Below are 222,644 nucleotides of genomic sequence, written 5' to 3'. Positions count from 1 at the left end.
CTCAGTGCTATTTCCCATGGTTGCACCGTCCTCTTCTTGTATACTCTGAGATTTTCAGTATCTTTATTTCTATTGTAATAATGGCATCACCATAGACCCAGATACTAGAAAGATTTGTCTTTGACATTCTTTGGCGCCCCCCCCCTTTTTGCTTTATTATGCAGCTTCTGTCTCTTCTACATTCTTGCATCCATCCATTCCTTTTGATTTTTAATTTGATCACATTAATCAAACAAAGGAAGGGGATTTTTAAAAAAATTAATATTAACAGGAAAGGAATTTTCTTCTATTATTCTCCACCTTAGTCTGCTTAACTGATGATTATCCTGGGGCGACGGGAATAAAAAGCGTATTCTAGTGAAGGCGTTCTTTATTTTTCTGGACTTGTGGATAAGTTGATGAGCTCTCTGCTTTCAGCTGTTTGCTTTTGGGGAGTGATCCCCTGACCCATGAAAATGGAGGTGGGGGATGAACTACTTTTCTTATCTTGTACCTGAAGTGGGTCAACAGGTTCACAGGTTCAGAAATTGCTTTATTGATAAACATGATACAGGTATTTTCATTACATTCACTGTTTTAAGCATTATCTACTCAAGATGTGGTCTAGAATATGGGAAAGATCATGTATACGCATTGCCTTATTTCTAGTCTCAAGAACCATTCCAGAAAGGCAGTTTATACTGTGAACTCTTAAATCTTTTGCCCTTGATTTTGCAACCCTAATTATGTTAGGTCTCTTAAACTATAATGCTTCCTCATCTTGAGACTTCCTGGAGAATGGGCAATCCATGGAGATACATCAGAAAACATGCTGATCATCCTGCATAATTTTTTAAGCAACCCATCAAAACACCGGTTTCAAATAATAAGAATGTTCATTGGATTGGAGACTTTGGGAATATATATTTAATTAGGTGGAGATTTTCTTTTAAGTACAGGTTAGTCAACTGTTCATCAAAAATAATTTCTTCTCTAAAGAATTTCTTCTCTAAAAGAATTGATAGGCACAAGTACTATGTGCTACTAAGCATATTCATCACTTTTTATTCTGTACTAATTTTATATTTCTAAGTACAATAAAACCTTGTTTTTTTATAGATTGGGTTGAGACAATTTGTTAAAAACAATTTATTTTTTTTATTTTTTTTAAAGATTTTATTTATTTATTTGACAGAGAGAAATCACAAGTAGGCAGAGAGGCAGGCAGAGAGAGAGAGGAGGAAGCAGGCTCCCTGCTGAGCAGAAAGCCCGATGTGGGGCTCGAACCCAGGACCTGGGATCATGACCTGAGCCGAAGGCAGCGGCTTAACCCACTGAGCCACCCAGGCGCCCAAAAAAAACAATTTATAGATAAAAATATGAGAAAATATTTCTGCTAGCTCTCTTAAAGGAGTGCCTTAGATTAAAAATTCTTAGAGCAAATATGTTAAGTTTACACTGTATGTGTGGTCACTCCTGCCAATGCCTGTGGAAGACATCACCAATATATCTATGCCAACTTTCTTGCTGAGCATGATGCACTGCTTTATAATTCTGTCAATTTCAAATTTCAGTAATTCAACTGAAGAAAAAATTCATCTCTGTTAACATAGGATATGGGTGGTCCTTTTGTTAATTATATTCAGAATAGAGAGGATGAATACCAGAAGATAAAGTCAAGAGTTTAGGAATTTGGGACCACTTTGAGGACATGACGATGTTTAGGATCTGAGCAGAGAGAGTGAAGTTGACATGCAGATCTCCAGACTAGACAGACAGGAGTAGATGACCATGTTTTAAGGATAAATAAATAATGCTGTAGTCTAAGTCAGAATTTCAGATTCAAGCAAGGTCGATGGCAATAGATTTGGGCTGTAACTCAGTGTGGATGCTAAGTAGACTGGTTTGCAAAAAATTATAAACTGAATAGGAGTATCCATTCCAGAAGAAGAAAACATTCCATTCTAATTGAATAATGATGGGAAGTAAGACATATATGGTGTTCTTCTTCTGTGCTTTTAATGCATTAAGGCATTCTAAAAGCTCAGTTCAAAACTGTTGAAATACTCACACACATCATTCAAATCATCTTAGCAACCAATGAAAGAAATTTATAGGAGTTAACAAGTAAGATTTATCAGTGCCTTTCCCATGCACCAGGCATTGTCCTTGGTACTCTACTTATCTAAGTCCTCCCCTCAACGACCTTGAAAAGTTAGCATAGAGTGTCAGCTTTGCTTGCCAATGTGCTGGCTGGTTGTCTGGCTCCACAGTGTAACACTTCAAATATTTCTTTTTTGTTGTTTTCCTTTTGACATGAATAAAAAGTAATGTTCTCTAGGGTTTGGTTTATCTGCTCCAGTGTATATAGTTTTTACTGGCAATATTATAGTGGATATGGTACAAAATATCATTGTAATCTATGTGCAATGTAAACCGTGCAACTTCTAGTGTAATTTTCAGTAATGCCAATAATTAATTGAGAGAATGAGAAGTCTGGTATTATCCCCTATATGCTACTTCTTGGAGCAAGAGAAGTGCTTTATGGGAAGTATAAAAAGACCCTCAAAATTTTGAATTAATTTTCAATAAACTAAAATGGCTTGGGTATTTGTTTACATCTTCCAATAAATGATAAATTTATAATTATTAACTATTTATTTTTCTGTTTGGCTTCACTGTTAGAGTTATATGTAGTCACCCAATTTGAATTCTTAAGGACAAATAAACTTGAGCACTGAGAATTTCTGAATACTGTTATTTTTAAATTTTTTTATTTTTAATTGAAGTATAGTTGATATATAATACTAAATTAGTTTCAGGTGTACAATATAGTAACTTAACAATTATATACATTATGAAATTTCACCACAATAAGTATGTTATAATATTATTGACTATCTTCCCTATGCTGTCTGAATATTATTATGTGTTTTCTGGTAACAAGACATTAGTGGTAGCCCACATTAGAATTATGTTGTCAGATATGGAATGTAAACCAGCAAGTAAAAACTATCTCAAAAGAAAAATATGTTCTGTGGCTTCAAGGTCCCAAGAAATTCTAAAGATGGTGCTTTAAATTTTTATTGGAAAGTCAATTGATCCAGAAAACTAGACATCATTAAGTGTTGTAGAAGTCAACATGTGACAGGTCGAAGAATGTCCCAGTGAGACCACTCAAAAGATGAATTTATTATAAATCAGGGCTAGTGTAAGATGTTAACCCAAAAAAGTGCTTTGGAGCATGAGAAAAATATCCACCAATAAAAAATGACATCATTTGTAGTGATTCCTTGCCAGTTAGACCCTAATAATTCTACTTCTAAGGAAATAGTCCAAGATCTGGTTTAAGATTTATGTCCAAAGATGTATATTCCAGTGTTATGTGTAATTTTAAAAAAAAAGCCCCGAAAACTAGAAGAACCAAAGTATCTACTCCTAGGGGAGTGGATATGTAAACCAAACCATCTTTATGAAGGAATTTTGTGCAGTCATTTTAAAAAAAAGGTGTTCCCTTAGAGTTTTCTATGAAATGATAAAGGCTGATGATATACTACTCAGTGAAATGAAAAATTATATGTGCAGTAATGTCTCAACTACTTAGAGGAAAACTTTTCATGGGAAAAAAAAAAAAAACTTAGGACAAATGTACCGAAGTTTCAATCATCAGTATGATTCTGGATTATATATATTTTTTTCTATTTTTTAAATGTTTCTATACTTTTCAAAATTTTCTATTTTATAATAGTAATTTGATTATCTAATAACCAGAAAAATGAAGAAAAATAATTACATGAGGATGGGGCCTTTCTGATGGAATTAGTGCCCTTATAAGAAGAGATATCAGAGCTTGCTTCTTCTTTCTCACCCTGCTGTGTGACACAGTGAGGAGAGAGTGAGAAGGTGGATGTCTGCAAGGTAGAAAGAGGGTCCTCACCAAGAACTCAATCACCATACCTTAATCTTGGACTTCCCAGCCTCCAGAACTGTGAGAAATAAATTCCTGAGGCTTAAACTACCGAATCTATGGTATTTTGTATGGCAATCTAACTTAACTAATACAGGTAACACAGTGTTTGAAGGAATAACTAATATGTTGAAGTGAAGTATATAATTACCAGTATTAGTAATGGCTATCTCAGATTCAGAAAGACTTTCACCCAATGAATTAATTAACCAGATTCAATATGTCAGATAAGGTTTAATATAAAATTTAGTATTTAGATTTTTTGTAAAATCTCCTACATAAAAAGGATAGAGAACAAATCATTTAATAGAATGGTTTGGAAAAAAACTAGAATTTAATTGTATGGTACTGTTTACACTTTTCAAGTCAGAACACAGCTAATCACTATTAAATTTTGGTACCACATTCTAAAAAGAAAATTGGCAAGGTATAGCAAATTTTAAGGAAGTGATCACAATGGTAGACTGTTTGAAAGCCATATTATATGGTGAATAACTTTATTTTCCATCCAGAATGGAGTAACAGAGACTAAGCTTATCTTTCTGCCTGAAACAAAAAGAAACCTGACAAGCATGTGAAACAATACTGTCAAGAATTTGGACATCAGGCAACAAAGGACAGTAATCTTGAAAAGATTGGAAACAAACTAAATGAGGCACTGATTGTCCCAGCTTACTGCTAGGAAAATTGCCAAGCCAAGGTATAGCAGAGCGTAGGGGTAGATGAGAACTCAGAAGACTGGTAGTCTCCTTAACCTGGAGTCTGGGAGGCCAAAGCAGAGAGATTTCACACAGAGTATAAGAGAAAAGAGTGATACAGAGACAGTGTCAGAAATCTGCACATGCAAAATGTTCAGCTAAATAAAGAAGAACACAAGAGTGTGAGGAATCTATAGACATTAGGGAAATGGCTAGAAGGAACAATCCTAGGGATTCCTGCAGTGTCAGGAATAGTTCACGTTTCCATCAGGCTGAGTGAAAATCTCATGATCCACAGAGCATCAGGTAGTGACTTTGGTTGTATCTTAATAGTGGGAATAAATGTTCCTCTGGTCCCACTTACCAGTAAAATGCTTTCAGGTCTTGCTTTTAATCTCTGAGGTGAAAACCACACCAGATGGTATGTACAATAGATTAGAAATTACAGAATAAAAGATTAATGAGCTTGAAGACAACAATAGAAGCTACCTAAAATGAAACCTAAAAAAAGCTGACATAAATATGCATAAAAGCATCTGCAAACTGTGGGACAGTATCAGGTAGCCCAATGTATATTTATTTGGAGTCTCCAAAGGATGTAGGGCAGAAAAAAATATTTGAATAATTAATTGTCAGACATTTTTCAAATATGGCTCAAACTGTAAACCTACAGATCTAAGAAGCTTGACAAACATCAAGTACATACATCAAAAAAGGAACAAAATATGCTGGAAGGAAGGAACACTAAGATATAGTACGATGAAATCACTTAAAACCAATGATGAAGACAGAGTCTTAAAAGATCTAGAGAAGAAAGACACAACATGTACAGAAGAACAAAGATGATGACAAAAAATTTCTTGTTGGAAAAGAGCTAGACAGTGGAACATGGCTTTAAAGTACTAAAACAAACAAAAAACACAACAGGGACAACAAAAACAAAGAAAATCTCTGTCAACCTAGAATTCTATACCCAAATGGAGATATCTTTCAAAAACAAAGCAAAATAGGGGTGCCTGGGTGGCTCAGTTGATTAAGAGTCTGACTTAGGCTCAGGTCATGATCTGAGTCCTGAGATAGAGCCCTGAGTCAGGCTTCCTGCTCAGTGGGGAGTCTATTTGTCCCTCTGCCCCAGCCCCCTTGTGTGCTTGTGCTCTCTCTATCTCTCCCTCCCTCAAATAAATAAACAAATATTTTTGAAAAGTCAAAATAAAACCTTTTTCAGATATATACAACCTGAAAGAATTTATTTAGCAAATCTTTGCAAGAAGATATGTTAAAGGAAGTACTTCAGACAGGAGAATAATACCAGATGAGAAAATCTGGAACTATCCAAGGAAAAATGAAGACCAATGGAATGGTAACTTAATGGGTAAATATAATAGAATTTTAAAATTATTTAACTGTCTTTAAAAGGTAAGCAACTTTAAGACAGAAAGTAATAATGTAGATATAAGTCTATGACAATAATAGCACAAAGGAAAGTGGAAGTGTACAGTTGTATGGTCCTTATACTAAATGTGAAATGGTGTGCTATCACTTGAAGATAGACTTTGATAAGTCAAACATGTGCAATATAAGCCCTAAAGTGATCAACAAATTAAGAGTTATAGCAAATAAAACAACAAATGAAATAAAGTATAATCATAGAAAATAATCCAAAAGATGGTAATAGGAGAGGAAAAATAAAGAGCTGATGGAATAAGTATAAAATTATAGCAAAATGGTAGATTTAAACTCAACCATATTGACAATCATATAAATTTAAATGGTCTAAATAATTCAAAGAATTACAATCTATGCCAATAACTGAAGTTACTTAAGACATGTAGCTGGAAAATGAGGATACATAAGAGAAGCACAATCACAACTTTCCAATTTACATGTATTTCCTTTAACATGTGTAATGTTAATGCTCTTAGAAGTAGGAAAGCTAAAGCAGTATTTATAGATTCACAATCATGGAGCTCTTAGAAGGGTGGATTTCTAGTAGTGTACTGGGTAATTCCCTCTTTTGGCATTTTCAAATCTTAAATCATGATATGTCCCCAGCCATAGTATATTTCACTTATTGTGTATCAGTTGTTGGTCAGAAATGAGAAAGGGTTTTTACTAATTCTTAGTGAACTACTATTTTTATTGTTTCTTCCTTTTTCCTTCCTTCCTCCCTTCTTTCCTTCCTTCCATGTCCTTCAATTCTTTCCTTTTCTGCTCAGAATGCTGTAACAGAAAAACCATGGGCTGTGTGGCTTATATGACACACATTTATTTCTCACAGTTCTGGAGTATCCTCCAATATTCTTATGTTGAAACCTTAACAGTAAATGGAATAGTTCTAGGAGGTGAGAACTCTGGGAAATGATTAGATTTATATGATGTCATGAGGGTAGAGACTCCGTGATAGGATCAGGGCCCTTATAAGGAGGAAAAGAGACAAGAATTCTTTCTCTTGGCCATATAAGATACAATGAGAAGGTGGCTGTCTACAAACCAGAAAGAGAGCCCTCACCAAACATCTACTCTTTGGGTGCCTTGTTCTTAGACTTCCCAGACTTTTCCTAAGGAAAAGAGACAAAACATGCTATGTGAATAATCCCTACTCACAAGGAATTTATAATCTCATGAGCCAAATTTAATAAAATCAAATGAAATAGATTTCAAAGAAGAAAACCAATAGTGAAAATGACTATAACTGTAGACCAATGAATAGCTTCAGGGCTACTTGGGTGTTTAGTGTATAGCATGAACAGAACTATGGGGAAGCCAGGGAAGGCTTCGTGGAAGAGGTGGCATTGAGTAAACTGTTTAGATGAGGAAAAAGACCATGGAACAAGGGAAATTAGCATAGAGATCTATTAAAGAGTAAACCATGAGTATACTTACTGCTGGAACAGAGGGTCTAAGTAAGGTGGGAAGTCCTTTTTCTCAGTGGGAATGCAATTCTCTCCCTTCTCTGGGCAACCATCACATTCTTGTGTGACCTTTTATTAATTTATCCCATTCTGCTTTGAGTCCGTTAGTTATACATTTCCTATTTTGTTCATTAAATGCTAACTCTCAGAAAGTGAAGACAATCTGCCCTCCCCCACCACTCTACTCCATTTCTGTAGCCCTTCACACAGAATCTAGCAAATAGTAGGTATTCAATAAATACTTAAATGGATTTGATGAGAAGCTAGTCAGAGGTGGGTAGGGGAATGGAATAGAGTCACATGCTTGTGCTGATGAGTTTAAGTTTGATACTGGACATCACTGGAAGTTCAAAATGTCACCAATGTGATCAAAATATTATTTTAGGAAGAAGAATTTTCTGTCATTGCCTAAGAGGTAGAGGTGGAAGATATGGTCATCTTTTTATTGTATAAGGATTGCCTGGACATTTGGGAAGAGCTGTCTCATATAGAATATACACAGTACTGAACTTGAAGCTAATTTTAGTCATTGAAACTTTTTTTTTAAAGATTTTATTTATTTATTTGACAGACAGAGATCACAAGTAGGCAGAGAGGCAGGCAGAGAGAAGAGGAAGCAGGCTCCCTGCTGAGCAGAGAGCCCCATGTGGGGCTCGATGCCGGGACCCTGGAATCATGACCTGAGCCGAAGGCAGAGGCTTCAACCCACTGAGCCACCCAGGTGTCCCCCCTCATTGAAACTTTTGAACAAGAATATTTAGTCTTCTTGAATTTTAAGGGCTGGATCAAAGTACTCTGAGAATCTTGTGGGTGTGAATAAATTTCTTCATAGGGTTTTTTGGTATTGTTGGTTATAAATAGGAGTGATACCCTGCTTTGGAGTGAGATTTTGGCATGTTTTTAAAAATATGCAAGCATATCAAATTGAAAAAAATTCTGGATTTTGGAATTCCAGATTTATACTTAAAAATTTTGGGGGGGGGGAAAGATTTATTGTATTTTAAAAGAGTTTTTTTGATTGAAATAAAACAGAACTATTTTATCAAACTAATTTCTCCTCTTTCCTGGTCTTAGGATATTTTAGAACATTTGCTGGTACTAATATATTTAGATACCTCTTCAACTTAGATACTTAGATACCTCTTCAATTCTAAAAGTCCATTCATGTGAATTCTTTGTGATAAATATTTAACATAAGGGTTTTTAAAAAATGATTGAAATTACGCAAATTGTATTGGTGATTTCAGTCAAGTTTTTTTTTTTTACTTTTGTCATTATAGATTTGAATTTATGATCTAGATTTGTTTTGAAAAAATATCTTTAGTGTTAATTTTGATTATAGAAGCATACATACATGCATATATATCTTTGTTTGTATACTGAATGTAGTGTATAAAACAAAGTTAAAGATTGCTGTTTGTGAAGGAAAAGCAATGGAGCATCACTATTAAGAGTGGATTTACTGTACACCTGGGTGGCTCAGTTGGTTGGGTGTCTGCCTTTGGCTCAGGTCATGATGCCAGGGTCCTGGGATTGAGTCCTGCACCTGGGTCCCTGGTCAGGGGGAGCCTGTTTCTCCCATCCCCACCCCTCTCCGCCCCCAGCTCCTGAGTGTGCTCTCTCTCTCTGCCTGCCTCTCTGCCTACTTGTGATCTCTCTCTGTCAAATACATAAGTAAAATCTCAAAAATAAATAAATAAATAAATAAATAAATAAATAAATAAAACAAAAAGAGACTGGATTTACTTATCTGGTGGTTTTATCTTTCATACCAAGGGGTAGGGTTAAAATGCTATGACTCAGTCTCTAAATGGACTCAATATCTAAACTAAGGAAGGGTTTGTAAATTTAACATGATGTAAACAATTGGAAAAATGCAAAACAAATTCTAACCTGTATGTACGAATGAAGTGTACCTGCATCCCTACATATTTGGGATTTATTGTACTTATAAAGAAAGTTGTTTTTGCACAGATAGAAAGCCATGTCATATTTGGAAAGCAGAGAGAATAGTTCTCTACCTTAATTTAAAAACAATGGAAAAAGGTACAGTAGAGGAGCTTGGACATAGTCAAGGGCTCCAAGTACTCTGCTATTCTGAAGGTTTTCAGAAATCAGATTCCTGCTCTCTCAATAAATAGGTATTAAAGAGGCTACGCAAACTCGTACATGATATTCTTTTTCTTGGCTTCAGGATTTTAGTTAATATATTGGCTTTTTGGTTTAATTCCAATGGCACAGCTCATAAATGCAGTGTTTTTCTTCTGGGGTAGGGGGAAAAATCATAAAATAAAAATCTTTGACAGCCTGTCCTATTATAAAATGTAACACACTACCTAAAAAAAGAGAAACCCCCCAAAGGTCACATGAAAAGAAGGCAGCAGCACAAAAAAATTTGGGGACACTTTGAACCATAGTTTGAACCATACGTTATTCCTTAAGAAATTCTAGTTACAATAGCGTGAGTGTGAGAATTAGATGATTTAGAGAAAAATTGAATGAACAATGTCAGAGGCAGGGAAGCACTGTTGCCACAAGTATTTGCTCATAGTGATGCTTATTTTCTTAGTCCATGAGATGAAATTTCAGTTTGTTTGTGAGAACTGGCTATTCTGTTCTCTGACTGGGCAGCGGCTGTCTGAATGTTTCTGTATGAATGAAAAGCTCATCTCCCAGGGAATAAAAAAGATAAGGATATTTAGCAATACCCTCTTCTTTTTCTGAATTTTGTAGAACTGGCAGTCGTCTGATATATTGAAAATATATACTTTCTCAAAAAGTAAGCCTAGATTGTCTGAATGTATTTTGCACGATAGACCCCTCGGGCAGTTTTATGTTTTGGCACAGCTTGTAGGGCAGAGACTGGACTAGCTTCCTGGTTGCATTAGCATAACCCAGCCCACTTCCAACACACGCCCAGAACTACCTCATTAGCCATTAGGATTGGAGCCAAAAACATAAGACTACAGTGAATATATGGGGAATTACTGGCAAAAGAGCTCTAGACCAGCTTAACACTGAACCCATTACTTTTCCAAGCTCAGAAAAATCATACACTAACAGGAACCATTTCCCCATCTTGTTCAGATAACGATTCAAGGTTTTAAATCTATACCTTTTATCTGGAATAATTAGCTTCACCACAATAAGGCATACAGCCTGGCTGCATATACTTAAGTGTTTCTGTTAATCTCTCTCCCTCTCTCTCTCTCTTTTATTGATTTGTTTTCTGGATAGCTTTGACATTGAAAACCACAGACGAATTGGAGCCTGGCATTGAAAGGAGGTGTTCTGCAACAGTTTTTTTTTTTTTCTTGTCTAAAGAAGTTTACTTCTACAAGAGGGAATCTGAAAAATGACAGGGACAAAGAGGAAAAAGAAAGGCATGCTGTGGAGCAAGATGCAAACCCCCCATTGCGAAGACTTTAAACAGTGGTGTCGAAGGCGTCTGCCTATTCTGGAATGGGCACCACACTACAATCTGAAAGAAAACTTGCTTCCAGACACCATGTCTGGGATAATGTTGGCAGTTCAACAGGTGACACAAGGTAATGTACTGCATTTGATTTTCCTGTTTTATGCAGAATAGATGTCACTTCGCTTTCTTGGAAGAGTATTATGACCCAAGTGCTATAATTTGCTAGTGAAATGGATGGTTCATTAACTCTGGGGGAAATAAGCACACGGAATACCTGTACACGAAGGTTTTCCTAGTGTTTTTTTTTTCTATTTTTGAAAGCTATTAAGCACAACCAATTTTTGAATAGCATTAATATGTATTTGCAATGTTAAAATTCATACTATGTAAGAGGAAAAGGTTAGTAATTGTAGGAAAGTGAGTTTTTATAGTTTGACCTTACTGATAATAGTTTCTTACTTTCACGGAATCAGGCTATAAAATATCTCCTGGCTTGTACGTAAAGTTTGTAAACCTAATTAGCACCACACAATGACCTGTTGTAGCCTTTCGAGTTGCTGTAAGCAAGGAACAGAGCTTTCTGTACATAAAGGAGGCTCTTTGCCAAGATCATTATTTGCAAAGAGAATCCTGTATGTCCTTAGAGCTTATGTTTTACTGTGCATGCTGATTTAATTCTGTATTACATTACATCCTGTATTTATTTCTCAATAAGAAATTTAAACGGTTGAGAAGTCTGAGTTTAACTTTCCCAAAGCAGATTCTAAGTGATATTCTGGATTTAGATATGTGTTTCTCTTGGTGAAAGATGTAAGTTAAGTGGTATGTACATGTGTGTGTGAGCTTGTGCGTGTGCACATGTTGTTTGCCTTAAAGGTACATTTGTTGTATTATTATTAGTGTTATTATGATTTTTTTCTCTAATTCAAGTAATAATTTCCTACCTGTAGCAAGGAAAGAAACCAATTTCTCAACCTTGAGGATTTGGAACACTTTCCTTGGCATAGACTCTGTAGATTTATATTTCCTTGTAGTTTTACTGTATCCCTGGCTTCAACTATTATTCATACTGTTAAATTATAAGCACTCTTTTAACTGAATTATTCTGTAGCTAGAACAAACTGGTTTGTGTATTTGTATTTTTAGTATGATTAGGAACATCTGCACTGGTGGCTTTACTTTAAGATCCATAATACTATCATACTTTATAGGATTCTATTTCCCTGAATAGTCTTATATTACATTTTTAATGACCATTTTGCCAACAGTGAAGCATGGTAATCTTTAATAAAAATGCAAAGTAAATAAGAGGTCAGGACATTTTCAGCCTTGTTTTTATTCAATTTTAAATTCAAAATGAGACACTACTATGTGTTTTGAGTCTTAGGTGATTGACTTCCAAGGGCTTTTTCATCAGATAGTGTCAGTATATCTTATACATTTATTTTGTTTTAATTTGATGTAGAGTGAAAGAGAAATGTATTTTTAAAACCATTTGTAGTTTCATCTCTATAAAATATCAAGTTAATAAGGAAATTTGGGGATATGATAAATGCCTATGATACACCCTTAGCAGTAGTATTTATGTATAAGTCCTTGGCAATTAATTGTACGGCTTTCATTTGGATGTAGATTTTTGGGGGTTTTTGTTTTATGAGTCATATATTTCATTGGTCACAAAGAAACACACTGGCCACCCCTGACTGAGGAGAAGCACAAAGCTTATTCAGCTCTGTACATTGAAGTTACGGATCTGGCTGCTGGTTCTCTTGGAAAGCTACCAGTGACTGGTCAAGGCTACACTGCTAGAAAGATCTTTAGGGTTTTTCTTGATACATGAAAAGACTAATCCTCCTAAAAGTACCTACTCTTTTAAAGACAATTCAAACTTTCTCAGGCTTACGCACTATGGGGAGATAAAAAGTGAAATATAAATAAATTACCGTTGTTGTCAGGGGCCCTGTGCTAACCCCCCCTAATCATTATCTTCCCCTTTCCTAACAAAATCCCAAGAGACAGCAGTCTCTTCTCTATTTTCCACATGAGAAAATGGAGGCTTAGAAAAGCAAGTAATTTTCTTTGGACCTCACACCTGATAAGTGGTAGAGTTAGGACTTGATTCCAAAGCCAACACTTTCAACATCTTATACTTAATGCGCTACACTGCCAAGATAACTAGACTTTTTCATTATACCAATGTTATTAGTAATAGAAGCTATTTCTTGGGATAGGTATGAATATCCTTCCCTTCAAATTACTTTTGCATTTAAGTTTCATCCCTGAAGTTTTTAGACTTGAAGGTGAGTGATGAGGGAAATAACTACCATAGAATATAGAGTAAGAACAGCATTTAGATATCATTAGCTTCTATTTATGTGAATATAAGCAATCATTATCAGCTCTATTTCTTTGGGAAAATCAGAAGAAAGGGGTAATTTTTGCTCTTGCGTCATAACACAATAGAAACAAATACCTGTTTTCACTCTACTGAGCTTTGAAGCAGCTTTTCAGTTACTCAGCATAGTTGAATTATATGAAAGTTTTGAATTTAACACTTTTTACCTACAAATATGGAAAGTTATATGGTTCAATCCAGTAGTTTTTCATTTTTCCCTCTCTCTAAATGCATTTAAAATTGAGAAGAATAATGGAAACTAACCTGTGAATGTATTCTATAGGTCAGATATTTTAAATTATGTATTTTAAATCACTTTATTAAAGATTTCCCAATTGTTACATATAGATGATTGTCAGTTATCATCATATTTAACTCATGTAAAGCATTTTCTGTATTGACTATACTCTTTCTAAAACTTTCTTGTCTTGGTTTTGAGACATTGCTCTTTCATTTTTCTGCTCCTACCCCTCTGTCCCTCTCTTCCTGTGAGTCTCTGCAGATTTTGACCCTATCCTATCCACCCATTAAGCGTCTGTGTCCCGGAGACTCAACCTCTGGCCTTCTTCTCCAAGAAAGCTGGAGGCCATTTAATCAGCGCAAGAGGTTTTAACTACCATCATCCTTCAAATGAAGCTTTTTATAAACCTGAGATCTGCATATTCAGTTGTGCAAACCTGGAGTCTTCTTCTTCTTTTCCAGTTAGCCAACATATAGTAGTACATCATTAGTTTTTGATGTAGTGTTCAAGGATTCGTTAGTTGCTTATAACACAACACATGCCCTACTAAAAGTCTTTCAAATGCAACATTTAGTCTTTGAAAACAAACTGAATAACACCACCATCCTAACCAGAATTATAATAATCAATAATAATAGCAGGAATTTTTAGGCACGAATGTAAACACTGTTGTAAGAATATTTGACATTATATACAAGGCTGAGGTTCAGAGAGAATAAGTCACTTGCTTAAAGTCACACAGCAAAAGAGTTAGGATTTGCACTCAAGTAGTCAGGCTCCAGGGATTAGGCTCTCATCTTAGACTAGACTGCGTCTCACAGCAGGGCCCAAGAGCCATTTCCAAATCTTTCCTGTCTTTTGCCACTTAGCCACTAGCACACATTCAGCCCCTAGGTTCTGTTACTTCCAGTCCCCGATTATCTTTCCAATGGGGTAGTCTTCCTCATGCCTCCTGCTGAGGCCTAGTTCACTGTCTGAACCATTGCTGTCACCATTCTGTGGGCCTTCCTTCTCCCTTGTCTCCTCCTGTAGGCCATATTCTGTATTGCAGTCAGAATGATCATAAAAATCTGAACACAGCACTTCTCTGTTCAAAAACCTTCAATCCTCTCTTTCTTCTAGAATAAAAGTCCAGTTCTTCTGAATAATTTATTAGATCATTAATAATCTGGGCCCCTTGATACTAAGGTCTACTCAAAGAGATCTCTCCTCTGAGAATCCCTCTCAGTCTCCTGGGAAGATGCATGTTTTCTTCCCTCCTACTCCCTCTGTACTTTTTAGGTATCTCTATGATAGGCCTTAACAGATTGTATTATAATATTTCGATACAGCCCTTTCCACACTGGTCTGTAGGCTCTGGAAACAAAGATAATGTTTTAATCTTCCTGTTATTACCAACTTGTATATTTCCTGTTACATAGAGTAGGTTTTCAATAAATATCTGTTGGAAGTATACAAAACAATTTAGCTCCTGCTGCCTCTGGTTGTCCCATAGTAGCACGTTACCACTCGAGGGAGGAAATTAATGTTCTTAGATTTCAGAATATATGCAACAGAAATACTACTAGTAAAAATTACTTACAAATATGAGTAATTAATTTCTTCCAATTCCTCTTACTTTGCTGAGGTTACAGATGTGCAGCCCTCCAGACAAATATGGTAAAAGATAGATTTCCTTTGTCCCCAAAAGTGCTAATATTTTCTCCAGCCAACATCAACAAATATGAAGAGTTCATATATAAATCCAGATGCCTGGTTTCTCTTGTAAAGGGGGAAAACATGGGGGTGCCTGGGCAGCTCAGTGCATCAAAGCCTCTGCTTTTGGCTCAGGTCATGATCTCAGGGTCCTGGGATCAAGCCCGGCATCGGGCTCTCTGCTCAGTGGGGAACCTCCTTCCCCTCACTCTCTGCTGCCTGCCTCTCTGCCTACTTGTGATCTCTCTCCTTGTCAAATAAATAAATTAAAAAAAATCTTTAAAAAATTTTTTTAAAAAGGGGGAAAACATGGCCATACAGGGCCCACATTCCCATTTGGCAAAAATCTTTTGGACTTCAGAGAGGGGACCCCTTTCAGACAGGGCACACACTTTGCATTTTGCCACACTCTTCATTACTCACTTGTGCCAAGCCACTCTTCCTGCTAGTTTATCTGCCCAGGCCCATGAATGTCTGAACTCATCCCTAAACAAAACCTTTACAGAGAGATTACATAAGATTAGGTTCTTAACTTAGATCCACAGAACCCTTAGGTCTACGTACCTGGATTAATGTATTCCAGTAGACTTTATTTCTTTATAATCCTTTGTATTCTCTGTTAATTATTTCTTAAGAGTTTTCTGGGAAGGTGTCCACAGGCTCTGCCAGACTGCTAAAAGGGGAGCTTGCACCTCCTCAAAGTAAATCAATAAAAGTATGGGTGTCCTCGTTGCAAAGGAAGAGAAACCTTAGACCCTCTTTCGGCATGTTCAAGTATTTCTTAGAAACAATTTGTCTTTTAAAACTATTTAACGAATCTGGAGGCTCTTATCATTACCTTTAGGTGCAAGCCATTAGAGTTTGTATCTACCACAATCTCCTTTAACGGACCGTTTGTGGGACCTCACTACAGAATGTGTTCTGAAGATGAGCAAACATTGTAGAGAAAGTCATTGATTTAAAACATGTCCCAAAATAAATCTTAAAAAAATAAAATACAACATGTCCCAGACATGGTGGGCGAGCTAAGCACGACAAGGCTGTGGTCTCTAGGGTATTTGGACCACATTCTAGCTCAAGTAAGCACTTGGGGGGAAGTAGGTTCTTTGTTTCCAACCTGAAAACTCAAGCACTGAGACAGGGCGGAGCCCTAACTTGCATGACTTGCCATGTAAGACGTTAATCCACTGAGAAGGAATATGAGAATGTTTTGCCTTGCATTCCAAGGGATCACCTAGAAATCGTGTTCCCAAGCCATAAAAATTTTATGCTGCCATAGGGCTGCCTGATTTCAAACCACAGTGTTTTGGGCCACAGACAAAGATGGATATTCCTTATAATTATGCAGAATGTGTGGCATTACTGGCACTGAAACATATGTGTGGAAGCTGAGCTTCGTTGCACTCCTGAGGGCAGCTTAGGGACATGTGGAACAATAAGTGGAAATTCCTGAAGCATACTGCCTTGGGAAGATGAAAGGCTTGTCTGGGAATTTTTTGCTGCATGGTCTCAGCCTTGAGGATTCAGAATCCTGGCATTAGCTACGTCTCTCTAACCTAACCCCCTAGACTATTTCTTCCTGCTAGTAACTTTTCTCTTCTCCAGAAACAAGGGCAGCAAAATATTGCTATGTAAGTCTAAAGTATACTTGTCCTGATCCATATACAAATATGCCCATAAGCTAGTAACTCTTTGCTGGCTTTTCTCTTCCATTTCCCTTTATCCTGTGACCCATCCTCACAGTATAACTCCATCTTCATTCGATACTTCTGGTTTTCTTTTTATTTTTCTTAAATGTAAAAAAGATGATGATCTGTATAGTAAAGGGCCATTTACGTACTTCTGCACTTAGAGTAATGCTCTTGGTAATATTTAGAATTGTTCGCATGGAAGAATCATGACCTTCCTTTTTAGTGCGTCAGACCTTAGCAAGGTTTCCAATGAAATAGATCAGCAGTGAGTGTGAGGATAAATTGTGTGGCCTATATATGAATAGACTTCTATTTTTACCAGCTAGGATCCATTCTTACTTTTGTTAGTGACTATATCCATTTTTAGCATATGTGGTTTAGTATATGTGTATATGAGGTTGGAATTTTGACTCTAGTGATGGAGTCAAGGCCAGTTATAGGCTGGGTCCCCCTCAACCAGATTCTCAACCTTGCAGATCCACTGGAACCACCTTACAGCTTCAAGGGAATGTGGATACCTGGGTCCCATTATCAAGCTATATCAGACTCCTGGGAGGGGTTCCCAGACACTGAGGCATTATGTTTTTTTTTCTTCTTTAAGCTGTCCAAGACTCTAATTGTGCATCAGTGTTGAGAACTGGATGCAGACACAGTGATTAGTTCCAGGGGAAGGCTTATGGCTAAAGCCTTGGTAGTTGGTACAATCCCATCTATCAGGCCGGTGACTGGTTCAGGGAAGAGATCTGCCACCTAGACACAAGGGCGTGGATTTACTATGCAGTAAGTCAGTCATTTTTTGTTTTAAAATGATAATGGTAATACAGATGGCCTGAATGGTTTTATCAGTCTGAATCTCACCGTATGTGTGGACCTTTCAAGAAGAGACACCTTTGTTTGTCCTGGGACTGCTGGCAGGGAGGCTGATGTGCCTTGGTAGCTTCCCAGGATCTCCACAGCCAGAAATAAAGCCAGCCTGGCAAAGAGCATAGCAGAGAGAAACAGTCCTGATGACAGCTAGTATACCTTCAACTTTTTACTTGCATGTATGAACACGTATTTTTAATTGCTTAATTAGGTTTAAGTTGGGTTACTTCTAATCACCTTAACTACACATTTGAGTGTTGTTAAATTTAAATGTATCACACAATTTTTTCTAATTCTACAGAACCCAGCAAGATAAATATCACTATACTTTTTATTTTTATGAGAAGAGGAGTTTGAGGCTCAGAACACTAGATAATGGGCAGCTTAAGAGGGGTTCAAATCTACATATGCCAGGCTCCATCCCTCAGCCCTCACTGCCTTCCATTCCTCAGTTTTGTTCGACTAGAACAGATATAACCTGAGTAGGACTGGGACTGACTCTGGGCAACAGAATGCCCCAGCCTCCCTTCCCATCCACCCCTCAGGTGCCCCTTCCCAAGATAACATGTCACCTTGCTGATGAAATAAAAACCAGGAGAGAGGTTGAGAGCGGAAGAGTGATCTGCCCCTGGGAGGTGGGGCTCCTGTTCCTTTCCTCCAGAGCGTCTCACTGCCCCCATTAGACTTGCTTCAGTGGAAAGAGGGAGAGGAGATGTGTTTGAACACTGGCCCTGAGCATCAATGAACAATAGCTTGTACCACATTGTACCATGTGGCAGAGGGAGCACGCAGATCAGATGTTTTCAGATGTCTGGATGAGACTTTACTAAAGGCTAGGCGGCAATAAAAGTGAAAAGTGAGTGCCGCAGGTCTGTAACCAGGCTTACTCATCTTCACACCGTTTATTCCCCTTCATTCTCAGCTCTGCTGTCCTCAATGACAGTAAATGCCTCTCTAACCCTAACACACTCCTGCTCAGGGCAGCACTGTGCACATGTATCCTTGCCATTCTAAGCCCAAGAGAAGGCGACCTCCTAGAGCTCTTCTACTTTTCTGCCACTAGATTATGTCTGCCCACCAGGCATGACTCTATGCCCCTCCATAGCCATGAGCTCAGCAGCATAGGTCTGTCTCAGCTTCACACCATTCTATAAATAAAAAAACACAATAGCTGTTTGTCTAGTCTTTGTTCTCAATCATCTTTTCTCTATACATTTTGTTTCTCATGAGCTAATCCATTTCCATGGCTTCAGTTGCCACTTTTCTGTTGGTGAGTTGTAAAAATATATTTCTAGCACAATATTCTCTTTTTTTGTCCTAGATGTAATTATCTAGCTACCTATTAAACATCATCTTAATGTCTCCCAGGGACGTATTTACCGCTGGACCACATCACTTTCCCCTCTCAAAATCAGTCCTTATCCTCCTATTCTGTATGATACAGAGAGTCACCCCCCATCTACCCAGTTGTCTATACCAGAAGTCTGGGAATGACCTTACTGCCCTTCCCCCTTAACAACTGTATTCAGCTGAGGAGGTTCTCTAAATTCTTTCCTCTTAACATCTCTTAAATATACCTGATGTCCATTGCCCTTGTGACCATTGGTATTAATGGTATTAATAGATATTAATTAGATATAGACCTTGGTATTAATATTGTACTATTGTACTTAATAGGTACTTGTGTATTGCTGAGTGCTTAAGATGTGCCACAAATGGCCCTAAACATGCATTGCGTATTATATTAATTAAACTTCAGAATAATCTAAAGAGTTTGATACGATGATTATCTGTATTTTACAAATGAAGAAAATGGATTAGTTTGCTTATAGTGCCAAGTAGTACAGTTTCTATAAAGCAGAGGGTTTTTTTTTTTTTTTCAAAAAAGCCTCTTTTTTTGTTTTACTTTATTTTTCAGCCCTAGGCAGTTGTACAGGGTTGCTTTAGCTGGAAGTTATCTTCTTGGATATTTACATTTTAAGTTCATAATAAGATTTCCATCTCCAAGGACAGAGAAAGGATGTAAGTTTTCTCTCAGAAGGAGTTTAAAGGCATATTTGCTCAAATCTGGAGCATTTATTATTTAAGTTTTAAAATTTAATTAATTAATTATTTTTATAGAGGGAGTGTTCTGATATTTGTCTTTCTGGCTCCTGAGCCCATGCTTTTATCTTAATTAAAAGTCACCATCATTTCTTCCATTCCAGTTAGAATGTCTTCTTGTTTATAGTATTGTCTCTGTATTCTTTATTTCAAACTTCAACAAAAAAATTTTTGAGTTAGATGGGGATGTTGTCTTAAATTCCTTCCGCTACCCCTCTGCCAATGGCTTTTGGACCTTTTGGTTTGACTCCATAGAACACCCTTGTTTCATGGTCTCATCTCTCACTTCCCCAACAGTCTTTCTTCTCATCACTTCACTCATGTGTCCCTGGAAACTGAAACCTCAGGTGTGTGTTTATTAACTTGTATCATGTTGGAGCTGACCATTCAAATAATCAGAAGACTTCATTTTAAAACTGTGGAGGGTTCCCCCTTCATTTAAGTGTAATCATTAAAAACAAGTGACCATATCTCTAATGAACACCGTAAGCTGAAGTTTATTGGTGCTTGTACCCTTCTATGGGTGTGTGGACTTTCCAATTTATCATATTCCCCAACACTTGCTATTCCTTTTCCATTAGTACACTTAATTCCTCTTTTCAGTCTCATCAGAACTAGGCAGGATGTTCTCAGTCTCAGCTCATGGCACCATGATTGTCCCAAATTCATAAGTATTCAAAGAACAACATATTTAATATAAAAGCATACACTATTTAGAAGGTAGTTATGGCTATAAAGAGCCAACTTTTCTCTCATTAGATAGCACTGCACTTCTGAAGATGTTTTTGAAAGCCCCTCAATATCTGGATCTCACTTTTACCAGCCACATCATTACTTATTCACCTATGTTCTGGTTACACTGAACTGCTTAGTGTTCTAAAGGATCATGCTTGTTTTGCATCAGGACATTTGCACATACTGGTTCTTCTTAAATGGATAGCCTTTCCCCCTGGATTCACTCTATATAGATTATATCTTCACCTGATTGTATCTTAGCTCTATCAGGGGCTGGGTTTAGCTTAGTGTTTTGGTTTTTTTTTTAAAGATTTTATTTATTTATTTGACAGAGATCACAGGTAGGCAGAGAGGCAGGCAGAAAGAGAGGGGGAGAAGGAGGCCCCCTGCTCAGCAGTGAGCCCAATGTGGGACTCGATCCTAGGACCCTGAGATCATGACTCTGTAGCTCAGTGGTTCTTAACCTTGGCTGCATATTAGAACTCAAACAGCAATTCAGTAATGTGGAACCAATGCAAGAAATCAGTTGCTTTCCTATAATGTAAACTGTACATTATATAGTATAATGGGAATTATACTATATAAGGGAAATTAGGGAACCAATTCCCTTACAATAACATCAAAACCATAAGCTACATCGGGATAAACTAACCAAAGAGGTAAAGGATCTGTACTCTAGGGGTGCCTGGGTAGCTCAGTAGTTAAGTGTCTGCCTTTGCTCAGGTCATGATCCCAGAGTCCTGGGATTGAGCCCCACATCAGGCTCCCTGCTCAGCAGGGAGCCTGCTTCTTCTTCTCCCATTCCTCTTGCTTGTGGTCCTCTCTCGCTGCCTCTCTTTCTCTCTCTGTCAAATAAATAAATAATTAATTAATTAAAATCTTTTAAAAAAAGGATCTCTACTCTAGAAACTACAGAACGCTTATGAAAGAAGTTGAAGAAGACCATGAAGATGGAAAAACATTCCATGCTCATGAATTGGAAGAATAAACATTGTTAAAATGTCTATGCTGTCCAGAGCAATCTATACTTTCAGTGCCATCCCGATCAAAATACCAATGGCATTTTTCAAAGAGCTGGAACAAACAATCTTAAAATTTGTATGGAACCAGAAAAGACCCTGAATTGCCAAGGAAATGCTGAAAAAGAAAAACAAAATTTGGGGGCATCATGTTGCCTGATTTCAAGCTATATTACAAAGCTGTGATCACCAAGACAACATGATACTGGCACAAAAGCAGATATATAGATCAATGGAACAGAATCGAGAGCCTAGATATGGACGCTCAACTCCATGGTCAACTAATCTTTGACAAAAGATCAGGAAAAAAATACCCAATGGAAAAAAGATAGTCTCTTCAATAAATGGTTCTGGGAAAATTGGGCAACTATATATGGAAGAATGAAATTTGACCATTATCTTACACCATATGCAAAGATAAACTTGAAATGGCTGAAAGAGCTCAGTGTGAGACAGGAATCCATCAAAATCCTAGAGAAGAATATAGGCCGTAACCTCTTTGACATCGGCCACAGCAACTTCTTTTAGGACACATCTCCAAAGGTAGGGGAAACGAAAGCAAAAATGAACTTCTGGGACTTCATCAAGGTAAAAAGCTTCTTCACAGCAAAGGAAACAATTAACAAAATCAAGAGGCAGTCCACGGAATGGCAGAAGATATTTGCAAATTACATTACAGATAAAGAGCCAGTATCCAAGATCTATAAAGAACTTCTCAAACTCAACACCCCAAAACCAAATAATCAAGTCAAAAAATGGCAGAAGACATCAATAGACACTTCTCCAAAGAAGATATATGAATGGCTAACAAAACATGAAAAAATGTTCAACACCATTAGCCATCAGGGAAATTAAAATCAAAACCACATTGAGATACCACCTTACACCAGTTAGAGTGGCAAAAATTAACAAGGCAGGAAACAACAAATTTTGGAGAGGGTGTGGAGAAAGGGGAACCCTCCTACACTGTTAGTTGGAATGCAAGTTGGTGCAGCACTTTGGAAAACAGTATGGAGGTTCCTCAAAAAGTTAAAAATAGAGCTATCCTATGACCCAGTAATTGCACTATTGGGTATTTACCCCCAAAGATACAGATGTAGTGAAAAGAAAGGACACATGTACCCCAATGTTCATAGCAACAAGACCACAATAGCCAAACTGTGAAAGGAGCCAAGATGCCCTTCAGCAGATGAATGGATAAAGATGTGGTTCATATATACAATGGAATATTACTCAGCCACCAGAAAGGATGAATACCCACCATTTGCATCGACATGGATGGTACTGGAAGGGATTATGCTAAGTGAAATAAGTCAAGCAGAGAAAGACAATTATCATATGGTTTCACTTATATGTGGAACATAAGGAATAGCATGGTGGACATGAGGAAAAGCAAGGGAAAAATAAAAGGGGGAGAATCAGAGGAGGAGATGAACCATGAGAAGCTATGGACTCCAGGAAACAAACTGAGGGTTTCAGAGTGGGGGGGATGAGGGCGATGGGGTAGCCCTGTGTTGGGTATTAAGGAGGGCATGTATTGCATGAAGCACTGGGAGTTATACGCAAACAATGAATCATGGAACACTCCTACCAAAAACTAATGATGTACTGTATGGTGACTAACATAACATAATTAAAAAAAAAAAAAGAATCTCTTTTGGCATTTAAAACCTATTCCCAACTGCTAGACCAATTAAATTAGAATGTTAGGGAATTTAGGGAAAATCATTTAATTTCCTAGGCCTTAGTTAGCTTCCTCATCTGATAATAAAGTGAAGTAAAGTGAGTTGCTAGGGTTGAGAATTACAGATTTTGTTCCCCCATAGTACTCTCACTTATCCGCTAAACTAACTATTGCATTCATTTGCAATTTGAATTGATTTCCCCCTTAATTACAAGTTCCTTGAGGACAGGGACTATTTATAGTCTAGGGTAATCAATCATCCTGGTTTCAGCAATGAAAGTCCTGAGTCCTGGGAAACCCTTTCAGCTCCTATCACCTAGTAGGTACTCAAATGTTTGTTGACATTGAAAAAAATCATAATTGAGAAGACAGGACCAAATTTTCCTATTTTCACTCTGCTTTTGTTGGCTACTCTCCCCATGGAAACTTTCAGTCTCTTACTCCTTCTGCTTTATCAGCTTTTAGTCTGTTCATCCTGAAGCTTCTTGGTCATGGTAATTTCTTTATTTTCACTCTTGTTGAGCTCTCACCTGTATAACAAGCTATGTATGGTGTGAAAGAATGATATGATTTGCCTTAACTCTTCTAGTGATTAGAACCAATGATCTTTGATTAACAGTCTTTGTCTGTGAACCTAGAGAATGTGTGTCTATAGGAATTTTGTTTGCCTGTAGTTGTGGTTCTCGAATATGTGTAAATTTACTCTGGGAGACCCACTTGTAATATTGCTTAGCCCTGAGCCCACTGATGCTGTGAATCAGACAGTTGATTATACTGTGGTTTGCTAATAATAATTCTAAGACCATCACAAACCAGTTACCAGAGGGAAATAAACTTTCATCATTACCCACACAGTTTGGGTTTGATTTCTTATGTGTAGTTCTTGGAAGTACCTACTGCCACCTAATTATTTTGTTTTCAAGAATACTAATCTGTCTTCCTAGGGTGCTTTATTCATTTCTATTAAAAAACATACTTGAAAGAATACACAGTATTTTGCTATGTTCTTGGAAAGAGACAGAGAAGTATAAGACAACAATCCAGCCCACAAGGGCCTTATTATTTTCCCTTCCTCAGAAATTTGTACAAAGTATATGAGAATATGATCTTGTTATTCAGCCTTAAATATCTCAGTCTGGTGTGGGTACATAAGGGTGGGAACCTTTTCTTAATGAAAGTTTGTAGAGTATTGGTTTCAGCCACTTTCTGCTGTGAGTAGGTTGTTTAAGCTAAGCAGCTGCCAAAGAATGTGTTTTTATTTAGGAACATGAGAAGTAGTACAAGCCCATCTATATAACATAACATGAAATGAATTGGTGGTAAAAACTGAGCAAATATAGAGATCCAAGTGGCAGTCTTAAACAGCTGGCAAGACTTGATTTGTATAGACATATGGTATTATGTGAAATGGCATTTTAAGAAATCAAGTCCTGCTCATCATTCTTTCTCTGGAGAGGATCTCAAGGGAACTATGTACACAGGTAACATTTAGGGGAAGGCAACCAGTGTCCCACTTTATCTGCTGCATTACTGCTTAAAGTGCAGCTCTAGCTAAGCTGGATTGTGTCCAAAAAACAACCTAGAACTGAGGTGTAGATGTGCTTGTGACCAGAGAGTGAGAGAAAGATGTATCATTGCTTACCTTGAGGCAGGCCCTGGTCTTTTTATCATATTAGGAACATAGAAGAGGATATAGTAGAAGAGAGAAAAACATACATGTGTGGATATACTTTTGCCCATCAAGAAATTTGTCTTTTCGGATTAAGAGTATACATCACAATGAATGTTGAGTAGTATATAGAATTGTTGAATCACTATATTGTATAACTGAAACTAACACTGCATGTTAAATATACTGGAATTAAAATAAAAAAAAAAGAGAGAGAGAGAAATGTGTCCTCATCGGAGCGTTCAACTTTCACCTCTCCAATTAGTAGCCCTTCTCTTGGGAGGTAGAGGGCAGTGGGGAGAAGGGGTCTGAGAACTTCTGCTCCATTGTTCGAACTGAGGTTGGAGCTGTAATAGGAGAGAGCGGGATAGAATCAAGCCACTTGAGAAGGTAGGACTGGAGTCAAGTTCATGAAGGTGAGCTGGGAGATGCAAATTCATCCTGGTGGGTGTAAAGTTTAGCACCTGGATGTCCACCAGTGAGAGCAGGATAAAAGGTAAAACTGGGGAATAAAGCGTTAGAAGCTAAGATGAAACCCAGGAGAAATCCCAGATTAGGACCCTGGTCCAAGGTTCCGGGTCAAAAGGGTCTGCGTTACAATCTAGGAAGCCACCAGCATGGACAGATCTCAATGATGTCTTTTCTAATTTTCTACCCAGTATATGAGCAGGCTTCAAATTTTGGTGGGTGGACTTGAGCCCAGTGAAGGCAGTGAGAAAATACACCTGGCTGGAGAAGAGAAGGCAGAAGCATGAGCCAGCAATTAATGTAATGTGGAATGAAATTTCTTGCACTCTGCTGCTCCATGCTCTAGTGTTTTCTAGATGGGTGTTAAGGGAAAATGGTACTCAGAAAAAAACACTGAAAGATGCCAGGGAGCAATTCCTGTTCAGATTTACTCAGGTAGAACGTTCAAGGGGAAAGAACATCAGGATCTATGAGAAGTCTCAAAGCTCGCAGTCATATTCTGCCCGATGTGGTTAGCACCTCCTAGAAAACTGGCCTTCGGCACCTTTGGGTTGGTACTGGTCTCCACAGTGAACCACTTATTAACCTCATTTCCTGGACTGTTTATAGTTTCTTGACTACCTGACCTTGCTTATGTCTCCATCTGCCTTGTAACCAGTACCTTTCTTTGTCTCTGATCCTTTGTTTGTCTCCTCAGATCCTGGGTAAATGGGTATCTGGTAAATCTGGGTAAATGTATCACTTCATTTCTAGGACCCTTCCTGTCTTTATCAGAGTCCCATAAAAAAGATCCCAGTACCTTGCTTGACACCTAATAGTTTACTTATAAATGGAAATAGTTTTTATTCTCTTCCTTAACAATAGATCTCATAATCTCATTGGAGTCCTAGACACAAAAGCTAGATAATTGTAATAATTTTGGTAGTATATAAATGAAGAATATACAGTTGCACTGTATGGCATGATCAAGTCTTGCTGGAGTGGGGTTGAGGTTTGTAGTTAAGGAAATTTTCAAGAGAAACTATACTTTGGGTCTTGAAGGCTAAACAATAGCTTCCCAGGTAGTCCATAGATGAAGGGCACTACAGACAGGAGAAAAAAACATATGAAAAGGTAAGAAGACTAAAAGAACAGTTCATTTAAACACTCATCAGTAATCTCACTCAGTGGGAGTTGTAGCTGGAGAGGATAGAATGGCCCACACCACAGAAGGCTTCAGTAACATGGATAAAGTGTTCGGGCTTATTTTCCAAGGTGATGGAGAGCGTTGATGGATCTTGAGGGATGCCAGGGTGTGACAAAGGTTTGTGTCACTGAACAATCACTCTGGCAACAGCTTCTGTTACATGTTTGGCAGAGGCAAAAGCCTAGTTAGGAATGACTAGTTAGGAGAAATTCCCTTCAGAAAAGATTATATTCGTGGGGTTGGATGGGATCATTCATGATTAGTTCGTAGAACAAAAAGGGAAACCAGAAAGAAAGCAACTTTGGGGAACACTGACATTTCAGTGGCTGAGAACTAGCAAAGGGGAATGAGAAGTCACGGTCCCTGAGCATCATAGTGCCCCGGGAGTACTACAGTACTAGGAAGAGTGTGGTTGACATGGTAAAATGTATTTATGAAACGTAGAGTTCCCAGGACTTAAAGAATAAACCAATCATGTGAAATTTGACGGAACCTCTGGAAAATATATATATATTTAAAGATTTTATATGTTTATTTGACAGATGGAGATCACAAGTAGGCAGAGAGGCAGGCAGAGAGAGAGGAAGGGAAGTAAGCTCCCTGCTGAGCAGAGAGCCCCATGCGGGGCTTGATCCCAGGACCCTGGGATCATGAGCCGAAGGCAGAGGCCTAACACACTGAGCCACCCACGTGCCCTTGAAAATATTTTTGATGATAAACTCAGATGTACCAAAACAAAATGCTTCACAACTCTTCAGGAATGAGGGCAACTTGTAGAAAAAATTCTTTCTATTCTCAACCCCACTTCAATTCTTACCTTTCAAAAAAATTTTCTGGGACTATGGCTCCCATATTTCTCTGTCATCTCTGAACTTTGACCATACTGATCATTCTATAAACTGCACATGTAATTGTTTCAGGCAAGATCCTTCTAGTTCATATCCCATGTTCCTTTATATCTCTAATGAAATTGAAGGTGAATTTGGGTACACAGGAAAAGGTTTAAGTACTTACAGGATAACTATCAGAAAGACCTCAATTTTGAATTCTACATCACTTGGTCAAGTTCTTTAGCTGCTCTAAGATTAAGTCTTCCTGTATGTACAATGGGAATAATAACACCCAGTACATAGAGTTACTTTGGGGACTAAATGAGAGACAATAAAGTACTCAGGACAGTATCTAGTACCAAAGAAGTGTTTAATAAATGCTGTTATTTTGATGCTATGATTGCTGTCTTCTATTTCCCATGAGAACGTAAACTCCAGAAAAGCAGGGATTTTTATCTGGGTTGTTAATTGCTGAACCTCAAGGGCATGGCACCTTGTATGGGTTTCATTCAAGGCAGATGTCCTCCTATGCCTAGGTCCTACGCCTAGGTTTGAGTCCTGCTCCTTGGAGGTAAAAGAAAGGTAAGAAGATGGAAAATAATCAGTGTTGCCTGCAGTTTTCCGAAACAATTAAGTTAGAGAAATTCTAGGCATCTTACAGAATAAGGTTTCCCTCCCAATTTGCCTGGATGGTACTTCAAGTCTTCCTTCCAGCTATCACTGATACCAGTTGCTAGACAGATGTCATTGAACATCTGCAGGTACTCAGTGTATGAATGTGCATGTCCTCCGTCTCTCTCCCACTTCTCTTTCCTTCCCTGTCTACCCAGTTAAAAAACAGAAACAGAAATGAAAACAAATCCGAAAGGGAATGGGAAGAGGTGCCAAATAAGCGAATTAGCATTTTTAAGCTCATTGTATTTTTCTGTTTGGCTCTCGAGGCCTGTGAGACAGCACTTACATCCATGACTGGGTCAGAGAATATTTTGAGGACTGTTTGTATCCGGTGGGTTCATGATGATTCCCATGTAGCTTGTTGTGTGTAAACTGGGGGCATTGCTGGAGGATGGCACTGGGCAGACAGGAGGCTCATTATTGCTCTGGTATGATTTGTGTGGCCAAGCCGCTCCCGTCTCTGAGGCTGCATTATGTGAGGCGGGAGTCCCAACCCCGGACTGTGGCTGTCTGCGCTCGTCTGCACAGACAAGGGCTCCTTGGTTTTGTCCGGAGCCAGGGATTAGCGAAGTGTGCCTTTCCTCTGCTCAAACAGGTCCCCATTTTCATGGGGCCTTACTGTTTGTTCTTAACACACTTAGCCACTTGAAACTGGTGAGCTAATGAAGCCCTCCCAGAAGTAGCTGGGCTATCTTTAAGGAGTAAATTAACCATTTCTGAGCATGGGGGCTGTACATAATCCATTTTTGAAATGACTTAAACCATTACAGCCTGAAAAGTGATATAATCTCACAGGCCTGGTCTGATGTTTACTTATATAATTATGTCACTAAAGTTCAAGGATTACTTCTTTTCTTCCCCCACCCTGAAAATTACAGTTTTGAATATAGTTAGGTAATAACTCTAGTATTAAAAATATTAAAGGATGGAAGTGACCCAGAGAAAGTGCTTCATACTGACCCAGTTCAAGACAGGGAAACCAGAGACCACTGTTGCCGTCTCTTTCTCTTTCTAATTAGTGGGTCTCAGAATCCCCATAATTACAATAAGAAGAAGCAAAGAAATGGCATATGTTGCATATATTTGAGTTTATACTTGCACACTTGCCTCTGGTTCCTGTGATTCTTCATCGCCACAAAAATCAGACCCTTCCTTTATCACTTCTCCTTCTCCTTCTCTTCCTCTAGTACACAGTGTGTGTCCTCTCTGGCTTATTATTCCCAGTGATAGCTTCATGGCCAGCCTTTACCAGTGCACCCTTAGGAACCTCTCTTCCTTAGGGAATAAAAATCCACGCTTCCAAAATGTTCACAAGATATTCTTGCAACTTGTTCATCTTTCTTAAAAGCTTGTTCTCTCAGGGCGTCTGGGTGGCTCAGTGGGTTAAAGCCTCTGCCTTCGGCTCAGGTCATGATCCCAGGATCCTAGGATTGAGCCCTGTGTCGGACTCTCTGCTTGGTGGAGAGCCTGCTTCCTCCTCTCTCTGTCTCTGCCTGCCTCTCTGCCTGCTTGTGATCTCTCTTGTCAAATAAATTAATAAAATCTTAAAAAAAAATAAAAGCTTGCTCTCTCATCCAAGGGCATTATCCCCCTGGACACGCCTCTCAGGTGGAGGCTCATTGTCCTCCCATTGCCCTTGGTAATTCACATACAAAACACATCATACTTGTATTTCCATGCTTACCATCCATCCTCTTCAATACTGCATCTCCTTTGCTTGTGCTCCTTCCAGGGTCAGTTGTCTTCACATGGTCATGTATTTTTGCAAAATTTCCCAGGTGAGATATTTTAACAGAAGTTAATTAAGAACGCTGCCTCTTCCCAACTCAGTTTCCCTCAGGCCCTGCCTCTTCTGTCTGGTGGCATTGGCATGACTGGAGATATTTTTGGGATCTGGCTAAGATGAGGTTGCCACAAATGGCTGACACTGACAGAGATCAATTAACACTAATCGTACAGTAATATAACAAGGGCATTATCAAGAAACTAGGTAATTAATGTCAGCAGTTCTCAAGTCATATTTAAATTTTCTGCACAGAAAACTTGAAATGCCCTGAAATCTTACAGCTATCAAGAATCTCAAAAGACAGGACGCCTGGGTGGCTCAGTTGGTTGGGCGGCTGCCTTCGGCTCAGGTCATGATCCCGGCGACCTGGGATCGAGTCCCACATCGGGCTCCTTGCTCGGCAGGGAGCCTGCTTCGCCCTCTGCCTGCCACTCTGTCTGCCTGTGCTCACTCTCTCTCTCTCTCTCTGACTAATAAATAAATGAAATCTTAAAAAAAAAAAATCTCAAAAGAGGCTTTCTCAGTTTGACAGTTTGAATTACATGTGATATTAGCAACCAGCTACACAGCTAAAATAAAAATTTCTAATCTATCAAGTAATAAAAAACAAACCTAAATACACAACGGTGACTTTAGTCTGATTCTCCCCCCAACTGGAGCCTGAGTCAGAGAGCTTCTGTGCAACTTTGTAATTAAGGAATGCAAGCCCCGAGGGCAGGGGGAGGGACTGTTAGGGAGAGACAGTGGGGGCAAGAGATGCCTATAAGGGGTCTGGCTCTCTCCAAGGGTGTCACATGGCTCTGGCATGGGGGCCGTGCCCCCCAAGAAGGTATGGCCTGCACCTCCAGACCATTTTTCAGTTGGGAGAAATGAGGAAAGTTGTATTCACTGGTTTTTTCTGTCACAGGTCAAAGACACACCCTTTGGGTTCTCCTCTGAGCTGACATGGGGGAGTCTGGGCATTAACAGAATCGCAGAGCAGGTGTCAACAGAGAAACACCAGGGTGAGAAAAAGAGAAGCTGTCAAATTGCACCACATGAAGTCAGACAGCCCCCGCAGAGCTCTGAGAGATGGGCGAGGCCAAGAACACTTGAAATGATGTATTAGAAATGTCTGATGTACAAGAGGAAAGCCAAATTTATCTTCCTCCTCTTGATAGCAAATATTACAAAAGTCGCCAGATGAAGAAGTGTTCAAAGAACATCCAGCCTAAAATTATAAGGGGGAAAAAGAGGTTTAGAGATGTATCAGGCAGTTAATTAATACAAATAGTATATTATTTTTTATGGATATTTGGTGGTGGAGTTTGTCACCTTTTTAGAATTTATAATTTAGTGTGATTTCTCAGTGTAAATAAATACTCAACTTTGTAACTAAATTTATGTTGTAAATTTATCTTTTTGGGGCTCATAAAACTGACTGCCCAGGGGCGCCTGGATCGCTCAGTTGGTTAGGCATCCAATTTTTGATTCTGGCTTGGGTCAAAGTCTCAGGGTTGTGGGATCAAGCCCTGCACTGGGCTCTGCACTGGTCATGGAGGCTGCTTGGGATTCTCTCTATCCTCCCTCCGCCCCTCTTCTCTCTCTTTCTCTCTCCCTCTCTAAAAACAACAACAACAAAAATCCCTGACTGCCCAAGGGCTCATGTGTATCCTATCTTAAAACTAATAAGAAAATAAACAAACTCTTCTTTCCTTCATCCCTGTCTCCATTTGGCCCCAAGCCTTTTTCTCTTCTCTTCACTAATAAGGCTTTTTAGGGGTTGGTTCATGTTTCCTGCCTCGCCTTCCTCAGGACCATTCCTTAAACTTCATTCCCCCACCCTGGTTTCCTATGCCCCCTTTTCCCCAGCAGTGCTGGGTCTAAGGTCATCAGTGGCTCTTCTGTTATACAATTTAAAGGACATTTCTTTTTGTGTTTGTTTGTCTTTTTTGTTTTTGTTTTTTTTTTTAATTTTTTATTAATTATTTTTATGAACATGTATTGTATTATTTACCCCAGCGGTACAGGTCTGTGAATCGTCAGGCTTACACATTTCACAGCACTCACCATATCACATACCCTCCCCAATACCGAACCACCCTCTCCATACCCCTCTACCCCCAGCAACCCTCAGTTTGTTTTGTGAGATTAAGAGTCTCTTATGGTTTGTCTCCCTCCCGATCCATCTTGTTTCATATTTTTTCCTTCCCTACTCCCCCAACCCCCCACTCTGCCTCTCAAATTCCTTATAGCAGGGAGGTCATATGATGATTGACTTATTTCGCTCAGCCTAATACCCTCTAGTTCCATCCACGTCGTTGCAAATGGCAAGATTTCATTTCTCTTGATGGCTGCATAGTATTCCATTGTGTGTGTGTGTGTGTGTGTGTGTGTGTGTGTGTACGTGTACGTGTACATATATATCTCACATCTTCTCTATCCATTCATCTATTAATGGACATCTAGGCTCTTTCCATAGTTTGGCTATTGTGGACATTGCTGCTATAAACATTCGGGTGCATATGTCCCTTCGGATCACTACATTTGTTTCTTTAGGGTAAATATAAATACCCAGTAGTGCTATTGCTGGGTCATAGGGTAGCTCTATTTTCAACTTTTTTGAGGAAACTCCATGCTGTTTTCCAGAGTGGCTGCACCAGCTTGCGTTCCCACCAGCAATGTAGGAGGGTTCCTACAACTTTTCATTTTATTTTTTAAGATTTTATTTATTTCAAAGGACATTTCTGTTCTTTGTCATGCATACTGTTTCTATGGAATTGCCACAGACTTCGGCCTTGGCTTCTTTATGCCCTTTTCTCTTAATTCTCTTCCTGTGCATCTGACAGTTTCTTCACTCTTGGAATTTTGGTGTTGACCAGGCCTTCGGCCTTCTTATGCTGACCTGCCTGGTCTCTTCGGGCGGAAACCAGGATGTTAGCGGGTTCCTGTTACATCCCCTTACATCCAGTCAGTCACCTTTGGCCCTGTGACATGTTCTAGGAAGAAAGTGCGCTGTGCTAAAGCCACAGGTCAGGGAACTTATTTGTTTTTTGACTGTGTGTAATGTCCCTTTATATGTGATGGAACTGTACTTTCTTTCTCTACTGCCACTACCTGGATATTGGCAGGAGCTCCCTAACTGTTCTTCTTTCCACCAGTCTTGTGTGTCTTCCACATAACCCCCAGAGTGATTGCTTAAAAAACAAATCTCATCACCTTGCTTCCATTAGAAAAAAATGTAATGACTTCTCTAACATTAAGGATAATATTAAGGTTGCTTTCAAAAGTCTCCATCAAAAATGTGTAAGTTGTATAGTTTTATAAACAATGTAAAATGTGAAAAAAGTTTCAAAGATGTGTAAAAAGATGTATAATCCTCTTTCTTGGATTTTTACCTAAAAGTATTACATAAAAAATATATGCCTATAACCTGTTCGTCATGTCTAACAATGTATAATGGTCATGTCCCCAGGTTAATGGATATGGGTCTAATTCATTCTTTTTAATAGCTACATTATATTCCATAGTTCTGTTATACCATAATTCATCTAATGGTCTCCATATTGATGACTATTCAGTTCATTTCCATTAAGATGTGTAGCTGCTAGGCTGATTGTTGGTATTCAATGTTCTTATTTTCCTACTGTCCTAATGTCTTCATTCTAGATATTTCTACCACCTTCTCTGAGTCAGAAAATATCAGATTATTTTAAAACAGAGAAAGAGACGGGGCTCAGTCAGTTAAGCATCTGCCTTCAGCTCAATTCATGACCTAGCCCCGCCTAGGGCTCCCTGCTCAGTGGGGAGCCTGCTTCTCCCTCTCCCTCTGCCCCTCCACCTGACTCATGGTCTGCCTTTCTCTCCCAAATAAATAAATAAAATCTTTTAAAAATGCTATAAAAATAGAGAAAGAGAAAAGGAGAAGGTGGGGAGGAGAGAAAGGAGGAGAGAGACAGTGAGGGAAGAAGACAATGAGGGAGAGCAGAACCGCACAAAACCTTTTTTCATTACATAGCGTTTTTTCCTTTTTAACTGTTAACCTGGAAAAGTACTGCAGGATCACCTTGCCTTCCATTTCCTTTGTCCACACAAGCGGCCCTTTCATTTTCATGAAAAAGGCTAGTCATAAGAGTCTTAAGTCAGTGATTAAGGAATGCAGCACAGGATTGGCTCTTTCATTTCCTTTCTTTGAGTTTTATTGTTGGTGCTTTCTCTAAATTCCAAACACTTTCTCTTACCCTTCTGGGATTATTGGTGCTTAGTCCTCATTCTTTGGAATGAGAACTTTTAAGTGCTTCTATCTTTAGCAATTCTGGGCTCAGAATAAGTTCTGAAATGCACACAAAATTACTTTTGATCCTTAATATTCATGACATCACACTGCCACCACTTCCACTGCCAGCCCCTAGACATTTATAAGAAATAATTAAGCTTTTGTTATTGGCTTTTACTCCTATGAAGTATCTTTACTGTGGGGGTGTCATTTGGATAATGCTACAATTTATCAAGTGGCATGACTTAACTAGGATAAAATCTCGGCTTTAGTTTTAAAATAAAACCAGGAGGCAGGGGGGTAGGTGACAAACACCACCTTCCCCCCACACCCCCAGTTGAATAGATTATTAGCATCTATCTCAAATCCTAGAGCAAAGGCAACAATTCATCTGTGGGCCCAGCATCTAGAACTGAAAAGGAACGTTTGTTTTCTGCTTAGCAACTTAAATTGAATACAGTGCTTTAACGTGATTTTGAGAAATGAGTATTTTCGAGATTGACCAAACTAAAAGCTTCCTGTTTTTTTGCAGAAGATAAGGGAAAGCTATCTATATATATCCTAAAGGGGCAGTCACAGCTCACAAATAAAGGGTGTTGATCACCCAGCAGGGGGCACCTTTTTCTAATTTGCATAAAGTGGGAAGCGATCTAGCACCAGCTTCAGTTAGCTGCAGGCTGGGCGCCAAGGCGGGGGTCTTCCCATGAGCCGGTCAGCCTGGGTTCAGCCTTCTTGATATTTTTGTAATATCTTCTTTTTGTGTACTAGAAATTGGAGATTTTATGAGACAGTTCAGTTATTACTTCGTATAGAAACTCAATTCACAAAGTTTTTAAAGACTGACCACGGTTCTAGGGGGAGTAAAACCCGTGCTTCTGAGTCCTAGCTGCCTGACCTTAGCATAAACAGGTGAGTCCCTAAGCCAGCAGAACATGGAGGCTCCAACAGAGTGGCTCTCTATGTGTAACCCCAGCACCTGATCCCCAACTTCCAACACATTACTTAATTTTTAGACGTGATCGTTGCAATTCCAGGCTTCTTGGATTTTTCTGAATAATTGCTATCATGTAAATCCGGATAAATGGCTGACAGGAAAATAAAAATCTGTATCTTCAAGTATTGAACATTGTCTTCTCTGTGATAAACAGTTCTCTTTCTCACCAGTAGTGACAGTGTGACTTTCTAGCCATTTCAACCAAGAGATTAGATCAGGAGCAGAGGCGGAGACTCAAGAGTGACCCTACCAGCTTTGGTGCTCCCTCTCCCTCATGGGCCAGGCACTGTGTTAGGGAAGCCATTTTCCTTGCAGCTGGGGTTAGGGGCAAGGGGAATGGTGGGAAATGTGTGACATCGTGCTCAGGGCCCCTCAAAGTCTGGTGGTGTCATAGGCCCTGAAGCTAATGATGGTGTGATGTGGGAATAAAGAGTCCGTTCTGCTTCTGTACTATAAGAGCCATTACTACACCTACAAAACATGTTTTCTTAAAAACCACATCTTTCAGTCCTTCAGAAAGTGACCATTCTTTTGTGGTTACATCAGACTTGCCTTACCAATATACGATTTTTGATCTTTAAAAATAATCACCCCTCTGAAGACTTTAAGGTTTGGGCTCTGTCCTCCAATCTCTCTCTCTCTCTCCCTTTCCCCTTTGCTTCTGTTTCTCTCCTATCTCTGTTTCCTTTCCTTCTCTATCTCCTTTCTTTTGCTCTTTCTTTCCTATCCCCCTTTGGCACCCTTTGGCCTGATATTTATTTTGTTTTTATTTCTGATCCTTCTTTTTGTCCTCTTGCTTCTCTTCTAGTCTAAGTTAGATTAGGTAATACAAATATTTATTAACATTTGCAGTATTTCCTCCCCAAATACTAGAATTAGAGAGTGGTAATCCTGCTCTTAATTTATTAAATTCCTTGTTTCATAAACATGGATTAGAGTATAGATAATTCTGGTAATTTGTAAGTGACTCAAACTAGTTAATATTTTCATCATTTTTGAAGTGTTTACCATATTTTAGCTGGGTGAATGTGTGTGTATGAAAATGTGTATGTGGCTTATTTTGTGGCCCAGAATAATAAAAGAATCAGACCGAATAAGAAAACTTTACCCAGGCCCCTGTATATTTTGGAGGTGTGGGTGGGAGGATGGCTTGGGTTTTATGGTTCTTATTTGTGGAAAGAGTATTTTAAAGCACTGTTTATCTGTGTTCATCCATTCCTCATTGCCATCTTAGCAAAGAAACAGATTCTGGCTGAGGGTGAAGGACACTGTTGCTCAAAGGGAAAGCTCAGTATCGGTGTCAGACTAGAGGAAGGAAATGGCTACAACAGTATTCGGTTTTTTTGAGGTGTTTTTGTAGAATCTACTGAAGTAATATTTTACATTTTTAGGTTTAGAGAGCTCTTAAAGATTTGGATTAAACATGTTTACATGCTTATCCTGATTTTAATTTGATAAGAGTATGAGTTCTGAAGAAATTCTGTTTTTGAATGGATTTTGCTATATATAGATATTGCAGGGGATTAAAGAAAGACTGGGAGAGAGAGGGAGAGGGAAACTGGAAGAGAGGGAAAGAGAGAGAGAGAGAGACAGAGAGAGAAAGGAATTAATAAAGCTAACAGGTAAATAGTTGGCTGTTCACTAGGCAAGAGGTGAGGATCTCACTGCTTCTAGGTCTGTCTATACATTTTCTGTTGCAGATAGAATACAAATGTAGCCAAACAGGGCAACTCTTATCCTGTTGATATTTATCGCATTTATCAAAATTTCATGTGTGTATAATTCATCCATCTTTTGTTAAAGATGCTGCGTGCAATTTTCCTTTACCCCCATCCTTGATTTAGTAGATCTGGGTCTTCCGAAATGTGGGCCACATTTTTTCCTTACCTGGAAACACTCAGCATTCTATTTCTTGATAGGTAATTTTTTCAGGTAACTCATTCTGAAAATGAAAAGGAGAAGTTTTTTCTAGCTTTCTGTGTGACTGATATAATGTACAATTTTTGCAAAGTTGCATATGCTATAAATGCCAGGAGGGGCTTTTTGGGGGTTAGGGTGGAGTAACACTTAAAATCGTCCTTCCTAAATCCAGAATGCTGCCTCTCATCCTGCATGTATGAAATTCTAGAGCAGAGTCTGCCATTGAACCTTCTAGAGTCACTTTTTATTTATTTTTACCAGACATTTAGGAATACATTGTAAGTAAATAGCAATACAGATTTTTTTAAGTTAAAAATATTTTTTTAAAGGTTATTTATTTATTCATTTGACAGAGGGAGACACAGAGAGAGAGGGAACACAAACAGGGGGAGTGGGAGAGGGAGAAGCAGGCTTCCCGCCAAGCAGGGAGCACGATGTAGGGTTGGATTCCAGGACCCTGGGATTATGACCAGAGCTGAAGGCAGACATTTAATGAATGAGCCAGGTGCCCCCAGATGGGTTTTTTAAAATAAAGAAGGGATGGTCACTGGTAAACATTTTATGTATTTTAAGTAAAGCTAAAATGTCTTGTAGTGCTTGAAAAACGTATTTGATGTATAACTACCGCTTATTTATTAAAAAAGATTTTTTTTAAAGATTTTATTTATTTGACAGAGGGAGAGATCACAAGTAGGCAGAGAAGCAGGCAGAGAGAGAGAGAGAGAGAGGAGGAAGCAGGCTCCCTGCGGAGCAGAGAGCCCCACGTTGGGCTCGATCCCAGGACCCTGGGATCATGACCTGAGCCGAAGGCAGAGGCTTTAACCCACTGAACCACCCAGGCGCCCGTCAAAAAGAAATTTTTAAACTTAATTTAAACAGTAAAAGTTAAATAGTAAAAAGTATTTATCCTAGAACCATACTGTGAATTATGAATTAACCTCATTTGCAGGTAATCTAGATTCTAATGCTACCTCCTTCCTCAAGTCCCTTTGTACCTTCTAAAATGCATTATGTTCAATCAAATGCTTATCAATAAATTGTATAGACTTGGATGGATATGTCAGAACCTAGCTTAACTAGCCATGACCAGCAAGATCACTTTAATGAGCTCGTATTCACATGTATTTTGGTCACATATAAACCACTAGTGGTCATTTAGACACATCTAAGAAAATTATCTATTTGTATGTAACATACAAACTATGTAGGCAGTGGTATTGATGAGGAATAAAAATGAACAGTTATGGGTTACTCCTTACCTACTCTTCGAATAAACAAAGTTGATTTTTTTTTTTTTTCACTCTAAGAAACTAGAGCTGAAATAGTTTGGGATCCAGGATGGGAAGTGCCTTAGTTCACATGTCGCCCTGCTACTGTGACGCAGTCTGAGATCAACCGGCCAGCGGCCAGCCAGGCAGCCTTGAGTGTGTGTCCTTCTTGCCCCAGCTTTCCTGACCCTTATTGGCAGTAATGCTGCTCGTCCTGCCTCCCCCACAGATGCTACTGTGCCAATAAAATGATCCCAAAAAACTGTAGAAATGCTTCTCGAAGTGTGTGTGGCGATATTTTGCCTCAGGTTGGTATCACTTTTACCAGGAAGATTCTCTGGACCAGTCTTTTCTTGTAGACGTCTCTGTAATCGAGGGGAAAGGTAGTGGTCCCAAAATAATGGTTTTTAGAACTGAAATTTAAATATGAACTAAATGAGGGAATTTCTAGTTAGTTAGGATGGTAACTCTAGAATCTCACTGAGCGAGTGGAATGATTAAGTCGTAGTTCCTTTAGTCACTAAAATAAATATGCAATCTGCTTTGTAGCGGACTGTATCTTGGAGTTTTAAGAAGGTCCTAATGACCGGGGTCTGCTTGACAGGGTTGGCCTTTGCGATTCTTTCATCCGTGCATCCTGTGTTTGGTTTATACGGGTCTCTGTTTCCTGCCATCATTTATGCCATATTTGGAATGGGACGTCATGTTGCCACAGGTAATAATTTCTCTCTCTGTTTATGCTCCTCATGCTACTAATGGAAAGGACTCAGAAGTGCTCATTAAAGGGGTGCCTGGGTGGCACATTTGGTTAAGCTTGCAGGTCTTGGTTTCAGCTCAGGCTGTGATTCAAGGTCATGAGATCAAGCCCCACACTGGGGCTCTACACTGAGCACGGACTGCTTAAGACCCTTACTCTCTGCCCTCCATGCTTGTGCGAGTGCATACACGCAATCTCGCGTCCTAAGACAAATAAATAAATAATTAAAAAAAAATGCTCGTTAGTTACTGATTACATTTCCAAAGCAATTCTAACTTTACTTCTGAAAACCTCAGCAAATATTAGAACATGACATTTAACTCTCTGTGCCTCACTCAATATGTACTGTGACTTATTGCTATATTATTATGTAATCAAGATTATTTTAAAAATTCTTTGCATTTTTAAGTTGCAAAAAGGTCATAAAAGAAGGGCATACATTCTGAATTTACAATGAAATAAGAGAAGGTAAGCTCTTTAAGGGAAAGAAAAAACTATTGAATTTATGTACTCCAATGTTAACATTTTTTATGTAATTGGTGCTTAGACTCAATGATCTTTTAGGTTTCGTCCAAGCTAGATTCCATAATGCCCTTTATTCATTTTTATTTTTTTTAAATTTTTTATTATGTTCAGTTAGCCACTGTGTCAAAGAATAGATGGAAGACATGAATAGACACTTCTCCGAAGAAGACATACAAATGGCTAACAGACATATAATGCCCTTTAATTAGTATATCTCTTATCTTGGCTATCTCTGCCTTACTAAATAAAATGTGAACTATCACAAATAGTCTGATAATAGAACAAACTGGTTAAAAACTTGGTTGTAGAGTGAGATGGTTCTGGGTATATGTCTTATTTGTTGTTTGCTATCTGCCTGACCTTGGACAACCTTTCAAAGGCTTATTTGCTGCTTTCTGGATAGTGAAATAAAAAAAATTCATATGACTATAATTAGAATTAGATGAGATAATTGATGTATAGTGTCTAATTTAGTACTTGCTACATAAGAGTAAGTTAGTTATTATTATTACAGAAATGATACCTTAATCTTAAATATTAAGGTAATAATGATAAAAAATACTTTTAACAGAAATATCCATAGAGGCATTTCTATTTATTTTGTGTGCTTAAGATCTTAGCCTGTAAGTATGTGTCTGTTTCTTCACTTTGTGTCATTTCAGTTTGTGTCACTGACTGCATTGGTTTCCTATTTCCAATATAATAAGTTACCAGGAGCTTAGTGGCTTGAAACAGGATAAATTTATTATCCTATAGTTTTAGAAGTCAGAAGTCTGAAATGAGTTGCATGGAGCTAATACTGAAGGGGAAGAGTTCACAGTTAACCACTGAGCCTAGTGAGGTTTTCACAATTATCATCTCATTTATGTTTCCCCCAAGTCCTGAAAGGTAGGTATTATCATCTGCAGTTTATGGGTGAAGTAATGGAGACTCAGGGTCATGCACTTTAAGTCACATTATTGATAAATAGAGGATTTGCATGCAAGCCTAAACTGTGATCTTAATCCCTGTCCTGAGGATACTCTCTGTGTAGGTCTGCAGAGTGGTGGGAAAATGTACATAGGATCTGGGAAGAGCAAGGAGCTGGGTGTGGTCATATGTTGAAGGACTGTGTGTATCTGTAGGAAAGTTTCTGCTTCTTCCGTGGAGTGGAGTGAAGGGTGGAGGAGTCGGGGTGCTGAAAAGAGTGTTTCCAATAGATCTGTTTAGTTTTACACCATGTGCTCAACTTCAATGGTGGAATCTAACCATTATTCTTGAGTCCTTTACTAACAGAAGATTCCCCCCACCCCCACCCCCTCTTAGGCACCTTCGCCTTGACATCCTTAATATCAGCCAACGCAGTGGAACGGCTTGTCCCTCTGAGCAGCCAGAATTTCACCACACAGAGTAACACAAGCACACTGGGTTTATCGGACTTCGAGCTGCGAAGGATTGGTGTTGCCGCAGCTGTTTCCTTCTTGGGAGGTGTGATTCAGGTAAGTGGTACTGATACTTGGGAATGAAGAAAGGGAGACTGGAAGGAAAGGCAGTTGGTGCTTTGTTTTTATTCCTGTTCGTGTCTTTGTCTCTATAGAGGGATGAAGATTTTATTGATGTATTTTATCTTTACGGAAACACTGCTAAGTGCCAGTTGAATAAATGAATCAGCATCAGGAAATCAGAGTTACAGAGAAGCAGTTTTTGACTCTTCAGGAATGAGCTTCCTAGGGCACCTGGGTGACTCAGTGGGTTAGGCCTCTCCCTGCGGCGCAGGTCATGATCTCAGGCACCTGGGATCGAGCCCCGCATCGGGCTCTTTGCTCAGCAGGGAGTCTGCTTCCCCCTTCTCTCTCTCTCTGCCTCTCTGCCTACTTGTGATTTCTGCCTGCCCCCCCCCAAAAAAAGAAAGAAAGAAGGAAAAGAAAAGGAAGAAAGAAAAAAAGGAATGAGCTTCCTAAAAAACATTTTACAAAATGGAATGGGCTTCCTTTTACGGCAGTGAGGCAGTCCTTGCGTTCATACAGTGACTGCATCATCACTGTAGGATAGGGTAGGATAAGTTCCTACAATGGGAAGAGACGTGACTAGATTTTTTAGGTCCTTCCCAATTTTCAGAGTTTATAATGTTACTGCCTCCAGCAGCAACAACTGGTGTTTCCTTTGTGCCGAAGACTGGCCGGCGTGAGGTCTTCTGTCTCAGATCTGCCCCGACTCTGCCCCTTTCAGCATCAGGCAGCTGGTTTGTTGCCTGGTCTGCTCTAGTCTTTCTGCTTCTTCAAAGTATCGGACTATGTAATTTGCTGTTTCTAATCAGTCGCCAGAATCAGACAATTCAGAAGTGACTATAAAATAAATGCAGGATAGTGCTGTTAGACACGGAATTTATCTGATGGCCATTTTGGCTTAGTCTTCTGTGTTATGATGAGTTGTATGTACATAAACTTCCCCGGGCGACTATCTTCTGCGTTGGTAGAGGCTCTATTCTACAGTGCAATGTTATTTACAAGGTCAAAGACGGTGTAAAGGCCAAGAAGGGAGAAGAAGAGTTGATGATTGCCTGGAATTGGAGGGTTAGAAGAAAAGATGTGATCGAGAGGGAAGGAGACAGAAATTGTATTGCTTTCTAATGAGGTAAAAAGGGTGGGAGAATTTAGGATATAAGACCAATACTAACTCAATTCTTCCCAGTTCTTTAGAGAGTAGACCATGTGAGGGGCAGCTTTGCCTAGGAGACTGCTGGACTAGAAGGCCAATGGGTGTCATGTGCAGTGATGGTGTGCTTTCAGACTGGTTGCCTGAGTACCCTGTAAACTTTGTTTTGTTTTTTCAAATGTGGATGATGTGCGTGTATTCTGAGACTTGCATAAGCAAGCTTAGTGGGCTCTTCTTCCTCGACTTGCCACTATGAGACCCTCTGATGGACCTGTGATCTGTGTCCACCTCAGAAATAATCAGCCATGTGAATTGGTGATTCAAAAAGGGTATGTTGCCATAGATTTGGTCTAGGTTTTCCTTAATTTCTGCTCATTTAAAATAAAATAAAAATCTCCGTATTAACACAGCAAAAGTAAAATCACTTCTCTGGTCCCACTAACTACCATTCATATCTCTCTTTGAATTTATGATTTTTACTAGGTTTGGACTTTCTCTTATTCTTTTAAGCATGGAACAACTAGTTTTAGGTGGATATTAGTATTTTGAAAAGTCCAAGAGGGTATATAACTAACAGTAAGACCCAACAACCTTCGGCTTTGTCTCATTTTAGCCATTTTCCATAGTTCAAAACAATCATCAGGTATTTTGTTATTATCTGCCATATTTAGATTAAGGATTTAAATGATAATAAAATATAAAAGTAAAAGCCAGGATTCTAACAACATAAGAAATAAATGTCTCATTTCTCAGAATGAAACTCCCGAGAATCATGAGAGTAAAGCAGGATATTATTAAAGAGAATAAAAATAATTTGGTTTTCATGGACTTTTATTACATGTAAAATCTGATCCAGAGAGTCACATGTTTTGTCTTATAAGTTCATCAAACATCTGCTTTCTTTTGTCTTTTCGCTCTGATCCTGGATATGTGACCTATGTTTCAGCCAATTTTTGAACAGATGGCTGGACTCTGTTTGACCTCCAAACTCATCTGTCCATTGTCAACCAGAACCCTAGGGTCTGCTGGATCTGTTGGACCCAGCTTTTCGGTCATTTTTCCTTTCCTCCTTCAGATCTGAAACCTCCTGAATATGAGGGCAGTCCTAGGGTTTCCAGCTTCTATAAACACAGTGTTTGTTCATTTACCTTGTTTTGTTTATTTTTAATTCTGACTGACAGAACTATTTAAAGATTTTATTTATTTATTTGACAGAGAGAGAGAGAGAGATCACAAGTAGACAGAGAGGCAGGCAGAGAGAGAGGGGGAAGCAGGCTCCCTGCTGAGCAGAGAGCCTGATGTGGGGCTCAATCCCAGGACCCTGAGATCATGACCTGAGCTGAAGGCAGAGGTTTAACCCACTGAGCCACCCAGGCACCCCTAATGGAACTATTTAGGTTAATAAAATTTTATATTAGGGTGTTTGAAACAGTCACATCCAATCTGGTTGACAGATTGTGGATTAGCTGGAAATGCTTTCCACTGGAAGTAACGGAGAACCTTACTACCGGAGGCTTACTTATACAGACATTCATTGCATTTTGTGTTAAAGAGATCATGGCCGACCTCAGGTTCATCAGTGTTGGGAAACGCATTCAATTGATGAACTGATCTGCCTTTTTCATTAGATAATAAGGTCTCTGTGACTTAATGCTTTTTCCTTTTTTGGCTTCTCTTCTGGTAGTTCATCAATAACTTTTTCCTCTAAATTGTTGCTTTTATTTATCTAACTTCCTTTCCCATGCAACTTTATTACTGGACTTCATTACTCTACTTCATTACTGGACTTACATTCTTTAACATTGTGTTAATGATTTTAGTATGTCTTTCTCTTTAATTTTTAGAAGAAACTATGGCATAAAATAATGAAGAGATTAGAATTAAGATGTATATTTAGAGCAAACTGTTCCTATACCATAAGATTTCTGATTTTGAGATTGCTTCCTTTTTTGCCTTTCTTTCAGCTTTCTGTACATCTGTAATATTTTGGTTTGTTTTCTACATAAGACATTATGTGGAACACAAGGTTTTTGCGGTTACAGTATCTTTATCTATTTTCCAGTTTTCATAGTACGTAGCCTAGCACTCCACCCATGGTAAATTTGCAGAAAAGTTGTGAATTAAAAAATAAACTATTCAGAATCTGAAAATCAAGAAAAAGCAGACATCATGCCAGGTAATAATTTTGTGATTTTAAAAGAATTGAATCTGACATTTGTTGAGTTAATTATTATAACACGAGGAGACTCTGAAAAAAGGTACATCAGAGAACTGTCATTCTCCCAGCCCACCCCTAGTCTCCCTCTCCTTTCTGCTCTGTTCTCACCCACCTCCTGTGGATAAGCCGTCTCATTCATTTCTGGTTGATACTTTTGCAGAATGAGTGTTTTCTTATTTACCCTGCTTTCTTACATGAAAGTTAGCATTCTTTTGTGTCTGACTTTCTTTGCTTAACAGTAAAATATCCCAGAAATCATTCCATGTCAGCTCCTAGAAACGCCCCTCATACTTTTTTATTGCTGCATTGTGCTGGGTTGTGTGGATATGTCATTGTTTATTCAACATATCGCCTATATTTGGGCATTTAAGTTAATTCCAACATTTTGCATTTGTAAACAATGCTAATGTGTATGTGCTTATGTATTTTCATATTGTTGGGGTGTCTGGTCAGGGTGAATTCCTAGAATGGGATTACTGGATCAAAAGGTCAATGCATAGGTGGTTTTGTTGATATTTTCAAATTCTCTTCCAAAAGAGTTGTAGCAATTTGCATTCCCCACAGAAATAAATGGGAGCACCCTCAGCTTCACAACAGAATGTGTTGTCAGACTTTTAAGTTTTAATCAATCAGGTAAGAAAGAAATCATATTCAAGGGTAATTTGCATTTCTTAAATTGTGAGTGATGGCAAATGATGACATCTTTGTATATGTTTAAGACTCTTTTGTATCCATTTTGTGGATTATATTTTTTGTTCATATATATTTCTAATTTTTCTGTTAAGGTTTTGGTCCTTTTTCCCTCAAATTTTAAAAGCTCTTTATATATTATGGATATTAGCCTTTCATCTATGATATATGCTTCAAGTGTTTTAGTCTGATTAGACATGCAAGTTATTTGACCATGCAATTGAAGAAATTTATGTAGATTTATTAATCATTTTTTTGATTGCCCCTGGACTTTGTCAATATTAGAAGCCTTTCCTTTACACTAAGTATATAGAGACATTCAGCATATTTTAAAAAATTTAATTTATTAAATTATTTTCTATATGCATTTTAAAAAATATTTACTTTCCTGATCAGTGTGGAGTTTATTCTTGTGTGTGTGGGAGATAAGAATCTAATGGTATTCTTGGGGCACCTGGGTGGCTCAGTGGGTTAAAGCCTCTGCCTTCTGCTTGGGTCATAGTCCCGGAGTCCTGGGATCAAGCCCCGCATTGGGCTTTCTGCTCTGCAGGGAGCCTTCTTCCCACTCTCTCTCCGCCTGTCTCTCTGCCTACTTGTGATCTCTCTCTCTCTGTCAAATAAATAAATAAAATCTTAAAAAAAAAAAGAATCTAATGGTATTCTTTTTCTAAGTGGTTGCCCAGTTGGGCCAGCGACATTGATTAAAAAGTTCACCTTTGCTTCTGTGATTTATGATGCCACCTTTACTGTTTCCACATTTACTTAGATCTGATCTTTTCTATTCTATTCCATTCTATTCTGCTGGTCTGTAAATAGCACTCTGTGTTAATTATGCAGTCTTATAGTGTGGTTTAATCTGGTAGGACTGGTCCACCTTCGTAGGTTTTACATTTTAGCGTGTTTTGGGCTATTCCTGCATGTTTGTTCTTTCTTCTGAACTCTAGCATCAACTTGTCTAGCTCCATTAAAAAAAAAAAAAAAAAAAACTTGCTGATATTTTACTGGGATTGTGTTTAATTGGCATCTTTATGTCATGGTGTTATCTTATCCAAAAACACGTGCCTTTAATTTTGTTCAAGTCTACTTTTGTTAGACTTTCAAGTCTTTCAGGAGTGTTTCCTCTTACACATTTTGCACATTTATTCCTAAGTATTTCATCATCTTTGTTGCTGTTATACATGGAACTTTCTTTACCATTATGTCCCCCAGCTGGCTATTGCTTCTGTCTATAAAAGCTATTGATTTTTCCCCACTCATTTCTTTATTTAACAAATGTATCTGTTAAGATGCTGCAGAAAATATAATTCATACACAAAAGTGGCTTAAAAGATGGAGTTTAGTGTTTCATATGACAAGAATTCTGGTAGAATCAGGGTTCCTTGTTGGTTAATTCAGTAACTATAATTGTGTCTATAGCCTATATTTTTTTATAGCTGCCTGCTATGCCATCCTTGGCTGGTTGCTTTTCTTCCTGGGTGACCCCTCAGTCCATGACTGCATGGTTTCAAAATGCTGCCATTGTGCCAGGCACCACGTCCTCATACAATCACATCAAGACTCAGAAAAATGGCAGTCTCTCCTTGTGCATCTCTTTGTCAGGAATAAAAGCTGACCCCAGAAAGTCCCTGGTGGACTTCTCCTGCTTGAAAGTATCACATGCCCATTCTTAAGTGAATTGCAAGTGGGGTGGGGGATAATATCACCATAATTGTCATAGAATAATTAAAATTCACCTCTGGGATGTAGAACTCTGGGAGTTCAAGGAACTCCTTCCTTGAATACCTCACAAAAAGAAAAGTGAACAAATTGGGATTCTGCTAGTGATAAAGAATGTGATAGTTACTAGAAGATTAAATATCAGTGCCAGACATGGAAGAATTTTCTGGAACTCTACACTAGCGAGCTATCTGCTAAACATAGGGAAAACTGGAATGAGAGAACAGGCTCAGGTCACTTTTCATAAAAGATATAGTCTAGTAGGGAGAGGGGTAACTGAACAAGTCATTATCGAGAAAAAAATACTATTATTCTAGTACTGTGTACATGTACATATGCAGTGCCTAGGTCTATTCATTATATATCCTAAAACATTATTGAATTGTTATTTTTTTGTTTTTTTGCTTTTTTACTATTTAAATGTTTTATTAATCATTGATTTTTTAGTATTTCCTAGAGGTACTTTTACTTTTTTACAAATTAATATAACTCATGATTTCTCTTGTTCAATTGCATTACATGGTACCTCTGCTATAATGGTAAATAATAGTAGAAACAAGGTTTTTTTTTTTTTTTTGCCTTTTCTTGAATTTGCTCAAAAGGCCATTAGCATCTCCTTTAAGATGCTAACCTTGAGAATAGAGTATATAAATTTACCATGTTAAGAAATTACTATTGTTTTATATTTTTTGTGTATTTAATAGAAATTAGAAAAAGAGCTGAATATTGCTGTAGGCTTTTCAGCATCTATAGGGATGATCATGTGATTTTTCTCCCTCTGAAATCTATTATATGTTATACTCTATTAATGGATTTCCTAACATTGAACCAACCTTAAATCGCTCAAACGACTCCCACTTGGTCATGGTGTGTTTTAGTCTTAATGTGGTCATGGATTCTGTTTATCAATTTTTTTTTAAAGATTTTATTTATTTATTTGAGAGGGACAGAGAGAGAACATGAGTGGGGGAAGGGTATAGGGAGAAGGAGAAGCAGACCCCCACTGAGGGCAGAGCCAGATGCAGGCTGGACGTGAGGCTCAGTCCCATGACTCTGAAGATCATGACCTGAGCCAAAGGCAGATGCTTAACTGAGTGAGCCACCAGGCACCCCTGGGGGGAATTTCTTGATAACGTTCTCTATTTTCTCTATTCTTCTATAAAGTTGTCATGTACAGCACTCTGTCTCCAATATGGTCAAATTTGGTACTGTGTATTTCCCTAGAATATTATCCTTTTTATCTAGCTTTTCAAATTTACTGGTAGGTAGGTCTTTGATTTCTTATGATTTTTAAACAGTTTCTTGTTTCAATGTTTTCTGCTTTGACATTTTCTAGTTTTGTGTTTATACTTCACTCTTTTTTTTATTGATTAAATTAGCCAGTGGTTTGTCTATTTTAATTCTTTATTTAAAAAAAAACCACAAAACTAGGATTTTGGGAGCGCCTGGGTGGCTCAGTGGGTTAAGCCTCTGCCTTCAGCTCAGGTCATGGCCTCAGGGTCCTGGGATTGAGCCCTACATTTGGCTCTCTGCTCAGCAGGGAGCCTGCTTCCCCCTCCCTCTCTCTTTGCCTGCCTCTCTGCCTACTTGTGATCTCTCTCTCTGTCAAATAAATAAATAAAATCTTAAAAAATTTTTTTCTAAAAAAAACTGGGATTTTGAAACAGTATGTCTAATTTTTTTTCTGTTGCTACCTCTGCTTTTAATTTTGTTTCCTTTCTTTTGCTATTTTTTTAGTTTATTTATTTTCTAGTTTTTTAGTTGGGAATTCCATCATTTATTATAATTTTAAGATTTTTATTGATAAATGCATTTAGTGCATTTAGTGAATTTTCTCATGCTCTTTGCTTGAAATGTTTTCTGTACATTCTGATAGCTTTTAACTGTCAATGTTTTTTTTTAGAAATTCAGTACTTCCAGTTTATATTTCCCCTTTTACCCAGCAATTATTTAGGGAAAGGTTTTAGATTTCTAAACAAATGGACCTTTTTGGTTTTTGCCAATATTTTTCTGGTGTTATTACATTGTGGTCAGAGAGAGCTGTTTGTAATAGCTTTACACTTTCTAATTTACTGATGTTTTCCATGTAACTAATATATGATCAATTTTTGTGAATGTTTCATGAGCACTTGGGGAGAAGAAGGTATAGTCTCTTAGTGTATTAGCTATAAGCTCTGCCTTATTGATTTAAGTTACCAAGTTTTCAATATTCTTATTCATTTTTTTGTCTACTTGGTCTTTCTTGCACTGAGAATGATGCATTCCTTACTGTAGGCTGCTTTTACTACAATAAACAGACTTGCCTTGTAGCGGTTTGATTAACTTTTAGGTAAACTGTTTATGTGTACATCTTAAACATAAATGCTTTCAGATACCTCTCATTCATTGCCATTCAGGCAAAGAAGTGATTCCTGTTTCTCTTCTTTCTTACCATTTTTTTTTTTTTACCATTTCTCTTCTCTCTTACCATTTTTTTTAACATTGCTAGTATGAAGTGCACTTAAACAACCACAATAATGTAATATGATACTTTCTATGTTGTAGATTAGTTATGGGCCCTTTAAAAACTGCTTTATTGAGGTGTAATTGCTTCACATAAATTCCACACATTTACAGTGTGCAATTTGATGTTTTGACATATGTACAAAGCCAGCACCGCAATCAAGAGAGTGAAAATATCTGTGACTCCCCTAAATTTTTCCTTGACACTTGACCTTCTCACTGCTTTAGGACCCCACCTCCCATCAACCAGGAATCACTGTAGATTAGTTTGCATTTTCTAGAGTTTCATAAAAACGTATTCACTGTATTATTTTTGTCTGGTTTCTTTCCCTCTGTGTAATTTCATTGTTGTTGATTTACTAGTTTTTTGGTAATGGTTTTGTAACATAGCAAGGACCTCTGTGATTAGAACTCATGCAGTATCTGATTGTAACTGAACTTTCTGGTCTGGGAATCTTTTTGTTTCCCCTTGTACCATCTCTTTCTAAGGTACATTAAGTGTCTCATTTTGCAGAGGAAGTGTTTCTGTTGTAACTGATGCAATTTTGTGCTATTAGTGTTACTCTTCAAAAATAAAAAAATAAAAAAGAAACACTTTCTAGCCAAAAAACAGTAGCAGCCAACAGAGCAATTGCTTGCTCACTCACAGCAATGAGGCATTAATTTCAAGGCAAGGTGGAACCTTTTAAAATGTCAATATCAGTAAGCATTTCTGTTGAGGAAACAAACACTCCATAAAAGTTAAGGCACTTTTAAAAACCATTGTTCTCTTCTGCCTGTAGCATTTATTATTCTCATGTTGGGCATCTTGCCCATTCCTTTTTTTTTTAATTTTTTATTTTTTCAGAGTAACAGTATTCATTATTTTTGCACCACACCCAGTGCTCCATGCAATCCGTGCCCTCTCCAATACCCACCACCTGGACCCCCCAACCTCCCACCCCCGCCCCTTCAAAACCCTCTGATTGTTTTTCAGAGTCCATAGTCTCTCATGGTTCACCTCCCCTTCCAATTTCCCTCAGCTTCCTTCTCCTCTCCATCTCCCCTTGTCCTCCATGCTATTTGTTATGCTCCACAAATAAGTGAAACCATTTGCCCATTCCTTTTTCCAAGAACTGAGAGGGGTCTAGGATTGTCCCCAGCCCATTTACTTCTGGAAGTTTTCCTGAGCTCTGCTTTTCTGAAGCGACTATGGGACAAGATTTCTGCCCTGGAGGACATGGGGATATACAGCTCCTTTGTTTGACAGTTGCACAAGCATGGGGTGACACAGGTGGGGGTGTTCAATGGAGCAAAGCCTTATATTATTGAACTGCTGCATTCTGGAAACACACAGGCTTACATCTTCAAGAATGATAGAAACCAACTGCAGACCCAAGTAGGGGATTTTCATTTACTTTTGGTTTAGTACTGAACATTTTTTAGGTATATTAAATAATGAGATCATGAATATAGAAATATTTAAGATATAGACTAGTTTAACCTGGCTATTCAGCACATCCTATATTCTGCTTCCTGAAAAATCATTGCCTTCATTCTTCTGAAGGGCAGGGGGAAGGTAATCTAAAATTTCACTATTTCACAACCATTATCGTCAGGAAGTCATTATTCTGTTTAATCTAAATCTTTCCAGCTGTATTTGTACCTGGCGAAGCTAAGAAGTAATACACTTAAAAGTAGAATTATAACATCCTCAAAATTATAACAATGACCATTCTTCACATTGAAAATCACAATAATAGTTAGCATCCTACTATATGCCAAGTTCTGTTCTCGTCTTGATGCAGGTATTCATACATGCAATCCCCATCACCATTTTATGAAATAAATCATTTTATTCTTCCCATTATACAAATGAAGATATGGAAAGGCAAAGTGACTTATGTTTAGAATCTCATAATTAGGAACGAGCCAAATAGGAGTTGGACTCCGGTATACATCCCCCTAACTGCTATGCTAGCTACCTGGCTTTCTCAACTCATACTGAGATAGGAACCAAGGAAACTCCATCCAGTAGCTTCTAAGGTCAGGTGTTGGGTGTGTTCTTTCCCACAATTCACCTCCTCCTCAGTGGTAGCAGCAGCCTATGCACTAGGCTTCGAGGCAATGGTCTTGGCTGTATGGCTGTGTGCCTACCATCCTCCAGGCACTCAAGGTCCTTTTCCATGTCACTTGCATGTCCTTCAAGGCTCAACTTAAATATAATCATCTCAGAGAGGCCTTCCCTGATATCTCTTGACGTGGTTATAAGTGATTCCCCCCACTTCCTTCGGCGAGACATTGCTTGTGACTTACACAACAGGATTTTTCTTTCTACCAGGAAATATTTTCCACATATTTACACCTGCCTTTCTGGACTGTGAGTCTCTAGAGCAGAGACTGTTTATCCCTATAATTCCAGTAGCTAGCATTTAATAAATGTAAGTTGAATAATTTGAATAAGAAAAAGGTCAATTAAATGTTAATGGTATCACTTATGTTAAGTAGCCAAAATTAAGTTGAGATTTTTTAAAACTTTTATTAATTTACCATTTTCTCTCTCTATCCCTGACCAGAAGATAAAGAATGTGTTTATATCTGTTTAAACTGTAAACGGTTCTTAATGAAAAAGGAATAAGAAAATGTATTATAATTTTCTAATTTGGTTATGGATTTTGTCAGATCCATCCAGTGGGAATGTGAAGACCTAGTCAGTGAAATCTCCCGCCTCTCCCCACAGCTATTCCCTGGCCACCACCCAGGGAACAATAAAAATACAGCCTCTTCCCATGCTCCTATGTCTTTTAATACTATCGTGCTCCAGTCATCCCATCCTATGATGTCATTGTTTTCCATAACTGGGGCAGAAAGGAAGGCAGAAGAGTCAGATCACTGTACACCCATAGCACTTCTGATTCTCATCGCCTCTTGCATTAGAGGCTTTTTTTTTTTTTTCCCAGTAAAGTCTGAGAACCGAAAAGATTATGGCGCCCCTTTCAACCATGAAGTTCCAAATAAAAATAATTCCTAACACCAGCGAATTTCTGATATATTTGACAATAAAAAATCAAATGGAAAAATAAAATGTGTTTCCTAAGCCTAAAATCAATTTGCCTCTGGATTATCCAACACATGGCTCATTTCTGTTCTCCATTCCTGCTGTGTCCAGTTTAGGTGTTTTTCATCCTTTTTCCTTTAGTTACTCCTCTTATACTGACCTTTTAAATGGCGAGTTGTTCCACATTTCATCATCAGATTAATTCTAGCAAAGCCCAGGTCTTATTTTTGAGCCAGTGTGCAACACACTTCTTGGCAAAATTAGGTGTTTAATAAATGTATGGAAGAGTGATGTCACTCACTCCTGCAAAACTCTCTTTTCACTACTTTTAAGGTGCTCCATATTCTGACTCAAAATGTCTTGCTTTATTTTCTATTACTCCCTTTGGGCTAGTTGTGCTCCTTTGGAACCAGCAGCTCTGTGTCTTCTGAACATATCCCATGGTGTTCTGCTTTATTCTCATATTCTCCCCTCTTTCTGGAATGCTTTCTAATAACTTCTCCCACTTGGATTCCTCCTTATGTGTCAAGGCACGAGTATACCCCTATCCAGCATAATTCCCACTCCCTCTGAAATCTATGGCACGTTTTCTAGTCCTCTCTTTTATATGTGTGCACAGTTGTCTTGGTGTGCTTATTTACTCACATGTCATACCTTTGATGCCCAGCTGTGTCAAGTTCCCCTGAAGTGCCCTCCCCGCCCTCGCCCCCCACCCCCTGCCCACATGTGCAGAACTCAGGAACTCACCAAATGCGTCACACATATGAGGAAGAAATGTCAACTTACCTGAAGATTCTGTGGAAGACGTGGAGGAGGTTTCTTTCTCTTTTTTAACTTTTTGTTTTAGAATAATTTTAGATTTCGGTAAATTTGCAAAAAGAGCAGAGCTGCCACCTACTCCATCCACCTACAGTTTCCCCTATTATTAACATCTTACATTAGTGTGGTACATTAGTCACAATTAATGAGCCTGATTGATACATTGCTACTGACTGAAATCCACATGTAGTATGCAGCTTTCCTTAATTTTTACCTAATGCCATTTTTCTGTTCCCAGGATCTTATCCAGTACACCACATTATGTTTAATTGTCCTGTCTCTCTTTAGGCTTCTCTTAACTGTGAAAATGTTTGAGACTTTTCTTGTTTTTGATTACCTTAACAGGATAAGAACTTCTGGTCAGTGTTCTGTAGAATGTCCCTCCATTGGGATCTGTCTGATATTTTTCTCATGATTAGATTGGGCTTACAGATTTTTAGAAGGAAGACCAGGGAGACAGAGTGACATTCTGATTACATCACATCAGAAATCTAGACTATCAGTATAACTTATCATTCTTGGTCTTAACCTTAATCACTTGGCTGAACTAGTGTTTGTCAGGTTGCTCCAATGTAAAGTTTCTCTATTCCCCCCTTCCCATATTGTATTTTTTGGAAAGAAGTCAACATGCAGAGCACACACTTAAGAGGTGGGAGTTACCTTAAGTGAGAGGTTGAGATAAGGAGTGGGGAGTGTCTATGTAAATTATTGGAATAATAATTTACACAGGAGATTTCCTGGCTCCTCCATTTAAAAAATGTAATCAATTATTTATATCAGTATGGACTTAAGGTTATTTATTTCATCCTTTGGATTATAGTCCAATGTTACTTTATTTATGTTGTTCCTCAAATTGTTCTAGCTTTGGGCATTGGGAGAGCTTTCAGTTGGCTCCTATGTCCCTCTTTGACATACCCCCTATTTATTTGTTTGTTTGTTTATTTTTGGAGCACTTCCTTTGTTTCTGACACTACAAGATAAGCCAGGCTCCAAATGTATATTTCCTTCCCCAGTCCTAGAATCAACCATTTCTTTGAGGAGCCCTGGCTTTTGTTACTGGGGAAATAGCATCCGAGATCAATATCTGGGTGCTAGGTATGCTCATTGCAACTGGGTGTTGTTCCTTCTAACGCTCTCAGCTGACAGAGTGAGGAAATATATATATGTATGCAGACATATCTGTATATATTTCTATATGTATCTACCTGTATCTATTTCTATTTTTTTCCCTAAGATACTCTCCCTGCTTAAAGGCCATAGCCTTAATGTCATCTGCAAAATTCCTTCATAAATTAGTGTGTGTGTTCTTTTATAAGATTTTATTTATTTATTTGACAGAGAGTGAAAGAGCACAAGCAGGGGGAACAGTAGAGGGAGGGGAGAAGCAGGGTCCCCTCTGAGCAGGGAGACCGATGTGGGGCTCGATCCCAAGACCTTGGGATCATGACCTGAGCCAAAGGCAGGTGCTTAACAGACTAAGCCCCCCAGGTGACCCTATAAATTCGTGTTTTATTGAATAACTGGGAATAGGAATTTGGGGAAAAATTCTGCCTACCACACCGAGTTTATATTTCAGAATTGAAGTGTGCATGGCTTGATAGCTCCTTCCCTTTTAGCACCAAACGATATGGAAGAGGGTTTTATGTTCTCAAATCCACAGTGCGTAGGTATCCATTTGACATTTTTTTATTCTCAAGTTTTCTGGCCACACAAGCTTTTTTGCCATATCCCTGTGCAGCACTCAGTTGTTTTCCTATTGTCATGAGCAATTTAGCTCTCTTCCCCAGACTTGCATTGCTGCTCAGTAAAGAACACAGCTCTTAGCATTTTAGCTCCCACCCAAGGAGCTTCTCAGACTTTACCTTCCTAGTCACACATCTACATTACAGTTCTTTATGTTTTTTATTAATATTGCCCCATCCCAACATCTTCGTTTCACCTCTCTTTGCATGGTTTTTTAAAGCATAAACTGTATCTTTATCATTGTATTCTGGAACAATGTTGCAGCTAGCCCCTAGAGTGTGTGCAGTAAATATTTATTGAGCAGACAAATAAATGACTTGGTACAATGTAAAAATCAGATAGCAAAGGAACTGACAAACTTGAAATGCATGCTATATTCCATCCGCTTCTGTAGGATATTTGTTTACTATGTACTCTTTTCTTTTTTTTTCCACTGTGTGAAAACCACTTGCAAAAAAATGGCCTGAAATCTGAGATGCATTCAGTTTATATAGAACACATACTGTTTATAGAAGCATTACTCAATAGTATCATGCTAGTGAACCTTGATAATGTGTGTCAGAGGTTTTCAGCATTAGCCCGGATCATCAGCTTTACTACAAACAGCTGAAATATATTGATGGTATAAAATTTATTTTCTCATAAAATGTTGCATGGCCAAATTTGGGGACTTGGCTAACCAGCTTAGAATTATTGTTATCTATATTTTTAGTAAAAGGAGCTGAGGTGGCTGTTTATTAAGTCATTAGCTTAAAAAAATGCTTAACATTGATATAAAATTTAAATACTGGGCCTCTGAACAAACAGCCTAGAATGATCCTCATTTCACATACTTAAGTTCTAAGATAATCTTGGAAGTCGCACCCATCTGTGGGTGCTTCTTACAAAACCTGCGTTGGATGGGTACTTGCTGTCTTCAAGCTGTGTACATCAGCCTCTATATGCTAGATCCCTAATTTTGATGTGAAAAACTGTTCAAATTTGGGTAGTGAGAAAAGAGGAGTTCTTAAATTTCTCCTCTTTCTGATCCTTCTCTTTCCTTTTTCCTCCTCTTCTTCCTCTTTGTCCTTCTTAAAATAGCCACCATTGTCTTGGGTTATGGAGAATGTTGTCACCCACAAGAGTAATTTTTCTTCAGTTAAATATCACATGTTTGCAGTCATCCTTCAAATACCCAGTGGTTTATGTCAGGAATGAACAATTAAGGGGCTTGTTGACCTTTCAGAGTCAAAAATTCTCTGTTTTAGGGATTTATCTCTTGCTGAGAAGATTTTTTTTTTTTTAAGCATAAAAATGTGTAGAAGTAGAATATTACAGAAACACTTTGAGTCTTTGGCTAAGTTTTAAAGGAGTGTACTCCATCTTTTCTGGTTTCTATTGTAAGGCAGGTGTATGTATTTTCAATATGTGAAAAGGCTGAACTCTGTCTATCTTGTGCTTTCCTGAGCCCTTCCATTTGTAACATTCAAGTTGTGGAAATGACTAAGAAGCTGCTACTAACAGCCAGTGGTTAGCTGGGAAGTGGCTGGTGAATGACTTCAGGTGAAGTGACCTTTGTTTCTCAGCCATGAGAAATCATTAACTCTTCTAAAAAGGTGCTAGAATTGAAACAAATAATAAACAGAAGGTAAAATGGTGGTGGTTTATACAAGGGCTTCCAAAACAGTTTTCTTCCACAATAAATAAAGATAAGATTTCTTGGCATCCAGATGAGAACTTTCCAACATTCCATGTGTGCATAAAATTCCATATATGCAAACAGGTTTCACAATTTCAAAGATCTGGATTGCTTGTAGGCTACATTTAGCTGAATTGAAAATCCGTCTCTCTGGTGTTCATCTTACCCCAATAATATGTGAATTTTATCCTTAGGGCCTGTAAGAGTTAATGTCATAAGTTGGAATTTACTTACTAGTAGATAGGTGGTTGGGGAAAATTGGTTCAATATTTTTCTTAACTGATTGTGTTTTCAGGATGAAAATCAACAGACTATGAATCAGGAGTTGCCAAGAAGATCAGTGCGTTCCATTCGTACCTATACCATTGATTGCATATTTCCCTCAGGATAATTCTACTTTAACAAACATACACATAGTTTCTGGGGGAAAAAAAAAAGAAATGTTAGTAGTAGAAGCTGCTGCTCTGGCCTCCTATGTTGGCAGAAAGAGATTGCCTGATTTCTATGTTGGCGATCCATATTATTTTTTTTTATTGCATATTGAATAAAAGGGGACTGCTAAACTGCAAACAATCTGAATACATTTCTTTCTGCACTGATAAATTCTCTCAAGTTTTCCAGCGTTGGAAAAGGTGGGGTTGCCCCTTGTACGTTTTCAAAACTGAGCCTGGTGTTTTGTACTGGGGAAGCATGCATGGCACCTTACCATGTTCCTGGTGCATCATGTATGTTGCACATTTTACAAGTTTCAAAGCCCTTTCTTGTATTATTTCATCTTCATTTTATAATGATTCTACAAGACAGCATAGACATCACTGTAATAATTTCTAGATGAGGAGGCTCAGAAAATTTCAGTAGGTTTTCTATAATCACACAGCTAGGATGTCAGGCTAGGAGCAGGATTAGGACCTAGGTTTTCGGATTTGAGGAAACTCTACTCTGGTGCAAGTTCAGAGCATGGTTGCTTTTGGTCAAAGGGCCTTGCAACGTGATAGCAAGGACATATTTTGCAACTTATGCTCTAGAGTTATCAGACAGAACTTTATACTTCTCTTTCCCATCACTGTGATCTCTTCATAGAATGAGATCTCATTGTTATTCTTTCCTCTGATTTTTAATAATTAATCTTATTTTCCAGCAGGAATTTTAAGACCTGACCTAAATATTATAATTAACACACTGAAAGATTCTATCAACATGACCCACTTAGTATCCCTTTTCCGGTGTGGAAACTCATGAATGTAATTTAATGTTACTTTTAAAAGACTGAATTTTGTGTTTTGCAGTTTCCCTGATGGAGTTTACACAGTTGTATTCAGTGAGAGGATGGGCCATCTTCTGAAAGCTCTCTCTCTCTGGCAGAGGAAGGACACTAACTGCTGCTGTGTTAATAGTGAGAGAGGAGAGTTTTGATTCTTCCGGTCATCTTTTGCCCAGCAGAACTCAATGCACAGCTTCTACTCACTCCTGATCATTATGCCTGGTCATGACATGGTTTTGCCATGGAGCACGATGCTACGAGTAGATAGGGACTGTTTAAGGAAAATGACTTTTCTACTGATTCCTGGGTTTCTGAATTCATATCCCTTTAATCTACCTCTGTCTTTTGCTCCTTTCCACATACAAATAAGTCCTCATATCTTCTTGTTAGAATTGGCCATTTAGAGCCACTTGACAGAGTTTCTAGTCATGAAAGTGTTCCTATTTCTCAGAACCAGGGAGAAACTCAAGAAATGGGTTTTTTTCTTCAGTGCTTTTGAGGTTTTAAGCCTCCTGGGTGTGGAGTAGTGCATCATGTCCTTCTGAATTTTTCTTAAATTAAATGATAATGCAAATTTAATTTTTCTCCACAGAGCCCCATCTATGAACTGATCTGAGCATATTTCCCCTTTTTATGATGAGGAAAAGAGAAAAAAGAAGTGAATTTTCAGGGGTGAAAGATGTGTTCCTTTTAATTGGAGCACTTACACTATACCTAAGAATATTTGGAAAGTCTTGGAACCTAGTTATATTTTCAAGAAAAACTCCAGATATTGAATATATAAGATTTCAGAATCCCATTTCGTGTGAGTTCTTCAGGTCTGTGTGGAATGAACATGAAAATGTGTTGGACATTAATTCCTCTAGAAAGTCTGGGAAATGTCACTCTCCTTTGTCCTCTTAGGTGGCCATGTTTGCACTGCAGCTGGGCAGTGCCACCTTCCTGCTTACGGAGCCTGTGATCAGTGCGATGACGACCGGGGCTGCCACCCACGTTGTGACTTCACAAGTCAAGTATCTCCTGGGAATGAAAATGCCATATATATCTGGACCACTTGGATTCTTTTACGTGAGCTTTCCATATGTCTTTGTTCGTGTATTTTGGGAGTGAATTCTAATACTGAGATTTTTCGGTAGGTATGGAACGTGGGTTTAAATACAATCGTTTTGGGATACTTTTAACGTAATTTAGGATATGAAGCTAACTTAATATGTTCTATCTACTAATTTTGGAAGCAATTCTTGATAAAAATTGAGTATGATATAATTTGGGGTCATGATTAGAAAAAAATAACTGGAATTTTTCCAAGAGCCAGCTCTGTTGCAACTTCTCATGGAAGTCATCTACTGGGATTGGGGCCCAGTTTGACTACAGGACACTCTACCACTTTCATTCAGTATTGTGAACTCCAGTTTGGCTCAAATCATAGGCCTGGGCAAAATTGGTGGCGGAGCCCCAGTGGCCGACAATGAGCTACTAAAAGTCACTTGAACCTGAGGGAGGAACCTATGGCCAATTTCAAAATATTACCCTAATAATACTCCCTTGTTTTTGTCCCTTTTTGAAGCTGACCTAAAATCTCTGACTGCTCAGGAAGTCATATCCTATGGAGCTTTATAAGAAAAAGAATGTTTCATCAATAAACTGAAGGGCAACCAAACTTCATTTTACTTCATTTCTTAATTTTATGTAGTAGAGAAGGAAAAAAAAAATATTTCCGTTCTACTCTTCTAGGTTCTGAGCTGTGGACCCACTAATAAAAAACCAGATTAACCAGAGAAAACCAACAAGTTTATTAACATGGGTATCATATAGGCAAGGGAGAAACTCAGAGATGAGTAACTTGAGAAAGGCTAGAATTTGGGTGTAAATACTTTCTTCACCCAAAACAAATGAGGAAAGAGTGTGCAGAGCCAAGTTATGGGAAGGTGACCAGGGAAAGTACTATAAACAAGGATAAGGTTTGCTGTGCGGATTTAACTTGTTCCTTCTTCTTGATGGGAGTGCTTTGTGAGTTAGAGTCACCCTTTCCTTCTACAGAGAGGGAGACACCTTATAGGTGGAGAGTTCCTTTATGAATGTAAATTTCTCTTACAAAAGGGTCACTTATATCCTGTTTCCAGAGCTTCCTTGTGTCTGCTGTTTCTCAAAATAACAACCTGAAGATAATCCTTATGTCAAACAGGTATATTTTGGGGTGGCACATCCTGAGCTCCCACAATGTAATGCTGCATACTAAGTAACACTAATGTTTTATAATGAGAGAATTCTGACTCTCAATTTTCTTGATCTTAAAGGCTAAATAGTAGCTTAACATATAAGTACAATAATTTCTTCATCTAATGCCTGATGTTATGGTAGTTTGCGGTGTTTCACTATTATACACGGCTTCATGAGGATCTTTGTTATTTGTATGTTATTATCTGCATCACTAATTATTTTATTGGGATAAATTCCTAGTAATGGAATTACCGGATCAGAAGGATATAAGATGTTTGCCAAATTTCAGTCTGAAAAGTTGTGCTCATTAATATTGCACATTCGCCTTATCATTGTCAACTCTAATTATTACTATTTTTAAAATTTGTCACTCTGGTACCTGAAAAGTAGTATTATCTAATCTGCTTAAGTGTGTGTTTCTCTGAGTGACTGGTAAAGCAGTCCATAAAGATAGCAGTTGGCAACATGGAGCTGGAAGCTTGTTCTGAATTTTTGCTATTTAGGTAATATCCTGCTCAATGACTCATTCATTATAAGAGAGCTTAAAACTAAAACAAGAGCGCTGGAACTGAGCCTGGAGGCCCCAGATCAAAGGAATGCAGACCAAAGTAGCTGTAAGCCATCAGGTGACGGGTCCCTTATGACTTCTGGTGACACCAGGTCTACACCAGAGAACCAAATCAGCACTGGATTCTGTCTTGACCTTCCTGAATGGTGTGCTCATCTGTGAGTGGGAAGTGTAAGAAAATGTGAATGAATTACAAATTAGCCTCTTCAGTCATATTCACATACAAATAATCATCCCTCCTTTCTCTAGTTCTGTTAAAAGAGGCAGGAGAGCCTGATAGGGGAATGACATTCAGTCTTTCAGCTTCTTTCTCTCATGGCAAGTATATGAAATGCCATGTTAAAGTGTTTTGTGTATGATTTCTTTTTTCCATTTTATTTTCTTGTGAGGAAAACTGTAAGCTACTTAATCTTTGCCTTGTCTGTCAAATCCTGTGTGGCTTGTTGGAGGCAAGGGGTTAAGTTCTCACAATGAAACAGGATCAGATTTTAAAATATTTATAGATGGGTGGCTTTACAGTCACCGTATTCAGTTGGTGGGAATTGCTAAGCTGTGTGCTGAGGGAAAATGAAGAAAGTTGCTATTGCTTTTCCGTGTCCCAGAGTCCTACACTGTTTAGTTGCTGGGTTGGAATGGTGCTTTGATTCTTTGCCAGAGTTTCAAAAATGTATGTGGTTATTTTAATGTCAAAAATTGTGGCGATCTGAGCTTTAGATTAAGAAATAAGTTTTGTGGGGCGCCTGGGTGGCTCAGTGGGTTAAAGCCTCTGCTTTCGGCTCAGGTCATGATCCCAGGGTCCTGGGATCGAGCCCTGCATCGGGCTCTCTGCTCGACAGGGAGCCTGCTTCCTCTTTTCTCTCTCTGCCTGCCTCTCTGCCTACTTGTGATCTCTGTCAAATGAAATGAATAAAATCTTAAAAAAAAAAAAAAAGAAATAAGTTTTGTGTCATGCATGGGTTCTACTGGGATGTTTGCAAAGTGAGCTTTGGTGTAGTTAGGCTGAGGAAGCTGATGATGATAATGTAAGTGTGAACTTGTCCCTAGCTCGTTTGGGTGGGGTGTGCAGGACCAAAGCTGAACTCAGCTCTGAGGTATAGAACAGAAAATAAAATGGAGGCCTTGATCATCAGGGCCAGAGAACCCAGAAGAGGGTGAATTAACACATTGGGGGATTGTTCACTTTTTGACTATGTTTCCTACCTCTGAGGTTTCACAACTCTTCTATCCTTTTTGAAAGCTACTCAGGCTGATGGGAGATAAAGAATATGTAACTGGTTATCTTTGGAGCATAAATTAATATCTAAAGTATTTGAGACTCTTGTATAAGAGTCAGTGGTCATGCCTAATTTTCTCAGCCGGAACACTCATTTTTCTTAAAAGAATTCAAGTTTGGCCAACGAAAATGTCTGTTGATTAATTTTGATAGTTGCGATCTTTGCTATCAATGTCACCTTCTGCCTTCATCCTGTTCTGAGGTCACTGGAGGTTGGGGTCTCTCCTTTCCGCCATGGGGATGGTTTCTTAAGTGTCTTCTACCTGGGGGATGCCTGATGCTGTGCTACTAAGAGAATCTGATTCTCTAGTTTGAATATCTAAAATCTCTATCCCTTTGGTCGCTCTGAACTGGTGGGTGTTCTTGCCTCAGCAAAACATTTTTAAAGAGCAGTTTGAGTCAGAAACACCTGGTGGCAGGTTCTGCCCTGTCAGATTGTAGAACAGATGTCTGATAGGTCGTAAGAAGTAGATGTGCCCTAATGCTTCTCCCCTTTCTACATCTGCCATGTAGATCACGTGCCACCAATGCCAGCTAAGATCAGAGAGGCCACTTCTTCTCTTCTAGCTGAAAACTGGTAAAAAGCTTCACCAGAGGAGGGGCTCTCCAATAAGTGTTAAAGCCTACTAAAGGTTTCAGCTCCTGGTCCTTCGAGTGCCTCTTTCAGAATTTCTAGGATCTTTATATGCAGATAGATCCCCATGTACACCCTTATGATTTCCTTGATTCCCAAGAAAAGTGGGTAGAATTAGGCAAAATTCATCTTTCTTATTTAACTTCCCAAATTTCCTCATGCATCATGTTTTACTTTCTCCTTTGTTATGCAAGTTTTATCTCTAAATTTATATACCTCTAATAAATTTTAAATTATGGCTATTTCTTAATGATCTTTGAAGTATTGCACATTCTTTTTTAGTTACTTATTGGGTAAAAATCAGTTTTTTTCTCTGAGTTGACTTTTAGCTCTGCTGATTTTATTTAGGGTCCATACAGTCAGGTAGGCCATAATTCATCTTTTCTTTTCCTTAGAAAGAGGCAACAGGAGAAAGAACTTGAGAATTTTAGAAGCCCATATTCAGATCATAACTCTGGTCTTGACCAAATCAAGTATCTTTGACTTCTGGTTGCCTGTTTCATAAACTGATGATAATTATACCTACCGGGATTCATTCCCTAAGTAAAATGCCTAGAGCATATTCATTAAACAGAAGCCATTATCTTTGTACTAGTAATGCATCGTTGGATATAACAAATTTAAGATTTTTGAAAGAGCTTCTTATGTAAGAGATACTTCTGTCTATTAATAATAATAGAATAGTAATAGATGGTTTTCCTGTAAACTTTGGAGGACTCAATCAGATAACCAAAGCTAAACAGTAAAACAAAGTTCTATCTCTTCTTGCAACTTAGAAAGATGACTTCAAAATTTATAAAACTTAAAAAAATAACTGTATTTGCTGTTTATAATAAGAGTTAGTCATCAGAATTCAGGAAATGCTATATTTTTGTTTATTTTTATTTAAAAATATTTCCATCTATTTAGCTCACCACCCCAAATAGTTAAAAACTCACTTAACAAATTATAACAGTGCTGGAATACATTTCACACTAAGCAGAAGCAATAACATTCTGTCTTGGGACTCTGGCAAACCAGTGACACTATTTTATTCCTGTCTTTCTTACAATTCGAGTATTTGACTGATAGTTGGTTCCCCACATACATAAGAGGGAAAAGTTTAATTCTTCTCTAGAATATTTTTTTAAATTTAATTTAATCTTATTTTTTTTCAGTGTTCCAAAATTCATTGTTTTTTTTTTTAATTGAGAAATGATGATGCATCTTTTGTTAGAAAGGATGTTTCCCCAAAAGGCACAATAAAAATTACAAAAATTCCTAGTTCCTATTAGCACATGTGGGTTTCTTTGAGATGGCGCCAGTGTCTCAGCCTGGAGCAACATATGATAAATTTGGCTGAGTTAGTCTCATTGGCATGGTTTCATGTGAGTACTGTTCTAAATAATTATATACAGTTCTGTACATTAAACCCAAGAGCACAAGGCAAGCTTGGCAACATATTCAATTACCCTTCTTGGAAGTTTTTATTTCCTTCCTTAAATCTGAGGAGTTTCAGGACTGAAAAACAGTTTCATTCCCACCCCAATCCCTGAAGTACAAGCAAGCATTTTCTAGTTTGGACATCCCCGAAGGCTGCAAGGCAGGAACCAAGAATGTTAATAAAATGGGGTAGAAACATCAGAAGGAAATCAGAGCCAATAAAACATTTTTTTAATAGAGAATGAGCTCACAATTAAATATGTACAAATGAGGTTTATATGTGGAGAATTAATCTACTTTGAAGACCTAGGCCCTCTGGGAATTCTGAATGAAGAACACACTTTGGTGGTTTAGGAAAGCCTGTGTTTTCTCTTCAGTTACTGTGACATGTCTATTGTGAATTGCTGGGATGTACAATATACCCTGAAAAATGGACAGAATAAATTGAAGGGGAGAGGAAAGGAACGTTCACATGCAGCTTGATTCAGTCAGTGACGTAGGGGATAGAGAATGTGGCAGGTTTAATTTGGATACGGAACAATTATGTGGGAATTTATAACAAAGATTACTTTAAAATTCTAAATCAGAGGGCAGTTCATTTTTGCAACTCAACCATCTTGGGTTGAGCTCTCTCTATGCCCCACAACTCACTGAAAATCAAAGCACTACGAAATCCATGCTCAAGTGATTCAAGTTAAACTTCATCTCCTAAACAAGGGATGGCCGGATGCCACCAAGGCTGTGGTGAGCTTGGTTGTATGTGTTATGAGTTTTGTGTGCCCTGTTGTTTCTAGTGTTGAGCACACCATACTTCCCCTAGTTCACATTTTGGTTGCAGACTTAATTTATCCCTTAAAGCAAGAGTAAATGGATTTTTTTTTAAAGATTTTATTTATTTATTTGACAGACAGAGATCACAAGTAGGCAGAGAGGCAGACAGAGAGGGAGAGAGGAGGAAGCAGGCTCCCCGCTAAGCAGAGAGCCCAATGAGGGGCTCGATCCCAGGACCCTGAGATCATGACCTGAGCCGGAGGCAGAGGCTTAACCCATTGAGCCATCCAGGCACCCCAATAGTGAATGGATTTATTCCCAGTGTGAGAAGCACTTGTTGATCAGAAGTTTGCGTATAATTATGTAAAAAAAATAAATGGAATGTGGGTTTTTTTTTTTTTTCCCCTATCTTTGGAGGTTTTGTTTGTATTCATGAAAACACAGCCTGGGGTTAAGCTTTCAGCTTAATATATTTCTCTTGTTTTTCTGTTTGAGTGACTTTAAGAAGTAGAGGGATTTGAGGAGTTTGATTTAACAATACTGACCCTAAAATGTTTAATGATACAATGATATATAGGCAAAGTTTAGAGGAGACATCAAATTCTTAAGAACAGAGCGAACTAGTACTCACATCAATTTTGAAGGGATTGGATATGGCTTTAGGGATCTCCAAGAAGAATCTATATCTGCTTAGAGATGGGATTCAAATATAATGAATTTGAAAGTGAGTTGAGGCAGGGAGAGGACATGTCTGAGCAACCGTAGCTCATGTTTAAAGGCCCCAAGGATGTGAAAGCTGCCTTTAAGAACAAAAGCCAGGGCTGAGAGTGGACTTGTCTCTCCACCTGCTAGGTGGGAGAGTTGGACTAAGTGTGAGGCTTCAAAATCAGAAATCTTCAACAGATTAATTTGGGGAGATTTTAGGAACTACACGTGGATGGGAAGATATTAGTATGTATGCATCCTTGATTTAAGAACCACTAGAATAGAGTTCCTCTGCAAATACTAGCTGACTGCTTCTTGGGCACTGAAGATGCAGTTGAGAATTAATATCCCTGTTCCCATGGAGTTTTATTGAAATACTGAGGTGGGCATGAAATAGGGCAGGAGGAGACAGATTGGTGAACAAAATCATCCCAGATAATGTTAATGAAGGAAGCCAGCTCTTGTAATGAAGGTGGGTAATGGGATAGAGCAAAGGAGAAATGATAATACTCACCTTGTATTAATTGGGAAATTAAATGAGTCACTGCACATCAGATAGCCTAGTGCCTAGAAATGTTACTTCTCCTGCTTTCTAGAGAATGATGATATTGAAATAGGCTCTCCTGTTCTTTCTACCACGAGCTGCCTTCCCCACATCTGCGTGTGGTGGTGAAAATATAAAAATTCCTCTGTTCAGGGGGAAAGAAAGGGTTAAGGTGAATGCACTGTACGGATTCAAGGAGTGACAGGTACTAAAAGCTTTCTGTTAAGTTTCACTTTGTGTTTTAGAAAGACTTCTATCTCAGTCAACTTTGAAGAGGGGAATATCCTCTGTGTTCATTTGGTAAGGCTGTTGTAACAAATGGCCGCAGGCTAGGTGGATCCAACAGCAGAAATGGCTCTTCTCACAGTTCTGGAGGCTGGATATCATCCGGGTGCCAGCATAGTAGTTTCCTCTGGGGTTGCTCTCTCTCCTTGGCTTGCGGATGGCCCCCCTCCTGCCTCTTCACATGGTCTTCCCCCTGACCACGCACTTCCCTGGTATCTCTCTGTAGGTCATCATCTCCTCTTTTTATAACCGCAGGAGTTAGATTGGATTAGAGCCCACTCTAATGGCCTCATTTTAATTTAATTACCTCTTTAAAGGCCCTCTCTCCAAATATAGTCATCTAATGAGGTACTGGGGGTTAGGGCCTCAGCATATGAACTTTAGGGGAACACAGTGAAAAGCATTTGACTTGGTAACTATGTTAGTGTCCTGTGGCTACTATTACAAATTACCAGAAACCTGGGGACTAAACACAGAGAACTTTATTCTCACATTTCTGGAGTCCAGAAGTCCAAAAATCAAGGTATTAGCAGGGCCATGATCTATCTGAAGGTTCTAGGGGAATCCTTCCTTGTCTTCCAGCTTCTGGTGGCTCCAGGCATCCTTGGCTTGTGGCTACATCAACCAAACTGTGTCTTGGTTACCCCAAAGCCCCTTCTGCTTTGTGTTCATGTCTTCTCCTCTTCTGTCTCTTGTAAGTGCACTTGTTGGATTTGAGACAAATATCTGTGCACAGATGATGCCACAAGTGTTTTCAGACCACAGTCTGAACACATGGAGGAAGCATTTATGAATGTTACAGTTTTTTTTTTCCTAGAGATATTCCTGGTTTTGTGGTTGATGACAGACTCAAAGTCATATATTGGGAATCAAGACTTGTGGATCACAGATTAGTACTTTATACCTACTATAAAGTAGAATGCTGACAGCTTTATTAAGGTTTGCTGATTGTACCATCACTCTGTTGTTTTTCCAGTGAAACATAAAGTGATTTATGACAGATTCCTAATACAAAAATAGCACAGGAATGATAAATAATTATACTAAAGGGATTATGTGTTCTTTTTGGCATAAAATATATGTTAGCATATTTCATGTGGTCCCTTTATAGATAGTTCAGAAATATACTCATCACTGCTACTGAAGAATTGTCAATGATAACATTATATACTTAAAATATTAAAAACATTTTTTTTCTGTCGTGGACATTTCATTATAGCAATACATAGAGCATGGAGAATGCTAGTGGAAAGGATTTTTGATTGATAGAAATTTCTGGTTAATTGAATATTGGACAGAAAAATCCATTAGTTTTTTTATACTTACTAACATTTCTAAACATTTAAGATCTTTCCCTTTGCCTTATGAAGTTTAACAAAATGGACATAATTTAGCTTTTTCAGTTACATAATGAGAAACTATTGAATGGGTACAACCTCCTTTGCCTGTTTTTTTTTTTTCCTTAACTAAATCCCAAATATGAGTTTTTTCAGCTTTGGATTTTGCCTCATTCTTATAAAGATGGAGTTATTAAAAATCTGATTATTTAGATCAGATAGAAGATATAAAAAATCGATTATTTAAAATTTACTGCAATAGTAGCTTTAATATTTAGCTCAAGACCTTGCCTATAATAAAACTTCAATAAACATGTTAAGTGGTTAATAAATGATAGCTACAAAGCCCCATAATGTGATATAGCTCAAGTATTGATAGTGAGAAAAGAAATCTCTGGGTCCTGTCTCTCTTCATCATTCTGCTTATTCAAGTTAAGGTCTCCTATTTATTATTATTTTTACTACATTAGACCAAAGTATTTAATTCATTCAGCAATATTTATTGAGTGTCCATCTGCCAGACACTATTCCAGAAGTTGAAAATCCATCAGTTAAAGAAAAAAAAAACAAGATTGGCCAACTCAGATAAGAACACATTCTATAAAGAAATTTGTTGGGGCACCTGGGTGGTTCAGTCAATTAAGTGACTGCCTTCAGCTTAGGTCATGACCTTGGGGTCCTGAGAGTGGGCCCTACACTGGGCTCCCTGCTCAGCGGAAAGCCTGCTTCTTCCTCTCCCTCTACTGTTCCCCACTGCTTGTGCTCTTTTGCTCATGTTCTCTCTCTCAAATAAATAAATAAATAAATAAATAAAATCTTAAAAGAAATTTGTGCATGGGTGTGCAGACATTTATTAACTACTTCAGAAAAATCTCATCTGTCAAGAAAACAGTGAGAAACAACATAGGTATTGTGAGTAGACTACTTTTATTCTTTGACATATCTCAAAACGGATTTGTTTGGACATACCAATAGTTTTCATTTAATGTCAAGTTGTAGTAAACGGTCAATTTAAAGAATTAGCATTATAGTTTCAAAATGAACTGAACTCCTGTTTTGTTAAAGTGGTCAGTTCTGATGACACCGCTTATTTATTTATCCATACACGTATTAAACTGCCTCTGCTCTTCTGAGGGAAAGATGCTCTTCCGTGGGAGTTTTTATCCACTGGAGCTTAGCGTGTGATAGCATTCCCAGATGACTGGATTGATGAGCAATGAGAAATTTTAATGTGTGCTTAGGATGCCTAGACCTGCATTAAACGAGCATATGTAATTATGTGTTTGTATGTGTTTGCATATCTGCTTGTATCCCTCTCCCTGTTCCTGTTTCTGTCTCCATATGCCACTCGTGGCCTGCAAGCTGACTTTAGCTGTGACTTCTTCCTGTGGGACCACATGACAGTCATTAGGATGACACTCCTCATCAGCCTGCTTTTCTATTGTGTTCTTCGCGCTGGTTGTAACAAGCCTTTGCCCACCCCCACCATTCTTCCGGAGCATCTTGTGAGAAGTGCTTTGCCCTACAAGTTGTTGTTTAACCCAGACAGACAATAAAAACCCTTGGGGGGGGGCTTTTCTCATTCCTTTCATTCTGGGGTGGTCATTTTTATTATTGCAAACACATGTTCTCAAAATGCACATTATAGCAAATTTGTTATGGCTTGGCGGTTGAGCATAGCCCTTCCCCCCTTTCTTAGACAGGCACTTTCGTGGCATACTTTTAATACCATAAAACAGAAGGTATAATCCTCTAAACCCTTTAAAACATTTGGATGCTTGTGTTTTTTCTTGACAAATCATCTGAATGATATCCTCATTTTTGTCCTTAAATCATCAGAAAGCAATGTATCTGGACAAAATTTTCTTGACATTCCTCTAACCCTATCCCCTATAAGATATATTTCACTGAGAGGCCTTTTGAATTTTAGTCCTCTACTTTGAGTAAGCGGTGACTATGAGAAATAGAACTTGCTCCTTCACTTGCTGTAGGAATTCAGTGAGCAATTACTGTCCACAGCATGGAGAGACAGAAAAAAAATGTTGTCTGCGTCTCAGATAGCTATGATATTGTAGTACCTAATTTTCTTTTCAGGTAGTGTGGGATAAAATAGAATACTGGGAAAAAGATAACAGGTAAAGCTATTCTGATCCCTAATTATTCCTTAATGTATCTGATACACAAGTAGTGGGATTTTTTGGGTTGTTTTTGTTTTGTTTCTGTTGGTTTTTGTTGTTTTGTTTTTAAACTGTGGGCAAAAGGGATTCTGGATTACCTACTGTGGTCCCTTTCGCTCAGTGAAGCTTCAGTTTAACTGAGTTTATTTAATTTGTTTGTTTGCAAGAGTTACAGTGTGAATGATAACGTTTAACCTCTAGAATTCAGGTTTGGGTAACCTGAACTTGATGTACCTCCTTATACCATCCCTGGACCAGATCTCTAGACCAGATGGGTTAAGTCCTTTGATTAGGAAACCTACTGAGCAGAATTTTAGGAGATCCTGAAGAACATAGTCTATGTGAGCTCTTTTGATCCACTGTGTACGTAATATTTTGATCCAGTATTTTTAGTTATGGTCAGCTCATACTTGAGATACTGAAAAGAGAGGCCAAAGAATGCCAACAAGTTGGGCGGCTGTAAGAATAGCCTGTGACCTAGAGCAAAAGCTAGTTTTTATCACCTGAAATGACTCGAAGAATCTGTTGTGGACAAATAAAAGTGAGCTTATAAAAATCAGAGTCAGCATGATCCAACAGAAGGAGGAGTTTAAGGGACATGTTGAAGATAAGCATTTAAGGCTTATTTAAAAACCTTTAAAATTATACAAGTGATATATCTTCGCAAGAGAGAATTTGGAAGATACAGATCAACGCAAATACCTCCTTATGCAGAGCTCTTAACTTTCCAGATGCATCCACAGATATTTAAAGTGCATGTGCTTGTTCTATCCTGCAGTTTGAGGAAGAGCCTGATGAATCTGCATGTGGGCAATGAGTTTTAGCATCTCTGCCCGATGAAGGCCCCAGAAGAGTCGTCCTCTCTAGCAGTGTCCTTATGTAGGAAGGAGCGACCCCTGAGTTTAGTGGAAGAGTCAGGGACAAAGCGGTTTTGTACATGCAAATGAATTATAGGTTGCTCTGCGTTAGCGCCGACCACACTTTATGCCCACCTTTCCACACCCCACCCCTTAACGTGATTTTTGCAAAACATCAATGAGTTCATTTGGAGCCAGATTTCAGTGTTGGTCTGTTGTGGATGACCCCGAGTGTTGCTTGCATGTTCCCTCGTCACTGCAGATCTATGCATATGTCTTTGAAAACATCAAGTCTGTCCGACTGGAGGCACTGCTGTTATCTTTGCTGAGTATCGTGGTGCTCGTTCTGGTTAAGGAGCTGAATGAACAGTTTAAAAGGAAAATTAAAGTTGTCCTTCCTGTCGATTTAGTTTTGGTAAGTATGAAATCAACATTTAGCATTGTGCCTTACAGTGCTTGCTTGTTGCTGGGGTAATCTGCAGAGGCTCCCTATATCGTTTGCAGTAACCCACAGCTATTCCTGTGTCTCATTAAAGGAGGGCTAATTTTGCGTGGCTATACGTTAATGTAAGAACAGGAAACAGTTTGAGTCAATAATTTTAAAAAGGAGGCACACATGTTTTCAATTTACATAGCATTTCTCATACGCTTGTAATTTTTTTATAGAAATAATAGAACATATAACTTAAGATTTTAAATAAGGAGACATTTCTGAGGGTGAGACTCAAAAGATTTCTGGAATGATTCTCTTTATTTTTTTTTATTTTTTTTATTTTTTTAAAATATTTTATTTATTTATTAGACAGAGAGATCACAAGCAGGCAGAGAGGCAGGCAGAGAGAGAGGAGGAAGCAGGCTCCCCGCTGAGCAGAGAGCCCGATGCGGGGCTCGATCCCAGGACCCTGAGATCATGACCTGAGCCGAAGGCAGCGGCTTAACCCACTGAGCCACCCAGGCGCCCCTGGAATGATTCTCTTTAAAGCAGTAAAAAGGGATATCATATCCTATTGATGTGGCTTCTATATAATATGCATAGAAGTATTATTAGTTGACAAATGTCCATCAATGATTGGTAGAGTTATTAACACTTTTTTTTTTTTACCAACCTAATTTTGCTTTATAGAAAGGACACTCATGATTATCACTGGCCGGGGCTGGTTCTCTAAGATATTTTTTGTTGCTATAGCTGGCCAAACAATGAATTATACTTTGCATTAAGGTTTATGGTTTAAGGTTTATGGGTTATGCATTAAAAAACACATTTTGAAATTTTAAGAGCCTCTAATGGGAACTCTTAATTAAACAAAGCATTAGGTTGAAAATGTAATGTTAACACAACCACAGTCTACTAATTTAATCATTAATTGGCTTTAGTTTTTTAATGGTCTTTGGGTTACACATGTACAGAACAAGTGGTGTCTAAATAATTTCACCTCTTGAAATAGTCGTTTATATTGCTGAAATGGTAGGTTTACATAAATAGATAAACCTAGCACGTTGGAAACGAACTCTACTTTTGTAGAGCTCAGGTGGATGGCCTCTCTCCATAGCTAGAACTTGTATGATTCTATACTCCTGATAATTTATGGAGATCCATGTAACATATGTGATCTATTTAATGTGTATGTGTGTTTGTATTTCAAATAAGCCATAAAAGTGGAGGGTACTGTGATTATTAATAGTTTTCACAACAACTGTGAAATATACCATTTTATTCCAAAATCCTATAGGTATTAAGAAATCTTATTATATCTTGGGAAGCTTTATTATGTATGTTGCATGAACCAAAAATTGAAAATAACCTTAAGTAACATGCCCCTTGAGCTAGTAATAAAAAAATTACTTATTCAATGCAAAAGTAGTAAGATATACTTTATCCTTATAAAAAAGAAAAGGAGAGGTAATTCTTACACAAGTTTGCCCCTAATATTTGCAGGATCCATGGTAAAAGTACTAATGCAGGCCCCAATACTTAAAAGTTATAGATCAAAGTGTTAAATAAAACATGTTCTGGGGTGCCTGGGTGGTTGAACTGATGAACCATCTGACTCCTGATTTCAGCTCAAGTCACAATCCCAGAGTTCTGAGATCAAGCCCCATGTAGGCCTCCATGTTGGGCGTGGAGCCTACCTAAGATCCTCCCTCTTCCCCTCCCCCTCCTTCCCCACCCTGCTTGTATGTGCTCTCTCTCTAAAAAATACCCCGAAAAACAAAACCCAAAAAGAGCAAGTTCTGTTTTCCTATTTTGACTAAACACCTTAGTGATTACCTTGAAAGGTCAGAATAGAGAATTCTCAATCCTTCGAGTTCTGTCAGAATGAGGCAGCATGGGGTGAGCCAACTCCTTGGCTTGCCCCTTCTCTTCCTACTCCAGCTCTGTGGGATTCACGAGGGGATTCGTATGTATATGTGTGGCTCTTCCTGCTCCAAGCTCCAAACACATCCTCACTCTTTCATCACCAAAACTGTCTCTTGACCTCTTCGGGGGCCACATTGGGAGGATGAACCTGGGGGAGCAGCCTTGGGCCATTGGAGCAGGAAACTGTAGATTCCTGACTATCCAAAGTGAGGTCCAGAAAGACAAGTACAGGTGAGTTGGGCACCCCTACAAAGCTCTTACTTTATGGGGAGGGCCAGATTAGAAAGGACCAGATTAGAAAGCCCTGACTCACTGGGCCTGACTGGACCAGGGTCCCCTGTTGCCCCAAGTCTAAGGGCAGTGCTGGCCTTATACACACATATAATATTAAAATAATATTGAAGAGGGAACCAATGATTCATCTGATAGAGGAATTTAATTTTGTCAAAGAGATAGAGTGAGGAAATAAGATATTGTCTGAAAGCCAATTCAGTGGCTTAAATTACTTAATTTTAATATTGCCTATTGAACATCATGTATTCTTCCATTTTCAATAAGGAACCAGTATTTTGTGGCTGTGGTATATTTTCTTTTACAGCTTACAATATTTTCTGACCCAATATAAATATTTCATGGAAATTATTAACAATTAAAATTTATTAATCATCTTAGGAACTTTTAAATATATTAATGCTTCTGATTCTAACCTAATAGGCTGAACTTTTAACTACTATCTTCATCAGGAAACACTATTATATCACAATATTTATTGTTCAACAGTATAACCTATACAGTTTTGTTGCCTTTTTAAAAAATCCTCAAGTCTGTTGCTTCTTAAGTCTATTTGATGTTTTAAAATCCTCTGTAAATTAAGTTAAATATTATTATAGAGAAGAGAAATACACAGATAGGAAAAATCCCTACAAAATAAAATTATTGGGCATTAATTGTTAAATATGTCTTAATTTGCTAGTGTGATTTTGTTATACCTTATTTCTGGCCATCTGTGTGGTAAATTTGTACTTTAAATAGATAATTGGTATGTCTCTTTTTAACAATAATGTATAGTATATAAGGAGATCCAAGCTAATACCAAACTGATACCATAACCATGTGAAATTCCCAGTCCCTACTAAAATTATGAGAAAAATGAAAAGAGAATGTGAAAATGCGGGGAAAACATGGGGGTGGCATGGCTAGAATGACAGAGACTGAACTGGGTTCTGAGCATCCTTTTTAAAGGTGATTTAAAGGTATGCAGGCAGAGAACACATGATCTTGCCTATTGTAGGTCAGATAATAGAGCATAGGGAACCTGAGACTCCAACAGAGGTAATTTTAAGAACAGTGAGTTCAGCTTGTTATTAACTAGTACATTTTACTTCAAGAAATAGTAAAAGCTCAAAATTCAAAATTATTCAAGGAGACTGTAAATCATTATCGATTACTGACCTATGTAGTCATTTATGCAATATCTCAAACTCTTGAAAGTTGGTGTCCTGGAGGGAATTGTGCTGTGATATAAAGTATTTCTTCATGTTCCAGGAGATAAGTATTTAGGTTGGTTATGGTATCTGTACACACACATACACTCCCATATTCTATTCTGCGCCTCTTCAAAATCAGTCGTTTGGATTGACGTTGTTGGAAAGGATGTTAGAAAAGCCATATTGTGGGGATGCCATTTGGTTTTTGAGACTACAAATTAAGTGCTTTCAAGTTTCAAAGGCATTTTTTTGATTTTTAAAATTTCCTTAGTTTTTAAAAGTCTGTGCAACTACTACATTACTCTGGACAATCATGGGACATAAACAATGTTTGCTTTCAGAAATAGCTTCAAGGTGTTTGGGAGGCCAGTAATAATTTTCTTTTTCTTTTTTCAAATGGAACCATACAGATTATTGCTGCATCATTTGCTTGTTATTGTACCAATATGGAAATCACATATGGATTAGAAGTAGTTGGTCATATTCCAAAAGGGTAATGTAGTCTTTTTCTTTCTTTCTTTCTTTTTTGTTTGTTTGTTTATGATGGAGGAAAAGTCTTGGGGTAGGTGGCTATGGATTTCATTTCTTTCAAAGGCCCTCTATAGGACAAATTCTAATTAATTTCTATTTGAAAATGATAGGAACAAACAATACACATATGGAGAAAGAGTAACCTTTTAAACTGTTTGCCTATTACTAGGGAAGTTGACAACTATTTTATACAGCATTGCTTCAGGTTAAAGATTTGGAAATTATTTACAAAGATATTATTTGGGGAAAAAAAGGAGGGTATTGAATTTCTAAATTAGAGTCATGCTCTGGGATTTATTGTTTCCTATTCCACACATGCATTCTTATGACTATTTTTATTTCACTTAAAATGTAGTAAAAGCACATAAGCATCATTTGAAATAGCAATCCCACAGGCCTGGGTGGTGTATAAGGTAAAAGAAGGTAGAAGTAGAGAAGAGGGTATGGTTTCTCAGAGTCTTCCTCTGGACCCTAAGAGGAAGGTTAACAAGAAGTGTTCACCCTAAAAGGGCAAAAACATTGAGCCAAATATAGCCTGGAGGAACACAAAGACACCTTGGGGAAGAGAGGGGTGTCATAGGGTCATTCCCTCTTAATGGGCTGTATAAACACTGGTACTTATAAATGTGGGGCAGAGTTACAGTTGTTTCCTCTGTATTTTTATCTTCCAGTCCCAAATTTTGGTTTCTCATTACATTAAAATGGAGGAACAGTAGAAAAATTGTCAAGGGTTAAAAAGATAATTTTTAAAAAAATCCTGTCTTAAACCTTTATGTTAGATATAGGCTAATGGTTGTTATTTAAATCAACTTGGGTTTTCTGCAGGGGGTCTCTACTTTTCCACCTTCAAAAGTCAATTTATTGTTTCTAGGTCAGCTTATTATTAATAATAATTAGGGAAGCTCAATTTTTATGAAACAGAAGTTCTTATACTTTGAAATGGCAGCACTTTTATATATCATATTAAAATATCTTAGGGCCTATAATGTTACGCATCAGTTTCTCTTGGGTGTAAACTTAAGGAAGTGGATAAAAGAAATCATGCCTCTCCCCCACCTGCTTTAATTCTCCTTTATTTTGAGTGACCTTTCCACACCCCTTCTCTGAAGGAATTATGGAAGGAGTGTGGCATTGAAAAGATACAGTGAACCCCAACATTACCATTCACTTTGTGATTTAGGTACATTACCTAAACTTTCTTAAAATGTTTTCTCTGCCATAGAGTGCAGGAGTGGCACTCATGTGGGGTTGTGTGGACGATTAAATGAAACAGCTAATTGAGAGAGCTGAACATTCCACTTTCTTGCTAGATATTAAGTCAACATGATTTATCTTCCCTTTTTCTTCTACTTTGTCCCCAGAGGGATTTTGCGCTTATTTTTGGAGGAGAAGTAAGTCCTCCAAAGCATCATCAGGAATAAATAAACAATGATCCTTTGGCTCAAGTAGTTTTCAAAAGACAAGGAGACAATGGCTGGGTATTAGTTGAAAGAAATATTTTAAACTCTTCCTTAAAGCTGAGGAACTGGAAAAAAAAACAACTGGGGAACTGTATTTTGCAACGGAGGGTACATGGAAACTTTACACACATTTTTCTTAACATATGTGATGCATAGTTAAATGTACTGTAAAAGGATTGAGTTAAAAACATAATTAAGATTATGAATTAAGATTATAATTAAGATTATGGCAAATTTAGGGACCAGCTTAAGAATTGTAGCTCACAGTAAACCATTGTTTGCATAAAACACTGTAGTACTCAGGGCAGAAAGTATAGTCTTTAACGCCTGCCAATCACATATTTGGAAACGTTCGAATGAAAGAACACTCCAGATCTGCTTTTGTTCTGATACAGGACATTTTTGTTGAGACAGAGTTTCTGTAGTGTAACCTGTGCATAAATGCCGGTGGAGGCATGGAGCCCATCTCCATGGTGATCCTTGTGATTTTGCTTTTCTGCTAAATAATATTGAAAACAAAGGGCTTCCAACCACAAGGCTCCTTGTTCTTATGGGTGTTTCACTTCCTCTGGCAAACTTCATAGTCATTACCACAGTTGAATTCAGTGTGAGTTGTTACAGAAATTACATGAAAATTGATGGTCTTTCTTTCCACAGAATCCCTCCACCTAGAGCTCCCCCCATGAATGTCCTCTCTGCAGTAATCACTGAAGCTTTTGGAGTGGCACTTGTCGGCTATGTGGCCTCCCTGGCTCTGGCTCAAGGATCTGCTAAAAAATACAAATATTCAGTTGATGACAACCAGGTGGAGTACGCCTCAGCACCCCCCTACGGTGGTCGTGTCATGGTACTCCAGACTCCCAGACCCTGACAATGTTGAACTTATGAGAAATATAACTTCCCTGAGTGTATAGCAAGAATGGGTAGAACAAAACAGAAATCTCTAAATCATTCATAGAAAGCTGAAAATCTGGCCTCTATGGGTTGGTTTAAACTATAAAATTTTTTCCCCCTAGGGAGAAGGACATCTTGATGTCCTTTCTGGTGTTAGGATAGAATCTACAAATATTTATCATTGCATGATGACTTTTAAAAATCATGGATTTCAAAGTAAAAATAACACTAATTATTTGTGTTTGTAAAAAATTAAAGAGCGCAAGGGTTTATTTTAAGAATATCAAAGAATGAAAATTTTACTGATTTACTTCTGAAACGACTTCTGCTAGTTTCTTATTTCAATCCTTGTGACCCTCCCTACATGCCTGCGTAGGTCTGCGGAGGCAGCTGTGGGACAGTGGTTATGAATGTTCTGTTACCTGTGTCTAAATCTCACTCTGATGCTATGTGTCCTTAATTGGCTGTGTGCTCCGTTTTGTTATCTATGAAAAAACCCCACATTTATTCATTTAACAGATGTGTATTGAGCTGTGCCATGTGCTGGACACTGGTCTAGGAATAAGGGATGCAATGGAATACAGCACAGACTATGTTGTTCCTTATCTCAAACCCTCCCAGTGGCTTCCCATCATGTGCAAATGAAACGCCTCTTTTCCATGCCTTAGAGAGCCCTACACCACCTGCCACCCTCTCTGTCCTCTCTGATCTTGTATCCCTTTTACACTCTGTTTTTGCCACACTTACTGCCTTGCTAATCATGTTTCTGGTTTAGGACATTTGTACTTGCTGCTCCCTTTGCCAGGAACTCTGTTCCTTCAGATATCTGCATGCCTCTTTTATTCAAAGTTTCCCTTCTCAGGGAGGCCTTCCTTGGTAAACTATAATCCTAAACTCCAGATTTTTTCACTCCCTTCTCTGCTTTGTTTTTCATTATTATTCTTGTTTACTGTCAGCATTCACTCACTAGAGTGTAGCTGTCTGAGGGCAGGGATGTTTGTTTTGTTTACTGGCAACAGCAGAAGCAAGAAAACATCCAGGTAACATTTGATGACTTGAACTGGGTTATAACAGTGCAGGAGATGAGAGGAAGACAGATTCTGGATTGGATGTGGATACTATCTGGGAAAAGGGGAAGAAGCCAAAAACATCTCTAATGCTTTTGGTTTAAGTAATTGGAACTTGAAGTGGGGAAGAACATGGGAGGACCTGGTTGGGGATGGTGGAGAGCAAGAGCCTGATTTGGTGAAGTTTGGGATACCTGCCAACAATCCAAATGGAGATGCTAGGTAGCAGGTTGGCCATATGAGTCTGAACTACAGAGGAGTGGCCCTGGCTAGAGATGTAAATTTGAGAGTTGTCAATGTGTATTTGGGTAGCTAAGATCAGGGAGGGAAGTGGTCCAAATTTGTGATTGGTTAGATGAGAAGGAACCATAAAAGAAATGGAGAAGTAGTGGCCAGGGAGGTGGGAGGAAAACAGGAGGGTGTGAGGTCCTAGCAGGACCTAGAAGGAACCTTTAAGGAGGAAGAAGTGAGAAACTATCTCAAAGGCCACTTTTAGGCAAGGTAAATAGGAAATAACCACTGGAGTTATCATTATGGGGGCCATTGGTAGATGGCCTACTTCCCTAGAAGGTGGTTATGAGCATTAAATGCTTAGAACAGTTTCTGGCTTATTGTAAGCACTCAATAAAAGTTACATATATATATAACTTTTATTTATATATATATAAAAGTTATATATATGTAACTTTTATTGAGTTTATGTATATTTATATGTATATTTACATATAAATATATGTGTATGTATATATATATACATATACATATATATATTAAATAATAAGGAGAACTGAAATTGAATACAAACAAGCTTTATTCTTTGACAAGATGTCCCTGTGGTCTCCAAAAGTTGATAGTGATTAAGTAATATATTCTCTTACTATCAATCCTGTAGGAATTTTTGGCCCATGGCCTCAGCAATGTGATTCCTTCATTTTTCTTCTGCATACCAAGTGCTGCCGCCATGGGAAGGACTGCCGGCCTGTACAGCACAGGCGCGAAGACACAGGTAAGTTCATCATTCAGAATGGACCAAAAAAACTGCTGGTTACTCTCATTTTTGGAAAGGGGGAAAATTGAGCTCCTCTCTAAAGTCCTGAAAATATTTTCACTCCTTCAACTTTTTTCTAACTAGTTTTGAGAAAGTCTGTCTCTTTCTTATGAATGATCCTTCCAGAAGCTCAGTGACTCAGGGAGCATACAGAACTCCTACTAGTGGCAGCATTACTGTTGGCAACCTTTGAATAAAGCTCCCTCTAGTGGTGCTGCTGGTTTTGTGTTTTGCTAATCTAGCCGTTCAATTTGAAAAAATTTCCTTCTTGTTCATTTCCTTTAAATAAAATGAAATCGATTATATGCAAAATCTGTCCTTGATGCTGAAATGTCTGTCTATAGAGATGTATAAGTATATAGACAAGTGGTAAGTCACGTGTGCACATTTTGGGTTAAAAAAACAATTATATATGTTTTAGGAACTTAATTCAACATTTGTTGAGAGCCTCGTCTATACCAGGTATTATGCTGGATGCTGGTAGGCAGACAGTGGTGATAATGAAGATGTTGTCTGGATGATGATGATGTTGGGAGTGTTGGTGAAAGCATATACTATGTCATACTTTTTATATAAATGTGTATGTCATATGTTATGTCATGCTTTTTATATAAATGGATTCTTTTAAACTTTAGGCAATTCTGTGAAGGAGGTATAATTATTATCTTCAGTTTCCATATGAGAGAGCTGAGGAAAAGAGGGTTAAAATAACTTATCTAGGTCACAGAGCTCGTGAATGGCAGAGCTGGGATTTGAACCTAGATAGATCAACCTCAAACCTTGCACTTATAAGTAATGTTTCACTTATGAAAATTTATGCAGATGTTACTATAAGAAATTAATATTAACAGCTAACCATCATTAAAGCAACTCCCATTTATTGCACTTATAAGTGCTGTTTCACATACGAAAATTTATGCAGTTGTTACTATATGAAATTAATATTAACAACTAACCATCATTGAAGCAATTGAATGAGAATTTAGAAAACATTTTATGTGATGACTCAAACATTTATTATGGGTCTACTTTATATTAAGTCATTTGGGGGGGTTTTAGAAGAATGAATTTGAAAAAGATATGGCTCTTGACCTTGGGGGCAAGTGGCAAGAGAAAGATGGGTAAATGGAAATTAAAACATAGCACAAAAGTAACTCATAAAATTACTGATGAATATACCATGGAGTAGAAAGGAAGCAGCAATAAATTCAGAATGTATAATAATTTCAGAGATAATTCCCACAACTCATGAGCTGAGATGTGATGTCCTCATTCAACCTTGTTTTACATGACAGTTTGATTGGCTTTTACGAAACTAGTGACTTCAAGCCAAGGTTTATCATGTGCGCCGGCATGAACACTTGCAAACTGGATTCTCAGGTGTCTGGGGGTTAAATTCGAATGTTTAATATGTAGTGTACTCAGTATCATCCCCGACTCTGAGGACCCATCTATCTATATAAAATTCTAGGATTTTATACAAGTTTCCGCCTGGTTTCTCACGAGGGAGAAATATATTCCATATCCTCTCCTTGTGTTCAGACTAGATAAATAAAGTAAATGGCTGAAGGCATGCATTCCAGAGCCTGGGCTGTGTTCTGGCTCCACCATTGGTTACTGAGTGACTTAACACAACTAACTTGACCTTTCTAGCCTGACTGGACTTGGCTGGTAATGTATTTGTTATGGGGATTATATGAGTTAATATGTGCTTAGTTTACCCAAAGCCTGAACACTAAATAAATACTCCTTCAATGTTAACAATGATCTTTGGTTGCATTATTATTATTGTTCAATATTTTTATTATAATAAAATCTTTCCATAACTTTTTGTTTGACAATCCTGGTTTGACTGCAATGCGGTAAGGCAGTTTCAATTACAAGTCGCCCCTCCAACTTGCTGGGGATGTTGAACAGGTTAGCCTCCTCATCCATCACACGGACAAGAGGAGGTTGGAATAGAATCTGTGCGATGTCTTCCACCTCAGGTTATATCACACCTGGAGTTTCCTTAGGCTTTTACTACTTTTCCAATTACTCTTTTAGTAATAACAAAACTGTCTCATTAATCCTTGTAACTTTAAATATTGAATGTCTAAGGGGACAATATATTGAGAAAACATAGTTATTTTTAAATCTTGGATGTCTTTTTTTCCTTTTAGTTGGATGTGCATTTGTTCGACTAAGAGGGTGGGGATGGAGGGGCACCTTTCTCTGTTCTGTGGGCCATATGTTTGAATAATAACAGCAACAGAACTTCTCTAACGATTTTTCAGAGTTATCTTCTGCATGGCATTTTATTCTAGACTTCAGAAGAAATGAAAGAAATCTAACAAAACACAAGTTCAGAGAAACAAAGCTCAGCAGGAGAGTATTTTCATGCTGTTCCACTTGTTGGGATGGTCACTAATCTGTTCAACCCATTAAACTGCACAGGGAAGGAATCTGATTTAATGGGCATACCCAGATTGAGAATGCTTTCCCACTGAAGTTGTTTTAGATCTTCAGCACATGGGTATAACGGATAACTGACATGACTTGAAGAAGGCACTTGGGAAAGCCAAGTCTGAAAAGTTTTGTTTTAAATAGGCTATCTGTGAAACCTGTTTTCTGTGTGACAAGACTTTACAAAACAACCCCTTAAATGGTTCTGTCTCTTTTAGGAACTAGAGTTATCCTCAGTAAATTAGTCTAGAAGACCTAAGAACTCTAACTTTCAGGCTAATGACAACTAATTAAAGGAGCAGTGGGAACCATTTTCCACTGTTAATTATTTCACCAACAGACTCTTTTCTTATTTGGAAATATTATTGGTATTTCTGTAGAAAGTTATCATTTTCAAATGTAAATATGTTCTTGTTATTGCCTCCTAAAGCACTTAAAAGGCTTTGCATGGGTCTTGGAATTCATACCTTTATAGTATCTACCAGGTTCTGAGTGCTTCCTTCTACAGTCTCATCTTGGACTCCTTTCTTCCTCTTTCCCAGCTCTTGGGCCCAGGATCCTTCTTCCTTTGGGTGGCCACAAGTGTCTGTGTCCTCTGCGGTGGCTGTCTCCCCTTCCCCTCTAAGATAACTCCTCCCATCCCTCAGATCCCACTGTTCCTTCTGGCACAGCTGTTCTCTACTGCACATTAAACATTCATCAATGTGATTTTATGATTGATGCCTGCCTTCTACCCTTGACTGAGGCTCTTAGAGAACAGGATACCTTCTGCTTTGGTCCACCACATCCTCAGTGTCTAGTCTAGGACTCAGCACATGGTAGGTGTTCAGTAACTATGTGTGATAAGAATGAATGAAATGAAAGTATCTGATTATGATAAAACTAGTGGTTTTTGCTGACATGAAAAGGGACAGGCGAAGCCATGCAGCTTTTATTGGGACTTAATACAGTATGTTTGAAGTTAGGAAAATCCCACTTGAAATCAGTCTTAGAATCACAGACTTTAACAAAGTGCTGTTCAGTAGAAACATAATAGGAGTCGCAGAGGTAATTTAAATTTTTTTTAGTTGTCACATTTTTAAAAAGCAGAAGAAGCTGTTAAAATTAACTTAATAATACATTTGATTTATCCAATAGTCAAAATATTATTTCAACAAAGAATCTAAGAATTGTCAATGATATATTTTACATTATTTTCTTTTTGTATTAAGTCTTTAAAATCTGGAGTGTATTTTACATTTCCAGCCTATTTTAATATGGGCTATCCACGTCTCAAATGCCCAAGACCTACATGTGGTCGTATTAGTGCATTTAGGAACATTTTACATACAAGAGAGTTGGTAGTAAAGTGTTTCAGTGCTTTCGAAAATTAAATTAAAATGTTTGAATTCAAATAAAATACTAGTCATTTAATACCAAGTGCCGTAGTCAGAGACCAACACATTTCTTCTTTTTTAACATCTTAATTTTATTTCTTTCAGTGTTCCAAGATTCATTGTTTATGCACCACACCCAATGCTCCATGCAATACATGCCCTCCTTAATACCCACCACCAGGCTCACCCATCCCCCCACCCCCTCCATCTAAAACCCTCAGTTTGTTTCTCAGAGTCCACAGCCTCTCATGCTTCATCTCCCCCTCTGATTTCCCCCAGTTCACTTTTCCTTTCCTTCTCCTAACATCCTCCATATTATTCCTTATGCTCCACAATAAGTGAAACCATATGATAATTGACCTTCCCTGCTTTACTTATTTCACTCAGCATAATCTCTTCCAGTCCCGTCCATGTTGATACAAAAGTTGGGTATTCATCCTTTCTGATGGAGGCATAATACTCCATTGTATATATAGACCATATCTTCTTCATCCATTCAGCCACTGAAGAGCATCTTGGTTCTTTCCACAGTTTGGCGACTGTGGCCATTGTTGCTATGAACACTGGGGTACATAAGGCCCTTCTTTTCACTATGTATCTTTGGGGTAAATACCCAATAGTGCAATTGCAAGGTCATAGTGTAATTCTATTTTTAATTTTTTGAAGAATCTTCACACTGCTTTCCAAAGTGGCTGCACCAACTTTTGTTCCCACCAGCAGTGTAAGAGGGTTTCCCGTTCTCCACATCCTCTCCAACACTTGTTGTTTACTATCTTGTTAATTTTGGCCATTCTAACTGATGTAAGGTGGTATCTCAATGTGGTTTTGATTTGAATTTCCCTGATAATTAGTGATGATGAACATTTTTTTATGTATCTGTAAGCCATTTGTGTATGTCATCTTTGGAGAAGTGTCTGTTCATGTCTTCTGCCCCCTTTTTGACATGATAATCTATTTTTTTGAGTGTTGAGTTTGAAGAGTTCTTTATAGATCTTGGATATCAGCCCTTCGTCAGCCCTCTTTTTTCCACTGGATAATTTTTCCTACTTTGTTGAAGATTATTTGACCATAGAGTTGAGGGTCCATATCTGGACATATTCTTTTCTTTTGGTCTATATGTCTGTTTTTGTGCCAGTACCATGCTGTCTTGGTGATCACAGTTTTGTAGTAAAGCTTGAAATCGGGCAACGTGATGCCCCCAGCTTTGTTTTTCTTTTTCAACATTTCCTTAGTGATTCGGGGTCTTTCCTGGTTCCATACAAATTTTAGTATTGTTTCATCCAGCACTTTGAAGAGTGCCAGTGGAATTTTGATCAGGATGCATTGAAAGTATAGATTGCTCTGGGCAGTATAGATATTTAACATTGTTTTAACAATGTTTCTTTTAACAATGTTTTATTTTTTTACAATGTTTATTTTTTTTAAGATTTTATTTATTTATTTGACAGACAGAGATCACAAGTAGGCAGAGAGGCAGGCAGAGAGAGAGGAGGAAGCAGGCTCCCTGCAGAGCAGAGAGCCGGATGCTGGGCTCGATCCAAGGACCCTGAGATCATGACCTGAGCTGAAGACAGAGGCTTTGACCTACTGAGCCACCCAGGAACCCCCACAATGTTTATTCTTTTAACAATTTTTATTCCTCCCATCCATGAGCGTGGCATGTTTTCCCATCTTTTTGTCTTCTTCAATTTCTTTCATGAGTGTTCTGTAGTTCCTTGAGGATAGTTCCTTTACCTCTTTGGTTAGGTTTATTCCAAGGTATCTTATGGTTCTTGGTGCTATAAAAAGATGAAACTGATTTCCTAATTTCCCTTTCTATATTTTCATTGCTAGTGTATAAGAAAGCCATTGATTTCTGTGCATTGATTTTGTATCCTGCCACATTACTGAATTTCTCTATGAGTTCTAGTAGTTTGGGGGTGGAGTCTTTTGGGTTTTCAATATAAAGTATCATATCATATGCAAAAAGAGAGAGTCCGACTTCTTCTTAGCCAATTTGAATACCTTTTATTTCTTTTTGTTGTCTTATTGCTGTTGTTAGGACTTCTAGTACTATGTTGAACAACAGTGGCGAGAGTGGGCATCCTAGTCGTGTTCCTCATCTCAATGGGAAGGCTGCCAGTTTTTCTCCACTGAGAATGATATTCACTGTGGGTTTTTCATAGATAGATTTTATGAGTTTGAGAAATGTTCTCTCTATCCCTATATTTTGAAGAGTTTTAATCAGAAACAGATGCTGTATTTTGTCAAATGCTTTTTTTTGCATCAATTGAGAGGACCATGTGGTTCTTCTTTCTTCTCTTATTGATTTGTTCTATCACATTGATTGATTTGCGAGTTTTGGAACCACCCTTGCATCCCAGGGATAAATCCCACTTGGTCATGGTGGATAATCATTTTAATGTATCGTTGGATCCTATTAGCTAGGATCTTGTTGAGAATCTTGGCATCCATATTCATCAGGGATATTGGTCTGGAATTTTCCTTTTTGATGGGGTCTTTGCCTGGTTTGGGAATCAAGGTAATGCTGGCTTCATAGAAAGAGTCTGGAAGTTTTCCCTCTGTTTCTATTTTTTGAAATAACTTCAGGAGAACAGGTATTATTTCTTCTTTGAAAGTTTGGTAGAATTCCCCAGGGAATCCTTCAGGTCCTGGACTTTTGTTTTTTGGGAGTTTTTGATCCCTGTTTCAATCTTGTTACTAGATATTGGTCTATTCGTGTTGTCAATTTCTTCCTGTTTCAGTTTTGGAAGTTTATAGGTTTCCAGGAATGTATCCATTTCTTCTAGGTTGCTTAACTTATTGGCATATAACTGTTGATAATAGTTTCTGATGATTGTTTCTATTTCCTTGGTGTTAATCGTGATATTCCCCCCTTTCATTCATAATTTTATTAACTCGGGTCCTCTCTTTTCTTTTGAATTAGTTTGACCAGTGGTTTATTGATCTTATTGATTCTTTCAAAGAACCATCTTCTAGTTTCGTTGATGCGCTCTACTGTATCTCTAGTTTCTAACTCATTGATCTCTGCTCTAATCAATTATTTCCCTTCTTGTGTGTGGGGTTGGCTTAATTTGTTGTTGATTTTCCAGTTATTTAACGTGTAAAGAGAGTTGGTGTATTCTGGATTTTTTTTTTTTTTTTTTTTTTTTTTTTTTTTTTTTTTTTTTAGTGAGGCTTGGTTGGCTCTGTATTTCCCCCTTAGGACCACCTTTGTCATATCCTTTGTGTCTTCATTCTCATTGGTTTCCATGAATTTTTTAAGTTCTTTGATTTCCTGGCTGATCCAAATATTCTTGAGCAGAATAGTCTTTAGCTTCCAAGTATTTGAATTCCTTCCAAACTTTTTCTTGTGGTTGAGTTCCAGTTTCAAAGCATTGTGGTCTGAGAATATGCAGGGAATAATCTCAATCTTTTGGTATCGGTTGAGCCCCGATTTATGACCCAGTATGTGGTCTGTTTTGGAGAAATTTCCATGTGCTTTCGAGAAGAATGAGTATTCTGTTGTTTTAGGGTGGAATGTTCTGTATGTATTTATTAGGTCCATCTGGTCCAATGTGTCTTTCAAGGCTCTTGTTTCTTTGTTGATTTTCTGCTTAGATCATCTGTCTGTTGCTGAGAGTGGCATGTTCAGATCCCTTACAATTAATGTATTCATATCAATATGACTCTTTATTTTGTTTAACAGTGGCTTATGTAGTTGGCTGCTCCCATGTTGGGGGTATAAAAATTTACAATTATTAGATCTTCTTGGTGGATAGACCCTTTAAGGATGATGTAGTGTCCTTCTGTGTCTCTGACTACACTCTTTAGCTTAAAATCTAATTTATCTGATATGAGAATTGCTACCCCAGCTTTCTTTTGAGGCCCATTTGCATGAAAGATGATTCTCCAACCCTTCACTGTCAGTCTGGATGTATCTTTAGATTCAAAATATGTCTCTTGTAGACAGCATATGGACAGGTCCTGTCATTTTATCCAGTCTGCAACCCTGTGCCTTTTTATGGGAGCATTTAGGCCATTCATGTTGAGAGTGATTATTGAAAGATAAGTTTTTATTGACATCATGTTGCCTGTGAAGTTCTTGTTTCTATACGTTGTCTCTGTACATTTCTGTTCTATGTCACTCTTGGGTTCTTTCTTCTTTTATAGAACCTCCCTTAGTATTTCATGTAGTGCCGGCTTTGTGGTCACATAATCTTTTAGACCTTGCCGGTCTTGGAAGCTCTTTATCACTCCATCCATCCTGAATGTCAGCCTTGGCTGCATGTTCTTCTCATTTAGTGCCCTGAAAATGCCTTGCCAGCCCTTCTGGCTTGCCAGGTTTCTGTGGACAAGTCTGACATTATTCTGATGGTCCTTCCTCTGTACGTAAGGAATCTCTTCCCCCTACCTGCCCTTAAGACATCTTGTCTGAAATTATGATTCATGAATTTCACAATGAAGTGTCTGGATGTCTTTCTAGACTCATTGATCTTGGGGAGGGAGTGTCTTTCTGTCTCCAGGTCACAAACACTTGTTCCATTCCCCAGATTAGGGAAATTTTCATCCAGTATTTGTTCAACTATATCTTCTAGTCTTCTCTCTTTTTCCACCCCCTCAGGGATCCCAATAATTCTGACATTGGAATGTTTCATGGCATCATTTATTTCCTGAATTATATTTTCATGGCTTCTAAGTTGTTACAGGCCTCCTCCTGATCCTGCTTTTCTGTCAGTTTGTCTTCTAGTCTTCCTTGTCTAATTCGGTCTTCTGCCTCAGTTACCCTAGCTGTTAGAGTATTTAGATTAGATTGGATTTCATTGATAGCATTTTTTACTTATGCCAGATCAGCTCTCACTTCCTCCCTTAGAGATTCTATGCTGCCACTAATAGTCTTCTCCAACCTAGCCATTGCCATTGCCAATTTTTACCCTGAATTCCATTTCTAACATACTGTTTATGTCCATATCCAGTAGTTCTGTGGCAGAGGTTGCAGTCTCTGAATTTTTCCTCTGTTGGGTGCTCTCCTCCTAGTTATTTTGGTGAGAGGTGATTGAGGGATGTATAGCTCTCCATGGATGATCTCCTGTCCCCACAGAGATCCAGAAGTGTTTAATCTTACATCTCAGGCTTATTTCATGTGTGTTCAGAGTGTTCTGGTAGATATTTAGCTTACTTCAGGGGACTGGTTGAAACAGGGTCTCCTACTTCTCTGCCATCTTGCCCTTCCTGCTCTTTTTTTTTTTTTTAAGATTCTATTTATTTATTTGAGAGAGAGAGCAAGCCAACAAGCAAGAGAGAGTGGGGTTGGGGAAGGACAGAGGGAGAGAAAATCTCAAGCAGACTCCCTGCTGAGCATGGATCCCACTAGTGGGGCTTGATCCCAGGACTCTGAGGCCATGACCCAAGCAGAAATCAAGAGTCCAGAAGCTTAAACGACTGACCAGCCAAGCACCCAAAAGGCTAATACATTTCTGTCCTCCACACATAGAATCCCTTTTAACACTGATTGCCTTAAGGTGTGACATGCTGAGCATGGATACGTAGGAATAAGAAAGTCTTGGTGCTGCCTAGGCATACAGCACAAAGCGGTGTTACAGGTCCTCCTTCCAGCCTTCCCTCTGAGGACTGGTCATCTTGGGAGGGAGCACAGTATGCCCTGGCTCTCTCCCCTGTGTTTCCCCTTGCTTCCAGCAGAGTAGATACACTGGTGCTCTGTGGGCAGTTCAGGAGGCATAACTAAACCATGAAGGATGAGAGGCAGCATCTGCTGTAGGCGAAGCTTGGTCACAGCCGGAAACGACAGCTGGCATGTTTTTCTGCAACACTGATGTTGCCTCTAGGTTCCAATTTGCTAAACTATATTCTTTTATTCTTTCAAATTTGGCTTATTGCTTCCAACTTCTTTAAAGTTTTTAAAATCTAGCCTTAGTTACCCAGTATCCTTTCTCTCCTGCTGCCCTTTTCCATCACTTTTGCCATTCCACCACTTTGCTGTGCATACAGTGAGCTCTTGACCGACTTTGCATTCTTTAACAACTATTTAGGAAGGAAATGGCTGGCATCTTACCCTTCCTTCAGCCATCTATATAGGTATGGGTAACATGAATGCCTGCAGTCATCTTTGTAAGCAACCTATAACATATACAATACATACAATAATGTAACAAGAAGAAAATATAGATTCCATTATCCTTTATGCAGCATTAACTCAATTTAGAGTAAAAAAAAATTGTCTCTAGCCATTTAGTAAGTATGACATGGAAGGAGTTGAAGAAGAGTAAAATACCTAGATTGTTTGCTCTGTGCATCACTAGGGGTGAGAACAATTTTCGTTACTGGTTAACAACAGAGGTCAACCTGAAACTTATTAAGAAGAAGGCACTTCAGTGGCATTTGTTTTCTGAGGTTTGAAAAAAAGTAACGGAGTGTGGGGGGGGTAGTGTGCCTGGGTGGTACAGTTGGCTAAGTGTCCAACTTGGTTTTGGCTTGGGTCCCAGGTTCATGAGATGGAGCCCTGCATCATGGTCTGCACTTAGCAGAGAGTCTGCTTGAGATTCTCTTTCTTTCTCTCTCTCCCTGTGCATCACCCCTCATCCCCCACCACTCTCTCTCTCACTCTTTCTCAAATAAATAAATAAATCTTAAAAAAAAAAGGAACAAGATTCTCTTTGGTTTTGGTTGCAACCTACCTTTAAAATGTTTCTCTTGGTAGAACAGAGATATATAAAAAGCAGCATTTCATATGCAGAGTAACAGATATTCAGAAACTGGGTAATACTTGAAAATATAGCTCAACTGTGTTATTCCAGAAACCTTAAGTTAGAGAAGTCTGTGATAGCACTGCAAATATCTGATCTCTGCTCAACCTCTTGTACAGTTGCTGAGTCAGCCATCTACAAATGATGACTTGGACTGCATGACCTTAAAGATTTTTTGCAAATCTATACTTCAGCATCTGGGGGTCTTGATTGGGAGCACAATGAATGTCAGTATTTTGAGAGCTTTGAGGGCAGAAACTATTATATTATTGATTTCTATGCCCGAGGAGTAGATACACTGGGCAGAACTGATAAAAATTTCTTGTTCAATTACATACACTTACATTTTGAGCTAGGGTATCAACAGGGATGAGGCAAGTGCATTGAAGGAGTTAAGCAATTTGTTTATATGATCTATTTCATTAAATGACCTACCATCGAAGGTACCATAAATAATATTTTTTTCACCTTTGGAAATAACATCCATTTAGCTCTTGACTTATTTCGACAATGATTGAAATTGTAATTCAGTGAGTGCATAATTGTTGACGTACCTACAAAGCATCAGGTAAACTAAAGGTCAGTTAAATATTAGAGAAAAGCCCAAAGGTAGTTGTAATTTAGTGTTTTTAAATAAAATTATTTACTTTGATTGTAATTTCTATAACAGCTTCAGTGTATTATAAGATATTTAAGAACCTTAAAATACGTTTAGTTTTATGGATCCCAATTTGGCTCATAATCCATATGCCTTCTAGCTCCCAGGTTCTAAGACCTTGGACTAGTCACTTTGCCTCCTTGTGCCTCAAACCCTTCCAAAGGAGTTTACATTGTAGCTGTCCAAAGTTCATATCTACAACTAAGATTAAGAGTTTTATTTTCAAGTATGCTGTAAGTGTATTGAGTGAAGAGTCTCACAACAGGGGCGCAAGCCATTCATTATCTTTTGTCATGAAATAAATAAGCCTTTGCATTTGGTACCCTTTTCTTTCCATAAACATACTTCACTTACTGAGCTATCTGCATAAATCCTATGATCTGCTGCTCTCTGACACCGGCCTTTCTCTAGCCTACTGGAATGTCAGACATATTTTGTTGTTTAAAAATTCTTCTTTAAAATAACCAGTTATTCCTAAAAGATCACTGTAATGGTTAGGTGTACTACGACTTGTTTTATGAGTGATTTTGGTTCCGTAATGATTTGTTTCCCACAGAAGAATTATTTTTCCTCTTTATATGCTGGGGAGTGCTGGAGATGAGTTCCACTAAATATGAAATGAAACTGTGCCTACTTTCACTCAGCTTAATGGTTTTGAGTTTCATCCATACTGTTGCATATATTAGTAGTCTGTTCTTTTATTTTATTGCTGAGTAATATTCTGTTGTGTGGATGTACCACAATTTGCTTATCTGTTCACCAAGGGATGGACATTTAAGTTATAGTTTTCAGTGTTTATGAATAAAGCTGATATAAATATTCACATATAGGTATTTGCATGGGCATGTGTTTTCATTTCTCTTAGGTAGTTCTGGGACACATATGGGTGTATGCATTACTATATAAGAAACTGTCAAACTCCTTTCAAAGTGGTTGTACTATACTACATCCCCACCAGCAATGTCTGGCAGCTCTAGTTGCTTTGAGTCCATGCAATCCTTAATATTGATTGATGGTTTATAATTTTATTTTTTATTTTAGCCATCCTACTAGATCCTGATTCTCTTGCTATCCCCTTAATGATATTCTGGGCATCTTTGTGGTCCTATGAACCTCTTTTCTCTCATTAGGCTGACAATTTAGCTAAATATTTTTACTAAGTCATGCACATTTGTTTATGTGGAATCAGGTTCTCCATCAAGTGGAGCATAGCTAGGAGTCAGGTGTTCTGAATTGCCTTTTGTCAGCAGGTTGAGTTGGTTGGAACCTGATACTAATGACTCTTCAGGATTAATAAAGTTAAGTCTACTTGATTGCAGAGACTGCTCCTATAATCCCATATAACTGCTTCATACTAGAACCCTTTTTAACAAAGAACTCCAAAGAGTAAATGCTTCAGTGGAAATTTACCATCAACGGAGAAAAACCCTAAGCTGCATATTCAGTTATTATTCAAACAACTCGCTAGGAAATGGAGAGAGTCAAGCTGAACAACAACAGGCTAACGGACTTTTAATTGAAATGTCACTTTCACTATTAAACAAAAAAAGCCATTGCTATGATGTGTGATAAAAGTTGATGGTGTCCTATTTCTTTGTGTGGAATTGCTTTTCTCCCATCACTGACTTAATTTGATTGCAACACTTTGTCAGCTGTCATGTTTGGGTTCCCTCAGCTGCAAACTATAGATAATGGGAGTCTATGCAATTTAACAATCATGCTCCAACATTTGGTCTCTTATAATCAAGATGAACTAAGAATTTTATTTCCCCCCATGACTTTGGAATAATAAAACTCAAAGCTTTCTTCTTCATCTGTCCTGTTTTTTATAGGTGGCTTGTTTAATATCTTGCATTCTTGTCCTGATAGTCATCTACGTGGTAGGACCCTTGCTTTACTGGCTGCCCATGGTACAGTAGTACTTTTTCATTATCTACTTTTTAACTTTACTTTTAATGAAATCATTGTATATTAAAATGTCTTAGAAGAGTAGTCTCAATGGCTCTACATCTGAAAACCGTGTGACAGAAGTAATGATTGAATGGGGGGTGGGGTTGGACAGAGACCACATTTGATGGGGGAAGAATGGGAAGAGACCGTGGCTGTTTTCTGTTTCTTCGGCTTATGTGTTAAAATGGCATTGTGGAATTAGATTTATTCTGTGCTTGTTTGGAGGGCAGAACTGGGCAATCTCTGGTGTAAGGCACAGACTTTGGGAGAATTTTATCAGAACTCGGACTGTTAGAAAAATGTGTGTAGGGCAAGGGAGTAAGTAACAAAATACATCTTGCCACCCTTGATATCTTTATACAAAGTGACCCAGAGCACCACTGTGCTTTTCATAAGTCTGGGGCACCGAAGTGATCTTAAGATCCTGGTCTTCAGAGAGCCAGAGATCATCTCATTCCTGTCTTGTTCTAATTCTTCATTCATATAGTGAGTATCAATCATTTCCACAGCAGATCTTCTAATAATCAAGTTCACTTTTCAAGAGAGTTATAAATATCCACATGTGATACCAGATCATTGGTGCTGAAGGCAATTATAAAGAAATATATAATATAAATATTTAATTTTTTTGCGAAAAACTTCAAATGGCAGTGGCTAATTAAAGTTAAGAGGACATTTGGTTTTATAACATGCACCCTTATAATTCATTACTTTTCTTTTCTTTCTTTTGTTTTACAATGGCATAAATTTTATACTGTGATTTTCTAGAATTGATATTATATTCCTAAAGTACAATAATAGGTTAGTTCTAAACAAAATGAATATTGCTTTAGTCTTCTAAATGGTGATTGCTTTTCTCTAGTAAGTACTTTAAAAACAAAGGCATAAAAATTCCTTGGTCTTTTTAAATTCAGATTAAAATCTTTATCTTATTTCTTCATCAACTTATTTCCTATTTGTAGTGTGTTCTTGCAAGTATTATTGTTGTGGGACTGAAGGGAATGCTAATACAGTTTCGAGACTTAAAAAAATATTGGAATGTGGATAAAATTGATTGGGTAAGTAGAAATTTGACCTAAAATTTCCTTCTTTGGCTTTAACATGCATTGCAAAATCAACTGTAATATTTTTATTTGCAGAAAATAGTTTTGGCTATTTGAAACTTATACACTTCATAAGCTACCATTTATTTTCTAAGTTCTTAATAAAGTCATTAAAATATAGAAAGTAAACTATTTTTGTAAATATATAGGCTGTAAAATAGAAAATATTCATTTATTTGAGGTATATAAAAACAGAAATGGAATTTTGTCAAATTTTGATTGATGTGTTGTTTGAGAACTTTTAATGAAATGCTAACTAACATGAATTAGGGATTCTCAGTTTCCATTTTGAATTGATTCTTGAAATGAAGCTCATCAAGGAAGCACACACTAATAGAACACATGAAAAAATATCATTAATTGCTAAGAAATGTGTTGCATTAATATAGGTTGAACATCTTAACAGTGACCATATTCCTTCTAAATATAGTCTCACGAACTTAGTTTTAAAGGGGTTACATTGGGAGGAGCGTTATGTTAATAGGATGTTGCCAGCAAGAGATTAAATATTACTGATCAATGATCAAGTGTGGCTTTTACTAACAGAAATGTTTAACATACATATTCTAGAGAAATGTATCTATGCAGGAGCATACAAAATACTTTACATTTCCAATATAGGTGAAGTATTTCATAAGTACCCTTTATTTAGCTCTATCATGGCATTCACCATATTGAAATGCAGTTGTCTATATATTTCCCCTCCTTTAGATTCTTTGCTCAGAGAGACTTTGGGGGGATTATTTGTTCTGGTGCCTATTTTCATAATATATCTCCCAAGGCTCAGTATTACTCTACCAAAGTACAAGGCTGAGTGTCATGGGGAATTCAGAGATAAATAAAGAACTATTTGTCTCCTCCAGACACTTATATTCACTTATATATATTCCACAATATTTGTGTAGAAGCAGACACAGAAACATCAACTTATTATGCAAAGCATGATACAATATGACCTGGAAGCAAAAGTACAAGTTTAGTTCTGGGGGGTGGGGAAATGAGGCTGGAGCATTTAATTTGGACTGGTCCAAATGAAAGAGTCTGACAGCTGAAATGTGAACTGAGACTTGAAGGAACAGTATTTGATAGGCAGGCCAAAGGATTAAAATTAGCCAGACTCATAGAGGATCATGACTTTTTAAAGGTGATATGTTTGAGATAGCACATGGATATAGAGAAATTAGAGGATGCAGACTTACTGAACAAGCTATTTGATAACCCTATGATAAAGGTCTTTCTAAGAAATGCCTTAATTACATAAGAGGGAGCACATTACCATATTGGAAGGGGAGTGATGTCAGGGAAGGCTTTTTCCAGGAAATGATGGGTAGAACATCTAGTGTGAGGGTGGGAGTAGTGACAGATGGGGTTGCAAAACTTAAGAATGAGTTGGACTTGGAAAGGCTGCTAATGTTGTGCAAAGAAGACTAGACTTCATTCTGAGGGCAGTGAGACATCATCAAAAGGTGATGAGTCTCAAATGCTTTCCCACAGGACTTTTTAAACCTGGTGCAGGTATTGAGGGATAAGACAGAGAAATCACAAGTTAACATGATTTTTTTTTTTTTTGGTATTTTATGTGAATTAGTTTTTCTGCATGGATGTTCAGTGAAGTTCTTCCTTGCCATGAGGTTTGGTAATATTATCAGAATATTTCTTGTGGTTGAACACCCAGCATCAAGTTTCTATGAGAGTGATGTGTCCTTTTGATCTCAGAATTAAGGATTATATACAAGGTTGAAGTGGACAGGTATTTTTTAGTTGCTAAGGGATTTAACAGTGAGAAGCCATTGATGATTGGGATACAATCTGGGCATAGCATTTATAGTGAGACTATTGCACAGACTTTTTTGGATATAGATTATATTACCCAGTAGAATATGTCCAGATTACTCAATAGATACCTAAAATATCATGGAAGTGGAGTTACCAAAGATGTGTATATATGCAAAATAATTTGAAGGTTGAAAGTTTAAGAAAATCATGTAAGCAGTCCTCACATGAAAAGTCAGAAATTTTTATTACTTTAAATTGTTTATAGTTGAATAATGATTCCACTTTGAGTTGTAGATCAAAACCCTCTCTGAGGTAATGAGGAAATAGGAATCCAAAATGGAGACCATGGGCTCAGAGCTGAGTTTGAGTAACTGAACAGTGGGAATAGAATTCACATCTACAGAAATATAATAATGTATATCAATCACCAGAACAGATCAAGAAGAGGTGAAGTGATTGAGTAGCTGCTCAAATATATAAGGGTTTATGTGTTTATGTATTTCCTACTTGAGGTCAGCTTTGGAGTTAGCTTGTGTTTAGGGGCTGTGAGTGCTAATAGAGGAGGGATCAAGTGGGAACACATAATGAAAAAAATAGGAGGCTGGGAGTTAACTAATCCCTTATAGCTGTGACAACAAACATTTGGATCTTTAATAGATATTGTTACAGAATAGTGATGGGACTTATGCTAACAAATGGAACTGTATACTGGCTATGTTGTTAATTTACATTTGGTATTTTTTTCAAAGCTATAAATGTAGCCCCAGGAAATAACTAAGCATTGTGAACCCAACTTACAATAGATGATATTGTGGGAGAGTAAATATGCTTTAAAAATAGAACCAGATGGTACCAAAATTTTTGGTTGCTCTGATGAATCATGGCCTCTGGGCTCTGTGGTTTTTTTAAATGGCAGGAACCAGGATCCTCAGTTCCCTATGCTATATTGAATCATGGAGGTTGGCCATGAGGAATTGGACTTATAAAGCTTTCGGGTAAAATCTTATTCTGCCACACCCAGGCGGGTTCAGTCGGCATTAAGTGATGAGTAAGAAACAAAGCAATCATGGCAAGTTGAAGTAATGATCAAAAACTTGCAGCCTTATTTTGTATGTGATGAAGCATAATGTAATTCATTCGGGGGGAAAATTACACTGTATACATATAAAAGACTCAAATGATTGTCTTTTTGCCTGAATAGAGGAAAAACATCTCAATGTCTAACCTATGAGATGACAGGCTGAGGATGATGTCATAATAAGTCCTAACTTAGCATTACATTTCTTGGGGATGGATCTGAACATGAGAAAAGTCAAAATATATTTTCTCTTTTTACTTCAGAATGTTTATTTCTTCTATATCAAAAAGAATTTTATAGATAAAAAATCCCTCCATTTGCTTTCAAGGGCTTGGCTTTTCTAAATAGCCCATCACAAAGAACCACTCAAGCTCCATTTAGTTAAATAATACAAAGGAGAAGCATTTTGAATAAAAAATGCTATTTAGAAACATTTGCTTTAAACTTGTCTCACCCCGCCTCACAAAAATCTGTGCTATCTTCAGATTATAGAGAAGTTTCTAACTTTTTCATTTGCATATGAAATTGAATTAGGTTGTTGAAGATGTTTTAAAGTTCTAATATAGCCATCTGGACAGAAAGAAATTAACTTTAGAATTATATGCATAGGTAAAAGTGATGCAAATAATTTAGGGAAAAGAGAGAGCTTGAACATTTTGTTGGTCTACTATTTGATGAATGCAGGATATTGTGTTTAGGAAATATAACCTCCTGGATTTCACAAATTATTTTGCTTTTAAAGATTTTTTTTTTTTGCCAACAATAAACTTAGAAATGTCAACTATAATACAATATTTTGTGATAGATTGTCATTTCAGGAGGTGGACAAAACTGTAATAATGTTGAATAATGTTGGAATCCCAACTAAAGGAGAAAAATAATTTTCTTGCCATCTTTTGAAATATTCCCAAGGCCTAAATTGGCCCAGAATTTTCAGCTTTCACAATGTCATAAGAAGTCGCCCCTTGCAAATAAAATTATAACAATCTTTATAGTGGCTGATCTAAAAGTGTCCTTGGTAGTGTTAGATTTAATCATTTTAACTGTTAGGCTTTGAGGGTCTTATGTAGTAATAAACTACATTAGTTCTTTGTATAACAATCTTAGAACACAGGCATTGTGGAGAAGGACCAAAAATCTGCTAACAATTGCTTGTAATATTACATTAAATGAGAAAACAGTGGGAAATTATGGCATGCTTTTGAACCATACACATCAACCAAATATTTACAGATCTGAAAGGAAGTGTTGTTGGGGATTGAACTAGTAGGGGCTGGCAGTTTCTAGAAATGAAAGAATGTGTCTTTTCCCCACTTTTGTTGCTGGGAGTCTGATGGGACCAGGATTCGTCTCTCTGTCCCAGGCTTCTGTTTACCCCTTTTTAAATAATATATTCTTGCGGAGAGATTTGGTCACAGCAATGTTGTAGAATAAGATTGTGAGGAATTTAGCGATCATGAGAAAGATGAGAAATTACTAAAGGGTTTGTATCTCCTATTTCCTCCTTCTCTTTCAGGGCATCTGGGTCAGTACATATGTATTTACAATATGCTTTGCTGCCAACGTGGGGCTGCTGTTTGGTGTGGTCTGTACCATAGCTATCGTTATCGGTCGCTTCCCAAGGTAAGATCTTACTTAAATGCTGTCTATTTTGACACAGCATCAAAGTCAATGATATTGCCAGTTACTTTTATTACTGTGGAATATTGAGTGCCATGGTCATGTTTTAGTTGGTATCAGAGAATTAGAGATGAAAGGAAAAGTTTTCTCTACATACAATATATAAAAATTTTGGTCTTAATGAAGAAACTTATCTTGTCCACACTATAAAGTAAAACATAAAATCTATCAAAGTAAATAAATTAACCCATACCCATACACTGTGCTGCAGAGCTGTTTTTTTTTTTAATCAAGTGAAGGTGATATATTATGCAGTGACTACATAAAATTTAATCATTTAGAAAATTGAATAACTTCAGTAAATTTTTCAGAAGCCAGATTTATATATATATATATAATATACATAAATATATATATAATATACATAATCATTTATTGAAGAACTAGATAATTTATTAAAGATAAGTTAGATAATTTGTTGAAGAGCTCTAGACAATTTATTGAAGATTTCTACTGAACATCTGTAAACCATTCCCCTATTTTGGCCAGTTATTTTTCTACTTTGAGTGTTCATCACCTGATAATGCTTCTACTCATTTCTCATCCTTCCCTTGAAATTCTTTGTGAAATAATATACTTCAAAAACATTTTAAGTTTTACCTCTATAGATTCTATAAAGAGATTTCTGTAGAAATCTGTGTAAATTCATTAGTATCTGGTCCTATCTTGCCACTTATTCCCTTTTTACTTCTTTTTCCCCTAAAACAAGATTTTCCCAAATACTATCCACTCTCTTATTACCCTTTTGGTCAATTTACCTCTTGTGGCTTGGACATATGGGGTTCTGGGAACCCAGATGAGGTAAATTATATTGGTTAATCTCTACCTAGATGTCTCCAGTGTTACTCTCTATTCCTGAGGATCCCAGAGAAATATAGATTTACCAATGTTTTATGAACAAATGGGATGTAGGATTTTAACCATTACAGATAAGTTCTATTTGTTAAAATAAAATGACATCCTTTTTACATTTTCATTGCTAATGTAGTGATTCAGAAATGCCATTTTATTTTTATCTGACTGAATTCTAGGGCAAAGACTCTGAGTATAAAAAACATGAAAGAAATGGAATTGAAAGTGAAGACAGAAATGGATGGTGTAAGTTTCTTTTTCTTTTCCTTTGTGTAATTATTAAAAATTTCTGTAGTTTAGATAGTTTTAAGGTATCATAAGTAGATAATGGATTTTAAGTAGATGATGATTTTAAATTCATGATAATTTTATTTTTAATTGGCATGAACTTTCCATGGTATCTGCGACCACCATACACGTGGCAGTTGACATGCAAAAAATCAACAGAACAACAAAAAAAATCTTGTGTTAGCATTCCGCTGAGATGATAGTCATAGAACTACAGTTCACAGTGGAATCTTTGTCCAGGTTAGTTCAGACATTTGGAAATCTCTTCCATTTGCTAAGTTGCATAAAATAGTCAAACTAGATAGTCTATTCTGAATTAAATTATGGAAGAAGATAGGGAATAAAGAATAGAATAAAGCAAGGTTGGATCATGGTATTGCTTTATTTTTTTTAAACACAATTAGATTGCATTATTAGCAGAGGGTAATTAAGTCCAATGGTTATGGAATGCTAATAGAATTGGTTTCTTGTGCAGTGGACATCTTTTTTAAGGAAACAGGTTATGGAAATAGTCTTGCCTGTGCATGTTTGAGCAGGCCAATTGTGTTTGAGTTCTATTCTTATATAACTTATATATTCTGAAGGATGGCCAAAACAAGTTTAAGGTGAGGGGAAAGATGTTGACTTAAATATTTTGCCAATTTAAAAAAATTGTCCACACTTTGAACCTGCTTTGTAAATGTTTGACTAACCGTTGTTCCTCCCCGCACCCCCCGCCTCTATTTATCTTATTTACTTGTTTCGGTACCTCATGATTGCCTTCAGAACAAAGAGAACTGGCATTCCACCAGAAGGACCTATTGTCAGGGTATCTCTGAGTAGACCGGAAGTAGGAAGTAGCACCAGGAGTCCTTCTGTGACATGCAGGGAAATGGCTCACATGTTGACACATGAACATGCACACGTGTGTGTGTGTGTGTGTGTGTGTAAATTGAAGAATAATTAGCATATACTATTGTATTAGATTCAGGTATATAACATAACGATTCAGTATTTATATACATTATGGCTTGTGTTTTTAATAAGTGTGAAAAAGTTTGCTTCATAGAGAGCTATTAGAGTCCAGAGCCTAAGAGTGTCCCAGGCTCAAGTAGTTTTCCACCAGTGATGCCTTTCTTTTCTTTCTTTAAATTTTCCATGAGAATTTAGTGCTCACACAAAGTCCTAGACTGGTTCTTGGGCCCCTAGAAGCCTCTGTGTATCCACTCTACACTCTACTCTGTGTATCCTACTCTACGGCTATGCACATTACCCTTGACATTTGTAGCTTGGAAATAGAATTCCAGTTTGACCATTTTTCAGCTTAAAGATTATACAGAAGAATAAGGTCTGTCTAATCTGTTCCTTCTTTCCAGGTTAAACATATGGGCAAGTGAATGAGAAGATTTGTAGGAAGATAAAAATGCCAAAATTCACACATCTTTAAACATTGGTTCCAGTATAGTCACATACCTGAATAATAACTGTGTCACATGGAAATGTTAATTTTCTTGGAATATTATCTTTACTAATTATTTAATATTTTGTATTAAAAATAAGAGGGAAAGAAAGCTCAGAGCGAAATTTTTTTTAATTGTGTTATGTTAGTCACCATAAAATACATCATTAGTTTTTGATGCAGTCTTCCAAGATTCATTGTTTATGTACAACACCCAGTGCTCCATGTAATACGTGCCCACCTTAATACCGACCACCAGGCTCACCCATCCCCCCCAAAACCCTCAGTTTGTTTCTCAGAGTCCACAGTCCTTCATGGTTCATCTCCCCCTCCTATTTCCCCCAATTCACTTTTCCTTTCCTTCTCCTAATGTCCTCCATGTTATTCCTTAAACGTTGCACAAGTAAGTGAAACCATATGATAATTGACTTTCTCAGAGTGAGATTTGAACATGAGCTGTTTAGGTGGAGTTTTTAGCCAACTTCAAGCATGGCAATGGTCCACCACTCCCTTCCTCTGTTCATGCTCTCCCACCTCTTCATATGAAACAAATGTCCTTGACTTGGGGGAGACCTCTTTTGGAGTGAACTCAACCCCATTTAGAATTTCTTTTCTAACACAATTTGAATCTTTATTCCTAAGCAAATACCTGTTTTTAAAAAAGTTAACTTAAAGCAGCATATTGGCCCAATCATGTGGTATGATTGGTGGGTTGATCTTCAATGTGGGGCTTTTTTTTTTTTTCCCAAAGATTTTATTTATTTGACAGAGAGGAAGAGAGGGAGTGAATAAGCAGGGGGGAGCACCAGAGGTAGGGGGAAAAGCAGGCTCTCTGTTGAATGGGGAGCCCAATGCTGGTCTTGATCCCAGGCCCCTGGGATCATGACCTGAGCCAAAGGCAGACACTTAGCCAACTGAGCCACCCAGGTGTTCCTGATATGGGGGCTTCGTGAAAACTGAGTATTACAGGCCCAGGAATTGTTTTATTTTTGGTTTGTAAGAGATTTACTCTTTTTAAGAAAGTTTTTTTTGTTTTGTTTTGTTTTTTAATTCCAGTGAGTTAACGCACAATATTATATTAGTTTCAGGTCTACAATATAGTGATTCACCCCTGCCAACATCATCTGGTGCTCATCACAGGTGCCCTTCTTAATCCCAGTCACCTATTTAACCCAACCCCTTATCCTCCTTCCCTCTGGTAGCCATCGGTTTCTTCTCTATAATTAATAGTCTGCTTCTTGATTTGTCTTTCTCTGTAAGAGGTTTACTCTTGATTGAAAGTTAATCTGATAATGTAAGGTTTTTGCTTTCTGGAATAGTTTATTTGTAGCAAATCTCACTTTCTAGAGTTTAATCAGTTGTGTAGCCATAGAAATGTTTTAAGACTATGTGGTTTAAAAACGTACCTGCTTAGAAGATGAGGAAGCTGAAGAGTAACAACTAATATTTTCTTTCTTTCTCTGACTGTATGCTTCTCTATTCCCTGGGTTTCCTCTTCTATGCAAGTACTAAAGCCTTAAAGAATATCTCTTTATTTAATTGGTAAGGAGTTATTTCATAGAACTTAACCTGCTTCTTGATTTCTAGGTCAGACCGTGCCCCAAAGATCATGGAGAGCACGATTTCAGTTGCATACAACCAGTTGGTGCCAGGAAGACCTAGGCGGTGACCAAAGCAGGCACATGTTGTTTGGAAGCTTTTTAATCTCCTTTCCTGCATCTCTTACTTGCATCCTGGCAGTCTGGTGTAACCCAGGCCTGCCCCAAGTGAAACCAAATTCCCCATACTTCCTCTTGGTTTCTTTCTTCTAGTTAGGACTATTGAAGCTTGTAAGGTTATAATTCCAGCCAAAAGAAAGCTATGTCTTTATGAGGTAAATGACTGAGAGTTAACCCTTTAGGACAGATTTTCATTAAAAAAACCTAATGGTCAGGTGAATGAAATTTTGATTTCTAGATTATATGGAAGAGGTGCTTTTGGGAAGACAGGGCTTCCTGATAATCTTTGGATATCCTAGGGTGTTGCTTTCCTCAAATCAATAGGAATAAGGGCCATTTTCTGAAAATATGCAGGATTATCTCATAGTTATTAATGCTTTTTAGTAAAGAGGAAGTACATGTTTTTCCTAAGAACCATGATAATATACTAATTTCTCTAAATAAGATATAATAATGACAACCTTGGCTAAGAAATTGCTTCCATCATTGAGTGATATTTGGATTTATAAGATTTAGATTCTTTGGATAGAGTTATCCTCTTATTTCATTCAGAATTCTGAATTTATTCCTGTTCTCCTCCAAAAGGAAACCCTGCAGCAGGTGAAAATTGTCTCAATAAACAACCCCCTTGTTTTCCTGAATGCAAAGAAGTTTCATACTGATATAATGACCATAATCCAAAAAGAAAATGTGAGCAACCAGCTACTGGATGATGTCAGCAAGGTAGGATCAGCTAGCTCATGATTACAATAATGTACTACAAATAACCTTATATCATGATACTAAGACATGAATCATGAAATATAACACATTATAAGAGTGTTTGGAGACCTCTCAGCAAAGCCTTCTGTTGTATTAAACTTTTCATTTGGTTCTCGTAGTTTTTAGGTAATTACTCTCATTCATCCACTCATTCCTTCCCTCAGCATATATCTAGTGGACATGTGTACTAGTTACTATAGCCCTGAGAAGAATAAATAAACAAATTACTTACCCTAAAGGACATTTTTACCAAGAGAAAGAAGAGTCAGATCCAAATCTTAAAGAGACAGAATATGATAAATGACTTCAGCGATGTGTTAACTGTTGCCATATTATTTAATATATAATACAATTACTGTTACAATTACTGTTGTAATATTATTATAAAAAACTAGCATTCTTTATCTGCACAAGTTATCTTCATTAACAGAGATATCAAATGTGCATCATGTTGATTATATGTAAATAAGCTATCTGTGATTATTTGAATCCTTAAGCCCTTAAGCATGGACTTTGGAGCGAAGCTGTCTAGGTTAACATTGATGAGCTGTGGGAAATTAACTGAGTTATTAAACCTTCTGTGATTCAGTTTCCTGATCTATAATCAGGATGATTAAATGAGTTAATATATACAAGTCACTCAGAATAGAGTCTGGCCTACTCAATACTATAAAATTTTAACTAATATTATTAGTTTGAGCACAAGTAGTACCCTCTCCATGAAGCTTTTCCTTGACTACTTCAGATTACACAAGTCTTTTGTGTCCTTGAGTGTATATTATTCCGTCACTCCAGTACCTAGGAAGTATTGACTCTCCCATTTCTAGCATTGCAGAAGCTGTCTAGTAAAAAAAAAACATTCCTGATCCTTGCAGCTTTCTGCTTCTGGGCCTCATTCTGATCTACCCCACAGAGGTCCCAAACACAGGATCAAATATATTATATGCTGGGCACGGTGCAAAGTGAAAATATGAGGTCCCTTGTTCAATAATTATTGAGTTTCAAGATGGCATTCACAGAGCATTAAATCAAGTAGGAGACCCTTCTAAGAATGGGACCCTGTATGACCACACAGGTTGCAAGCCTATGAGACTGGCTCAGCCTGCATATCTCCAGCTCTGTCTTTTCCTCTCACTCTACTCTTTAGTATGTCATTTTCATCAGATTACTAGGAACCCTACCTATGATTTTGGGTTGAGAAGAACTTGCACTCATGCCTAAGATGGACATCATTCCTAGTTGTTCAAGTTGGATACAAGGCCCCTTTCTTTTATAAAGCCATGCTTACTTCATAGCAATGTTTAGCTCTATTATGAGATAAGAAGGTTCTTGTGGCTGATGTAAGTTCACAACCACCATACATGATAATGTGGGAAAATTTGTCCACAGTTCCAAATAACCTAATTAACCCATAAGAAACATGTAGTCTTATTTTACAAAAATGTAAATTTACTTCTTGGAATGATATGCTCCTTTGTAGGCTTTATCATGACTAGTAGAGTATCCGACATGAATATTCTTATAACCATTTATTTATTGGTAGTTGATAGTATTTTCCTTTGAATATTTTCCTGAAAGACAAAGGTTGTTCCAATGTGTTTTCAGAAATTGAAAGTTGGCATATGGTTTATCTCGTAGCATATGAAATCAGAAATAAACCTCATTAATGCAGCCTTCTGGGAAGAGCTTCCACATACATGATTTTACCTACTTGGGACTTAAGAAATTTGAGTCTAATAATCAAATAGAGTTCATGGAATCTAAGTTATTGGTACATAATGACATCCAAAGGGATTCTTTAACTCAGAACTCTGTGGTGGTGAGAAAGGATTTCTTGAGAGTATGTTTCACTGCAATGAGAATAATGCAAATATTCTGTATTAACAGACTGTGTGAGTTTTAAAGGATACGCTAAGGATGCACATGGTAATCTGGAAGCTCTGCTATCTGAGGAATCAGGGATAAACCTTTATTCAGAATGGTTAAACGGATGGTCTTGAGTAGCACAAATGTTCTTTGGGACATCTCATATTATTCTAATCATACACTGTCTGGGGTATCTACTTCTTGTTTTAAGGCCTGTGCTTGTTCCAGTTTCAGTTTTAATTTAACGAGACAGCATCAGTTAATTTCTACTACAGATTTGCCTCCTTTTGCTGCACTCTATACAGGGGTCCACAGTTCTGTCTTAAACTGGGGTACTCTGCTGGGGTCTTGGTCTTCTCTCCTAGACTCATTTTCAACAGATGGTGGTGATGGGAGGGCATTTAAAACACCCTAGGGCAAGAAGAATCATACTGTATTCAAAACACAAACTGATAAAGGATTTCCTGTTTTGTCATACTATGACAATATATTTCCTATATGTCATCATTAAATATCTTCCTGAATGTAGAAGCTTAGGAGGATCTCAGCAACCTAGTGTTTATTAGATTCATGGTCATTATTATATAGGTTATATATAGAAACTCATGTAATAGTCACCAGTTTGTGAGCTCACTTTGCAAAGGAAGTTTCAATTTGCTGTTTATCCAAAATTTTCTTTTGCTCAGACCAGGTATTTTTTTTAAATAGACTTTATTTTTTGTAACAGCTTTAGACATACAAAAAAAAATTGAAAAGTGTTAGTAGAGAGTCCCTATACACCTTGCACCATATAGTTTTTGCACCATATAGTTGTACCATATAGTTTTTGCTGTTATTAATATCTTGTGTTAGTATGACATACTTGTCACAATCAGTGATGCATTATCATTAACTAAAGTTCATGTTTTACTCAGATTTCTTTAGTTTTACCGACTGTCTTTTTTCTGTTCCAGGATTCCATCTAGGATATCACATTTTATTTAGTTGTCTTGTCTCCTTAGATGCTGCTTCACTGTGACAGTGTCCCAGACTTTTCTTTTTTGTTGACCTTGACAGTTTTAAGTAGTATTGGTCAGGCATTTTGTAGAATATCCTTCTATTAGAATTGATCAGGATAAGATCAGGGTGTAGCAACCCAAACGTGAAGATTGTGGAGATGGGCTTCACCTTCTTGAAGGTGGAGTGTCTACATAAATTATTGGAAAATTTTTTGCACAGATTTCAGACAAGATTAAAAATAAGAGGAAGGAAAAGAAACTCACATTCACTGAAAGTCTCTCAAGAACTGGTACCTTTAACTAGGCTAACAACACCACCAGCCCTGTGATATAAGCGGTATTACTGGAATGCTACAAAAAAACGAAGATTGAGACTTAGAAATGTAAAATTACCTGGTAGAAATACAGCCGACAACTGTTAGAGCCAGAATTAAAGTATGTCAGCTGTAGCATTGCGTATCAGGAAGAGAAAATAGATGTTCTCTCCTCAGCCTTTAAGATGAAACTGATGGGATGTCTCGGAGAAGTGGTATAGCGTAGTGCTGGAGAGTGTGAGGTTCTGAATGGAAAAGCATGAGCTTTGGTTTTAGCCAAGGTTCTTACCAGCTTTGTGACTTTGGTCAAGTTATTTAACCTTTCCAATCTTTAGCTCCCTCTTATGGAAAATGAGATTAGTAACTTCATAGGATTTTTCTGAGGATCAAATGATTAATATAGAGTCCTTGGTATATAGCAGGTAGTCAAAAATTTCAATTACTATCATCATCATCATCATCATCAACAACATTTGAGAAGTAGATAGCATGTGATTTCATTAGAGGCATCAATTAGTGTCACTTTCAAAGAACTTTAATTGTAGGATGCAGAGTTATTTTCATTTTTCAGCATTTCCATAAATTGGGACTGTTTCTCAGACATTTTCTTGGAGCTGCAGGTGAACTGTTCACTTTCATGTAATATGAAATATATGGTCAGTGGTTCTCTCTAAAGAATGTTGTGTTAATGAGGTTAATTTCTGATTGGATACATTACATGAAAAGAGATGCAGATTTTTAATTCCTGATCAAAAGTCAAAACAAACAATCTTGCAGAAAATGTTCTAAACAAGATAGTCTGACTTGGTAATGTACGTTAATTCCTGAGCTAGTAAATACTTACAACCAATGGTCACTTCATTATTTCAAGGTGTTCATTATTTTAAGGTTATTTATCACTCTAAAAAAAGGGACTGGTGAAAAATAATATTTAGAGCCTAATTTTTTATTATTTATGGAGAAAAGAAAAATGTGCTGTTCTCAGGGACAGAAGTAAATTTTTTTTTCAGAAGTAAATTTTTATAACGTTATTTATATTCATTTTCATTTTCATTTCAGTGTGAACAAAACACATTGCTCAATTCTCTATCCAACGGCAACTGCAATGGTGAGTTAGCTTAAAAAAAAAAAAAAATCCAAGTGTCCTGTCTTAAGTATAAACCAGAGTCCTCTTTCCTTCTCCTGCCATTCTGCCTCCCTCTACTGTACTCATCTTCCTTCTCTCTCTGCTCCATCTCCACTCCCTCCCTCCATCTCCTTCTCCTTTCCTTGTTCTGCCCTTCTCCCCAGTCCTCCTCCTATTTCTACTTCTCTCTTCCTCCTTCCTTCTCTGTCTTCTCTCCCTTCCCTCACTCCTCCTTCTTCCCTTCCTTCTCCTCCATCTTACCCACTACTCATTTTTAGAATTAAATTTAAGTAAAGATGGGTAGACCTACACAGGATGAATTGTAAAACTTTATTACAAGGTGTTAAAAATACTTGCAACAACAAAAAAATACTTGCAACACTTAAGTAAATGGTATTTAGAAATAAATGGAAGGGAATTGCAATGTCCATTGGTTAGAATACTCAATATTGAAAAGGTGTCATTTTTATTTATGTTGAATTGATTTATAAATATAAATTTAATCCTTATTAAAATTCCAATGGAGCATTTTAATGGCAATGGACAGGCTTATTCTAAATTTTGTATAAAAATTCTAAAGACCAAGAATAGACCAAGACGCTCTTGAAATATGTGAACAAGGGGGAGAGAATGTTTTCTTAACTGTCAAGATATATTATAATGCTCTCATAATCAATGCACTATGATATTGGTTCCAAGATAAATAAACAGATCAGTAGGACAAAGTAGGGGCCTCAGAAGGGGAGAAAGATCCCCCACATACTAGTGTTCAATTTGGGACAAACTGGTACCGCAGAGCAGTGAGGAAAGGACAGTCTTGCTAATATACAATGATGAGACATGTGTCTACAATGAATGAAATTATTCATTGTAATTCACACACCATACCACCAAATCTCTACTAGGTGAATCAAAATCCTAAGAGTGGTAAACAAAATAAAAATTTAGATTCCCCCAAATCTGGAGACAACTGAAATATCTTTATAATTTTGCATGATTTTATAATAATCTTTATAAATTAATAGTATAATAGATAAGGAACACATAGAATGTTTATATAAGAGGATAACATATTGTAATACTTACATTACTGTATAAAATATATTCTGAATGAATATATAACATATAGAATAGAATAAAATAAATGTTATATAAATACATGAATGAATCAACAGCATTGACCCATATCAACATGGGTGTAGCTCAGATGCCATCTTCTCTGTTTTTTTCTGACTTTTTGTGGCAAATTGATTTTCTTCTGCTTTATGCTCTCAAAGAATGTTTGCATAATACTGGTATAATACTGACTCAATGATCACTTCTTGAAGGTCTTAGTCTCCTGCTTATCTGGAAACTTTTTAAGGGTGTCCTCCCCTCTGTCTCACTAGCCCAGGCCCACTTTTCACAGAACAGTAGCTGATGGGTGCCATCACCTTTGCTGGGTCCCTTCTGTGGAAGTCAGGACTAGTTGATACTAGAACTAATAGAAAGAATGTTTCTTCCAGTATCTTCCTCCTCTCCCTCTTTTGAAACCCCCCGGTCCTATCATCTCTCCTTCTTGTTCAGAAACACCAACCTACTCTCCCCTCCCTGTGCTTAAATGCTAACGGTACGTCTACTGTACACGTTCTTGATTTTTTTCTTCCATTTAATTACTAAAACCTATAACTCTTGGTTTTATTAACTTTGCATTTTCACTTCTGCGACTCTGATTCTGTCCTTAATCATGTGTAAAGTGAATGAGTGGGTTTTTTGTTTTGTTTTGTTTTTTCTGCTATGAGATATCCTTGGCTTTAATCCATGGATAGAAAATATCCAGTGTCCTATGCTCACCCCAGACAGAACTAGTAGAACTAGTAGAACTACTAGAACTAGTAGATCAAGGCACTTTGTCCTATGAGCAGGGGTGGGGGGTGAGGTGGGTGGGTGGAGGGGGTGGGGGTAGAGGTGGGGGGGGTGAGCCCAAGAGTCTTCTCAACCCAGGGCTGTAGGAAGCTACTGCAGATGGTTGGTATTGACATGCAAGGTGAGATGCAGTTGCCATCCTACCCGTACTCTGTTCTCTGATGTAATGACAGATTAATCTTAAATCACTGGTACTTTAAAATCTGTCTTAAGGGGGTGTCTCGGTGGCTCAGACTGTGAAGTGTCTGCCTTCCGCTCAGGTCATGATCCCAGGGTCCTGGGATCCAGTCCCATGTCAGGCTCCCAGGTCAGCAGGGAGTCTGCTTCTCCCTATCCCTCTGCCTCTCCCCCTGCTTGTGCTCTCTCTGTCTCTGTCTCTGTATCTCTCTCAAATGAATAAATTTTTAAAAAATCTTAAAAATTTGTCTCATGATTCATCATAAAGTTTCCCTTTTGAGAATCAAGTGCCCTCTCCTCCTCAGCACGGCACCTAAAGCTCTTCCTTCTCTTCTTAAACCGCTTTCCCTTTTATTCCACATTACACAAGTCCTCCATTCATGTCAGATAAATCAGTTCATGGTCCCTGTATCTAATTCAGTCTTCCCTGGCTCTGAGCCTGTGTTTGGATTCTCCTGAATAGAACCATCTCCTCCATCTGCTAGTTCAAACCTTATACTGTCTTCAAGATTTAATAGAGAAGTAAAGCAAATTGAAGGACACACTACTTGGCAATCCCATTAGGCAGAAAAAGAAGTCAACCAGACCCGTACAGGGGAGCATACTGCCAGCGTACGTGGAGTTCAGTATCTTCAGCTGTGAGATGGAGATCATAGTAGTAGAAAAACAGAGATACCACATGCTTCACTCAGTCACATAATGTCTTATATGGTTATAGGTTGTTCTTTTTCTGCATCTTTCTTTTCCTTCTAACTAGAGTTTTAAGGCAAGAAATGCATTTTGAATTCTCACTGCATTACCTTTCATTGTCGAATGAACACTTACTTAGTCAATGAATGAAAATTATAATGATAGATGATATTTGTACAGCACTGGAAAGTTTTCAGAAGACATTCTTGATAACTCTGAAATAGGTAATGCGTAAATACTGTACTTCTGTTTTCAAATAGGTGATAGAATACTCTTCTTTTACTGATGAAGAAGTTGGGGCCACAGGGGCTGATTTACTTGCTCTGAATTGTGCAGTTAGATAGGAATAGAGGCAGAAAATGGGTCCCTGTTGCAGTTGGACAGGCATACAGAAAGAGATGCTCAAAGCTGGGACAGGAGAGCTTGGTCTGAAAGCAGCCTGCAGGGAGACAAGCACCGTTAATACCTCTGCTTTGGTTACAAGGCTATGAAAATGGAGGGAGAGGCATGTTGTGAACACAGATGGCGCTGTTTGGGTGTTGGAAGAGGGGAGAGGGCAAAACAAACAATGATTTGATTCTGAAGCTTTGAACCTCTTATACTAGGATGACCTGGAACCTGAGGGAGAAAAAGGGAAGATAAATTTACTTCAGAGGGTGGTGAATCAAAGATGCTGGGAGGTCATCCAAGAGTCGTGCAGCAGGTTTAGGGGGAACACCAAATAGATCTGGAAGTAACTAAATCTAAGGGAGACATAGCTGAGCAAGGGAGTGGGAAACAGAGAAGAGAATAAAAAAATCCACACCCCCCACAATAATTTTCACAGATGGGGAAGATTTGTAGTTGAGTACATGAGTACATGATTGAATATATGAAACAAGCTATATAAATGATAAGATGGCAGTCATTATATTTGTCTGAATAAAAGCAAAAATTGTTCAAATGTGAAGAAATATTCCATTATCATTCCATTTGGGGAGGTTGTGTCCCCAATACATTATAGTCACGTTATGCCATTCCCAAAAGGCACTCCTGCACACATCTCTCTTAGGCTTCTGGTTGGCCAGCTGTACCTCCACCCCCTTCTCACCCACTCAACTCTTATTCATGCCCCACATCTCTACTCACATGTTCTGTTCTCTTCATTCCTGCATCCATTGTTTCCTGTCCTGTTTCCTCAGCAAACTGAATTTGAGTTTGTATTCACTGAACATCTACTAGGTTCTGGCACCATGGTAGGTGCTGTAGGCTCAAGGCTGACGAAAGTAGGCATGATTTCTGCTATCACAGATCCTACAATTTGTCTAAAACAATTTCCATGCCCTCACCACAACTCCTCACTCCCCAAACCAGCAACCCAGGTGTATTGGTTTCCTCTTGCTACTGTAAAAATCACTACAGACATAATTGCTTAAAACAACACACATATATTATCTTATGGTTTTAGAGGACAGAGGCTCAAATGAATCCCACAGGAGAAAATCAAAGTTTGGCAGGATTATATTCTTCCTGGAGGCTCTAGAAGAAAATCCATTTATTTCCTTGCTTTTCCCAAATTCTAGAAGCCATGTGCATTCTGTGACTCCTGGCCCCTTCCTCCTTCTTCAAACCAGCAGTATGGTGGCATCATCAGATTTCTCTTTGACCTCCTCTTCTGCCTCCACCTCTTCTCTGATTCCCACCCTCCCATCTTCCTCTCATAAGGACCCCTGTGATTACATTGGACCCCCTCCTGGATAATCTAAGATAATGTCTCTATCTTAAGGTGCTTAACTTAATCAAATCCACAGAATTCTTTTTGCCATATAACAACCTATTTACAGGTCTTGGAATTAAGGTGTGGACATCTTTGGGATCATTATTCTACTCCCCATACCGGGTCACTCTTATATCTCCTTAGCTCTTTGTGCATATTTTTTTCCAGCCTTCAGAATATTTCAGATTACTAGTTCAGTCAACTGGTTTGCTGGCTTTGTTGTGAGCCTATTGAGGGCAGAGAACATCATCTCTCTTGTTCACCATTCTACTTGCCTTACTTAGGACAGCATTCAGAGCCCTGAATACGCCCATATTGACTGACTGCTTGAATGAATGAATGAATGAATGAATGAATGAACAAATGAGATGCTTGATAATATGTGCCCATGTTTTCCAAAGAGAATGTTGTAGTTTGTCCTAAATATTTCATAGTTCCCTGTTTTCTTGAGAAATTAGAGATGTAAATCTGCTTCTCAATAGTTAATTGATATCAACAGAAAATTCCTTCTCTTAAAAAATTATGAGTGACTCACAGACTATCAAGAACCTTTTGAAGTATATGAAAAGCACTCCTAAATTATGCAGCTATGAATACTTTTTAATTAAAGGAGTTAATGAATATTCTACAGGAAAGAGCTAGCTTCCACAGTCTGGAGTTAATTGCCCACCCACACCTGATGGTTAATTTCTTTCTGAAATGTTGGTTTTTGTAGATAAAGCCCATCATTTACCACATTCCACATGGGTATAGATTAGTTGTCTCCTTTGTACATGCTCCAAGCTTACCTCATTTTGCTTAAGGCAGGATATTAGCTGTGAATTCACTTTCCTTTTTTCTATGATGATGTGATTTTTATTGCACTGGTTGATTTACTTAGAAACTTAAAACACAAGGTTATAGTCATAAAACCAGTACAATGGCAGAACTCAGAGGGTCGTGTGTAAAAGAAAACTTCACTTATTTGTGGAAAGATTTCAGAAGTGTCCATTGTCTTTAAATTTTCATTTGAGTGAATTGGTAACTTTACCACTAAAGATGTCTTTTTTATTTGGAAAAGGCATCATGAATTACTTCTCTTAAAATAGCTTACTTAAATAATAACCTACAACTACATGGCACAATTCTTTTGTTTTACTTTATTTTCCTTCATTTTGAATGGTCTGAAAAAATGCTGTATTTTGATGAGGGGAACAAGAAAGAGGAAACTGGAGAAAAGACAAAGCAAGCCCATTGAGACGACAGAAGGGAAAGTTTTGTAGTGTTAGTGATAAAACCCAAACATTTTTATACTTAACAGCCTATCACCACTTAAATTATGAAATAACCATGAGAAAATATAGAGAATGACAGGTGCAATTTATTATTATTATTTTTTAAAGATTTTATTTATTTATTTGTCAGAGAGAGCGAGGGAGAGCGAGCGAGCACAGGCAGACAGAATGGCAGGCAGAGGCAGAGGGAGAAGCAGGTTCCCTGACGAGCAAGGAGCCCGATGTGGGACTCGATCCCAGGACGCTGGGATCATGACCTGAGCCGAAAGCAGCTGCTTAACCAACTGAGCCACCCAGGTGTCCCAGACAGGTGCAATTTATAAGTGAAGTAAGTGTGATGGGTTAGGGAAGAAGAAAAAATTGTTTCTTAAAGAATTTTCTGTATGTTTTACCACCATTTTCTGGTCATTTAGATCCAGTGATCAATCCCTCTAAATAATATCTAAATAGATTGTTTTTTTTTTCACAGTAGTATTGAATTCAGATTGACAGATACATTTCTTGTGAACTACCAGTGGCTTCCTGAAGCAGGGAGTTGATAAAAATTCTAAGATCTTTGACCTCGGTGGAAAAAGCACCGTGATTGATCAACCATTTTTGTCTGGCTGAGGAATGGGTATGATAGAACTCATGCCATAGTGTAATAATTATAGATAATAATTTATGTGGCTTCTTTCAGAAAAAGCAATGCTTTGACATTCTTTTGACATTTCTAAATAAAACAACTCAGGTATTTTTTTAGATTATAGTTACTTTTTTCCCAAGCTTCTCTTGTAGATAGTACCAATGACAGTTATGTTTTTTAGTAAGTAAATAATAATGAAAAAGTTCTCGGAAAAATTCATATTTTTAATTTTTGGGATGAAATACTAATGATAATTTTTTCCATAGAATTTTTTGAACTAAGAATTTAAATTGTAGCTTATTTTGAAATATAAACTGTTTTGTAAAAGACATATGTCATTTGTTAATAATGGTGCCATAAATGGATGGAAAATGGGCTATAGAGATTCTGATATCAAATTTTGTCATCATTGTCATTTTAAGATTTCTTGCTAAAGATGGAAGTGGTTTAAGAAATGTATTAGCGGGGCACCTGGGTGGCTCAGTGGGTTAAACCTCTTCTGCCTTCGGCTCAGGTCATGATCTCAGGGTTCTGGGATTGAGCCCTACATCAGGCTCTCTGCTCAGTGGGGAGCCTGCTTCCCCCTCTCTCTCTGCCTGCCTCTCTGCCTACTCATGATCTCTCTCTCTGTCAAATAAATAAAATCTTTAAAAAAAGGTATTTAGTTAAAGCCACTGGATTTTTAAAAACTACTGATTGCATTCCATATATTTAATAAGCATCTCCACCTTTAAATAGTGAAGTGCTGGTAAATAACAAGAAACTCTTGGAACGGGGGCACGAGGTAAGTTGGTGGAGTAGAACTGATGTGTAGTATTTGCCCATTTCCATGGTGTAAATATTTCTACCATGACTGATTCCAAACTACCAACATGCTGTCCTTAATCTTGGAGTTGAGAAGATATGTACACAATTGACATACTGAAGAGATGTCAAGAGAGCTGGTATGAGCTGGCCCCAACCCAGTACTGCCTTTAAAGAAATCACATAAATTTTATTTCTAAGACAGGTATATTTGAAAGTATCTTCATAGAAACCATTTAAGTATTGAATTCCATGGTACATTGCAAACATTAGTCTTACTAAAACTTTTTATGTCTAACCTTGTGAGAAAATGTCTAATCTATTGTATACATTTTATATATGGATATCATGAATTATCGAACATTTGTAAGAAAGCTTATCTGGTAATTTAATCATTAGAGGGAAATTTTTATACTCTGAAAATTCAACAAAATGTTTGAATTGGATAAAAGTGTGCTTATGAATCTTAAAAAATACTCAAGGAAATACATATCATGGATCAAATAATGAGCCAAATGTCTTAGAAGCTCTCTTGACATCGATGTAGTGATTCATCCTCTGTAATTCTAAGCAAAATAAAGTAACAGTATATATACAGTAATTATTATAGTACCAACTTAGGTGTGTATATATGTGTGTATGTGTGTATAAATATATGTGTGTGTGTGTGTGTGTGTGTGTGTGTATTTATGGGACTGAGAGATAGAAGGAAAAAAGGTCAGTCAGCATGCCACCATTTACCTTTGCTTCAGATATGTATTTTTCTTTTTCCTGTGATCTTTCAGGAGATCCTCTCTTATCTCTGATAGTGAGCAGGGCACATTATATCTGAGTATATAAATAAGAGTCTTTGCAGGCCTGTCTGAAACCATGTCACATGAGTGACACAAGAGGTAGTGTCATAAGAGGTAGGTTCCATATTTAATGAGGCAAATAGTGAATGAGAGTGAAATTACTACTGAGTGGTCAGTGAATGATCTCAGTTATGGTTACTCCCAATTTTTTTTAAAGTCCTAATTTGCTGTTTTGGGCCAATGGAAGCATAGCCTAAACCTACACTTACTCCTTAGCCCTCCTTTCTGTGGGAGAAATAGGAAAACAGAAGGCCTCCTGGAGTGCCTAGCACACAGTAGGTCCTCGATATATGCTGATTGAGTGAAGAGGAATTTGAAATCTCAAACTATCATTAGTGTTCAGTTACAGCTATCCATATGGAATACTCACAGTGCATCATTTCTCCTTTTTGGAATCATACACATCCTACAAGTCTACTTTGCCCGAAGCCTTGAGTGATCACTCCACAGACTTATCCTTCTTGTAAATGTCCATTCGTCTTCATTTATCATGTCATTTATATACCAATCTTATTCTTGGCACTCAAGGATGAGCTTCTAGAAGAAAGGGATAGTATTTGACTTGTATTACCCTCTACCATGTTGAAACCTTGTAGTTTGAACTACATTTGAGCAACTATATTAAAGAAGTTTCCCTGAATGGAGTACCTGCTCGATACTTGTTATTTCAAGTAATAAATATAAGTATAGATCTAAAGGTGAAACTTGGAAACAAATCCTATACCTGAATACCACTTTTCAAATACATTAAAATCACTGTGTGGCAGTTCTCTTTTTGCTAGCAGTTACTGTGAAAAGTAAATGTTCAGTGTTTGTTCTATATTTTCCACCCACCTCTTTTTACCTTTAAGCAGCAGTATTAAAAAAAAATAGATAATTTCCCTTATACTTCCCTCCAGTGCTAACTGAGAAACAATAATATTCCCATGGTTTTGTAGCCACTATAGATGAAAATCATGGGTATTTTAATAGCAAAACTAGTCCAATTAAGAATTTATTTCTTCAGAGAATTTCATAATCACTAATGACCTGGAATTTTTTTGCTAGATTTTGCCTACCAACTTTACATGGTCTGTTCTGAGAGCCATATCACTCTTTAGAGGGACTTTAGACATGGCCTGTCTAAAACCATGTCACATGAGGAAACCGTGGTGGTGAAGATATCAGCAAATGAGAGGTCAGGATCCATGATGTCCTGAGTAAATTTTTCTCCCTCAGGTACATTCAGAGGCTGATTTACTGTGAACAAAGAAAGCTTCATTTTTTAGGGTCTCTCTTACAAATCCCTTCCATGCCCAAGAGATAAGCCCCAATGATGAATCTTTTCCTTAAAATGTGACCCCCAAACTGTATTAGCTTTGGACACCACAAAGCAGGGCTCTACCTCTGGGCATGCCCATAGAGAAATGGTATGATAATGTGGAAGGAGTACTACTCAGGATGCCTGGAGGCCTTGATTCCATTCTGTCTTTGGAGAGGACTTGCCCGTGTTCTTTCAAACCGTTTAAAATGATGGCTGAGTTTCACCGGGAAAAGAAGTCTGTAACGTACAATGGTAAAAATATTAGATTGGCAGCAGACTTATCCACAGAGACCTGGCAGGCCAGAAAGAGCTGGCATGATATATTCAGAGTACTAAATGAGAAAAACATGCAGCCAAGAATACTATATCCAGCTAGGCTATCATTGAAAATAGAAGGAGAGATTAAAAGCTTCCAGGACAAACAAAAACTGAAAGAATTTGCAAATACCAAACCAGCTCTACAGGAAATATTGAAAGGGGTCCTCTAAGCAAAGAGAGACCCTAAAAGTAGTAGATCAGAAAGAAACAGAGACAATATACAATAACAGTCACCTTACAGGCAATACAATGGCACTAAATTCATATCTCTCAATACTTACCCTGAATGTTAATGGGCTAAATGCCCCAATCAAAAGACACAGGGTATCAGAATGGATCAAAAAACAAAACCCATCTATATGTTGCCTACAAGAAACTCATCTTAAACCCGAAGACACCTCCAGGTTTAAAGTGAGGGGGTGGAAAAGAATTTACCATGCTAATGGACATCAGAAGAAGCAGGAGTGGCAATCCTTATATCAGATCAATTAGATTTTAAGCCAAAGACTATAATAAGAGATGAGGAAGGACACTATATCATACTCAAAGGAACTGTCCAACAAGAAGATCTAACAGTTTTAAATATCTATGCCCCTAACGTGGGAGCAGCCAACTATATAAACCAATTAATAACAAAATCAAAGAAACACATCGACAAGAATACAATAATAGTAGGGGATTTTAACACTCCCCTCACTGAAATGGACAGATCATCCAAGCAAAAGATCAACAAGGAAATCAAGGCCTTAAATGACACACTGGACCAGATGGACATCACAGATCTATTCAGAACATTTCATCCCAAAGCAACAGAATACACATTCTTCTCTAGTGCACATGGAACATTCTCCAGAATAGATCACATTCTTGGTCCTAAATCAAGTCTCAACCGGTATCAAAAGATTGGGATCATTCCCTGCATATTTTCAGACCACAATGCTCTAAAGCTAGAACTCAATAACAAGAGGAAATTTGGAAAGAACCCAAATACATGGAGACTAAACAGCATCCTTCTAAAGAATGAATGGGTCAACCAGGAAATTAAAGAAGAATTGAAAAAATTTATGGAAACAAATGATAATGAAAACACAACAGTTCAGAATCTGTGGGACACAACAAAGGCAGTCCTGAGAGGAAAATATATAGCGGTACAAGCCTTTCTCAAGAAACAAGAAAGGTCTCAGGTACACAACCTAACCCTACACCTAAAGGAGCTGGAGAAAGAACAAGAAAGAAACCCTAAACCCAGCAGGAGAAGAGAAATCATAAAGATTAGAGCAGAAATCAATGAAATAGAAACCAAAAAAAACAATAGAACAAATCAACGAAACTAGGAGCTGGTTCTTTGAAAGAATTAATAAGATTGATAAACCCCTGGCCAGACTTATCAAAAAGAAAAGAGAAAGGACCCGAATCAATAAAATCATGAATGAAAGAGGAGAGATCACAACGAACACCAAAGAAATACAGACAATTATAAGAACATACTATGAGCAACTCTACGCCAACAAATTTGACAATCTGGAAGAAATGGATGCATTCCTAGAGACATATAAACTACCACAACTGAACCAGGAAGAAATAGAAAGCCTGAACAGACCCATAACCAGTAAGGAGATTGAAACAGTCATCAAAAATCTCCAAACAAACAAAAGCCCAGGGCCAGACGGCTTCCCGGGGGAATTCTACCAAACATTTAAAGAAGAACTAATTCCTATTCTCCTGAAACTGTTCCAAAAAATAGGAATAGAAGGAAAACTTCCAAACTCATTTTATGAGGCCAGCATCACCTTGATTCCAAAACCAAAAAAAAAGAGAACTACAGACCCATATCCTTGATGAACACAGATGCAAAAATTATCGCCAAAATACTAGCCAATAGGATTCAACAGTACATTAAAAGGATTATTCACCACGACCAAGTGGGATTTATTCCAGGGCTGCAAGGTTGGTTCAACATCCGCAAATCAATCAATGTGATACAACACATTAATAAAAGAAAGAACAAGAATCATATGATACTCTCCATAGATGCTGAAAAAGCATTTGACAAAGTACAGCATCCCTTCCTGATCAAAACTCTTCAAAGTGTAGGGATAGAGGGCACATACCTCAATATTATCAAAGCCATCTATGAAAAACCCACTGCAAATATCATTCTCAATGGAGAAAAACTGAAAGCTTTTCCGCTAAGGTCAGGAACACGGCAGGGATGTCCTTTATCACCACTGCTATTCAACATAGTACTAGAAGTCCTAGCCTCAGCAATCAGACCACAAAAGGAAATTAAAGGCATCCAAATTGGCAAAGAAGATGTCAAACTATCACTCTTCGCAGATGATATGATACTATATGTGGAAAACCCAAAAGACTCCACTCCAAAACTGCTAGAACTTGTACAGGAATTCAGTAAAGTGTCAGGATATAAAATCAATGCACAGAAATCAGTTGCATTTCTCTACACCAACAACAAGACAGAAGAAAGAGAAATTAAGGAGTCCATCCCATTTACAATTGCACCCAAAACTATAAGATACCTAGGAATAAACCTAACCAAAGAGACTAAGAACCTATATTCAGAAAACTATAAAGTACTCATGAAAGAAATTGAGGAAGACACAAAGAAATGGAAAAATGTTCCATGCTCCTGGATTGGAAGAATAAATATTGTGAAAATGTCTATGCTACCTAAAGCAATCTACACATTTAATGCAATTCCTATCAAAATACCATCCTTTTTTTTTTTTCAAAGAAATGGAACAAATAATCCTAAAATTTATATGGAACCAGAAAAGACCTCGAATAGCCAAAGGAATATTGAAAAAGAAAGCCAAAGTTGGTGGCATCACAATTCCGGACTTCAAGCTCTATTACAAAGCTGTCATCATCAAGACAGCATGGTACTGGCACAAAAACAGACACATAGATCAATGGAACAGAATAGAGAGCCCAGAAATGGACCCTCAACTCTATGGTCAACTCATCTTCGACAAAGCAGGAAAGAATGTCCACTGGAAAAAAGACAGCCTCTTCAATAAATGGTGTTGGGAAAATTGGACAGCCACATGCAGAAAAATGAAATTGGCTCATTTCCTTACACCACACACGAAAATAGACTCAAAATGGATGAAGGATCTCAATGTGAGAAAGGAATCCATCAAAATCCTCGAGGAGAACACAGGCAGCAACCTCTTCGACGTCAGCCGCAGCAACATCTTCCTAGGAACATCACCAAAGGCAAGGGAAGCAAGGGCAAAAATGAACTTTTGGGATTTTATCAAGATCAAAAGCTTTTGCACAGCAAAGGAAACAGTTAACAAAACCAAAAGACAACTGACAGAATGGGAGAAGATATTTGCAAATGACATATCAGATAAAGGGCTAGTGTCCAAAATCTATAAAGAACTTAGCAAACTCAACACCCAAAGAACAAATAATCCAATCAAGAAATGGGCAGAGGACATGAACAGACATTTCTGCAAAGAAGACATCCAGATGGCCAACAGACACATGAAAAAGTGCTCCATATCACTCGGCATCAGGGAAATACAAATCAAAACCACCATGAGATATCACCTCACACCAGTCAGAATGGCTAAAATGAACAAGTCAGGAAATGACAGATGCTGGCGAGGATGCGGAGAAAGGGGAACCCTCCTACACTGTTGGTGGGAATGCAAGCTGGTGCAACCACTCTGGAAAACAGCATGGAGGTTCCTCAAAATGTTAAAAATAGAACTACCCAATGACCCAGCAATTGCACTACTGGGTATTTACCCTAAAGATACAAACGTAGTGATCTGAAGGGGCACGTGCACCCGAATGTTTATAGCAGCAGTGTCTACAATAGCCAAACTATGGAAAGAACCTCGATGTCCATCTACAGACGAATGGATAAAGAAGATGTGGTATATATACACAATGGAATACTATGCAGCCATCAAAAGAAACGAAATCTTGCCATTTGCGACGACGTGGATGGAACTAGAGGGTATCATGCTTAGCGAAATAAGTCAATCGGAGAAAGACAACTATCATATGATTTCCCTGATATGAGGGAGAGGAGATGCAACATGGGGGGGTTGAGGGGGTAGGAGAAGATTAAATGAAACAAGATGGGATTGGGAGGGAGACAAACCATAAGTGACTCTTAATCTCACAAAACAAACTGAGGGTTGATGGGGGGAGGGGGTTGGAAGAGGGGAGTGGGGTTATGGATATTGGGGAGGGTATGTGCTATGGTGAGTGCTGTGAAGTGTGTAAACCTGGCGATTCGCAGACCTGTACCCCTGGGGATAAAAATATATGTTTATAAAGCTGTAAAAAAAAAAAAAAAGAAAAAGAAAAAAGAAAGGATGAATACTCAAGTTTTGTAGCAACATGGACGGGACTGGAAGAGATTATGCTGAGTGAAATAAGTCAAGCAGAGAGAGTCAATTATCATATGGTTTCACTTATTTGTGGAGCATAACAAATAGCATGGAGGACAAGGGGAGATGGAGAGGAGAAGGGAGTTGAGGGAAATTGGAAGGGGAGGTGAACCATGAGAGACTATGGACTCTGAAAAACGATCTGAGAATTTTGAAGGGGTCGGGGGTGGGAGGTTGGGGGCACCAGGTGGTGGGTATTGTAGAGGGCACGGATTGCATGGAGCACTGGGTGTGGTGCAAAAATAATGAATACTGTTATGCTGAAAAAATAAAAAATTAATTAAAAAAAATAAAAAAAAATAAAATGATGGCTGAGTTTCAGCTTGTCTCTCTGTGAAATGAGAGGTAATTAACCCATCCCATCTTCCTCTCTGAGTTACGTAATAAGTACCTGAAGTCACATTTGAGTAATTAAATGTTAAAGAGTTCAGAAGTAATCCGTAATTAAGTGAAAAACATAAAAACTGAAGAGTGTTTGGAATCAGTCTTGTTAAACATGAGGTGGCTGTTACACATCCGCATTCAGCACAGCCTGCAGAAGACATCTCTGAGAATTCTCCCTAACTCGAGTCTCTGTTTCTCCTGCAGAGGAAGCATCCCAGCCCGGTCCAAGTGAGAAGTGCTTTTTAATCCTGGATTGCAGTGGAGTGACTTTTTTTGACTATTCTGGAGTCTCCATGCTTGTTGAGGTATTTACATAGCTTGTGTTTGGACTGATTCTTTCCCTTTTCTGTAGTAACGGGGCTACTCTCACAGCCCCAGGGTTTTGACTCCACTTGTTTCAGTGCTCGTCTCACCCATTCTCCCCAAAGGACATAGAACTTGACGCCTCACACTGCCATAGAGTTGACTTCAGGAGATCCCATCAAGCTTCCGGTGTGTGTATGTGTGGGGGCCAGCGGTGGGGGTAATCACATGGGGTGATCAGAGAGAACAGAACACAGGCTTGAGATGTAGTGGGCATAGTGCCTGCTGGGCAGTCAGCTTACAAGCTTCTGAAAAGAAAAGTCCCCTCCATGAGAAAGTGGCCCTGGTCATGGCAGGATCTTTTCTCTCACCCTCATGGATGGGTGTAGTTTCACCAGATACCTTATCTGATCTCTCAAACAGTCCCCAGTACAGGAGCTTTTCTCCATTCTGTCAGATGATAGTGTTTACTTCTCTACCCTGTGCTCTTCATGGTGTCTCCATGGCCCTGGTGTGCAAAATATAAAACTGATTATTTCCTTATAATGAACATGGGTCACAGGACATTTCCACAGGAAGAACAACACCTAATTTTTCCAATTCAAGGAAAACTCAGACACTTCTGGAATTTTCTTCCTCTGCTTTTTTAAAAAAATATTTTATTTGATTATGCGTCAGAGAGAGAGAGCACCCACAAGCATGGGGAGTGGCAGGCAGAGAGAGAAGCAGGCTTCCAGCTGAGCAAGATGCCCCATGCAGGACTCGATCCTAGGACCCTGGAACATGACCTGAGCTGAAGGCAGATGCTTAACCTACTAAGCCACCCAGACATCCTTTTTTTTTTTTTTTTTTTAACTAAATACTATGCCAACAGGGGAAGTTACCTCCTTTCTCCATTTGTTCTCTCCCTCAGTGTCTTGAATTTGTTGGGGGAGGGTCTTGAGGATGGAGCTATATCTGTTCCTCAACTGTCCTCAGTCCTCTACCAGCTTCTGCTGCATGGAGCTCGGCCTACCTGTCTCTGGGTATCTGCTCCCCATGGGCTCTCTACCCTGCCTCATAGTCATGGGTAATTTTGTATTCTGCCAAAAACTTAATCAAAATCATATGAACATTTCTGGAGCTCTTTCTCTGCTTATCTCCCTCATTTCCATTACTCTCTCCCACTGATTCCGCCCACCTAATCCTTCCTGAACTCTACTTCCGTCTGCTCAGCTCAGTGAAGCTCTCGCATTTTACTCAGGCATCCATCATTCTCTGGCCGAGAAGCTGCTTTGTGCAGAAAGCTGAGCTCCTAGGGAGCTTCTCTCATCTGTCTTCTGTCCCTCAGGGCACTCAGTCCTGTGCTCCCTGTTCCCACTGCCTGAAAACAGTTGTTCGTATGTTTTTGTTTGGTTGTCTACTTTTATGGAGTTTGGGATAGTCTCATTAGTTACTCATCAGGGCAAGATGTAGAAATTGGAACCAGAGCTTTAAAGAGTTAAGATCAGTAGTTTTTGGACAGTTTCACGTTATGGGTGTTGGTTGTTTTCTGTGGTGTTGCGTAACTGTGCCTCTATCCATTTATAAATATAAAATTGAAATGTCCAGACTTCCAGATTTAAGAAAGTGCAAAGTCAAAAAAACAAAAACAAAAACAAAAAAACAAAACACACACACACCAAAAACAAAGACAAGAAACACAGTGCAAAGGCCAACTTCTGTATCGCTTTCCCATGAACAAAGGGTGAGAATATGGGTAGTGTGTGACAGTCAGGGTGTGGTCCTAGTACTATCCCTCTAGCTGTGAGGCATGAGGGATATCACTAAGCCCCCTGGGTCGCTGTTTATGCCCCTCGTAAAAATGAGGGGAGGATTTTGTCTCAGTATGAGCAGATATTTAGAAAGAAAATCATGGTTGAGTTTTAAATATTCTAGACTTAAATCTAGTGGCTGTTTTTGGTATGTCACCCTTTTTCCCCCCATATAATATGCTTTCATTTTCTTGTTTCTTTCACTATAAAAACTGCACAATTTGGCATAATTCAACCTGAATACGTCATGTTTTCTTGCATCCAAATCTGGACTGTAGACAGATGGTTCTTGGCTGTTCGGCCTTTCTGTTTCCACTGCGTCACCAGGGTCTAGAAGAGTGCTCTCCAGTGGGTGTGCAGAAGGGCTCACCTGGGTTACTTGTCGGCTATGTGGTTGCCTGGGTCCTAGTTTTGGTCCAGGAATCTTTATTTAAACAACCACAGGTGATTCTGAGGCAAGTGGCAATAAGGCAATAAGATCATATTCTGGGAGACACTGGATTAGGATTGTCCCTTTACTGGGAAAGACCAGGATGTACAGTTTTGGTTTAATTATATTTTAAATATATTTTGAATATGCTCAAATGTTTATCAGCACCCCTCTCTAGAGATTACAAATCAGTATTAGAGTTAGAAAACAGGAGGAAACGGTTACCTATCCCCACTAAGGTTAAGATCTAAAGTTGAAAATTCAGAGGAATCCAAACAACTCAGGTACTAGGCATGTTGAGAAAGAATTTTTTTTTTTAAGATTTTATTTATTTATTTGAAAGAGAAAGATCACAAGCAGGCAGAGAGGCAGGCAGAGAGAGAGAGAGAGAAGGAAACAGGCTCCCCACTGAGCAAAGAGCCCGATGCAGGGCTCGATCCCAGGACCCTGAGATTATGACCTGAGCTGAAGGCAGTGGCTTAACCCACTGAGCCACCCAGGCACCCTTGCTTTTTGTTTTTTCCATTCATCTTCATGGTTTTAAAATACTGCACAATGGAATTATGAGATAAATCAGCTAATGCATTTTATTTTTAGATTAGCAAAAAATAACATTTGCTCTTGGCCTAGTGTTTCCTCTCTGTATATAGGACACCAGAGGCTTTGTGTCAGTTTGCCCTTTTTAATTTCTTTATTTCTGTTTGGTTTATTTCATTATGATGACAGTAAATTATGATGTATATTAAGAACATTGGCTTTAAAGATAGATAAACCCTGGCTTCGAGTATTAGCCATATAACGAGTTTCATGATCTGGGCTAACGTATTTACTTTTCTGTAAGCTGAAAGTAGACATACCCGCTTCATCAAGTTGTGAAGCTTTACAGTGATACATTGCAAAGAAAGCACACAACAAAGTTTTTAGAAGTTATTAAGTGCTCAGTAATTCTAGCTTTTATTATTTGTTTTCATTTTGCAAAAGTCATTTCTTTTTTTTTTTAATTTTTTAAATTTTTTAATTTTTTTATGTGACAGAGAGAGAGATCACAAGTAGGCAGAGAGGCAGGCAGAGAGAGAGGGGAAAGCAGGCTCCCGGCTGAGCAGAGAGCCCGATGTGGAGCTCGATCCCAGGACCCTGAGATCATGACCTGAGCCGAAGGCAGTGGCTTAACCCACTGAGCCACCCAGGCGCCCCCCAAAAGTCATTTCTTAAAATGCAAATAATACTATTGTTTTAGTTTCAGCCATTGAAAGAGGGTCTAGAATAAAGAACCCCAGGGTGTCTTGAGCCATGCCTGTCTTCCTGCTTCCTAAAGTTCCTCATTTATTTCCTTAGTCACTGTAGTGCTAGGAACATGCCCCTGTGAGTTCTAGGTTGGAGGAAATGGAATGACTTCTGTTTATTCTTCTACTTAGGACCCTGGGAAGGTCAGTGAACTGGAGATTATGTTTATCAACATCAATAAACCACCTGTAGCAATGTGTTTGAGCTTTCTGAGCTTGAGGAAAAAGTCAAACACTGACCCGTCACCTTGAATTAGTCCTTTTAACTTTATAAAAACAGGAGCCATTTATTTGGGCCAAGTTTCAGTCTCTGTATTGTTCGTTTGTTTGCTTATTTATTTATGCTCAGAGCGACACATCTCTTATTATTCTGCAATTCTTCTACCATATAACTACTTACTGCCGGAAAAATATAAGGGAAAATTTTTGAATGTATCATGCAAACTCTTAGAATGTGTTGTAAATGCTTTCTCTATTTTGTATGTAAGATACATCTCTATTACATAACCAAATCCATCCTACTGTTGCTAAAACTTCTCATTTTATTTTCACCGAGTTTCATGGATTGACTTCTGTCTGGGTGAATTTAAAGTCTGGGTATTCAATAAGTTGTTCCTCCATGGTGTTTTCTAGGACCTGAATGAGGCAAGCCTCCAAAATACACCGAGCACGTTAGTTAACATCTCTCATCTTGATGGACCTTTAAAAAAGGGAGGTTGGGCAATCAAACTCGGCTTTGATTCTGTTAGTTCTCAGCTTACCATCCATGGATGGGATTTGAGAGTCCACGAATATGCACAAATTGTGGTAAAATATTAAACTAATCAGGAGGTCAGCAGTTTTCATCACTTTTATAAGTGGTCCTTGACTTCCAGGAAAAGAAGGTTGAGAACAACTTTCTAGCATTCTTACAGGGAAGGGAATGTGGTGTTTTAGATTTTATGACATGAAGTTATTAAGTAGCTGGATTTAGTTGCCGGAAAGGTGAATATCCTGCCGCCTTAATGGTGTTGGCTAAGGCTGTCTTTTAGTTTGCCAGCGTGTGCCCGACTGTGTAGCAATGTCTCCCTCTGGTGGTGTGACATCGGACACATTGGCTTTTTTGTTTTTAACTAGGAATTCTCCTTTCTTCTTAAGCCCATCTTTTTCTTCCCTGCCTGCTCTCCTGTATTAATTATGGGATACTATCTTCATTCCCCCAGGTTTATAATGACTGTAAGAGCAGAAGTGTGGATGTCTCGTTAACCCATTGCACAGGTAAGGGAGGATTCTTGACTAACATTGAACAGGATCCTTCTGCCACTCCAGCTAGCCTTAAATTACTTGTGTTTTCTTGTAGCTTCCTTGGTAAAAGCAATGAAGTACTGTGGAAACCCAGACTCAGAGAAACCAATTTATTTTGATTCAGTATCTGTTGCACTAAGTAACATCTACTCAAATAAGGTGAGCCATGCAAGTTGGCATGTAGGAGTTATAAGAAAAATTAGAATGTAGAATCCAGGGCTTTGCTTTTTTTTTTTTTTTTTTTTTTTTTTTTTTTTTTTTGGTATTCTCCTCTCAGAGTCTTCTGCTGCAGTAAAGGAATGTTTCCATTCCCAACTTGGATCAGTTATGAACACTGTTTAATAATTTGGGTCTCCAACAATATCATGGCTTAGAGGATTTGGGGATCACCCATTAAGTGCAAAGTGCTTGCTTGTAAAAATAAATGCTTCTTCCAGGATCTACTATCCTGGGAATTTGAATGCACCTGTGGCAAATGCTAAAACTTTAGATTTAGTCTTATATAGCCTTTTTCTGCTCTAATACTCTTACCTCTAAGTTCATATTGGCATCCTTGGGAATATTATTTGCAGAGCCCAGCATTCCCCTGATGTGAAGCATCACACTTATCCTCCAAATACTGGGCTTTCTAGTTAAAGAGCAGTTCCTAGAGCTTTGATTTCCTGCAATTTTTCTTTGACTTTGAATCATTTTGCTTTTCCCATCCCTAGAACAGCATTTGGCACTTCCCAGAATCATCCCTATCACATTCAGTCAGAATAGTACATATTTACAAAATGATAACAATGACAGAACAATTATTATTATGATGATATACCTGACATTTATTGAGTATTCCTTATCTTGCAGAGATATCCTAAGAGCTTTACCTATATTAATTCATTAGACTTGCCACAACCTTATGAGGTAGATACTCACCAAACTCTCATGCCTCACAGAATGTCTGTCTGCTTAACTTGGCTGGACAGCTTGCATCAGTTGCTACTGTTCTTTGATTATGGTACCAATTTAAGAGTTGAACATGTGCTTATTTCTTCCTCTTCTATTTTAGAATTTGAGCAAACTCAGTGATCACAGTGAAGTCTGAGACCCTTTTGCTGCAGTTCAGCTCTTGCCTTTAGCAACTGCCCCGAAGAGGCCGTACTCTGGCATTTTGCACAACCCTTTCTGTTGTTGAGATCCTGCAGATGACCTCGACTGTAAGGAGGATGTGACTTAATGACCATGTAGCCACGGGTCGAGAATTCACCAGCAATTTTTCCCAATCTTTGCTTGTAAGCATATTTACTTAGTAGGTTATTGTAGAGTTATTTTATAAAAATTGGTATGCATTTAGTTTTAGTGTACTAAAAGGTAAACATGAATTTATTTCCTTTGCCACAGTATTTTGTGTTTTATTTCTGTTTCGTTGTAAGTAAACTTGCAAAACTGAGAAACACTTTGCATAAGAGATTTAGAACATTTGCAAGACATTTGTAAAAATCCAGGATCATCTGTAACTAATACATAAAAACAACTTAGCAAATGTGCATGTTCCTCTCCAAAAAACAAGCCAGTAAACATCAATAAGATTAAATGTTTCTTTACAGTGTGATACGAAATTCACGGAAATTAACTCTAACAAAAACAAATGACAAACTAGAAACCATTGTTCTTCATGTCTTTTCCATGCAAGGAAGTTTTCAAGACTATTTTCAAGATAACCAGTGTCCCAGTGAAACCAAGTTCTTGATAGTAGTCTGTGTTACTCTGAATATTGGAAATGCTTAGTCCTAAATTCTGCATTCCAAATCCCAAAAGTCTCTGTTTTTACCTTAGGTTTCATTGGAGCGAGAGCATATGGAAGTTGCACATTTTATATTTTGTCACAAATGTGATTTTTAGATGAGAAAATAAATACCACCCTAGAATAGCTTTGTGCTATTCTAGTATACAATTAATTGTAGTAGTTTAGGACTTTCCTATTTCAGAGAAACAGCCAATATAATATAATACATTTATCTCTCTATCCACTTAGGTCTCCATTGTATGTTTTTCTTTTTCTTTTGCCAGAGTAGAACGTAGATATGCAATTATCTGTAAAAATACCAAATCAGTAGGATAACTGAAAAGCTCCATAGGCCAGGATGACCTGTATAAATTATTGTTTTCATGCTTGTATATATATTTTCGATCATGTACAATTACACAGTTTCATATTTTTATCAGGCAATTGGATACACTTATGAAGAATTCTCATTTTCAAAGGTAGGTCTGCTTCAGTTTGAAGATATTAGAACTCTTCTTGAAATTACCAGTGTAACAAAAAACCAAGTACTTTAAAGTACTTGAATTTGAAAAGTAGGTTGAAAAAAAAAACTTAAAGATTGGTCATTTGAGTATTTTTATGGGCATCTGTATGAGAATATGCCTGCCAAGTGATATAAAGGTCCCTAGCAAATGTGTGGTGAACATTCACATGGCCCTTAATTTTCACATTAAGTCATAGGAGGAGAATGTAATAAAATGATGGGGAATAATAGATGTTTTGAATCTTATACCTTACCCCTTCCATTTCAATTTTGGTTGACATAAAGAAAAAGAAAAAGAAATGTCTTTGTCCTAAAGGAAGCCTTAATCCTCTCATCACTGATTTGGATTAAAATGAGTGAGGACAACTTTCCTTCTCATCGCTTATTGTTCCAAGAATAAGTGAAAGTAATAGTTGGAGGTAAAATTTGTTTAGAGAAAGGAATTTCACTCTGTTTTATCCATTTAAATTATCCCAGCAGTGGATGATTGCAAAATTTACCATCCAGAATCCATTGATGTTGGCACATAAAGATAAGTCAAAGAAAGTTAAGAAAAGAAAATATAATTTGTTGTTTATAAACTGATATTTTGCTGTCCAACTTTGACCTAGAGCTAAAATCATGCACTGCTGGCATTTTATAATTTGTTAGGGATTATAGGCCATGGATGACCTTGAAATCACTACAGTTAATCAGTGGATGCTTTGTTCTATTTTATTGTTAAAGGTGACACAGTATTGTCTGAGCAGGTGTATTTGAATGCATTTCAGTATTTATGTAGAAGTTTAATGGATAAAACTTTGAGGTCATGAACTTGAGTGTCAAATGTTAATATTTTCAAAGTAAAGGAAGACCAAACCGCGCACCATGTAAAGCTCTTTGTTCTGTCTTTTTCTGCATACAAAATCATAATGACTGTTAATCTGGAAGAATTCCTTGGAATTCAGTTCTGAGAATCCAAAGTTGAATATAAGTTTTCAACACACAAGAATCTAAAATACACATATTTATTTCAAAGCAAGCATTAACAAAGGAACTATAATATGGTCTTGATGCTAGAATGTTTCTAGTCATGCTCAATTATTTTTATGAGTTCACCTTATTTTTACATATGATAAACTACTTCCATATTACTTATTATGGTAAAATAAAATTAGAAAAAATTAAAACTGACCTATAAGAGTGTTAAGGACCTAATAGAGTGACATATATAAATTAAGCATAAAATATGAAACCAGGAAAAGAACGTTAACATTACGTTTATGCAAATTAAATGCCCTTAAATTTTACCATTTGTCTTTCATTTTAAAGGTTATTTGCCCCCGATTATATGATTCAAGTGTTATAAGGTCTAGCTTGAACTACTTTGTGGTAATTTATTTGACAGTTCTCTATTCTATAAATGCGTAATGTAATGAGGAAAGAGATCTTTCTTTTTTAATGAAAACATTAATGTGTTAATACCTTGTATGGATAACGTTTGACATTTAGTGGTTACCAAAATATATTGGTATGTTGTTGAACATACATATGCCTTAAAAATGCATGTTCTGTATTCTGTGGGATGATGATCTAATTTGATATAGCATATGCTTTTTGGCAGTGAGTTTGTTGCCAGATTTCAAATAGGGAGTTAAGTGATGCCTTCACAATCCAAAGATTTTTAGTTAAAAATCATGTAGTCTAATATGTCACATTTATTTTTTTATATTTTTCAATGCATTCAATTATCTCTTTTGTAATTCTTTGTACTAACTCAGCATGTAACAAGCAATTTACATGGAAATAAATTGAAATATAATAACTATTATGCTTGAATAGATTTGTATCCATTATTTCCAAGTATTTACTCTCCTGCAAAGCGAATAATACATATTGCTTTCTTACACTGACCAGGGTGTGTTGAAAATTCTTGGAAGCATCCATTACACTTGGTAATTTGTTCTTACAAAATATCAATGGTAAGGTATTATCCCTTCATTTATGGACCACTAATAAGGGCACTTTCTGCTGCAAGACAACATCTATGCAAACCTTTCTGCAGGCTTGCATCTGTTACATTCTGATTGTCATTAATGGGTCCATGCTCATTTTCTATTTGTTTGGGTTCTTCATTTATGTGTTGTTGTTAATCTCTTCTGAGTGTCTAGGCCAGGGTCCGTATTCTTCAGCATTTTAAAAGTTGACACTCCAAAGATCAGAAGCTAACACATGCTTCTAGGTTTTAGAGATATAGCAATGAATAAAGAACAACAAAAATCCCTCTCCTCATGGAGCTTACATTCTAACAAGGGAAAACTGGACATCAATGGATAAATGTAAAATATACTTATTGTAAGTTAGGTGATAATATGTGCTAATAATAAGAATAATGCAAGAAAAGAGGATGGGAAGTATGGCGGAAACTGGGTTTCCTAGACAAGGTGGCAGGAACAGTGACTGGTGGGAGGTCTTAGTCTATTCAGGCTACTGTAACAAAACAGCACAGACTGCAGGACTTCCACTAGAGACATGTCTCTCTTCAAGTTCTATAGAGAAGATAAAGATGAAGGTGCCAGTTTTTTCATGAGAGATCTTTTACTGGTTTGCAAATGACTACCTTCTTGCTGTGTCCTCACATCGTGAAGAGAGAGAGAGATTGCTCCCTACATCTTTTTATAAGGACACGAATCCTATCAGCTTAGGACTTCACCTTCATGACCTCATTTAACCATTATTACCTCCTTATAGGCCTTGTCTCCAAATACCCATAGCCCACATTGGGGGTTAGGGCTTCAACATAGGAAATTTGGAGGTGGGGGGAACGATTCAGTCCATAGCAAGGAGTTATAAATTTCTTAAAGAAAAAAGAAAAAAAAGGAAAAAATTTTTCTTTTTGGGGTGCCTGGGTGGCTCAGTGGGTTAAGCCTCTGCCTTTGACTCAGGTCATGGTCTCAGGGTCCTGGGATCGAGCCCCACATCAGGCTCTCTGCTCGGCAGGGAGCCTGCTTCCCCTTCTCTCTGTCTGCCTCTCTACCTGCCTTTCTGACTACTTGTGATGTCTCTCTCTGTCAAATAAATAAATAAATCTTTAAAAATTTTTTTCTTTTTGTGTCTGAAAAACAGGATTACTAGAATTTTATGTTTAATAAAATATAAGGTTTTTGCACCAAAACATGATAATCACAAACGATGCGGTTAAAGCATTCCAATACTAGAAACAGCAGGTTCGCATAGACATTGCTAGCTATATCTGCTGCTTAAGAGAAGGTTCTGAGTTGAAGTGGTCAGAAGTGGGTTGGCAATATACCAACGACTATTCAGAAATTGAGGTGTATGTTTTAGTGATGGTCCCTAATGATTAACAATTAACAAAGAAGAGAGAATTGAATTAGCTCATTTACTTTTAGCTATCATATTATTTTGAAGAAAATACCAACAGAGACAGGCTTAATGCTGCCAATTGACACAGAGACTGGCACAAAACATTCTGGATGCTAACTGCAGTGAGAGGCTCCACTTTTTTGTTGTTGTTGTTGTTTCTTTGCTTTGAGCTTTTTTTTTTTTTTTTTTTTTTTTTTTTTTTTTAAGAAGGAAAGGATGCTAGGTTATTATGAACTAGCTAAGTGCTATGAAATGATCTCCTTCAGAGTGGGCATTATATACCAGTCCTTACTCATTTTCTATTGATTTAGCAACTGGAAGGTCATTTTGTTCAAATGTATCTCCTTTGTCCTAAATATAAAGAAGCACTCTCTCTATTAAGTATAGGAAGGTTTGTAGTATTTTTTTTCTTATTTGGAACCTCTGGTTCTTATGGTCACATTTAGAAATTAGCTAAATAACAAACCCAGTAAGAATATATACTTATTAATTGCTACAGTAAAAAAATGTTTCAATAATAAAATAAGTGAAAATAAAATGAGTTCTATCTTTATTTCCTTTGCTTCTAGAGTTACTTTTTCCAAAACCCTTCTTGGTTTTGAAGGAAGTTCTGCTGATGTAAGGGTAGAAAAGTGAGGAAAGAGAGAGAGCCTCTTTTAGACTATAATGTGTTTTCCAGGTCAACTTGCATGGTTAAGTCTCCTGTTCCTATACCTCCTTACACTTTGATTTATATCCTAATAGGGTTCCCAAGCTTCCCTCTTTTCTTAAATTTGTAGTAAGGGTATTACTGTTCTAAAAAGGTGCCTCTACTTGGGCTAACAAAGCCTGAGAGCATGCAGGGCAGGGAGGGCAGGGAACACAGTGCCTGGGCATGGGATGGGTTTGGAGGAGAGAGAAAGATGGAGGGTAAGGGCAGATTTGCAGAAGGTAGTGCGTCTATGAGGAGGAAGTTGCCTGATATGACTGACTCTATGGTGGTATGATTTCAGCAGTATCTAGATGTCTCCTGAGTCCAGAGATTTGCTTTACCAGTCTTCAGACCAGGGGTCTGAAGTTCTCATCATGAGTCATTTATTTAAGCTGAAGTAAATATTATAAGAAAGGAAAAACACATGTAAGCCATTGCCATGCATTGTGTGAACCTTAGGAAGGACTATTTCATCAAATCAGCTTATAAGACTTTGTCATAATTTTGATGAGAAAGGCTGGTTTGAGACTGTTTGGAGCTTAGGGTGCTGCTCAGGGTGGGATTAGGAGTGGTGGTGTGGTGTTAAGATGCAGGCTGGAGTGGCAAGTGGGGGCCAGATGGTGATGTTGGGGAGGCAGGCTGAGCCTTATGCCCCTGGAATTCTTGGATGATCAGGGCCTCCTTGTCCCTCATCCCAAAGACACAGACATAGTGGAAGCAGAGTTCATGAAGCCAAACAATTCTTCCCACATAGCAGCTTTTCCTGGGGCTTGGACCTATGCCTTTTGCTTTGGCTCTGGAATTAAAATTTGAGAATAGCAGTGTGACTGCCAAAAACAGGATTGACATACCATTCTTGTCTCATGTAAACCTTTTCTTTTTTTTTTTTTCAGTTGCCTCTCTTCATACTGCCAATGAAAATATTGAAGTAGTAAGGGTCTCACTCAACAGAGTAGAGGTTTTAATCAATTAAAACCAGTCCAATAATGGTGCCAGATTTCTCCTAAATCTTACTTGAAATGTAATCCCAATGATATCTGCACCAGAATCACCGTGGGTATTTGCTAACTATGCAGAGTCAAGCCTACTACCTGAGATCTAGTGAATCAGAATTTCTTTCAGCTGGACTTGGGAGTAAGGATTTTTTTTTTTAAAGATTATTTATTTATTTATTTGACAGACAGAGATCACAAGCAGGCAGAGAGGCAGGCAGAGAGAGAGGAGGAAGCAGGCTCCCCGCTGAGCAGAGAGCCCGATACGGGACTTGATCCCAGGACCCTGAGATCATGACCTGAGCTGAAGGTAGAGGCTTTAACCCACTGAGCCACCCTGGTGCCCTGGGAGTAAGGATTTTTAACAATCATCTGCTTTAATTTCACATCCTACAGTTTGGAATCCTAGTCACAAAAGCTATCTTTGGTCTAGTATTTGAAAACAATCCCGTACTCTATTAGGCTCTATTTGAGATTGTGCCCTGGTCACTATGTATTCTAGATATATGGCAGATCTGTAGTGCTATTCTTAAGGAAGCAGAACGAGGCGTATAGTTGTGTCACGTGGCAGAGGACCACGTCAAATTCACCGTAGCCTTGGGTCATTATGAGTTTGTGAGAGTCAGAAAGTATCTGAGGCATACTATCCCTATTCATATATTCCTGGATGAGTTTCCTAAGACTGGAAGTTTGCATTTAATACCTTTCATCATGGAAAACTTTAGTGTCCTTCTCATTTCACAAATTTATACTGTTTCTGACAGGTACTAATGCAGTCACGTAAGAAAATGGTCCCCTCCTCCAGGTTGCTGCTCACACATTAGCCATTAGAAACATATTGTAAAAGAGAGTGAGAGAGATTTCCCTTCTAGCCTCAGGCTCCATGGGTAATTATTTTCTTTCAACACCTTCATTGAAATTCCCTGTATAATGCTACCGGAGTGAATTATAGTTAAACCTTTCATTCTGCACATATGGAACAGGGATAGAGAGACGGTGCCAGCAATATTACTCAGCTACTTTCAGTTTGGGGGTTGAGGCTGATGCAAACCATCATAACTAGAGAGAAAATAATATTCAATTATGAATCACTGCCAGATGTGTGAATGTATGTCTTCGGGTTTCGTTTTTCTGGAATCCGCTTACTGTAGGATATTCCTTATCTACTTTTTAAGTGATTCTCTTTCTATGGGTAATAGATTTAATTGCCCTACATATGCCGAAGATCAAAAATTAATAAGATATGTATTTGGACTCCATCTCACAATCAAAAAAAAAAGAGGAGGTCAGAAATTGTTCTAAAGTAAATGTTATGTAATAATGTTCTGCAATCCATATCCCCAAGAAGCCGTGAGGAGGACGCCACAGCACAATTTCTGATGCCTCTCTTGCCCCAGGCCAACCATCCAGGTTGATGCCAGAGTGAGGGAGAGAAAGGGTAAAATAAAACAGGACATAGTAATTGTTAGAAAAATGGCTTGCAGTCTGATTAGACCTGAAGGGGTATTTAATCTGTGCGGTCCTGACATTCTGGATCCCAACCCTGGGGTGAACACAGACCACCAGATAGTTTGGAATCCAAATGAAGTAGATGGAAGACGGTCACATTTCTTTTTTTTTTTTTTTAATTCTGTTTTTATCTTTTTTTAAAAATGAAAATTCAAGTTAATTAACACATGATGTACTATTAATTTCAGAGGTAGAATTTAGTGACTCATCGGTTGCATATAACACCCAGTGCTCATCCTAGCAAGTGCCCTCCTTAAGAGCCAGCAACTCATTCACCCCCCACCCCCTGCCCACCTCCCTGCCAGCAACCTCAGTTTGTTCCCTATAGTTAAATGATCCCATTTCTGCAGATTGGTGTCTGACAATTCCAAGTCTCTAGCCTGAGGTGGGTCTTAGAGTTGTCTGTCAATGCTTTCCCTTCTGTGTCCTCAGTGATAATGCCACCCCTATTTGCCAGTATTTCCAACCCTCACTACGTCTTTAACCCCTTCTAAATCCCATTCCTTAGGGACTTCCAGAGGTAACCATACCTCCACCTTTAGGAGGCTGTTCTGCTTTTTCTCCATCAGTTTCCTACTGATCCAGGCCACCCAAAGGTATATACGTCCAAGCCCTTATACAAAACTTGTATTGCTTGGCATCACTGGATGAGTTTTCTTTCTCTAATCAAGATTAAATCTGCCACATAGAGTTTTTCTCCTCCCCACCCTGCTTTGTTAGTTTATTTTGTTGTTTTGTTAAATCGAAACTTTCACCTTGCTTTTCCATCTTGTTCTATCGATTAATCCCTCTTCCCAGTGTCTTCAACCTCTTTTAATTGATTGAATGTAACCTTGGCTTATAAAGAAATCTTTGTTGTCTTATTCCCTTTTTTCAAAAAAAAAAAAAAAAAAAAGGAAGAAAGAAAAAAAAAAGTCCTCATCTGGCCCTGCTTCCTTTTCTGCCTTTTCTCTCCACTTATCTTCAGCCTCTGCTGAATAATTTCCACTCCAATTTGTTGAAACAGTAATCAATATTTGATGCCTCTACTCGCTCATCCCTGGCCTTTGCAATCTGATCGTGTTCCCCATCACACTTTTAAAGGGTTCTGGAAAAAATGATCATTCATTCCAAATTTCCAAACTCAGGGGCTACTTTTCAATCCTCCTCTTACTGCCTTTCTCTGCTCCTCCTACTCAATTGCCATCGCCTTCTGAAAATCCTAATTATAATCCTACCCTTTATGAGCACCTGTTTTGTTGTCATTCTCTGGAGACAAGATTGCTGCCCTTATCCAAAATTTGATTCAAGACTGATGATGCCACACAGGCACCAGTAGGGTTTGAAAAGGTTTATTACCTACATAATCAGGTTCCTGAAGAGAGCAGGGCGGGCCACCCAAGCTGGTCAAAAATGATTTCAGAGATCAAGGGAAGAAGACTAGCCTGAGATTTTTATAGTGGTTGGGGGGTGTGGCTGAGGAAAAGGCTGAACTTCCCACAACAAAGGAGGAAGAACCAGGCTTTCTTATCAGCTTGCGCAGATGTGGGGCAGAAGGGAAAGAGTGAGGTATGAGGCTTAAAAGCCGTCGGCAGTAGTCAGACATCAAAAATGGATTTATTTTCTTTATCACAATTCACCCAATTTACATTAGATGCCCATCTGTTCTTTCCTCTAATGTTACACAGACAATATTTTACCGAATTGTTCATTTATATACTTTCAAAGGCATCAGGAATTATTATTGTATTCTTGGCCCATTAAATGTTATGGTTAATACGTGTTTGTTGAAGGGATGAATAAAATGGTCAATCTATCAAAACTAAAACTATATAAAGATACTAAAAACCTAGGAATCAACTAAAGGAAAGAGGTTGGCAACTATCTTTAGAAGACTCAAGTTCAGTGTGTATAGGAAAGGCTGAACAAGGTCAGTGGCTTGAGGCAAATCTGGAGATTTAAATAGAACTTTCCTCATGAGAAAGTTGCTGTCTCTGTTGAGCAATTTACACTCGCCAGTTTTTAATCACAATTACATTGTGGTTTCCTAACCTCACCTCCTAGAGAACTAATCTCTACTTTCAGGTTCAGTCAGTAGGTAAGGTACCATCTAAGGGGAATCAGAAACTTCAATTCTCCAGATACCTTGCCAATTTGTGACAGTTCTCAACATGTCTACTGATAAATCTCTCTTTTCTAGTAAAGTGCTAATTCCGTAGGTCTTCAGTAAAATGCTATACAGTAGCCAAACCCCCCAATCCACCAGGGATCTGTTCTAACACCCCCAGTGGTTCTGTTAGAACCACAGATAACACCACATCCTATATACCTTGTTTGTTTGTTTCTGTACATACCTATAATAAAGTTTAATAAGTTTATAATAAAATTTAATAAGTTTATAATAAAGTTTAATAATTTAAAAAGTATAATAAAGTTTAATTTAAGAAGTAGGCACAGTAAGAGATTAATAATAATAATAAATAATAATAATAAAATATAATAATAAATATAATAAATAATAAATAATAAAATAGAATAATTATAACAATGTACCATATAAAAGTTATAGGAATATGGTTCCTCTCTCAAAATACCTCATTGTCCTCTACTCACACCCTTCTTGAGATGACACGAGATAGTAAAATGCTTCCATGATAAGATGAAGAGAAGTGAACGAGCCAGACATAGGGATGTAGTGTTTGGCTACTATTGACTTTCTGAAGAAGGAACATCTGCTTCTGGACAGCATTTGACTTTGACCAGTGGTAACTGAAACTAGGGAAAGCAAAACTACTGAAATAGGGGGACTACGGTCATATAAAAAGAGAAAATCAAGATATTAACTCAGCCTTACAATTAATATATTTCATTACCTACTGAAAATCCTGACCTGGGTCAGTGGAACTAATAGGGTGGTAGATCCGGGATCCATAGAAAGATAAACTTTTTAGCAGTCAATTGTATTGTATTAATTATTCATTTCTTCTTAACAAATTACTCCAAAACATAGTGAGTTATCATTTCTCATGACTGTGCAAGTGGCTGGACTCAGCTGGTCTCCCCTGAGCTCACCCAGGTTGCTGCACTCAGCTGGTGCGGGAGCTGGGAGCTGGGCTTACCTGGGACACCTGAGGAGTAGGCTCCCCTACCCACGTGGTCTGCACGTGGGCTTCCTCATCAGCCTGCTGGTCTCATGATTCTATGAGAAGGAAGGCAGCAGCTGCAAGCCCTCTTGAGGCTTTGGCTCAAGAACCAAAAAATGTCACTTCCACCACAAATCTAGCCCAGTTCCAACCAAAAGGAGAAACAGAGCATCTCTGGGTGGGAGGAGCAGCAAAACCACTTTGCAGAGAGGGATGGGATAATGTTGTAGCCATGAAACAATATGGCTACTTTTAGTTTATTTTCTTTTTAATTTATTTCCTACAACTAAGCTAATTTCAGAGTCCACTTCTGTTGATGCAAATTATTCACATTACTTCAACATGAAAAATACACTCACTCTCATCCAGGGACTCCAAAGGCTCACACCAATTACTACACCAGGCTTGAAGTCCAGGAACTCATGACCCGTGTCTAGTTCAGTACGGGGAAGCTCCTCAGAGCCAGCTTCTTTTGATGATGAGAGGGGCAAGCAAGAAACACAAGTGATCTTCCAGCTACACACTCAACATAAAATGGTAACACAGGGGCAGAGTAACCTCGATAAACACATGTGCTCAAAAGCAGTAAGTATGGTGCATGGAGCACACTCAGCACCCAGGTCTTGGTTTTAAATACCACCATCCAGGAGAGGGAACCAGTGCTCCTTGGAGAAATGGCTGATTTTCCATTAGAGAATCTGGTTAGTACTAGAGCAGTTGAACCATAAAAAAAGAAAAAGAAAAAGAAAAAACCCAAAACCATAAAACCCAAGCTGAGGGTCAAAGTCCTCTAATTTGTCTTCAAAATACCTTCAAAACACACCTCAAAACAATCAAGATTATCCAATGCAAAGAAAAATTAAGATACTGTCCCATGTGGCACTTGGGTGGCTCAGTGGGTTAAGCCTCTCCCTTCCACACAGGTCATGATCTCAGGGTCCTGGGATCGAGCCCCGCATCAGGATCTCTGCTCAGCGGGGAACCTGCTTCCTCCTCTCTCTCTGCCTGCCTCTCTGCCTACTTATGATCTCTCTCTCTATCAAATAAACAAAATCTTTAAAAAAATAAAAAAGATACTGTCACAGTGGAGGAAGCTAAGGAGACGTGTCATTGAAATGCGTTGTGGGACCCTGCAGAATATCTTGAAACAGAGCCTTAGGAGAGTAAGGAAATTAGGACACGAGGGAAAAAGTGGTGGAATTTGAGTATACTGTAGACTTAATTAATGGTAATGTACCAACAGTGGTTCTTTAGTTGAGACATGTTTTATAGCTTCGTAAAATGTTAACAGTTTAGGAAAATGGATGAGGAGTACATGGGGACTCTGTTTCCCAGGAAATACAAAAACTCTAAAATTAAAAAAAAATAGGTAAAAAGTAAAGAATGGGAGGGGCGTCTGGGTGACTCAGTGGGTTAAACCTCTGCCTTCAGCTCAGGTCATGATCCCAGAGTCCTGGGATTGAGCCCTGCATCGGACTCCTTTGTTCAGTGGGGAGTCTGCTTCTCCATCTCCCTCTGGCCCTCAAACCAACACCACCCCCCACCATGGTCACTGTCTCTCTCTCTCTCTCTCAAATAAATAAATAAAACCCTAAAGCAAATAAATAAATGAAAGTGAAGAATGGAAGCATCTAGTAGTCAGGATTTTGCAGTAATTCTGGAAAGCCATTGGGTACACATCAGCAGTTTTCCCTCCTGTGTGGGCAAGGCTGCTTCCTTGATCAGGGTCCAGTGCTTCAGTGTGCGAATGACTCATGAATCAATCTCCTTTTCTCAGATCTTGGCTCCACACTCTGGCCTTTTGGTTCTGTTCTCTGAGATGCCTTCTCTTTTTGATCAGAAGTCATTGGTGTTTGCAGCTATGTAGCTGTCTCAGCCTGCTTCTTTTTTGTAGAAGATCCATAAGTTTTTTTTCTTATTATTTAAATTTTCTTGGCCATTTTTGTTCCTTTTGGTCCAAGGAAGCAGAGTTTGTATAAATACCATTTTCTTAAAATTTTCATCAATCTTACTAGAGTTGATGCCATGCCCCAAAGGTGACGTCCATGGTTCTTTTGGGGACAGAAATCTATCAACTTTGGGCAAATAAAAGTGCAGTGGGACAACACATTTTCAAATTTTAGAAATCTTTTTGACTGATTAGAAGTCTACTAGCCACCAGCTAAAGTCTTTCTGAAATCTTAACAAAGGGTTTTATAACCATAGACTTAAATAGGTCTTAATGCACAGATCATTTCTTACTAAGAATCTTCTATGAGATGGAAATGTGAATCAGTGTTCTATTTGAACCCAGCAATTCCTAGCTCTTCCATATTTCTGTTAAGTTCTGCTTTCCAACTGAGAAATTTTCTCTTAGTTCATCTTTCTTGCCTCACCTTATTTGATGCAGCTAAAACAAAGACAAAAACAAACAAAAAAAAAACAAAGGGCACTTTCAGTAATGCCTGCCACCCCTCCTTAGACAGACTCATAAATTCATTTTCTATATTCCAAGTTCCTACAGGCAATATTGTCTCAGTTGTTCTGCCTCCCTAAAGCTGAGTTGCCTTTTTACCAGTCCGTAACTATGTTTCCTCACTGCTCTTCCAGTTTCCACTAATAAGCCACCTTCTGGCTCCCCTTTTTCCCCTTCATCCTCTCCACCTGCTAACTCCCACTCCCTAATCTGTGACCTAAACATTTAGTTGCCCCTGCCCCATCTCATGAATTTATTAGTAATATTCTTTGGCCAGGATATCCACATTATATCCCACTTCCTTCCTTGACAAAGGAAGGCACATCAAAGGAAAATTAATAATAATGATAATAATAATAATCCTAACTTAAGCCACTGTTAAAGGTCAATAAAACTTGTGTAGAGATTATTCTCTCCTTCACCTCAATCTCCAAGAAGAGGCAAAATAGACGTTGAAAATGCCTAAATTGATTGAAGATACAGAGAATTGGATATATTCCTAGGTTATAAAGTAAACCTAAGTGGTTCATTTTATAGGACAGTGTCTAATGTTTAAAAGTGAAATATAAATGATCACTTATTGATGACTTGCTGTGGCAGCAATGTTTTAAATACTTCACGAGTATTATATAATTTAATGTGTAAATCCCTCTATGAGGTAGAAATCTTATTTGGAGTTTATCTTTTTAAACATTGGTTAAGATGTCCAAAAACCTGAACATTCATTTTTAAAGATTTCAAGAAGATCCACATTTTCTTCTCTGTATTTATGTCTATGTGTATCTATTTACTCTAAGGGCAAAATTAGTCGGGCTTTGTACAAGATTTTGCTTTAGTTTGTGCCTTTTCTCTTTCTATGTAATTGGTTTATACCTGAGGCCAATTTCTAAAAGTTATGGATTTACAAAGCTTGAAACCATTAGTTTTCAAAGCATAATGTACAAATTCAGAGATAAAAAATCTTGGGACTATTAGGGGAGATAAGAATGTATTTAGAATCTTTCCTTCTGCCTATTTCTCCCATAGTGGGAAATAAAGGTGGGATAAGGAAAAAGAAAAAGGAGATAGCATTATAATATTGTGGTATATCAACTTTTCTGTGGTATTTCCTAGCATAGAAATATGCTTGGGTCCATTGACATGGATAATGCTATGTCACCAAACAAATATTTAGAAGCCAATGTACAAGTAGTCTGTGGGTTTCTTTAAATTTCTCCAATATCCCAAAGGTCAATGACTAGAAGGAAAATGTACCATGAGGACCTGACCCAAAGTCACAATGAAATGATGCAATGGGAAACAAAAGCCAGTAATCACACTTTATGGGTTTTACTTTGGTAGAGGAAACTGTCTTAGTCACTTGTGGTACCATAACAAAAACCATTGTGTGGCTTAAACAACAGGAATTTATTTCTTAGAGTTCTGGAGACTAAAGTTCTAGATCAGTGTGCCAGCAGGGTCAGTATCTTGTGAGCGCTCTCTCCTTGAGCTACTGAGAGCTCTCTCCTTGACTGCTTTCTTATGCCCCCACATGGCCTTTCCTTAGTGCATGAAGGTGGTGTGAGAGACGTGGGAAGCAAGCTCTCTGCTGTGTCTTCTTGTGGCACTAATCCCATCTTGCGGCCGCACCCTAATGACCTCATCTAATACCTCTGAAGGCTCTTCTTTCAGATATCACCACATTGGAGTTCAGGGCCTTCAACATACGAGTCCAGGGGAGACACAACTCAATCCATAGCAGAAACTAACTAACTAACTAACTAACTAACTAACTACCTAACTTCCTTCTTTCTTTCTCTCTCTCTCTCTCTTTCTTTCTTTCTCTCCCTTCCTTTCTCTCCCACCCTTCCTTCCTCATGTTCCTGCTTTCCTCCTTTCCTTTCTTTCTCTATATATCATAGTAGCTGAAAGTTAGTTAGAAGCCCCAGCAAAATAGAATGATGATTCCTTTTAGGTTCCAACCAAGACCCCACCTAATAAAGTCCCCCTTACCACTCCTGTGGCTCTAACCCATCCTAAGGTGTTAGTTTTTGTTCCCTAGGCTTGTGTACAGCTAGAGCTATGGTTGTGGTGGAAAGGTTTTACCTTTTCCTTGCTTGATCTGCTTGATGACCAGTTGCTGAGAGGTGAGTGTAGCTGAAGGATGTTAAGAATAGTGGCACTAAAGCTACATGGAAAGGATTGTGTATTGGCTAAGACTGTGATGGTGAAAGAGACTTAAAACACACACAGACACAGACACACACACACACACACACACACACACCCCAATTCTAAAGGCCTATATCACACTGATGCTACAAGTCTGTGAGACCTGTCAGATGGACATATAATGGTTAAAGTCATGGTCTGAAGTCCTACAAAACTGGTTTTGGGCCTCACTGTCTGTAAATGAGAGGTGCATTGTCCTCAGTAAGCTCACAGGGGGATCACTCATTAAGTGAAAGAATTAATTCAAGTCATTTAGCACTTTTTTTTTTCATCTAATGAATGTTTATTGAGTACCCGTCATATGCCAAATTCTTGCTTATGTGCTAGGTGTAGACAGATCAGTGAATAAAAAGGACCTGGAACTTGACTTTGTGGTACTTTACCCCAGGAAGGAAGAGACAAAAATAAGGCTAGTCAGCAGGCAAATAAATACTTGCAAATTGAGAGAATGCCCTGAAGAGCTAAACAAGGCACAGTCACGGCCAAGGTAGAAAATAACACAGCCAGGAAGGAAGAAGGTTAAGGAGGGATTAAGTAAGGCATTTGGGAACCTACTCCTGCTAAGGCATTCCAGGAAGGCTTCTTGGAGGAGACAATTTTTAAGTGTAACATTATGGAGGAGAGGATGACACCCAAACTTAAAGCAAGGTTGGGGTGAGGGAAGCATACCCGAGAGGATTCTAAAAGAGGAAAAGTCAGGTACTAAATCTCAGCAGGAGGAAAGAGCTCAAGTGTTAAAAGGCTGAGAGAGCAACAGTGGACCCCCGGGATGATGGGGGGGGAACCCAGAACAAAGTCTGGCAGGAAGGAAGCATCTTCAAATGCTTTTTTTATTCTTGACGTTTTATGAGGAGAAAATGAGACAATGTATTAAAAACTTCAAGTACAAGCCTTGAGACATAATAGGTGCTCAACCAATAGAGTACATTGTTGCTTGGGTTGTTATTTTTAGCAGTACACATAGTTTTGCTATTTTCTGAAAGACAGATGCACTTCAAGCGTCTCCTTCTGATTATGCTCTCACGTGTCTTTGTTTCTGTCACAATCTCTGACTCTTCCTGGGGCTTTTAATCCATACCTTCGGAGCACCACGGTTCAGCTGTCATACCCTCTAGATAGTCCACACATTGTTGGTAGCCCCTTTGGAAGATTTCAATATATTTGCATCATGTACTGCAAAGTTTTTTGTTTTGCTTATTAATTAATAACTTTTTTTTTTTTTTAAAGAGAAAGGACCAAAGAAAATAATTCAAAACTCAGGTTGTTTTGATCAAGTGCCTCCCCTTTGGGATTGAGAGCAGTAGCCATTCCTGTGACAATCTGGGAAGAAAAAAATGGGAGTCCTGCTCCGTGTGGGGGCTCAAGAACCTCCTCCTCCCAAAACATGTGTTCGTCCCTCTCCAGCCACAGAGAGGCTTATTACTTTCTCCAAAGTATCACGAATGATTGATTTGAGATTCTGGATTCTTCAGAGCTTCTTCCAAATGAACAAAAGACAGTCCTGCTCCGAGTCTCGGTGGCATTTAGTCAGCCCTTTAATGTGATTCTAATGGTTTGTGTGTGTGAGAGAATTCACAGTAAATTCATTATGAAAACCCATTTACCACAGGGTTGACACCAGCAAAAGCCCGAGGCAGCTCGGGGAATTGTGGGACGCGACATCTGTTTCAGTGAACATAACTCAGGCATTCCACATCCGTGCTCGCTCATTGGTGCTTAATAGCTTCTTGCACAGCTCTTTTTCTCCTCAGGACATACACATTCAGACACAGAAAACCATAAAGGCCAAATGTCTTCTTTAATCCTCCAAGGCTTAGCCAGCTAAAAGGAAACTGTCAAGAGCCATAGCAACTAGCTATGTGAAAAGAAAAGAATAATAATAATGATTATTATTGCTACTACTAATAATATGAAAAAAGCTAATACGCTGATTTAATACATTAAAGATTCTACCTTTCTCTATTTTGCTGTGTTTTGTGTCAGATTCTTATGCATATTTGAAATAGAATGTATAATTTGATCATACCTACTTTGTTATGATTTACTGTTAATAACTTTGCTGAAGTGTAAATGGCCTCACATGCTAATTGGGTGTGCTTCCTGTGACATATGCAAACTGACTTAGAAACTAACATATGCTGTTATTACTCATAATAGATCAGCTTTGTCTGAAATATTTGTGCCCAAAATTACCATTTGGCATGTCTTCAAATTCAAATCCACCTTCTGCCCTGAGACGAAATTCGAGGATTTGTTTTCTGTTTTTTTTTTTTTTTAATTTTTATTTTGGAGAGGCTGCTTTCACTGCTACAATAAGGAGTGTTCAGTGTTTACATTATAATGACTATTTATGGGGGTTTAATATGTTGCTTGTTGCAAATTGCATCCGACGGAAACTTGGCAAAGTGGCACAGAGATGTGGGACCACATTCAACTATATTTAACATCATATCAGGCAGTTGATCTTTTGAAAATCTATGGTGTTAAATGATATTTAGCATAATCTTACATCGTCTTTCCATCTTTTGCTTGGTAAAAGTTACAAGTAGTGCTGAGTCTTACAGTAACTTTGCAGGGAAAAAAATATGTGTTCTCTGGTTGTCAGCAGTTTATTAAGGTATGGAACAGGAACAATGAGAAAACCTAAAATCAACCTGCTTGTTTTGGGGCTGTTGATGTTTTGTAGATTGTTACTGGATTTTTGTGTTTTTGTATCATCTGGTATGATGCCCTTCTGGCTGAGTAGAGGATGGAGGCAGAAAAGGGATCTGGAAAAAACACGGGTCCATGTTACAAAGTAACACAATAGCCAAAGTGAAATGGTTAATTTGTATTACAAATAGCATTTTATATGATTCCATACTGGTTTGAAATAAGACACTGTTGGGCACCTGGGTGGCTCAGTGGGTTAAAGCCTCTGCCTTCAGCTCAGGTCATGATCCCAAGGTCCTGGGATCAAGCCCCACATCGTGCTCTCTGCTCGGTGGGGAGCCTGCTTCCTCCTCTCTCTCTGCCTGCCTCTCTGCATACTTGTGATCTCTCTCTCTGTGTGTCAAATAAATAAATAAGTAATCTTAAAAAAAAAAAAAGAAACAAGACACTGCATTGTAAAGGCTAAACAGCCAGATAATTCTGGGTAGGTGGAAATGGAAGAAGGAGGTTTTTCATTATTTCACCAACTTTAATTTGTACAAAGGTGAAAGGGTTTCAAGACAGTTAAGATCATGGAATCAGAATTAGATTATGTAAACAATAGCATGTCCATTTACTGTTTAACTTCAAAGGAAGATTGCGGTTTCTTGAATAGCCTTGTAAGGGGAAGCAGTTCATCATATAAACTGCAAGTTGTATCGGTCCCCCGAGACCAAGGAGTCCTCATAGTTAGCCACTAGGGCCACGAAGCAGGCACAGATGACTGCAGCCTGGCCTTCATGTAAATGCTATCCCACCCCCATTTTTTTGTTATTTTATTTTATTTCTTTTCAGTGTTCCAAAATTCGTTGTTCATGCACCACACCCAGTGCTCCATGCAATACGTGCCCTCCTGAATACCCACCACCAGGCTCCCACAACCCCCAACCCCTCCCCTCCAAAACCCTCAGTTTGTTTCTCAGAGTCCACAGTTTCTCATGGTTTGTCTCCCCCTCTGATTTCCCTCAACTCACTTCTCCTCTCCATCTCCCAGTGTTCTCCGTGTTATTCTTTATGCTCCACAAGTAAGTGAACACTCCTGTGGGGGACAGGTTGTTTGCTGCTTTCTCAGGAATTGCTGGTTCCTTGGCTCTGGGCTTCTCAGCCATGGTACAACCCACTTCATGTGTGACATCCATCTTGTCCCATGGTGTCACCCATGGGACTTGGGGACCCAGGGTCTGGCGTCTCAGTGCTGCTGCTCCTGCTGTGTGCTGTGCTATGAGCAAGACACTGTCTTGTCTAGATTTGGCATCTAAGGAATGGTCTCAGATTGATTCCCTCTCTTCTCCCATAAGGTTGGGATTCTTCCCTGACAAATATATTTTGAAAGATCCTCCAAAAAATGGTTTTGATTCCAATCATTTAAAAATTGTTTATCGGCAAAGTATAATAAACAATGGAATGTATTTTAAATAAGTAGTACAGACACTGCCCTTATTATGAGAAATTATGATCAACTTGTTAGAGCAGAGTTAAAAATAACTCCCATTTACTGGCATCTATTATGCACATTTGTCTCATTTATTGTCTCAACAGCCTTATAAGGTCTGGATTATTATGCTGTTTTTGCACACCAGGGAAATTAGGCATAACTCGTGAAATAACCTGCCGCTGCTCAATGGCTTTTGAACCCAGGTGTGCTTGGCTCTAAATCCAGCATCTAAATTCAGCTACCTGAAGACCAATGACTGCCTAGGTATTTTAGGATTAGTTTTATGTCCTGATATAAATTGTATGTACTAAAACATTGTTCTTAGAAGTATAGCCTTCGAGCTCCAGGTGTGGCTCTTCTACACTTTTCACTCATTGCACTGTTGTTCTGAAATCTTAAGTCATGCACTTAGAATAAAATCAGGATTTTTAAGTCATAATTTGAGTCTTGTTTGAGTATCACGGGACCTGGGCTGTTTCTAATAAATAAGATGTTTCAGATAAACTTGATTGTTCATACTGGTAAATAACTAGATAGCCCCAAAATGTTGAAATTATTTTAAATAAACTGAATCATGGTATATTTAATTGGCTTCATTTTTTCATAGGATAGTACCTCGTTTGGCCAGACTCCTTGACGCTATAGATAAATGCGTAGAGGCTAGGCCAAGCAAAGGACCCAGATGGCCTGAGGTGGATGGGAAGGAGTAGTCCTGCTGGGCATATTTGATATCTTATGTTTAGGGTTTTGTACTGTTTTTTGATTTTTTTTTTTCCATTTCTAATGCCCCTGGCTGGAACTGCTACAATAACATAGTTATAATAAATAAAGCAAAACCAGCTGATTCCACTAAGTCAATCTGATTACATTTTAAAACGTTACTTACTGTCAAATTTTCTAACTGCATGCAAGTAATTAATACATGATTGAATATTTATTCTGGCTCTGTAGTATTTTAGGCCAAAACTTTATGAAATAAAAACAGACTCTCAAATGGACTGCGGGGCACAGCAGCGGCGGTGGACTCCTGCGAACAAAGAAGGATACTTCCAAACTGTGGCTTTGGAGAATCACTGTCTTAAAATTGGAAAGTTTTGAGCACTTGCAATTCTCAAACTAGTGCCTGAAAAAAAGAGACGTGGGAGTTCCAGTTACATAAGATGGATTCTGACTCCGCATACAGAAATAGCCCCAGCCTGCCTGGTTGCTTGAATCTTCTGCCCTCAGGCATTGCAAACAGGGAGAAGGGAGGTCTAGGCTCCAACGGATCTGAAGCCTACACTATTGGAACTGTTCTCTTTAAATCAGAGAAAGATCACAAAATTGGTGTGAAAAGAGATACTTAGAATGAGGAAAAAAATTAAATCACATTTTGAAAATATGACAAAACTGACAAATACCATAGAAACCCTCAAAGTCAGAAAAATAGTATTATTTTTAATTAATTCACTTCTGGATTTACTTCCATAATATTTTTAAAAACCCTTGTTTTTTGTCTTTCTTGTTGTGAACTCTTTGTCTTTTCATACAACAGCAGTCCAGTCATGTAACATTTTTTAAAGAGAAAGGAAAATTCATTATTTCCTTCAGCATGGTTGACTAAAGTTCGTATATTTGTGTTGATAGTATTTAAAGTACTTCGATTCCCAATTTGATATTAGAAATGTCACGTGGACATTTAGGATGGTTGTCAAAGTTGTGAAGATGTCTAATCAAAATTTCTTTCATGTGTCAGCTGTACTGTTTCAGGGCATTTCCAGTTTTCTTGTGCAATGGTGACTTTTAAGAGGTCTTCAAATTGACGATTGGGATTAAGTATTATGTGATTGGTATTCTTGTTGTAGAATCCTATTCTCAATGCTTTATTACTTTTTTTAAACAAATTGGAATATTTGTTTATTTCTCAATTTATGAAAGTGAACTTAATTTGATGATGTAACAGACAAATTTCAACTTGATTGCCACACAGAAGTACAGAACATAATCTGCTTTACCATGAACTTTAAAGTTCAACTGCACACAGGCAGCATGCTATATATGAAAAAATTACTGAATTGTAGGTATTAAATACTGAAAAAAGTTAACAGTTTATTATAATTGACCTTATTTAACAGTCTCGGAAGTTGGCAGCCATCACGCAGTTCCTGGGAAACTTCAGGTGCTGTTGGGAATTCAGGAATCTCCATGGAGCTGTTAGTGTAGCGACCCTTGTGGGTAAAATACATACAAACTTTCCATAGTGCATGTGAAGGGATGTCTCTAAAACTGAATTCATTAACTTCATTCTCAGGAAACTGACATGGGCCATTCAACATGGCTTTTATTGTTCTGGATGTTAGTGCTTGTTGTTTTTTTACAATAAATTCACGACCATCCGAAGGTATTGATATGACATACATGGCCTCAAAGTCTTCATAGCCATGATAGGTTTTCTCTTCTCCATCCATTATGTTCTTAAGAAATTCCACTTCCCTTTCACAGGAACTTTAGTAGTTTCTGAGTGAGGCAGGGACACAACGAGTCTATCACCCACTTCCATTTATAGAATGTCTGAGTACTTTATTATTTTTGTCACTGTCTTCGTATTGGTTATATCAGCAGGTAACTTACACTTTTAAAAAATGTTTTCTTATGATTTACTTCTTTTCATTAATTGGATGGATTCTCAAGCAAACCAAGTGCCTACTTATTATTTTTATTTGGAAATGATCTTCTCTTACAAAAAAATTACTGCTTTTGATATTATGTGAATTTTTGTTGTGCTGCAACTCCGTTTTCATTGTAGGATCTTGTTCTTGATTTCCTTGCACATATTTTTGATTCTCTGTTCTGCACCACTGATTTTTATCTGAGTTTTAAAATTTATTTTATAGGTAAATTTTAAAACAGAAAAAAATATAAAGCCAAATTATCTGAAATTTCCATTTGTTTTCTTGAAACTTCCAAAAGATCCTTCCATATTTCATTTAATATGGAATATTCCCAGCTTAATTTCTCTGTAGCCAGATCCCAAAAGATAGTCACAGCCATGTGGAAGTGAGCTGCTACAGGTGAAGTGTGATGAAGGCATAGTTGGAAAGAGAAACCAGTCTTCATCAGCTGAAGTTAATATGTCCTACTTTTGTAAATGTTGAACCCAAAACTTCCATCATGTCAACACATTGCTGAAGTCTTTCTTGGGGACTTGGAAAGGACCCTTCCAGGTGCAGGGCTCTGAGGGTTAAGCTTTAATAGCTTCATGGTAAATGGTCCTCTGTTGCCCACCTGATCATGGATCTAGCCATGAGCAATCCACAGAGCTTATAGGTTCTGAAGTTGTAGATGGCTTCCATAATAATATATTCCAGAACCTATGCCTTGGATGGGACAGAGAAAGGAGTAAGAGAAGGTTAAGTTAGGTCATTTCACTAAGGACTGGTTCAGATCTGAAGACTGTCACGAGCGACAACTTGGACTCAGCTGAAGACTGTTGTCCCTTCTGTTCACTACTGAAGATATAAACCAATAGTGCAAAGAACAAATATGTGAGTGAAGGGACATTTCTTCTCAGTGCTCCCTGAGTTCCTTGCCACAGCAATTTGAAGATTACTACTCAAAATTTGGTAACTCTCAAAGCCAGAGGCGTAGACGTCCCTAAGCTTCCTTCAGTTACCCCCAGTAGGAGTAACTTCCACCCTCAAATGCCCACTGCTGCTTTGGGCTTACCGCAGGCCTGGCCCTATTGTACCACTGAGAAAAGAGAATGGGCCAGAGTTAAGTCTTCTAACACAGGCCAGGATTGCCAACAGGCCTGGCTTTTCTGAGATTGAGGTGTTTCCCGAGATGTAGGTCTCAGTTAAAATCAGTAGAGTGCCAGGAGAATAAGGATGTTTGCCACCCTAAATCCTACATGGAGTCTGTATCACAATAATTCCTAAGGGTCAGAACATGGATTGTGGCAAAAGCTAAACTGAGTTTGAATCCAGTTTCTAGTCATAGGTCTCAGGCAAATGGCTTAACATTTCTGGGCCTCATTCATAATAAACCAGAGATAACAATGATATAGTTTAGAACTTTTACGAGGAATAAATGACCTACTAAATGTAAAGATCCTAGCATAGAGTCTGATAGTTTCAAAACCAGCCACTTTCGTCAATATCACTCACATTAACTTCATCCAAAGACTTAGATCTGTTGCGGGGGTGGACTCAGCAGCAGTTTGAACCGTCAGAGGATGGTGATCTTTTCAGCCAGGTAAATTGCAGAATCAGGACTCAATTAAGTCTTTCCAGATGAAAGCAGGATCTTTGAGAATGTCTTGGGGGTACTAGAGAACAGGTTTTAGTCTTAGGGGAAGGAACTGGCAAGAACCATGAAAATTAAACATGTCTGAGCAAATAGGCTGGTTTCATGGTAGTGCATTGGCCCCATCAGGGGCATTAGAACCACAACCAGAAAGCTGAAGCCAGTTTGAAGTTTGACTTTGTGTCCTTGGGTGACAAACGCTTATCTGTATGTATCCTGTAGAAGAATTTTTAAATGAAGATTACTACTAATGAATGCAGAATTCCTAGCACAGAGCCTGTCTCCTGCTAAGCATTGAATAAGTGAGCTCTCTACACTTGCTTTAGGTTAAAGGGTGATACAGATGAACTGCCTTCAGCTTAGAAAAGCTGACGTGTCATGTACCACTCCTAGAGCCCATGACAAGTGAGCCAGTTACTCAATGCCTTACTGCAAGGCCTTCAAGGAACTCTTTTGGCCAAATGCACATAGGTCTATCTATTTCATATTGCCAATCTGGATGTCAAAGTGTCTGAGATTAGATCGGCTCCCAAAGCAGAACCTTGGGATGAAGTGTCCATATTCCAGTGACCAGCTGGGCTGTGACACCCAAGTGGGAGTCCCAATCAGGGTATCAGGAAGCTCTAGACATAGATATGTGAGAAAGTCCTAAAACAGGGGCAGTCATAGTGACGTTAAAGTCTGGAATTAAGCTATAAGTCCCTCTAAGACAGAAGTTGTGATATCTATCTCAACAGTAGCAGTTCTATCCCAAGATAACAATAGTTCCTTGCTGGTACTGCTGCTGGTGGAGGCTCAGCTAGCAAATGTCTTTTAGGAGCTGGGGAAGGAAGGGGATCTAAGTTTCACTGGACAGACAGTTGGCTTCATGGGATAAATGAGCACACTAAAGACACAGGACTCCACAGATTTGTTTAGATAAGGGTACTGTCCTTTGGTTCCGTTGTGGGAACTATTTTGGATCAGGAAGGGAAATGGGGTGAGAAATAGATCAATAGTGATAAGGCAGCTTATTTTTACTGCACAGCAGCAATAGTACTTATTGGATTGTGCTTACCAGTGTTGAGAATTCCAGAGAAGCACACATTTGGCAAAACTGAGGGAACCACTGGGTCAGATAGAACTGAGATCTCCCACAGGAGAGCATTCCAAAGGTCTTTGGAAAAAAAAATAAATTCACTAGTAAACCTGCTAATTTATAAACTTATAGAAAATAGGGATAATGCCTCATTTGTTCTCTACATCCACAGCCATAACTCAAATATCTAGTATGATGATTAGCTTGATGAAGGGTCCAACACACATTTGTCCAATGGTTGAATAAAGAAATTAATGAACAAAGGAATATATTCATTTCAAGCATTACTATTTTTTAAGATTTTATTTATTTATTTAGAGTGTGCATGTGAGCAAAGGGCGGGGCAAAGGGAGAGGAACAGAGAGAATCTTAAGCAGACTCCATGCTGATTATGGAGCCCGATGTGGGGTTCTATCTCATGACCCTGGGATCATGACCTGAGCCTTAACCTAGAGTTGGATGCTTAACGAACTGAGCCTCCCATGCACTCCTATTATATTGGTTTTCAAATGCCCTGGGTGACTTTTTTTTTTTTAATTAAAAAAAAAAATTATTTTTTTTAAGATTTTTACTTATTTGACAGAGAGAGATCACAAGTAGGCAGAGAGGCAGGCAGAGAGAGAGGGGGGAGGAAGCAGGCTCCCTGCGGAGCAGAGAGCCCGACGCGGGCCTCGATCCCAGGACCCTGGGATCATGACCTGAGCTGAAGGCAGAGGCTTTAACCTACTGAGCCACCCAGGTGCCCCACCTGGGTGACTTTAACTGCAGGTTATCCATTCAGGGATCTGTTAAATAACTAGAATATCAGAAAATTGGACAAAACCATAATTTTGTAGAAATTAGAGGGGAATTGCAACCTGACTCAAAAGGCAGACAATATTTCTTAGTTGCCATACTTAATTATTTGATTCAAAGAAATAGGTTGTCTAAAGCTACTGCACACATTTGGAGCTGAGGAGTGTTTTCACTTGAAATTCTTTTGGCTGATCTGATGAAGCCTTGTATTTCCCACAATGAAGAAACAATAGCTGTTGTTTGATTTATCTAAGAGAACAAGATGGGTTTGTGGTATATAAAGTTTTATGTAGCAGGTTTAAAGTGCAAAAAATCACCCCATCTAATATATTTTTTTATTTTTTTTATTTTTTTTATTTATTTTTTTTTAAAGATTTTATTTATTTATTTGACAGAGAGAGATCACAAGTAGACAGAGAGGCAGGCAGAGAGAGAGAGAGAGGGAAGCAGGCTCCCTGCCGAGCAGAGAGCCCGATGCGGGACTCGATCCCAGGACCCTGAGATCATGACCTGAGCCGAAGGCGGCGGCTTAACCCACCGAGCCACTCAGGCGCCCCCTAATATATTTTTTTTTTAAATGGTCACATTCTAAAACTATATTTTTTTCAAAATGGTCACATTCTAAAACTTTAAGAGTTAGAGCTCTGCTTTAGACAATTTCCCCATTGCCATCCTTTATGAAGGCTTCTAAAATAATATTTTCTTCCTTAGAGAAAAACACAAACTTTCTAAATTAATTTAAGCTATCTGGTTTATTGTTCATCACCTTTGGCACATCATGTAGCAAATCTTATACTAAAATATCAGCATGTGGAGCATTAGTACAATCCACAAAATCCTCTTGGAGGAAAAAAAAATTTAAAGAAATATCCCAGGGCATAACATGCAAAACCACTATCACTAATCAAAGAATCATTGCAGACTTGGCTGACAATCCTCTAATAAATTATCTTCATTGTTGCTCAGAAACTTGTATGCTTTGTGAATACAGCACATTCCATATTATCTAAAATTCAGTTTTGAGGTTGGAGGCTGTTTTTAGTCCAGCAAGGGAATGAAAGATGACTTTTCATTTAATTCCCATGCCCTGGAACGTGCCCTTGCAAAATTTTGACCTTTCTGTGTTTACATTCATAGAACAGAAACCCTAACTTGATTAATAGGGATGCAAAAAGAATTAGCTTGAGTTTGTGATTAATTCAGCTGCATAAACTTACTTTGCATACACTAACTAAACCAGAGAAGTTTACATAGCCTGATCTGTATATTTATTTTATTTAACACAAATTGAGATTTTTGAAATATGTGCACTTAGACTTTTTTCTAAATAGAAAATTTATACATAATCCTGGTCAATACTGGTTTTGTATTGAAGATTGAGGATATTAAGTAGAATCTATCACCAAGAAACCACTGTTTTCTGTTGCTATTTTTAAAACTTAAATAATAGATTTTCTTGTCTATGGTCATGATACTTAAGGAAAATCACTAAGTGGATCACTTTATCTTCTCAAAGATATAATCTGATACTACTCTGAAATGAACTGTAGAGCTAGGATATTTTGGAGGAGACATATTTTGAACAAGGACTTGGCAAACCTTATTATTTGCATATGATGAAAATGATAAGAATATTTTATTTCATTTTATTTTTTAGAAATCAATCAACCTCTTACAAAAAGAAAGCTTAGGAGGACATCTATACCTAGATGTGTCCAATCTGTTAAGTCCATGACCGTACATACACAAAACCCCTCAGTAGATGAGTCCATAGAACTTAGAGACGGTACCATCATGCCATATAACTGCTAAAACCATCTTCTGGTTCAGTGCCTTCTCTTAGAATAGTGTAGCAGAGCAACAGTATTGTTAATGCTTGAAAAATTTTTGTGAGAAGTCTTCATAAAGAAAGCAAGATGTTAGAAAAATGTTTCTGGGACAATATTATTTATGCCCTGTTTCATTACACTCCCTTGGTTTCAAATGATTCTCCTTTCAAAGAAGCTCAAGATCCTACAAATTTAATCCATATTGTTGAATTGGACTACAGAACAGTCATTTAAAGATGCTCTCTGGCCATTCCTTCATTCACTTATTTAACAAACATTGAGAAGTAAGGAATTCAGTTAAAAGGAAGGAAGACATTCAAGCTGCTCACAGGTTGCTGTTTGAAAAGGCCCTCTCAGGAAAGTAAACTGATGAGGAATGGAGGTCTGGCTCTTGGGTTTGTAAGTCCAGGAATTCTATTTTTCAGTGTATTCATGGGTAATTTGAGTCAGGAGGACAAATGCATGAGACATATTATAATAAAAAAACAACAACAAAGAAAGAATCTTGAGAGCTGCAAAAGAAAAGTGATACATCACATAAAAGGGAGCTCCCATAAGATTCTCAGAACACTTCTCAGCAGAAACATTTCAAGCCAGAAGGGAGTGGGATGATATATTCAACATGATAAAAGAAAAAAAAAAACAATAACAACAAACCTGCCGACCAAGAATACTCCATTGAGCAAAACTGTCCTTCAAAAAATAAAGGAGAATTAAAGAACTTCTCAGATTAAAAAAAAAATTAAAAAAGCTGAGTGAGTTCATCATCCCACTAGGCATCCCTTACAAGAATTGCTATAGGAATTCCTTGAAGTTGAAATGGAAGGATTTTAGGCAGTAACATGAAAGTATATAAAAATATAAAGCTCTCTAGTAAAGGTAAATATATAGACAAATACAGAATCCTATGACACTGGAATGGTGCTGCATAATCATTTTCAATTTAGATTTAGAATTTAAACAATAGATACACAAATATGTAACTATAAAACTATGTTAATGGATAAAATTAAATAGCTATAATTTGTGACATCGATAATATACAACAGTGAAAGGGGATGTAAAGGAGTAGAGGTTTAAGTTGTTATCAGTTTAAAGTTAAGTTGTTATCATTTTAAAATAGATTATTATAACTAGAAGACATTTTGCATAATCTGCATGGTAGCCACCAAGGAAACACCTATAGAAGTCATGCAAAAGAAAATGAAAAAGGAATCAAAATATGTCATTACAAAAAAACCCAATAAAACACAAAGGGAAGCAACGAGAGAGAGGAAAAGGACAAAATAACTATAGGAGATACATAGGCCAATGAACAGAATAGCAATATAAGGTCCTTTCCTGATACTAACTATTTCAAATATAAATGGTTTAAACTCCGCAGACAAAAGACACAGAATAGATGAATGGATGAAAAAAAATTGCCACCACATGCAGTCTAAGAGACTCACTTTAGACATAATGACATTCACAGGCCAAGAGTGAAAGAACAGAAAAAGATATTTCATGTAAATAGTAACTGAAACAGAGTAGGGGTAGATATACTTACACTGGACAAAATCAGTCAAAGATTGTTACAAGAGATAAAGAAGGACATTATATAATCATATATAATCAACTCACAAGGAAGACATAACACATATAAATATACTTGTACCTTGCAGCAGAGCACTCAAATGAATGAAGCAAATATTGACAGAATTGAAGAGGGGATATATAGACAGAAACAAATAACAGTAGGAGACTTCAATACTCTACTTTTAATAATGGGTAGCTCTGTCAGACAGATCAATAAGGAAACAGAGGACTTGAAAAACACTGTAGACAAATTGGTCCTAATTGACATACACAATGCATTCCACCCAACAAGAGCAGAACATTCTTCTCAAGAACACGTAGAATATGTTCATGAAAGATCACACATTTGGCCACAAAAACAAAATAACTACCATCTCCTTTCTGCCCCCCAGCTCCAGCAGAAGAATCTCCAGTCCACCACAATTGAAAATATACAAGAGAAAGGAATTCTGGAAAATAAAGTTCAGTCTAGTCAACTGGGCTCATTACACTCATCTTTTAAGATTAAAAAGGTATGTAGCTTGTTCTCTTCTTTTCTCAACTTACATTCTTCTGCTACCTCATCCCTCTCCTTGGCTTCTAAGTGAATGTTCCCCAACTTAGCTGACTTGTCTTCTGAGCTACACACTTAGACATCCAAGATGCCCCGTGGACATCAACTTGATATTTCCCCGACCCTCAACTTGTTCAAAATGAATTCATCTCTCTTCTCTTTATATAGTTCTCATTCTGATTATGGGTACCATTATTTACCTAGCATCCAAAGAAAAAATCTTTTAGTCATTCTATATAGCTTTCCCTCTTAGATAGCTATGATTAGTAAATACTAATTTCTATGTGTTCTATTTATTCTACATTACCACTGTTATTTCTCAGTTCAAACCATTATCATCTCACACATAAATCATTGCAACCATCTCCCATCAACCCAACCCTCTCTCTCCTTACCCAATTAACTTCCATGTTCTAAGTATGGAAATCTGATCCTATTACTCCCCTGTTTAAAATCCTTCACTTGTTCCTTTTAACCATAGGATGAAATCCAAATTTTGTGTAACATAAAAGATTCTCAAAGATCTGATCATGTCTTACCTTTGTAATTATGTTTTCTATTATCCTGTTGTAGCTCTCATATTTGCTCCCTTTTATAAGACTCAAACTGGGACTATTTTTTTAGTCCTTCTATGGAAATTCTTATTCTAGAGCTGGCTTTCTTCTCTGTTGGTGGAATGGGTAGAATGTGAGTCCTTAAATCCCTGTGGTTGCATTCTCTACCCTTTGGAAAACTCCATGTATAGTGAAAAAGACTCAAAAAATGTAAAACAAAACCGAGATTAGAGACCCAAAGAAAGAAAGATGGAGAAGCAGAGTCCTAATAGAAGTTCTATTCATGGATCCCATCGTCCCAAAGGCTATCTTTTTTTTTTTTTTTAGGCTATCTTTGTTTTTAAATCAACAGGTTTCCTTTTTTATGTTTAAGTTCATTTGAGCTATATTTCTATCTCTTGCAAAAAAGGAGCACTGATTCATACAATCCCCACACATACACTTAATGTTTAGTCATACCACACTACATTCATAACCCCCATGTCTCTGTGTCTTTGCACACAACATTCCTTCTCCTATTTTGTGGATGAGCTGGAGGATTCGCCTTCAAGACTCTGAACATCACTTCTTATCAATTTCTCTCTTGGTACCTTCAGATTAAGTTTACCATTAAGCTCTGAGGACCTAAATATACCTATAGAATTTACCTTCCTGTATTTATTTATGTACTTCCCTTATTAGATGGTGACATTTTTAGGAAAGGGACCCTGCTTTATTCATTTTGGAAGACAGCCATGCTCACCACTATACCACCAATGCTTCATTTTGTATGTCATCAATCACAATGTCTTAGAGAAAGTGTTCAATTCATATTTGTTAAATGATGGATGATTTTGTGATTTATGCTGTTTTGAAGATCACTTTTGTGCTCAGAGAAAATTCTTACTGATTTTGGGATAGTATTTGCTGAAACTCTCTATTTTACCATTTCATGTATTTATGCTCTATCCAAACAAGGAAAGGACCAAATGCTATTGTTTCTATTTTATAAAGGGTATAAATAAGTCAGTTTATAGTATTTTTCAAAAATATAATTTAACAAAAGGAATGAGAATAAAACTGAAAGGAGATCTCCTTTAGGACTTGGATTTCTGGGCACTGTGAAGCAAGATTGATATTAACTTGCAGCAATCCAGTGGAGACTCAGCCAAGTCCTGAGGCAAAATTTTCAGGATAAATACTCTTGTGATTATCAGCTTCAAATTTGGTATGTGTAAATGCCTTAGAGTTAAGCTTCCTCTTCATTTTTTTAAAGATTAACCATGATATATAACTGTACCTATGTGCAATTGTTTGAAGAAAGCTCTGTAGCATCCCAATTTTGGTCAGTTTCCTGATATTCAAAATAAAACTCGAGTTAGTCTAAATGAAATTGCATCAGACAGCCTCTGTATTTTATTTTCAAATTCTGTTGTACTGTTTACTGCAATAGATCAAAAAATAATTTTGGTGATTTAATGCTATTTTATTATACTTGAGATTAATTAATATCCAAATTGATAAATGTGCATAATTTTAGCCAACTAGATTGAGATTAAATACTTGTAAACTGTATATTTTAACTCTAATAACAACATTCTTACATTTTAAAGCATGTCTGAAGATATTTTTGACCCAGTAATATAATACAATGCTGAGTTCAATGGAATTACAATAGAGAACTTTTTTCATTGAACTGCAGAAAAGCCCTGAATCAAACCAATATCTTCTCTCATCTGTAGTCAACCACCACCTTTTAAGGTTTATAGCTAAAATAAAGATATAGGTTCCTCGGATTTTAATCCCAAAGGCAGAAATGACCATTTGAATGAATGAACCCTGATTCTTTTCTACAGAAAAGCTGGAAGTCTTTGGGAAATTCTTTACAAAACATAATATTGAAGGAGGACTTTTTCCTTTTTGATCTTCCTTTTCTCCAACTACAAATTCTCAAAAGAGAACTCTAACAGAGCTGACTGTTTTTATATTTTTTACTGGGCTACTGTAGCTCAGAAGAGGTGGTTTTTCTCTTTCTCTCTTATCCTTTTCTTTTCTCCTCTTTATTTATTTATTTTTTTAATGTATGTGAAATGTCAGTGAGCTAAAAAGAGTTGAGTGAGCACAACTTCTTCTTCATTTGATATTCTTGCCTTTGGCTAACCACTTCTATTTTTCTCTTTCAGGAAGTGCTGGAGGAGTTGATGAAGAGTGAGTCAAACTTAAGAGCCCTCAAGAAGAAACCGAGACCAGATCTCTTCATGTCTTTAATATTTTCCAGCAATGATAGAACCACATGATAAAGAAATAGGTACTGGTAGTAATTTTGTACTAGTGATGGTGATGGAATACTGAAGGTAAATCTCACTCAAAATATTATGCTGTGAGTCATGCAAATTGGCTTTAAGTTCTATGAGGGCAGAGGGGGTTCCAAAGGATCTGTAATTAGAAAAACGAATCTTGTTTTTTTTTTTGTTAGCCATTTCCAAAGCTGTTGGTTTATGTACCTATTTATTCTCAGAGGTCATTGCTGAGACTTGTTCATAGTGTATGCTCAATATCTATATGTTGAATGATTTCTTATTGAAGGCAGAAACTGTATCTATTTTTATATAAAAATAATGTTTTACTTGAATCTTAGTTGCAGAACAGAAAAATGAATATAATAATTATTACTTTATTATAATGATTATCTATCAAGTGCCTTTAATTTGTAATTGTAATGTACATTGTAATGTGCATGTATTATGGGGTATTTCTCCATGATAATAGGGTTTTCCAGAAATCTCAGTTAATTTCTTAGGAACAAAGTGAGCAATCAACAAGCATCTGCTGTCAATAGTTTAAAATTCAATAACATAATGATGTCCTATTAGTGGTAATGTTAGTTTTGTTTACAAAATAAACTGATTTTAAATAAGATAACAACAGAAAAAGCATTTAAAAGTTTTCCCTAAAAAACCAAACTATCCAGAAAGAAATAGTTTGTTTGCTGCAGTAGTGAGAAGTCAGTTGTGAAATGGAGTATTTCCTATATTTTATTTCTTCCTGTAAGTAAATTTTAAAAATTGCTTTATTAATATAAATAATTGGCTACCCTCAACTGGCAAATCCTGATTTTAAAAATAATATAATGATGGATGTGATAGAGAATAGCTTTAGGATCTTTAAATATTTGGGATACACTGAAAAACTGGATAGGGGGGCGCCTGGGTGGCTCAGTGGGTTAAGCTTCTGCCTTCGACTCAGGTCATGATCTCAGGATCCTGGGGTCGAGCCCTGCATCAGGCTCTCTGCTCTGCAAGGAGCCTGCTTCCCTTCCTCTCTCTCTGCCTGCCTCTCTGCCTGCTTGTGATCTGTCAAATAAATAAATAAAATCTAAAAAACAAAAACAAAAATAAAAACAAAAACAAAAACAAAACTGGATAGGTCATAAGTGACAAGAGTGAATTAGTGTTTTTGGACCTCAGGTTAATGTGGTAAGATGGGGCAGAGTATGTAGTGTGGTTTCATGACCAGCAAGATAGCAACCTACCACTTTTTGAAAGCTGGACACTAAAAAACTGGCCAAGACAGAAAATATGCTTTTAGTATACAGCCTCTGGGTTTGAAGAAGCTTCTGTTTTGTCTATCAAATCAAATGTTCTTAAACTTTAATTAACAGAGAATTTGAGAGGAGCGGGTTGTGGGCCACAGATAATGTTAATGCGTTGTAAGATGGAATCATAGGAGCAGCCAAGACATTTATTGAAATGAAGTATTTAGTTTCAAAGCCATCTACATTGATGTTCTGTTATAACAATTTTATTTTGACTGTATCAAATGATGGATGAAGATGCAGTTATCTGGTCTGATGGATGTGGTACTATGCAAAGGTGCAATGCTCTGAGCTTTTTTATTGAATAATTGAACTTGAATTTTCCCCCAGAGAATAACTAGACACTGCACTTTCAACTAATTTACTATCTTGAAAATTTCTATGCAGTTGGCAACATAATCATGGTTACTTTATTATCAAATAGCAAATAATTTTGTATGCTCGCTAGCATAATAATTGTTAGAATTTGGTCAGCAATTTGTCTATGATGATGATGCCATGTGAGAGTATGTAGGGATCTGTTATCTACTGAATTGTGTCCTCCTAAATTTATATTTTGAAGCCCTAACTCCCACTATGACTGTTTTTGGAGATAGGTCCTTTAAAGAGCAATTAAGAAATAATGAGGTCCTAAGAGCAGGGCCCTAATCCAATAGAACCGTGTTCATAAAAGAAGGAAAAAAGACACCAGGAGTGCGCATGCTTGGAGGAAAGGCAGTGAGAAGGCAACCATCTGCAAACAAGGAAGAGAGGTCTCACCAGAAACCAACCCTGCTGACAACTTGATCTTGTAGTTTCATCCTTCAAAACTGTGAGAAAATAAATTTCTGTTAAGTCACCAAGTCTATAGTATTCTGTTATGGTAGCCTTTGCAAACTACCACATGGGGTCTTATGGGATATCAACTTCAGAGTGTTGCCTACAGCTTCAACTCTTCTTGGTTTCCCTGAGTACCTAGTTCTGGACTTACAAGGATAAGCTTCTTGAGCTTCTTGAGCTCTATTTTTCTAGTGGCACCATCTTTGATTTAGTGAATTCCATGCTTGCTACCACAATAAACATAAAAATAAACTTTTATTACATAATGTAAATATTACTATTTCAGCTATTTCTAAGTGTACAGTTTTATGGCATTGAGTATATCCACATTGTTGTACAACCATCACTTAAAGAACCATCCCCACCATACTACCATCCATCTCCAGAATTTTTTCATCTTCTCCAACTGAAATTCTGTACTATAAGACACTAACTGCATGTTCTCTGTCCCCTCACCTCCTAGGAAACATCATTCTACTTTCTGTCTTTATGAATTTGACTATTCCAGGTAACTCATATAAGTGGAATCATAAAATATTTATCTTTTTATTATTGGCTTATTTCACTTAACATAGTATCTTCAAGGCCCATCTATGTTGTAGCATGTATCAGATTCCTCCGTTTTAGGACTGGATAATAAAATACATTGTGTGTGTGTGTGTGAGCATATATATATACATCATATATATATGATATAATTATATATATCACATTATGCTTAACCATTCATCCTTCAACAGACACTAGGTTGCTTCCATCTTTTGGCAATTGTGAATAATACTGCTATGAATACTGCTATGAATAATACTGCTATGAATAATGAACACGTATCTGTTCAACTTCCTGCTTTCAGTTCTTTTGTATACATATTCAGAGGTAGAATTGTTGGATCATACAGTAATTATATTTAATTTTTTTGAGAAGCCATCATACTGTTTTCTACAGTGGCTGTACCATTTTACATTCCCACCAACAATGCACAAGGAATCCAATTTCTCCATATCCTCACCACTTTGTTGTTTTCTTATTTTTTTTTCATAATATCTGTCCCAGTGTGTATAAAACAGTATCTCATTGTGTTTTTTATTTGCCTTTTCTTAATTATTAGTTATATTGAGCATCTTTTCATACACTGGGTGAGGATTTGTATATCTTCTTTGGAGAAATGTCTATTCAAGTCATTTTCCCAGTTTTTTTCAATTGGGTTGCTTTCTTATTGTTGAGTTATAGGAGTTGTCTATACATTATGGATATCAATGCTTTATCAGATACATAGTTTGCAAAACTTGCTCCTATTATGTGGGTTGTACTTTTACTCTGTTTATAATGTCTTTTGTTGTACAAAAAAAATTTAACTGATGTAGTCCAATTTATTTTTCATTTTTGCTTATGCTTTTGGTTTCATGACTGATAAATCATCACGAAATCCAAAGTCATAAAGATTTTTCCCTTATGTTTTCTTTTAAGATTTTTATAATTTCAGGCCTTACTTTTTGGTTTTTGACCCATCTTGAGTTAATATTTGTATATGGTCCAATTTTATTCTTTTGCATGTGGATATCCAGCTTTCTCAATACCATTTGTTTCAGACAGGTCCTCTCCCCATTTGAGGGGTTTGGCACTCTCATTGAAAATCTTTTAACCATGAGTGAGGGTTTATTTCTGGGATCTCTATTCTATTCCATAGGTCCATATGTCTGTTTCTATGCCAGTACCAGTCTTTTGGTTACTTTAGATTTGTAGTAATTTTTAAAATCAGGAGTGTGAAGCCTCCAGCTTTGCTTTTTTTCAAGGTTGTTTTGGCTAGTAAGTGTCCTTTAATATTCCATATAAATTTTATAATGAATTTTTCAAGTTCTGCAAAAAAAAAAGTAATTGGGATTTTGATAAGGATTACATTGAATTTGTAGATAACGTTGGGTAGTATTGACATCTTAACAATATTAAGTCTTCCAATCCATAAACACAGGATATCTTTTCTTTTTCTGTCTTCTTTAATTTCCTTCAGAAATGCTTTATAGTTTTTAGTGTAAAAGTCTTCTGTCTCTGTTAATTTCCAAACATTTTATTCTTTTTGATGTTACTGTAAATGCAATTGTTTTCTTAATTTTCTTTTCAGATTGTTCAATGTTACTGTATAGAAACATAACTGATTTTTGCATACTGATTTTGATTTTTGTATGTTTATAAATAAATGCTGAATTCCTTTATTATTTCTAATACTTTTTTGTGAAATCTGTGGAGTTTCTGTATATAAGATAATACCATCTATAAATGGAGATGATTTTACCTTTTTCTTCCAATTTGGGTTCCTTTTACTTTTCTAACCTATTTGCTCTGGCTAGGACTTCTAAGACTATGTTAAGTAGAAGTGGCAAATGTGGGCATCCTTGTCTTAATCTGTTTTTAAAGGAAAAGCTTTTAGTTTCATTGTTGAGTATGATGTTAGCTGTGGGTTTTCATATATGGCCTTTAAAATGTTGAGGTAATTTCCTTCCAAGATTTTCCCTCACACTTCCATTTATCTACTTTTCAATAAAATTAAATCCTTGAGGTTTACAATATCACATGGTTTCTGTATCCAATGGTCTTAGGAGGAAGGTTGCTTGGGAACTTGGCATGAACCATGCCACTTTTTCAACCCTATAGCTGCTTTATATAAAGGTCTGAGGTTGGGGCCTAGGGTAGAGTTTAGGTCAACTGGAAGGCAGGGAGGCACTAATAAACTAGAGGCAGAGGCTGTTTACCAACCAGTATGGACTATTTCACTATTTTAACAACTGGTATTGTCATACCAGTGGTCCAGATGAATATCAGTCTTCTTCTTGTGTAACATATCCTAAAGAGTCACACATAATATTACAAGAACCTATTTTAAATAGTCTTAAGTGTGAGAGTCAAAATAATGACATCTTCTCATAAAAGGTAGAATATATATTAGCTTAATTTTTGGTTTGAGTTGATTTCCTTTTATTTACCACTTCATACTGGTCATGTTTACAATGATAATGCGTAATATTTAAAAACTGCTTGCTGAAGTGATCTTCAAATATCAAGCTAGATTTGTAATCATTTGCCTATGAAAACTAATATCATCACATATTCTCTTTTTTGGTAATTAGCTAGCTATGCTTAAAAGTTAATAACCTCTAGACTGGAATTGCATCAGATTTGTCTAATTTTATTTGTCACACACCCAATATTTTCCTCTTGATGTATGTTGTTTTCATAAATTTACAAATTTATATTATTCTAAATGTGGTCACTGTTTTATATATATATATATATTTTTTTTTTTAAAGATTTTACTTATTTGATGTAGAGAGAGAGAGAGAGAGAGATCACGACTAGGCAGAGCAGCAGGCAGAGAGAAAGGGGGAAGCAGGCTCTCTGCTGAGTGGAGAGCCCGATGTGGGGCTCGATCCCAGGACCCTGAGATCATGACCTGAGCTGAAGGCAGAGGCTTAATCTACTAAGCCACCCAGGCACCCCACTGTTATATATTTTTATAACTTTACTGAGATAGAATTCTTTTACCATAAAAATTTTTTAATAATATTCACTTCAGAGGTTTTTAGTATATTTACAGAGATATGCAACCATGACCACTATCTAAGATTAGAACATTCGATCACCTCATTACTCCTTAGTGGTCACTCCCTATTCCCTAGTTTCTAGACTCACTAAGCTACTTTGTGTCTCCATGGATTTCTACATTTCATATAAATGAAAATACGCAGCATGTCTTTTGTGACTGGCTTCTTTCACTTATCTTGATGTTTTCAAGGATCATTTATGCTGTAGCATATATCAGTACTTCATCATTTTTTATTGCTGAATAACATTCTATTGCACAAGCATGGTAAATTTTGTTTATCTATTCATCAGTTGATAGACACTTGGGTTGTTTACATTTTTTTCTACTATGATTAATACTGATATGAACATGTATGCACAAGTTTCATTGGGTCTGTATTTTTGCATCTTTTGAGTCTATAGCCAGGAGTGGATTCATTGAATCATGGAAAAGGACATTTTTTTTTTTCAAATTTGCCCAAATTTCTGCATGATTAATGTCAGTTATTATCAGAGTGTAGTATATGTGTATTTGTATGTGTGTGTATGTGTGCATACACAAACGTGCTTTTATAATGGAATCTCCAGCTTTGAAGAGTGTGAAGATAGTTCTTCAAAAAAATACTAAAATAAATATTTAGACATTGCATCGGGATAACAATGCCATCTACAGAATATGCCAAAATCCTTGATCATGAAGCATTGACTTAGACATTTATAGTACTCATCTATTTTATACTTTTGTTTTTTTATTTTTATTTTTTAAAGATTTTATTTATTTGACAGAGACACAGCGAGAGAGGGAGCACAAGCAGGGGGAGTGGGAGAGGAGAGGCAGGCTCCCCACCAAGCAGGGAGCCCAATGTGGGGCTTGATCCCAGGACCCTGGGATCATGACCTGAGCTGAAGGCAGAGGCTTTAACCCACTGAGCCACCCAGGCGCCCCTATTTTTATACTTTTAAATGGTAACTTTTTGTTGCCCATTGGCTTCTATAGTTGGAGTTCTTATCTCGAAAACGTTTTTTATAGAACAGGATTGATTGAATGGACACCGAATATAAAGAATTTAGGATGTGCTTAACAAATTTTAAGCTTTGAATATGTGACATCTACTTTTTTTCTTCAGTATCTTTCAGTTTCATGCCTGAGTTTCTTTCTTTGCTGTGAAATTCTGATAAATTATGGAATTAACAGTTGGTATTTAGTTTAAATGGAATAATCATCAAAGGCATTCTATTGAATCAGCTATTAAAACACTTAATTCTAATCCTTGATATGTCTCATATGTACAGAGACAATAAAGACAAAAATAACTGCATAACTCTTATAAAGTTTATTCCCCAAATCAATTGCTATCAATGTCACTAAGGACGTCTCTATATGTAAATTTGATACTCTACATTTTTGAGAAATCAAAATGTCTTTCCATGTTCATAAATTTGGCTCCAAATGCAGTTCTAATAGCACTCTTCAAAATTAAAATAATCTTTTATGTCATATTTTAGAGCAAAATTACAAAGCACCTACTTAAAATATCAAAATCATATGTAATGCTGAACTGACTTTTGAATCATTCTCAAAATTTACATATTAGATTTGGCTTCCTTGCAAGTGGGTTATTTCTGTTACTGTTCCCCTTTTGAGAATCATGATAAAACAAATAAAAACCTTAAAACATTCAACTAAATTTTCATGGTTGCTGTGTGGTTTAACCAAATATTGCCATTTTGCAATATGTATTTCTGCCCCTTCATGCTTGGGTGGGTGTTATTTCTGAAGATGTTTAAGCCCATTTCCAAATCTCAAATCATTTGCAGTTGATATTCTTTTGGGGCCTGCAAGTAAAACCGACAGAGTGAGTGTGAAATCTTAAATAGCAGGATGGTACTGCAGGTCAACACTTGTAACTCTTTCCTGCAATAAAGGGGAATAAGCTTTGAAAAGTCACACAATGATAAGGCTTTCTTATCTGTAAAATGGGGATGATACCATTACTTGACCCATTGTTATGTCATTTGGGATATTTGCTCCCCCCAGTTTTCACACATATACCTGCAATGCTAGAATTCCCATGCTCATTCTTAAAAATTGCCTGCTCCCATGAGTACAATAAGCAGAGCATGAAATTTCTTTCATATAACTTCTATAACTTTTGGAGGCAGAGCTCAAATCGAAAGTTATTACTGCCAAGTTTATTCTGTAACTTCTCTGCTTAATGCCCTGGTCACACTACCTAGAGAGAAAAGAGGCTATACTTGGCCCTTCACAGGCAACTGGAGCAGACAACTTTTCCACTTGAATATGGGGGTTCTGACATTGCAGAAAATGATGGGACAAAGAAGTGGAGATGTTTTAATCTTCCTGTGGAAGACCTTGTCTTTAAAAGTTCTGGATTGTGGACAATTTCAGATACATACCCCAATATACCTCAGTTTCTACATTTATCCTGGTAATAGTGAGTAGTGGAGGACAGCAAAAGAGAAAGAGAGGCTGAGAAGAGAGTTGGCTCAAGAGGTATTCAGTGACTAGTACAGAATTTGATGAACTCGGGAGGACACCTAGGCAAGGCCCAGGATGGATGACATCTTTCAGCTGTTTTCTGTCTCATGGTTTCATCATTGCTGGAAGGATGTGAGACTAGATTTTGAGATTAAATCTGGAACCACTGTGTGGTTAGATTTGTTTGATAACATTTCAGAGCAGCAGAGTTCAAATTCTGACTCTTCCACATTCTAAAGTGCAAGCAACTACATTTTATGGTGCCATGGCTTTCTTATCCATAAAATGGGGATGATACCATTACTTGACCCATTGTTATGTCATTTGGAATATTTGCACCCCCCAGTTTTCACACATGTACCCTCAATGCTTGAGTTCTCATGCTCATTCTTAAAAATTGCCTGCTCCCATGAGTACAATAAGAAGAGCATGAAATTTCTTTCTCAGTAGCATCATTAAGGGGTTAGGAAGAAGAGTTATAGGACATCTTGGCCCTCAGCTAAAATGGAACAATATAAAACATGACAGTAATTCATGGTGTTAGAATTACCTCTGGACTCTGGGAATGTAACTGAGGGTTATAGAAGGAATGGGGGGAAGGGGACTATTTAACCAGGTGATGGGAATTAAGGAGGTAATACATGGTGATGAACACTGAGTGTTATACACAACTAATGAATTATTGAAGATGACCTCAAAAACTAATGATGTACTATATGTCGGCTAATTGAACATAGTAATTCATAAATAAATAAAAATTAAAAAAAACAAAAAAATTAAAAAAAAGAACTGCCTTAGACTTCACACAAAGCACACACCATTGTGTTAGCATATAATAACAGTTAATAAATGTTAGTGATTATATTCATTTTATTGAATGACATGAGTTCATTCTCAATAAATGTTAACAAATCATGTTGTGATCATTAAGTAGTTCTGATCCAAGAGTCCACTTCAGGTATCATCAAGGGATAATTATTCTAATTGCTGGCTCTAAAGCAACGACCAACATCAATATGATTGCACTTCTAGAGCTAGCCAGGTGAGCAATGTCCCTTACAGATTGCAGCAAAACTAAACTCATCCATTCCTGGTCTATCCTTATGCTGGCAGGACCATTGGGATTGGGATTCGTGTTCAATGTCTTGGAGTGGCAGTTCTGCCATGCATGTTTCTTTTTATGGTCCTCAATTTAACTTTCAATCTCCATATTACTTTGGTGGGGAAAAATTCTTTTTATGGTCAGGCCCTGCATTCTCCAGCAAGCAACGTTTCACTCATCCATGCTAGGCTTTCATTTCTTCCAGGATTGACTATTTTAATTTGTTCCTGGTGGCATTCCAGATTGTTTGCTAAACTGGCTGCAGATGGTTTTGAATGCTGCTGCTGCCAGCGTTGTTACGAGGACTTGATCTACAGATCATATTTCTTCCATCTTACAGTCTCTATCTTGGCTGCCTCCTAGACAGCATATGGTTTTTAAAATCCTTTTAATGACCTATAAAGCTCTCAATAGCCCTGATTCTGTTTACCTTTTTGACCTTTTAACTTTTTTACACTCCAACACAGACTCTTTAGTCATCCAATATGATGTTGTCTCATAGTGCGTAACTGATGCTAGCGGGCTGATAACCTATCCACAGAGTGAGCTGCTCTCAGCCTGTCCCAGGGACTAGAAACCAGAATGATTCAAAGTGGGCACAGAGAGCAGAGATTTTGTAGCTAAATAATTTTAGATGTATTGAAGGACGACACAATTTTCTTGAATTCTTACTTCATTGAGACGTCTTCAGTTATTTCTTAAGTGTTTTTAATAATCTGGCTGGAGAAGTTAAAGAAATGCAAAGGTGTCTCAAATGAGTACTTCATTGGTGAGGTTTGGAGCAATCATTGAAAGAATAAAAGTGCTAGGAGACATGCTGTGTACAATGACCTCGTTGTCCTTGGAAATAAAACAATGTAATGCATTTATCTGGTGGACCCACAAGCTGTAAGATCACAAACTGCATGGGCACTTTTGGGCACCAATTGACATGGTAGTAGGGACTGTCAAGTTATTCTCTGGGCAGCAGAGGAATAGGAAGAACTACCTTGTCCTCTTTCCCATCTTAATTACCATAAGTAGCAAGCAGCATTGTTTTCATATCCTCAGTTGCTTCTTTCTTATCTATCTTTTCATAACTCCTTATATAAAGTTAGCCAAGAACTAAATGGAAAACTACTTTTTCATACATACTGTTGTATTTTTCTTTTTTCTTTGGGGCCAGGGTGGGGGGGTCAGGGTGGGTAGGATGGGTGACTAGTCTTGTTTTCCAAGTTTGGGGAACAATTGAGAAATAAGACCTATGAAATAGAGAATTAGAGGTCAAATATAAACTTCATTACTGAGAAGCCAGAGTGAAGAGTATTGCTATAGATTTGCAATTAAATCAACCTGCTAATACTATTTCTTCCCCTAAGCCTGGACTTAGAGCTGCTCATATGAGGGAGAGTCTGGTCTTTAGAGCAGCCATACATACCGAAATCAGTTTCTTACTGGACTAGGACTGAGAAGGAAGATGAGAACAATCCTCTCACCCTTTACGATTTCAGGTTTTTTTTTTTTGTTGTTTGTTTGTTTCTTTTAAGTATTTTATTTACTTATTTGAGAGAGAGAGAGAGAGTGAGCATGAGTTGGGGGCAGAGGCAGAGGGAAAGAGAGAAGCAGACTCCCTGTTGAGCAGTAAGGCAGATGCAGGACTCAGTCACCAGACCCTGAGATTATGACCTGACCTCAAGACAGATGTTTAACCCACTGAGCCACCCAGGTGCCCCTGATTTCAGTTTTTTTAAGAAATTAGTTGACAGAATTCTATTTCTGGGGATAGTGAGTTCGATTATTTGGATTACCTCCTTTTGCTGAAAACAGCAAGCTATAGTTGAATGATAGCCTCATTCCATATATATAATATGTATTCTATAGATCACATTATTGATTGTGCATTGTTGATTATATATTTTTATAGTTATTAATTTATATGTAATATGTACTAGTGGGAAACTGCACATCAAACATGAAATATTTTGGGAAAGTCTAAACCTAGAAAAGCAAACAGATAAACAGAATATTAGAGCACTAAAGCTGTTTGCTTATTTGTTTTGTGTTGTGAAGATATGTGAGAGTGACACATTTTTGTTCTTCTTGGGGCAAAGAAAACAGAAATAAAAATCAAGTTTTTGTTTTTGTTTTTTATAAAAGATCCTCTCTATGATTTTTTACTTTCTTTCTAACATTACGCTAAGACCTAAAAAGGTCTCACTCTGAGCAAATAAAGGCAATCCATAAATTGAAACTATCTTTCTCTTTCTTTCCAAACACAGGAAAATCTGCTTGAGGGAGCAGTGAAGTAGGAGAAAATGAAAAGAAGGGGAAAAATATTTAAGAACTTAAGTGAAACTTCCCCATTATTATTATTATTAGCCCCAGGTTTTAGGTGATTCCTAATGGATTATACTGCCAGATATCTCTAGTAGATGACACATGCATCCTAGGACTTAGGAGATCTCCAGGTAATGAAAATAAACAAACGAAAGCATTTACTATCATCCTGCTAAAGATAATTAAAAGGAAACAAAGCACCCTAGTGAGAACCAGCAGAGAAAGAGATTTCACATATTAAACTTATCCAAAAATTATAAAACATCTATATTTTCTATGTTAAAAAAAAAACAAAGAACAGAATTTCTAATTATGACAGTTTAACTTCTGTAAGACTAACTTCACCATTGTAAACTACTAGAGAACTGGAAAAATACATGAAACAATTATTTTCAGACATTGAACAATAATTCAGAACAATAATTCAGAATGTGCTCTGCAAGAGGGAAACAAAGGTAGTGAGCCCTAGAATCACAACAGCTATGTGTCTGATAGCAATTTCCAAATTGATACAAAGTTAGCAAACCCAAATGGAAGTTCAGCAAATTTACTTAGTTGAGATGGAGAACTTGCAAGTAGAAAGGATCATAAAAGAGGGAGCCATGCAGAGAAAGAGCTGTAGAAATCTGCATAGAGATTTCCTACAGCCTTTGTCTTAATACCCATCTGTGCATATGTAGGGTGAAACTCAAAAGATTATACAAAAAACAAAAGGTATAAAAGGAACAATTACTAGGGGATAGTAAACTGAACAGTGTTAAAAGTCCACAAAGACTCTGAGTCATTTGAGTTTCCACTAGTTATAGTGAAGAGAACTTGTAGAATATATTAGCCTCTGATTAGGGATATAAAAAGGTCAAACATTAACAGTCAGACAGACTAAAGAAAGACTAGGGTAAAGCTACTCTAACTTGATTCTACAAAACCCTAGAAAAGATCAAGCTAGTTCACAAGTACCATAACTCCTTACCAAAACAAAGCCCATAATTCTAAAGGAATACAACAAAATACAGTATTGGAGAATAAGATTTAGGATGTCTTGGATCTAATAAAAGTTACTAGACATGTGAGGAAGCAGGAAGAAAAAAAAAAAGGCCCATAACTAGGAGAAAAAATAGTCAACAGAAATAGAAATAGACCTAGAGATGATGAAATTAGCAGACAAGGATTTAAAAGACTTCCTATAAGCTCAGTAACCTCAATGATTTAAAAGAAAACAATAAAAATGTACCAAAATAAAGGGTACTTACAAGACAATTGGAAATTTAACTCTGGGTATATGATCATATTAAAGACTTTCAAAGTTTAATTTGTGATAATATTATTGCAATTATTTTTGAAACATTCTTTCTTTTAGAAAAAAACACACTAAAGTACTCACAAATGAAGTGAAATATTCTCTAAGAATTGCTTCAAAATGTTACAGGTATGAGATAAGCAAGGGAAGATATAAATGAAACAAGATTGGCAGTGAGCTGGTAATATTGAAGCTGTGTGAACATTAAGTTTATGGTATTACTGTATCTATTTCTATATAAATAGTTAAAATTAACAAAGATAACTCAATGGAAGTATTTAGCAGCAGACAGTACAAAGAAAAATAGGATGTGTGAACTGAAAAATTGATCAGAAAAATGTACCCAACTTACACAGTAAAATCATATTTTTAATTTGTTAGGGAAAACCTGTCTCCACTTAAAATTTCACACCCATAAAAAATATTTTTTTAAAAATATTATGTTTTTATTTGACAGAGAAAGAGAGAGAGGGAGAGTGTGCACAAGCAGGGGGAGCAGCAGACAGACGCAGGCTTCCCATGGAGCAGGAAGCCGATGTCATACTTGATTCCAGGACCCTGGGATCATGACCTGAGCCAAAGGCAGACACTCAACCAAACCTAAGCAACCCAGTGACCCCCATTAAAAAATATTTTTAACGATAAAAAAAAAATCTTAAAAAAATAAATCTGAAAGAACTTACTAATAGCAGTATCTCAATAGGATATCCTAAAAATGCTTAAGGAAGAATAAAAGTGATCCCAGATGGAGGGGGTAGGATGCATAAGTGAATAAAGGAAGAACAAGTTAAATATGTGTTTAAACAAAAATGAACATTTATTGTATAAAATAATTGGAATAATGTCTGAGTTAAAATTTATTGTGATTAAATATGTGGAAGACTATAAAATACCAGTCAAGAAGACTGAAGGGGAGCTAAAATATTCTCAGGCCTTTGAATTATCTGAGAGGAGGGCAAATGTTTTGATTAGTAGTGCTAAGTATGCAAATTCTGATTCCTAAGATAATCACTAAAAGGAACAAAAGACAAATGGTACAAATTTTTAGCCATACAAAAGTAAGCAATACAGATGAGGAAAAAAGAACATTTATCAAGCAGGACAAATGCATGGTAGATATAAACCCCAATATATCAGTATTGATATAAATGCAAAGAGAATGAAAGTTAAAAGATAAAGATTTTCTGAATGAGTTTTTAAAAAATCCAATGATACCATTTCGAAAGAGAAACACTTAAAACCTAAGGGTATGGAAATGTTGAAAATCTGAGAATTTATATACTAGGCAGATACCAATAGAAAATTTTTGTAGCTATATTAATAATACACAAATTAGATTTTAGATAAAAACATTAAGGTATATAAAGATGGTCACTTCATACTGATGAGAGGATTAAATTCTTCAAAAAAATTTACCAATTTAAAATTTGTATGTGCCTAATCATATAGCCTCAAGATACATAAAGCAAAAATTTTCCATTTACTGAGCCACAACATTTTCAAAGAATTGACATCATATAGGGACTATTCTCTGTTAAAAAGGCAAATAAAAGGTAATAGTCAATATAAAAGAGAACTAAACAATTCCTGAATATTTAAGAATAAATCTTCCATGAGTTAAAAAGAAATACAAACGGAAAAAGTATATTTTGCACTAAAAGATAAAACTATTACACATAGAAACATGCATACTGGACTACAGTAGTACTTAGAGCACACTTGTATTAGAAAATAAGAACGGTTAAGATAAATAAAACAAGCACCCGTCACAGAAAATAATTTTAGAAAATTTACAGCAAAATTTAGAAAATAAACAGCAAAAGAAACCCAAACAAAATAGAAAAAAGACTGCACACTATTAAAGCTCAAGGTTGAGGCCAGCCGTTACCAAGGAGAGCAACGGAATTCCAGAGGAGGAGAAAGCAAAGCACGGAACTCCTGGCTTTCTCCCCATGATTCTGTAGCCTTGCAGTTAATTTAATTTTTTTTTCTTTTTCAATTTTTTTTCTCTTCTTCTGCTATTTTTTTAACTTTTACCCTTTTCTTTTTTAACGTTTTTTAACTAGTTTATCTAATATATATATGTATTATATATATATTTCTTTTTTATGTTTTTTCTTTATTTGTTTCTTTTTTTTTAATTGTTTCTTTTCTTTTTTTTCTTTCTGAACCTCTTTTTATCCCCTTTCTCCCCCCTCACGATTTGGGATCTCTTCTGATTTGGTTAAAGCATATTTTCCTGGGGTTGTTGCCACCCTTTTAGTATTTTACTTGCTCCTTCATATACTCTTATCTGGACAAAATGACAAGGCAGAAAAATTCACAGCAAAAAAAAAAAAAAAAAAAAAGAACAAGAGGCAGTACCAAAGGCTAGGGACCTAATCAATACAGACATTAGTAATATGTCAGATCTAGAGTTCAGAATGACGATTCTCAAGTTTCTAGCCGGGCTTGAAAAAGGCATGGAAGATATTAGAGAAACCCTCTCAGGAGATATAAAAGCCCTTTCTGGAGAAATAAAAGAACTAAAATCTAACCAAGTTGAAATAAAAAAGCTATTAATGAGGTGCAATAAAAAATGGAGGCTCTCACTGCTAGGATAAATGAGGCAGAAGTAAGAATTAGCAATATAGAAGACCAAATGACAGAGAATAAAGAAGCTGAGCAAAAGAGGGACAAACAGCTACTCGACCATGAGGGCAGAATTTGAGAGATAAGTGACACCATAAGACGAAACAACATTAGAATAACTAGGATTCCAGAAGAAGAAGAAAGAGAGAGGGGAGCAGAAGGTATATTGGAGAGAATTATTGGAGAGAATTTCCTTATTATGGCAAAGGGAACAAGCATCAAAATCCAGGAGGTTCAGAGAACCCCACTCAAAATCAATAAGAATAGGTCCACACCCCGTCACCTAATAGTAAAAGTTACAAGTCTTAGTGACAAAGAGAAAATCCTGAAAGCAGCCTGGGAAAAGAAGTCTGTAACGTACAATCATAAAAATATTAGATTGGCAGCAGACTTATCCACAGAGACCTGGCAGGACAGAAAGAGCTGGCATGATATATTCAGAGCACTAAACGAGAAAAACATGCAGCCAAGAATACTATATCCAGTAGGCTATCATTGAAAATAGAAGGAGAGATTAAAAGCTTCCAGGACAAACAAAAACTGAAAGAATTTGCAAACACCAAACCAGCTCTACAGGAAATATTGAAAGGGGTCCTCTAAGCAAAGAGAGACCCTAAAAGTAGTAGATCAGAAAGGAACAGAGACAATATACAGTAACAGTCACCTTACAGGCAGTACAATGGCACTAAATTCATATCTCTCAATAGTTACCGTGAATGTTAATGGGCTAAATGTCCCAATCAAAAGACACAGGGTATCAGAATGGATAAAAAAACAAAACCCATCTATATGTTGCCTATAAGAAACTCATCTTAAAGGACCCATATAATTAAAATCATGAATGAAAGAGGAGAGATCACAACCAACACCAAAGAAATACAGACAATTATAAGAACATACTATGAGCAACTCTACGCCAACAAATTTGACAATCTGGAAGAAATGGATGCATTCCTAGAGACATCTAAACTACCACAACTGAACCAGGAAGAAATAGAAAGCCTGAACATACCCATAACCAGTAAGGAGATTGAAACAGTCATCAAAAATCTCCAAACAAACAAAAGCCCAGGGCCAGACGGCTTCCCGGGGGAATTCTACCAAACATTTAAAGAAGAACTAATTCCTATTCTCCTGAAACTGTTCCAAAAAATAGAAATGGAAGGAAAACTTCCAAACTCATTTTATGAGGCCAGCATCACTTTGATCCCAAAACCAGACAAGGATCCCAACAAAAAAGAGAACTACAGACCAATATCCTTGATGAACGCAGATGCAAAAATTCTCACCAAAATACTAGCCAATAGGATTCAACAGTACATTAAAAGGATTATTCACCATGACCAAGTGGGATTTATTCCAGGGCTGCAAGGTTGGTTCACATCCGCAAATCAATCAATGTGATACAACACATTAATAAAAGAAAGAACAAGAACCATATGATACTCTCCATAGATGCTGAAAAAGCATTTGACAAAGTACAGCATCCCTTCCTGATCAAAACTCTTCAAAGTGTAGGGATAGATGGCACATACCTCAATATTATCAAAGCCATCTATGAAAAACCCACTGCAAATATCATTCTCAATGGAGAAAAATGGAAAGCTTTTCCGCTAAGGTCAGGAACACGGCAGGGATGTCCATTATCACCACTGCTATTCAACATAGTACTAGAAGTCCTAGCCTCAGCAATCAGACAACAAAAGGAAATTAAAGGCATCCAAATCGTCAAAGAAGAAGTCAAACTCTCACTCTTCGAAGATGATATGATACTATATGTGGAAAACCCAAAAGACTCCACTCCAAAACTGCTAGAACTTGTACAGGAATTCAGTAAAGTGTCAGGATATAAAATCAATGCACAGAAATCAGTTGCATTTCTCTACACCAACAACAAGACAGAAGAAAGAGAAATTAAGGAGTCCATCCCATTTACAATTGCACCCAAAACTATAAGATACCTAGGAATAAACCTAACCAAAGAGACTAAGAATCTATACACAGAAAACTATAAAGTACTCATGAAAGAAATTGAGGAAGACACAAAGAAATGGAAAAATGTTCCATGCTCCTGGATTGGAAGAATAAATATTGTGAAAATGTCTAGGCTACCTAAAGCAATCTACACATTTAATGCAATTCCTATCAAAGTACCATCCATTTTTTTTCAAAGAAATGGAACAAATAATCCTAAAATTTATATGGAACCAGAAAAGACCTCGAATAGCCAAAGGAATATTGAAAAAGAAAGCCAAAGTTGGTGGCATCACAATTCCAGACTTCAAACTCTAGTACAAAGCTGTCATCATCAAGACAGCATGGTACTGGCACAAAAACAGACCCACAGATCAATGGAACAGAATAGAGAGCCCAGAAATAGACCCTCAACTCTATGGTCAACTCATCTTCGACAAAGCAGGAAAGAATGTCCACTGGAAAAAAGACAGCCTCTTCAATAAATGGTGTTGGGAAAATTGGACAGCCACATGCAGAAAAATGAAATTGGATCATTTCCTTACACCACACACGAAAATAGACTCAAAATGGACGAAGGACCTCAATGTGAGAAAGAAATCCATCAAAATCCTTGATGAGAACACAGGCAGCAGCCTCTTCGACCTCAGCCACAGCAACATCTTCCTAGGAACTTCGCCAAAGGCAAGGGAAGCAAGGGCAAAAATGAACTATTGGGACTTCATCAAGATCAAAAGCTTTTGCACAGCAAAGGAAACAGTTAACAAAGCCAAAAGACAACTGACAGAATGGGAGAAGATATTTGCAGACGACATATCAGATAAAGGGCTAGTGTCCAAAATCTATAAAGAACTTAGCAAACTCAATACCCAAAGAACAAATAATCCAATCAAGAAATGGGCATAAGACATGAACAAATATTTCTGCAAAGAAGATATCCAGATGGCCAACAGACACATGAAAAAGTGCTCCATATCACTTGGCATCAGGGAAATACAAATCAAAACCACAATGAGATATCACCTTACACCAGTCAGAATGGCTAAAATTAACAAGTCAGGAAATGACAGATGCTGGCGAGGATGCGGAGAAAGGGGAACCCTCCTACACTGTTGGTGGGAAGGCAAGCTGGTGCAACCACTGGAAAACAGCATGGAGGTTCCTCAAAATGTTGAAAATAGAGCTACCGTATGACACAGCAATTGCACTACTGAGTATTTACCCTAAAGATACAAACATAGTGATCCGAAGGGGCACGTGCACCCGAATGTTTATAGCAGCAATGTCTACAATAGCCAAACTATGGAAAGAACCTAGATATCCATCCACAGATGAATGGATAAAGAAGAGGTGGTATATATACACAATGGAATACTATGCAGCCATCAAAAGAAATGAAATCTTGCTATTTGCGAATACGTGGATGGAACTAGAGGGTATTATGCTTAGCGAAATAAGTCAATTGGAGAAAGACAACTACCATATGATCTCCCTAATATGAGGAAGTGGAGATGCAACATGGGGGGTTAAGGGGGTAGGAGAAGATTAAATGAAACAAGATGGGATTGGGAGGGAGACAAACCATAAGTGACTCTTAATCTCACAAAACAAACTGAGGGTTGCTGGGGAGAGGGAGGTTGGGAGGGGGGTGGGGTTATGGACATTGGGGAGGGTATGTGCTATGGTGAGTGCTGTGAAGTGTGTAAACCTGGCGATTCACAGACCTGTACCCCTGGGGATAAAAATATATGTTTATAAAAAATTAAAAATTAAAAAAAATAGAAAAAAGATTTCAATAAAGATTGGAAAGTAGTGATACAGAACAGGAACATAACAATGGTGAAAATCAATGGGAACGAGAGTTGATTCTTTGAAAGAATTAATATAATGAAAATATTTGGCATATATAAAGTGTGTCAGTCAGGGGAGAAAATCATAGCAGTAATTTGAGGATTTAATAGAAAAGCTTACCTAGTGGTGGGGTATAAACTACTAAGAGAGGTAAAGAGAACTCTAACCAATATAGGGACAGCCCCGAGCTGAAAGAAGGCACCCAAAGGAGAGAGGGACTTAGAAAAGGGTTCTCATACAAGGAGAATGAGGCCACACCTCAGGGAGATGGTGCGCCTTGGCCCACTCATGTCGGAGAAATTTGCTGAGAGGCCATAGGCCATGGTGGGCAAACGGGAAACCAGCCCCAGAGGTATCCGTGAAAACTCACAAAGAAGCTGCCTGCAGGGTGCTGTGGAATTCCCTGAACAGCTGTCCCCTGAGGTGCCACCACAACTCACTGTAGGGTATGTGTCATCAGGTGTCCCTATGGCTGCTGGATGCTGTATGCCCCAGGAACAAGACTCAGAAAACACTGGAACCAGGAAGAAAAGCCCCTTCTTCCTGCAGTGCCCCCCAGGGCTCTCTACTCACAAAGCTCAATAGTGTGCCAGTGGCAAAGGAGAAATTAGTGCCTGGTGCGGCTCCGGGATCACAGAGTGAGGGTGAAAAAGGGCAAGAGATAATGATCTGTCAATCACTGGTGTACATGGACTATTACATGGCAATAATAGTAAACAAATTGCAAATTTCAAATACAACGTTACCTTAGAGAAGCAAATTACAAAGAATGGTATACTATGATTCTATTTTATATCAAGTTGAAAAACAACGGTGGTAGATATATGAAGTATGGCAAGAACGTAATTGCCACAATGTCACTGTCACAGCTCCAGGAAGGATGGAAACCATTGTGATCAATAAGAGACGCGCAGTGGTTTCAGGTGGGGGCGGGCTGCACCAGATATACCCTCATCTTGATCTGGACGGTGGGCCCAAGATGTGTACTTTATCGAAATTTGTTAAATTATGTACACATATTTGATAGGGTTATTAACATGGCTATACCAGCTCGCTGTTAGGTGTTTCCTTCTTTTACCTCTTTCATTCTTTACTTTCAAACCTCTTGAATACTTTGACGTGTTATAGGTCTGTCTAGGGAGCTCAGGGGATTCACCAAGGTGGTGACATGAGCTGAGTGTGGACAAAAAAGTGGTTCTTGAGGACAGCTCTAATTCCTTATTCTGAGGTTTTACATTTCTTTAAAAGATTTTTTACTTATTCATTTGAGAGAGAGACAGAGAGAGCACAAACACAGGGAGAGGCAGTAAGAGAGGGAGAAGCAGATGCCCCGTTGAGCAGGGAGCCCCATGCAGGGCTCGATTCCAGGACCCTGAGACCATGACATGAGCCAAAGGCAAACGCTTAACCATCTGAGCCATGCAGGTGCATCACTAAGGTACTACATTTTGACGATGAATCTCTGACTTGGTGCTAAAGCTTACGGAAGTTGAAATCACTTGTTGTATCTATAAATAAACTGGGACTCAGAGAGGTGAATGATGAGCACAAGGTCCCATGATAACCGCACATACCTCTGGCCTGTCAGTTCAGGGCTAGTTCTAATACTCCGTGATATCTGACATATTACATACCTTCAGAGAACGCATGCTAATATCGACTGGAGTCGAAATGCAAACAAGTGTGGAACCTATGTACTTTTATATGTAATTTATATTCTAAAAAGTTCTGAACATGCTTAAGAAGGGCAGGCTATTTTGATCACTTTTCTCTTAAATATGCATATATAAATTTTGTCAAACTCAATTAGTAATTCTTGGAAGTGATGCCATGTTTTCCACTTACATTCTTCCCTCTCCAGTGGCTATTACAGTATGGAATATGAGGAAGAGCTTCCTTTCCTTGTATTTATAGAAAAGCAGGCATGTACTGGGTAAGACCAAATGAGTACATTTCATTTTTTTAGCCTGAGAATTGTTTCCATTCTCGAAATAGGTAGTTCTGTTCAAACTGATATATTCTTCCAACTCCCTGAACCATATTTTTACTTAATGTGGTCCTGACTTGGCCTAAAATTTTATACATCCTTTAACTATATGGAGTAGTTTGGAGTTGTATATTCAAATAGATTATTCTTGCTTGAAAGTGTCAAAAAAATTCTAGAGTCAGTTTGAGCTAAATAATAATTACTGTCTCATGAAACTTAGAATTCTAGGAATAAAACCAACTTCAGGCATAGCTGCATCCTAGAAATCAGGGTTTATCATTAGGGATCTTTCTTGCTGTTCTGCTTGTCTCTTCATGACTTCATTCTCTACTAGGCTCTCTCCATGTGGCCATCATGGGACTGGAGTCCCTGTTAGCTTAGGAAATACAGATCGGCTGAAGCAGTATCATGTGATCATATCGCAATGGCCAGCCTTGGGTGTAGTTCTCCACCTTTTGTGTCTAGGGAATGGTATCCTAGTTTGAATGAAAGCCCACTGGGACCACAGAGATGAGAGAGACGTTATTCTCTGAAGGAAAAATAAGGTTCTGTAAGCCACGCAGGGGAGCAGGAGACACATTGTAATGGCAAACATCATAGCTTTCATAGTTCATTATAGGGTCAAGATTATCCTTCTAGAAAACATTGTCTTATTGTAGTGCAGTCCAAACAGAGGGTGATATTAAAAATATTTAGTTGGAAGGAAGTTTGCTCAGAAAAAATACACACTTTGACTTGTAAGATGTTTTATTATTTTATACAAGACTGAAAAAATAAAACAAAACAAAACCTAAAAGCCCTCTTGGTCTCAGGTGTTCCTAAAATTTTTAATGGAAATTTAAATTGGTATAACATTTCTGGAAAATAATTTTGTCATTCTGTAACCAAGAGACTTAAAAGACCTCATAGGGTTTAACCTAGGTATTTATCTGCTTCTAGGTATATATCCCAAGGAAATAATTGGCAATTATTATACATGAATGATCTTGTATAAGAATGTTTATCATAGGACTATCAGAACTGATAAAAATCAGAAGGATTACATGTACTACAATAGGAGAATGGTTTAAAATGTCATGCCATGTCCAAATAATACAATATTATCAACCATTATAATTTCAATATTATGCAAACCACTCAGATGAATAAACCAGATTCAAAATTGAATGCTCATTTTAGTCCATATTCCATGTTTATAAATGGGTATTTTTATACAGTTAAAACAAAATGGTAACAGCTTCTTTCTGGGGAGAGAGATTACATGTGGTTCTACATTAATATTTATATTTTTCTAAGTAGATAATCTATTGTTACCACAGATTTTTCAGAAAAATCCTTGTCTCCTGAAAACTCTATCCTAGTTAACTTTGGTTATGCTATTAGACAGTGTCAATTAAGAGTTCCAAGGACCTTGTCACTAGCTGGCCACCAATGACAGAATGACTGACTTTTTCCCACAGAGCTCAGTGCAAAGGAGAACAGCTAAAACTTCTCAGACCTCCCCAAGTATGCAAGTGTGTTTGCAAACAAGCCAGGAGAAAGGTACTGAGACACCTGGGATGTGATGGTAGATTAATAAGCAATCTCCCTTTATCATTCCTAAGTGGTGGTAGAGGATGGAAACTTCCTGTGGGTGGGGTCTGTGTCCGCAGTCCCCAGCAGAGTGAGCGACATATGCAGGAAACTCAGGAAATGGTCATCAAACACATCCATCGTTTTCTCACCCAGGGAAATAACAACTCAACTAACTATACCCAAGAGCCAAGAAAACACTTTCTCAACTTCCACCTCTATCTTTGACATGTTTAAACATTGGCACATAGGAAGAGAGGCTTGTCAGTTTGTGTTTATGGAGAAAAGAACTATGCAACCTGAGGCCTGGAGGTTCTCCTACACTCTCTGATGCCCCGTGAGACGACTGTCATGCAAACCGCCGCGTCATGCAAACAACCTCTGAACAATGCTAACAGCAAACAAAAGTTGCCCCTGGATTTTCTGACAAACCAGAAATAATTTGCCAGGTGCAGGCAGCATACTCCTGCAGACATTTGTAAACTCTTACATTTGGCGATAAATACCGGAAAGGGGGCCGTGTCAGCAGTCTTGGGGGTGGCTGAAAGGCAGTTATTTGATTTATGGCATTCCAAATCAGAACCGAAACTCCTTCCTTGCGCCAAGGGCAGGCAGGGATTCTTGGCAGTATGGACGGTCAGAACGGAGCTTACCTAAACCTGCTTTCCATTGACTTTTACCCCTGTATTTGCTTCTGCTATGGAATCGAAAATGACTCAAGGCAGCAAATAAAACCTGTGGGCAGGACACAGCTCTGCAATTGTTTGGCAAAGGTTAGGCACACTTAGTGAGTAACAAAAGAAAAATATCCTAGGAATCCACAGATCGAAAAGATCTAAATGGGTTTGTTACAGTATGTACTCCCCTCCCCCAATGCCTCCTAATGGAGGAATTTCTGTGCAGGGGTACCTGCCATAGGGATATTTTCTGTATATAACAAGTAAGGGAAATTTCAGCAAACCCTTCTCCGAGGAAAGCCCAATAAATATTCTGTATTTCACGGATGCTCAGGGGGCACAGCAGTGTTGAGATGTCTCAGCTGTTGTGTGCCAGGAAATCATCTGCTAGAGGTTTGGAATAAAATTGAGAGTGGGATCATTTGAAATCAACAGGGTAGGAGGGAAGCAGAGCATGCTAGCTTCCAGCGGCACACTGCTCATCGCATGACCCCTATTTAAAATCATAGCTTCCTGCTGAAGTCAGGTCATAAAGGGGACGCCTGGAGGAATCCTGAGCAGGAAGGAGAGGGAAGGTGGGAAAGAGATGAATACATAATGTCCAGAGTCAACAAAATGTTCTTGCCAGGCTCCTGGTCACCAGGCAGAGCGAAGAAGCCCGAAGTCAAGGGCGGAAGTTACTTTGGCAGGTGACAAGTCACTGGGAGACAGGCATCGTGCTCCTGGAGGAATGCTGCTGCCTCAAGGGAATTACTGAAAACACCTGATGGTCTCTGGGGTCTCTGTGGCATTTGTCCCACAGAGGATGCCAATGCAATGATAGGCAAGCAGGCAGAATGGGAAAAAGTGAGCCAGCGAGTAGCGTCGGCTGGCATTACCTAAGAGTTGTTCTTGCTTTGCTTGGAATAAAAATCATCTCCTTTGAGATGTCCCCACCTTGGAAAATCTGAGTTGTTCCTCTGTAGCCGCGGTTTTTAGACTGCGGTGCATCAGAATAACGTGGATGGCTTGTTTTGTTTGTTTGCCTGTTTTTCCTTTACTGAATATAGTTGACATGTAAAATCATAGCAGTGTCAGGTGCACGACATAATGATTTGGTATGTCTATATACTGTGAAATGATCACCACCGTAAGTCTGGTTAACATCCATCACTGAACATAGTTACCATTTTTTCTTCTTTTAATGTGAACATTTAAGATTGCCTCTTAGCAGCTCTCCCTTATGCCATACAGTGTTATTACCTACAGTCACCGTGCTGTACATGACATCCCCAGGACAGATTTATTTTATAACTAGAAATGTGTACCTGTTGACCCCAGTTTTCTTGTGAAATCTTCTGATTAAACAGGACTCATTGGGACTTGAGAATTTGCATTTCTAGGTTGCCGGGCTATACAGATCCTGTTGGTGGGAGCAACAAACTTTGAGACCCGCTGCCTTCCAGCACACAGAAGCCTGGGAAGAATTTCCAGGTGGTTTTGATTCAGCAGAGGTGTGTTTTTCTGCCTTGGCTTCCCAAATGATCAATTTCATGAAAAGACTAGTAAGAGAAAGTAAGGAGAAAGTAAATATATTAATGTTTAAGAATTCCTTGGAGTATGACGACTGGCAGAGTGCCTGTCCTATATTTTGTTCGGCTTCGTTTGTCTGCCGGGACTATGGACTCAGATATCCTGCTTGTCTCCTCTCTCTGTGGTCACAGTCTCCCTTTCCTCCAAACTCAAATGGCAGCAGCAGGTTCAGAAAGCCTGTGGTGGTTATGTCAAGCCTCCAATCCTCCCGGCAGTGCTATTGCTATGCCACCGGGGCAGCAAGGCAAATTCAAGTCAATGACTGGCAAAGATTATGCATTTCTCCGGAGACTCTGATGCCTTTTTTGCACAACCAGCTTAATTAAGAATCCTTGGCGATATATTAACCACAAGCTTATGGATCTCAATATGCCAATCAAACATAATGAGATAAATGCAAATGTCAAAGCACAGACTCTTTGCCCAGGAATATTTAAAGGCTTAAAGCTGTATCCGCAGTCAGTTGGAAGAAAGCAATGGGAATTGCTGGGTCTGGTGGGGGCAGGGTTTGCCCATTATAATTTAAATACCTATGGCATGACCTCCAGGACTGAACTATTCCCTATCCGGGTGTGATTTCAGGGTATAAAAATAAAGCCCCAAATTGTAGGTTTAAAACCTGACCCCAGCATAACAACCACCACAACAGTCCTGTATCCCAAGACACTGGCCTACTTCCAGGAATAGGGCTAGAAGTCAGGAGCCAAAAATCAAAGCCTGCATCCCAGGTCTGTCTCTCTGAGATCTTAGACTAAGTCAGTCAACCTCTCTGCTCTGAGTACCTAGTAAAGGAGGAAGGACAGTAGCTGCTTTTACTTGTTTCATGATAATGCACATCAGAAAAAAAAACAGTAATAATTTAATTATATTGATTTATCTTTAAATTTAAATTTTTTATTTTTTTAAGGATTTTATTTGTTTATTTGACAGAGAGTGAGCACAAGCAAGGGGAGAGGCAGGCAGAGGGAGAGGGAGAAGCAGGCTCCCCGCTGAGCAAGGAGCCCTGTGCGGGGGCTCCATCCCAGGACCCCGGGATCACGACCTAAGCTGAAGGCAGACACTTAACCCACTGAGCCACCCAGGCGCCCCTTAATTTATCTTTTTAATGACTGGGTTAATAAATGGCTAACATGGAGGACTGTCATCTACTTGGTGTATCTGGCTGATGGCCAGGTCTGATGAACTTCTAATGGTCGGATGATTTGCGACAGAAAGCTGACTAACAGATGGTCGTTAACCTGAAATGGATGTTCTGATGGCTGAAGGGCTTGGCCCTGTGAGCTTCACTGAGGTTCACCAATTCCACTCAAGACTTTATCCAATTTGTGAGCGACACAGATTTGGAAGAAATAGCTAATGCCTTCTGTGAATAAATGAAGAACCAAATATATTTTCTTCTCAGTTTGACAATAAGGTGATTTTCGTAAGTTACACTTTAATAGATGTAAATGTAAGGTCCTCCAACAAGGTGAAAAAAAAAGACTCAAAAAAAAAAAAAAAAAACAACCAACCAAATTCCATGTACGATAGATGACTTTAAAAGTCACATGTGCAGAAGAGGCTCTAAGGTTTCATGTGGATTAGCTTCTGTAAAAGTTAATGTGATCTTTGTTGCCTCAATGGATTACAATATACAGAATGAGAATAGTGATACCATCACTGTAAATCCGCCGGACTCTATCCAGACTATCAGCTTCAGTTCTTGACACCCCTCTCTTGAATACAGAGGAAAGCAACCAGGTTGGGGAGGGAGGGAGGTGTGGCTGAATGAACTGAGCAATTTTAGCCCTTACAAATGAACACCGAAGGAAGAACGCGAGTTTTGGTTTAAAGTACTTGAAAGATAGTCATGGTGAGGAGAAACTATTATTACTTTTCTGCTGGAGAGCATAATTAGGACCAGAAGGTAAAAGGCAGATGTTAGGTCAGCACAAGAAAAACACTTTCTTTAAAAAAATATTTATCACAGTAATACACACACACACACACACACACACACACACACACACACAGAGTTTACAGAGACAAATATACGATGAAGCATGTAAGTACAAATTATAGTTATCTTTCTACTCCCCATCCTAATCCTTGTTTGCTAGAGGCAACTTCTTGGGACTATTTTCATTTATTCTTCTGGTTTTTCCCTTTGTTTCAAAATATCATGCATATTCTGCTTTTTAAAAGAATTACCCTCCAAGTACTGTCACAAATGGCAAGAGGTCATTCTTTTTCATGATGGAGTAGTAGTCCCTTGTATATATGCCACATCTTCTTTATCCATTCGTCTGTTGTACTTTTAAATTTTTTCCAAGTCATGGCCAGCATAAACGATGCTACAATAAACATAGGGATGCGCATATATTTTCAAATTAGTGTTTCCATTTTCTTCAAATAGATACCCAGTAGTGATATTACTGAATTATATGGTAGTTTTCTTTTTAATTTTTTAAGGAAACTCCATACTGTTTTTCATAGTGCTTGTACCAATTTGTATTACCACCATCAGTGCACAAGGGTTCCCTTTTCTCTGTATCCTTTCCAACCCCTGCTATTTTTTGTCTTTTTATAGTATCCATTCTGAGAGGTGTAAGGTGATATTTCATGGCAGTTTTGAGTTATATTTCCCTGAAGATTAGTGATGTTGAACATCTTTTCATGATGTTAGTCATCTGTATGCTTACTTTGGAAAATATCTATTCATATCCCCTACCCATTCTTTAAATAGATATTTTGCTATTGACTTGTATGAGCCTTTTATATATTTTGGAGATTCACCCTTTACTGGATATATGATTGGCAAATATCCTCTCCCATTTAGTAGAATGCCCTTTTATTTTGTTGATTGTTTCCTTCACTGTGCAGAAGGTTTTAGTTTGATGAACTCCCAATAATTTACCTTTGGTTTTGTTTCCCTTGCCTTTAGAGTCAGGTCCAAAGCAAACATCGCTAAGATCAGTGTTAAAGGGTTCACCACCCATGTTTTCTTTTAGGGGTTTTATGATTTCAGGTCTTATATTCAAATCTTTAATCCATTTTGACTATTAATTTGTGTCTATGGGGTAAGATAGTAGTCCAATTTCTTCTCTCCTTTCTACCCTCCTTCTTTTTAAATGTAACTGTCCAGTTTACCCAACCCTATTGCATATACTATACTTACGTCTTGTAGTAAATCAATTGACCATATGTACGTGGGTTTATTTCTGGGCTTTTTATTCTGTTCCATTGATCTATGTCTTTGTTTTTTTTTTTTTTTTGCTACACTGTTTTGATTACTACACCTTTGTAGTATAATTTGAAATCAGGGAGCATGATACATCTGACTTGTTCTTCCTTCTTAAGATGGTTTTAGGTGATTCAGGGTCTTTTGTTGTCCCATATAAATTTTAGAATTATCTGTTCTAGTTCTGTGAAAAATGCCATTGGAAAAAAATGCCATTGGAATTTTGATAACAATTACATCTAATCTGTAGATTCCTTTGGATAGTATGAACACCTTAACAATATTAATTCTTCCAATCCATGAGCATAAAATATATTTCCATTTATTTGTGTCTTCAGTTTCTTTCATCAGTGTTTTAAAGTTTTCAGTGTATAGGGCTTTCACCTCTTTGGTTAAATTTATTCCTAGGTATTATTGTTATTTTTGGGGGATGTAATTCAAATAGGATTGTTTTCTTGATTTCTCTTTCTGATACTTTTTTGTTACTTATAGAAAAACAACAGATTTTTGATATTAATTCTGTATCCTGCAACTTTACTAAGTTCATTTATTAGTTCTAACAGTTTTTTTGGTAAAGTTTAGAGTTTTCTACATGTAGTATTTTGTCATCTTCAAATAGTGATAGTTTTCTTTCTTTCCTTCCAATTTGAATGTGTTTAATTTCTTTTTCTTGCCTGATTGTTGTTGGCAGGATATTCAATGTTAAGTTGAATAAAAGCGGAAACAGTGGGCATCCTTGTCTTGTTCTTGATTTCAGAGGAAACGCTTTCAGCTTTTCATTGTTGAGTATGGGTTTGTCATATATTATGCTGAAGAATGACTCCTCTATATTTACTTTGTTGAGAGTTTTATCATAAATCATTGTGGAATTTTGTCAAATGCTTCTGCTACATCTGTTGAGATGATCATATAATTTTTACCTTTACTTTGTTAGTGGTATATCATATTGATTGATTTACAGATGTTGAACCATCCTTGCATCCCTAGGGTAAATCACACTTAATGATTGGGTATGATCCTTTTAATGCATTGATGAATTCGGTTTGCTAATATAAAGATTTTTACATCTATGCTCATCAAAAATATTGGCCTGTCATTTCCTTCCTGCCTGCCTGCCTTCCTTTCTTCCTTCCTTCTTTCTTCCCTCCCTCCCTTCCTTTCTTTCTTCCCTCCTTCCTTCCTCTTTCTTTCTTTCTTTCTTTCTTTTTCTCTCTTTTCCTTCCTTCCTTCCTTCCTTCCTTCCTTCCTTCCTCACTTTCTTTCTCTCTTTCTCTCTTCCTTCCTTTTCTTTCTTTCTTTCTTTCTTTCTTTCTTTCTTTCTTTCTTTCTTTCTTTCTTTCTTTCTTTTCTTTCTTGTGTCCTTGTCTGATTTTGGTATCAGGGTAATGCTAGTCTTGTAAAATGAGTTTGGAAACTTCCCTCTTCTTTAAAGTTTTAGAAGAATTTGAGAAGGGTAGCCACTAAATCTTTTTGGAATGTTTGGTAGAACTCACGAGTGGGAAGCCATCTCATCCTGGAGTTTTGTTTGTTGGGAGATATTTGATTACTGAGTCAATCTTACTAGTAATTGGCCTATTCAGATTTTCTATTTCTTCATGATTTAGTCTGAGGAGATTTAAATTTCTAGGAATTTGCTCACTTCTTTCAGCTGGTTCAATTTTTTGGTATATTCATAGCAGTCTCATGATCCTTTATATTTCTGTGGTATCAGTGGTAACTTCTTTTTCATTTCTGATTTTATTTATTTGAACCCTCTCTCTCTCTTTTCTTGGTAGATGTTTACCAATGTTGTTCATCTTTTTGAAGAAATAACTCTGTTTCATTCGCCATTTTTATTGTCTTTTTAGTCTCATTTTATTTATTTTTGCTCTGATCTTTATTCTTTTCTTTACTCTTTTTCTTCCTTCTGCTAAAGTTGGGCTTTCTTGTTTTCCCTTTCTATTTCCAAAGTTAAGTTGTTTATTTGAGATTTCTCTTATTTCTTGAGGTAGGTCTATATTGCTATGATCTCTCTGATAACTGCTTTTGGTACCTTCCATGGATTTTGGTATGTCATATTTCTGTCTTCATCTGTCTTAGATATTTTTAATTTCTCCCTTGATTTATTTTATGACCCAGTAGTTGTTCAGGTGCCATGTTGTTTAATCTTCATGTATTGAAACGTTCTCCATTTTTCTTCTTTATTATTCATATCTAGTTTTATACCACTGTGGCAAAAAAAAAAAAAAAAGGAAAAAAAAAAGCTTGAATTGCTGTCAATTTCTCCCATTAGGTCTTAATATTAGATTTTTATATTTTAGTGCCCCTATGTTGGTGGCATATACATTTATAAATGTTTTGTCTTCTTACTGGTTGACCCTTTTATCCTTATACAATGTCCTTCTTTGTCTCTTATTACAGTTTTTGTTTTATAGTCTATTTTGTCTGATTGAGTATAGCTACACCAGCTTTGTTTTCATTTCCATTGCATAGAATATTTTTTTTCCATCCTTCTAGACTTACTCCTGAATGAGTCTCTTGTAGATAGTGTATAGATATGTCCTTTTTAAAAAAATCATTTAGCCACTCTGTCTTTTGATTAGACAATTTAGTCCATTAACAGTTATAGTAATTATTGATAGGTATGTGTTTACTGCCATTTTGTTAATTGTTTTCTGGTTGTTTTTATAGCCCCTTTCTGTTCTTTTCTTCTTCTTTTTCTCTTCCTTTGTGGTTTGATAATTTCTTTGTGTTATGTTTAGATTACTTTCTCATTTTCTTTTGTGTATTTACCATAAGTTTTTGCTTTGTGGTTATAGTGAGGTTCACATTTTTCATTCTATGTTTATAATGGTCTGTTTTAAGTCTATAGAAACTTAAATTTAAACACATTCCAAAACTCTACATTTTTACTCTCCTGCTCACATTTTCTTTTTCTGATGTCATTTTCTATATCTTTTTTAAATTTATCTCTTAACTAATTATTGTAGTTTTAGTTAATTTTATTACTTTTGTCAAAAAAATTTTACTACTTTTGTCTTTTAACCTTCTTAGTAGTTTTGTAAGTAATTAATCCATAATCCATAGATATATAAATTACTATATATTTAACTTTTCCAGTGAGGTTTTTACTTTTGTGTGTTTTCTTGTTATTTATGAGTGCCATTTTTTAACTGAAAGATATCCCCTCAATATTTCTAGTAAGGACATTTTTGTAGTGATGAACTCCATTAGTTTTTGCTTGTCTGGAAAACTCTTTATTTTTCCATCAAATATAAATGATAACTTTGCTGGGTAGAGTATTCTTGTTTGAAAATTTTTCCTTTCAGCACTTTGAATATGTCATGCCACTCCAGCCTGGGTTGCAAAGTTTCTGCTAAAAAAACTGCTGATAACCTTAAGGTTTTTTGTTTTTGTTTTTGTTTTGTATATACAAGGCAAGGATCACACTATTGTTTTCTTTTCTTTCTTTTTTTGTGATCTATATATTTTTAAAATTTATTTTCTCACTATAGCACATACCATCTCCAATGTCCATCACCCAGCCAACCATCCATCCCAACCCCCTCCTCTTCAGCAACCCTCTGTTTCCTGAGATTAAGATTCTCTTATGGTTTGCCTCCTTCTTCAGATCACACAATAAGTGACACAGCCAGGATTTGAACCACATTCTGATTTGACTCTAGACTCTAAGCTCTAAAATACTATGTAACTCTGACATTTCTTTCTTTTTTTTTTTCTTAAAGATTTTATTTATTTATTTGACAGAGAGAGACACAGCGAGAGAGGGAACACAAGTAGGGGGAGTGGGAGAGGAAGAAGCTGGTCTCCCACCAAGCAGGGAGCCCTATGTGGGGCTCCATGTGGGGCTCCATCCCAGGACCCTGGGATCATGACCTGAGCCTAATGCAGATGCTTAACGACTGAGCCACCCAGGCACCCCTGACATTTCTTATTAACAAAAAACAGTACCTTCCAAGAAACTTTTACACAGCAATAAATTTGTGGTATAGCATAATATGTCACACAGTATATTACACACCAAAATGTGACACAGAAAGGGATTAATATAATAACCATATCTATGACAAATGATCACTATTTTCTAGTTACTCTGTTAAAACAGTTTACCTGTATTTTTCAATTAATAACCAAAACCCTGTTGATTTTTGTCCCCATTTTACTGGTGGAGATACTAAGATACAGAGAAATTAAATAACTTGCCTAATTTTACACCGCTAGTGGATCCAGGATTTTAACTCAGGTCTATGGGAATCCAGGTCTAAGACTGTAACTGTCTCTCAAGACTGCTTTCCATGTAACCTAGGGAAGACCACTGCATGTATTTGGCTTAGAATCTGCAGTATATAATAGTTGCAAATGGCTCACATTCCAGGACATCTAGTACAATTAGTAACATGGAAACATTAACTCTTTGTGGCTGCTGTGTAGGTACTGGGCACCGTCGTTTATGGCTATTTTGTGGTTCACTATTCATATGTATTTACAATTAATTTAAAAAGATATACTACACAGGCGTTTGAAGATCTGTAAATTTATGATGGTCCGGGTCAAGCCCTCTTGAGCATTATAAAACTGTATTGCACTTTCCTCCATATTACTTGACCTCATAAATTATGTTTATATATTGTATATATATAATTATATTATATGTAATTACATGTGTAATTAAATATATAATACAGACAGACCCTGACTTAATGATGGTTCAACTTAAATTTTCGACTTTATGATGGTGTGAAAGCAATATGCATTCAATACACACCATACTTCAAGTTTTGAATTTGGATCATTTCCTGGGCTACCAATATGTGGTATAATGCACTCTCGTGATGCTGGGCAGGGGCTAGTTGCAGTGCCCAGTCAGCCAAGTGATCACAAGGATAAACAACCAGTATACTTACAACCATTCTACACCCATATAACCATTCTGTCTTATACTTTCAGTGCAATATTCAGTAAATTAAATGAGATATTCAGTACTTTATTATAAAATAAGCTTTGTGTTCAATGATTTTCCCCAACTGTGGGCTAATATAAGTGTTCTGACCATTTAAACACTAGGCTATAGGCTAAGCCATGATGTTCAGTAGATTAGATATGCTAAATGCCTTTTCATCTTATCATGAATCTATTGGGACAAAACCTTATCATAAATGGAGAAAGATCTGCATATAAATATACAAATACTAGTAGGGTAGAAGATTCAAATCCTTATAATCAGGGTTTTCTTTTTTTCTTTTTCTTTTTTTTTAAAAATAAGATTTATTGTTCTGCACAGCTACTGAAGAATCACCATATTTTTATTTTAAGAAGTGAATTTGTTACTGGTATTGGTACCATAAAGTCACATCATGACATATGGCAGGTGTCAGTTCCATCATAAAGGCACATTTTTTTCTCCAGGAAAAGAATGTGTACTTTAAAGGTTAATGACAGGACTTTGGGATAAATTTAGATTATTCCACCAGATGTCACTATTTCCCTTTTCGTGAAAATGGTTTGCCATCAAATGGTTTCTTAGATATTTTAAATAAATAGAAACGAAGTAAATAATTTCATTTTGCACGGTAACTCAACCTGCACAACATGTTGTCTGCAAAGAGATACATTCTGATATTCAACCCAGTCCTGCATGTTGTCTTTGATACAGGCACAGTACATACTTCTTAGCAAAGAGCCCAATGTGTATAGTGTTGATACAGATTTTAAAATGAGGGGTTCAAATACAGTTTCATAGTCTGTTTAGATCTAAAGGAAACTGTGGGCAAAAGTAATTTTTCTGTAAAATGTAAGGGTTTCAATTATAGTCTACCAAGTCTCCACAACCACCTTATTATTTGCTCCTTTATTCTTGAGGGTCATTCAGTCTTCCCAACTTTATGGGACCCAAATATAGAAGTTAAGTTCTAAAAACACCAGAAAGGTGACTGAGAGAAATACAGGAAACCTTCCTCCCTCATCATGGGAGCCTAAAATTTATTGATTAGTATCGTCTTACTGTGGGATTATTTACCATCCATTTCAATAACTACATCAAATATGGAGGGCGCAAGCTGATTTTGCATGATATAAGTGTGAGGGTCAGTTTAATCTCCAACTATTTTCACTGTCATGTCATGTTTCATTTTCCTGCCTAAAAATGCCTTAGCCCTGAGTCCTTGAGAAATCCAAGATGGTGATAAAGTACAAGCTACAACATTTAGAATAGCTGTATATTATTTCAGACGCCCGTATTCTTTCTACCAAATGTATTTGAAGATGCACACCTATCAACTCAATAGAAGAGTAATTTGATGATTAATTTGTTTAGTAAATATTTGTCCCACTTTGCTACATTTTGATAGGAAGTGAGACACAAAGACGTGAAAGATGAGGTCCCAATCCTCAAGGAGTTTCCAGTCTAATGAGAAAGAAGGATAAGCAGGAGAGTGTAATACACTCTTGGGGCCATGGTGGATGTACTTATACATGTAAGCACTGTAGGCTGACAGATCAAGGTGAGAGGGTTTGAGTTCATACTCCAGAAGCCCAATTGCCCACTGAGTCAGCAATTTTACTAATGAAAGTTTGTTAACCTTAAGCTATGAAGAAACTGACCTATGTAGGATATATTCTAAATAAATAAATAAATAACTTTAAGGCAGGTACATTATACAATTGCACATCTAAGAGATTTATTTCAAAATAATGTTTTATTCAAGCAGAAATGAGAATAAGTTTAAAGGTTTCCTAATAAGCTCTCAGGCTTAACACCTCCCTGTCAGACTGAATTTAGAAAAACATGACACTATCTTTTCTACCCTAAGTAATCTATTTATTTTAATAACATAAATCTAAATGTGGGACAAGAGAGGATGTCAAGTCTTCTTTTCCTTTGTAGATGTCTAATAAGTCTTAATATAAAACAGAGTTGGGATATTGCTCTTCATACCCAACTATCATCCCCCCCACTAGATAATGACATACACTGATTAGCATTTTAACCAAAAGAAATGGTTATGTCTCATTTCATAATCATTTTGAGAGTTTTAATTCTTGGCCGAGGTAAGGGTAATTTTGATTTTTTAAGGGCAATTTTTGTTTTAGTTTTCCATTGTTGATGTATGCAGATCATGTACACAGATGTATATAGATACAGTGTTTTTCTCTTGCTGTCTTTTGAAGCTTTGATAAATTTTAAAAAATGGGTAGAAAATATCAGAAACCAATCTTACTGATTATAAAAACAATAAATTAAGAGAAGGAGGGAGTGAAAGGAAACCAAACATGAACTATTAATAATTGTTAATATAGATTATAGGGGAAATCAGAGGGGAGACAAACCATGAGAGACTGTGGACTCTGAGAGACAAACTTAGGGTTTTGGAGGGGGGGTGGGTGGGATGAGTGTGGTGGTGGGTATTGTGGAGGGCACATATTGCCTGGGGCACTGGGTGTGGTACAAAAACAATGAATTTTAGAACACTGAAAAAAAATTAAATAAAATTAAAAAATAAAGTAAAATAAAATGGGTAAGATAGCAAACATATATAAATTATAGGATATTCATAGAACAGAGTGGTACCTTATCATTAAAAATGATTTTGTGGGAGAGCAGTTAATGATAAGTATATTCATGGTATGCATTAATCAAAAAGCAGATTATAAAACAATAAGGATGTGATTCAAGTTTGTTTTGTAAGAAGACCTGTGTATAGTTTTCCTAATCTGTACTTCCCTAGTTTTGTAAAAGGAATTCTTAATCTTTGTAATAAGAAAAAAAGTAGTAGAGTTTGTATGTTTGTCTTCTCTTTATTATTTTTATGAAATAATTACTCCTTTTCTAATTTTTTTTAAAAAATCTGTGATTTCAAAGAGATGTATTCTCTCTTGGAGTCATTGTACATAGATACCAAGTGAGTAATTTAAAAGTATTTATTGGTTGTTTTATTTTGGTGATAATGAGTATTAATTATGTCCTTGAGGGAAAGAGAAATGACTGAAGGAGACCTTAAGTCACAGAATCCTCAACCACTTGGCTTTTCAGGGGATATGTACAAAGATTGCATTACAGATAAATGTTCATGTTACTTTTCATACTAATGTTGGTCCCTAAACTTGTAACCCAGGGAAATCCATTGCCCATATGTGCTTCTCAAAAGCTTCCTGTTTTCCTAAAAACCTCGCATTGCTTCCCCCTGGCCTTCTTTTTTCTAAGCCTCAGCCTTTTCCTCTTACTAAAAGCTATACTTCCCACAACTGTGACTTTGGTATTAAACTCCACTGTGTCTGCTTCTGGAGGGTAGAGGAGCTCCCATAAGACATTTAAGTGTACTTTGTCAAAAATGATGGCTGACTCATTTCCTGAATAATTTCTTCTCTTCTCTCATCTCATGGTAATGGAATGGTAGCAGAGTACAAAGGCAGCCAAAATATGTGGAACATGGTTAATAAGAAAAACATAAGCAGCAATACAACCTTTGTGTGATATACCACTAGAGTAAGAAACACAATCCTTTTGATGTAATACTGGTATGGACCAGAAAATGTCCTAAATGACCTAAATTAATTTTTGTTTCCTCTCACTGTTCAAATTCCAGAAAGCAGTTATTGTCTTTGAGTGGTTGTTACGTTGACTAGACTTCAGATGATCTACTCTCGCTCTATGAACCTCACCTCAGGTCTCTGTTTACAGGTCCAGCTACCTTGATATGGACCGAGACTGTGAAAGAGCCATTCATTTCTTGACTTTGTCCTGGTACACTTCCCACTAAGCATCACCTAGAGCCATAGCCCTATGAACCCGGGTGGAAACCAGTCCTATCATGTTGAATATCAATGCCCAATGTTCATGACTTTCATGAGAAAAGAGTTGATAAAATGCTCTTGCTGTTACTCCAGTCTTCCAAGTCTGTAGGTAATTCTTCATCATGTCTGAGCATTATGGAGATTATTTTTACTCAGTCTGATCGTATTTGCTTTCCACCATTTTTCTTGCTTTGTGGATTTATATGTAAAATTCTACTTCTCTACTCACATGGGTTTGTTCTGTTTTCTTATTTTTTAAAAAAAAATATATTCATAGTAGAACATAAATTCCCCATGTTTGGACATGGATTCAGAACTGTGTCACATTGAACACTCAGGTTTGGAAGGTCCCTCCCTCCAGCAAGGATTTTCTGAACTCCTCTCCTCCTTTTTGGTGTGTTTCTCAAACATGAATTGAGATCTTTCACAATCTAGTCACACAGAACAACTTTTTTCAGTTTCCAGAATGTGATAATGGTCTTCTCACTTCTTGCCAAGCTGTTCCCTCAGCCTGGAAAGTTTTCCCTACTGCTCACTTCAGCTTGACTAACTTGACTAATTCCTACTCCAGGCTTCGATGTTGATTCCTTTGTTAAAGGTGTCTCTCCTCATTCCTCCTTCCCCAGTTCCCACCAAAAGTACTAGCATTAGACTTGGAAACTTGCAGAAAAGCCTTCCCAGCCAGAAAACGGTGATTAGCAAAAAGACATTTTGGAGGAGGCCCAATCATAAAGATAAAATAAATTTCCAACCCCGTCATCTTAGTAAATAACATAAATTCTCTAATCTAGTAGTTACTTCTGTTTCAAAATAACTTTTTCCTTTCTTCTGCCCATTCCAGATTCTTTCCCCAGTGTATTAATCATCGTACTATTTTTTTTTAAGATTTTATTTATTTATTTGACAGAGAAAAATCACAAGTAGGCAGAGAGGCAGGCAGAGAGAGAGGAGGAAGCAGGCTCCCTGCTGAGCAGAAAGCCCGATGTGGGGCTTGAACCCAGGACCTGGGATCGTGACCTGAGCCGAAGGCAGCGGCCTAACCCACTGAGCCACCCAGGCGCCCCTAATCATCATACTATTAATTCCAACCTCTGAAATAGCCCTTCTCTCCCATTCCCCATGTCAATGACTGGAAAGAGTCCTCTTTTTTTCTTTACAAACATGCCACCATTTAAAAAGTTTTAATGAGTTAACCTTTTTCCTTAATAAACTTCCTCTGAAGCTCTTCCTTATCCTGGCTTCAGTACTGGCTCAGGGATCTCAGGGCATTGGGCATGGACATCATTCTGGGAAGGCCCATTTTTGCTCTTTTATTCAGTCATGGTTTCCCAAATAGAGTGTCTTTTTTTCTTTCTTGGTTTGCTCATTTGTTTTTGCTGCGGTTCACTCTGAAGGAGCTCCCTAAAAAAGAACACACAGCAGGTAAATTTTCAGAAACCATACTTGTTCATAAACGTCTTCATTCTATTTACTGCTGGTTAAGAATCTGACGAGGTATAAAATTCTAGGATAAAATTTACTTCTCCAAAATTTGCGAATGTTCTCTCTCATCTTCTAGCAATGAAACCTGCTTTAAAATGCCTGATGTCATATAATTCTCCATTTCTGTGTAGCTGATGTTTATTCTTTCTGAAGCTTTTAGTTACTACTCCTCACTCCTACTATGAAATTTTAAAAAAGATATGCTTTGGTGAGATCCCTTTTTCCTCTGTTACACTGGGACCTTGATAAACCCTTTCAATCAGTAGAGTAATGTATGTTCACACTGTGAAATTTTCTTCTAAAGTGTTTTCATCAGGAATTATATTTAAGGTTGTGAGTGAGAGTTCCAGAGTTTTGAAGCATAATATTTGACATTAGGTAATTTTTAAACCTTTCTCTGTTCCTCAGTTTTCTTATCTAAAAATTAGTGTAATATAACCTATCTCATAGAGGTCTTATAAGATTAAGAGAGGATGTTTAAAGCCTCTAGAACATTGCCAGTCATCCATTTTTATTTTAGACTGGAGTTTACGCAAAACGGATTGTGCCTTGTATGGAAGATATTACAGTTCACCAAAGAGTGATTAAGCATGACAGATCAGAGCAAAATATCATATATAATAGGGAATTTGCTTAAGAAAATGAGGAAACTGTTGCAGTTTTTAATTTCTTGGGCTTTGTTGCAGAATAAAATGGGTGAATTAAACAATAATCACTGAGTGGAGGAAGCCTAGACTTCCAAATTCAAGCTATTTTATCAAATGACTTTATAAGGACTAGTAAGTAAACAACAGGTCTCATGCAGTTCTGTTTATCTGAGGCCATATCTACCCATCTGTCATTTAGCACCTTGCCTTTCATAGTCTTTGCAGCTGGACAGAAACATTTCCTGAAAGTCTCATGAAATGTTTCTATAAAAAACTCTTTCGATGCTTGGCTGGAGGAGTACCCTCATTCTACATAAGAATTTCACACATTTCTCAGCCATGCCTGAGGAGAGAACATAAAATCCATCACTCAGGAACATCATTTGGATTTGTGACTCTCTCCGGAGGCCAGTGTGCTCATAAAACAATGAATGGATTAGATCCATTCAAACGTGGAGTTTTTCATTTATGACAGATGTAATATTGATAATATCCTTCATTTAATAAGTCATCCAAGTATAATTCAATGCAAGTTTCTGGTATAAATTACCAGCCATATTCATCTTGCTTGACTGTTTTATAACACCAAAGAGGAGCAAGCACAACTGCATAAAAATTCCATGTTGAAATCTAGAAGGAGGACTGTTTCTGCAGGAGGACTGGCTACCTCCATTTTGAGAAGTGACACAATTGTGGTCTCTGCCAGGAGGTCAGCTCTTGCAAGCCTCACTCCATCTGGCTGTGAGTGATTTGCAACCAGACAGGTAACAGTAAGGAAAGGAAGGGATTCCTTTAAAATGCTTTATCAAGTCTGTCCTTTTTCCTTTATCACTACACAGCTCTTTCTCACTGGTTTCCCCTGTAATGGATTTCTGCCTGTTCTAAGTCACTGTGATTTAGAACATAGACAGCAATATCTGTTCTTTTTAGAGCATGTAGATGCCTGTGAACGAATGGCTGACCTGAGAATTGTTGAGCAAACCAAATAGCAAAGGATCAAAGTCTAATATTTTGATAGTGTCAAATGTAGAAATATAGATTATATGCATTTATGATTATATGATATAGAGACACATGAAGAAAAAATCCATGTGAAAGCAGCATTAAACCTACTATTCTTATTTCCATATCTCTCTCTATTTAACCACCATAAACTAGTTCCCCATTACTAGGGAACTACACTCTCTAAGATCACTATGGTATGATAATGGCCAAATCTATTTTTCATAACTTTAGCTCGATTTTTTTTATGCTTTTGACCTAAGTAATCAGATCCATCGTTTTTAAATCTCTTCTTCCTTGGTTTCTAAGCTATTATATACTTTAAAACCTGGCATTTACAAATCTTCTATTTTTCTGAATCCTTCTCCTGCCCTATTATTAGCTCTTCTTTCTGTTGAGGACTTTATTGTGGATATGGATGTTTAAGACCTTGTCTTTGTTCCATATTCTTTTTCTCATTTCATTATCACAACTTGAGAACTGACTCATGTCCTTTTTGAAGCAACCACATTACCTGTCTATGAATAATTTAAACTCCTATATGTGCACCTCTACTTCAGAAGTATCTGACCCTTTCACCTTCTTCAGATCCTGTATGTCTGTATATAGGTAGCCACTGAGTCCTGGTGGTTAACTTCAGGAGAATGGAATATGGGAGAAATCATTATTGAGAATATGAGCCTGGAAAAAAGCTGAGTGTTGGCTTTACTCCCAGTCCTGGCCCTTAGTGATTGGGGTACTTTAGGTGAAGCTGCTAAACCATGTTGTCAAACACCCCAACAAGTGTTGCAAGGATCAGATTTGATAATGTCTGTAAATCACTTATCATATTACTTAGCCCATAATATATGCTCTATAACTTGTTCTACTGGAAAGTTTTCCTGGGTGACATGCCATATTCAGAAACTCAACATACTCCCAATGTGTACATCTAAAATAGAATTGCTGGTATTTCCCTAGAACTGGCATTCTCACTCAACCTCCTTGTTTCAGTCGGTGGTATCAAGTCTCTCCACTTCCTCACTTACAATCTCTGTGCATGTCACTTTCCTTACTCTAGTACTCTCTATGGAATGCTTTCTATAATCATCCTCTCTCTTTCAAGGCCACCTTCCTAGCCCAAGCCTACTGTGACTTCACCCGCACCATTCCATTTTTCATTTTCCCACAAGGTAAATTTCCAATTATCCAACTGTCAACTTTGAACCTGAAATTAATTATAGAGAGAATAAAAGAGTTTGATACAATGATCTCTGTCTTTCCAACTCTGAAGTTTTATAAATTCTTAATTTAGGTTTACGATACCATGTAACTTTTTCCCCCCAAGTTTTAAGATTCATCTACTGCCTACAGAAGAAATCTACACAAAGTTCTCTAGCTTTAAAGACATTTTCTGTTACGACCCCACCTTACTGAGCAACTGTATTTTTCTTTAAGTCTCTCTCCTCCCTTTTATCCAGCCAGGCCAGCATCTTCCACACATGTTACCCTCCATTCTTCACACACTTGTCTTCATTGTTAATTAGTTATTTTTTCTTCTTGTTGCCCATTCTTTCAGACAGACCAGGGAGAGTATAAGTAAGAAGGATGTAATGGTAAACAAAAATGAGAAAATAAAAATAACACTGGGCTAGATCTTTAGTGATATCTGAGGCTTGCTTTCCTATGGACACTGTTCTTATGAAGGACATGACAGCTACTATTCACCCTATATCTGCATCCCTCAAGTTGTTAAACCCCATAGAGAACACTGACTGGCCCATATTGATTCATGAGCCAATTATTGCTGCTGGAGGATTGGTCCAGTCCACCCTGAATGACTAGACCTGGTCAATGTGTTCCCCAGTTGGTGGTCGGCAGTGGGTTTTGTGGCGTTAGCCAAAGAATAAAGAATGTGTTATCAGAAATGGGAAGGAATATTGCACAAACCAAAACAATTGATGTTCACTATACCCTCTCTAGGCTCAATTAACATAATATATCCCAAATGTGTCATAAGCATATTCATTTATTCCCTCACTGACCATAATATGGTTTTGTCTACCTGAAGCCAAATGTCAGCCTATTAAGAATTGTGGTAGACACATCCAGCTGTCTAGTAAATACCTGTGTTCCCTTTCCATAAAGAAGAATATTTGCTGAGAAGTTGTGTAGCTGACTACATGAGATTAACTCTTGTAAATAGAATATGACTAGTGGTATACCACTTTCAAGCCAGGTTGATAAAGAAGCAGATGTGCCCTCTCCACTTTCCCTTTCCCTTTCTCCATGGGAAAGAAAAGTGTGTGTTGCTTAATCTGTAAGCAAAACACCATGAGAACTTTAGGGGATGGTGGTGCCACAACATGGAAAGATTCCTTGTTCTGAATCATCAAGCAGAAGACTATGTGCCATACATTCTCACTGAATTATTGTGCAAGAAAAAAAAAAACCCTCTTATATCATATTAAAACAATGAAATATGGAGATTTGTCTGTTGTAGCAGCTAGCGTTAAAGAAATGGAAAACACCCAAATATCTGACATGACTCAGAGAAAATGAGAAAAGCTTGGCTGTATTAGATGGACTATCGCATCACTCTACTCCTTCAGTGAATAATAGAATATTCTTGAGGGAAAGGACTTTTCCTGTCTTTTTTCGGCATTGTACCCCCAATGCTAGAAGAGTTCCTGGCACATAGTAGGGACATAATAAATATTTGCTCTTTAAAGATGTATTGGTTTTCTATTGCTGCATAACAAATTACTACAAACTTGGTAGCTTAAGCAATACACACGTATCCTCTCACAGTTTCTGTGAATCAGGAATCTGGGAATGACACTATAGCTATGCCTTCTGCTCATGATCTTACAAACCTTTGCACTTGAGGTGCTACCTGTGGCTGGAGTTTCATCTGGGGCTCAGTGTCATCTTGCAAACTTATGTGGCCCTTGCCACAATTCATTTTTTTGCAACAGTAAAATATGTGGCTTATTCAAGGTTAGAAGAAAAGAGAGTTTTTGACTTCTAGACCCTCTTTCAGAATCCTCAGCTGATTAGGTCAGGCCCCCCCAATACAATCTTTCTTTTTATGAATTTACAGTCAACTAATTATAGACCTTCACTACATCCAAAATGTCCATCCTCTCGTGTTATAAAATGTAACCTAACCAAGGCCATGACTATCCCATCACTTTTTCTATACCTCATTCGTTAGAAGCCAGTTATAGGTTCTGCCCACACTAGAGGGGTGGTAACTATACAAGAGTGTTACTCATAAGATGTTAGAATTCTATCATAAAAGACAAAAATTGAAAATACGCTTATACCTTAAAAGACTGTTATGCAACATTATTTGAAAATGCAGTTGGTGACTGCCGCAAAGTTTAGTATGATATATCCTTAGTGATTTGGATGGTTTAGATTAAGAAAGTGGTATTAAGAAATTAGTAAAACTTGGGGCACCTGGTTGGTTCAGTTGGATAAACATTGATTTGATTTTGGCTCAGGTCATGATCTCAGGGTTGTGAGATTGAGCCCCACACAGGGCTCTGTGCTGGGCATGGAGCCTACCTAAGATTCTTTCTCTCCCTCTGCCCCTCCTGTCTTCCCTCTCTAACCAACAATAACAACAACAACAACAACAACAACAACAAGGAATTAGTAAAACTTTAAACAAGTGGTAACTGCCCTACTTTTTTATGGATCTGGAGTAACTATAACACAACATATAGGCATATTTATGTACGAACCTATTCACACCACTTTAGGAAAATTATAAGATAACATTTTTACTAAGTTATAATTCACAATCCATGGAAGAACCTTAAATGCGTATTACTAAGTGAAAGAAATCAATATGAAAAGGCTATACTCTATGATTCAAACTATATGACATTCTGAAAAAGTGATGGAGATAGTAAACAGATCAGTCATTGCCAGGGATTGTGGGGAGAGCGATGAATAGGCAGAGAATTCTTAGAGCAGTGGGAAAACTGTATGATATACTATTATGATGGATATATGCAATTATACCTTTGTCCAGACCCATAGAAGAGGCAACATCAAGCATAAACCCTGATGTAAATCATGGATTTGGGGTGATGATAATGTCAGTGTAGAGTCATCAGTTATAACACATGTACCCACTCTGGTAGTGGATGTTGATAATGAGGGGAGTTATGCATGTACGGAGGCGGAAGGTATGGGAGAAATTTCTGTGCCTTACTCTCATTTTACTGTGACCCTAAAACTTTTCTAAAAAAATTGTTTTAAAAAAGTTACTAAAACCTAATTTCTACTTTCTAAGGCAGAAATTTTTTTCTTATCATCTTGTGATGATCCTTCTCTACTCTGGGAAGTTTTATAGTTGTGGGATTTTTAGTTGTTCAGACACACAGAAAGGTACATACATTTTCTTCTTGAGAAAATCTTGAAATCAGAAAAAATAATCCACATGCAGACAATTTAGGACTAATATAACAAATGTTCTCTTTGACAATATGATTCTGATTTAGATTGGCCTTTGTTAGCATTATTTTCTCTTTGTTTGTTCTTAGGGGATGTATGTGTTTGTGACTTTCCCTAAGCAAGCATTTGCTCACAAAATGCTAGTAATGGAAACTAAAGCTTTACTGCTTAATCCCAACTTCCTTGACTCCACTGACATTTTTCAATGCTTAGCATTTGACACTTTGGAAAATATACAGAGAATTCTGTATTGTGGAATTATCTTGAAGGAAGCTTGGGTATACCACCATGTATGGGTAGGGGATAGCATTCTCCCTGAACAGAATCTGTGTTCCCCATGAATCAGGCTGCGTGGAGTGCTCAATCAAGGACAGAAATTGAGGACACCTGGGGAAGTCACGAAGAAGGAAAAGCCATTTTTATTCTCTTTGGCCTCAGCAAGTTTGTATGTAGATTACAAGAAAAGAGGTGCATTTAGGAAATTCACCTTGCCTATTCACTAGGAGTTAAGCAGAACTCTACAAAATAGAAAAGAGATGGCAGGGTGGTTGATTTTTTTTTACTTCAGTGAGGCAGACTAAGATCTAAGGGAAAAGAAAAATGGTGCCAGGAGACCACTGACTGTGGTTTGGTAGGTTCTGAAGATGACTACAACCAATTCTTAGTCTTCCGTATTATAGTTCCCTTCTCTGGTTGCTTTTAGAAGTAGTCTTGTTAAACATTATGTAATCTTGTTATACTTAAGAGAATTGAGGGATGAGTTTACCACTCTGCTTGGGGTGAAGCTAAGAAGAGGGAGAACCACCCTTGCCCTAAAACACATGAAATGAAGTTCAACTCAGAGCTAGAGAAAAGGTTCCAGAATAAGATGCTGGTTTTTCCAAGTGACTGATGAGTTCCAGAAAAAGATTTTGATGTTCTCAGGATGCCTGGAGGTCCCTGGGAGAAGAGAGCCTAATATAAGACTAGCATCCCTGAGTCAAACAGGGTGAGTGCCTAACCAAAGTAAATCAGTAAAAAAGGAAGTACTTCATTTTGCATGGTCTTCTAAGGCCTGTATGAGTTAAAATATATTTTCAAGTTTTCTCTTTTTCTCCTTTCAGTTCTTCTTGTTCTTAATTCAGTTCCTGATAAAACAAATGTCTTAAATTTTCCACCTGTAGGTGGAAACACTTACAGTTTTATACTTCTGGTAAAGTCCTTGATTATATTTGAGAAAAAGGCTATGGGACAAGAAGAAAAATGATGTTAGAGTACCAAAAGAATGGTAATAATTTAAAATTGAAAATATACTATTTTTATAAACTAATTTATGAATCTAAGGTAATGTGTTCCATATGCATTAATTTTATGTGTAAAATAATCCAAGCTATATTTATAATATCACAACCTTACTAAACAGATACAGTTTAAAAATACCTGGTATAGGGAGACCATCAGAATATCTACTAAAAAATCCCATTTAGTTAAAAAAATTGTATGGAGACATGGAAATATTCACAAACAGAAATGAAATGTATTTAGGACTGTATAAATCTCCATTAGATTGCAATAACTTTTGAAAATATTTAGCAATTTAAAAGTCATCTAGATAGCAGGCAAAGGAGGTTGTTTTATGCCACCTACTCCTTCCATCCCTAAAAGATTCTCTGCTATCTCATGTCAGGAGCAAACATCATCATCTGTGACACCTTCCAGAAAAAAATTCAGAAGGAATCTAGAAAAATTGTCACATCCTTTAAGGGATGACTGTGAGATCAGCTGACATATTAGATACAGAGGGGAGAGAAGAAAATTCCTGACTAGAGATGGAATAAAGAGGATCTGGCTGGTTTTAAAACCATAAAGAGGATTCTCTCACGAAAGCGGTGGGGGAGGATATAATTTCTAAACTTTCTTGCAACTCTTAAGATTCTATGGATTTCACAATCTCATCAACCACTGCAGGTTGAGTTACACTGGGGTAGGTTTATTTGTATGTTTAGCTATTAATGTGATTGCCTCCTTAATTGCTCATGGTTTTTTGTTTTGTTTTAGAGATTTTTAGAGAGCATGGGGGAGGGGCAGGGGGGGAGAGGGGGAGAGAGAGTAAGAGAGAGAGAGATTGAGAATCCCAAGCTGAGTCCACACTAATCATAGAGTCTGGCCTGAGGCTTGATTTCTTGACCCCAGATCATGACCTGAGCCCAAATCTGTCACTTAACCATCTGAGCCATCCAGGTGCCTCTTCAACTGCATTTTTTTTTTTTAAAAAGCTTTTCTTTTGGGGCTCACACATCACCAACTTTCAAAAGAAAATAAAAATTAAATTGGTCATGTAGATGCTTTATTCAAATTGGTACTAAATATTCACAAGAAGGTGGGACTTGAAGCATCCATATTTTTAGAGGATACTGATAGAATTGATGCAGGTATGATGAGTATATGACAGAGTATAACAGCCCTACAGCCCATTTGTTCTCTGATGGTATGAATAACAACAAAGTCACTGATCTGGGCTGCTGGTATATTTCAGTTTATTTTATTTTACTTCATTTTATTTTATTTTATTTGGCTTTTTATGCTTTCCAAAAAGTATTTCTATGTCTTATGTCATTTAATCTCACCACAGAATGGTAACGCAGGTATTAGTAATTTCATCTTACAGATGAAAGAATTAGGTTCAGGCAGTTAAAGTGGTGGACCAAGCTGACATAACTAGTTAAAGGTAAAGCAGAACTGGTTAATAAGGAAGGAGACTAGAATTTGAATCTTCTGGCTCCAAGGTTTATTTCCCTTTTGTATTAGGTACTAGTTTTACCTCAGAATTTTTTTGGAAAATAGGTTTATGGTTTACAATTTAATGTTCTTACACCTCAGTGGAAGCCATCAGAATCTGAATTATTGTCAAATGCAAGGACAAAAAACAAACCAACCAAAAAGCCAAAAAACAAACTATGGTGTAATTAGAATATGGCAGGACCTAACTTAGGATGCTTAGTTTAATGTTCTTTTCTGTAACTTTAAGTAAAGAGAAAATGCTGAATGGTGGCCTTTTCTGATCAAAAAGTGGTTTGTTCCCTCCTCTGAATCAATTTCCATGCTTTCAGTATCACAACGGTTTTCAGCTGAGCTTTTATTTGTGAGGGTAGAAGCTTCTTGAGACAATTTCTGTGTGTGATCGATAAAGCATTTCCCCTCCTCCTCAGCAGGCTGCCACTGGACCGGACCCGTCTCCCTTAAGTCAGGATTCCTCTGTAGGTTTTATAGAGCGGCAAGGGGCCTCCTGGCAAAGACAAAAGAAATGTCCATGTTTTCTCCATTCTTAGCCAAAATTAGAGAGACTAGGATATAAACTTCCAGTTAATACAGCTGTTCCCATTTAAAAAAATAAGTCGAGCCAGTGGTTTAGCATCAAGTATATGAAAGAAATCATGCTTTGCCCCCACATGTCATGACTGTTATGGTAAATATTTTGGCATCATGTAGACATTAGCATTGTCTACATGATGCCAAATGGCTGTTGACAAAAGAAAAGTGCAAATAAACTAGTTATATGATGTTGTATAGCCACAACTTTAATTTTCCTGATGCTAGCTATTATGTATTTTTTTCCCTGAAGCAGGAAAACTATATCATGCTTTATAATTTCTTTCTTATGGATATAAAATTGGGAGTGTCTTTCTTTACTTTTGAAGTAGTCAGTATTATTAATAGCCTATTTATTCATTTAGGCAACTAATCTAAAAACAAAACTCCATATTAAAGGCTTTGAGTTAAAATACCAATTCTCTATAAAACTATGTTGTTTCGGCCCTAGTAAATTAAATGAAATTTATTAAGAAGACAGTGGGTAAAATATACACATACATAAACTTTATGATTGCATGATAAATTAATAGCAGAATTTTAGCTCAGACTATTTTCAACTATGAGTAAAATAAGAAATGGACTTGAGTAACAAGAAAATCGGTATAATTAGATTTTTTTTAAGGAGTCACTAGAATATATAAACACAAAGAGGAATCAATGGGAAAATACCTAGTACAGTTATAGGGACTGAGAAGGACACCCTTTTCAGTTGAGGGAAAAAATATTTATTGAACAATGTTGAAAAATATATAACAGAATACAAGTGCTAAACTGTACATTCTGTAATTGCTTTAGGTGTTCCCAAGAATAAAAGATTGATGAAGGCTCTGTTAAAGGGGCGGTGTTCCAGCTGAGCCTTAAAGCAAAGGTCAAGTTTGAATTGATAGAGGTGAGAAAGGAAGACATTCCAGATGAGAATGGCATTGTAAGGGAAATCCTAAGGGTGAAAGTAAGCAAGGTGTTCATTTTCATTTTGTTTGTGAAAATATAATGTGAATGCCTTAACCTGAATGGCTGACAGATGGCTTTAGAAAATGTCTTGAATTTCCGTCCCTTTTCTGGTTTTGCTGACCTTGTCATTGTTGACTTGTTAAGAGCATTAATGGCAGTAGTGTTCATTAAACAATAACAAAAATAATAATGATGATATCTCAGTAATCTGCTTGTCATATTATTTGTCTAATCTGCACTTAATATTCATCAGTGTCAAAGTACGTCAATAAGCAACCATGCTTAAATGCAGTTCTCCAAATCCATTACTTACTACTTAAGTAGTAGTTTACATGTAACATCATGAAGAGAACATGGCCTCCTGGGACTCAGAATAACGATGTAATTCCTCCAGATTTAGGGGCAAAGTTCAGGAGAAAGGAGGGTTTGGAGCTGTTCAAAGTCATCCTATGAACACTAGGCTTTCTGTGTTAGTGAATGTTGGGTGGACAATTTTCCTTTGGTTTCTTGAGACATACCTTTTTCTTCCTGCCAACAACTAATGGGCACCTGATAATCCCTATGTATTTATGCTAGACATATGAGGTATACCAAGTGACATTTCATCTGCAGTCATGTAACATTATAGGCATCCAGAGTTCTACAATCAAAGTAAAAAAGAAATTGAGAAGACTAACTAGGAGGATGACGCCATCAGGAGAATCAAGTGAGATCTGCTAGAACATTCTTCCTTAAAAAAGTATGATAGGTGAGAAAATTTCTTGGTGGTTCACAAAGCAAGCTTCGATTTTAATAGTTACATATTGAACATCCATTATTATATTAGAAAACATATGTGTTTATGTTTGCATATAATTAGCCCAACAAAACCACAACTTGATGGGAGGTTCCCAAACAAACTGCATCAGCATCACCTGGGAACTTGAAAGAAGAGCAAATGATCAAGCCCCACCCGCTAGACCTACTAAATCAGGGATTTCAGGGTGAGGCCCAGCAATCTGTTTCAGCAAGTTCTTCAGGTGATTCCAGTGTGTACTAAAGTTTGAGAACCACTCATTCTATCATTCTAATTACTTAGGGTAAGGCTAAGTAAAAAACCTATTTAAATTTAATTTAAAAATAAATTCTGCTTAAGTGGTATGTGACAAATACCATGAAGACAGTATTTGAATGACTGAAGTTTAAAAATAGTGCTCTCCTGTGTAGGAATGTGAGAATAGTTGTTTGACAAGGATTTACAGTGGACAACAAATGAAAAAAATCAAGAGGAAAGAAAGAAGAAAAGGGGAAAAAAGAGGTTTAATGTAAACTTGTGTGTATCTAAAAGACCATCTGGAAGATCTATCAAAAAAGATTGGTCAGTCATATATTGGGACTATCTTGCATAATGTTGAGTGTGTGAACCTCATTGTCACAAATAATCTGGTTAAAGATAGCAGGGCAGAGAGGTCTCTGACTTTATGGCCCAAGCACAGAAGTACTTCCCAGATGGCCTAAACTAATGGATGTTTTGTTTGTTAAAACACCAAATGTCTAAAAGCAAATTAGATTCATTTGGGTCAAGAAACCCTGAATGGAAAAATATATTTCCATATATTTGGGCTGCAATCCTGTCTGGATTTTCCTTGTGACACTGTCTATAATCAGGAAATTTGTGCAAATCTCAAAAGATCATATTCCCCTTTGCAGACTATATGAAAAAATAATTATTTCAGCCCCCTACATAAAGTGAAGGTGAAATTCTGTTTTCCCCATAGAATTAAAGTGCATATTAGTAAACTTAAAAGGTTAAAATATTTAGCAGAGTAATTTCTGGACATACAACCCATTTACATTAAAGAAATAAAATTATTTTATAAAATACATATTAGGGCACTTATGGCATATGTAGGACATTACCAAACTTTTTAAAATACCTGGATGGTGGGGTGCCTGGGTGGCTCAGTTGGTTGAGTGTCTGCCTTAGGCTCAGGTCATGATCCCAGGGTCCTGGGATTGAGCCCCATGTAGGGTTCTCTGCTCAGCAGGAGCCTGCTTCTCCTTTTCCCTGTTGCTCCCCTTGCTTGTACTCTCTCTCTCTCTCTCTCTGGCAAATAAATAAATAAATAAATAAATGCATGCTTTAAATAAATAAATAAATAAATAAATAAATAAATAAATAAATAAAATACCTGGATGGTATTCCAGAAGGAAAAGAGGAAAGACTGGGGAGTACAATAAAATATGTAGAGATACTGACCAAGAATTCTCCCAAATCGACTGAAGACAATGTAGGAGAAGAAAAATAATTTTCCCTCTACCCTTTTGAGTTCGTAGCTGAGACTCCTATAAAAAAGACAAGAGAAACACATGCATAAGTTTATTAACATGTATACTTCATGTATATGTGGAAAATACCCAGGAAAAATGAGTAACTCAAAGAAGTGGCTTTAGAATTTAGATTAAATACCATCTATAAATAGAGAAGGGGGTGTAGGGTGTAGGGCTCTGAGGGGAGAGTAAATGATTTTTAGGAAAGATGCGTGGGCCCTTAGAAGAATAGATGGTAGTTTGATCCTTTGTGGTAAAGTTTGTGTGGATGTGGTATGGACTTCTAGTATCTTCTCCTGTGATGAGTCAGTCCTCCCTGGTTGATGAAAACTTGAGGGAAGGGATCTATCACAACTGAGATCCTTTTGGAGGATCTGAGAGAAAGAATCTCCCTGAATTTGCTGTTTTTCAAATGTCTACAGCTTGAAATAATTAATATATCAACTGGTACCTTTTAGAGCAATATATTATGCTACCCCTCACCAATAAGCAATATTTCCAAAGGTCTCAAAGAACCCTAAGCATGTTCAGTAGACCTGGACACATCATTGTCAAACTGCTGAAAACCAAAAGTAAAGAAAAAAAGTTGCACAGCACTCAGAGGAGAAGAAAAAAAAAAAAACAACCCAACATATAGAGAAGAGCACAGCTAATAATGACAGTAGGCTGCTTATTAGAAAGTAAGCCAGCCAAAAGGCATTGAAGTGACATCTTGGCTCAGTAAAGAAACAAAACAAGTTATCAACTGAGAATGTTATACCCAACAAAAATCCCTTTAAAAAGCAAAGGTAAGATATTTTTTCAGTTTAAAAATGAAAACCAGAAGAAGTTTAACACCAGCACACCTGTACCCCAAAAAATGTAAAAATAAGTTTTATAGGCATAAAGAAAATGAGCCAGTTGGAAATCTGTTTCTATACAAAGGAATGAATCAGCAACAGAAATGGTAAAAAATGTGAGTAAATTTAAAAGACTTTTTCTATTATTTTTTAGCTTTTTCAAAGAGCATTAACATTCTCTAACAAAAAGAATAGCAAAATATTATGGTTTTTATGACATCTATAAAAGTAAAATATACGACAATAACAGTACAAATGGTAGGAGGGAAGAAATAGAAGCATGCTGTTATAAGGTTATAAGTGTGCAAAAAGTGGTATACTATAATTTGAAGGAAAAGTATGATAAGTTAAAGAGGCATACTGTTAGACATAGATGAATAATTAAGAATTGAAATAAAGATGCAAGAAAGAAGAAAAGCATACTTACTGTAAAGAAATATAAAAACCTTTATTCATAACTGACATGGGTTGTCAATATAGAAAATCTTAAATATAAATTTACAAAAAAGCTGCTAAAACCAAGAAGTGATAAATTAGCAAAGTCACAAGATATAAAGTCAATATAAAAATTTGAATTTCTGTACTAGAAATGAATAATTAGAAATGGTAATTAAAAAAACTATACCAGGGGTGCCTGGGTGGCTCAGTGGGTTAAGCCTCTGCCTTCAGCTCAGGTCATGATCTCAGGGTCCTGGGATCGAGCCCCACATTGGGCTCTTCTCAGCAGGGAGCCTGCTTCCCCCTCTCTCTCTGCCCGCCTCTCTGCCTACTTGTGATCTCTCTCTCTCAAATAAAATCTTAAAAAAAAAAAAACTATGCCATATAGGATGTATCAAAATAATGACATTCTTCTTATTAATTTAGCAAAATATATGTAAGATGTGTATATTGAACATTACAAAACATTTCTGAATAGTGGAAATACATCATGTGTTTAGTGTTTGAAAGACACAGAATGAAAATCTTAAAATGGTAAAAATGTAACTTCCCAAATCCATCTATAGATCCAGTGCAATCTCCCTCAAATTCAAATCAGGACTACTTTGTAGAAATTAAGAAAATTATTTTAAAATTTATATGGAAATACTAAGGATTTAGAATGGCTGATACAATGTAGAGAAAGAAGAAAAAGTCTGAACACTTATACCACTTGATTTAAATACTTATAAAGCTACATTACCCAGTCTGGTGTTGGCTTGAGAAAAATCAATTGGCATAAGATCAAGAGGACAGATAAGAGTCCAGAATTAGATTCACATGTATGTTGTTAATTATCTTTAGACTAACTTGACAAGATAATCGAATAAGAAGGATAATCTATTTAATAGTAAGTGTTGGTAAATTTGATATCTATATGGAAAAAATGAACTTGGACAACATAAAAATATTATTTTGTGTATTATGATTATAGACCTGAACATAAGAACCAAAATGATTAGAAGAAAATATAAAAGAAACTTTTTGTGACTTTGGGTTAACCAATGATTTCCTAGATAAGATATTAAAGCATGAATCATGAAAGAAATAAGTTGGCAAATAAGACTTCATAATAATTAAAAGATTCTGCTCTTCAAAAGAGACTCAAAAAAATCAAAAGCAACAAACTGGAAAAATATTTTCCAGTCACATTCTGATAAAAGATTTTTATACAGAATTTATAAGAAAATTTTACAACTCAATAAGGAGACAATCAACCCAAAATATGGGCATAAGATCTAAACCAAAACTTCATCAAAGAAGATACATCAGAAGATACATAAGCTTATAAAAGAATGCTCAACATCACTAGTCATTAGAAAAAGTACAATTTAAAATCATAATCATATGCCAATACAAATACATTAGAATAATTAAAATTTAAAACAAAAAAGAATAAATACACCAAAGCCTGGAGAGGCTGTTCGGCATCTAGAAGTCCTAAATATTGCTGGTGAGGGAATGCAAAATGGCACAGCCACTTTAGAAAACAGTTGGATAGCTTCCTATTAAGAACACACATAAGATTCAGCAATTCCACTTTTAGCTATAAATGTAAATGAATGTTTACAAAGACCTGTGGAAAAATGTTCTTAGCATCTTTATTCATAACAGCTAAATATTGGAAACAACTCAGATGTCCAGCAATGATGAATGGCAAACAAGTTTGGTATAACCTTACAATGGAATATCACTGAGAAATAAAAATAAATGTGTATCCTTGTACATTAAACAAAATGAGTAAAATAATTGAAATCATCATGCTAAGTAAAAGAAGCAAGTCACATAAAACTTCATAGTGTATGATTTCTTTTATATGAAATAATTTTAAAGGGAAAATTCTAAGGCTAGAAGAAACATGAGTGATTGTCAAAGGCCAGGTGTAAAGGAAATGCTCTGTATCTTGACTGTGGTGCTGGGAACACGCCCACATGAAGTAGCCAGTACTCAGTGAATTGCAGAGTTGGAAAGAGTGAATTACAGTTTACATAAATTATGCCTTATATACATTAACATTATTCACATAAAAATTAATATCTCCCATTCTCAGTCAAATATCTATTAATATTTGCCCCAAATTCTGTAAGCAAAAATTGCCTGAAACTAAGGAGCAACTACCCTCTTTGGGAGGTTCAAGGGCTCTGCAGTTTGCCACAGTTCCCAACAATTCCCCTCTAATTAAAAGCAAATGTCAGAGAACTATTTCTCTGAACCTGTGTATTTATCAAAAATGAAAAAATAGGAGGCCTAAATGGCTTTGTGTTTTTCTTTATGGAAATGAACTCTATTCATATGTGTTTAATCTCTACCCTGTTCCATTCACTCATTTACACTTTCTGTTTGGCCCTTATGGGTATTTGAATGTGCCAGCCCTGCTACAAGTAAAATTATGGAGTAAAACATCTAGCTTGTTAATTATATTATCTTTTTCTTTGAAAGATTCCATCAGAGCATCTTCAGACATAGCCCAAGTTTGTATATTTCTGTCTTGCCAGAAGAAAAAGTTAATACTCAGGTTTGAGTTGATTCTTATTGTAAGTAAGAAACCATCCCCACATCCAACCAATTGTGATTATTATCCATAGTAATTGTTGGTAGTGTGGCATTCTTCAATCTTTAAGCCCTTTTTGGATATTCTGAGTCTACCAATCTGTTCTTGCCCATTTCCATCTCAGCCCACAGGCAGAGTAAATAACTCTTTGTTTATTGGACCTCTAGATTCTTCGTTACTTTCTATGCACTTGCCTCTGTGCTGTATGTTTTTGTAATCAGGGACCAGTCGTCATTTGTCTCTGCAAGGTAAGACCAGGTCAAATGACTGGCATATAGTAGTATCAAACAGAAATGTACTCAGTGGATAAACATTCTTTCAGTAATCTTAGAGTGGTGATTCAAATAGAACCACCACCTGCAATTATGCTAATCTGTGAATTTTTTTATAAAAGTTGGAAGCATGAGCCACTTATTTGATTCTGGGCACTCGTTTGAGATTGGGGATGCTCTCTAACAATGTACTATTCTACTTGAATGATATGTACTTCTATGTTTCCTTGAGCCCAAGATTTCCAGGACTGTTTTCAAGTCCTCCTTAACTCCATTATAGGAAAGTGGCATATCATATAGGTCATTTCATAGATATGGATGCATGCTTGTGTATGAGATTCACTGGGTGTAAGCCAGGCCTTCTGTAGGATCGTGTGATTTATAGATCTTGTCCTTCCTTCTTTTATTCTTTTTTCTCTTTTTATCTCATTTACCTGCTTTTCCTTTGCTTTTATCACTTCCTGTTACAAGAAGAAAGACGAGGCATGAAATAGAAGAAGGAATATGAAAGAGAAGAAAGAATAATTAAATGCAAGAAAATAAAACATGTAGAGATAGAGTTCTGGAAACAGAATGATACATCTTTCAAGGAAGAGTGAAATCCAAATAAAATTGTTAAAAGCTCCATCTGTGAGCATACAAGCTAGCCAGGGGGGGGGGTGAAATCGGAAGTATTTGGGTTTTTAGTCTTAACTATCCATGCAATAATATACAAGACAAATTAAAATATTTTATTAGACAGACATTGTTAAATATCATTCAAAGTCACTTCCTATGAAAATGGTTTTTCCTCCAAACAACTTTACAAGTAATAAAATTTCAATCTAAAAATCTAGAAAAATGTTACAAGTTCTAAAGATTTTCATAGAACCTCAACCATCTTCAGTTCTATTAAGGATGTTGCACATTTTTGGAATTGATTCAGAGAACAGTTAAGCACCATCTGTGTGCCATTTACAGTAGAAAAAAGTATCTTTAAATTATTTTTATTCTGAGATTTTTTTTTTTTTTATTCTTGTTGGACAAAGTAGAATCAGTTCTGCTTTCAGGAAGCAACTTGGCCTTACTCAATTTATACAAAGAATGAATAACTCTGAGAACAGCAGTGCTAACGAAGATAGTACAATAAACACAGGTGCTTGTCATAAGAAGTTAGTACAATACTCTGGAGAGATCATTAATCTTTTGGCAATCAACAGAGACTAATTCAGACAGTCTATATGACATGAGTATCTAATTGTTTTCAAGTGACTATAAGGATTCAAAAACATGACATGTTAAATAAGAATCACGTGGTCTATTCAACTGAAAGAAATTGAAAATAAAAACAATTGTCTGTTCTGTTAACCAAAATAGTACAAGGTGGGAATATAGTATCAACTGTGAATAGTGATCAGGTTTCTTCTATTTTTTCTTAATCCTAAGCAGATGACCTCTTTAGTGAGATACAGACCATAATATCTATACACATAGATTGCTGACATGGTAACTTCAAACATAATTACCTCATCTTTCTTTGAATATTTATAATGTTTATTAGAATAATTATTAAGTAATTATCATATTGTCTTATATTCTTGTTCATTTTCATAACCTATATTCTTTCTTTTGGTTTAGGAATCATGTCTTATTGATCTCCCCAGTATCTTCCTCACTGTCTACCATTAGTAAGTGCTCAATAAATTTTGAGGATTTGGTTGATGAATAAATGAGGAGATAAATGAATGAACCTTAACACACACTTTGGTGTAAATGAGTTTAAGTAAAAATGTAAAAGATATTATTTGATTACCTTGTGTTTTATTTTGGGGTTGTCTTTTGGGAAGGTAGATTAAAACAAAGAAGTCATTGAGTATCTGAAGATCAAAAAGGATGACTCAGAGCATAAAAATATACTGAGAAAGGGAATCTTTAAGCAAATTCCTAAGAGGCTGGTAAAGACAATATATATCAGTCCTTGCTTTGGAATCAAGGACTGGTTATTTATCTTATTATTTCCAGTGCTTAATAGTGCCTTCCATAATGAGTGAATATTTATTGATTAACTATAATTAACATGTATTGAGTTCTTACTATAAGTCCAGATCTGTGTCAAGTGCTTACACTAATACTAGGAAGATTTAATATTTTCTTCATTTTATAGATTATAGATTATTGTATTTATTTAGATTGAAGCTTAAAGGGTTTTAGAAATATGCTGAGGACACACAGTAAGACAAAATTCAACTGCAGAGGTTTATCTATCCTGACAACCTAAACTCATAACTTTCAGCATTTTATAATATAGTAGCCCCCCTTATCCACAAGGGAGACATTCTAAGATGGCCAGTAGATTCCTGAAATCATAAAAAGTACTGAATTCTATACATTGTTTTTTCCTATACAGATATGCCTAGTGCATGATGAAGTTTAACTTACAAACTAGGCACGGTAAGATATTAACAATAATAACTAATAATAAAATAGAGAAAGTATAATACACTGTATTAAAAATTATGCAAACATAGCCTCTCAAAATGTCTTATTGCACTGCACTCACCCTCCTTCTTGTGATGTGAGATGACAAAATGCCTGCATGATGAGAAGAAGTGAGATGAGTGATACAGGTCCCATGACATGGCATTAGGTGGCTATTGACTTTCTGGCAATTCATCAGAAGGAAGATCATCTACTTTCAAACTATTGTTGACTGCTGGCAACTGAAACTGTGGAAAGTTGGAACCACAGATAAGGGGGGACTACTACAAAACTTTAAATTTATCTTTTTTGAGTGAGTGAAATCCAAATTGTCTGGAAGGGTATTTGGGTCCTTTAAGGCCATTTCAGTCTTATCCTATGTGAGACAGGCAGTAGGTGATGAAGATATATTTAAAATTTTAAAGAATCCAGGGGCCATTCTTTAGGCTAGAAACCACATTTTGTTCATATATATGTTATAACTATGCTACTGTATGTAACCATTTTATCTCAGAAGGAGGAGTTAGGACACATTGAAAACTTCCTTTTATAATGGCTTCTGTGAGAATTCTGTTTCAAATACAAATATATAAATCTATTCTCAATAGCAATTCTCAGTGTTTTCTAGAGACTCATAGAATTACTGGGATAATTTCTTGGGATCCAAAATAAAAAAATAACAATTTTAGGGTATCAAGACAATTTTAGGATATCAAGAAAAAATAGTTTTCTCAAAAAATAGTAATAGGACAACTGGATATCCACATGTAAAATAATGACTTGGACCCCTACCCTCTACCATTACAAAATTAATTTAAAATGGATTGAATTCCTAAATGTAAAATTATTATGTTCTTAGAAAAAAATACTGATGTAAATCCTCATGACCTGTGATTAGCTAATGGTTTCTTAAATATGATATTAAAACCACACATATCAAAAAAGAAAAAATAGATAAACTGGACATCAAAATTAAAAATTTTTGTGCTTCATGAAGAAAGTGAAAAGCCAACTCACAGCATGGGAGAAAACTTCTTTTTTTAAAAAGATTTTATTCATTATTTGAGAGAGTCAAGATCAAGAGAGATCACAAAGAGAGAGAGGAAGAAACAGACTCCCTGCTGAGCAGAGAGGACTCCATCCAAGGACCCTGAGATCATGACCCAAGCTGAAGATAGATGTTTAAAAGACTGAGCCACCCAGGCACTCTGGGAGAAAACTTTTGTAAATCTTTTATCTGATAAGGGATTTGTACCGAGAATATATAAACAACTATTAAAATTCAATAATAAAATGACAAACAACCCAATTAAAAAAATGAGTTAAGGATCTGGATAGTTACTCAAAGAAGATACTCAAGTGACCAGTAAGCACATGAAAAGATGCTCAATATCACTGACGATGCATTAACCATGCAGTAACCATGCAAATCAAAACTTCAGTGTGATATCACTTCACACCCAATACCATAAACTATAATAAAAAAGATAATAACAAGTGCTGTCAAAGTTATAGAGAAATTAAAACTCTCATACATTAGTAATAAAAATGTAGATTTATGTAACTATTATGAAAAATGGTCCAGTAGTTCTGAAAATGGTCAAACATATAGTAACCATAAAACCCAACAATTCTACTCCAAGGTATATACCCAAGAGAAATGAAAACATATGTGTGCACAAAACTTATATAAAAATGTTTATATCAACATTTTCATAATTCACAACAAGTAAAAATAGCCCAAATATCCAGATGAATGAAAAAAATAAAATGTGGTCTAGCCATACAAAGGTGGTATTTGGCCATAAAAGGGAATGAAATATTTATACATACTACAACATGGATAAACTTTAAAACATCATATAAGTGAAAGAAGCCAGTTGCAAAGGACTATATATTACGTCATTACATTTTAAAAAATATATTTTATTTATTTATTTGACAGAGATCACAAGTAGGCAGAGAGGCAGGCAGAGAGAGAGGAAGGGAAGCAGGCTCCCTGCTGAGCAGGGAGCCCAACTTGGGGCTCAATCCCAGGACCCCGGGATCATGACCTGAGCCAAAGGCAGAGGCTTTAACCCACTGAGCCACCCAGGCGCCCCTATATCATTACATTTTGATGAAATGTCCATAATAGGCAAATCTATAGAGTCAGGAAGTAGATTAGTGGCTGCCTAGGAATGTAGGACACGGGTGCTTGGGGTGTGGTGGCTAAGAAGTGTGGAGTTTCTTTTTAGAATAATAAAAATAATGTAAGATTAATAGTGGTGTTGGATATACTACTCTGTGAATATACTAAAAGACATTGTATTGTACACTGTAAATGGATAAACTATATGGTTTGTGAATTAAATCTCAATAAAATGCAAAGAATAAAAATTAGTGCTCTATGTAACCTCTGATTTTATTCTCTCAAAAATGTAGAGATTATACTATATGTGGTTACATCTTTGTAATGATGGTTAATGGGATATGTACTTGCATCTTCTTTTGTTTCTTTAGAATTATCTATAGTAGTTTAAGAGTATAAATAGTGTTTTTTAAAGAAATTTGTTTTGGACAACACAGATATTTTCATGAAAATGCATTATTCATATTAACATAAGATGGATTTATAATTGCAAAGTATGAGTCAAGAGAAAAACTATGTCAATAAAGAACAACAGAAGTCAATAAGGTCCCTTACCTTTAGCCAAATACTAAGTTGGTGTGCCTACATTGGGCAAAGTCTTTGACGAATTATTATGGTGGTATTAATCAGACTGAACAAAGACAACCACATAAAGAAAAAGATTACAAAACAAAAAAATTATCAGAGATCACAATGAGCTGGAAGACATTCAAAACCTGACTGTTCAGAGTGGAGAGAAATTACTGAGTAATTGGGATATTCAAGAGAGACTTCAGAAGGCCACACCTTAGGGTTGAAGCTAAACTACTTCTAAAATAAAGATTAGGGGAGCCTGGGTGGCTCAGTTGGTTAAGCAGCTGCCTTTGGCTCAGGTCATGATCCTGGAGTCCTGGGATTGAGTTGCATCATCAGGCTCCTTTCTCATCAGGAAGTCTTCCTCTTGCTCAGACCCTCTCCTTTCTCGTGCTCTCTCTCTTTCTTTCTCTCTCAAATAAATAAATAAAACCTTAAAAAAAATAAAAAAAAATTAAATAACAGTTACTCTAAATCTGCCCTAAGAAGCTGTAAAATAATTCTCAACATGATCAAATGATTTGTAAATAAAAATCCAGACAACCAACCAACCAAGTAAATCCAACATTCAGCCAACGATTATTATATACATGAAGAAGTAATACTGCCCATAACCAGAAGATAAGTCTGTCAACAGAAATGTTAGAGATTGAGTCAACAATGTTTTCTCGTAAATGACCAGAAAATAAACATTTTAGGCTTTGAAGTTTTCATATAGTTTCTGTCATATGTTTTGCTTCATTATGTTGTATTGTGTGTTTATGTGTGTGTGTTTTTATAATTCTTTATAAATACAGAAACCATTCTC

At 37.3% G+C, this 222,644-nt stretch overlaps 1 protein-coding gene and 1 pseudogene across 2 annotated transcripts; one reads left to right on the top strand and one right to left on the bottom strand.

Moving 5' to 3' along the window:
* The first annotated feature begins 10,541 nt into the window (after positions 1-10,541).
* SLC26A7 (solute carrier family 26 member 7) lies at positions 10,542-131,500 on the top strand. 2 transcript variants are annotated; one of them, XM_047728131.1, is made up of 19 exons: positions 10,542-10,656; positions 10,794-11,104; positions 39,057-39,167; positions 41,040-41,212; positions 58,936-59,100; positions 71,088-71,240; positions 75,082-75,164; positions 77,320-77,467; positions 79,516-79,629; positions 92,726-92,803; positions 93,806-93,901; positions 98,317-98,423; positions 99,512-99,578; positions 103,362-103,499; positions 107,776-107,824; positions 122,567-122,667; positions 127,374-127,428; positions 127,511-127,614; positions 128,507-131,500. In XM_047728131.1, the coding sequence occupies exons 2-19, from the start codon at positions 10,912-10,914 to the stop codon at positions 128,540-128,542; spliced, it is 1,971 nt and encodes a 656-aa protein (XP_047584087.1). In that variant the 5' UTR covers positions 10,542-10,656; positions 10,794-10,911; the 3' UTR covers positions 128,543-131,500. The 2 variants fall into 2 exon arrangements, with proteins under 2 accessions (XP_047584087.1, XP_047584088.1); XM_047728132.1 differs by lacking the exons at positions 10,542-10,656; positions 10,794-11,104; positions 39,057-39,167; ... (1 more) ...; positions 58,936-59,100; positions 75,082-75,164 and having other exon boundaries at positions 71,176-71,240.
* Positions 131,501-150,322: 18,822 nt separating this feature from the next.
* LOC125098895 (elongin-C-like) lies at positions 150,323-150,662 on the bottom strand (annotated as a pseudogene).
* Positions 150,663-222,644: the final 71,982 nt, after the last annotated feature.

The sequence above is a fragment of the Lutra lutra genome, chromosome 4 (assembly GCF_902655055.1).
Source record: "Lutra lutra chromosome 4, mLutLut1.2, whole genome shotgun sequence".
Taxonomy (NCBI): Eukaryota; Metazoa; Chordata; class Mammalia; order Carnivora; family Mustelidae; genus Lutra; species Lutra lutra.
The sequence above is the reverse complement of the archived record's forward strand: the minus strand, read 5'-3'. Positions and strand labels throughout refer to the sequence as shown.

Bases quoted from the DNA above. Each gene is read 5' to 3' on its own strand.
- SLC26A7 (XM_047728131.1), top strand. From the start codon at position 10,912: ATGACAGGGACAAAGAGGAAAAAGAAAGGCATGCTGTGGAGCAAGATG. The intron at 71,241-75,081 runs GTAAGTATGAAA...GGAACCATACAG, and splicing joins TTCCTGTCGATTTAGTTTTG to ATTATTGCTGCATCATTTGC. The intron at 77,468-79,515 runs GTGGAGTACGCC...TCAATCCTGTAG, and splicing joins ATTCAGTTGATGACAACCAG to GAATTTTTGGCCCATGGCCT.